This window comes from Scomber scombrus, chromosome 1, assembly GCF_963691925.1.
Source record: "Scomber scombrus chromosome 1, fScoSco1.1, whole genome shotgun sequence".
Taxonomy (NCBI): domain Eukaryota; kingdom Metazoa; phylum Chordata; class Actinopteri; order Scombriformes; family Scombridae; genus Scomber; species Scomber scombrus.
Window position 1 is genome coordinate 22,336,943 of NC_084970.1, and position 283,179 is coordinate 22,620,121.

Genomic DNA, 283,179 nt, shown 5'->3' on the forward strand with positions numbered 1-283,179 from the left:
GGATTGCTCTTTGGAGAAAATGTGGTCATTGTGAATTGTGTGATATTTAATGGATATGGTTATGTCAAGCTGTTGAGCCCACAAGCTGTACAACACAAACACTCAGAGGTTTGATACCCAAAGATCTCAGTCACTACTGTGGAACTTCTCTGCAGAATATTATGGTTTTACCTAGTCAACATAAAGTGAAAATTGCATCAGCTTCACCTCACTGAAATATATTTTGTATTTACATTAGGGCTGCAACTCACAGTTATTTGTATTCATTAATAATCTGCCTAACTTTTCTAATCAAATACTAATTTGGTTTATAAATACAAATACAAACAGTAAAAGATGCCCAGTGCAATATGCTACAGTACAAGGTGATGTCATTAAAAGTCTTAAATGTCAAATCAACAGTCTAAAACCCCAAAGTATTCAATTGACTATGATGTAAGACCAAGAAAAGCAGCAGATTCTTACATTTGAGAATACAGAACCACCACATTTTTTAGTTAAGAGCTGCATTTCTGCTGGAAAAAAAACCTGACTTATTGAACATGTACATGGTTAAACATGTTTCTCACAGGGATTTTATAAGAGTGAATGGTTAAGATAACAAACAGGGAACATTTTTAGGCCTGCATCCTTTCTGATCTCTTCTTTGTTTTGTTTGTCCTTCTGTTGCAGGGTGACCCCGCAAGATGGAGAGACATCCCCCTCAGGTGCTCCCGGGTGTTCAGATGATCCTATAGGTGCTACTGGTGGCATTGGTGCTATGGCAATGCCTGCCACCTCCACCCTCTTGTTGCCCGTGAGCCAGGGTAAACCTTCCCTGCGTCGCATCAAAGGCCGCATTCACCGCAGCAAGAGCCTGGACAGCATTGATTTGCTCGACTCCAGTGTAAGGCTCACTCATTACTTTGCAAAACATATGTCATTAGATTTATTCATTCAAGTCATCACTCCAATTTAATATTGTAAGATACACTATGATGAGAACAATTTGTATCATAATGAAGAAATTGTAATGTAGGGGTAATACTGTTTTTAATTCTTGATTTATTTCAATGACTCACTTAAGCTTAAACAAGCGGAATCACACTTCTTTGCTGTTCGACTGCTTGAGGAAAGTACTGAAAAAAGCCAAAACAAAATAAATTATTATATCAAAACAATATTGCTTTTTGGTGTTACTGCATCAAATAATATTTTACAATACTGTATAAAATATAAGCTGTGATTAGATACACTAAATTACAGTTGCTGTGATTTATTGGGAAAGTGAATGTCTGTGAAGTCCAAACAAATTTTTTTCTCCCACTGGTTTCATTCAGATTGTATCTACTAATACACATACACACACACACACACACACACACACACACGCACGCACGCGCGCACACACACACACACACACACACACACACACACACACACACACACACACACACACACACACACACACACACACACAAGATGACCTTTTGTTATGCAATATTTCTTTGGTTTTCAGATAAACACAGTTTAACACATTCCATATGTCTCTCTCTATGACTGGTTTATATTCTCGTGAAAAGTATTAATCTGATAAATGATTGGGTAAGCTGCTTGAAGCTAAAAACCCTTACTAACTCTGGGATTGTCCATTGAGCTGAGAACTGCGTTTGGCCCACTCCCTCCACCGGTCAACTCATGCGTACTTGTGTGTGTGTACCTGTGTGTGTGTCTGTGTGTGTGGGTGTGTTTATGAGTGGTGCTTGCAGTTTGGCTTTTGGGAAAGCGACCAGCGGTTTATGATGTAAAAAGCATGCCAACCTGCTACTAATGCATGCTTGGTGAAGCTGTTTTTTCTGTGGCATGGGACCACAGTAGACACACAGCTACAGATAAAATCTTTCTCCTGCACAGCACGACTGAATCTCTCTCTCTCCCCCCTACTACTTACTTTATGTCTTGACCCTCTGTGGATGTCTCCTTTAATAAATGTTCACAGTGTAATGTTTCCTCATCCGCCCCCATCCTTCCTCTCCATGTTGACAGTCTGCAGTGTGTATGCATGCGTGTCTAAGTGTGTGTGTGTGTGTGCGTGCTCGCTGGGTGTTCAGTATTTTAGCTTGCCTTAATTGGGAGCTGCCTGGTGTGCCTGTGTAAGGAGTCATTATTCTTCCCCTCTACAGCAGCCGGCATGTCGTCAGAGCAGGAGTGGGACTCATTATGACTACGTTTAAAGAGAGACAGCATTTGCAGTTCACACAAGTTAATCCATTATTGATGTGAAGGTGGGCTGAAGGTGGACAGAAGAAGTTGCAGGGTTCGGGTGACAAGCCAGAGACGTGCTGAGAGATGACACAGCACAGCCTCGCCAAGCTGAATGATGCAACACTCTCTCTCTCTCACATACACACACAAACACACACACACACACACACACACACACACACACACACACACACACACACACACACACACACACACACACACACACACACACACACACACACACATTTGTTAGAGTCAGTTTGTCAGTTTGATTGACTGCTGGCATGAAGTTTCCTGTCAGTTCCTAATTCTGAGACAGAGACCAAAATATCTCATAGATTTTTAAAACAACCTTGAGTGCTCTGCTATATAATACTTAGCAGTGACCCGTCTGGCCTAAATCCCTGTTGTTTTTCCTACCTTTTGTAGACTTACTGAAGCAAGAGCAGAGGTTGGTCATACTGTAGCTGTAGAGGCAGACGGTGAAGGAAAGTTAGATGTGACTCTGCTGTTTTGTCACCTACAAAAATAAAAATGTTTTCTGTGTCAAGTGGACAATGCTTTGTCCAGCTATAGTAACAGTGTTACTGAAGTAAAAATACATCAGAACAATTTGAGGAAAATATTTGATTTACATTTTTGCACTTTTTGCAATTGAAATTGAAATTGTGAAAAAATATATAACTCTGGATCTGTGTTTATGGTCCGTATAGTATTGAACATCATATATTTTATTTTTCTATTGAGAAATTGGCCAGTTTACCCACGTTTGATAAAATGTGACATTGTTCACAACATTACTTAATGTGTGCAAATATAACCATGACAACAAAATTGATGCTTTCCCAATTTCAACTCTACATTGAAAATTGATCGAAATGAGTGTTCAATTCCAAACTTCAAAATCGAAAGTAGAATCAGCTAATCGGCTGTATTTTTACAATTTTTTCTCTCAAATGATTTCAAAATGATTAACGCGTCATTGACAGAACTGTAGGCTATGCTGTACACTTCGGTAAAGTTGGAAATATATTGACAGATTCAAACTTTCCAGATCAATAAACTGTAAGCCTACTGTTGTAATGAGCTACAACCTAATTTTCACCAAAATGAGCTGTCCTGTGAGCTGGACAAATAACATTGTTCTCTATGCACAGTTGGCTGTTCGCAGGGACCGTTTAAAAAGGGCAACACAAACTAAAAATATTTTTTAAACTCAAGTTGTTGTTGTAAAGTACCCATCTGCCATCTAGTAGTGTTTCTTTTAGTGTTTAACAGTTTGAAATACATTACTGTCATTACATTTTAAATAAATTATTTAAATTTGACCATGTGGCCTTAGGATGATACAGTCCCAAAAAAATTGTGAATTTATCACATTTGATATTGTGTAGTCTATCTTTTAAAAGAAGAACGTAGAAATGTAACTGACAGTCTTCAGTGCATAAAACCAATGATCTGTTGTACTTTCAAATCAAGAGTCGACAGTCTAACAATGGCATAGCCGTCAGTGCTGAAAAAAAAAGTTTAAATGAAAAATCTAATCAAATTGTGACCTTAAAATAAAAAAGTAAAATTTAATTGTGGATTTGGAGAATCGTGACACTCCTATTAATTACTCATAATGTCGACATGCCAGTAATTAATTAATTAATGAAAAACAAAACTATGTTTTGATATCTGATTGACATATCTGACCCTAATCATACTGTGCTAGCTTAAGTTAGCTTCATAGACTGAGAGTAAAAAACATCCCCACCACCCTGGAACCCAATGGTCCCAGTTCAAAGCTTTTCAGGAGATATTTACATGTAAATTTAAAACAATGGTATAATGTACTTTGTAGTTTAACTGAGATATTCTTTAAACTCTACCTTTCTTATTAACACTGGACACTAACCACATCTTTAAAACAGATTTCAGGTGATCACTTGTATTTTTTTTGACAAATTAAGCAAAATTATAGATTAAATTGCATTTTTCAAACATTAACCTTGTACAGAGTGGTATTTCTTCTTCGAAGACCATAGTTCACATTGTACCATGTGTTAAATTATCCAGACAAGAGCCAAGAATTAACAAACATACAGTACATAACATTCACTGATGTGAGTACTGCACAAAGTGTTTTAGGCATCACAGAGGACAGAAGTCAGAGTTGGAGTCTTAATGATGCTTCACAGTTTTATCTTTAAAGACCATCCATCAGCAAGGATCATCTTCAAACACAGCCTCAAGAGAACCTGTGAATTGCTTTTGAAGTAAACCTCCCTTCTTACAATCTGTTCATCCTTTCTCTCGCTCCTCTCTAGAACATGATATGCCAACAATACATCTCAGTGAGTAACCAACATGTTTTATCCTTCACAGTGTTTTTACAGTTTTCCACTGAGGTCAAAAGTTTGTATGTGACTCTAAGGCATTGAATCTCAATTATCCCCCTCTTTCTATCAAGCATAGTGAAGATGCAGACTAAAAAAAGGCCCCAGTATTCATTTCATTGCACTGCGCTCTCACTCCGTGCAGCAGTATTGGCTGCTTGGACCATGTAACCCAGATGCATTAGCTCCCATCCTCTTACCCTGCTATAGACCCGTCATAAGATGTCTATGAGTGTAAGTCTGAAGCATAAATAATAAATTGAAGAAATGATCTACTTCATAATGCAGTGTTTTCCTTCTTTCACTTGCAGCTATTTTTGTATAATCAAAAAACTGCATTGTGTAGGCTGCGAGAAGAAACCCTGAGAAGTCTGTGCTTAAACTGAGTGAAATCGCCTGGGATTGTAGCTATTATTTATTCAATAAGGACTAGTGGCTCCTCTATTTGTCTTCTAATGCAAAGTAGCTGCCAATGTGCACTTCACTCTAGAGCAAAGGGATTGATTCCTTGCAACAATGTCATTGGGTAGATGGATGTGTGTGTGGGTGTGCATGTGTGTTTCTGTAAAATGTGAGGTGTGACCTGATATGCAGAGTCTTTGGGATGAAAGTACACACTGTTTTCATGTGCCACAGCTTTCTGTCTCATCATTGATCTGTGGTTTGTTTTCCCAGTGCATCTTTCTGCACTGTAGGTTTAATTTTAGTACTTGGTCCATCCAACAGAGACACCAAGAAGATTTTTTGTGTTAGAGGTACTTAATGGCTAATAATTTTTCATGGTCCAAGAAAGCTTGATCACCAATATTTTCTGAATTCATCCAATGGTTTTGGAAAGGATTTCATTGGCCTGGCTGTCTGGGTGGCTTCTCAGTGTGTACAGTTGAATAGGTGAAGCATTAATCACCAAGTAAATTTAATCCACCAGTTCCTCCTGTTCACATGTTGACTCATTTAGCATCTTCCAAACGTGATGTATGGAAATTTCTCAGCCCATAGAGCTAAGGATTATCAATGGTGAAAACTGCTCATTTTTACAAGTAATGGTGCGGGCTAAAAAGCCAAGAGCTAAGACAAATGTTTTAAGAACTAATATACAGTACAGGCTATTCCAACTGTTCAGATTATTCCAACCACGTACTTCTGTGCTCATCTCGTTTTTTTCAACCATTGTCGTGATTTTATCAAAACAACCTCCGCGTCCTGCATTGATTACATATTTTCCTGTTACGCCCTTGCCAGAATGCCTTTACACTACAAAAGATTTGTGGTCAAATGAGTCCAAGGCCACCATGGCAAGTGGTTTGAGTGATCATATCACAATGCATCTCGGTGGTCGTTTACACTTGTATTTAGCTATGTCCACTTGTGATTGGATCCCCTGGTGTTAATGCCAGGTGTAAACAGAGTCTGGAGCAAATTGTAACTGAGTGGCAGGTGCCCATTTAAACAATGTAGGTCCCTGTCCAACCTCCAAATGTTGAAAATCTGTTTTTTAGAATAAACAGCCTAACGTTATTTCTAATATTCTGCACCTTCATGTATTTCCGACCCTACTAATCTTCCAAACTTGTTGAGTGTTGTGTCATCATCAGCACGGAAAAACGTTGCCTGTGGACTTTGAACATACTTCATCATGTACTCTGTGGTTAGGAAGACCTCTCTGCTAGGCTTGTGGGTGCAGACCAAAGATGGCAAACACTCAAACGCTGGCAGAACGAGTGTAAAAGAGAGATTACAAAACAGAGTGATAAATGTGAGGGAGGAGTGTAGATTATGAAATGGATGGGCAGTATGAAGGATGAGAGAATGGTTGGACAGCATGGAGCAGAATGTTCCGATTAGATGAATATATTTTCCCTGGATAGACAGGAGGCTCCGCGGACACCTTATAACTCATTCTCTTCATCCCCTTTTTTCAAGGCACAACAGGGCAAAATTGCATTCCACATACAAGTCGTTTATCTTACCTGAGTTGAAACAGGTCATTGAAAATTGTCTGCAGCCTCCGTGGTTACGTACAGTATGTGCGTGTTTGTGCTCTTGTGCTCTTGTGATCTTGTGCTGTGCGTGTACCTTTGTGTGTGTCTGTGGTGTTAAAGCAGCATTTTTGAACATTATTAAATCCACAGGAGCGCTAAGCTTCTGGGCTCACCATACTCATCATCAGGGATGGAAATTAACACCAGCCATCAGCCAAAAGCTGCTGAGATGTAAGTTGAAATGGTCCTTTAGCTACTTTGGAGTATAACAAGGCTTTCATATAAATCTTGGAACTCAGATATCTGCTCAGATGAGATGTTGGATGAAGAAGTTTCCCTGTTTGATGGCATTAGATTCCCCATTAGACAGTATGAATGTGGTTTTGTCTTTGTGTTAGTACACACGCACACACCCACACACACACACACACACACACACACACACACACACACACACACACACACACACACAAACACACATACAGTGAGGCCGTGGATATAACTTCTGTAGATATATGATGCAATAAAGAGAAAGCTGCACACCAAGTCAGTGAGCCACGTCTGACGGGGACCACAGCTCTGCTCTGTCTCTGTTTGCCTCTAGGGGCAGCACTAATGCATTTATCATTGATAGTGATACATAAATCCCACAAAAGGCATGTTGTATATGATACATGTATGTAGGCCTCTAGGATAGATTTAGTATTCATGTCTGATTCAATGTGCAATAAAAAAAATGTAAAAGTGAGTAAAAAGAGCAAACAATAATAGTAATTTCAGGTCATTATTATGAAAATATAATAAGTATGATGTGTGTGATGAGGGGTACCTGTATGTATAATATTATAGAGCTGTTTTGTGAAGTATCTGAGAATGATAAATCATGGAAATATGTCACATTTGAAAGAAATACTGGGGTGGCACTATATGTCCTAATGAAAATAGGATTTTAATTACATTACGTGTATATTTATTTTTTTATCTTAACTAAGTTATTTGAAGTCAGGAGTTAGTTGGTTTCAGAATATATACTAAATATATTCTGAAATTTAATGATATCAAATTATACCGTGACCAGAGACTTCTTCAGTTACAGTTGTGCTGCAAAATAAAATAAACAGAAAATAGAAAGACATTTCAGATTATGATTAGTCAGATGATGATGGTCTAAAGACCATAAACTTTGTTGATAAAGTGAATACAAGACATTTTCTGGTCCTTTCACAAGATTACTAGTTACAACATCAATAACCAAAGATATCAACGTTTGTTATTTTCCCGAATCTATTACAACTACTAATGATATTATTGCTACAGGGTGCTCATCAGTGTCTAATGCTCATTCACACACACTCACACACTTGATGGCACAGCCTTCTGAACTACAGTTGCCCCTGTGATCTGATCACCTCCACCATAACGAGTACTATGATAATGATGATAGTAAAAGTGGTAAACACAAAGAGAGAGATACAATTGTGTATGTTTTTCACCGTAGTCAGTTAGGTTACCTTTTCAGTTTATAGTGTTGGATCCCTTCTGTGGGTTGCAACTTCATGCCTGCGATCCAGAATGGCCACTGAAGCCTCTCATTAATTGCGCTCGCCATTAACCAGCAGCAAATCCATAGGCTGTAGCTTTCAGGTTCCCTATGGCTTTGATTTTGATCGGAGTGATTCATTAGCTGTTTAAAGACATGGAGCCCTATGCATAATGACATGCTCCCTGCCCCTCATGTTAGCTCATCCCGCGGCACTATGCATCTGTAATGTCATGCAGGAAGGGCAGGCAAAATCAATGCTGGTTCTATAGATAGATGAAGCAATGATCTATGACATCCATAGCAGCAGCCTGTAAGTGAGAAGGCCTTATTTAACACAGGGTCATACGGAGCCTTTCACATGAAATTAAATTAAATTAATCAATCACTCTTGGTTTGTAGTGTATGTGGGTGTGTGTGTGCATGATGTGTGTGTGTGGAGGAAATGGCTGAGGGTATGCCCTGGCTGTATACATTTCAGGAAGTGTGTCTTCATATTAGTATGTCCGGGAGTCTGCTGTCCTGTGTGTGATATTGATTGGTTGCATTAGGGAGTCTGCAGGTCAGCATTTCTTAAACAGGGACATAAGAAGAGTAGGATGGAGGAGGACAAAGAGGAGCCATGGAGGAGTTACTAGAGGGCACTCGGAGGAAGGATGAGAGAGAAAAGAAAGAGGACAACAAGGAGAGACAGAAGGGTGGAAAATTAAAAAAGAGCAGAACGATTGGGGGGATTGATTGAAGAAAAGTAGCGGTACTGTTGTTGTTTTGCTCACATGGCCACAGCCCGGCCCCTGTTCTATGGTATTGATTTAATGTGCTACAGCTGGTTAAAGATGACCTATTGTTATCAAGCTCTTTGTTGGCATGTTTGTTTACAGTATATTAATATTCACTTTTGCTCAAGACCACGTAGGTTACTGTCAATATCGAATAAATAACATTAAGCACCGCACAGAGCAGCAGAATTAATTGTATTGATCAAAAAACAGCCAGCTTTCATTGGAACATACTGTAGACTGTGTTGCTTTCCCATGGGATCCAACTGTTGTGCTCAGCTCACGTGTTCAAGGTGCGTGTGCCAGATCAGCTTTAATTTACTCACCTTTAACATTTGTTCCTCTGATTGGACATGCAGCGCTCATTTTGCTATTTTTTCTGCTCAGTGGCTGACAGGGTTTCCTCTGTGACCTTTAGTAGCAGTGGTGTTTTGATGTAGTTTGAGCACTGATTTAAGATTCAGCGCTATTTTTGTCCCAGCTCAAATTTCTAATGCAGGTCTCAGCGCTGAAATATCTTACACTGAATAATGTATCACTTTTAAAAGCAATTACAACACCCTGTAGTCTGGAGTTAAATTAAGTTAAGTGGCATTTGTAATTCCCCAATGTCTGTGATGGTTTTGGCTTTTTGTATTCTTTAATCCATTTTTTGGTGTGTGTGTGTGTGTGTGTGTGTGTCGGGGGTGGTGGGGGGGTGGGGAGGCTGTGTTCTGTGCTCAGAGGCCCTGGCATATCACTTGTGAACATAAAGTAGCTGGCTCATGCATAAGATGTGTTGTTCTATGAAAGAGACGATTGGGTTAATTTATGACTCCAACATTCATCTTGTACCACGTGGCAGCAGCAGCAGCCTCGTCTAACGAGACGGGATGGATTCTCAGCAGCTCAGAATTTAGGCCCTCTCCTCTGTTTCCATGGCAACACAATTACTTTGCCCCAGGGGTGGGAGGTTAGGGTGATAATACACATAGGTTAAAGGATTGTGTATTGACAGTCATTTTATGTCGAGAGGGGAAAGAAGGAAAAGTGTTGTGTGCCATTATGTCAACTGTTTTATTTTTTATTATTTTAGTGACTCAGTTGGTGAAATATATCAGAGCTTTTTTTAAAAGCCCTAGAAAAGAGCTCCTTCTGTTGATGTTTACCTCAAATTGCTAATTACCTTTGCTCGAAGATCACAGAATAAATATACAATCTCTTATTTAGCTACTATAATATTAAATTATATTACACCTGTAATCATCACTGAGATTAGTGTTATACATTGCATCAATATGACATAATATTATAGGTCACTCAGTTCAGCCTTTATGCTAGCAGGGAGAGGTGTTGCAAAAGAAAGCTGTAAACTCATTGTAAACACTCTAAGGTCATTTAGAACGGAACATTTTACTTGTGCAGACCTTCACCAGCTATTAAATTCACAACAGAAAAAAAACAGCATCTTGATACTCAAGCCAAAGGCTGCATCAACCAATCAATAAAGGAGTCAAACCGCCAACAACCAAAGCAATTACAACTGATAAAATGCATGAATGAAATGAGACAAGCAATGTATCACAAGACCCACAGAAACAATGGAAATCTGGAAAAAAGAAATACAAAATAAGTCATAAGTTTTGTGTTTCTTTTATGTTAGCAGACTCCTGAAATGTGTATTTTGCTTTTTTTTAATCTCACCTCTTCAAGATGTCAGTTAGGAAACGTATTTCCAGTTTGGACTTGGACTGCTTGTTGTCTTATATTCTCTTGTTAATTTATGTTCCCCATGACTCAAGTGCTTTTATGATCTGCAGTATTTTCATATGCGTCTCATCACCATCCAGTGACAAGTTACAGTAAACAGTATTTCTTACAAGTTACTAAAGCAGCTGATGAAGCAGCATTTTAGATTAAACCTCAGTGCTTCATGTAGGATCTGAGAGATTCAACGAGTTCATGCAAGATAGATAAAATAATTATTTACAGTACATATAAGCTTTTATATATGCATGCAAAATGTTCTGATGCTGTTTGATATGTGATCATACGTTTCCTGTTAGAGAGAATATGAATACAGCTTCATCTGCTATTCATACCTTTGACTTTTCTTGCCTTTTACAAACAAATCTGTCTCCATATACTCGAGGAAAGAGAGATCGTTAAAACTGAGAGAGAAATTGACTCCACAAACATGTAATTTATATTAGTGCAAATGTTTTATATGGAAAAATATGGGTAAAAACAGAGAAAACAAAGCCAAACAAAAAAATTAATTTTTATATAATCATAAATGAGAGAAAAACACATTCACATTATAAAGAAGTGTGACATCAATATTTTCATTTTTTTCCTGTGCTGTAGAACTTAATTGTAACTGAGCTGAAAGCATGTTGAGAAAATCCGCTCTAAATCAGATATTTTAGGCAGATTATAAACTGCAGTCCATTTTTAACAGAATATACTTCTTACTTGTGATGTTTTGTGAAGTCGGTGGTAGTGCAGACTGTACAAAGTGTCATCTCTGTCCCTGTACTTCATTTTATTATGTGAGTATGTTGCCCTCTTTCAGCAATGTCAGTCTCCTCAGAGCTGCAGGTACACAGAAGGATCTCTGTCTCTCTAACCTTTCCCTCCATGCAGGCACCTCTAGGGGCTCTCATTTCACATTTGACTTTTATTTTCCCTCTCAACTAAATTGACCACCAGAAATGTGAAACGTTGTAAAGTGCGACGCCCCCAGGGGGAAGTCATGATGCCAACCTGCAACATGGCTTTGTGGTGTCCGTCTGCAGAGGAGAGTAAAGCAAGTGATGGAGGAAAAAATAGAGGAAATGGGTTAATAAGAGCCGACGGGTGCATGGAGATATGTGTGTGTGTGTGTGTGTGCACGTGGGTGTCTGTCTCTATGTGCGTGTGCCTCAGGAGGACTGCTTGCTCGGGGACGAGGGGGTTCTCAGGATGGATTTCGTCAGAAGCCAGGGGCTGTGCTGTGCACCATTAGGATCAAGGTTGCTATTTCAGGATGCTACCTGCTGAGGGATGTACTCTGCTAACAGTTTTGATGGCCCCATCCCAGTTACTCAACCGCTGCTGAGTAACTGGGATGGGGCCTATTTTCTAAAACTGACCAGCTGTAGACCTCATCTTAGTTTTCATATTTATACGTTCATGACATGAATGTTACCCTTTTTAAAATGTGTTTTATTTAACAACACACATACTCATGTGATACAACTTTGTCCCTAAAATCTCCTCTGGGATGTCTGACCTTTGACCTTTTGTGGGATTACATAACTGTCTATACTGTAGGTGAGGCACTAAAACAGTAGAAAGATCCGATCTACTTTCTATTTTGTTAACGTTTTATGAGGGAGATTATAGAAAATAATCTCAATCATTATTTTGTCGCAGACTTCTGATATCATGATCAAGTACAAAGTGCCCCAGTCCTAAATTTGGAAACTGTTACCTCACACACTATTTAAATGAGCACATGGGGGATTAGGAAAGTGTGTGCGTGCGTTTGTGTGTGTGTGTGTGTGTGTGTGTGTGTGTGTGTGTGTGTGTGTGTGTGTGTGTGTGTGTGTGTGTGTGTGTGTGTGTGTTTTCTTTGAGGAAAATGAGTCAGCATTCTTTTGCAATTGACTTTCATAGCACAGGGACACAAACTGCCCTCTGCAGCCTTTGGGGTTAAAGGTCACCCTAGAGCTGTGAATAAGCTGCAGGTTTGCCATGCACGTGTCTAAACAGGCAGGAAACAATTTGAATAATTGATTTGAATTATTCAGATGTTTTATTTAGAGAAGATGTACGCATTTATCCTAATTAAATGTGTTTACATTGATTTTCTTTTAATTGAATGAACAAATTGAAAAAACATTAATGGAAGTAAATTAACATATTGAGCAAGGATAACTGGTGTATCTGATTAGACTAATACTACAAGATAGTAATCATACTTTTAAAATGGAGAATTTATAAGACGTCTTTTTAATTTGGTTTATTGAAACACCTACTGTACATTATAAAGAAATTAGGCTAATTGTTTTTGAACTGTTCACACATTTAAGCATGTGCTCTGGTCATAGTGAATCACAAACCACTGTCAAGATTACCTTTGTTTCTGATTATTTATTTGGAAACATAGTATAAAGAACAGTTTGTACTTTTTGGTGTCATACAAGTTCAATAATAACAGTGACTTCATGACTCAACAAAAAGGAACTGAATGCTGAGAAAACACTCTATATGCCAGATTTGCCCTTTTGTAGAACTTGCTTGCATACTGTAGGCTGCAACACAAGATCTAAATTATTTACTCTTCCATCAACATTGCTGTGCAGTCCACCCGTGTGTCCACTAGTAGCGATGGTGCTTCAGTGAATGGATTAAAAGAGCAAAGAAGCTCGTCTTTGAAAACAGGTCAATGAAAGATGTTATCCTGCAGAGGGCAGAGTTGCACCACTAACCGTCTGAACACTGCCGAGCAGCGGGCCGTTGACCTCCTCAGCACTGGTCTCCATTTTAACTATCTCAGTGGGAAAAGATGCTTCTGCTCTTCAGAAAAGGTGTATGCATTTTATAGTATACACAGCTGTGTACACTTTTTTTTTTTTACATGTGTCTAGCATGTGTTTGAAATCCTTCCATGCAGTTTGTGTGTGAAGTGATGTTCCGAGGAAGAGAAAATATAAGGTAAAGAATGATCTGACAGTCAGAGCAGCTAAAGCAGACTTTTTGTTAAATGTACTTACATGAATCATGAGGAAAAAAAGGTGGATATCTGTCTTTTGGTGGATCATGTAGCATGCATATGAAAAGTCTTTGTTGTGCATTTCTACTGTCTCTAAATTTAAATAAACAACCACAGGAATTTCATGTCACTCACACTAAAAGTTGTGACAGATCCTCTGCAGATGCCTCTACTATTGTGGCTCCCCCTGTGACTTCATGGTAAAGCAGATGCCAGAAAATTTAATTAACTGAAATTGACATTCCAGAAAGGCCCACCGGGGATTTCACTGCCAAGCAGAGTGGCAGATCTGGGTAGCATCAGAGAGACAGAGAGCAAAAAGAGAGACATAGGGAGAGAGAGATGGGCACTGATTCATCTGGACTGATAGTTTTCAGTATAACAATTTTGAAGATTATATCTTATTTGCCTGCAGATGGGAAAGAGTTTTTCAACATTAAAATAAATTGCTTTGCTAGACTAAATTACAAATGTTGTTATCCAAGGCAAAAATCTGCTAGACCTCTTGAAAATGAAAGTGTAAGATTGTTCACAGATTCTTTCATGTTTGTGCAGAGAGCAGCAGAAGAAGAACACATGGACACCAGTACAAAATGTTTGGATGTTTATGCTCTCTGCGGTAATGTACCAGAAAAGGGAGCCATATTATGAATGTCAGAAAATATTTATGAGGTGATGTCAAGTCTTAGCTGGAGATACTTCATTCAAAGTATGAGAGGAGGTGGAGAGGAGAGCAGTGAGGGATGACTGATCAGTCAGGTGATAGGGATTTTGTCATCCATGGGTCAACGCCTTTGCTTGGAGCTTATCAGAATTCTCCAAGAAACAGACACAAAAACAATGCTCTGTATGTTAGATGTCTCACTGCTTTTTGCTGCCTTCCTGTTACTTCTCTTTAAGAAAGTGAATGTTGTCTGACTGGTGGCATCCGTATTAAGCTGGCAGTTCAGTGGGTCTGCAAAGAATAGTGCTCTTTTTCCACTCGAATCATCAACCAGCTTTCATCACAGAGCATTGTTAGAGGAGCCCTGTTCAGTGAAGCACCCTCAGACAATATATATTTCTGGCTTGTTTTCACTGGGAGCTCCCTCAGAGTCTCAGTGACGTTGCCAGCAGATTAACCGTCCTCATATCCCTGCATCCCTGTTATTTCTTCTGCTTGTTTTCTTTTAATAAAACTGGCTGGCCTTTTTAGTCCTGAAGCAGGCTGGCAGACCAACAAACAGACAGACAGACAGGCAGGCAGGCAAACAGGGAGCCAAGCAGGTGGGCGGCAATAAGAGGTAGGGATGGCGTCGTGGGAGACAACCGCCAGACAAGCTGGACAGAGATGGAGACGTGTCGAGTGGGTGCTGGAAAAAGGTTGGTGAAGAGGTCACAGTACTACGCAACCCCACTGTGTGAATGTGACAACTCTGTGACATTGTCGCTTTTGATCATCTCCTCCCTGTGTGAGGAGTCGCATGCTTGTCATAGAGACTGGCAGCCTGACACACATTCATGCATGTGGGTGTAGATAGTTATTGGCTTTGTCAGGAGAAAAACTGGTTTGGAGGGGAAACATCACCAGCTTGCCTCTCACTCCCTCAATACCAATCAAATGGTCTCAAACTTGAAGAAAAAAAAAGAAAAAGAAAATTATTGTACACACATTTTGATCCAGTAATTGTCATAGGTTGGTGATTAATACCTTGCCTGCTTGCAACAATTCAACCTTTAAATGCGCTCATTTGATTCTCAGCAGAGACAGCTAGATGTATTGGTGACACCTTTCGTGCCCCACCAAGCTCCACCTCTCTGTAACAGCAACTCAGTCATCATAACTGCTGATGGTTTATCCCTAATGGTGAACCATAAATAAAGCAGCAACCAATGAATAGAATTGATTTCGAGAAGCACATAGGACTGCTGGAGATTTATGTTCCGAGTCTGACTCTGCTGCAGTGCAGTATATCACTTTTTCTGATATGTTTCGCCCTTCATCTTTTTTTCCCCCCAGCACATCACTCTGGCTCTCACTGTAATGCCCAGAACAAAGTGTTCCCTCCTTTTTTAAAATTGTAACATTTGCCAAATGTCTGTCTTTTTTTTCTCATCTTCTTTTAAGTTTATTTTCCAATAGTATTTTTCCACGTGCTCTGCTCACCTTGCCTGAAGCAGCTTTGTTTTTTCTCTCTGCTCTGTTGTCTGTCTCCCTCTCTCTCTCTCTATCACACACACACACACACGCCTTCTGATCGTCCAAGACTTTAATAGACCAACCTCTGACTTTTTGGAATTATTTCACTTTGCTGATTTTCTGTTTGAGCGATCTAGGCTTCAGATCAGAGTAGCCTTACAGACAAAGTAGAGCTCCATCTTTCAACTATGCATCCAGAAATATGCAGTGCCATTGCTGTGCATCATTAAATATATAAAAAATACACACATATGTTTTTATGAAATGACCATTTCTCACAACAAATATAAACTCTAAAATCTGCATTGCTAGTTCTTTAATGTCATTTTCTTGCTGGGATCTAAGACAGGTCATTGATCTGCATGTTCATAAGATCCCATCACTTTCTGTAATCCAGCTCTCTGATTCACTTACATAGTTAATCCAACCACACAGCATCATATGGATAGGCTTGCTCTAGATTTGAACAATGTATGGCAGATGTTCTCTGGGTGTGTGTGTGTGTGTGTGTGTGTGTGTGTGTGTGTGTGTGTGTGTGTGTGTGTGTGTGTGTGTGTGTGTGTGTGTGTGTGTGTGTGTGTGTGTGTGTGTGTGTGTGTGTGTGTGTGTGTGTGTCTGTGTGTCTATGAGTCTGTGTCCATCATCATACTGTGGGCATCCAGGTGCTTCAAGCACCAGGAGCCATAACAGACCCCAGTTTATTAATGTTGTTCATTTCCTCTCGTCTGTTCCCCTCCAGCCGCCTGGCTGCTCGGCTCTCCAGTCCAACATTCCACACACTCCACTAGAAGTAAGGGAGAGGCCTGCGGTGAGGCAGGGAACAAGCTCAGGAATGTCTCTGTTATCACAGGGAGAGAGGATGGAGGGAGGAAGGGAACAGGAGGTCAGGCCAAAGGGCCCCACCGTTGTTAGGTTGACTTCAGACAGGACTGTTGGACTTATAGCGGTTTCCATCATCAGAGCTTTGATCACTGCACAGAAATCTGCCCATAGGTTCAGATTACTACAGAGGTGCATGCCTCTGGCCCAATCAGAACCCATAGGAATCTAATTTTAGAGCTACTGCTTTTTAAATCAATATCTCCACTCCTATCAGTGGCAGTGTCATGTAGATTATCTCACGGCCTTCACAGATGTCACACCAGGTTGGCTCTGCTCTCAGTCCACAGTGTGCGCTGCTGAGGATCACCCCGCATTTACTCACACAGCCAAACGCACTGGCTTGCATACTGCTCGTGCATGCAGAGGGACACATACACGGGTAGAAGCCTCCCTCTGGGTTAACCGTAGCTGGAGTCAGACCGTGTGCAGGAATATGCACGCATGTGTGGTGAGTGAACATGAATGATGTTATAATAATGTGTGATATGCATAGAGCTAATGTAGCATATATTTTTGGAAAGTTACTGTTTTGTTTTTTTGAAATTTTCAAGGCGTGATATTTTGTGGCTAGTGTTTCAGGTTAGCATGTTTAATTCATACTGGTCATGACTAAATGTTTTCTTCTTCTGGATAAAGGTGAAAGATGTATTTTGAAGGTAGATGTTTATTACAACTCCAAATGATCCTCTTTTTGCACTGAGCATGTATTATGAAATGAGGCCCATCTGTTCTGTAGTCTGCTGGTTGAACTGGGCCAAGTTAAATTCAGTGTTTTAATACATGAACAGGTAGCTGGTATTTTGTCTGCTGACTCGTTTGAATTATCTTACAGTCACTGTGTCTGTGTTGCAGTAATGGCAATAAATTAGATATGGAGAAGGAGAATGGAAAATCTTTAGGGCTTATTACAACTAATGAATCAACTAATGACAGCGAAGGCAAAAAATTAATGTTGAAAAGGTAGCATCTGATACTCTTTCAAATTCACACATTTCAGAGGTAAGTTTTGTAGGACGATTCATGGGTCTAATTTAAAAAATGTCTTGACAGCTAACGTCTTCTCTTACCCTAGAAAAGTGCATTTTTTGGCCAAATACAGAGGACATATTTTTTCACAGGACATATTCAAGAGAAAGGTTGTCTGTGTTTCTCATCGGCTGTACCGTCCTATAGCTTCTATATAATGCCTGCAGTTCAGAACTTCCATTAAAGGGATTTCAGTGTGAAATTCACCATTTAATCTTGTCTGTGCATAATGTTGTGTATCTAATAGGGAAATACAAAGAGGATTATTTTCATCCCTTTACTATTCCTGTTTTAGATGGTTTGAGACTAGACTTACAACATAATTTATCAAGAATATTTTGATACACCTGAATATTATCTGCAGTAATAATTTTCTTCAAAATGGATTATCACTGAATTTACGATAAAAACAATAGAGTAGAGATAAAAACGAATCACTTGCTTGACATCAAATGATTAACCAGTGTTTTTTTAGGTCAATTTTTATATTTACGTCTTCACTTCCAGGGTTAACTGCAGTGATTCAGATACATTCTGGTATAAAATGCTGTTTTCTGCAGAGTCCTGGTGTGTCATACAGTCTGACCTTCCCGTGGGACTGCTGTTCTTGCATATTACACACTGACTAACAGCATGACAACAGAACTAATCACAGCCTTGTAGCTGTGGTCTGCATAATGTTCCCTCTGATAAACTCTGTAGTTCAAAATATGCATGTTACATTAGATGATCACAGGGGATCGACCGCAATGAGTCCATATGCTTATTTTACTGTCTTATATTTTGTAATGTACAATACATTTGTTTTTTTTCTTAGAAAATCTAAATTTATGGCGCCATTACTGTCATGCGTTCATTTTGCCTACATATACTGTTGTCAGAACATTAATGTGATGTCAAAGAGTAATACACTGTATCAAAAAAGCCAACCCCTCAGGAAGTAAGAAGTATTTAAGTTTAGCTAATAGTTTTTGAGAATGTTTCCCTGTTTGAAATTACTTACAAATATTCTCAGTCATCCAGGTCAAATAATTTGTAGACAGAGTAAATTAAGGTAATTGGAGTTTCAGCTGCATTTGACTTACAGTACTGCAAGCAAGTATTTAGATTTTTTTTTCTTGGTTAAAATATGAAAATAATCAAATAAGAACCTTTTTTTTTCTTGACAGAGATTTTTGTTGGATGTATTTATCTCTACATTCTTAGCTAGTATACCAGTTGCTTTAAAACCCTGGGATAACAAAAAATGTCAGAATAAGCCAGGCCTCTCATCTTTGGCTCAGCTTAGCAATGTATAATATCAATGATAGTAGAACCTAACTCGCTTGACAGCTGGGTATGAAAATTAATGCAGTGCTGAAGTGTTTTTCGACTCTTCGTTCCCATGGTGGTGTTGTCCCAGCAGTGTTGCTTCCATATGCTATTTACTGTACATGTCACATGGTTAGGCCAGTCGCACTAGTTCAACTGAGGGGGCCCCAGGTGATATAAGAGCCCTAACCAAACAGAGAGAGATAACATCTCCACACAAAGCTGTGTTCCCTGTTGGTGGAGCAGTAAAGGCAAATAACATACAGACACCGGTTTTTAATATGCTATTCTCTCTTTTATTAATGTACAGATATTTTTGAGGAGGGGTGGGGTACCTTTATTCGGCAGCCAACAAAAAAAAGATTACAGAGGTATCACATGCAACAGACATTATAGCTGAATTTGAACCTAGGATGTTCAAGTTGCATGGTATGAGCCTTAGCCAGCTGAGTTACCACAACTTTCTGTTGGTATTTCTGTGATGCCAATATTATATAGTCATACCAAACGAGTAGTCCTTGGTCTGAAAAGTGACGTCAATGCAGGAATGCCTTAAATGTGCATTGTCTACAAACGACCAACAATGGGCACCTCCACTCGATCCGAAAAGAAGTCATTTTTTATGGAGGTCCATGACAAAATACCCTACATGATTTATTTCCTCATTAAACTGTTTCCTAATTAATGTATGGTGTCAATCGCTAGTTGACACCATACAAGAAGGTCCCATTTGATTAAATCTGATGATAAAGCAGCGTATACTTTAGGGCGTGGCTACATAATAATTGACAAGTCACCTCTATATTGACAACGTTGATTAGGTAATGTAACATGGCATAACCCCAGAGTTACAGAATGTAGGTGTAGCCTTAGCCGTCGCTATTTCAGTGTGTTTTCAGTGAAAGAGAGTTCATTGTAACATTTAGGTTAAGCAAAAAAGTATTGATCAGAATTTGGTTGTAATAAAATATCTTCTAAGGAGTCAGATGTTCAGTTTTTCCAGTGAGTGCATTTTGTTTTAGTGGTTTTATGCCTGTTTTTTGCTAATGAAAATTAGCATTAGCATTATCACAGTTAACCATAGACTGTTAAGGCGCAGTGCTAACCAAGCTTGCAGCTAGCAGCTAGGAGCTAGGGTTAGGTACAGCTCTATCCTCTCAACCGAATAAAGTCACTTATGGCTCCAAAAAAAATAAAATGGCAATGGTTAAAATGGCAAACTTGAAGCGTCAAAACGGGGTCCTTAAACCAATGGGTGACATCATGGTGGCTACGTCCATTTATTTTTTTTTTTTTACAGTCTATGAGTAATACCAAGAGTAAAACAGGAAGCAACTCAACGAGTGGTGCAGCATACAATAAGGACATATCATTTTGTTTTTGTCCTTATAGTGATTAGGACCATTTTTTCTGCTGTAGAGTAGATTAACTCACTATACAGTATATTGTGTTCCATCACATTTCTCCATATATGTAGATCTAGGTAAGAATGAATACTTCCCTATTTGTCCCTTCCTTTTAAAAATGCAAACATATCCTTGCCAGCATTTTGTCTTGTAGTCACAAGTCTGAAACCAATTTTCATTTGGGTTCAATCTCACTGTTGTTGTTGTTGCTATAGACAAGCTCACAGGGAGCGTGCCCTGTGGAATGAGATCATTGTGCATGAATACAGTCACTCAACATCAACTCTCCACTCATCCTCATTGTAACAAAAATTTCTATTCTATCTAGCGAGCTAATTTAAACAGCAAGGATGGAGAGAAAATGTGTTGAAAGGCAAGGCAGTTTTATTCATATAGCGCATTTCATACACAGTGGCAACTCAATGTGCTTTACATAAAACAAACATTTAACAGAAAAAATTGGAAAAAGACATGGAATTTGAGAAATAAAAATAAAACCCAATCATAGTAAACACATACATATCCCCCCCCCCCCACACACACACACACACACACACACACACACTAATAATAAAAACAAAGTACAGAAACATAGAAAGAGAGAGAAATAAAATACTATAATAGAGCATTAAAAATAAGATTGCAGCATAAAATAATGATTTGCTTTAAAATCATTAAAAGGACAGAGTGCAAATGAAAGATTAAAATTTAAAGTGCTTTGAAAGAGCTCAATCATAAGCACAGGAGAAGAGAAGTGTTTTTAACCTGGATTTAAAAATATTCACAGTTGGGGCTGATTTCAGTTCTGCTGGTAGTTTGTTCCAGTTGTGTGCAGCATAACAGCTAAAAGCTGCTTCACCATGTTTAGTCTGAACTCTGGGCTCCACTATCTGACCTGAGTCAGTAGATCTCAGAGCTCTACTGGGTTTATATTCTACTAACATGTCATTCATGTATTCTGGACCTAAACCATTCAGTGATTTGTAGACCAGTAGCATAACTTTAAAATCTATTCTATAGCTGACTGGGAGCCAGTGTAAAGACTTTAGAACTGGAGTAATGTGGTCTGATCTCTTTGTTCTGGTCAAAACTCGAGCTGCAGCGTTCTGAATGAGCTGCAGTTGTTTAATGCTTTTTTGTGGGAGTCCAGTCAGAAGACCGTTACAGTAGTCGAGTCTACTGGAGATGAAAGCATGAATCAACTTCTCCTGGTCTGTTTGAGACATAAAACCCTTCACTCTGGATATGTTCTTAAGCTGATAGAAGGCTGTTTTGGTGATTGATTTGATATGACTGCTGAAGGTCAGATCTGAGTCTATCAGCACGCCAAGGTTTCGGACTTGGTCGCTAGTTTTTAGAGAGAGTGACTCGAAATGTTTACTGACAGCAATCCTCTTCTCTTTATTGCCAAAAACAATTACCTCAGTTTTGTCCTGATTTAATTGAAGGAAATTTTGGTTCATCCAATTTGTTACTTGCTCTAAACAGTGACACAATGACTGTATTGGACTGTAGTCATCTGGGGACAGTGCTAGGTATATCTGCGTGTCATCTGCATAACTGTGATAGTCTACATTAGAGTTCTGCAGAATTTGACCCAAAGGCAGCATATATAGACTGAACAGAAGGAGTCCAAGAACTGACCCCTGAGGAACTCCACATGTCATAGCCACTCGATCGGATTCATAACTTCCAATGGTCACAAAATAACTCCGCTCCTCCAAGTAGGACCTGAACCATTCTAGGACTGTTCCGCTGAGTCCTGCCCAAGTTTCCAACCTGTTCAACAGTATACTGTGATCCACAGTGTCAAACGCAGCACTGAGATCCAACAGGACCAGAACTGACACCTTGCCTGAGTCAGTGTTTAACCTTATGTCATTTAACACTCTAATAAGAGCTGTTTCTGTACTGTGGTGAGGTCGGAAGCCTGATTGAAATTTGTCAAAAAGGCCACTGGAGTTCAAGAAATTGCTGATTTGATTAAAAAACACTTTCTCAATGATCTTGGCTATAAAAGGAAGATTTGAGATAGGTCTGTAGTTGGTTAACATGGAAGCATCCAGCGTTCTCTTTTTTAAGAGCGGTTTAATGGCAGCTACTTTTAGGGGTTTAGGAAACGTGCCTGATTGAAATGAGCTATTTATTATTTGTCGCAAATCTGTTTCTGATTGTTGATGGTTTTAGATGCTGAAAGTAACCATTAGGTTATAGTTGAGCAACATGCAAATTAATTGACTGCGCCGATACTTTATATGGACTGATATAAACGTATTGCAGATATATTGGTGTTGCCATTTAAGTAACAGTAACAGTAACAGTATTGCCATAGTTCCAGTTAGGGAAGGGGGTAACTCTTCATAAGTTGTGCTTTCCCCTCCACCCTTGTTTCCCTACTAACTTTGAAACTGAACCCAACCCTTACATCTCTCTGCCCGGCATGTCAGATAGGTCCGGATGTGCACATTCTGTCTCTCCTGACGTGTAATCTCACAGGAACTGTCTATATGCTGTAAAATAGGGCACTGTAAATCCCTGCCCACCGCCCAGTTCAGTCCCGACCCAGCTCAGGCCCCTGTAGTGCCCACTACGAGCGAGAGGTGGCTTAGACTGGCTTTTAGGCCCGCTCCCTTTCTGCTGAGTTCATCAGGCTGGTCCTTTGAGCAGGGAGCCAGCCCCACTGCCTTGTGGCTCTTTCTTTCTTTTCAGGCGACAAATGTGCTAAAACAGCATTCCGTAATCACTTGGCATTAGGGGCCGTTGTGTTGGGCATTAGTGGTTAGAATTGACCAGTGGGACGTTATAAAAATGAGTCTGACAAGAGAACACCAAAGCTGATGAGTCTGGATCCTGGCACTGGACGGCTAGAGGATTAGTCAGCTAACACACTGGCTGGGGCTTCTGCAGGGTCGGGTCCCATCACATCTCATCACCACCAGGCTTGAAGCGGCCCCTGTGGCTGCCGTGTCTCCATCCGCCTCTCTGGCTGGCTGGCTCTGGCTACCATCCTCCACCACTTCTCCTTCCTCTGTTCCGCCAAAAACACTTTATTATCTCCGCTTGTAGGGTCGTTCCTTCATGGGAGGAGTGTAATGATGTCATAAGCTTAATCAGAAGGGGTTAAGTGGCTGTGGCGGCCCCTGATTCGATGGAGATCAGAACTTTGGCACACCAACTGCATGAAATCTCAAATGCTGTTACTTTTCTCAAACACAGAGAAAGATAATGCGTAGTCTAGGCTATTTTAGTTGTTTCAGGTCAGACGGCTTATCAAATACACCTATATAGCTGCATATTTTAAAGTCCAGCTGCATACACTTAGCCTATCTACTGAAACTCACACCAAAGTGACGTGTTTTGATAAGATGGCAGAAAACACAGCAAGCCAAAGTTCAGTTTTTCTTTTTCTTTTGTATCATATGTCGCATTGCAAAACCTGAGTTGAATGGAGCACAACCAGTTACCAGAAATCAGTTTACCTCATTATCACAGAACCAATAAATCAAATTTACTGCACATCGACTAAACGCTGCACTGGTTTTGGAGTAGATTCAGTCCATTTTTACAGAATTGCAGCCAGTTTTTGTCTTCTCAGCCTGAACTGTTCAACCTCTCCCAACCTCCTGCGTAAAGTGCCTGAGCCTGTTTCTCTTGAAGCTCCTGCTGTTTCCACTCCTTTGCCCAGTGTGAGCAGTTTCATACTGTTGGAATGTAGCAGTAACAGGCAGTACCATGGGAAGAGTCACTGTGGGGGGGAGTGGGGGTGGAGTGGGAGCACGTCCTTTATTCAGGCCAATACTGAGATCACTGGACTCGAAACATTCTCTCATTCATTGCAACTTTGTGGTACAATAGTGTAGTTTAGCTGAGTCCCTCACTCCACGCTTTCTCTTTCATCTCCTTTCCAGTCATACTCAACTTCTCTTGCCTTTCATTTTCTTCACCTCGCCATTAACTGTCATTTTCTCTCATCTTATCAACCCTCATCTTTTAAATTACTCTCTTCTCCCACTTACTTTGTCCAAGCCGGCACCTCTTTTCTTCTCTGTTTTCAATTTCTCCCCCTTCAAGGATAGGCTCACAATTTTTCAAGTCTTTTTTATAGGTTTTACTTGCTCTAATCAGACTGTGTTTTCTTGCTCAGCTGTGGTGGAAGTATGGTAACAAAAGGAATTTGGCACTTTGAACGATATTGATGTAATTTGACTAATTTGGAAAGTTGAAACTTCCTATTTGCTTCAAATAAAAACTAAAATAAATGTTTATGCAGAAGGTTGGTTGTGGATTTTGTCACCAATCACTTACATTATAAGTACATTATGAAGGGATCTTCTAATGGCTAGTATGAACAAGAGGGTCAATGCTTGGGCACCCAGGTATTGTTTTAGGACAAACTAGACAAATAGACTACCTATCCTTTAATCCTTCTCTTTCACTCCTCTTCCCTATTCCTGTTTTCATCACTCCTCCTCCCCTCAGCCACATCTCCCCTTGTCCTCTTTCTTTTTCTGTCTTCTTTATCTCTCTTCTGTTTTCTGTCTTTACTGTTGTCTTCCTCTGCCCTTTCCTTTTTTATCCTTTTCTCTTGTCACTGCTCTTGTCACTTCAGCGCCACAGACTGAACTCCCTTATGTGCCTCTCACAGCTTCGTAGTTTGGAAGATACAAACAGCTGACACATACAGTTATTTTGTAGCTGTTCAGTTTTTTCATCTGCTTTTTCAGGGTTTTTGGATCTTCTTCAAACTGTGGCATTCTGCAAAATATTTAAATGTGTTTATGAGTGTCTAATTTTATCTATTGTAATGAGGACTTGAGATTATATCATATCTAAAACCATACACATTATCTCAGCCAGAACTCCACACTGTTCAACAAACAGAAAACATGCATCACCTCCATGAACAACTCTGTGTCTTCTCTCCTGATTACAAGTAACAGTATGAGAACAAAATGCACTCAGAGCGGTCTGTGTTTTTTTAAACACACTATAGTTTTGATTTGTTATTGAGACAGTTTGAATACTAAAAGCTGTTTGTCTTTATTTTAAGGGGAGAAGATTGAAGTTTCCTTGAGAAAATAAAAAAATATATGGTCTTGAATCAACCCAATATCCCAGTATCCAACCACAAACATTGCTTTGGTTTATTTGAAAGTTTGACACCGCTTTCACATAAAAAACCCATCACAATGAACTCACATTCTGCCCATTGTCATCCAAACTGCTGCTCATGAGTAACTTTCATTACATACCTTCAGTTTAATTGACATCACTGCTAAACCATGCAAACATACCAGATAAAAAGAGTCAGTGCAGTGATTACTCATGAGACAGTAGAGATCAAATCGTGTAACTTTATAGGATTTCTTTTGGTCACCTCATGAAATGTTAATGTGAGTGATGTTAAACAGTCGGTGAGAATGAGTCAGCTCATGTTGATCCCTTCACACTAACTGTGAGTCTCAAAGGGGTGTTTAAACATGTCAGAATACACACTCACACACTGGCACGGGCCTCCTCGGGTACTGGGTGTTGTAGCTTTCTGTCAACAGTTCAACGGTCAATGTCCTGGTTTATCACAGTGACATTGTCTTTCTTAGATGTGACCTTTGAAAATATATGATGTGCATATAATACTCTGTGAACATTGCAAACTTCTCTCCAGCTGAAATATTTACTGAAGTAAACCCTCACACAAGCAGGAGGGAATTGCAATCAGTAAAAGATAGAATGAGCCTTTTCTTCTCTAAACTAAAGGCTGCTTTTCTCCTGTGTCACACACTAATGTGTCTAAAATTGAAAACATTTATTATTATGTCACATGCAAGTCTGACATTGTACTGTTGATAAAAATATCAGACGTTTTTGAAAATGTCCTCATAAACAAAAAGAAAGCGCTCCCATATACACACTAAATAAATTTCAGTCGTGTCCTCTGAACATGGCGTGGCCTGAAATCTGCAGTTGCTCCCTGTATTGAACTTATAAATCTTTACCCTTCCTTGAAATTCAATTACATGCCACTTACAGTATGTGTCAAATGGCACCTCGGAGCCTGCTGCTCGCTGTCGACACTGTAACTTGAGCTGCAGCTGTTGGACTGACCGACACATAATTCTGTCTCTCAATGTAAGTGGGGCAGCTTAGGAGCCCTTGTGTCTGTTGCTTATTTATTAAGCGGTAGATTTACACCATGCTCAGCAATTTACACGTTGGCCCAGATACATATTAGCCAATTTTTCTTTCATCTGATGTGAATCCTCAAAGCTAACATTCAGAATTAAAATGTATTATCATTGTTTTATTTTAAATCTAATATCCAAAAACGTCCTACTATCCCAGTAACATCTGACTGTACTATATTTCTATTTATGTCCACAGCTATGAGAACTACAGTGAGGTTGTGATTCCTACCAATTTAAAAGATTCAAGTTCTCAGCGTTGAACTTGTATAGATTCTGTTTCTACACTGTTATTATACCCTAAGGTGGACATTTACTGTAAGTGCTGCCAGACAGTTTAACTGCTGCTTTTATTACACCCTTTCTTTCTCTGTCTGAGGTGACACATAAACCTGTTAGAAGTAACAGTGCAGCGTAATTTTTGCATATTTCTGTGTGTGTGTATGTGTGTCTGTGTGTGCACGTGCTGCAGATGCTTCTTCCTAATTTGTGTTACTGCCACTGGAAGGAAAGTTTTGTTGTTGTGTTTCTGTTTCAGTTATTTAGACCTGGTGCCTTAAGAGTGAATTTTCTGTGCACTAGTACATGGGGTATATGTGTAGTACTGCATAAATGGCGGTTGGTCTTCTTGGGATGCTTTTGTGTTTTCCTCTCTTGTACTTGTGTAAAGTGACTGAGCAGGTTGATGAAAGAGTAATCATCTTCCTTTCAACCATGCTACATGTATAACAATGTAAATAAAGCCTTGTTTGCATTGAAGTTGCACAGGTATCATGCACAGACTGCTTCAAAGATTATAAAAGTAATTCTACAACAATGGATGAGAGGCAGTTGTAACACTTGCTTATTACGGTTGCCAAATGTTTCATGTGAGTGCCACCTTGGCCATTTGCTGTCTCCTTTCTTTTGTCCATGAGGTGAGGCTTTTAGTGATATGTGCATCATATGCTGTGTTGACACACCGTTTGTTTAAGTTTAGTTTTCTTCCCATGTCAGGTGATGTTCTTTCACTCCTCTGTTTTTCCTAACTCTTTCAGGAGAGTTTGTATAGCCACACAAATAAAAGATTAAATTCCTGCAAACACTTGTGTTATGAGACAGCTGTTAATTTACACAGATCACTTTTCTTCATATCTCTAATGTAGTATATGAACCAACTTCCCATCGCTTGATTTGTTTGAATTTCATCTCTTTATTGACCCCTTGAGCAAACACATGTTTTACAAAACACACTACGCATTGTTAATCTGATTATAGGGAAGCAGTAAAGAGACATTTACAGTCATTAGTTTTTCTTAAAATGACTACAGGAACATTTTGTATGCTCACTGTTTTGAATTCATATAGAATTTCTGAACTTCTGAACTACTACTTTTGAAAATAAAAGATGATCTTTTATTGGAAAGACTGATAATTATGATAATTTTCAACTATGAGACACCATGTTAGATTACACATTAGCCCCTTCCTTACAGGGCCAGAACCAGCACCATAATGACAGTAGTAAAAATGTATAAAAGACTTGATGTTGTGCACTATATTATATATCCTATAAATACCTATCTACTTTACTTAGTCCCATTTTCCCACATTACCAAACTGCTTACGCATGCAGTAAGGCAACCCAGCAGGTTGGAAAAATCTATAGTATGTCAGCAAAAATATTTTCATACACCTACCTGTCATTTAGTACACCTTGATGTAATTGGACCAGCCTGGGTGCAAGTTATTTAACACATCTCTGCGACTACAACAGCACTTGTGTTAACTTGTGTTGTTTTTAAACCTGAACACCCTCAAATATCTGTTTTTGTGGCTAATACCTAACATTTTTTGTAATGTTTTTCTAATTATTTTCTCTTGTTTGTGCAAGTTTGCTATATTTTGTTGCCAGTCTTAGACAGGGGATACTTATCACTGGAAAAAGAACACGATTATGCATGTGTGTGCAAGTGTGATATGAAAATTTTGAGAACAGTCTGTACTTCGTCTCTGTGTTGGAGAACACACTGGCACAGCACAGACACATTGTAATGACTTTGATAAATTGATCATGAATAAAACTGGGCAGTAAAAAATAGCTGATTGAACTTTGAGTAGCATTGTATGCAAACAGCCCAACAATGAAGGGAAAAGGTCGAATTGTTTTTCTTCAAGTATTTATCGGCAAAACACACACAGGCACACACGTTTGTCTTTATATCTTTGCGGGGACACTCATTGATATAATGCATTCTCTAACCCCTTACCCTTACCTTTACCATCATATGTAAATAAACCCCTAAAATGAAACTAAACTCTACCTAACTTTAAAACCAACCAAAAACAAGTCTTAACCCCTACATTGCCCTTTTAAGTTGTGAGGACTGTCCAAAATGTCATCTCAGCACAACAATGTCCTCATAAAACTGGTTTTCAACTGAAATTGGTTCTCTCAAAGATAGAAAGGTACACACACACGCACAAACTAGAGTTGAGTGCCTTGTGTATTGTGCCTTGGGATTTGCAATATTTTTAATTTATAGTCTCATTCAGTGGCAAACAATGAGGTTGTCACGTGGCTGGAAATATGATGTAATGGCTAGTTTTTCCTCGCCAGGTTTATATGGTATATTTACTGTAATGCATGAGGGTCTCTGCACAAAAAATAAAGATTCAATATTCAAACTGGTCAAAGGAGGAAAATCACAACAGCTGCCTGATTTCTTTATTGAGAAATAATCACAGGAGTAAGAATATGTTGGAATTTCAAGTAGACCTGCTGTGATGCTCTGCAACTTGGGCCATTACTTGTTAATCTACTTGAGGTACCACTGAGAAGCAGAGTGAGGTTCAACCAGGTTCAATGCAGCGTATAGTTTCTCCTCTCTGACTATAAAAGGCTCAGCAACCCTTATCTGTAGTGAAGAGAAGGAGCAGAAGAGAGAGAGAAAGATGAGAAAAAGGAAAATTTGATTTTTTGGGTTGGTTGATCGCAGGCTACCTCTTGGAGTAAATGTCTTCAGAAGATTAAAAGTAGCCTAGTCCTTTTTCACTGACTGAAGATGGTAAAGTTAGTGCTGTAAACACTTTAAGTTTTGTTCATCTTGAGAACTAAATGTAAATCTCTCCAAATAACAGCTCTTCAGATTGTTCTTAAACAAGCTAATTTTAATTCTGCGGTTGTGAATAAATGAGGGAAGAACAGTAACAATAGCAGGATTACTAATACTGACAAATAGAAATTACTTGTAACTATGTTAAAATCCTCATATTTTCATATAATAAGTGCTGTTTCTTAAGCACTCCTTAACACTATATATCTATAATATTCTGGTTATGAAAACATTAGTGTATATGTGGATTTAGTGAAATAAAGAAAGACAAATCAAAGAAATGCTTTAGACTTAAAGTGGTCTGTTTCGTAATTAGCAAATTTATGTAATCCTTCAAAATATCAGCTATGCTGTAGCTCTGCAGCTCATTGGCTCACCTGCACAGTGCTCTTGGAAACTGGTATGCTCACTATATGATGTAGAAGGGCGTGCTTGATGATTTGCCTGTGCCGTCACATAATATGGGAAAGAGTGAGTACATGACTGGAAACAGTTGACAGGTTTAGTGGAAGATCAGGTTTAAGAGGCTCTCTCAGAGGATGGAGTCCTGAGTTATTATTATAAGGATATATGTGTACACTCCTCGCCCTGCTGGTCCTATTTGCTTCTGATGTAAAGCAGCAGTCAGGGAGTGTGTTTGCACAACCGATATATAAGCTGATATGTGGAAGGTAAAATGTAGGGTAAAAGCTTTGGCCAGTTTTTATGTGAGAATTTGTGATTTTATTTTATGGATGCTTATTTCACATGTTCTGTAATCAGTGATGGTTGATTAGGATAGTAGGTGCATCATTTCTATGATTTTATGGATGAATATATTTAAACTTGAACTATGTCTGGGCCGTATTACATGTGAAGTCCATGTTTCTTAAAATCCTGGAACCAGATTTGTGTTTACTGTTTGAGTCAGCACAAAAGCCTGAACAATATTGACCTGGAAGGAAAGAGGGGTGAATTTGAGAGATGCGTGCTAATCCTGTCATATGATACTAATCTGGTCACAAACAGTTGGCCTTGTAAGCAGAGATGTGATATTTTTATACTGATTATTAGCAGGTTACACAACAACCTGTCCCTTTGTGGCTTTTACTGAGCAGATTAATATTATGCTTAAACAGGTTCTGTAACTATGTAAACAACCTATGAAAATCCTTTATGGATGTTTACGCGCCACAAAAGCCTGTAGATGAATGCCTTCTCAGTTTAGTCGTAATTTACCTACAGCAGTTCAACATTGACTGATACAGACCTCAAGTTTCATCTCATGTCTCCAGAAGGTTTCTATTAGTATGTAGAAACAAAGAGACTCTGCTGGACCTGCAGGACAGCCTGAGTCAACAGGGCAAAGGAGGGATCACACAACCTCTCACAAACTCAACACAGATGAAGACAAGGAAACAACATCTGTCCCAAGAAATTTCACCAATGCAAGTCAGATGATTCACATTGAAACCTCATTTCTCCTCTCTTCATAACTGTGTGGTTGTACGTATGATTACGTGAACGCCTGTATGAACATAAACAGCCGGCTTTACAATTTTTAGGTTGTGCACTTTATGCTGTTTCACTCTACATTAGCCTTATTGCCACAGGAAAAGCTGGGTTGAGTGAACCCTGTGATGTGCTCCAGCCAAATGTGGGCCTGCATGTTCGCCTTTGTTTTCCATGTGCCTGCTCTTCCATGAGCGCACCTGAGCTTTAAAGCTGCCCATTCCCCGAAAGACATGCATCTCTGTGTATGTGTGTGGTTGTGTGAGAGAGTGAGGGGAAAAGGGGGAGAGAGATGGGATGCAAGCACACAAGACAAATATAGCTTTGATTACGTTGAGGTGTCACTAATGTCTTACTCCTCTCTGTCAGACCATCTGAGGCACAATTACAGGTGTAGATGAGAGTGAGAGGCGAGCAGCAGAGGAAGGCTTCTGTTCATTGTCATTTTTAAAGGTGATTGGATATTTTTTGGCTCAAGTTTGATTGTTTTGACTGAAAATTAGTTTTAGTTAACACCTGAGTGACCATGTTAAACATCCTGCTGTCCGCACTGATCGATCCTGACAGGCGTTTGAGGAGCTTCAGAAGGAGCGAGCGACTTGCATCTATACTAGTATGTATCATCCATGTGGCATGTTCAACATCAGTCTCTGTTTTGCATGTTTCCCATACATTGTTTTTTCCCCAAGCAATTGGTAGAAGCTTCTGTTAAAAAAAATACTGTATGTTACAATGAAGAAAATATATATAAGTTTATTTGAGAATGGAAATGTGTGTGTATTTCCCTAACTGGGGTATGGCTGCAGGTTTTGAGTTGTTCATCTGTCTTGATCCTCCTCTCGGCATGACCTGGCCTTTCTGGAGGTCATCCTTGGTTAGCAACCCTCAGGACACGTCTGCTACTCCCGACTGGCGGTATTTTAGCCTTGTAGGATTACGTCTGGTGGGAATTAACCTCTAGACCACCTACACTACTGCTGAGCCCTCCTCTCAGTTCAGAAAAAAAAGATACAAAGGAAGTAATCATTACAGAAGCTAGATTGGGGGAGTGTGATTACTCAAGTTTGTTTGGAAAAGATAGGGCGTGTCTGTATGCTCACATGGTAACTACTCACAATAACATTTACTGTAACAGTAGACAGTGAGTAATGAAATCTTTAATTCAAACAGCTTTGCCTTTTTTGTGATTCTCTCCTATGGCCTACTTTTATGTTGCAGGTCATGTATGTTGCAGAAGTAAACTGTGAAACAATACAAGCAGAGATTACATCCTGTGGGTGGGGTCTGGTTTGGGAAGTCATAGGAACTTTACTGAATGGCATTTGTGGTTTCCTGTGAGGTGACTAATCAACCACAAACACGTTGCTGATTTTCTCTATGCTGAAAAATATTTTGATGTTGTTGATTCTGTTATTTTCAAGTCTACAAGATGCACGACCTCAAAATCAAACGCTGAAAAGGCAAGTGCTACTTAACATTATAAATATTCTGCTCACGCTGTTTGGCTTTGTGTCGCCCATTTCGCACAGTTGTGCATTCAGTTTGATAGAGGAAGGCCAAGGCTTCTTTTTTTTTTTTTTTAACAGATTGTGATGTATTTCCTCGGATTTGAGAATCAGGGGCTTCTGTAGTCCTAGTCCTGTATAACAGACCAACATATAACACTAACCATCACCACACAGTGAAAGTGAGCATTCAGCATCAGCAGGGACAGCGGCGTCGCTTCTCCTTATTGTATCCCGGACTGTTTATTCCATAACAGATAACAGGGGTGGACACTTTTTTTAGCCGCGACAGAAAAAGATAAAAAAAAAAAAACATTTAACAATACAGGAAAGCAATGATACATATTTACGTTTATCTCACTAAAAATCTCTAATCTTCTTTGACTTATCTAGACATAAGGGCAATGCCCCCGTTTTCTAAGAGTTTTCCACCCCTATGAATGTGCAGTGGTCCGCTCCGCTCAGACACAGAGCCCAGAGCAGGGAGAGGTTTACTCTGCCTGCCATTGCTGTGCACCGTCCGAGTGATGCCTACTCTTCCCAACTTTTCATCCAGAGGTCGGCGAGGAAACATTTAAAGCGAGCTGGTTTAATTTCTGCTTTTTTCTTCTTTTCCCCAACTCGAGTTTCTTCCATGAGTCGGTACTTGACTGGACTAACGTTAACCTTTCATGCGACGAAGATAAGATAATGAACTTTGGACTTTCCTCACGGCTTTTCGTGACATGTTTCCCGTCGTCCCGGATAAAATAAAATAACAACGTAGCCCGGCGTGGCGGCAGCTGGGCGAAAATTCAACTGGAGGGAAATAGCGCACTCACACCAAGTGATTATCAAAACAAAGACAGCAACTACTTTTAACCTGAAGCGGAATAGGAGTGTAAAATGTCCTCCAAAGCTTCAAATAAGGTGGGTACCTGGCTGGATGAAATTCAAGTGTTTTATTCGTGATAACCTGAATCTCAACAATAGAAAACGTGGTTAATGATATTGTAAGAGTGGCTATACAACTTTATAACTCAGACTTTTGGTTGTAGTGATCGTTTGCTTAATGGTGGTGGTGTTTGTGTGTGGTGCTCAGGAGTTATTCTGTAAATCTACACCTACTATCATAGCCTACAACTAGCCATGTTGTTTGTACTATACTACTTTCTCATAATCTGACTCATGCTGGATTGTACTGCTGATAAATCGCCACTGATACTGATGCTGTGTTCATACCAGGTCTTTGCTAAGAAAGACAACCTGTTGATTTTAAGAGTCACTGTCATGGTAGTTAATTAAAGCAGGGAGAGGAAATCCCCACAGATCTGAAAACTTACTGCCTCCAAGGCAAACATTCTGCCATGCCCTCATACAAGTTATTCAGAGTTGTTTTTAAATGTCAGAAACTCTAAAATACATTCAACAAACTCCATTTGATTAGCTTCCCTTCTCTGAAATCCTATTTTGGGAGATTTTTTTGTTGTTGTTTTATTAAAGTCATGTGTAACTAGTCATGTCATTATGTAATAGGGTGATGATAGCAACCAGGGAGAAACAGCCACCTGTCACCTAAAGAGTCATACTTATGAGCAATCTTACTGTTTAAACTGCAAGTTAAAGGAATAACATTAAAATTAAAGTATCCTCCATTTGTGTGGACCCCTTGGATCACATATGTAATCCCACTTGTGGAGTCTCCTTTTGGGGAGTGAATGGTTTAATGTGTGAGTTGTTGTCACCTGCAACACTGCACCAACTGTCTGTAGTTGTTGTGCATTAATCAGCTAAAACACATGGAGGAATATCTGGCATCTGTTTCCTAGTTTTGTAACCTATATTCATAAAGAAGCATTGGTGAAAATTTAGGTCAGGTGTACACAGACAGCAGAACAGTCTTCAGGATACACTGTAAGGCGTTCCCCAGTAGGTAACCTTTACATTTTCACACATGCACCACATGACTGTGTTGCTTTGAAAGTGCATTCATTTCATTATAAAAGCAACATTTTGCACACATTCAATGGCAAAGAGTACTAAACATGGTGTTTTCAGTGTCTCATTGCTCTTTTTACACTTAAATATTTGTACACCTTGTATTCCTTGTTAATTTTTTTCGTTTGACAAGTGAGGAATGCGCTGTGTTTGCCTAACACAGATGGTGTGGTGATATTCAGGTTTGGTCTGTTGTTCCAGTTTAGCGAAACCACGTCTATCAAGTCTACTAGTGACGTTATGCTGTATATGACAGCTCTGGTCACACCTTGACATAAAACTTACTACAGTATTATGCTTGCAGTTGGTAATGAGCCAAAAGATCATAATGCACTTATTATTCATTCAATCTGTCACCACTTCAATTTCTTGTTATTCCTGATTTTCTTGGAAATGTAGTCTCTAGTGTTTGCGTGTTAGGTTACAAAAGTAGGGCTTTAGAGTATTATTACTTGCCTTGCATTAAAACATTGGAACTATTAAAATTGGGGGACAGTGTTAAATAGTTTTCAGTAATTGATGTAACATGCTGTGCTCTATCATAAGCATGATTACTGACAACGAAGGGCTGAAAAATGTCAGAATGTTTTATCATCTACCTTTTGTCAAACTGAGTTACTATGGTCACTAACTTTAGTAGCTAAGACAACTGCTTCAGAATGAAAGCTTTCCTACACTGTGTTTGCAAAACGTGTGCCCAGTACTTGTTACTATATCATTCAACTCTAACCACTGCACTGTCTTTTAAAATTTTAGTATGTTGTTTACAAGGTATGAGTATTTGTTAACTGTAACCCTTAGTGAGACAGACTTGCTCAGTCTAAATTTTTTTGGCATCAGACTCTGTCCTGCATTGTTACAAGTAATCATACTCTGTGTTAGCCCTCTCTGTCGATACCCACCTGATAAATAAATCGTAATGAACTGCCATCGTACGTGTATGAGTCGCATGCAATTAAAGTTACAGTTAATGATAAACTGCAATAAAATGTTGAGGTATTTCCAGGGATGGAGCGATGTGGGTGTGTTGACATGATATTTCACAGGTCAATAATGCTTTTATTGCACAATACTGTGTACTTATAGCATGTCACAACCTTCAGTTTCTCATGATAGACCCAAACTACAAAATAACAGTTAAATGTTAATTGCTGATGTGTTTCTGTGAAGACAGAAGGGGGAAGATCTTTCTGTTTGGTGCCAGAGTTCCTGCTCTGTGTGTAATTATATTAACTTTGGTGAACATTACTAATATCTTTATTTCTAAATGAAATGCTAACATGCTGGTGAGGATGTTTAACGTTATACCTGCTTAACACCTGCATTGTGAGCATGTTATCACACTAGTATTTACATTAAGCTTGAAGCACAGCTGTGCCTAAGAGCAGCCTCGCAGAGCCACCGGTGTGGCTGTAGACTCCAAGTCTTGGTTACCAATAATTTTTTAATAGTATCATATAAAAATGAATTCTGTTGATCCCTTTATGCACTTTTTACATGAATCAATTATTTAACAGAGTTTAATACAAATTAATCCATGGAAAAGCCAACATTAAGGCTCAATTTACTCCTAGTATTAGCACTACGTCTGTATCTGGAAACATTATCTGGAATGCGATTGGATCGGTCAGATGGCCTGACCTTGGACGTGCCATGTTTGCTTATTATTTTCCATATCATATAAACGCATTTTCTCAGCTTTACATGTTAATACCAGGTCTAAATGAGGCCTAACTCTCTTTCACTATAGCAAAGACTGGCCTCATTCCTTGTGTCCAGCCTTCAGCCATTCCTGCTTACTTTTGTCAATGCAACAAAAAGAAGAAATATAATTTAGAGCATTCATTGTCCCTGTAGCCTTTTAGACTTGTGTTTTGACTGAAGTAAGTAAGTAGAAAATGCATTTGGATGGAGGATGTTGTATTAATTAGGGCTTCACAGTGGCCCAAGAACAGCTTCTGTTTTGCTTTGATGATTACACATCTCCATTTATATCACAGAAGGAGGGAAATGTAATTAGAGGACCAAGTGCTAGCGAGAGGAATAGAGTCTGACTGGTGTTTTTGTTCTGTGTCTTAGCCTCTTCGTCCTTTTTGGAGAATAAGGGCTGATGTGGCAAGTGATAAACAGAGCACTGAACAGCTCATGTCTCGTTTGTTTGACAAGGAGTTGTTTCGTTTTTATCTAATCTTCCATTCATTCATTTCAGTTTGAACAAAGGGTTAGGGTTAAACTCACAAAAAAGCATCATCAAAGCACTTCAAGAGAGGGATCATCCTTGTAAGATTTTCAGTTGCACAGTACATTCAGACCATATGGACTAAATAAATGACCGTTGTTAACGAAACGAACAAACAAAAAAGACAAAACAAACATTGCGAAAGCTGTACAAAAGTGACACAGGGAAAACTCTCCAGTATCATTGAGAACATTTAAAGAACACATGGTAAAGGGTGGTCAGTGCCCTTTTGGACACTGTATACAACAGCTACTCCCCAAAATTATACAAAAGGTCAATTTATCTGCAGTCTAAAAATACATCGAGTCACCCATACATCCAGCAAAACCCACACATATGGCGCTTTTCCATTATACAGTTCTAGCACTACTCGGCTCGACTCGGTTTGGTATCAGGCACGTCGTTTTCCATTACTTCATAGTACCTCCTCAACATGGGCGGGGTTGTCATAGCACGGCTGCGCGAAACTGCCGTAACGTTGTTTTATACGCGACACAAACACAGGACCACGGTGTAGTTTTGCGCATAGGAGCCATGTTAACTTGCGTGAAACTCGCTGAAACTTTATGTTGCCGGTATTTTAAAATAGTGGGTTTGATTCTTGTGTGGGACATCGCGCTCATGACTCTTCCAGTGGCGACACTATCTGACCAATCAGTGGCTGGGCAGTCTGTTGACGTCACATTTTAGTATACACTCGGCTCGCTTGGAACCTCGCCAGAGCAGGTACCAAAAAAAGTAAAAGTAAAAAAAAAAAGCCCTATAACAGACAGGTCTTTGATTATAGGCATTTGATTCACAGTTCTCCAAGCCCTTAAGGTGGGCAGGTGTAAGCTGTCTCTGTGTATAAGATAAGAGGGCTGCCAGTTTCCCATTTTGAAGGCAGCAGCCGGGGGGCGGTTGGTTCAGCTGGGTTCTAGTTTTTTGGCTTGTTTGTCCACCGCCTTTGACCTATCTGGATCTGAATCTCAACTCAATTATGCATTCATGTTATTCATTTTTTGAGAATATAATTTTTAGCAATACATCCATGGGGCATGTAATGTATTTTAGAGTTCAACACACAAATACATAGTTAAGCATGATTGCCTCGAGATGACCAGATATCATACACTTGATTCCTAAAGGGAGGAATTAATTGTTCACCAGTTTTTAGAGAGAAGACGCTGCACTGCTATAAAGAAGGTATCACCTTATGTCAGAGCCTTGATGAAAACACTGAGAGAAAGCAGATGTTTATGTTTTTCAGTGCCAGATGACTGCAGTGTGGGCATTGTAAGGATATCTGACCTGCTTATCCTTTCATCTCTGGAGTGAAATCCAGGGCAGAAACACACAGCAGGAGGCAGGTGGATAGCAGAAAGAGGAAAAAGAAGGAAAACCGAGAATGCTCTCTGAGGGAGGAGGTGACGTGAGGAGGGGTTATTCAAAGGGTGAAATAGAGAAAGAAAGGAGTGGGAGGGAGGGAGGGAGGGAGGGAGGGAGGGAGGGAGGGATGCACCGGCTATAATCTGAGTCACATGGCAGATCTTAAAAAGTCTGTCTCTTCTCGCTCGCTCTCTCACTCTCCTATAATCGTGGCATTATAGCTCATGGGCTTTTTCATGTTACGAAGCATATTATAAATCACATTAATATCTGTTTCTATTAAGGTCAGGTGCAGGATAGGGTGGAGTAACATTTCTTTGCCTGAGGTGGGTCAAGGTTTTTTTTTCTCTGCTCAAGACTAGCAGTCGCCTTGAAAAACAATCTACACATTTCATTTTTCTCTTTGTGGTCTGGTAACAGCATGCATAAATTATGAGGTGGACAGTATTCAATGAGATTGATTTGATTTAATGAGACATCAACTCAAATCCTTCCCACAATTGATCACTTGCTTGGCTGCCATTGGTTTCTGATTTTCTGGCTAACATAACATGGGTGTGGTTCTAAAAGTGTGCCTACTTTCTGTCTATAGCAGTTTCTGAAACAAAGACATGTAGTTAGATAAATATTAATCTTAATCGTGGATAATATCCACCAGGCACGTCTGCGTCACATTCCAGCTGCGATGCGGACGCCAGAGCTGATTGCGGACACTCTAAAGCATTGACCAGCTTGTGATCCCAAGAGACATGCTACAGAGCGTTTCAGAAGTGTTCCAGAAGTTGCTCTCCGCTATGCTCCACTAAAAATACGCGCCCGGTCTATTTTTGACGGAAGCCGTATCAAACTGCACAGACCAGATTGAGCAGGGCAGGAAGTCAGACACAGGAACAGTCATAGAGCATCCGGTCAGTTTTCGAAATAAAATACCCTGTGCAGACTTTCAATCGTTAATCACATCATGACATCAACATTATGATATAACCTGTGGTGTCGGCCAAATGTCAACCGGTCACAGGGTGTCAGAGGATATTTGTCACTATGGATGACGAGAGGTTCATCTTGGAAGTGTAAAATCAAGATTTTATGACACCAGTGTTGCCATGACTGTCCTGGTCATGACTGTCCTGGTCATGGCAACAGTGGAAGAGATGTGGCTCTCTCCTCTTTGACTCTGCCGGAGCAAAACTCTCTGCCTCTGAAACGCTGGCAGCGGGGTATGACTCCGTATAGAGGATGGAACAAAACCACATTACAGACGGACCACGGTGCAGCCATGCCCGATGGAATCAAGTGGTCATACTTTGATTTAGATCTTTAATGCATCATGCTTTGATCTAAATGTTGGGTAGACTGAGCTGAATCAGTTTTCAAGTGGACATTTCCAGACTTAAATCAGTTAGTGAAAAGTAGTCCTGCTTGGGTGTTAGAGGCAGGACGGAAACACAAGGGTCTGAGCTGTGGTCTGCCCCCTGATGTGCTGTGTAAATGCCTGAGCTCTGATATACAACAAAAGGGTCTTGATTATGACCTCGGTGCACACTTTCGTTTACAGAAACCTGTGGGCTGCTGAAATAAAATCATCCACCACCTTTCACTCACCTGCTGAGCTCTTGATTGTGATGGACGGATGGATGGAAATATCATTTAACCCTGAGTCTTGGTTAGTCTGCATCAAACATCAAAGCCCAGCAAAGGGAGGACACTCCAAGCCATCCCTGCATCCTTTTTGGCAGGGCAGGTCCCTGCAGGGATTTTTCATTCCCACTACAGGCAAGGGATTTGACACAGGGTGTTTTGTGTGTGTGTGAGACAGAGAGAGATAGTAAAAGAGAGACGGTGAGAGAGAGAGACAAGGGAAGCGAGGAGGGGGGGCACAAGAGAGAGTGCATGTGGCAGCCGTGGCTCAGCTGGTTAGGGAAGAGAGAAAGAGGCTGGAACAGATTCATCCCAAGGCTTGTTGCCCTACATGCGTCTACACGCACATACATGCACACACACTCTGCTGTGTGTTCATTTGCTTATCTTTCACAGTGTTTGTTCACAGTGTTGAAAGTAGAGTTCTGTTCTTCCTGTCTGAGAAAGAGTCATCAGCCTGTGGGAGACTGCTGAAATAAAGAATAATCATTCCCAGCACTACTGAAGCGTGCAAATTTCCAAGATGTCAGACTTCTTCCTGATGAGGGAATTTGCTTTTTTTAAAGACCCATTGGGACACTACTGGCCTTTCATTCATATACTGTCATCTACGCTTTTATCTATGATTTTTTTTTTCTTGCTAACAAATCTATTATTAGTCTGTATGAAACTATTAAAATCTGTCTTATCTGTATAATCTGAATCAACCTTAATGCTGCTGTCCCACCTTCACAGCTGTCATAATGCCTCATGTGTCTTGTCTATGTTGTGTTGTTGTGTTCAGAGTATACTGTATGTGCAAATCTACCCCCTCCACCCCACCTTAGGCAAGAAAAATCTCCTTTAGTGTATTATATTAACCAGTGAAAGACAACAGCTGTATTGAACCTGCTATTATCTTGCTTTGCAAGTTGGTTTTCATAGGCTGGTAGGGTATGAATGGTCTCTTTTTTCTCTGGTCTCCTCAGACTAATAGCATTTATGGGATATAATAAAGTGTGTGTATACTTTATAACAACCCCTTTATATTTTAAGAAAGATAATATAAGACAGAACACTTAATAACATATATACACTGTCATTTTAAAGTCTAGTTACTAGTGCACCAATGGAAAATAAGCTTTATTCAATTTGTTGCTGCATCTGCTGTCAAAAATACCCCATTGCATCCTTGATTCCCAGAAATGCACAGCAATGCAAACAAATTTAAACTGCAGCACTGTTGTAAAATGCTCTGGTCAGGTCTTCAACTCCGTAGCATTAAAAAAAAACCCTAAAACTACTACAAAATGCAGCCACCAGAATACTTACTAGAACCATGCTTATAGTAGGAACTAGCTTTCAGTTCCAAACAGCTTTACATGGGCCTGCTTGATGATAACTGTGCAGTTGGTAGAGTGTAAGTAAAGGACTTTGATTGGGACAGTATGGATATGGTTCCTTTTGAAAATGGCAGTGATGTTGAGTCAGTTATGTACACTACTGAATAACATGATGGGGATTCATTACAGATTTGCACTGAACAGTTTTTCCCACATTGCCACATTGTAATTAGTTCATTTGGAGCATTGTATGGTGCAGGCTTCCTCTGTACGAAGGGTGCTGAGAAGTTCTTTGTAGACATCATTAGAAGTCATTTATGTATTATCTTTCTGTGCATGTGCATCTTGTTAAAGAATGCATGCACCCCCCTCCTCCCTATCTCTCATCTCTTGGGGAAATGGTAATTATTTTGCCAGTTAAGGGCTGGGAAAATGGCCGCTCCAACAGTAACTCATTAATTCACTATAGATTCTGCCCCACAACATGCCTATTGTAGCAAAGTCCTCAGAAGGCTTGGGAATGCTGTTGAGTGGGCTTGGCCTCTTGTTTTATGGCACCATGTGACTGTGCCAGCCTTGAGTAGTGGTTGAAAGTTGCATAGTTTGAATGATGTTGTGCAACTTCAAATTTTAAATTAATTATGTTGTTGCCTACTTGTGTGAAATATTCCAATTGCCTGCACTGTGTTTATGTTTGAACATTCAAATGCGGCTCTTATCACTTGAATCACGTGTGGTCTTTTACATCCTGGCAGATGGGACACTCAGCATTTATCCTTGCTAGTAGTAGCTAATTCTGGTTATCCTGTGTGTGCTGGTGTGCTGTGGAGGCAGACAAACAGGAGCAGACTGAAAGACCCCTTGCTGAATTATCCCTTTGTTTAACCCATGTGCCTGCTTGCCTGTGTGGTGCAGTGAGTTTCACCACTGTGTGAGATGGGACCATCATTTACGAACACCAAGGAAACCAGTGTTTTGGTTTCTCAACCTTAATAACATACTCAACAGTGACACTCACATGTGCTGCTAACAAACTATTACGCTCACTTGCTCTAGTATGTTGCAATGAAGAGTTTGGATCTCTCAGTGGAGTTTCTCCCAGTTGTGAAATATTGGTACCATCCAATACAATTTTTATTTTTTTACCAAGTATTGACAGTATTTTAACACAAGCATACCTGCTGTAAGTGAACCTGGCAAATGCATGCAAAACGATCCCATATGCAACTAGTAAAACTAATTTCTCAGTTAAGTTTGCCATTCATGTATTAGCAGGAGACAGAGTCTGATGCTGGCTTTTTGTGGTTGCTGAGTATTTTTATGTGGAAAAACAAATGGATGATCTCATTGACAACAAGTAGCTTACTGGAACTGCTGTTTTGTTGTTTATTAAATGCAGAAGAGGTGGGGGAAAAAAACAAACTCCAAAACCACACACATCGATGGTTTGGAGACAAACGGGTGCTACAGCAATGAATCAATGGATGTAGTCCTCAATATTTATTTTTTAAGTGGTGAGTTCACTAATATTTCCTTTCTCTTGAGGGCTCTCTTATAATATGTTGGATTAATTAAAGTAGATTCTGGATTTCTCTACTTGATATATTATTTTGTTTGGTTGGATAAACTTCTGGTTAGATGTCTGTAGTTGTTGTAACTATTCTGTTTTATTACATGGAATTAGAATATAAGCAAATTTAGGCTGGCAGCAGGTCCGTAGTGTCAGCAGTTTGATAAATGATGTTTATCATTCACCCCTTCGTGAGGCCCTTAGGTACTTCCCTTCCTGTGATTGTTGATAGTGTAATTTACATCATTGTAACTTGGTTCACTGATATTAAATTGACCCGGTATCAGTTGCATGTAAGATACTGTTGTTGTGTTCATCTGTTACGTTGAGCTTATTGTCAGAGGCTGCAATGAAAGGGAAGTGTGACTAAATACACAGTGTTAAGAGATAAACAGAGAGGAGAGATTGAAAGAAGAGAAGCAGAGGGTGAGGACAGGAAAAGGTGAGGGAAACGACTTGGAATGAGAAACAGACAGAGTGAGAGAGTTGGGCCTTGTCGTCTTATCTGCACATTCCTGAAGTGTGTGTGTGTGTGTGTGTGTGTGTGTGTGTGTGTGTGTGTGTGTGTGTGTGTGTGTGTGTGTGTGTGTGTGTGTGTGTGTGTGTGTGTGTGTGTGTGTGTGTGTGTGTGTGTGTGTGTGTGTGTGTGTGTGTGTGTGTGTGTGTGTGTGTGTGGGAATACTGATTGTTTGGTGTACTGTGATTGGCTGAATCCAGGTTTCAGTACTGGGTCTGGATATCGTTCTAAATTCCTTGGCCTGTCGTCTGTTTCAAAAAACTGAGGACAAGTGGAGTGTGTGTGTGTTTGTGTTCAAATGCTTGTGTACGCATACGTTCAGATACGGGTCATCGGCAGAGAATACAGAAAAACAAAAGGTGTGTATTTACTAGGTTTCCACTTCATATCAACCAGCTTATGGACTAACACTAATCAACAAGTAATTCCAATTATTAAGTAATAATATTATGAGACAAAAAACATCCCAACCCTTTGAAATTTACGGGAGCCCCACAGCTTAAGCTATGGTCGGGTGATGCCACCTGAAATCATCATCATAATTGAATGTCCCATTTACCTCAAACTATTAATTCATGTATTTAAATGCACTTGTGCAACTCTCCGTCTTCACAGTGGACCTCATTTTAATTCTTTGTGCTGAAAAGTAAACAGGAAATCATGTATTATAAATGTGTATTTTCTTCAGAAGACTTGTTGGTATTTGTTTGCTAAAGCAAGAAAAGAAAAATAGGCTCTGTTTTACATCTTTTGCATCCATTAAAAAGAGTATTATTATATTTTAAGCATTATAAATAGATTTTAATAACACATATATGGCTTCTGTTATCTCATTTCATCTGCTGGATGTTTTTAGACTACGGAGTGACATGATTATTAATAAATGTTTGCGTGACTGCTGCTTCTGAAATGACCTGCTTCAGCCTCCAGACTGTGGTTTGGGAAACTCATGGGAGACTCATTTGCAGCTCTAGGGTGAAGTTGTAGCTAATCTTGAGGTAAACCTTGGTCACAATACTCAACTGCTGGCAAACAAAAGACAATCTGCTTTTGAGGAGCTGTAGCATTTGTTTTCTCACACTAAACACTTACTGTTATATTCACAGCTTACTGCTAACTTATCAAAAATGCCAAGGAGACGGAAATTAGGTCGGTCATAATATCCATTTTGGTTTCTTTCCAATAAATTTCCCAGCGCAAGCTTAAACTAACCCGACAGGACACTGGATGGTAGAAAGTGGAAAGTCAGAATCCCACAAGAAGTTACTGCTCTCCTCTCTGACGTCAACACTGTGCCTGTCTCTCCGGGCAGGGAACAATTAGTGTGGTTGAGCTGGGATGACTTTGCTGCTGGATAAGCTGCACATGAGATGCTAGCTGAGCCTAGCTGTGTGTTTGGGTCAGTGGATAGCAGCAAACAGCCCGCTGCACATCAACTGTATGAAGCTGCGCACTGGTTAGTGAAAATATTTTTTCCGAAGCCAGCACCTGACCCAGAGACTCCATTATAGCTCTCACTTTATTCAAGTGGTCATATATTAACTTTTATGTTTTACATGGTTTATATGATAAAAAGAAACATGAATTGTAAATTGTTATCAAAGATTGAATTAAAAGTTTCTACTGTTAACTGTTTAATCAAGTACAATATTGAGTGTTTTGCATATTTAAATGTGGATGCTAATAGGTCAGCCCTGTTTAAAAGTATCTCAACACATCGTATGCTACACAGCACCTCATGTCTGCCACAAAATACATCACAACATGAAACTCTGCAGCGGCAAATTACTTCTTATTGTGTCAGTGTATTATTAAAATTGAACATCTGTATCCTTCATAGAGTGGAACAGATTTGGATCAGCTATTATGATTGAATTAATTGAAAGGTATCCTCTCTACTAATCTTATCTAAATGGGACAAAATATGCACTATTTACTGTAGAACCATTTATCAGCTAGTCTTATGGGGATCTTGGAAGTAACATATCCGAGAGATAACTGGTGAGTTTTGGCTTAACTGAAAACAGCATATCTTTGTGTTTGAGATTTTTGCACCTATTCAACAGGTGACAGGTGTGGTGATTGAATCAACAAAAAGTCTCGGCAGTGGTAGATTTTAACACAATCACAACCACAATTTAAGATGGCTTTCTTCAAATGTGTATTTTATCCCCAAAATGATGGAATCACGTCTGGTTAAAGGTTAGATAAACATAAACAGACTAATCACCAGCTGGTTGGCAAGCAGCTACAGCAGTGGGATAGCTCGGGGCATGTGTTCATTTTAACTTTAATCCGTATCCAATAGATGTTACCCTGTAAGAACCGTGCTTGCTGACATGACAGTGTTCTCCAGTTTTGCCTCCTGCCGTCCGTCTATCCATCCATCCTTCTATCCATTTCACTGTTTGCTTTCATGAGACACCAGCAGTAGACTTCAGAGGGAAGCATGGCTCAGATTAACGTTTTAATCCAAAAGCCTGGATTATAGGTTTTGTATTTTATTCCTACCCTCACCATTCTAGCAGCAACTCTGTGTCAGATAGTTGACAGACAGGTGTGTGTGTGCGCTGTATCTTATGTTGATGAGAGTTTTGATGGAGGAACTTCTCAGAGAGCAGTATGACAGAGAAGAGCTGCTGTTTGAGACTAATTAACTCAAGCATATTTAAGCATGTCAGCACAACAGTGCATCATTGCTGACTGAGGCTCTGCATCATCATCATCATCATCTGCCTATTGGCTGCTTGCCCTCATCTGCACACCCATGTGTATGCACACACTTCTCACAACCCTCTCTCCCCCGGTCAACCTGCCCTGAAAATGGCTTCTGCTGAATTCATCTGTTTAACACAATTGACTGCAGATATTTTGGGTTGGGTTGGTTATTAAATGTATACTTCATCAGACAGCACAGCACACACTAATCTGAAAGGCAGAATGTGAAAGCTTACATTAGTGATTTTCATGCATTTGCATGTGTGCTGTTGAGTGCCTGCCCTCCAGAAAGAGCATGTGCGTGTGTCTCTAATTATGTGTTGTTTGAGTGTACTGCTGCACTCTGCCCCACTCTTTCCTCTGGGTCCACTAAGAAGGGAGATACGGTTACCATGGATACAATTGCCCCAGTGACGGGGCAAGCAGCTGGTGCAGGGTGGTGATTCTGTTGGGGTTACCAGCCTGAATGTTGATCCTAAAATGACTGTATGTCTCAATTTCTTTCTCCCTCTCCACTCTTTTCTATTTTCCTCTCTTCTCCTCTCTCCTCTATTCTTCTCCTCTCCTCTGTTCTTCTCATTTCATCCACAGCTATCTGTTGACCTGTAACTATCCTAGGTGTTTGTTGCATTGTTGTTGCATTGTTGTCCCTCTGCACTACACCAGACAATATTACTCAAAATTGTGCGTCATTGTGTATAAAAGAGTTGACTTTCTACTTTTCCTGGATGTGTATTTCTGGTTGTGCATTTTCTTATGTTTACAGGAGTGCCTGATAGCAACAATGGAAAAAAAGCTAGGACCACCTAGGAACAACCTTTGTTTATTTGAATAGAAACACATTTAGAGCACGAAGACCACTTGGCCTCAAACAGGCAACAGGTCTTAAGATGAGGTGAGCCATACTAGGAGAAATTTTCAATAGTGTGCACAGGGATTTTTGTCGAAGCTGAAGCTATTTCCTGCAAACAGGAAGTGGAGTGTTTTCCTGTGGGTGCTGTGGCTGCTCTTGCTTACATCCTGCCTCAGGCTATCAGAGAAGAGCAGGCACACTGACCTAAAGCTTTGTCAGGATTTTACCTAGACACTCTCTGCTGATAGCCCCTTACTCATTATTTCTTTTTTATACCTCAATATACCCTGATGTGAATAAAGAATTGTTCTCATTCAGTGGCAGAAATGTCAGTCCTGACCTGTTCTTTCATCTTTTTCTTAACTTATCCCACATTTTACTTCTTTCTGTTTTTCACAAAAACTGCATCTTAGCCTTTCTATTTGATACACCCACTGCAAGAAACATTCCTGTGGTTCAGATGAAGGGAAGTAAGATGTGGAGAGGTGGTGAGTAACGGACAAGTGGACAACATGTCATTGGTAAAACATTGATAAAAGGTTTGCATTGTGCTTCTCCTTCTAAACCTCCTCTCAGCTCCTGGCACATTACTCATACGATGACCTCATCTTCACCTGCTCTGTTGTCAATTTCCTGTCAATTTAAGTCAGTAACGTTCTCTTTGATTAGAAAAGAAGCTAGAGTTAGGACGGGGTGTGTTTGACTGCACATGTCTGTGTGCTAAATTATTATTTTGTACTCAGTGCCCCTATCTTGGTTCTGTGACCCAGCTCAACATATTTTTTTGCTGTTTCTGGTTAAAAAGTTTGGTGAGGCTCGTCAGCTGACTTTTCGCTTGGTTGCCAAATGAATAGTCCTACTGTGCCAAGGTTTTTAAGCTGCTGGTAATGTGTACGCACTTTGTGTATATTCTTCAAAAATGTGAATATGCTGTTGATGTTGTGGATAGTTTTTGATGACTAAGGAGACAGAGAGTTATGCTATGAAGTCTTGCATGCCTGACATGACCCTGTGCATCATAACTTTCTGCAGCAGGTTATTATTGTCTATTTTATCATTTTATCTAATTTTTCCAGTCGGTTCATCAGTGTGCCCCAAAGAACTGGATTAGTCTGTGTCTGCCTTTGAAGTGAGTGAGTTGTTATCATCTGATTCTGGACTGGACTGTGTGTTATGGTGGGCCAGGCAGGACCAAGCCAGACTGGCTGTAGTTTGAACAAAGAGGCCCTGTAGTGTTAGATCGTGTATGTGTGTATGTGTGTATGTGTGTATGTGTGTATGTGTGTGTGTGTGTGTGTGTGTGTGTGTGGTTTGATGGCTACTCTTTGTTTCCCAGCCCTGGGCCTTGCTGGCCACGACTCAAGCCTGACTAATATGGATGTATAAATACACTAGGCTGCCGTCAGTTTGTGCAACATCAAGCACACCATTGTTTCACACAACTCTGTGACTTCAGAGATAAACCTCATCCTTTGTTCCCGTCAGTATTTTTTATTATTTTTTACTACACAAAATGAGACACACTTGTGGTCATGTTTGTTCTGGCCCTGCACACCCTGTGATCTTTTCTTTTGTGTGACCTAAAATGTTCCTGTAACAAAATACACGAGACAACAGAATTACCATTGGACATTAAACTACAGCGGGTAAGATCATTTCCGCACAGAAAATTCCTCTGATAATGTCTGGTTATGAAAGACCACATTGGTCTTCTTCATCCCCACCACATTTGAATTAGCTGTTAAAATTCATTCTATTAAATGAATTGTTTTTTTTATTGTTCTGATGTATCTTATTATATCTTAAATGCTAGTGTTTTCATGATTATCCTTGGTTTTTTGTCCCTGAAGACCTGAAGAAAATATCCTGTTCATCCTATCTTTAGTTTTTCTCAGACCTGCACTGTTGCTGTTTGCTTTGTGCCCTGCTTATACCTCGCACTCAATCAGCCAGCCAGTTAATCATGACTTCTCAACACAGTGATTAATTAGTATCATAATCTCATCTGAGACATAGAGCTGCCCCAGAGGAATAAATACTCTAACCAGCTGTAAGAGACAGGCAGCTTCTCTCCTTAACCATCTTAGCTGTTCTCACCATACTGGAATGTACCAGTTTATCTTGTTTCTGTCATAAACACTGCAGCCTGCATTTTTTCTGCCAGCCTATTTGCAGAATTGTTATTCAGTGTAGAACCTGCTTTAAAGAAGATTATGATTAACAGTCAAAAAAACTGTCTGAGGTAAACTGCATGTGTAGCTGTTCACTGTGACCCACCTTAGCATGATATACTGTATAGCTGCACTTTTTCCATTCACAAGCTGAACATAAATTCACCTTTTACTATGTTTTCACCACTGTAAATACTTTTTTTTGAGTCAGGTGTCACTATCATAGTCATATACAGTATGTTTGACAGAAATGTCTTCCTCTCAGTGCCAATTCAGATGTTAAATAGAAATGAAACGAAATCCCTCTTTAATATCCAATTCTTCTGTCTTATGACACAGGCTGTATACCCAATGCTCAAAGTGTGCCAGTATTCAGCAGTGCACATTACTGGCACTTTTACATTTTACTGTTTGGTATACTCTAACTTATTCTTGTGCACTGGAACTTCTCACGTTGCCAGTACTCTTATCCGTCCTCTCCATATCAACTTCTCTGGGCAATTCATAATGGCCCTAAGTAAACTGTGTTACCCAGGGGGCACTACGTGAAGCTCACCTTTTTCCTGTTCTCGCCTGCCTGCTAATCTTAAGAAGCATTATATTAGCCTTACAATAATGTTTTCATGGCCCCACAGTAGACTTCTCCATTGCAGGCCTCATGACTTCATTGCACCACATACCAAAGCTAGTTGAGGTAGCCTGAGGGACACCTGGACACAGCATGGTGATGCAGAGGTGCTTCATTTGTATGACACACTAAAAGTAGAGAGAAAAGAAAGTGTCTAGATGACACTGGGTATATAAGGATCTCAGCTTGATGGCTTCATTGCAACAGACAAAAGATAGTGAACATAATTAATAATTGTTTCACTCTGACAAATTAATTGAAATGGTTGTCCCTTTGATTAAATACATTTATGTTGCAAACATCAGCAATATCTTCTGGTATCTTTTAGTCACCGTAAAGATTTAGAGTGTAATACTTAATAATTTGCAGATAACGTCTGAGACACACCATCATGGGAATAACGGGAGTACTGACACTTATTTTTTTTCACTCTTAGCGCTGTTTACACCTGACTCATGATTATTGCATGCAGGCCTACACCCATTTGGCTCATACACCCTCACATACTGTAAGCCTTCCCTAGCAAGGCTTACGGTCAGTGTGGGAGTGTAGGGAGTTTGGTGGCGAAAATAGCAAAATATGTTTAACACGAAATGTTGGTCATTTTCATTGACTCAGCTTGCTTTCTGGATAGATTTAGGGATTTAGTTTATTGATAACCATTCATTTGTGTGTGTGATGAAAAAATATGACCTTTAATCTGTCATCTGCTGCATCTTTCTGTGTCCTGTCCTTTGGTACTGTATATGTAAGTTGTATAAGCAACCCACAGCCTTGCTTTCTTCCTCCTCCTCCTCCCTGCCTATCAGTACAACCCACAGTTCAAGGACAAGGCCACCTGCCCGCCTGACCGCCAGGTCACATGACCCCAGCACACTGTTGTTTCTCATGGTATAGCTCCCCTCTGTCTGCCCGGACTATTCGATGAATGAATGGATGAACGGATGGATGAATATATCACAAAACACTTCATAGGAATAGATGTGTTTGGGAATGTTGTGGGGAGCTGAGTTAAATGGGTCAGGTCCCTTCACACAATAGTGGCCTTACTTTGGGAGGCGTATGGGGCAGACAGGGGAGGGGGGAGTGGAGAAGGAGGGATAAAGAGTGGGGACACCCAAGCCCTCCGCGCCAATTATGGACATAAATAACATCCACACAGAGCAGCCATGGAAATTAGGGTCAAAGGGTTAACTGTGCATTCTGGAGGTTCATGCCAACTGATTCATTGTTAGTCTATACGGTGCAGAGGAGTGAAAGGAAAAGATTGACGTGCAATCCCAGATTAGGAGGCCTACAGTAAGTGCAGCACAGTTTTGTGTGTGTGTGTGTGCACAGTTTTCTGTGCTTTCAGAAAATTGGGGAAAATGCCTGTTACAGGTTCCCACAGCTCAAGATCACATAACAAGATATTCAGTTTGTGTGCGATCCTCACACATGCTTACATTTAAGACGCTGGCACCAGCAAAGGTTTGGCACTTTTGCTAGAACAAGGAATAAATGATCAAGACAGTTGTCACATAAACTTCTGTCATCATCAAATGATGAACCTTGAGGTTCTGATCCCAAAGGAAACATCACTCATTTTAAATGTGTTCTGTTGACTTCTTGTATGAATGTAATTTAAGCACATTTGTTCTTTGGAAGTTTGGAAATCAGTCTCTCTTTACCAACTGATCTATTCTGTCTGTGTATTTCAACAAACACCAGACGGTCTGATCAGCTGTGTGTTGGTCTGTCCCTTCATCCCGTGCAGTTGGCAACACTGCAGTGTGAACATACTGTAAACTGTATATTTAGGACAAGGGAACGTGATGACAGTAATGACTGTGGAGATGCAGAAGATAATGGGTGAGATGGTTCGAAGATAAGGTGATGATTAAGGGGTGAGGGAGTGAGATTATCACAATGATAGGGTGGACAGATGACATGGCGTGTTTTTAAAAGGCTGATTATAGAAGGTGTAGTAAATAAGCACCCTGCCACGTGTGGGGGTGTTTATGTCTCGTCTTTCCCCTGCCACACTGGACTGTGCTCAGCATGCTGCCACACACAGCTGTACCATCGCTGCCTACATGCAGACAGAAACGACAGGAGTGTTGCTTCATCAGCTGGAGGGAAGCCGAATAAAGATGTAATTGAAAGCTGAGGACACAGCACAAACATATGCTGTTTTAGACACAAATTAAGGAATTCCCTTTTGACCTAATAATAGAAGCTGTGTCGCGAAGGCTGAAACAGTTTAATTTCAATAGTTGCAGCCCTAATTATTCTGATAGTTTTATATAGTGAGTTTCCCATGCATTCTGTGGAAGAACCAGCAATGATGAATCGTGCATAAAGATGAACCTGACCTGGTGATGTTTGATGCAACTGAATTAGAGAATGAGTGAAAGCAAAAGATGCCTGCCTAGCCTCAGTTTAATCCAGTGTGGCAGGTCAGAGGAGCAGCTAAATACCGTCTTTACTTCAGCTCTCTCAGATGACCCAGCCAGGAATAATACAGGAATGTTCACTCAGTTTTTGGAGTATCACTCAGTCTCTGCCGGCTGTTTACTCATGCTGCTGTCATTCATAATCTTTTCACATGTACACTTTTGGGACTCCAGGACTCAGTCATGCAAATAAGCAATAAAGTCTACCTTGCTGGTAGCCAAAGTACAACTCTGTCTACTGAAACTGAACAAAGTATACCTGTATTTTTGGATTGCCACTCTTATGAACTTATAAACATGACCACTTGTTCATGTCATTTAAGTATGCACAGTATCCTGTTAAGGCTTCCTGTCTAGATGTACTTCATTTCTCAACAAGAGCAGAAAATGATAGGCTGTAGTTAATGGATGTGTTGCATTGGACTGCATTATACTGGCAGTTACTTCTAATACACTGCCCAGCCCTGTTTACATGTTTTCATGTAAATGGGACAAGCTTTTAGGCACACTGTCCAACATAATGCATAAATGAAGACTCAAAAGCACTCTGACACATAGTCTACCAAAACTGAACATTATAAGCTTCACAAAGAGGATTTTGGATCAGACAAAATTATTTTACAGATTCAATGTATTTATGTACCTAATAAAGTGTTTTTGTCTTGTGTTACAGAGTGCAGCGATGGAGGAAACCGTCATATGGGAACAGCACACAGTGACCCTTCACAGGGTAGGTGTTTACAACTCTTTAATCCACACTTTCTTCTCTCTTTTGTATTTTTCCCTCCCTGTCTGTCTCTGGCATCCTAATCCAGCAGTATGACTCCTTCTGTTCTTCACTTTTCCCTCCATGTTCCTCTGTGTCCTCTGCCTTTCCATCTCTCCTTTCTCTCTCTGTACTGAGAGGGCCAGCTGTAGCAGCAGGATGTGTGGTATTGAAACAATAGTCAGGGAACCCAGATGGCAGGAAACAAGGCTAAGGAAGACAAAAATCAGCATCCACTTCCTTACTACTTCTTTTCACTTCCTTCCTGTTGGCAACATACTCTTCTCCTTTACACAGCTCAAGGGAAAGAGGGGGGGATGATAGTCTTGGTCCATGTGCTGTTCGTCCTGTGTGTAGTCAAATTTTATTAAGATGGATTGAACCTCCTAACCTCAGTAGCTAAGGTTGGAACCAATCCTTGATCTTCCCTTTTGGCGCAATCAGCATCATGAGGCTACTTTCAAACTACTCATGGCCATACTCCCCAAGTATAGCTTACTGATAAATGAACATCAACATAGTAAACTCTAGTTAGGTGATGCTTTTGTGCCCTGGGATTGTGTAGAGCACCTGTCTAGACTGGCCTGCTTGCTGTAATCTAATTAGCAGCGGCTTTATCGAGGCTAAAAGAGCGTCCTAGTGTGGGCTGCGGCTCTCCTGTGTTGTTGTGGTTGTAAGATTAGCCATTTACATCACACGACTGGCTCATTTTGGTGCTGGCTTTTGCTTAGGCAAAAACACAACAGTCCGTAAAACCACTCCTGAAACATCCGGTTATAGTAGCGAGATACCTCACTCTCAATCATCACTCATAACTCACTAGAAGTTGGTGGCGGTGTGTGTATGTGCAGGGACTCTGCCCTCTGCCTGTATTTTTTTTTACTCTGCTGTGTTCAGGACGTTTCTGGGTGGCAGCCTTTGGGCATGTAGCCAATAATGTGCGAAGTGTAATGTCAGGACTATATAAATACGTAGCAACACAGCACTACATTTCAGCATAGCCCTTTTGGTGTCATAGAAGAGGAGCCAACTGTTGTTTACAAATCCTACTCCTTCTGCCTTTCCAGTTTCCATGATAGCTTTCCTGCCTACAACCTATTAGCCTGTCTGTTTTTATAGCAAAACCTCACAAAAGTTTAATAAATCTGCCATGTATACCATATCAGTCAGTGTTGTGTGTATTTCTGTGTATGTGTAGGCACCAGGATTTGGGTTTGGTATTGCCATCTCAGGTGGGCGAGACAACCCTCATTTCCAAAGTGGAGAGACATCCATTGTGATATCTGATGTTTTGAAAGGAGGTCCTGCAGAGGGACTACTGCAGTAAGTCTTTGACCATGTTTATTTAATGACGATGCTGGATCTTATGCTGTATGATAAATATTTCCACACACAAGACTTTAAAGAACACTGTTAGTCTGACCTGAGAATTGGTTATAAGAAGCCCCTTATAAATATTTCTCCTGTTCAACAGCTATTCATGGATTGTTGATTATGATTTTTTTTAAATGTTTCAGAGAAAATGATCGAGTGGTGATGGTCAATGCAGTCTCTATGGACAATGTAGAGCATGCATACGCGGTGCAGCAACTCCGCAAGAGCGGCAAAAATGCAAAGATAGTAAGTTAAACTCTAATAATATTTACCAACACAGAATTAGTGTGAATTAGATTCACAATGACCCCAGATGTTACAGAGCATCATCACAAGTCCACTCATTAATTGCTGTTTGACAGATTGTCCCATGCGACAATGCAAAAAATAATGTTTACCTCTTAACACCCAATCTTCCTCTCTACTCCAAGACTATCCGTAGGAAAAGGAAAGTACAGATCCCTGTTTCTCGGCCAGGAGACAGAGAAACAATGTCAGAGCACGAGGAAGAGGATAGTGATGAGGATGATGGCTATGAGCACCACAGTGGACGTGGTGGCCAAAGTGCCTATGGAGGAGCAAGTGGAGGCACGGGCACTGGTAGACGTGAACGTAGCAACAGCAGCAGGCGGGATCACAGTGCCTCGCGGGAGAGGAGCATCTCACCACGCTCCGATCGCCGATCACAAGCCTCTTCTGCTCCACCCAGGCCTGCTAAGGTCACCCTTGTCAAGTCCCGCAAAAATGAAGGTGGGCAACACAATGTCAAAGTGCCTCAAATTTGACTATAGATGAAGAAAACAAACAGACTATGACAAAGATATATTTTTATATATCTGTGAAGTTTAATCAGAATTTTTAATGTGGAGATTGGTCTGTTCATCTTATTGTCAGTGAACAAAATGATGATGAAATTGTTTTGTGTCTTGTTAAAATTGCTTTATTTTGCTTTTCAACTCTGAAAGTAGAATATGGACTGCGGTTGGCCAGCCACATATTTGTGAAGGACATCTCTCCTGAGAGCCTCGCTGCCAGGGATGGAAACATCCAGGAGGGAGATGTTGTACTGAAGGTGAGAGAAAAAAAGAGTCTGAGCTTGTGGGTAAGATCTGGGTGTTTTAAGTTGGTAAAAATATAATAATGAGGAAATTAACTGATAAAACAGAAACAAAATTAAAGAGAAGCGATAACTGAATACAATTATTTGTTTAATAGGGGAAATAAGTGTGGGTGAAGAAGGAAGCATCTTGAATTTTTATTTTTATTTTTTTACTGAAAACTCTCACCAGTTAGCTGTTGTAATCTGTGAGCTGCTGAAAGTGGCTTGCTGAGTGAGGTCACAGTTCATTAGTATGCAGGCTCACCAGCAGAAATACCACACATTCCATTATTCCTTTGAATTTTATCCACTCCACCAGTCTCTGAGGAGGGAAAATTCCTTATTCACCTTAAAGAAATGCATTCTAAATCCAATTTACTGTATCAGTTTTACTGGAGAGAGGCACACAGACTTTTTTCTGTTTGAAATGTGATACAGTAAAATTGTACAGTGAAGATAACTTGCCCATTCAGTTATTGTACTGACCCACTCCCCTTCTTTTGCCAGATCAATGGCACAGTTACAGAGAACCTATCACTGATAGATGCCAAGAAGCTGATTGAGAGGTCAAAGGGCAAGTTGAAGATGGTGGTGCAGAGAGATGATAGAGCTACGCTGCTCAACATTCCTGACATGGATGACAGCATCCCATCAGCCAATAACTCCGACAGAGATGGTGAGACAACATATTTGTAGGATGCCTCTTTCAACTGACTGCAAAAGAGAAATCTGTATATTCATTTGAGCACTGAGAAGAGATTATTTCAATCACAGCTAAAATACAGTTACTTTCTTGTTTTTACTCTTTCTTAATTTATTTCGCTGATGAAATGTTAATGCACATTTAATTAATATTTCACAGACATTTCAGAAATACATTCACTGACATCAGACCATTCCAATCGATCCCACGGGCGAGGCAGTCGATCACGTTCGCCTGACAAGTCGGAGCTATCGGACCATCTCCGTCACTCACCTCGGCAGATCAGTAATGGCAGGTACGTGAAGTATACATACACACACATCAGATCGCAAATCTGGGAATGGCACACATCTGTCACACATGCCACATACATCTATACTCCCACTACTCCAACTTCATAGATCATCTTCACACCCATGGGTTAGTGGGTGCTGAGTAAGTACCTTGCAACACTAATGCATAAATCAGTAGATTAGGACACAGCATACATAAACCATCACACTCCCTCTGGAGCCATTCATGAGTTCCAATAATGCCTTGCACTGGGAGAGGATTGGGGAGGGGTGGAAGGATTGATCGATCCTCTGGCTCAATAGAGTGTCTTTCTGAAAGTATACACGGTTAGATCTTTTAACCAACAGACCTACAGACTACACAGTTGTCTTATCAGTTTTATGGGTTTGCTCACTTAAATCATGCAGTTTTAGGTGTATTCAATATGTAAGATGTTTTACTCTTGTTGTCATGCCATTTTAATTGCTGTAGAGAAAATGCTCTTTACATTTATGTGTGATTGTTTTCATTAATTTTAATGTTGTTTGTGTTCACTGCCAGTTGGAACCTCCAGTAAGTTATCTTCTTGTGGTTTAAAGGCTGCATAGCTTTCTGTAGCTGACGCACACAGAGAGTGACAAAAAAGACCTTGAGTTAGACGTAGCGGTAAATAAGATGCTCTGGCTGACAGATAACGACTACAGTTTCTCTCAAGACAATATAAGCCAGGGCTTACTAGTGAAGGCCAAGAAATCAAGCATGGTCGAATGGCACAAGACGAATAGTGGAATAAAGCACAATTCTTGGAGGTTTGACACTTGTGGGAATGATCAAGGCTAATGCTATCACTGGCTGCAGTAAGAAAAAGCTGTGGGCTTGTTGCTGGTTTCTGGCCCCAGTAAATGTTTGATTCTTTAACATAGCATTGGGTATGGAAACAGCGATTCATAGTGCTCTAAAGCTCTTATTCTGATGGAGCTGTCTGAATTAGAGCCTCATATAGCAAGACCTCCATTTCATCATGCTTATTGGATCCTCAGGGAATCTGAAGCACACACAGATTAAAAAAAGTTGGAAACTAAGCAGGGCGTCATACTCCAAACCAAAAAAAAACAGCTGTGATACTGAGAACTTGTTTGTAGTTCACATGAACACTAACCAGAGGTGCTATTTCAGGAGGCAGTCATTTTCAAACTCATACTTAATCAAATAATTGCAGCTTTCTCCAGACTTCTGTAATCTTGAAGAGATGGAGGTCAGGCTATGTGAGATATGAGAGCTAAACCTGCCGTTCATAATTAACTTTCTTGCTTAAGGGCACAATTTCTCACTGGAACACGTATCCGTCACCAGGAAATCCAAACTTAGCTGTTTTTTAGGGATTTTCAACTCTTGTAGCTGCGGGATGTTAGTTCAGTGTGCTGCTGCTGCTGCTGTTGCTGCTGCTACTGTTAGTTTAGTTTTCTGGCTTAATAGTTGCTTGTCAGTCATGATTATCATACTGCTAGATTTACCTCCAGTGCTGCCGATTCATTAGATGGCACAGTGTGTGAGACTGTGGAGTAAACATACTTGTCTCAATACAGGATGAAGGCAGGTTCACTGTTGCACAGATTTCTTCCAATGTAAGTGACTATCATTTGATAAATGGCCAGAATATGTATATTTTGTCCATTTATCAATTAGTTGCCCTTTCCCTTATCCCTCCTGTCATTGAGATATATGTATAACCTTTATTTAATCAGGTAAGTTCCATTGAAATCTGTTTCTTAAGGGAAATACAAGATGCTGAAGAACAAGTCTACCCAGGAGTAGACTTCATTATGCACATGTATTGTCAGAAGAGGAGTTCCACCTTCTTTTCATGGTGGTTATGGTTGAAGAGGTGACTGAGGAAATGACAGTCTGGCTGTCACTCAGCTATGATGTAAGAGACTGTTTTCACTATCTCCCAGTTTAGGAGGGGAAAGAGGAATTTGACATACTTCCCACAGTGCTTTGCCCTAAGCCAGATGGTTCGCTTAACCTGATTGGCTGTAGGGCTTAGATGCATTCTTTTCCCCAGGACACGACACTGCTCCATGGTTTTTAGTATACCAGATCATCAAAAACGCCCTTCATCTAAAGTGTCTCCCAGTGAGCATGAGCATACTTTCTGCACAATCAGAAGGCTTTCTGTGCTTCAGTCTTTTCAGGGAATTAAACTCAAAATCCTCTTAATAAGCGTCATGGTGCAACTTACAGAGACGTATGTGTGAGTAATTAATTTTTGCTTGTTTGAGTTTTGTTTTGGTTTTATTAATGATATATTTAACTGTCTGACTGAAATTTTGTCATGTGACATTTCTTCCTATGTGTGAGGCAATGTTTGTATATCTGTTCAGTTCTGTTGGCAAATATATTGACGTGTGGAAAGAACATTGATGGATGCATGTGAAATTATGGAGACAAGCACTGTTATGCAGTGTAGAGTTTCTGGTGTGGCAGCACCATATTTTGCACTGTTTGTTCATGTTTGCGCAACCACATCTCTCTCTGTCTCTCCCGCTCCTTCACTTCAACTTTATCTCTTTTCTGCCTCTCACTCGCTCTCTGTCTCTCTCTCTCTCTCTCTCTCTCTCTCTCTCTCTCTCTCTCTCTCTCTCTCTCTCTCTCTCTCTCTGTCACTCTCTCTCTCTCGCGCGTGCTTGTGCTCGTACTGTAAGAATGTGTAAGCGAGGGAATTGAACAAAGGCTTCTGTCAAATGGTGTTTGTCAGTGTGAAGCCTTTTTTAGCACCATTCTGCAGCAAAGAACAGCAGATTTAGGCCACAGCACTCTCTCTTCCTCTCTTCTCACTCTCTTTCCATGTTGTTTGTTTGTATCTGTCCTTGTTCTCCCTCTCCCTCTCTTTCTCATTCACACACACACACACACACACACACACACACACTGTCTGTCTCTCTCATTGCAATTCTGTTATTCATCCTCAGGCTTACCTCTCATTTACCCCTCTCTCCCCCCTACAAACAAACCCATACAGGTTTCTCTGATGCTGACCATGCTGATGTACAAAATAACATGGATCAGCGCCATGTGTGGAACTGAGTTGTAGTGAGAGCTAGACCAAGTCTGGGAAAATTCAGCAACTTTTAAAAAGGCCATTCTGTGGCAAAAAATAAGGAGGGTCAGCAGCTGCACAAACTCACAAGTTAAACCCTCAGTATCAGTCATTGCGTGGAAAAGGATGCACATTTAATGTTTTTGCATCTGTTTTCCTGTTTGTATTTTGATGTGTAAATATATTTCCTAATGAATGAGAGAATCGACGTGAGAGAAGTTTCCTAGTCTGAGCTGGCGGCACAGCCTGCACCTTCAAATTCTTTTACAAAAGCTTCTGAATACGGCTCAAGTACTGTGCCAGCAGGCAGTCATGTGACAAGATTGGAATTCAACCATTGTTTTAAGCAGCAGAGCTCTTTCTACTTTGTTAGACGCAGCCCACTAGACACACACACACACACATGCAGACACACTGTTTCACCCTGTTTATTTAATCCAGGTTAAACAGGAACTTGGACTGAAAAGTATCGTAATTCAAGAGTTTATGTTGGGAGACCTGGTATGCTTTTTCTTTCTCTGCCTGTGTGCTTTTATTGGAAAGAGTTCTGTATGGTTAATAACAATGAGGGGTTACATCCATCTTTAAGAAAACTGACTTAGAAATAAAACATGTATTAACTCTGTCTGCTCTAATTGAACTTAATATCAGATTCTGGTTGGGAATGAGGTTTGTCAATGACATACTGTATAAACTACATAATTAAAAACAGACTCCATTAAAATACAGCTGAATAAACTTAAGTCTACACAGTCTTTTTGACAGAGCCTCCCAGCCTTCTTCTAATGGATTATTCTCATATAATTTCCTCCTATTTTTCAATCCATGGTCCATACGATTTCCCTTTGGGTTCAGTTAGTATGTGTTATTGTGTTATTGCATTGTGCGTATGGTAAACACAGCTGGAAGTCATTCACACTCTAAAATCAGCAGTGTGCTACAGTCCTTAAAGTAAGAAATACGTTTTAAACTGTCATCATAGCATTGACATTACAATTTTACTAAATTGCCATATGTTGTTTATGTTTGTTTCAGCCATCGAAGTCGAGATGAGGAACGCGTGTCCAAACCTGGGGCCATGTCTACACCAGTCAAAAGCTCTGATGATGGTGTCTTGTCACAGGCCAGTGACCAAGCCAGCTCCAGAGATGACAAACTGTTACCTCCGCTGCCTGGTAAAGACTTTTTCTGCACATTGGGCCTCAGCTCAAGTGATCTGTGTGGTCTCTCCCATTTGATGTTTAGTGTTCACCGCCTTTTATTTTTTATTTTATTTATATTTTTCCATGTCATTGCTATTAATACAGTGAGGTACCATGTAGGTTATAAAGACACTGTGACATTATCTGCAAAGTAGACCTAAGAAATACTATCTACTTAATGTCAACATCTGAGGAAAAAGTATGATATTACAAAATAAATACTTGACATGTCTGTCATCAATTAAAACTTTACTTTTGGTTTCACTGTTACTAAGCACTTTAATGTTTGTTAAGACTCTCATACCCACACTTTACTGTACAAAATACTGAAGCAGATTAAACTCTGCACAGAGTCTGTACTGGTTTTTTCTTGATTCTACTTAGGTTCTAACTACTTACTTACTGTGTTTGTATTTGTGGCAGAACCAAAGCCAGTTTATGCACAGCCTGGTCAGCCTGATGTGGACCTCCCTGTCAGCCCCTCTGATGCTCCTGTACCCAGTGCTGGTCATGACGACAGCATTCTCAGGTAAATGTCCAAAAGCTTTTATCCAAAGCACTATAGTGCACATAATATAATATTGATAGCATATCTGTACTGTTGCATGTATATCGGGTGTATATATATTGTGCACTTTGATAAGATTCGTAAACTATGTTCAGAGATTCTGGCCAGCTTTTGTTTTATGTTTTTTTTCACCACACACAGCTTGTTTGAATAACAGGGTGTGTTTTTTTGTCCCTGAGAGGGATTGTTTTCAATCTTTCCGCTGACCTTTTTGCCTGATTCCATCTGACCACCTGTTTTCTCTTGCAGGCCAAGTATGAAGCTGGTCAAGTTCAAGAAGGGAGAGAGTGTCGGTCTGCGGTTAGCTGGAGGGAACGACGTGGGAATTTTTGTGGCGGGAGTTTTGGAGGACAGTCCTGCAGCCAAGGAAGGGCTGGAGGAGGGAGACCAGATTCTCAGGGTATTTTGCATTCCATCAATGTGTTTATATGCACTTTAGAGCCCAGCCTTTTGGTAGCTTTTTGAAGAAACTTGATTTCTTAAAAAAGCATACAATAAACATTTTTGTTGTATTGTAACGAGGGATTAAAGGCATACTATGCAGGGTTTTCCTAAAAAAAACAATGATAGACTAATACAAATATAAACCCTCTCAATCATTACTTATGACCCAGTAGATGTGTGTGACGAGAATTTTTTTTCCCTTGAAATACGTCTGAAGAAGTAAGGTCGTCTTACATTCGCTGTCTAGACTTTTAATGTCAGTATACATCCACAAGAACAGATTGAGCCAAAAATCTGTAAAACGAGTGTTCCCCTCCTGAGAGAGGCGAGCCACTGTCCCCCACAACTAGCCTACAGCACCAGGGGCCTGAAAGATGGAGAGCCACAGTGATCGTCTCAAACAAAGTGGCTCAAAAGTAGGCCAAGTTTACCAACAACTGAGTAACAGTAAAGTAACGAGTCCTGTTGTCAACTCGACTGCTTCACTGTCTCTCCTCTGCTTTGCTGGGCTCCATAGTTATGGGAGAGGCACCTCCGCCCGCAGTAAAACAGAGGAAAGGAGAGAAACTCAGCGTGACTATAAATGACAGCAAAACAAATAAAATAGTCTCATATGAGCTGAAATGACGTAAATAACATTAATAAACGTCATCCCTACTGTGTTGTGTGTGTGTGTGTTCCACAGAGAGAACAGTGAAGCAGTTTAAGAATTTGAGTTCACGACAACTAACTGTACTCTTTACGCTTCTGTAAGAAATTTCAAAGTAAAAAGCAAATAAGCGTAATTTTTAGGCATTTCTCCAAAAATGAGTCTTGAAAATCATCATCTTATAATCAGAGTTGTCTTATATTCGGGCCAATACAGTATTTGTAAAACTCTGTTAAAACTGTCCTGTTTTGTAACTGAAGCTTTTCTTTCACTGCATTTATTTGTCAGAGTGCTCCAAGAAAAAAACTCCTCCAGCTGAAGTGTCATACATCAAATATGCCAGGATTGGCTAAAAATAAAGGGATGGAGGGTAGACGGAGAACTGGATTTCCCCCAGTAATTAAATAAGAGGGTTTTTTTTGCATGAAAGTGTTGTTGACTTACTTTTCTAAATTAGCTTTAGACATTTAAATTGTCCTATTATCATGTAGCTTGCAAGGTTTGTTTCCTGTTAAAGTTCAATGAAGTTTTTAGAAACTTAAAACAAATTCACATCATATGAAAATAGGAGGAACATCTGGTGTTATTGTGAAAATAGACAAGCTGTCACTGCCCACACTAACTTCGATAACCAGCGGTGCAACTACGTGATTCCCTCACCACAATAGGTTTACTTCTGTGTGAGGAGATCTTGGGAATACAGCACAATGTATCTGTCAGTCTGTGAGTCATTCCCGGGCTCTGCCTTGTTTCAAAACTCCCCTTGTTTCCAGTGTGAAGACACAATAGAAGTTGTTCTTGCACTCTGACCTCGGGAACAGTCGTCTCTCTGTTTCACTGGACACCAGAGTAACATTGTTAATGGAATGATGGAAACCCTCTTGATGTCAGTCTTGGATCTATTCTGACTTGTTTATACAGCTGTCACTGATGACACCTGTGACATTTAATGCAGTAGCTCTGCAGCTGTATAGTTAACAGTGAACAGCACAGTCTGACCACAAATTTCCTGTTTTTTTTTCATCATGTTAACTTTTATGGATTTAAGTTATCTGATAAACAAAGTTGTCCATTACACTCTCTGCTTCTCTTTATGAGTATACAATAGTGTAGTCTATTCTTCCACTTCACAGAGTAGATCTCATTCTGTGTGTGTGTGTGTGTGTGTGTGTGTGTGTGTGCGTGAGCGTGTGCGTGTGCGTGTGCGTGTCTCCCACTGTACAAACACATCTAGAGACTTCCAGGACATTGTTTTCCATCTTTAGATTGTTTCCCTTTGGTCATGGTGTGCTAGTGGAGATAAAGACGTCAATTCCTCCTGTTTCTGGGAAGGATAAAGGTGTCTTTCTGAGGTTCGGTGATTTAGTCCATGTGTTTCTGGTTTCCCCACTGCCCCTTCAAGCAAAGTCAATAAACAGTAGTTATTGTCTTTGGGACCGCAGCAGGAGATGAAGAGGAGGAGGAGTAGACTCAGTTGTAGGGGGAGTGCATTGCCCTGCTTCTGTTGAGGAACACGTTTTAATTTTCCTCTGTTCCTCCTATTCTGTGAGAAATCTAATGAGCGCTAGTTACTGAAGTTTTTAATCTTAACTAAAAGTAACTCAGTTCCCAGGCAAAGTAAGAGGATGAAAAATGCTTTAAAAACATTTTAAAATATTTTTTTAAGTGTCAGTGATTTCTAAGCTTGTGAGGATAAAGTTGGCCTACAATAACATGAGATTCAAGAGACCATAGTTCATGATTATAAACCAGTCCATCATCTGCATTATAATTTGATTTCTTCTGCTTTTTCTGTTCTGCATCTGTAGGTGAACAACGTTGACTTTGCTAACATCATTAGGGAGGAGGCTGTGCTGTTTCTGCTGGATCTCCCAAGAGGAGAGGAAGTTACAATCCTGGCTCAGAAAAAGAAGGATGGTGAGGGATGTCAGCTAGTAGTGTAAACACACAGCATATACACTGAAATCTTTTATTTAAATGTCACTCTAATCCTCTTGTGTTATTTTCTGCTTCGTCTGCAGTGTATCGGAGGATAGTGGAATCGGATGTGGGTGACTCCTTCTACATTCGCACACATTTCGAATATGAAAAAGAGTCGCCATACGGGCTGAGCTTTAACAAGGGCGAGGTTTTCCGAGTGGTAGATACTCTGTACAATGGCAAGTTAGGCTCCTGGCTCGCGATTCGTATTGGCAAGAACCATCAGGAAGTGGAAAGGGGCATCATCCCCAACAAGAACAGGTAAGAGGAGTCTCGGGTCACGCCTTTTATTTCCTGCACAGCTTGTTCTGGCACTTTATGAATGAGCGAGGGTGGCAGTAAAGAAAAAGCATTGTTGTTGATCCGAGATAATCAAGGAAGGATTAATAGGCTGTTTTAATTTTATGTTTGTCTAATGTACTGTATTTTTCACATTTGAGATTTTAAAGCTTATTATTCATGGTTCTGTGCTTTTGTTAAAAAAAAGCTGCAGCTCTGTGTTGGACTGTTGGTCATGTGTGTCTGAGGGTGCGTGTGTATAAATTATGATCTTGCCAACAGCATGGTTTTATCTAGGCCTGACTACAGCCTGCAGCAGCCTCTGGCAGTGTTTACACAGAGATTCCTCACTGTCCCGCTGACAGAGAAGACATCGCTTTCCACATGCTGCATGCAATTTTATCACATACATACATTAAGCTCTGTGAAAGAAATATCTGCTCCTCAGCCAAGTTAAATCAGCTTCCCTTGATATTCTCTTAAAACATTTCACATAAAACCATGAAATCAAGTACATCAAAGGAAGACCATTATAAGTCAAAGCCACTACGAATCTTGAAAATGCTCGACATCACCAGCATTTCTTCAGTCAGTGATTAATAAGAGCTCCATAATTGTTTTACAACCATTTACAATTTACAAGTATACAAGGGTGTCAGAGCATTTATTTTTGTACAAAATATTGTCACCTTAACTGTAGAAATCTGCATACTGCTTAATTCAGCTAAACTGGTGGGTGACAAATTGTTTATTACATCCTAAAGAAGCCTTGTTTGCCGTTTTTGTGATTGTCCTGACACGTGACCTCCCACCTTTCTCTCAGAGCTGAGCAGCTATCCAGTGTGCAGTACACCCTCCCCAAAACACCAGGAGGCGATAGAGCAGACTTCTGGCGATTCCGTGGATTGAGAAGCTCCAAGAGGAATTTGCGGAAGAGCAGGGAGGACCTGTCAGCCCAGCCAGTTCAGACCAAGTTCCCTGCCTATGAAAGGGTGGTGCTGAGGGAAGGTAAGAGCACAAAAGGCCAAGGCACTTAAAACAATCAGCTGAAGACTCCCACATAGCTTTATATTTTACTGTAGGGAAAAAGTCTACAAACCAGTGGTCATATTTCAACCTTACAGCTCAGAGAAACAGAAGGTCATCCACAGTACTTGTAAACTCTAGATAGCAACTGTTTATATGTTTTTACTCATGCTTCTCTGCATTATAAAATTATCCATTTGTACATTTACAGAGAACATGGTGTAATCTAAACCTATAATTAACACTGTTACAGACAAGAGTACTGCATCAATATTTAGATGTTTGACGATTATCTAATTGTACAAGTGGAGTTTGCCTTACTTACTCATCTTCTGCTTGGTGTGTGTGGTTTACTTTTTGTATCATGTAATAAAGTGGTAATATTTGTATAATATAATTTAGTGTTGCATGTTCAAATGTTAAATGATGCTGACCTTCGGTAATCCTCATGACATGCTCTTGTTGATGAACAGCTGGGTTCCTGAGGCCTGTGGTCATCTTTGGGCCAATAGCAGATGTGGCCAGAGAGAAACTGGCCAGGGAGGAGCCTGATGTTTTTGAACTAGCAAGTAAGTCGTAAATGACTTCCCCTTTTTTCATGTTTTGTGTCCTATTGTGTGTCTTAGAATCACGGGAGTCCAGCCTCTTGATTTATACTGGACATTATACATTACCGACGCTAAGCGTTGCTCAGATTCTGTCAAATATTCTCTGTAGCAGCCAGTATGTTTAACTCACAGTTTGGTTAGTGGCTCGTTTGCAAATCCAAATTTATCCGCCTGTGACTTTTTTCCTCTTTCAATTACCCTGCTCTATTTATAAGCATTGACACGACAACGCATCAACAAACAAGTTTTTGAGGCTGCAAACGTGGTAGAGACAGTTGAACTTTATTTAGTCTAACACAGCAACTTAAATGCTTTATTCGGGACAGTAATTGAAAAATTGAAAATTGTATAAATACAACAACCCCTGCTGTTTTCATGTAGTTAAAGCTTAATGAAGTTTAGAAACATCATGCATTTGATGTTTTGTTTTTTAAGTCCTTAGTGTGTTTTCCTTTAGAAATAGACCAAGAGCTGAAACTGCTGTTTTATAAATATAGGGTTAGGATACATACCTATTATCCACTGGATGCTAAGCAAAAATTTTTTTAAATAGTTTTCCATTCAGTTTGTCTAAACCAGACGGCACTCTGCTTAACTCCAGAACACTACTTTTTTATTTTATTCATAGTTACCTTTTTCTGTTTATCTCTTTCACACTCTAAGCAGAGCTGCACAGTTCCTGTTCATTTCATCCTAAGTGTTCTCACCACTTCCTCTTACTTTAGGAAATTGCAAGCTTGTTTAATGTTTCATGTTTGTTTTAACAGTCTGTTTTGAATTTCAATAACTATAAGTGCTCAAACACACATGTTACATGTGTGTTACCCACATAAAAGTGATTCCAGTCCTTGATGTTTATTTGTGCGCCTCTTGTGATGTTTGTGTAACTGTATTTTCTTTTCAGAAACACAGCAACAACAAGGAGGGGAAAGTATGTCACTTAGTGCATAAACTTTTATTTGTTTTTTTTGGTTCAATGAATGGCAGCTAATCAGTAAGCCAGTGTGTGGTGGCCAGTTGCCTTTTTCATAGGTGTTAAAACAATAGCTACTGCCTGGTTAATTTGTATGGGGGAATACCACTTGATTACATTACAATCTGAAATAATCTTATGAACATGATACACAGGAGACCAGATACTAAAGCAATGTAATATAATGCTAACACATTGCTAGATCACCACACGCATTAATTGGATACTTTTTTGTGGCAAAGAAAGTGTACCATTAAAATTATACACTTCCGGACTAAAACAGCTCTTAAACTGTAAACATAAATAACATAATTATTTATGAAGATTGAAGACATATTGCCTTCATTACTACAGATGATATTTTGCACATCTAAAGCTGTTTGGCAAGATGAAGAATTCAGTTTTTGTTTCCTATTATACCCTTTTTTTTTGCCAGATTTAAGTGTCCGATGAGCTGTATGTTAGTGTAATTTTGCATGTTAGGGAAAAGCACAACTTCTCATGTTCCATGTTATGGAAGTAGTAAATGTTGATCAGTTAAATAAGGTACAGGAATGAATTTATAATCAATTTCAGTGGTATTCCCCTCTTAAAGGCAGGTTTGCACATGCAGAATGACAACAGCAAAGCAGCATGTAGAGCTGGGCATTTAATAAGTCATGGAAACTGAGATGAGTGAAGTGGTTTTCAACAGTTTTACAAACTCTGTCTTTTTAAATAGAAAAATCATAAGTGTATAGAATTCAAAGGTCAAAGCAGACTATGTTTTGAGGCTTTATACCACACGTGTTGACATTTAATCTTGATTTTTGTTGAATCTATGCATCTATTTTCTCTAACAATCAAAATGCACCGTGATCGGTGAATGTAGACTTGGCATATTGAAATCTTGAAGCATCAGTTCAAAATCACCAACAACTTATATGCTAAAATAAATCTGACAACACTGCCTGCATTAACAGATGTGATCTTTGTGGGGTTAGAGCAGAATTGGGAGATTGGAATGAAAAATGATTCAGTGTAGAATTTGATCATAATTCATCATTTGATGGCTCACAACTCAGACTACAGTTCGAAATGGGCTTGCACTGCAACTGTGAAATAATTCACAATTGAAGTGTCAATTTGAAGTTAACATTTTATTTTGAGAAGAACAGTTCTGAGTCATAGCCTTTAATTATTAATGCTGCTATATACGCTTGAACTTCTGACCTTTTTGCATGGCTATATTTATGTCTTTATCTTTTCAAAACTGTTTAGATAGTTGTGAGCAGTGCATAGATCATAGATCCCATTAGTATGTTAGAATTAAGAGGCCTGGCCCTATCATGTGTTCTAGTCATATGAATCACTATACTGAACATTGTGGTGAGATGACTGCCCTCTTCTGTACCTTGTATTTCCAGGCAGGAAACCATTATCTTTATGCGAATCATAAACCCCTCTACACATCCTTGCTTAAATCCCTGAGGCTTACAATGACACTGTATTCCCATTAATCCCAAATGACCTTCCTGCTCTTGTATCTGCATATTTCATGTCAATGTTTCTCACATAACACATTTCCTCCACCATAATTTACACTGTTACATGCAATTGCACGCACACATTCATTGTACACCATGTGTCACTTCCTCAAGTCTACCCAAAATTCGTAATGACTACTGCATGAATTGGCTGCTATCATTTTGTCTTTACTATCTAGCTGTTCACAAACACGTACACTTGTCTTCTCCTGTATGGAGATTATTCTTCTTTATTTAACAGTTCTATTTATGGGAGTCGACAACTGCACGCCACAAGGATGTATAATCAGGGCACAGTTTTTATTGTTGTTCTCTTGTGTTGACGCGGTGCAGTAACTCTGTCCATTTGTCCTTCGCAGAGAGCGAGCCGAGGGATGCAGGAACTGACCAGAAAAGCTCCGGCATCATTCGCCTACACACCATTAAACAGATCATTGACCGGGTGAGAAAAGCTAGAATGCACACACATTCATATGAAATGTAAAAAGACAAAGATATAAACATCTTTTGGCAGATTGGTTATGGTACTGAAAAGATGGCAGCAAGCGCAATAATACATACAGCTCACTGCTGCCCTCTGGTGAATTTTACTGTGGTGTGTTCACTAGTGAAATGAATCCAGACTGATGAGCTTGACCCATTACAGTGTTTCATTTACATTTAACATTATTTACTTGTTTTCTGTTCATGAAGGACAAACATGCAGTGCTGGACATCACTCCTAATGCAGTGGACCGTCTAAACTACGCTCAGTGGTATCCAATTGTGGTGTTCCTGAACCCAGACACAAAGCAGGGTGTCAAGAACATGAGGACCCGACTCTGCGCAGAGTCTCGGAAGAGCGCCAGAAAGCTTTATGAACGAGCCCTCAAATTAAGAAAGAACAACCACCACCTCTTCACCAGTGAGTTCAATGAGAGTGTCGGGGTGGGGGTAGATGGGTGCTCCAAAAAGATTTTAAAGGACTCATTTCACAGGCAGCTGATTATTTAGCGCTACAGTGATGGACCTTATCCACACTACACTTGTGGCTGGCCCTGTTCTGTCAGACTCCTTACATAGCTTGTTCAGCACTGACCGTCACCCAGGAGCACCCTCAGCCACCTTACCCACATTTAAAAATTCTCAGCATGCTCTCTTCCTGTCAAGGGATGTGGTGTGATCACACTTTAGGGGCATCTGTAGGTGATAAGGATATTAGCAATATCTTAGAGAGTATTCCTGTGGGGTCATGTTTTTTTCTGAGCTGTTCTTGTAACTATACACCTCTTATCAGGTTATTCTCATAATTAAGCTGTATAATAACAGTGTAGTATAATAACTAAATGAAAAACTAGGAAAAAAATGTTTATGGGACTAAGTAGCTATCATTTATTGTATGATTGTTAACTTGCCACAATGCTGTCTTGTTATCTTCTCGTTGAGATGGAGGGAGAGCAGTTTCCTAATATTGCATTTAAAGTATCTCTTCCTCTGTTGTGATTGGTTTGCATATTATATCTGAGAACATTGCACATTAAGCCATTTAATCAGCACTACAGAAAAAGAGTTATTGGAACCCAAGTAGTAAATTTACCAGAGCATCTTAAAGATTGTTGTCGAGTATGACGCCATCCTGTCAAAGCTGCAGAGCATTTTAATAACGAGTGCAAGCCTTTTAATTACTATGCCATGGTTGAACTTGATTGCTCATTAAATGATTGTTAGTATTCAGAGACATTTCAATTTTTTCTGTCATCCCTCTTTCTGTATTCAGCAACCATTAACTTGAACAGCATGAATGATGGTTGGTTTGGAGCACTGAAAGAGATAATCCAGCAGCAGCAGAACCAGCTTGTGTGGGTTTCAGAGGGCAAGGTAAAAAACAACACACAAATAACACACACACACACACACACACACACACACACACACACACACACACACACATCCATATATCTTCACTCTCTTTCTTGTCACATCTTCACCCAGGCTGACGGGGCAGCTGAGGATGACCTGGACATCCATGACGACCGTCTGTCCTACCTGTCGGCGCCGGGCAGTGAGTATTCCATGTACAGCACCGACAGCCGCCACACCTCCGATTACGAGGACACGGACACAGAGGGTGGAGCCTACACTGACCAGGAGCTGGACGAAACACTGAATGACGATGTGGGTCCACCTACGGAGCCTGCCATCACCCGCTCCTCAGAGCCTGTCCGCGAAGACCCACCTGTCATCCAGGACCCCCCAGGCTACGCTGGCTACCAACACACAGTGCAACCGGACCCGCTGAACCGCATCGACCCGGCTGGGTTCAAGGCACCAGCGCAGCAGCAGGTAGCGTTTCTGAGAGCTGTACGTCTCCCCTGTTGTCTGGAGGACGTGGTATGCGTTAGAAGGGTATTCTGGAAGCGCTATTGAAGGCACTTTTTTTATTTTTGCAGTTATTTTGTCCATTAACTGTTACAAAACTATATCAGTGGAAAGTGAAAACTTTTGTGATCAGGTATTTATTGCAATATATAAATATTATATATATATCTATATATAATATATATATCTCTATATTTATTATATTTATTTAATCTATTTGCCTTTATGTGTGTGTTGATTGATGTTTGTGAGCGTGTTTTTTTATTTTTGGAAAGGAGAAGAACTTGACTTACTGTTACTCTTGTTCTCTGTACTACCACGAGATGTCTTATCTGTGTGACTGTTACTAATTTGACTGGGAAAAGAAACTTATGTTTGTCCAAGTGTCTGTACCAGTACTCACCTATGTGCACTTCCTACTTTTGTTTTACCTGTGATTGGGACTGTGACAATACGACACCAGAAAGTATTATGTGCATGTTGGAAATGCCAGTGTTAATCCAGTGTTACTGTGAAATGTATTTATCAGAATTCGATTGGCCTTTGTGATTCCCAAATCCAAACGTGTCGTCTCATGATGTGTTATGGACATAAAAAGGAGAAAAAGATAAATTACTGTATTGTTATCATAGAATTAAAATCAAATTAGTGTACTCTAACAATGGAAACTTGTCCTAATTCCTAACATTCACGTGCCGATGGTCGATCTACAGTTACTGCTAAATGTGAAGGCGATGAGATTGGCTGTTTGAATCACTGTAAGCACAAGTGAGGAGCAGACCGTTGTAGAGGGGCTATGAAGGTAGTAGCGCTTGTTGGTACTGCACCTTAGTGTGTCAGCGCCTGTTATTAAACATTTCTGAACCACTTCACAGAAAGCAGTGGCCGCTGCCATCCCTAGCATCCCCCAGCAGCATGAGCCCCAGGCTGAGACAGTGCCCCCTGCTGTCGACGTTACTGTAAAAACTGTAGGGGGTCTGAGCCCTGACGAGGCTCCTGCAGCTCCCCTCAGCCAGCCAAGCCCCATCCCAGAGGCTGGTTCACTTAGGAGGCCCACCCCTGAGCTAGCCTCTCAGAGCGTCACACCAGAACCTCTACAGTCTGGACTGGCCAGTCCAGAACCAAAGGTATCCATCTGACCGTCACCGGACGCTCCGTGACCGGGCCCGGCTGAGCTCAGCTCAGCTCGATCTGACCTGGCTGACCTCCTGTGCTGCTGCTGCCTGTCTACCTACCTACCTGCTGCCACGCTTCTCTCTCTCTCCTTCCGCCCTGCATGTCTGCTGACCACAGTGCTGCTCAGAAGAGACAGAGATGTGTGTGTGCGTGAGTGCGTGCGTGTGTGTGTGGATGCAGTTGTATGTATGTATATGTGTGTGTGCACGTGCCAGAGTGTGAGCAGATACTGGTAAACAACAGTGGGCTTGAAGGTGATTGCTGCGCTGACATGCCTACATGTAGAAGAGCAGTGGAAATCCTGCGGCTCTCACTGTTGCTTATCCTCTTTGCATGGCTGCAACATGTTTGGCTCGTTCTCTGTTAACCTCTAGATGTAGATCTGTTTGTGCTGTATTTATCAGTGCAGATTGAATGGATGATTTTCTTGTAAAAGTAGCCATTGATTTTTCCAACCATTTTATCTGTACTTGATCCAGCATTTGAAAAAAAGCCAAAAACTAGTAAACCTAATAGCTTTTCAGATTTGGATGGATAATTAATGGTTACTTCTCCAATGTCAGAATTTTAAATATATTTTGTACAAAATGGTTATGGGCTTGTTATGTTAAATATTATTGTGGATGTTTAATTTGCCGTATAATTGCACCAAGACAGTGGGTGAAATTTTCCTTTGTGAATACACATGCAGCAGTGTGCACATATTATCAGAGAAAATATTGATAAACCCTCTTGGTTACACCACATTAATATCTAGAGTTTTCACATTTTGTCACGTAAGAAAAATTGATCCCATTGTATTGTTGCGGTTTTTATTTTAACCAATGTGTTACTCTTCCTTTATTTAATTTGAGTGTTTAATTTGGAGTTGCAGTGATACATTGTGATGTTTTTCAGCTGCATTCAGTGTTTGGTTGTGCTGCGACTTCTGTTTAATCTAATACACTACCTGACCAGTAACCCCTCCCTCTCAGTTTCTCTATTTCAGGTCTTTCCCTTCTTGTTTCCTCCTCTGCAATTAATTTCACGGACTTGTTTTAATATTCTCTTTTTCTTATCCTTTAACCGACTTTTGTATAGTCCATTTTTTCATATCACATAGTAATGTCTGTGCAGTATGTTAGTGGATCCTGTGCATTTGTTAACCTTATTCTTTGTTGTGTATTTCTTCGGTAGATGTTTCAGACGGACCCATACAGCACAGACAACACAGGGAGAATTGGTCACAGCATGAAGCCTGCGACTTACAGCCCTCAGCAGGGATATCACGCTGACCAGCAGCCATACAGAGATTATGACCACCCGCCTAGTCGGTATGATGTCAGCAGCGGAGGTGGTTTCCAAGAACCAAAGTACCGTAACTTTGACTCTCACGCGCCCTTCGAGAACAGTGTGCCTCATTACGACCAGCAGCAGTGGAACCCCTACAACCAGCCACTCTCTACTGCCAACTCCCAGGGTTTCGATCCCCGTTTGCCATACAGTGACGGCCCTGAATCCCAGTACACCCCTCCGCTCCGCTACGACGAGCCTCCACCTCAGCAGGGATTCGACGGACGGCCTCGCTACGGTAAACCGACAGGTCCAGCGCCTGTCCGTTGTGATGATCCCCCACCTCCTGCTCCGGGGCTTGACCTGCACTACGACCAGGATTCTCACCTGACCACATACCCTTCAGCTGCCCGCTCCCCAGACCCCGCTGCCCAGAGGCCTGCCTATAACCAGGGACCAGCACCGCAACAAAAAGGCTACAAACCTCAGCAGTATGACCCTGCTCCTGTGAACTCTGAAACCAGCCCCACACCACCTCCCAAAGCAGAGGCCCCCTCACCTTCTCCTGCGGATGCTCTAAAGCCTGCCGCTGCCAGAGATGTGCCACAGGAGGACGACCCCGCCATGCGGCCACAGTCTGTCCTGACGAGGGTCAAGATGTTTGAGAACAAACGCTCCGTGTCCATGGACCGAGCCAGAGATGCAGGTGATTCATCTGGGAACAAGGTAAACTCTTTGGCTTTGCAGACATTTTTTGATTTATGTTTAATAATTCCAAAGCAGTCTGTGCAGTTACACCCACACCCACTCAGCCACATCAATGACGTGAGCACATTAGAGAGGGGGAATTTATCATTTTTTTACCCCTCTGACTAGCTCCATTTCTTTTATGTTACTACAGGCTGCTGATTTACCCTTGAAAGCAGGAGGAGTAATCCCAAAGGCTAATTCTCTGAGCAACCTGGATCAAGAGAAGACCTTTAGGTAATCCACAGGTTATGCTGTTTCTGCTGTTTTTTTTCAGTCACCATGGTATCTCAGAGTAATATCAGAATAAAAGTATGTATTAGTCAATTTCACTTTCATACCACTGACTCATTTTCTTAAGCACCTTTGTTGTGGTCATTTGTTTTGTAGACTTCATCTACATCATGTCTTCTCTTGTTCTGCTTTTATCATCTCCTCCTTGCATTGTGCATGACTGACTGCATTTTCTCTCCAACCCAGAGCCCCAGAGCCTCAGAAGCCTCAGCCAAGCCAAGTAGCTGATGACATTGTGCGTTCAAACCATTATGACCCTGACGAGGACGAGGACTTCTACAGGAAACAGCTCTCTTACTTTGACAGGCTCCAAGCTGGCCCCACCAAACCCCAGCCACAAGCACAAACAACCCACAATTACCCCAGGTAATGCTCAGTACTATTTATGAGCATTGTGAATATAATGACTACGTTTTTATGAAGCATTGTCAACTCTTCCCCCTTAATTCTTTAGATTTACAACCTTCCTTTAATATGTCTTTTTATATGCTTTTATGCTATTTATGTTTCTATACTTTAGTATGTTTTTTTACCACAAACCTTAATGTTGTTTTGTGTTCATGTTGAAAGTTAAATGATTTTGTTCTTGTGCTACAGGTCGGAGTCTGTGGAGAAACCAAGTCCAGTGGAGAAAAGATATGAGCCAATTCCCCAGGTGACCCCTTCTCTGCCACCAGCCACACTGCCCAAACCCTCACCTGAAGGTGAGGCTTCTATTTACTGTATTGTGTTGTCACAGTCTGCTGCTCTCCTACACATAAACACACATGTAAACACTACCAGACTAACCTATATGATGGCCCCACAGCCAAGCCTGCAGCCCGAGAGGATACAGTTCAGACCAACTTCCTGCCTCACAAAAGTTTCCCTGAGAAGTCTCCGGTTAATGGCACAAGTGAACAGCCCCCAAAAACTGTTACTAACACCGGGGCTCCACCAGCATCCAGCTACAACCGCTACGTGCCCAAACCCTACACCACCTCTGCCAGACCTTTTGAGCGCAAGTTTGACAGTCCTAAATTCAACCACAACCTTCTGCCCAATGACAAACCAGAGATCGCTCCGAAGGTAAGCAGGTTCATTATTGAAAGCTGTTGGCACCAAACACTATTAAGTTGATTATTATATGAATATATACATATGAAAGATAAACAATAAATATGTTAATGTATATTAATAAAAAATAATCCAATCTGAATTGGCTAGATTGATGCTACTGTATTAGTGTGATTGTAGCCCTGAGTCAAGTCAAAAACCTAAAACAACACCAACAACATAATAAAGTCACATTTTGAATTCAAATTGTCTTTATATAAATGAAAAACTGCTACTGTGAAAATCAAAACGTTTTAGTTGGTTCATATTCAGTTATTGATTTCACCATGTGTTGTTCTTCCTTTTTTATTCAACTTTGTCTAAGATGACTTAATGCGCCACATGTGTCTTTTGTTTGGAACAGGGTCGGAGTACCAGCCCAGTGAAGGCTCAGATACCCCCACAGCCCCAGAACACAGACCCCGACAGCGGTGTGGACACTTTCACACGCACTATGGACCACCGCTCCAAATACCAGCACAATAACATCAACGCTGTGCCCAAGGCCATCCCTGTGAGGTAACAAACTCAGACTGATTAGAGATTCAATTCAAGCTAGTGTTGAATATGTGAGTGTGATAGTGAAGGTTTCTGTCGTCCAGCCCCAGTGCCCTGGACGATGACGATGACGAAGATGAGGGCCACACAGTGGTTGCGACTGCTCGAGGTATCTTCAACAGTAACGGTGGTGTCCTGAGCTCCATTGAGACAGGTGTTAGCATCATTATCCCACAGGGAGCAATCCCTGACGGTGTGGAGCAGGAGATCTACTTCAAGGTCTGCCGAGACAACAGCATCCTGCCACCACTCGACAAGGAAAAAGGTAACATATCAAACCTTGAGGGATTATTTCTTACCTCACATCTAAATCACTAGATGTTTTTTGAAGCCAAATGCTCTTTCATTCTGAGGGATAGATGCTGGGACTAGGGCTGTGCTGATCGATGATAGGGTTGAAAATTAACGATTGAAGAGATGAACATGCGCTTGCTGATGCAGCTGATCTTTCTTATTATGGAATAATTTACTTAAATAGTAATTTATTTATTAGGTTCTGGGGCAAAATGCTATGAATCATATATGAATCATTAATTAGTCTGCTGTGGTAATCCACTGGTCTTCTTAAATATGTATTTTATATTTAGAATTAGAAAACCGTGTAAAGCACTCTGCTCCCTCCAGTGTACTTTGTGCGTGTTGATACTTCACACATCTGTGAGAGCGCTCCCTGAGCACCTGCTGTCGCTCGCTTTGTGTTAAGTGAGGGAAGTTAAAGTTTCAGATGTGCACAAATTCTGCTTCTAAAATGTGAAACATCAATTGTAAAACAATGGCAGCCTTTAATGCTTTTGTGTTGTTACTTCACCCTCGAGCTGCACCTATTCAGGGCTGCCAGTTATCCCCCCTCTCTCTTACAGTTTATGTTTACTGTTGGATTTTTAATTAAATCTACATCAGTTTAATCCAACCGTGTTGTCATCTGTAGGCTGCATTACACAGTCAGTCTCAGTTGCTCTTGCCTTGCACAATAGAGGTTCATCAGAGTGACAGCTAAAACCACAGTGGAGCCCCCCACTGTCTGATCATATTGGGTATTGACAATCAAACATAATGAAAATAAGATTTTGTTATATGAGTGTTCACATTTTTAGGATGCATGGACCCACAAAGAATCTAATCCCCAGTTCTGACAACAGTCCAGTTGTATTCATATTAATTTAAATCACAAAAGCCCACCAACACCTTCTGTAGGGGAAATTTCATCAACACCTGCTTGTGTGTGTATTATGTTAAATCCTGGATTTTCGTCAGCTCTTTATATGTTCTGTGTTTGTGTTTTCAGGAGAGACCCTTCTCAGCCCGCTGGTGATGTGTGGACCTCATGGCCTCAAGTTTTTGAAGCCTGTGGAGCTACGCTTACCACACTGTGCGTCAATGACCCCTGATGGTTGGTCTTTTGCTCTAAAATCCTCCGACTCCTCGTCGGGTATGCTGTGCTCTCTCTGTTCTTCTGGGGTCGTTTGGGCTGGCTGTGTGACAATTTGAGGGTTGCGGGTCACCATTTAATCAGTTTTTTATTCCTAGTTTTGATTCTCTACTTATTCAAAAATCTGTTGGAAAAAAATGGAAACTGGTTATTTTGGTCTGAGAATCAGTCTAGGGGGAAAAAATCTGTCTTTATTTTTTTAATTACAGCTTTGGGTTGATTCATTTTCATCATTTACACCGGTTAACTCGCACACTCATCTGCTGTATCACTGTTTTTCTTTGTGTTCAGATCAAAGTCTCTTCTCATTGTTTTACATGCTGAAATCGCAGTATTTCTCTTTTGATTTTCACCTCTAAGTCACCTTAACACGTTTCTCTGATTTCATTTAACATGCATGCACCAGATGCTTGGCTGTGCAAGGATTTAATTTCATCAGGTTATATATGATAATGCATGTTGCTCTGATTTTTCTCACATAGCCACCCAAATCCTGACCTGAAGAACAGCTTTTACAGATCTTCCACAAATTGGGACACTGTCATAACCAATAATGCCCGTTATTATCCTGCATAATAATGAAAAGTTATAAAAAGACATCTCGTATCCAAGTCAAACTAAAGCTAAATTTAGCATTGTTTTCCATTTTTCATTTCAAGGTAGCTTTTAGGTTATAGAAGACAGGCAAAAAGACATGTTTTCTTTCATTCATCTCTTAGACTGGCCTTGGTTTGTTCAAAGGGAAGCAGAAGTATGCAAATAGAAAAACCAGGCGCTGTTCTCAGTGGCTGCAGGAGATGAGGATTCAGGCAAATCTCTTTAAATAACTGTAACTCACTTTTTTTTTGTGTACACTCCAATCATTTGCTTGCCATGTTTGGCCTTTATAGTCCAGAAAGCTCCAATGTAATACGTCTTCGCTGTTGTTTTTGAGACTTGACTTACCAGGAAGACAAGGAAACTTTTCATGTAGCTAACCACGTATCAAAGTACTTTAGATTAAAGTGAAACAGATCTATATTTGAAATCAGGGGTCATTATCCAACCAATAATTCATTAGAGAGAAATAAGATAAAGAGAGAATGTTCTGCAGATCATGTCCATAAAAATTACAATCAAGAAACACAAGAATTACTTGACATTTAATCATAAATGTAATTGAGCAGAAAAACTGTAACGTTGGAGCAATCCTCCAGGCTCGTATAAGAGCTGAACTCCTGCAAAGAAAGAAAAAGAAGAACAGGAAAAAAGTAATTTATTTCTGCTTTCCCTTTTCTTAACACTGTCCTCCTCACATCCAATCTTCAAAAACAGTGGTAATTTTGGCAGCGGTCAGGATTAGCTGTTAATTAGCCTCATTTTAAGGATGAGACTTGGAGGACTGAATGAGATGTCAGCTCGCTCCGTTGTCCCGCTGAATTGTGGGAGGATTATCGGGCTGTGTCGTAATCCTCTTATTGTGAAGCAAGGCCACTCTCGAGCCTCCTTCTGTCCCTTCTGTGGGTCTTCTTCTCACTTTGCTTCCCTTCTTCTCTTTATCCCTTCTGTTTTTCCCTCATTCACAGCTCTCTGCATCTTACTTACGTCTCTTCTATCTAAACTGTGTGTAGATCTGTGTTAACACATAGGCTTAAATCAGAAGTGCTGTGATACAGTATATGTGTCTTATATCATTTATAAAGACATAAAGACAGTCATTGATCAAAGCCGAAGTATATTCATATAAAAATGCTGAATGGTATGTTCTTTAGGGTTTGGCCACATAAGATATTTATTATTTAAAGGTACATTGTGGAGTTTTTGACCATTATTGGAGCTATGGATCAATGTTAAGATGAGCAGGTCCTTCTTTTGCTCTACTAGCATGCACACAAGGACACGTCTGCATAAGCACAAGCATGTGGGTAACTCGATACACATTCCTGCTGATGGCTTCACACTATTTCACTGATCATCTGGTAGTAGTAATGTACCAAGACACTCAGCAGTGCACCAGCAAAAGGAAGGAAAGAATAAGACTGCTCATCTGTGTAAACAGAGCAGGTTTCATTGACACTTCGAGGTAAAAATAATTGCTTTAAAATTGAGCTTGAAGGTGCATCCATGAAGTTGTAAATAGTAGTTCGACATAAAATTCTCACCACAATGTCGATTTAGAAATTTTCCAGAGCCACTTTTCTTGGCTACCTTGAAATTATAATTATTCTCTATTTTCCAAACAAAAAGATTGATCGAGTGGAAAACATGGCAGATTGTTGATGAAAATAGTAGTTAGTTGCAGCCGGAGGTTACACACAGTGTTTTTGGTGTGGAACAATGAACATTAATGTACACTTCAAAACTCCACAGGGTACCTTTAACATCATTGCTAAGAGTGATATTCTGGGATTATTTTCAATATTGTGATATGTTGTTTGAGAATATTACAGAATCAAATTTCCCCTTGGCTTATTTCTGAAATATTTCAGAAAGCCAAATTTAAATTACAGCTCTGCTTTGATTTCCTGTTACTGTTCTAACAACTTGACATGTTTTCACTATCTGAAGAAGCGAAAGAAAACACACACCTTTTTTCAGAGAGGTGCTGGCTCACAGGCAGACATCAAAAAAGAAAGAAAGGGAACGCCGCACACTCGTATCCACACGCATGTCTTTATTTCAAGCTGTTACATACCTGTTTCGACACACAGCCTTCCTCGGGATAAAACTGCTCTTTTCATCCTGAAGACTGCAGCATGACGAAACATCAACCTTCAGAACTTAAAATGAAGAATTTTATCTGAGTTACGACTGTGCGACTCTCCTCCCTCGTCCTTATTATTTTTCATACTTAAACAGAAGGTAGTCATCTTGTTATTGTGGCATTTACCTCTTTCACATCTCCAAGCTTGACTGCAACATTGACAGTTAAAGATTAAAGATACAGACAGCCGTAAACAAGGAGGCTGCAGTTATATCGTCCCACGGATAGTTAGTCTGTGATGTATCGATGGACCTCTGCCGGGCCGCCTCTGCTCACTCTGATTGATTACTGGAACTTTCCTCTTGGCACAGACCTGTACATTTATAATTGTAATTACACTCAGACCTCACAGTCACTGAGGTTTAATTTACATTCAACAAGACATTCAATACAAATATGAAATAGCTTTTTACTGGTCTCTTGTGCTACAGCGTTTGGATATAGGCCACAGCCGTGCAATATCACTTACCATGGCTTGAAGACAATAGATTTTTAAGTTTGCGATGATTGATGTTTTAAAATATGACTCTGTAGTGATTTTGTGGTTAAGTGGACAATGCTTATAAAAAATGTAAACATAAAATGCTGCTTTTATCACTCACCGTATCCATCTGTCTGTTTGTCATCAGGTGACCCAAAAAGCTGGCAGAACAAGTCTCTCCCCGGAGACCCCAACTACCTGGTGGGAGCCAACTGTGTTTCTGTGCTCATTGACCACTTTTAAAAGATGGGCAGGTGTGATGTTACTGAATGTGGATCCATGGGATAAAAGGCAGAGGATGGACACACATAAACACACACACGCGCGCACACAAACACACACACACTGACAGATGCACTCCAAATAAACATAAACACATCTTACGATGAAGAAGATCCAGTCAGTGCTGTTTACTGCGCCCATGGATGAAGGAGAGACACTGATGATCGTTTGCAAACTCTTTTCCCCCCTCAATTAATTAAGTTTTGAAGTGAAATGAAACCATTGATGCATGCCCCATGCCACTGAGGATTGACACTATATGTAAGGCAATGTTTAATGTAATTCTGAAATGAATATAAATGAATGGATGGTTTTTGAAGTTGTGCAACCAGTGTACATACTTTTAAAAAAAAAAACCTGTGTTGGTATATTTATGCTATATATGCATACAGTATATATAGTAGTATAGAGAAAACTTACTAAAAATATATGAAGTCAACATGTTTTTTTTTTCAGTTCAGGTGGCTGAATTATAAATATGTATCTCCACGTTTTTTCCACTTATTAATGAAGGTTTGAGAAAGAAGTGAGATAAAGCAGTGACGGTGACATTTGCAAGTATCTGTTGAAGGAAACATCAGCTGGACATGAACCCAAGCGGCACACTTACAGACTTGTTCTTCCTTAACTTCTTCCTTCCTTCCTTTTTCTTACAGTAATATCTCGTAGCTTGATTTCTTACCGAGTACCACATCTCTCCTTCCAGCCTGAGGGAGATCTATGCATGTTCTTTACTCAGGTCCAGTAGCCTCCTCAGTTCCTTCTCCACATCTCAGTTTTTCTCTTTCTTTCTCTCTACTTCTTCTTCTTCTTCTCCTTCTCTCTTTTTCTGTCTCTCTCTGTGCACTCTCGCACTCACACACAAATAAGCAGCGATGCCTTATCTGCAGATTATTCACTTTTCATTAAGAAAAAAATAAGTTATGATAAATTATGGTATAATGTCATTTTGTTTTGCCATTTTTTGTGAACCCACTGTATAAATGAACTTGGGTTTAGCACACAATAACGGTTGATAAAGGATAACAAAGGTATGCTCTTCTTTTATCTGCTATGCATTACTTAAAAAAAAAAAAACAACAGAAAAGAAATGGCTGTAAATAAAGCTAGCATATTGCCTTGGTTCTTTGGTTTGTAAATGAACTTTTTGTAAGTCTTTCTTTTTTGTATAAAACTTAGAGAAAACATGTTTTAAAAAGTGGAAGAACGTGAACGTGGTTATCTTTGTATTCTGGATATACCCTCGAGCCTTGGAACTTATAACCTGACGATAATTCATCACACCTTTTCTACCAGTATGTTCACACTCAATTACGGTCATTTAAAAAAAGGTCTTTTTAAAGTTATTTAAGGATCAGGAAAGTACTTGGGCTAAAATACATTTAAAACATGTTCTTTTAAAAGGGTGTGCTCTCAAAGTGTCCCCCTCACCGATTTGTGATACTGGATGCTGTATTGTGTGCCCTTAAATGTATTTTTGTACTAATAGACAATATATTATGTATGGCACACCAGTACCATTTTATTTTTAGATATAACACGGCTTTAATTGGATATTAGCTCTTCACGTGTGGCTGACTTTTTTTTTTCTCCTCTGCAACACAATTTTAAGTATACCACTGTATTAATAAATAAAATCATTTTTAAAGTAAAGAGCGTTACTGTGTAGAAGACTCTTTTTTTCCTACAAATTGAAGTTTGTTTTAATTAATCTTGTTCTAAAATAAGGAGCTGTTACTGCTTTTGTTTATTTTCACCTCTATTATTCACTTGGCTTTCTATTCATTTACTTATTTATTTTTTACTTGGGCTGCAGTGATTGAATTTTTTTAATGATCAGAAAATCTGCTGTTCAGTGTTGACATCAGTGGTTCTTCAATTTGTTGTTTCTTTTATGAAATATCACAAAATGGTGAAAAACGCTTATTGAAATTTCTCACAGATAACTTGAATTCATTGATTTCTTTGACCAGCAGTCAAAAAGTCAAAGATATTCAGTTCAATATCACATAAGACAAAGAAAAGCAGGAAATCCTCAGGTTTGAAGAATTGCAGGAACCTTTTGACATGTTTGCTGAAAAGTGCCTTAAAGCTAATTATGGAATATCAACATATTTGCTGATTAGTTCTCTGTCATGCCTCTATTCAGTTCTTTCACCTCTACTTCTGGGTATGCTGTTTGGCTGCAGACATCATTTCTTTAAGGGGACACTGTGGACCAGGTTTCACAGCCAGGTGGCGCAGCTGAGCCCTGAAGTCCTTCAGCAGTATTTGACTTTTTCTGGTAACACTGTTCCCAACAGAGAATCACTATAATGCAGTAAAATGTATATAGTAAGCTTAAACATGAGTGGCCCACATATTCCTGAATTTCTTCTTTTTTAAATGAAGCAACATTAGTCAGTGTTTATTTTAGCTGGAGAAAAACACGTGAAGGAACATGTATCATCTAGAACGTGGATCCCAACCAAGAGGATCCAACAAATAAGGTCAAGATAAATCTGTAGTCACAAAATGATTAAAGCAATGAAGGAGAGAAAGAAAAAACGTTTATTTTTCTTTGATTTCTTGTGAAATACTGGTTGCTTTCACCTCTTCAGACTTCCAGAAATGATTTAAACTAATTCTTCTTTGGTTAATTTGCTCATAACTCATTAGGATTGTAACCAGAGATTAAATAAATGTCACAAGTTGATTCAAACTAAAAGGGCTATGAACCATTCAATACAGGGCTTTCAGGACATGTTTGAATGAGCACTAATTACTTGATAATGTGCTGCTTATGTGATTATTAGGAGCTCTCAGGAACTACCCTCACCAGGTGTGTCGCATTATGACGACTGTTACCTTTATGGACTTCATTTCAGTGCGTGACGGGTATATGATACAGAGCCAATGTTCAATGACAATGCAGGAGAGTGTCCTGATGCGGCGTTTGCAAGAAGACTGCGGCTGCAGATGAGGTCATACAAGTCTGATTTATAAAAGGTAAACTCACCTGGACTGAAATCTTAGTTTGTTTAATGTTTTGCTCAGTGGATTTTACACAGGTATTTTGAACACTTGGTGAAAATGTAAGAATAAAGAACCATTTCCAAGCAGCTCAAACCACAATTGCGCACTCTTTCCTGAAGAATAATACTTCATCCATTATGATGAGCGTCGAAATCCTACCACGTTTTCCTCCAGCTCTGCATCGTCAGCAGTGCTAACAAATCACGAGAATCTCCTCTGATGTTGCCTGATAGTAAAGAGCCCACCTCCCCTCCTTCACTCTCGTAGTAAAACACACTGCGCGCAGCTCGACGCCATGCAGTCGAGCAGAGTGGCACATCTCCAATGCGCAGTGTGGTTCTCCTGTCCTGGCTGTGCGATTTGCTGTCGTCTGTGAAAACCACGGCTGCTTCTTCACAGAAGAAGCGCTGCTGCACCTTCACAAACGCGGATATTCAAACAAGTCCAGAAAAACGCAAGATTTTGCCTGATTTTCAATCATTTGGACGTTTTTTTTTCTTATTGCGTCTCTCACCTTTTGATTCACGCGTCTTATCCAGGCTTCATCTCTCGCTTTGAGTTATTTGAAAGCCCGCAGAGGCGAACATGACAGAATGACAATGGTCCAAGGCTGGTTGACAGAAGGATCATTTTAGTGTTTTGTCTTCTTTTTTTTGCGCGCGCTGACTTTTGAGGAATGGGTTGTTTGCCGAGAACTCAGGCGGCTTACTTGAAAATTTGCACGTTTTCTGCATCTGTTATGGTAAACACCTGGTGCCTCGTCCAGTCCGCTCTTTTCTCACCTTTCTCCTCCCATCCGCCGCAGCGCATCTCTAATTGGAGAGCATCTTAATTCATGGAGATCATCCACATCGGACACTGACCTCGAGTTACAGTTCACCATCACACACGCCTGTTCACGCCAATTTTTTCTTTTGGATATTATTGTCCTTCCTCGGACACAGCTGCGTTGGTCGTACCCTTGAGTGACAATGCCGGTGAACGCGCTGCCCCGAGGCAGTGGCATGGGCGGCCCGGGGTCCCTGAGCCCGGCGTCGCTGTCCCGCAGCCTGTCTCGGCTGAGAGAGTACCGGACCCGGACCCGGATCATGCTGGCCCTCGGGGTCTCTCAGATGGTCCTGGGGAGTCTCATCCTGGCCGTCAGCTTCGCAGCTCTGGCTCTCACCACATCACCCAGGGTCCGGCACTCCTGCCCCTTCTGGGCAGGTTTCTCTGTGAGTACAACAGTGACACGATGCTGGTTGTGTTTGGTGGCATGAATCAAGGATGCTTTCAGCTCAAAAGACAAAGGAAAAAACCTTACAGCAAACCAATTATAAAATCATGTCTACTTAAGTATCAGTGGGAAACACATTATTAGTATTTTAAAACCCATGAAATGATATAAACATTACATCTGTCTGAGACTGCATTGGTGTTACAGGCTATTCAATGTACACACAAAATATGACATGGTCAGTATACACCTATTACTTATATTATATTTACCATACCATATATCGACAGTGTACTGTTGGTTAGTCATCCAGTGATGTTTTTAGATTCAAAGATGTCCAGTCATATCTCTTTCATCTTAGGAAACAGAGCTAAACTAATTGGTTTGAAACTGCCTTGAAAAAAAGAGCAATTCTTGAGGTAGGAAAGAGAAAATCTTCAGCAGTTAGGATGTAGAGCCTCTGTGGTAATCAGTGATAACACACACACACACACACACACACACACACACACACACACACACACACACACACACACACTTTGTACTAGGTCACTTCTGGGGACATTATATAGACTTACATGAATTTCCTGTACACTTACCCTAAATATAACAACTACTTAGCTAACCTTAACCTAACCCATAACATTAACTCTAACCACTGACACAGGAATCTGCTTTTTCCTAATTGGGGGCCCAGCTTTTATCCTTAATTGGACAAGCTGTCTCTAGTCAACTGGTTTGAAGTCTGAAATTTGTCTCGGAAAGCAGCCTCTGACAAACACTCACACACAAAGACGGACAAAGAGGAGGGGTGTATTTTTAAATACTATACACTGCTCCTTCCTTTGTGTACAGTACGATATGTTTGGAAATAATCAGCATTGAGATATTGTGTTTTTCTACATGTGAAACGTTCATGGTTGTTTCTGTAAATATTTATGAATGCGCACTTCCTTGATTTCCTGCCAGAGACCCCGAGCAGGGCTGGTCCATTAATTATAGAGACGCTGGGGCAGAGTGCACGGGTGAGGGAGCAGGAGGGGAGGGGCTTGTGTGTGTGTGTGTGTGTGTGTGTGTGTGAGAGAGAAAGGGCATGTGTTAATGCTTCTGTATGTGTGAGAGTGTACAGTTACAAGGGCACAGTAAGGAACCACAGGGGTCAAAGGTCATTCTTGATTAGCCTTAGGCTGATTGGACAGACTTCTATGTAGAATGTGTTTCTGGCCTGTTGTGCTACATGAATCTTACCTTCTGTTACCTTTTGTGCACAAAACCTGAAGCAACTTTGTGTCCTGACACCCACACATAGGAAACATCTTTGTTAGCCTGTTTTACTGCTCTGCAGATTGCTCAAAAATGTACCGCTTGAGGTGACCTATGACAAGGCACTTCAGTAGAAGTGTAGGATAACTGGGGCCTGGGGTCAATGATGTTTTTGAGCAGAGGTTTGGTACTTGAACTGAGTCTGAGTCAGGTACTGAAAAACAAAATGATCACCAGCAGCAAGAATCATCGCCCACAGTGGCGCCAAAACCCAGATAATGTGGTTGAGACCAGCTCTCCATCCGAAGACTCTGGTGATGAAACTGGTTTGCCCGCAAGCAATCAGACAGTGGAAGTCATTCTTTGTGAAGCTGAAAGCTCTAAAATCCCCCGAAACTTCTCTGAATTACTTTCTTTCTTTCCAAATTAACAAGGCTTTTATTCACAATGTGAAGAACAAAGTTAGTAGCAGTTTCCACTGTCAAAGGATCACCTCATGTGTTCTTGATGATTTTATTTACAATAAATAGGCGACAGGGTTATTTTCTAAAAGTCTGACATCTGTAGTTTGGTCCTAAATTTGGTCTGAATTGTCAACTTGTAGGAGGAAATGCAGCGTCTTTAGTTAATGCAAAGACGTGTCTTATAGCTGATTTGATTAGAAAACTCCATCCAAAATAAATCCATAGCCTCTCAATTATATGGGATGCTTTTTGTGAATCTGCTCATTGATTTTAATCTAACAAAATGAGCATAAAATCTTTTATAGCTTTTAGACTATATAGAAACAGTCTGACATAAATCTTAGTGGAAGAAAAAGTTATTTCTCTCGTGCCTAATGTGTATGAGTGTATTTGTATATAACAACAGTCATGTGCACATCACAAAACCTCAGTGAGATGAGTTGCTGGATACAAAAACAACTGAACTAGACTGAGTTTGTGTGTAAGCAATTAATAGTCTCCATGGTAGCAGGCCTACTGCAGAATCATATTGCTAATGTTTTCTGAGCATTTTTTACAAATCTTTTTCAAGTTGACCCCATTTGAAATGACAACGTGACTCTTTGTGCATGGTAGCATAGATAGTGTTGTACCTTGAAGCCTTCATGTGGAGCCTCATGCCATGTTGGTGAACTGAGCTAATTAATGAGGAAGGTGACAACAAACTCAACCCTCCCCCGCCTCACGTGTGTGTGTGTATGCTTTAGGTGTGTGTGTGTGGTCACTGTGGGACGTCATTAAGGATCTCTACGTGATGACTGCAATTGCTGGATTTCATCACGGTCGCAGTGAGGGAAGGCAATCACTGCTGAGCTTTGGCTGGCTGTCCCTCTTCACACACACACACACACACACACACACACACACACACACACACACACACACACACACACACACACACACACACACACTCACACGCTGACAAATGTATCCTATCTCATCACTTCAGTGCATAATGGTTCAATCTCCCTCGTCCTGATCTTACACACACTTAAGAAAAATATTTTTTGCAGCTTGAGGCGTGTGTTTGAAAGCATATCACACACACGCTTGCCTGACCAACAGAGACTAATCCTACAAATGTCTTGCTCTTTCTTGCACCCAACCCAAAGCTTGTAATCAACCCACACCCCTGCTGTAACTCTTTAGCTCAGTAGACAAGCAGCAAGCCACAGTCACTTCCTGTAGATGTAATTTGAGTGACAAAAGATGACGCAGAGCTCTAACGATGAGCGGTGCAGACTCTTGAGGCTTCGGACTTGCATGAGGCCCGACATACAGTCGCCTTTTTCTGCTCCATCAGGCCAGATTGCCAGCAGGTTTACCTGCATGCTGTTGGCTGTGAATCACGCTGCCCTGCCAGGTTTGGACAATAAATGAGACGACGTGGCCGAGCCAGCCAAAGGGCCTCTGCAGCTGTCAGCAGCTGACATGCAGAACAAATTACCATCCACCTCGCATCTCCATGAATTAAGCTCGGAACTGATCCAAGTGTCTGAACACACATACCCGAACACACAAACTGCCTCTCGTCCCCCCCCCCCTCAATTTCTGTCACAGATAATAAAAACACTTGAGACAAAATATGTGGATATGTAAATCCATCAGAAGGAGTTATTGCTTCCATTATTCAGAAATTAAAACTAGATTTTGATGCTCTTTGTCTTTGTATATCAGTTTATTACACAAGAGGACTCCTCCTCTCCTCTCCTCTCCTCTCCTCTCCTCTCCTCTCCTCTCCTCTCCTCTCCTCTCCTCTCCTCTCCTCTCCTCTCCTCTCCTCTCCTCTTCTCTCCTCTCCTCTCCTCTCCTCTCCTCTCCTCTCCTCTCCTCTCCTCTCCTCTCCTTAAAAGATCCAGAAAAGGATTTACTGTCTTCTGTTTTTCCCCCTCCCCCGCTCTCCTGGCTGTGCAGAAGAAGAGGAGTGATGATATATTGTGTACCAGCTTCTCTAAAAGTAACACTCCAGCATCCCATATCTACAGACTGTGCCGTAACAAAGGCGGCTTAAGATGGTATTCTTGGTGTTTGTTGTGTGGCAGCTTTCTCTGCCGTATTCAAGCACACAGTGTCAGCAAATTCTGCACTAATCTGCGCTGGTGTCCATGTGTTTGTGTGTGTGTGTGTGTGTGTGTGTGTGTGTGTGTGTGTGTGTGTGTGTGTGTGTGTGTGTGTGTGTGTGTGTGTGTGTGTGTGTGTGTGTGTGTGTGTGTGTATGTGTTTGAATAGATGGCTCCAAAGTATTTTGTAGTGGGTGGTTGTGGCATATTGAGAGGCTTTTTGTGCCTTTGTGTGTGTTTGCAAGTATGGTAAAGTTTCATGTTGGAATAAAGTTTTAGTGTCCCACAAATCCTACTGACTATGGTGATCACCTGACTTTTTATCCAGCGCCAGTGTTTTCAATTATCCAGTGAAATAGCTCAACACCTGCAACAATGCATTGGCACAAAATTATGCACAGATGTTCATGGTACCCAAATTAATCTTATTTTTGGTTTATGATCAAATACCTGCAAAACTAATAAAAGCAGTTTGTTTTTATGGCATAAAGTACTGATGATTTTAGTGTAACGGTTTTGGATTTGAACAAAAAGAACTGTTGCAGGAAAATCTGGTGCTGCACAAAAAGTTGCTATAATAAATATCTGCATATCTGAATCTCATCTAGCCATGGTGAGGAATAGAGAGTTGTTGTTGTTTTGTTTTATAGAGCAAGACAAATAATCTAAATGTTCGATGTGATTGTTTAGTTGCTCTGTTCTGTTTTCTGCGGCAACACCTGAAACAAAATATGTGGATATGTAAAACCATCAGAAGGAGTGAAGAAGAGTGAATCATCATTAATTAACTGCCTTATTAGGCTTACATAGTATCCTGGCAACAGGTCTTAAGACATTCACAGACACACACACACTCAAATTCACTCACTTACTCGTACTTCAAAGTGCAGTCTGCAATGCAGGCTTGGAAATTGTCATCGTTTTGATAAAAGACTTTCCATCTGTTTAATATGAATAAACTGAATACAGAGGTGGTTGTTGTCTGGCATACTGAGGGACTATCAGAGTTCCTTGCCTTTGGTGTCACTCATGACTCATAACATCAAAGTGAACAGAAAGGAGAAGTGTTACATGTAATCGGTAGCCTTTCTCTGCCGCCTGAGTGAATATCAGCACTTCCACCACAATGTCAAGCAAGTGTGAAGCTTTTCACTTGCTTTTTAGGATGATTTTATTTAGATTTATTACAGTGATTGTTTTAGAACCAAAAAGAAACACCATGTAATATAATATAGTGCATAATTGGCCAACAAATATTTGTTAAAAGGAGTGTTCAGTTTAAATGCCATGAAAACATGTTACTAAGCGATTAAATATTATGGATTATTGTGGATTAGCATGTTATTGAACCTAAACATACATTGATTTCTATTTAAATTAAGTAATTTGTGTTCATTTGGTGTCACTCATGTAACTTGGAGTCTGATTTCCTTGCAGTAATTGGGAATGTGCTGCTGTGTTCTTGTCAGCGAGTTTTGATGCAGCTAATAAAACATAGACCTGCTCCAGTTTGAAATGTGAACAAATATAACATGATTGTTACTAATCTGAAATAGCAGCTGTCACAGCCAGAACAAATACATGATTTCAATTGTACAGCATGTGTGTAAAGAGCTATTGTATTAATAATTCAGCTCAGTTCTGTGTCAAAATCCACACTGAAATCAGTCAGACCTCTATGGATCATATCAGGATGCAAATAATCATTAAAGGATCAGTTCAACAAAAATTCTCACTTACCAGAGGTGTAAAGCAAAGTTAGACATTTGTGGCTTTATTCCAGATATTCGTCTCTGAGATTTCTGCTTCCACCCCAAATACGGTGGAGATTAATGGAACATTGTTTGTCTCACAGCACATGAACATTACATCAAACATCAAAAACAAAAGAAACAACTCTGTTTAGGGTCAGACATCCCAAAACCTGGGTTAACAAAAGTACAACTATTTTCATGGCTAGACACAAAAGGTATATTTGACAAATGTATTTATATTTAAAGTGAACTGATTGTAAGCAGTCACAGAAGGAAAAAAAAGAAGCAATCTTCCTCTCATATGACACCAACTGGACAAGAAAGCTTGTTATTGTCACCCTATTTAAATCACAACTGTACATTATGTAACCACATTATGAGTTTGTCCAGAAGCCACAGGATCTTTATGTTTGATGTTGCAAACAGTGCAACAAAAGTATCATTGTGGGACTCGACACTGAGCTCCACTCGGCTGTTTGTTGTTTTGATGCAGCCATTTATCCCCAGCTGTCAGCAGAGAACATGGCTCTTGAGCCAGTTTACTCATCTCTTGTCCGTTTAGATTAAATGGGGAGTGTGGTCAGCACGCCTGCTCTCAGACCAGACCACTCGCGGCCTGTGTTAAATCTCATATTGATCAGCTAATTAGATGGACTCCCATCAATCATTAGACTTGTTTTCATTTTCATTTTTACTTGAACTGTCAGAGGTTTTTAACGTCTGCAGTGATCTCACTCTTGTGTTTAAAGCAGGACTATGTGGTGTGATGATGTCATGTAGTTTTAGCTCTCAGCTTGTACAGAGGTGTCTGGACAGTTATAATTCACTTTCTGCAGCACCTTTCCATAATAAGTAAGTAGGCACTCAGCCCACTACTCATTACTCTAAGGACCCTCCAGTGCATCCTGCTCCTGAGCATCTTTAAAGTTTTTTTTTTTGTCAAGAAAGGAAAGAGACAATCTTAGGCAGTTAGGATGCAGAGCCTCTGTGGTATTCCGTGAGAAAACACACACACACACACACACACACACACACACACACACACACACACACACACACACACACACACACACACACACACACACACACACTCAATCACAGTTATGGTTCCATCATTTCAGAGGACATTACGTTGACTTGCATTCCTTTCCTGGAGACTCATCTTAACTTAACTATTACCCTTAACTAGACTAAAGCCGTCACCCTAAAATTAATGATTTACTTAAAAGGGACTTGCTGTTTGTCCCCATAATGGAGGCGAGTCCCCACAACTGTTTACATCCCCTAAACATGAGGATACCTGGACCACACACACACAGAGGCTCAGTGGTGTTCCTGAGAGGCTCTGATATTTCAAGTTGTCAGCTTCACTTAATTCCCTTCCTAGATGTACTTTGCTGTTATATGCTGCTGTCTTATCCAGACTTTCTTCCTCATCTCGTTCTTTTGTCCACTTATTCTGCATTAGATATTTTTGAGAACAGGATGATCTGAGCTTCTTCTATATGCGCGATATTAAACATTACGTGCCATCCTTTCTTTTGCTTCAATCTTTTTGCTCTCCATCCACCACATATCATCTAATGAAGCAATAAAGCAAACTTGCTGAAAAACTGGCATTGCACTATGCCTGATTAAAAAACAGTCATCAGTAAAATACAACATAAAAATGTTAAATGTCAGATTGGTATTGCTGTGGAAGATCTGAACACATTAAAGTCCCACTACAGACAGAAATGCATTTTGCTTATTGTTGCTTCACTTGTATGTTTGCATGATATATGTGCAGACTTTGCTTTCCCAGTCATCTGGTGAGGGAGGAACGTTTATCTGTGCTCACCTTAAATCTGAGCATGATTTGTGACAACACAATTAGTTTGAAAGCCAGTCATAATCCAACATGCAACGTAAGTGTGATGTATAGTCGATAGCTGAAACCTCCGGAATTGACTTTTCAGCCAAGTAGGAAGCATCTTGTTTTTCTAGGTTACTAACTTTTGAAGTGTAAAATATTTACACATTATATTTTCCAATAAGAAAGAAAGAGTAGATATATTTGTTTTACATGTTTTGTATCTGGAGGAGCTGTCTAATGTGTTCTTTGAGGAGACTAAATAGAGGGCATTCCCTTCAAAACATACAAAATAAGCCACTTTCTTCTCAACATTGTTGATTCTACTCAATAGTCCCAAACTTTGACCGTATTCTGATCAACAATAGCAATGTGTCAAAAAAATTAAGCTCCCCTTGTGCTAAAGGAGGAAAGGAAATGTCCTAAAAAAAAGTAAAAAGTTGCTGTCTGATAAGCTGTTTCCTCTTCTCACAACATGTCTACATGTTTTTAATGGCTATTTTTAATCTGACTGCTACATTGCGCTTTGCATCATTGAGGGGTTCAGGGCAGTTTGTGATTTTTGGTTTTGTCTTACCAGCTGCATTTCTGTTGTCGTTGACTTTGATGTTTATGTTCTTTCAGCTCCGTTGAACACATCAAAAGTGTAATTTGTGACCTTTAAAAAAAATCTTTAATACCCCAGAATGATCAAACACACATTTGTACACATACATTGCACCTCTGTGTACACACCCTTTCATATTTCCATACACTTCCATGGTTGAACACACCCACAAATAGCTTCCATTATGCAGCATTTTGATCTTTGGAGAGTAAAGCTGGTTGTGTGATGAAAGCTGTAGCTTGTCTGTTTTCTGGATGTCTCTTTGCACCAGAGCGGACCCTTGAAATCCATTTGGGAGGAGAGAGAGCAGCAGAGAAAGACAGGGCGAGGTCCTGTGTTTGGGGGAAAATTGTTTTATATTTTTGACACTTAATATATTTGTATGTGCATACATCACAGCCCTCTCTCATGAATCCTCCTTTTCTCTCCTACGCCTGCTCTTTGTTTGTAATGTGCCTTGTGTGTTAGTCTGACCCATAGCCTGGGATGTGTCTGACAGAATGCTTGATGCTGCACTTCTATACAAACAGCCTCGACCCGGCCGCCAGCAGGTCTGCCTGCAGACTGTTGAATAGAAAAGGCCAACAGGGTTGAACTGAGCTCACAGGGAGAGAGCCAAACCAGAGCAGAGAGATCAGAGCAGCAAATGAAACAGAAGACGACTGGATACAAATCTGTCACGAGAACTCGTCTTTCTGTTGTTGGTTTATGAAATTAGTATTTTGCATTGAGAAAAAAGGCACTCACAGGTGCTGCGTACACATCTGCACAACACCTGTGTTTACGTTTATTCTGCTACTGTCTTCATGTCAAATCCGGCAGGAAGAGAGGCTTAATGATGCAGACTCATCTTTTATTTGAACTGAAAGGAGCGTTTTACCTTCTAGTGAAGTGGCAGACATCCACTTCTGTTTGACTTCTATCCTGTACCTGCCATTAAGCTCTAACGTCTTCCTGGTGTAACAAAGCTGACTGTCGTCCCTCCCTGATGCTTTCTATAGCTGATCAATGGAAAAGCCTGCTGACTGGAGCCTCCCTTTGTTCTATGATTATCTACTGTGTTGTGTTGGGTGGTGCTTTTATGTGTCTGTGCATGTGGGAGGGCAGGTCAGGGGGGTGTCAATGTGTGCTTGTGCGTATTTATTTGTAGCTAGAGTAGATGTAAAGGTTGGTTGTCTACCTCTTTTTCTTCTGTTTTTTTATCTGTTTGAATGCAGACCACAGAGGCGTATAGACAGCTGAGCAACAAGGTGGTTGTTTGTGTTTCTTCTGTCATCCTGCTGTTATCAAGAGAGGCACAGACTACAGGCTACAGATACACCTCTGTGACAGAAAGCACTAAAAGATGAGAGAGCCATGTTTTTGCTCTTCATTTTTCCTGCCTTTTTCTTCCCCCACAACTTCCTCAGAAAAGCAGCAGACCACTGTGCTGAAAGCTGGTTAAAAGGTTAGAATAACTTCACTGTAATTGCACAGCAGTATGAGACTGGAGGTACAACTTCATTAAAGGTGCTAGATAGAACAGGATATAAATATAGAAATGCAGTCTTAAAACACGACCTTATTCAACAGAATGTGCAGTTTGTCTAGACGAGAATAGTAAAAAATTTAAAGATGTAATTTTACTGTTTAATAATATGTCTGTTTTTACCAGCCTGCAATGAACAACATTCCCCACAAACCCAAGAACATAGCAGGTTAAATGCCACCAGTTTGATAGACGTAGAGTATAGTGGATGTAGCTCAGAGCAACAGGGAGGAAAAGAAGATGTTTTTTTAGACGAATCACAGAGATCATAGCTGAAAAGTGTGAAAAGTACCATGAGAAAAGAGTATTGGTGGATAAAATGTTAAACCTAAAAAAAAAGATTAAAAAAAGGGTAACAAAGAAATGTGTGGTAAAACATCACGGGGACTGTACTTTTCTGAAGCTAACAAATTAATAGTTTAACTTTGTCATAATCACAAAGTGTTCAAATTCTACTAGCAAGTGCAGCAAGTAGATATTTATCATACAATATACATGGTGAAGCCCTCAGTATGCTTTAATTGAAGTGCGTGTCTGTTTGTCAGCATCTGAAAACGTTTTTTCGATGGTTGAATCGGACTATGTTTGTAACTTTCTGAAAGAGCTTTATGCAGTCATTGGCCAGGTGTGTAGAGGTATGAACGTATGCAGGACTTGATTTTCTTATTCCTCACTGAATCACTTTTTGTGTGCACAACACAAAACACATGAAGCGCAACCCCATAAATGCCTACGTGGAGTCGGAAATGATGTGCCATTTATCCCCATTTGTTTGTTCTATCATGTCAGGCTTTTTTTATTAACAGGTATTAACATTTTTTGCCTTTTAGATGTGGTTTCCTTTGAAGCATACTGAGGCCTTAAACACCAGGAACAGAGATAGCATTGAGTTATAGAGGCTAGAGGTACAGTGGTTAGCTCATAAGTCCTGACAAGGTGACGTCAGGGCTCTCTCTATCATCCAAAATACAGTGAGAATACATCAATAAAATAAGAGTAAACCAACATCCTGGTGGAACTGGGGAACAAGATGGATCTGCTTTTATAAATGAGCCTTGAAGATAAATTTTCCAGGTCACAGGTCAAGCCTTTAATAGCAGGTAATGGTGTACAAAAGGTCACCTGATCAGAGAGAACATTGGCCATTCAGTACAGAACACACGCACAAAATCATTCAACGTCTAGTGGTGATCAGATTTGTCACCTATAATGCAGTCACAATTGTCTCCCGGTGGAGTCCAGAGGCATAATCTTACAGTCATTTTTCATCGGTAATAGCCTGAATGATGCATTTCCTTGTGGCTTCCTGTTGTTGCTGTTGTTTCATCAATACAGATGGCAACAGGGAGACAGGATGAACAGTTAATGTATGAACATATTGGACATTTTACAAGGACTTTGTGTGTGTCTGTCCATGTGTGTCTTAGAAAAAAGAGGGAGCAAGAGAGGACAGAGTACAGGACTGATTGATCTTCCTTTTTGGAGAAGCTTTGGTGAGAGTTTAATAAGACCAAAGCCTCCAGAAAAGACAGGATTGGGATCTTATTTTCTCTGTACAGCTGAGGTTCCTTCATAGAGACATTGTTCTACTTCCTAACATGACCTATGCTTCTCTGTCTCTGATTTTTGTGCACACCTGTGATGCAGTTTTGCTTACTATATAATATACATTGATTATACTGCTGTCTTGCTGATTGCGATAAATGTATCTTTGTGGTGTTGTAGAGACATTTGGCATTATTCAGTGTGTGTGGTCTGTGCAGTGGTGCATTGAAATGACTTTGCACATTTTGGAAAGAGAAAATTACTTTTTCATCACTGTTTCTTGCTTAAGGGAATAGTACTAAATGCTAATTTATATCAAACTGTCCTGGGGCTGGATTGGATTGTAGGAGTTTCTGTTTTTCATCTGTAAATCACAAGTTTCCTTTTTTTCTCTTTTGCTGTTTAGGTTTTTAAAATGTGCCTTATGAGAAAGAGAGGAAAGGATTTATGCTGATAAGAGAGAAGACTAGAAAGTAAGAGGGACACTGCTGCTGATTTTGATCCTTCGCTTCAGGGGATGATGAGGAATCTGTGGGTGTTTGCTCAGTGTGAAGGAGGGCAGCCTCTCCTCGGGCCATCAGTCCCTCCCTCAGGTTGATATTTCAGCTCCCTCCTCCTCTCCAGCTCAGAGTGTTTCTTTTGGCATAGATTCAGCACAGTTAGCACACCTCATCCCCCACCCATCCTTTTATAATCTGTACTCTTTTTGATCCAACTAGCTGCCTGTGTCTGTCCCTGGAGGTTTAAATCTCAGTAGAACGCATGTTTTAGCTGTGGCTCTGGAGGCGCAAGCTCCTCCAGGATTGCACTGTGACATTTTTGTCATAGAAACAATGACATGCTTTTTGGTTTGTCCAAACAATACGAATAACCCATTTCAGTCTAAAACATTTTTATAGGTCTTGCATGCAAGTTATGTCATCTCTCTTAAAATGTACATCATGCTATTTTCCTTTAGCAAGTGTTTTTTAGATTTTCTGTGTACTTTGTAGTTGTTGTGTTTCATCTTTAGATATTATATGTTTTGCTGAGTGAGACAACACAAAGGTCTTAAAGTCATAAAAACCACATATCAAATCATTTAGACTCTATGAACTCTACGGCTGCTTATTCAGCACAGGTCTCCATCACTACCACAGCACTGCAGTGCTACAGTAAACCTAAAAATATGCTGTCTACATGCTTTTTTGCACTGATCAATACCCCCCCCCCCCCCCCCCCCCCCCCCCCCCGCCCCCGCCCCCAACTGTGCTTAGTAAGAGTGGATCAGAGCCAGGAAGTCCTCTGCATGAGAAACTGTGCCATGCGTGTCGGCATGTGTTTTAATGTGTGGCAATGCACCAATACATGCATGGCTGTGTGAGCTTGTCTGTGTAGAAAGAAAGAGGGAATATATTTCATAATAGGCACATTATATCACAGTGTGCTCTGCTCTTATTCTCTTAAGTTTGGAAATAAGGATGTTACATTTTCTATTAACAAAACAGTGAAAAATATTGTATTAGAGGTAATGCTGTGAAATCCATAAAGAGATTTATTTTTTCAGTTTTCTTTTTGAGCACAGCTTTAATATTATGAAGTTCTCATAATGGAAACTGTGGACATAAAGTCAGTTTTCTTGCATGCAGGATATTAAAACACAGTATTAGAGGTTGTTGCAGGTTGTCACAGAGCACAGACCTGGAGGAAAACTGACAGCAGAACAAATGTATGAACTGTTTTGATTTTGTGATTGCCTGAGCAGGAGATAGCGAAGTATTTCAGTAGGTGCCATGCAAATGTCTGGCATTTTCAACAAAGACATTGAAACATTTACAATCACTGAAGGTAAAATAGAAGCAGTATTGTTGTTCAGTGTTGACTTTGATTAGGACCTCGTCAAGGCTGGTCACTATGGCAACCAGAGACAGTTAATATGGCTTGTCCGCATCATTTGAGGGAGGTGAGGGAAAAGGGGTGGGTGGTGGGTGGTGATGTGTCTTTTTGTCGTCTGCTTTAAGGGGAAGAAGAAGCAAGTGTAAGAAAAAGAAATAGCTTGTAGTACATGAAGATCAGAGCATCGAGAGAGGCTTGTCACGGCTGAAATGACAGACGGGCTCTGAGAGAGAGAGAATAAGGGATGTGAAAGCAAAGGAACAACACAGAGTGACTTCTATTAGTGGAACGAGGAGGGAGAGTGAAATGTTTCGGTTAAGTCAATTACACAGCTCTGGTTCTGTGGAGTAATGAGTCTGGCCGTGCCTCGTGCCTCTACATCCCTCTCATTAGCTGGCACTGGAGGACAGAAACAGTGTTTTGACAACTCTAGTTTCTGTGTGTCTTTTGTGCGCATGGAGTAAAAGCTCATCCACAACAACAATATGATCAGTCCTTCTTCTTTACTTTCTGCAGAACCTGGACAGCAGTTAGACAGGATAGTAGGTGTGAGGCCAGGCTACCATGACTCACTCTGCTTCTCAGCCGTCTGTTTCTTCCTGCACATGTTCCTCTTATACTGTCCAGCTCTTTCACCATTAGGGAGGGATTTGTCGGTTGCCCTCAGCAACACGATGCTGCGAATCAAACCGAGTGACATTTTGTTAGAAGTGAGGCAATGCATCAAAAAGGTCCTTCGAGGAATAATGTTAACATTGGATGACACTGCAGTACTTTAACATCCAGAGTCAAGAGTGCTAGTGCAGGAAACAGTGTGTGTTAATGTTAACGTAGGGATGAAGAAGGGACATTATTTAAATGTTGATAATTGAATGTTGATGATTTGCATCAATATACACATTTTTACATCATTAAATGTATTGTTTGTTCAGTCAACAGTCCATACCCCCCGAATATTAAATCAACTGTAATGTAAAGCCAAGAAAAGCAGAAAATGCCCACATTTGAGAAAATGTAACTATCAAATGCTTGGTCATTTTACTGGTCAAAGACAGGACCTGAACCCTGGTCTGGCCTTAAATTCATAATTTTTCAAATCTGTCTTAAAACAATAGTCAGATGCCCAAATCAACATAGAAACAGGTTTTGGTCATTCTTATTGACCATTAGAAGCAGATCCCCTCCAAATATGCTTACAATGTAGGTGAAGGGGGACAAAATTGTGAACCTACCCTTTAACTCAGTGGGTCTCAAATTAGGTGGTGGGCTCCCTGTAGGGCCATAGGGAGTAGATTAGAGTAGAGAGGGGGGTTTTTTTCAGATGGCAGCATGGCAGGTGATGCTTATTTTGCATAAATGAAAGAACTGGTGTGCTCAACTCATCCAAAAAATCACAAAAATAACAAATGGAGTTGTCAGCATTCACAGATAAGTGTATATCACTTATTTAATTATGCTCATTTAGCAGACATGACAAAATATGATTAGGTCTATCTTGCTCTTGGGTTCATCTCTCTGACTGTGTGGGTATTTTTCATTTGCAGAACAGGAGCTGATGAGTAACACTTCACACATGAAAGCTCATGATCTACAGGCGGGTGACAAATGAAAGGAAAAACCAAATAAATGAGTGGAGAAACATAACAAATGCAGATGCTTCCACACAGGTGCACTACAATTAAGCAATTAACATCCAGTCATGCTCTGTTGTATGTATAAAAATGCTGAGCAGGTCCAGTTTTGGCCAATTGAGAGATTTTGGACTGATGTGTTAGACAGCGCTCTCAAATCACCAAATGATGGAATATCTTCTGGAAGAGTGGTGTTCATCCTGCCAGTAGAGTTCAGAGACTGTAGAATAAAGAAGCATTGAAGCTGTACTGGTGGCACATGGAGGCTCATACACTATATGCTTGTTTTTCCTTTAATTTATCACCTGTCTGTATATTGTTTTGATACGTTTTTTAAAATCTGTTTCAAATTTTACCAATGATCGATAAAAATTACTTAGTTAGGGAGGGTTTTGTGGGGCAGATGTCGGACCAAGTTTGAAAACTTGCATATAATTTAGGAATAATTAATTTTTATTTAGATAAACGTTTCTACTGAGAATTCAGAAATATTTTCATTGATGGGACTTGCAGAATCGTCCAACATCAACGTTCTCTTGGCGAGTGGGTTGATCAGAACACATGAAAGGAGACGTCAGAGCATGTTCAAGCTTGCATGTACGTCTCTGTCAAAAGAGGGATGATGCAGCCTGTGACTTTGAACAGCTGTAGTTATACAACAACAGAGAACCTGTGGGCTTCAAACACTGAGGGGCAGCAGTCCTTTGAAAAATGAGGATCTGATCAAAATGTCACACTGTCAGAAAAGGCAAAGCAGAGCTAAACCTTTAAGTATAAAACATGTTGCTAGGGCATTACCCCATACAGTTACAGAATAATTCCCTGCTTCTCCAGAATACAATTATGTACTACAAATGAAACAAAAAAAAAATATATAATCATAGGGCAATAATGAGAAATCAGTGTGTCGCCTTCCTTTTTTCTTTTGCATTGTCTCTTTGTCTCCCAGTGTGATCTGTTACCTCTGCACTGCAGTCCTTTATGCTGCTAACTCCAACTCTTGTCTTGGGGAGTGTGTACAAAAAATGAGACAGTGTAGACAGACCAACCAGAACAAGTCACTAGTGCTGCAACAAGGACTTGATACCTCACCAGTGAACAGTAATAATTGTGTTTGATGAAGCTGGAAGCACCACTGCAATGGATTGAACCCTATTCCCTGCAGCAGTGCACCACCCACGTCCTTCAATCAATGAGCTTCCTTTAAAGAAGACATATCATGCACATCTCCAAGTTTATATTTATAGTGTGAGGCTCAACTGGAATATCTTTGCATGATTTGCAGCCCCTGAGTTTCACCTCTGTCTGAAACAGGTTGTTTTAGCTCCTGTCTCTCAAGGCTCCCATCCCAATGAGCCCACTCTGTTTTGATTTTCCAGTTCAAGGAGCTGCCTCTTAGCAGATTTACACTAGCTCCAGAAGCTACATAACCAAACATCAGTTGTTAGATTTTCCTGTTTTTTAATTCAAAATATAAACTTCACAAATACAGTACACTTGTACATTTAAATTCGATCAAAAATATTTGGACTGGAAACATGAACAATCCATGAAACAACCTTGGCAACATACAGAACAGACTACCATTTGTTGGCACAAACAATCTGACACCATCGCACTGAGGAAGTGGAGGAACATTGCAAGCGAAAGTAATGTAATGAGTAACTTATTACTCTACACAGAAGGTAATATTGTAAAGAAACGTATTACTTTCAAATGCAACTAACTAGTAATATGAAATATGTTACATTTTGGAAGTAACTTGCCAAACACTGATGGATACACTTAACAATGTGCAGTATATTTTACATTTTACACTATAGATTTGACATTTTGTCTAACCGTCTTACTCAATCTCACTGCAGCTGTGCTTTTCCAGCCGTATTGCAATTAATTATTGCTCTGTGGTTTTTTGCTATGGGATCTTTCCAGTTAGTAATAGTCAAGGTATTTCATGTCAATCACAAGTCAGTGGTGTGCAGGGTCATTCACCAAGTTTTTTAAAAGCCTTTACCTATCTGCTAAACACTGTGGTGAGGTTCCCATCTAAACAAAAGGAGGATGAGATACCGGTGCACTAATGTTGCAGGCTTCTCAAGAGTGTGCAGGGTGATAGATGTGACCCACATCAGGATTCAAGCGTCCACACAATATGAAGATTAAACTACTACTTAAGGGGAAAACTTGAGGTGTTCTGTGCAACCGGCCCCTGTAGAACTTAGCTTGCCGTCATTGCTTTGTGTGTTTATATGTGCTATGTCTCACAGCTTATTGTGATGACAGTTTGCTACTGATTTTCTGTGTTTGCAAATGTTTGTTCAAATGGTCAAATGTTGACCTCCATTCCTGCATTTTGCATCTGCGGTACCATCTTTCCAGAAAAGCCATACAGCATGTTTTAGAAACAGAACAAAGAAAATAAGATTGCAAATGACACTGATGGACAGGCAGGGCTGATGCAGCAGAATTTACACAATTCAGATTTTTTTCCCCCCTTTGCTTAACTGCAGTATGGGGGAGATGAGAGAGACAAATCTCACCTCTGGAAATAACACTTTTGAGCACATCCTCACACTTCCTGTGCTGATTTTGAAATTTACAGATAAAATAAGGAAGAAAAGAGTGAGACAACATTTCACCGCTGGCAACATCCTGTTTATGTTGGATGCTGGCTCTACTCCTTTTGATGCATGTTGTGGCAGAATCTGTCGTAAATTTGCTCTTAAAACTTGAACAGATTTCTGAGCAGAAAGGAAATGTGTGTTAGAGATGAATAACAGGAGAGCGTAAGAAGTGTTGACAGGACTCCCATTATTATCATCCTCCCGTCACAGCGTGTGTCTGACTCTCACTCTCCCTGTTGTGTCGCATTTCAAGGTCAGCTGATGTTGGCGTCCATACAGCAACATATCCACATGCACGGCACAGCAGCTTTTTTTCTATTCCCTGTAGCCCCCTGTCTCTTGAGCAACATTTGAAATTTGCTCCAGTGAGCAACAAGGCATCCTTTTCTTTCTGCAAAACCTCAGTCTGAGGAGTGTAAATGAGGAGCAGCAGGTCTCAAACACGACTGCATCGATGCATCGATTCTCTTCATGTGGCATTGACTTGTGTTTCATCCAAGGCTGTGCAGCAGTTTCAGAAGAACTGCTCCTCTGTTTTAATCGAGTTCAGCAGTGAAGAGGCTCTCCCACGTGATTTTTACTCAGTGTTGTTTGTGTTAGGGAATAAAACATCAAGGTGAGGAATATTTGAGATGTGCATACTAAAGATCCCACCAGGGTTTAATGTGATTAACACCAGTTTTTCATCACAAACCAAGGATAGACTGGAAAATCAGAAAATAAGATTCACTTTTTAAGGATTTTTAAATTAGAAAAAAGAATGTCAGGAAAAAGGAAACATTTCCTCAGGCCGTATAAACCTTCATCATGATAAACTCCAAAGTATGAAGTGGAGACTTTTAGTATCTATATATGAATCGCTCAGCTCATCCGAATCTTCTCCGATGGTTCGACTCAAGCAACTGCAAAGTTTTCTCATCATTGCAGAAAAGCGGCTGCACTGACATTAGACAAGGTCACACCCAGCACTGTGGTGGAGATGTTCACCATTTGGATTACAGAGATAATCCCTTTATTATTTGACAATATGTTACCTGTGTCTGGTCTGACCTCTACAGTGATCTGATTGTGTGTTGTAGAATGTGTGTGTGTGTGTGTGTGTGTGCCTGAAGATGTACTGCTGCAAGTGTGTGTGTGTGTGTGTGTGTGTGTGTGTGTTTGTGTTTATCTACAGGTGTGTGTGTGTGTGTGTGTGTGTGTGTGTGTGTGTGTGTGTGTGTGTGTGTGTGTGTGTGTGTGTGTGTGCGTGCGTGTGCACGCGTGCTATTATCCACACAGAGGTGATGGTTTTGCCTTTTCTCCGTATTTGAGTTATTGCCTAAACTAAGAAACAGTGATTTGATCTTTGCCTGTGATTTGATCAATAGACAAAATTACCGCAGCCTCCCAAAAGGCCAATATTGCTGTGTGATAATGGAAATGCACTGCCACATGAGCAATGCTTTCTCCCAAAGTAATCCCCATTGATTTGTGGGGCCACTTTGATAAATTGAGGGGGTTTTGGGTTTCGTGTTGATCTGTTGCACAGAGCTTGGTTCCCTCTCTGTTGTTTGTGCATGCATTTGGGTGTTTGAATCGATGCCTATAGGCTGAGGTGGTTCGATCAGTCTACAGTAAGAACAACTTCAGAGCCCAAGTTGTACTACAGACCAAAATTAAAAGGTAATTCAATCATAATAACTTTATATTTTAATAATTTTCTGTCTTTGTATTTAAACATTTTGACTTGCTACTGAAGTAGAGGGAGCCTCTCTGAGGAGATACTTGACTGTTAACCACTTATTTTCATATGCTAATGATTACTGTGTGGGAGAAAACCCTCATTAATATTTATGAAAGTGTGGGTGCTCATTTGTGCATTCATTTGTTACAGAGAATGACAGCTCACAGCATGCAGTTCATAATTCAAAGCAGCAGAAGTTGAAAAAAATGTCCTCTTTATATTTAGGTTTACAGTTTTTCAGCTCCTGCAGGATTTTTGTTCAGCCAAACACTGAGATCATATTTTATCATCAGTGCAGCTGTGGCTGACTGCTTTTTCATTCCATTAGCAGGAACGTGTTTACAGAGATGAAGGGATTAAAATACTCTCAAATCGTGCAAGTCAGCTGACATTTACCTTATGCATTCAGTAATGCTTTATTCAGGTGTATTGCAGACAACATTGTGGTGGGACAGAAATTAATTGGGGCAGAAATGCCCTTGAAAGTTAATCACACAGCCGTGAAATTAAAAATAAGAGACCAAACAATGCACAACTGCACCCAGCCAGCAGTAGACCTAAATGCTGACTCGGCACAAAGCACCGCACTGCATCAACAACAAACAAAACAGCTAATCTATCTAAGTAAAACAGTGGAAAGTGGGCTGGTCTGGAGCACAGAGAGGGGGAATACTGTTCTGTCAGGAGTAACTGTAAATAGTATAGAAACAAACGTTGTATAGCAGCACAAACTGAGAGTTTCCCAAACACAGTTTTATTTATTACATCTCTAATAAAATTGGCACCTGAAAAGAAGCCATAAACCATAAACCATAAACCATAGGCAGTAATGCTTAGAAAAGGATTATGCCTTCAGGGCATTCTCCAAACAATAGGATGTAGTGGGGGTTTTTTTAAGGGATGTATTTCTTTGTAAGATTTAGACTTTTTGCAAAAGATTAAAACAGGAGCTGTTCCAGTAATTCTCAGAGGGCATTTGAGATAATGCTCTTCCAACTCTCGCTTGCATTCATACACAAACTTGCATCTTTACAAGTACACACACACACAAACACACACACACACACAAACACACAAACACACACCTTTACATCCCAGTGGATTGATGACAAAAATAATGAAGATGCAGTGATCTCATAGGAAGTCACAGAATGCAGCGCTGATGAGGTAAATTACATTTGTTCATCTGGTTGCAGCTGCACTGTTGGTTTTCTTTACAGTATATTTTTAGAAGTGTTTAGTGCTGCATAATCATATGTATGTATGTATGTATGTATGTATGTATGTATGGAGGTATGTATATCTGTGATTAGCGTTCCTGTGTGGAAATTGCACTCAGCCTCGTTGGTAATCTTTTGTGAGTTGGGAGTCGGCATTGCTCGTTTGTTTATGCTTTCCTTGATGAAATGATGAATGTGCTACGTGGACAACTGCGGTTGCATTAATCTAAGTGCTTTCATTAGCATGATGCATGCTTTTCTCGGGTGTTGTCATATGATTATTCTGGTAATGAGAGAGCTAGGGAAATATCTCACAGCCCCCTCAGTCAGAATTGGCTTTTAAAACTTTGACAAAATTGAGATCAGCCTGTATTTTGTGCCTATTTGTGTAACAGAAATAACACGTGTGGGGCTGGTTCAGAATTGCAGCATACAGTGTGCAGTTTTTGCCTCTTCTAAAATAAGCAAGCTAAATTGGGTTCAATTAGATGAAAGTAATTCCACAGCCTAAAAATCATCACAATTTATGGTTTGGAAATTGCCACATCATGATGAAGGCAGAAACCAAAGACAAAATGATCCCAAGTTGTACATAAATCAACATTTATGGATTCAAATTATGTTGTGAGGTCAGGGCTGTTTTCTGTCTTTCTCCGCTTACTTGCATATAAGACTCTATACATACATGTGCTGATAGTTTAACAAGTTTGTCCTCACTCGTGTTTATAAGTTGATGTGGTAAGAACATCTGGACAGAATTTTGAAATGAACTGCAATTAATTAGTTGCATGCGTTATTTCACCATCTTAGAATCCGTCTCTTACATGCATAAAGCAATGAGGCTCCTACTCAGCTTACCTCTGCTAAGAAAATCCAACAGTGACATCACTTTTTTCTTTAAAGATGAAAAGAGTATTGCATTGCTTCCCAAATGAAATACAAGGCAGACTGACATGCAAGTTTTTACTTTGGGGCTTGAAAATAAAGGTACATTTTTAACCTATATTTATATATTGTGTGCATATGTACAACACTTGAAAAAGAAGTGCAAAAAAAATCACAAATTGGTGTGCGTCTGAAGTGGGAACAACCAATCCAATCACATAAAAGCTTGTAAGATCCTTTTTGTTTTCATTTTTCCACCTATTGTAATTTGTTACTTTCATTAAAGTATTGTTTCCCTTCAATTCTGCTTGCTAATATTTTTTTTAGGGGGGGGGGGCTTTCTGGTAGAGCTTGGCTGTGTAACCGTGGCTGGCACCATTGTCGATATTGCTAAGTATTTGACAAGAAGAAGTAGAAGAGGCAGAAGTCATCCTGTATGATGTATCTCCCACCTCAAGAGATATGCCTTTCCACTTTTTCTTTTAATATATTCTTCAACCAAACACAAAATCATGTTTGCAATCATTAGTTTTTCTTAAGTTTGTTTTTTTTTTTATTGGAAATTTAAAAAGAAGAGATATCTGTAATTTTCACCAAAATATAACTGAATACACCACTTCTGCCAGAACATGGAAGCTTATTGAAGCAGCATATTTACACTCCAAAGATTGTTTGGAACATTTTATGTGTATGGATGAACAGCAGAGAAGAAGATTGTGGTGCAGGAGAAGTTTAAGAGTTTCTTTTTATGGATGTTTTGATACTTTTTTGGTACTGAGTGTACTTTCTGTTGTAATGGACATGAATTCAGGCTGACTACAACTGCTGTCCATAAAAGATGCAACTATAACATTTTTATATTCACCTTTCAAATCTACAGAGGAAGTGTTTGATACTACATTTTAGGTGATAGGTAGAGCTTTGAACCTCTCTGCATTGAGCTGTCCAAATAGTTATAGGAGAGGAGAGAAGAAAAGAGGAGAGGAGGGGAGAGGAGAGGAGTATTTATGTCCTTGTGTGCTGCTGCCTGTCTCTTCCAGTCTCTTCAAACCTTGTGGAAGGTCATATTATATGAACTGCGCTCACCCTAGGCCACAGTGCCCAGCTGATATGTAAGTGAGATCATTACCCAGTGTAAGGCTGGCAAGGGGTCTGCACAGGGACAGAAAAAATGCACAGGAGCAACCATATAATCAATATTTTCTAAAGGAACCTTCGGACTCATCTTAAAGAAATTGAGGTTATGATTCACACTAAATACTTTCACATGAAACCAACATAATTCCATTTATCCCACTGGAACTTAATGTTTTAAATTACAGCAAACTATTTTACCATTGTATGGTTTAGCAACTATTTAATCTGTAAAATATTCCCCCAGACATGTTTTTGGACCAATAAAATCCTCTGCTTGAAACAATAAATTGTAGCTGACGTTTTCTCCACAAAAAATGTTCAGGTACCTTGTAAAAAGTCCTTAAAATGTCATCTATTGTTTGTCCCTCATTGAAAAATACAGAATCTATGGATATGAAAATATGTTTCATTTTTAAAGTTTAATTGTGACACAAAAAATATCTCCTACTTCAGTGAAAGTGTATTCTTAGTGTATGTGCACTATATTCAGTGTTTTAAGTTTCCACATCACCTCGACTGGCTCCACTAGTAGACACCTTAAACTCAGATTTAAGTGTGTCTAAATCCAATTAGATCTTAAACGCCTCATAAAACATAATTATTTTTTAACGGTGACTGTTAACAGTTTTAGAAAGCACAGACAAATGATGTTGTCCCAAAGATTACAGACGATAGATGTGCCATATTCGAAAAATTCCTATGTGTCGTTCTTAAGTATACTTGGTCAAACTACCTATTCTGTCATTTAATTTGGATACTTAATCTCTTTCCAATAAGAAATAACAATTTGGTCTCAGGTTTCACACAAGCAGGACTACTCAGGTTGATATGAAAGATTAGTAAAGGTAAGAGTCAGACAGCGACACCTGAAGATTGAATTCCAACTGTGCTTATAGGCAATTTTCCTGTAATGGAGTGTAACCAACATGCTACACATCTGTGCTCATAAAGGCCTGGTTAACTGATTAACGCACAGTCACAGTGGCAGCAAAGCCTGTAGCTTTAATCATGGTTATACAAACCATGCCAGCTGCCTCAGTTCAGTACCATCATCACTATTTAGATGTGTTTGCTTTGTAGTGGGAATATTGAGACCCAAAATAGTAGCATCTGAAACTCTCTAGTGTTCCAAATTAATTTCTTTCACATGACACATAAACATTAAACTTAGTTCATAAGCTTGAGTCAAGCTATAGAGTACTAATCTTTATGTTTCAGGGAGATCTACTGACATGTGTGTGTGAGATTAAGAAATTAGAAGGCACAAAATGAAGCTTGTGGCCATAATCATTGTCAGAGGCCTTTTTCAGCGTTAATTGCTTCTTGACTTAAAAGTGTCGCTCAGCCGCCTCCCTGTGAATGACAGTTTGGCGGGTTTTTTTTAGTTTATTCTAATGACTTGCAGAGTTTATGCCCATGGAGAGAGGGAGAGAGCGTTCCCACCAGCACTGAGAATAACAGTAAAGTGTCTGATGAGATGTTCTCATTAGGGGATAAAGAGTTGGCAGCAGATGGAAAACTCTTTCAGATCTTATAGAATATAGTGAGGACTCTTCATTTTCAGCTTTTAGATTTTAAACCCAAACAAGAACGTCTGCCAATGTATATAGGTTTATTTATGAATAAACAGAAAGAAAAACAGGAGGCGATCCGATCAGTAACACAAAAATCATGTTGAAAGAATTTTGTGCACCCGCAGCTTATTCATTTTTCTCTTCATTTTCTGTTACTGGCAACATTTTCTGAGCTGTGCTTTCAGAAGAAATACAACATCTCCCGGGTGAGATGAAATCCAGGTTCCATATTCCTTTTAAAAATGTCAAGTTTTATTTGGGGGGGGGGTTCTTTTCTTTGGGGGGACTCATTGAACTTACTGTTATGTATCCTTGCTTTACTGTAAAGCAAGAATACAATGGTAAGTGATGGAGGACAAACTCGACAGCCCTCATTTTGTACAAAAATGTATTTAAAAGTTTATTTGAAGCTTATATGACAACTTCTACAATCTGAGTCATTGTCACATCAATTGAACATCTGCCACATTTACTGTCTTTTCATCTTCAAATTCCCTCTTTGTGTTTCCCTGTTGAGCTGCGGTGGAAGTATAGTAACAAAAAGTGGGACTTGGCACTAAAAAGACTTCAATGTTGAAATACATCTACTTGATTTAACTCATTTGAATGACTGAAGCTTCATATTAGCTTCAGATAAACTTTTAAATACATTTTGCACAGAACAAGGCTTTTTATATTGTAAGTGCATTATGAAGGGATCTTTCATTGGCTATTATTAAGAAGAGGCATGATTTCAAGAAAATTATAAAATATTGTTTTAAGTTGAAAAATTGTGGACTGATCCTTTAATAAACACTTAGGCTATATATGCTTACAACTACATTATAGTGTCTTACAATTTCTTTAATGGTTATGCACTGTCTATAAATGCTAAATAGGGGGACTTAAAGGTGAATTGTTATCAATAAATGTTTTGCTATGATCAGATTTAGCCCTACCGCTACAACACTATGATATACATTACATACAGAATGTAACATGTATATACTGCAACAATAGTTCGAAAATATATTTAAAAAAAGATTGGGAATATTTTGGTGAGATTCTGAGCCACGCTAATGCTGATGAAAGGATCCAATTTAGACATCAAACCACAAACTCGCTCCCTCACTCTAACACACAAACACACTCTCTGCCTCTCTATGTCTGCCACTCTCTCTTGTCAAATCTGGTTGGCTGCAGGCTAAGATTATCCTGTCAGCACAGGACTGAAAGCCTGATTCAGCTGTTGGTGTCACTGCAGCCGTATCCAGGATGGATGTGTGGCTGTTGTACTGCTGTGCACTGCTAAAGGCAATGTGGCCCTCCTGAATTATGACCACTGAGACCCTAAAAGTGCCCATCAGAAGTATCAGGAGAATTTTATGGTTGAAGTTTGGTAACCTAAGATCCACAACCATGTAATCAGTACTGTTCTCTGTCTTTCTGTCACCCATACCCATGTCATGCATACAGACACATACATGTTTCAGGTTGCATGACCCCAGTGTGTTGGATAGCCTTCATGACTGACATCAAGTAAACATAAAAGAAAACTTAATTTAAAAAAAAAAAAATGATTCAATCCAGTGCCATATTCACACAAGAAAAAAAGCGTCATCTTTGAGTAGATTTATTATGATTTTCTCTGCTGTGAGGATTTTATTAACGAACATAACACAGATCTGTTCATGCGTGAATTTCATCTCAGTGATGCAGCCTGTAGGGTCCCACAGTGCAAATGAATCTTGATAATTGAAAGGAAATCATTGGTGTTTTTTTTCTCCTTTTTTTCTTTACTGCATATGCATTTGTTGTAATATCAAAGAGGCTAATGTGAAATGAGAGTCCATCTGTGTCTGTGTGTGTGTGTATGTGGTCATGTGTGTGTGACAGGCCTGTGTGCACGATACAGAGAGTCTGATTGTGATCTAAACCAGGAGGAGAAGCCACAGAGTCACTGAGCAGCATCTCCTCTCTCTCTGTTTTCTCTCTTTCTTTCAGTTCACTCCCAGGCAATCAGATCTGCTCTGTTCTCATGATGCTTGAGATGCACAGAAACAGGTCAAGGGTTTTTTGCTCTCGCCAGTCACTCTTTTCTGGCTTCAGTCACTTTGTCTGAAAAGAACATTTAGCTGGAAGAGCGCTGTGACTGACCAAGCAGAAACACATATGAATCTCCTGTCAGAAAGAAGGGCATAATGTTCAACTTATGTTTATGATAGGCTATACGTGCTTTTTACCAGTGACAAGCAGGACTGGGGGCATACCAGGGCCAAATCATCTTTGACTAACACAAGAATATCTTCCTTGATAGTTTAAAGGATAAGTCAGATGATTTTCTGCATGTTTCTTATCATTAACAAATCTCTGTTATTTTGATATTAATAAATTAATTGATCCTATTTATAGTATATAAAGTATTTTGCATGTATCCAAAGCCTGATATATCTAATTAAAACACACCAGTAAGCCACAGAGTTGCACTGGGTGACATGCTCCTTCAAGAGTTTTAGGCATATTAGTTTTATAAAGTTGTACTAATGTATAATGTAGTTCAAGTCAAGAGGTTGTGTTATAGCACAACAAGCTAGTAAAGCTCTTCAAATAAATTTGTGTCTGCTGTACAAGGAACTACTCTACGGAAAATGAAAAACATGATCCCTGTTATTAGTCTTTTGGGCCATTTCTAAACAAACTACCATGACCGTAATCCTCGTGGTGAAGCAACATGTCACCCAGTGCAGTGGCATTAATAGTTTTGAGACAACAGCGGTTGTCTACAACACGATACGATACATCAGGCTTTTGATTCACACACACTACTTGTAAGTAGTGGTAGTGGTTTGGCTCTGCACATTAGATTAATTGACAATAAGAAAATATATATAATTGCTAGCCTTATGCCTTTAACATTTCTTGTATTAACATGGTGACACTTGGCAAGGTTACAATATTTTTAATGTTGAGGTTGTGGCAGTTAAGTGGCAGTTGTGCCGTCATAGATTGATTTATCTCTTAAAAAGTTGACACTATTTAGTGTCTTGGCCTTGATGTTTAAGATGCTCAGCATGTTATTACAATTTCCCTGCTTTGAATCAGGCTGAGGACATTATTTTGTGTCAGTGCACTACTATATACTGTCTAATAAAGACAAACGTTTTCCCCCTAAAACACACTGTCATCACAACCTGATACTGTAAACTGGCCCCACTATTTATGTGCTTAATTGGATCTTACTTAGCATTAATTTCTGATGATGATCACAACCAAAACTCAAAGAACATAATGTTACAAAGCGTAGCCATCATGAACACAAAAAGATATAAGTAAAAGCAAGCTTTCTCAGAGACTTTCCCCTGCAAGAGAATATCCTTAAAGATAATAATTATGATGATGATGTCGTGCTGATTGTTACATCTCTTTTCAGTGCCGACTTTCAACATTTCATCTTTCCCATTACACAGGAATTGACAAGCATGCTAATGAATTAAATATATGATATTGTACTTCATAACATTCAAGCTCCACCTTGAGCAGAAGCAAGTCAGCAAGGATGAGTATCTCTTAGCAACCAATGATCTAATTGTTTATTGGCAAAGGTCCAAACAGAAATAATAAATTCAAAGTTAATGCTCACATCTTTATTTAATGGAACCTTGTAAATGTTGAATGGGAGCATTATCTTACTCCAGTTCATGCCATGGTGACCTACTGTCTCGTTGCTATGGCCACAGCACACCGCTGCTCAACAGTAAAATATTGCTTTCCCTTCTGGCATGTTATTGTTTAGGTGTGAAACTGACTGATTTACATTCAGAGAGACATTTCTATCCTGAGATGGATTCATCTCAGGTACTGGAGATCTCCATGAGTGGAAGGAGAGGAGCAAAGGGTGGCTGAGATGCCACGCACCCAGGCGGCAGCAGCAGCAGCCAACCTGCTGTTGTTCCACTGTTTCCATGGCAACGGTGGTGAGGTGCCGCTGAGCTCCAAAGTGGAGTGATGATATACAAGATGGGGGAGGGGTTAGGAAGGAGAAGCAGGTGGTGGGTGGAGAGGATACTGTAGGAAACGGATGTAAAGAAAGAAAAAGGGGGGGTTTCGGAGGAGGGCTGCTGTTGTTGGAACAGCGGGAACACAATGCTCACGTCTGTTAGCTTTGTCAGCTTCATGCAGACAGGCCGCAGTGCAGAGACTCTGCAGAGCAACGGACAGAGCAGCATTAAGTACTTCATGATTCCTGCAGAGTGTTTCACATGCTCTGCTGGGTGACACAGATCATATATGGTACATACATACATATAAAAACATTTATACAAAATGCATTAGTCTACACACACACACACACACACACACACACACACACACACACACACACACACATACACACACGCACACACACACACACACACACACACACACACACACACACACACACTGTACAACACAGCCATGGCCAGCAAAGGTTACTTGAAGGTTACAGCCGAATTTGTCTCACAAGCATTAGGAGTTCAGCTCCCTTGATGCTGCTGCTCACCTTCATTTGTCTTTCATTTGGGGACATTTACACACATACACACAAACACAAAGAGATGTTCTCCAAGGTGAAACACAAAGTGATTTTTTTTTCTTCAAAAGTTCTATTTCAGCCACATAGAGCTTCATAAGAGCTTCATTATTGTTTTTCATTATGTGAACTTGTGCATTCAGCTACTATTAAAGTATTATTAGATTTTCAGATTGTTTGTGTCCTTCATTAGGACACAACAACAAAGTAGGCTGCGTTGCTTTATTCAGTCATCTTATTCATCTATGGGAAGTAAAACATCCATTCCTGTAAGATATGGGAGCATCTATAGCATAAATAATCATATAAGGGTGCCCCCTATTGAATCCAGGCATCAGCACAGGATTTAGCAGGCAGTGCCATAAAATAAATCCTGCCAGTGTTATGTAGAGCAGAACCCAATGGAAACACATCTGAGAGATGAGGGATACGCAAAATACACAAGGCAAGGTACTATAATACGTACAATAACAGACCAGAACAAGAGCGAGGTTGATCATCAGGTGAAGTGGCAGGAAAAGAAGCAGAAGCAGCAGAAAGACCTTAGAGAATTTAATATAAAATTATAAAAACCTCCTGCATGAATATGACTGATGTTTAAAATTGCTGCTTTTTTTCCAAAGAAAATGTTTAATAGTAAAAAAACCCACACAAAACAGGGTGACTGAGAAGGAGTTAACAAACTCCTTTTTAAAGGACAACTTTCTGTGTCCATTTAATCAGCAGCTCTTCATTTGATTAAGGGCCAGGATGGTGAGTTTCCCTGGAAATATTCTGCTCAGCTCATTCTGCAGATTTACACATGCCTGCCCTTACACTGTTGGCAGATACACACACATGTACTCACACAAAGTCGTACCACACACACAGGTGCAAAGCTGTGCACACATGTACTCTGTGTCAGATTGCTGTGCTAAGGGGCTGCAGAGCAGAAAGAGCTCTGAAAGAGACAGTTGACTGTAGAAAGGATTTCTCTTGACCAACATACAGCAAAGGTGAAAGAAAAGAAAAGGTGCTTTTTCACTTGAAAGAGAACAGCAGGAAAGGTGCTGACTGAGAGACGGTTTGATTATTACGTGAGGGTCTTTTTTGGCTCCAATGTTCAGCTTTATCATGTAACACAGGTTGTCTTTTTTTAATAGTAAGTAGTATATAAGGAGTATGTTTGAGCGTGTGTGTGTGTGTGTGTGTGTGTGTGTGCTTGTATTTGTTTGTTTGTATGTGAAGAGGTTATGGGGGATTCTTGTGCAGTCGCCCACGAGCGTCTGAATCAGCGAGGGTCCCTGCTCCTCTCAGTGCAGCAGCTGATGGGAAATCATTATGGATCCTGGCAAATGGCCAGTACGTGGTTACCACGGCAACCGCACTGGCTCCATCCATCTTGGCTGCGATGATGTTTGAGAAACGACCTGCTTTCTAAACCCTCACTCTCAGTAATGGCTTCTTTGATTGGCGTCATCCATAAATGAATAAGAATAGGTCAAGACTGTGATTTAGGTGGGATCCATTCAGTGTAACAAATAATTCCACTTGATCTTATCTGCATAAACACAGAGTGACCAGAAAAATAAAAACACCTGTGTGATGTAATGCAATGCAATATGGTTTTTTAGACCACTGCTTTTGATGTTTGTGTGTTTTAGGCGACACTTCATTCATTTATATTAAAAGGTTGTTATAATATTTTGAAATTCCCCTTGTAGAAGTAAAATTATTAGGGGAAACCGTATGATACTGTATACAGTATTTTTTTTTTTTTTTTACATAAACAGTGACCTCCAAGGTGACCATAGAAGTAAATGAATGCTTTTCTGACACACTTTCATCAACATTTTAAGGTTCATTTTCCACAAAGTAGTTTGTAGTAAACTGTCATTTTTAGGGGAGTTTTGTTTTAGATTGCATCACATTGCACAGAGGGTTCTGTTTTTAAGAGAAATAGTGAATTTGACATTTGTTTCTGCGAACTTATGGTTTTGTTAGACACATTTAAAATCCAGTTGTTGGTTGAAGTTCCCACTGATGCATTCTAAAATGAGACAAAATCTAAAATATTCTGTACATCAGTGAAAGCTAATTTTTATTTCAGAGATGCAGAGACATTCGAGAATTACAGTCAAACTTTCCTGTAGTATCTAAAATCATCTGCTAATTGCACAGCATGGTCATTAACCAAAACCAGTAGCTCCTTTGTGTATTTCCATTAATCATCAGGTCTGTCTGTACAGCAGTCGGTAACTCACTAATAATACTTAAACTCTCAGTTTTAGTCACTGTCTTTCAGTAAACCAGTGAAAGCTTCCTTGTAAGCATACTGTATAGCTTGCAGGCTGAATTTATTATCTTCTTGTCAGTTGACAAAACATTACAGGAGATAACAAACAACCTTGTTGAATGCAAGGTTGTAGACAACCGCTGTTGTCTCAAAACTATTAATGCCACTGCACTGGGTGACATGTTGCTTCACCACGAGGATTACGGTCATGGTAGTTTGTTTAGAAATGGCCCAAAAGACTAATAACAGGGATCATGTTTTTCATTTTCCGTAGAGTAGTTCCTTGTACATGAATGCAAAGCCTGCAAGGACTTTATTATATGAAGAAAATCATTGTTTCTCTTGAGTATCTCTTCAGGGTTACTAACTGGGCATGCAGCGCAATTCAGACATCTTTTACCCAAGCAAACTCTTGTTAATCTTGAGGGCTTTCTGAGAGCTCCCAGGCCAGCTGGAGGATTGAAACCCTCTAGTGTGTCATAAATTTGCCCTGGGGGCTTCTTCCAGTCAGTGCGCTCAGAACACAAGAAACCAAATCGTAGTAACCCCAACAAGTATCCAAACCACCTTAACTGGCTCCTCTCATAATAAAGAATGGCTCTATATTTAGGTCCATCCAAATCACTGAGCTCTTCTCTCTGCCACATAAGCCTCATCGCAGCTACTCGTACCTCCAATTTCATAATTTCAGACACCACAAATATGTGACTATAGATCAGTGTTATTACAAAGATGGAAGATTAAATTAAGAGCTTTACTTTATAGCTTTTATAGCTTTACTTTATCCTTAACATTGTCGCTTATTCAATAGGGTAAATCTCATGATTGATCTCACTTGATAGAGAACGGGTCCATTTTTTCTTTTTTCTTTTTTATCATTCTGTGGCTTCCCAGTAGTGTTGATATGTATTCAAATCCAAAAATCAAATTTTTGGTTGGAGTACCTATGTTTAGTATCAAAATGCCATTTTTCTAAGCACTTCTAAGGTTTCTGCAGAATGATGTTACTACATATAAACAATTAAGGACAAGTATAAATTCTTTCACATTGAAGGCTTTTCTTTGTGAGGACTCTTGTTTTTTACAGGGTGGAAATACATTACCAGCTTCAGATATAAACATATTCAAGCAGGATTTGTATATTGTATTATGACTACTTTTTAGGTTTCTATATGGAATATGAACTTTTTTAGTCATGTGAAGTTCTGACTTAAAAAGTAAAATTCAGCTGTTTTGCACTGAATGTGTGTACTGGGTTGTGAATCTGTGTTTTGTGCTACAAGCTGACAGTCTTGCCTGGGCCCGGGACGAGATAATCTTAGATGGGCCCCCACGCACCCGGATCTCTCCTTTTCCCTTGCTCTTCCTCTCCTCTGCTCTTCCTCTCCTCTCGTCAGTGTTGGGGAAGCTACTTTGCAAGCATAGCTTGTAAAACTACATGTAGTTCAGCCTGGCAGCTAAAAAAAGTAGCTTTAGCAACTACTTATACTCATTATACTCATTTAACTCAGCGTTAAATAAATCAACATGTGGTGTATATGAAACTAAATATAATAGCCTACAAAAAATTCACATGCCAGCAGAAATATGCCTCTCAACTCAGTTTTATTTTTTTAAAGAAAAAAAGCTGGTCAACATACTGTAGGTTCACCATAGACATGTTGGGTAATCTATAGATATGTTGAGTAATATAAAGAGAAAATGAAAAGCCTACCCCAATACCCACATGTAAATCAGAAATGTAAATCAATCAACAAAAAATGTAATAAAAAACCCAAAGAGGTAGACATATTCTAGATCGGTGTGTCTTCAACAACAATGTTGGCATGTCATGACATGATTCATGCCTTTTTTCAAAAAAAATGTTTAATTAACATTTATATTATATAGGTCTTTTTTTAATAAAAAATATTTCATGTGCAGGTGGTCGAGTGGTTAGAGCACATGCCATATACGTTGCTAAATAAAGGCGTCCATGCCAACAAAATCTTTAAAAAATAAAATAATAATATTTCATGTTATTGACCAAAATTGTAGTTTGTAAATTGAGTTTAACTACAAAAAATGACCCAAAAAGTAGTTGAAATACTTGACGCAGCACAACATATGAATGTAGCTTAACTACCAGCAAGTTACAGCATATTGTAGTTAAGCTATGTAGTTCAACTACATGTAGTTTAAGTCTCCCCAACACTGACTCTCCTCTGCTCTTCCTACTCCTACTCTATCAGACTCGGTCATTTTAGTTGGCCATAATGCAGGATCGCTGAAATTAAATGTCGGATCAGTCTCTGATCCATCCTGCTCAGACTCTCTGACGGGGCAGCGAGCCCCTCCCGCTCCACTGTGACTCTCTTCTCTCTCACCGGTAGCCTGACTCTGTCCCTCCGTTGCGGGGCAGCTCTCCCGCATCACTCTCTCGGTCACCTGACTGCAGCTGGATCTCTCTCCTCTCTGACGGAGCTACCAAACTCAACTGTTTCTGTCAAAGATAACGTGTTGTGTCAGGCTTTTATACAAGCTAATGGACGTTAACATGGCCAGTTAGGTTACGTTACAAGGCTGCCGGTAAACGTTGGCTGCGCTGTTTCTTACCTTGCTCTACGTTGACTTTATTAGTTCCAGCTTCACCGTCACCACCTTTTTTTAAATATTTGTTTAGAAAATCTCTAAGGCCTCTATTTTCTTTTTCTTCTCTTCTTCTCTTTTCTTTACTTTTCTGAGCACCGGACTTGGGCTGGCCGGACATTTTTAGCGTACTGAACTTCAAATGACAACATCAAATTTTGATCAGTGGCCAAACCATTTTTGTGTTGGGGGTGGGGGGGTTCTTGACCACTATTTCAAGAGCGATTAGGAAGAAAACAATTAAAAGCTTTTATGTAACTCAAATATTACAATTTTTTTTCCACAAATAGGCCTATTTTGAAAAAATTATTCCATAATTTAATGTGGGGCCAGTTCTGGGCCCCCCCCTATCCTGGGCCCGGGACAACAGACCCGTTTGTCCCCCCCTATCGGCGGGCGTGGCTACATGTATAGCAGGAATTAGCTGCGGCAGCTATACAGATGTATTCCTTGCTGATCTTCTCTCATCCAGCAGGGCTTACATACCTTTTGTGTTTCATAAAGCAGTTTGAGTTCTGTCTTTTCACACTGGCTTTGCAACAAGTCAGTAATCTGTGAAAAAAAAAAAAAAGTTTTAATGTTTGCTTTGTAGTGGGCCTCAAATGACATGTCACCTCTGCACGTTTATGCATGTGTGTAGTTGTTGGTTTTCTATGGCAGTGTATCAGAGTAATGCATTCTTTCATGGCTGTGACACTGGCTCCTCTGATCCAGTCCTGTGAGAAGCCAAAGCCTCCTTTTATCCATCTGTTCCATTTACACTTGTCAGTACTGTGTGTGTGTGTGTGTGTGTGTGTGTGTGTGTGTGTGTGTGTGTGTGTGTGTGTGTGTGTGTGTGTGTGTGTGTGTGTGTGTGTGTGTGTGTGTGTGTGTGTGTGTGTGTGTCTCTGTGAATCTGCATGTGTGTGTGTGCTGCATCAGAGACACACAGGGATATAACATGTTCATATCAGCCCTAAAGAGTTAGTTTTCTGAATGAATTCATTTTTTATGGTTACTTCATTTCATCCATCATCCTGCCAACTGCACCTCACTTAAACTGATGAGTTTAATAATCGATGTCACTCCACTGATTAACTGCTATCAAATTAAATGTCTATAAATGTTATTCAGGTCTGAAAGTACAATTTCAGAACAAACTTCTGTCTTGAGCCATTGGCTGTGAACACAAATCGTTCTCCTAGAAATGTACAGCCCAGAAATAATGACTATCCTTCTTCTTGAGAAAATATTATAGAAAATTATCCAAAGTTTCATCTGCTCCAGCTTTGGTTGTTGCGGTTCTGTTCTTTTATGTTTCATGAGTTTGCACCTTATCCACAATGCATCAGTGAGACTTCTGACTAAAATGTAGAGAGCTTTCCACCTCAATTTTCACCTTCACACACACATTCACTCTTAATTGATTCATCACTCCTAATTTAGCATCAATTAACAGCACTGCACCATCAGATCCACTGACTTGAAGCTGTTCAGCACAAAACTATTTATGGATGTTTCTATCCCTTATTATCAGACTCTGTGCATCTTTAAAACCTTATTGCACCGTCTTTTTAGTAGACAATTTGTTGGCTTTCTACTCTATTTGTTTTAATTAGACATTATTTTGTCACTGATTATAAGGCAGATTGAAAACCCCCAAACTTGCTAACTTTGAAAGGAGCTTCACCATTTTTTAATCATTGTGTTAGTGGGTGTGTGCTACCCAGGTTTCAGTGACTAATGCTACTAAGTATTGCATGTTAATCCTGTTCTAGGTGCAGCCAAGGGGAAAAGCCTCCAGTGACTGACAACCAGCAAAGCTATCACTTGGTTCCTTCTCACACATAATTTCATGCCATGTATATAAAGAATATATACATGGCACACAGAAATGCATTCACAGTCCCAGAAATGGAGGAACAGGATGGATGCAATGAGGAAAAGTTAGGATGAGACGAAAAGAGAAAGCTTTTCAGTCAGTCACTGCTGCAATGGTGATGATCATTCAACCATCAATGTGTGCATGTGATAAGATAACATAGACTTTATTAGTGCCCTAAGTGTTTTGGCACGTAGTGTGACATGGTTGCATAGAATTATACACAATGGACATCAGTACAATTACAATTACACAGAGACATACTGGTAGACAACACAAGACAGGGTTACATCGGTTACATGTAGCCAGTCGTATGATAATAAGACTTTTGAGCGAAGTATATTGACTGAATACAACTACATGATATTGCACAACCCAGAATATAACTAAGATAGTAACAGTGACAGTAATCACAGTGGTCTGGTGGTCTTAGTAGCAGCTGGTTCTGAGAGAGACACAACAGGGCCAGCAGATGCAATACACTGGTAGTGGGCAGTAAATGAAGTTTAGGGCTCAGGGATGTGGGGTGTGCCGCAGCTTTGATTTATGCAACGTGGCATGGCTAAAGGAAAGGTGCGCCTAGTTGACATCAACATCATAAGAATCATAAAGGAAATAAATCAAAGAATGAGATGTGATTAGACAAGACAGGATAGATAATTGATTACTTGAGATATCTGATGCCAAACTGTGTGGATTTTTATACCTATTACTGGCGTATACTAACATGTTTATTACCAGTGCTAAGTAAGTGATCAGTGTTTCTGTCATAAACCTACCTTTCAATGCACATCTGAAATCCTGTTATCTGTGTAGCATTTCCATTGGTTTAATGATGCTGACTAGTAAAAAATGAACACGCTGCAGTGAAATACAAGAAATATAGTATTAACTATAGTTTAATACATTTTTGTTGCAAATGTTAGTGAAAAAGAGTAGTCATTTAAGCTGTGAATTTTTTAACGACTTTCCTTGATTGCATGATGACACCTTGAGGAGTTTTATGGACACAATGTAGTTTCACTCCGAAAACAAGAGACAGAAGTAAATGAAGTGAACAGAAACACTTCCCCCTGCTTTTCAGTGAGTTTATATTTTTGCCTCATCTTAAAAGAATGAGATCAGTTGAACTCTCTAGTTGCACAATTTTGGCAGTCACTCATGGGACTGAAATAGTAACCAGGAGTTACAATTGGACAGGACCAAAATGCAGTCTTGATTGTGCATTATGCAGTGCATGTACTGTACATGTGTCATCGAGATCATGATCACTTAGAGAGAAAAAGGCTTGTAATAGTGACACTACATCCTTGTCTTTTTAGAGAGGGTGCATGTTACCTGCAGTAACACAGGAGTAATACAAGTTTCTGCCTCCTGCTGCTTGATGCAGTTTATATTAGCAGTGAAAAGAACAAACGCATTAAAGAAAATCTCTTGTTAGAATTGCCATGCTGATTTTTTGTGTGTTTTACAAGCACATTGAATACAATTTTAGACCCTCTTAATGATTAATGTGGTAATAAAAACTTTGAGGTTGTACTTGGCTTGTTTTAATGACAGTGCACAGGAAGTTGTCTTCTTTTTTTAACCTGTATTTCCTGAATATTAGGACATTTTTTTTGGGTAAAGTAAACTGTAGCACTTTACCTCCAGCTTCATAGCCTTTGGAGGAGAAATGACAAAACAAGTATGATAAAGTGGTTTTGCTATATGTCCATAAAGACAAAGTCAATAGCTAATGGAATGACTCATTAATTATTAACTTTAAGTCGATAAATATTGGCGTTTATATTAATTCATAAATGATTTTCATGCTTCAGAGACACAGCCTGCTTCATCAAGACTATAATCTCCTCGTAGAGATAGCAGGATGATAAAAGAGAGAGGGAGAGACACTCAGACGCCCCTGTGGATATTTGTACACTACTGGAGACAATTGGCCATTATAGCCAGTCACACCAGAACCGGACCATGACACAGCTGCGTCAAGGGAACATTAGTGGTTACAGACTTCATTGTGGTGCATAATTATGACTGCTATCAATTGCAAACATGTGACCATCATGATAAAGAATGCACAACAACAAACAACATGCCATGAAAGCAGGATGTGCTCAGCTTCTCAGCCTCTAAAATCCCAAATCAGGATCAGAGGAATTTATTTGATACACTCATACACTATTTTTGTGTAATTAAACAACAAATCTGATGTTATTTTATCTTCCTTATTATCAGATCCCATAAAACGACCAAAACAGTTCATTTATCCTATTAAATTAAGTGCCATTTGTGTCGAAATAGCCTCATGCAGCTTATGAATCCATGCCATAAAACTCCATTGTTGTACAAATACTATTTAAAGAGTCTTACTGATGCACTGTAGCAGCTGAGCTATAAGGGGGAAAAAACTACACTGGTACAGCTTTTCTGTTGTTACAGAAATAGTTTTTGGATGATAATGGAGTTCTGTGGCACTGAGGGATAATCCATCAACACAGACAATACTTGTTAGTTGGAGAAATGCATTGTTGGTTTGGCCTTTTGTGGAATTTATAGATATTTATAAAAAGTTGAAATGACACCAGCTCTAAAAAAAAAAAAAAAAACTGTCTTCCTAAACTTGTATTCTTGTTTGTATGTTTGTGTGTGTGTGCTTAAATGAAATATTGACATCCTTTTTGCTAGTTCCTGTGGGTATCAAGGTGAGTGACGAAGTGGAAGATTGACTAGAGAGTGGAACAAGATGGGGAGGGAAATAGAAATGAGAAGGCTGGAAAGGGAGTAGTGAGTGCGTGAGTGCAGGAATATACTGTGACTGTGTGGGCGTATAGCAGAAGCAAGAAATACAGAGATGGATTGTGATACGGCCAGAAATTGGAAAGGGAGAGATGGCTAAACTCTTAAGAGAGAAAGTAGATTTCACGAAAGCCAGTGTGGAGAATGAAGGAGGAGAGCAAGATAGAGGAAATGGGGAGAACGTGTTGGTGTTTAATGGAGGGTGAAGAAAGGTGAAAGGCAGAGAACGTCCATGGAGGAAAAGACTGCTGGAGGCTATGAGTACCCATTGTTCACACACATTCTGATAATGCACAAATTCACACCTTCAATAGCATTTAGTGCAAAACCTCCCCCCCAAAAAAACAACACAGCACCACATACCAAGTGAGGCATGCTGACAGAGAAAACCAATAGATGTTTTATTAGCCTCTTTTTCTCCAAATTTAAACTTAATTTAATCGGGCATCTCATTTTAAAACAACAGCTGCTGTTTAGGGTGACATTCTCAAATAAGACCAACATATTTTTGGTAGTTATTTGGCTATTTGGCTTGAAATAAAAACAACAGATCAATAGCAGATGGTAGTAATAAATATTAAGGGGACACAAAGATATTATGAGAAAATAGCTCAAGAGAGCTTGAATTGTTTCATTTTGTCCAAAGCATCAAGCTTCAGGGTTACTGGTTCCAGGTAGACGGAGTACAAAATCTAAACACAGTCTTTCCTAAATCAGCACTAATGGAAAAACCTGGAGCACTGATAATCCCTAAGAGACAGTCTTATGAAATCTCATAGCTTGAACCAACACAAGCTGGTGCATTTCATACTCACTGGGAATGAACCTCTTCATCATCATCATCACAGTCATCATTATAATATAGGTTGTAACACACTCGTGATTATTTACATCAGCAGTGACGCAGAAAATGAATGAATAGGTGGAAATATCTGCTTACAGTTAATAGAAAACAGGCTGATGTGTAGTATCATTTACAGTTGCTGTCACAATAGTATAAGCCAACAACATTTTGGTGCAATATTTCACACTGCCTTTACCATGTGTGTATTTCACAAGAGCAAGTAGCTTTGATGTTCCTACTCTGATCCACATCAGTGTTTCCGTCAATGGAAATATAATCTATGCAGCACAGCAATACTTTGAATCTTGGTTAGATTCAGTAGTACAGGAATACATAGGAATGAAAAAGTCTTGCTCTGATCACTGGCAAATAAATGCTGTTGCTTGGTAAAGAAGCAAAAATAAACACTGGAATCAACCTGCCAACTTCAAGAAGTCTTTACTCATTTCAGTCAATGACAGCAGCCAAGTGAAAAGTGAATGCAGTTTCCTGTAGGGGGGGATCAGGTTGTGTAAGGAGTAAATCATACTTGTAAAAAGCTGTGAACACATTGAAATGGCTTTAAAATCTAAACCAATTGTAGAATAAATGTGGTATCCCACTCATTACAGTCCTAGAGAAGTACACAGTGTTCAATTTTTGGTCGTTAACCACCTGAAACTACCGGATCATCCTATCTATTTGATTCCCACTAAAGGTAAGACATTCACGGAAAAGCGAGCCTGTGAATACACAATGAGAAAAAGAAATCCACATCCATGTGGAAATCTGATGGCAGATGGGCACAGAATTGCCAAACAAGAGCAACAACTCCCACCTGATCTGTGTATAATTCAACACATCATGTAGGAGATGATCCTTTCAATCAGAGTGTATTTACCAGAGGAACCAAAGAAGAAGTAAAGGCAATATTAAAGGTGTTTTTGTGTCGAAGGTTAACACGTGTAAGAGTTTGTTGGTTGTTGTTGCGGTTTTGTTATTTGTGTTATGCCTGTGAATAGTAAAGAAAAATCTTCGTTTATTACAACTTTGGTTTTATTTTTGTTTGTCTCTATTGGCTATGATATAATTGAACTCACCAATCAGTTATTGCTGAATTCTGACATGATTACATTGCTACAATGAAGCCAGATGGGGGAAGAAATATAAACAATTAGGCTGCAAACAAGCCAACATATTAGCTAGATTATCCACTTTATTTGGAGGTCAAATTAATACATTTTAGTATAATTCTTCATAGCAGAATTCATTCATTCAGTAACAATAATCAAATCTTGCATTAAGTGATAATGTGTTGTTCAATCTTACTATCTTAGTCAGAGCAGACGGTCACACTGAGCCTGATAGCAGCTGGCTACACAACACAAGAGCCACAGACTCAGATTAGCTTTTCCTGCTAAAGTTTTGTTATCCGACTTACAAACATGAACACATGACTTGTCCTGCACTTCAGTTTGTTGAATGAGCCACTACACACACATTCACAGAGGAAAAGTGCACCACTAGCGTTAGTTAGCAGGCTAGATAGCTAATTAGCTATTCAGCTGCAGCACATCAAACAGCACATAAACACATCTGCAATATCACTTCAGACTTGTTAAACGCTGGTTTGGTCGTTGCTCTGTTTCTTTTTGTATGTTTCACGTTCTGATATTTCTCCAAATACTTTTTTTCTTCATTTCTCGTATTACAAAAATAGAAATTAGAAAACGTAAACATTAATTTTCATTACAAAGAGGGTTGATGACATTTCAGTTGGACTTTAATAGTACCAACAGACATTTTGCTACTTGTCTTCATTAGGCAAAAGGTATAATGCAAATAATTATAGTGTGTAGAAGACAACCTAGAATATTTGTGAACTTCTCAGTGGATAGTAGGCTTAACACAATTTAAAATCTTTTGGATAGTGGATCTAATGTTGTTCTAATCACAAAAGATTTAAAACTAGTTCTACTTTTTAGTGTTGTATATATGTTATCAAATTTCACCACTTTGATCATTACATTGTCACTATTACTGGTTCTGAATGATGGTCAAAACCACAAAATGAGGCACAACTATGAAACTAGGGATTCCCCTTTCATGTACATACAGGAACGTAATACTACATATTTGAATATGTGTCTGTGTTTTCATATCATTCAGCTCTTACAGTGTCTGTTCTGTGATCTTGTTTCCAGGTTTTGCTCTCTGGACTGATCGGAGTGGTGTCATGGAAGAGGCCGCTCTCTCTTGTGGTGAGTGTCCTCTAAACACCCACACTCAGCTGCTAATCTGTCAATCCTGAACGAAACATGAACATAAAAGTGGGAGCCTTTTATTGTGATGATGTGAGTGACGCTAATGTGACAACTCATGAGGCACATACTTGTCTGAAACAGATGCTTTTGTTTTTTTTGTCTGTTATAATCCCCACATGTTGAAAATACAACACTACAGGAGAATGCCAATCATGTCGAGGCATAAGACATGGCTAATACTGTACCTGATTACCATAACATGTGTAGATTAGTCCCATATTAAATAACAACAGGAAATAACAGTAGGTTGGAAGAAGACTTCACCTTTCTTTAATTTGCTGTGTTAATGAAAATACAGGATTAAATAATACATTGAGTTAACAAACATCACCATATTCTTCTTGCTATAACAAAACTTTGCACAATCATTGCTTATTTACAATGAAAATCAATCACTTTTTTAATGCATGCATTTCTAAGCCTGCAAACAGTACTGGAGATGTTATCTCAGCATACTAACACAATGTGACAAAGTGCTGAGAATCCCAAACCCAGTTGCTGGTTATACTTTAACTGTCTTTGAACGCAGTTTCAACTTTTGGGGCATGTTCACGTTGTGTTAAAATCCCTGGATCACAGCTTCAGTGTTGTATGTTTTCACAACTGCTGACCTGGAAACCACAAGACCAAACTCAGTCAGAAGTCTTAGCAATTTTCAGTTTTCTTGTGTCTGCTTGCACAGATGAAAAATCAATGAACTGTGTTGCTCAAGTTCAAACACATGTAATATCACCTGGATAGAAACCTTTTTTGCCACTTTTGTCAGCAACACTCACTGAGCAAAGATCACAGGTGGGGGATCTGGGTTTGTATTTATCAAACTTCTAAAATGTACATTTTTGTAACTTAAGTGACAAACTTAAGATAAAACTTATGATTAGAGATGATCTCTCTCTCTCTCTCTCTCTCTCTCTCTCTCTCTCTCTCTCTCTCTCTCTCTCTCTCTCTCTCTCTCTCTCTCTCTCTCTCTGTCTACACATCGTTCACTCTTTTCTGTTCTTTAAAGTACAGATCAGTGTTGGGGTGAGGCATTAACTACAAGTCCCTGCCCAATTCTATTTCATGCTCTCTTAATGCCATAAATAATCTCATCTCATTTCTGCAGCTTTACCACAGCGTGTTGTACCCCTCCCCTCTCACTGCGTATCATTTGTCTCGCTCTCTTTACTTTTATCACCTTGCTTCCCTGCTACACATATTAGCATCTTCTCCCTGCACATTTCTTTCCCCCATCCCATCCCCTCCCCCCTCTTTCTTTTCCCCTTTGTGTAACGTTAGACCAGAGAAAGAGATTTGAATCATACCAGTTCTTGGGGATCAAAGGAAATTTCCCATCATTGAGGTGTGAGTAGAAATTGGACACACATTGTGCACAGTACAAGAGTTAAATCATCTTACCTCCTTTTCCTTAAAAAGCATGACTAATTTACTGGAGTAATCTATGCCAGCTATTACACAGAGATGTCAATCCATGGCCACTGCTTCCTGTCTTTAGAGGGGTCTAACAAGTAATATCTGGCAAGGTTTCTGTGACTTTTGCTGTAGCTTGTAATGTTTGGTCCTAACAGGCGAGCGTTTTCATTTCTGGCTTTGACCCAGCACTGACTGGCAGGTGACTAATACACCGGCTGGAATCTTTCAGTCTTGGCAACGCTGCACCAACCCATTTGCCAAATATGGGTGGCCATTATGGGACTTTTTTCCTATCTTTATTCAAGAGCGTGGTCTTTCAATTTGAGAGTATGATTTATTGATTTCACGTTCAGATTTCGTAATGCTTTCCCCCAAAATGCTGCCCTCGCACTCACAAAGCCCCTGCTTGTGCTTAGATCTGTTCAGCTTCTGCTCAGAACTGTTGTATGTTTGTTGTATTGTTGCTTGCATAATTTTCCTGCTCCAGCTTCTCCTCGTACTCAGGCTGCTTCTGTGCGCTTATGAAACATCTGCTCTCACATTTCTGCTCTGCTCTGGGATTGTTTGTGCAAGAACCCTCTCAAAATCCCCCAACCAATAGAATGGCAGGTGTAGTGTTACCAATGAAATGATTGCTGTCTTCTTGCAAGCATGTTTGTTTGACCTTTTAGGGCATCCTGTATGGGTGATTACTCCTCCAGGGCTTTATTAACTGTATCTCCCTTGCTTTCTGTTATGACTTTTGAAATTAAAGGACAGTTCATATTTATATACCAATGTCCATACTTTTTATTATAATACCTATAGTAGCTTTATAGCACTCCAGCCACATGGAGGATTGTCACAAAATGAAGGACTTTGGCTCTAAAAAGACTGTAACTTGATTAGATTAATTTTGGACTTGGATTTGTCCCCCATCACTTACATTGAAAATGCATCATGAAGGGATTTCTTAGTGGTGCGTATGTACAGGAGGAATAACTTCACAAAGACAAACGTGCCTAACTGTTTTCTTAAGAGAAACTTGAAAAATGCAGTAAAACTTGCAGTAACACAATATCTGATATTATAATTAACTTAATATGGTACATTTATCAGCAAATATCTACTCACCTTTTTACTCGGCTCTGCTCTGCTCTGCTCTCCAGGGACTCCTGAGGGAAATATCTGGCTCTTTTACTGCTAAATGTTCCACTAAGCTCACCACCTAGTCCTAGCTTTGTCTTACTGCTGTTTGCTGCAGGGCATCTGCATACGGTGGCTTTTTAGGGATTTTCCCACAAAAATGAGCTGTCTGCTGCGTACAAAGTGTGTGTGGATAAAAAATAGTACATTTTACTACAAGCGACCCCTTTCAAGTACATACAAGTAATAATGAGATCCATTATTGAAATAAAAATATTTATAGTTAAATTTACAGGTTTAAGTTCATAGAAATTGTGATGGTCTTCTTTTTTAATCACTTAATGACATTCTAGACTAATTGATAAATTGATTAATCAATAACAATACCAGTAATGATAATGATCAACAGACTGATCAATTATGAAAAAGAATAGGTTCAAAATATTAAAATAAAATGTATTTTAATTGAAATGATCTTTAAGTATATTCAGACATTTAGAAATGTAGCAGCATTTTTAGTTCTTTGTATTTGCATTGAAGTATTAGGGAGGCAGATATGAGGTATAAATAGAAAAGGCAAGACAGAATTTAAAAGAAAGCTTGTGTAACATCTTTGGCTCTGACACATTGCAGTCAAGTCAGCGCACGACACTGAGTGCAATGTTCAGATGGTTGGAGACGGGATGTTTGAATGCCAGAGTTGAAAAAGAAGTGCATCATTGTGGAGAAAGTTGACGTGTCGAATATAAAATCATGTGTGCTCCAAACTTTCCTTGTAAACTCAAACGCAGTAAAGATATATTTTTATATTTAGCTCAGTGGAATGAGAAAACACAGCGCGTCCGTGTTTGAGGGAAATCCTCCTCTTCCCCCTGAAATAGCTAATAAACATTGTTGTTTTCTACCAATCTGGTCTGTGGCATTAGTGCCACAGCAGATTTACTGTGTATCACTGAGAGCCAGAAGACAGACAAGACTACCTGCAGTCTTCTGCTGTTTGTGACTGTGATGGATTATGTGTTCAGAGTGAGACAAAGACAGAGAGAGAGTTTAAGGGCAGTAAGTCCTTGTTTGCCCTGTCAGGAAACAAGACAGGGATTGTCTGCAGAAGGGATGAGCAGAGAGCCCAGTATTTGTATTTGTATCTTTATTTGTTGAGGCAGCAAAATTATGTGTATTTGTATATATTCTCAAATCGAGGTGGAAGTTTAACAATCCTTCTTTGTTTTTGTTACACTTTTAATTTTAGCATACGAAAGTTTTAAAATAAACTATTCAATAAACTATTATAATAATTATGAACACTTAAATGTAATATTGGTTTGTGGTTGTCATAAACACATATAACCATAAACATAATTGAAAATAAAATCATTTTAAAACTAACATTCAGCTCTTTATCCACATTCAAACCAATAAACCAAACTCTAAACTAATAATGCCTATGTAAGCACTAGGTATATGTGCAATGCATAGGATAAAATGTAATGTTACTGCACAGCACACACACACATGCAACACACACACACGCACACACACACGCACACACGCACACACCCACTACACTCAAATGAGGAAAACAAGCTATTTTACATGTTTTTTTCTTCCCTGAAAACAAATAATTCAAAAATATTTGTATTAAATAAATATTCATAAAAACCCAATATTTGTGCTTTGCCGGCTGCCATATTCAGATTTGACTCCACCTCTAGTCTGTAGCTCACAGTGTCTGTCACAGGAGACCTCAGCTGTTGTTGCTTTGTTGTTTGTTTTGTTACTTGTTTGTTTAAAGTATTCACAGTACACAGGATACGCACCTCTACATACTTTTATATACTGAATATTTAATGAGAAGTTAATTCCATTTTCCGACCATGAACTACACCATCCCAGGTTCAAGTCATACTACAGACCCTCATTTCTTGTTATTTTTCCACTATCTAATATAGGCCCAAAACATTTGTTTTAAAAAGATAGTGATTACATTTATTTTCCAAAATATCATTTATCTTCCAGATGTATTCACACACTATAACACTATTTATACTATAGTGACCTGATACTCTTGTTTCAACCATGGAGAGATTTAAATAATGGAGAGGCACAGCTGTCTTGAGGTGAAACAGTCATTGCACTTGTGAGGTGTCTAACATTTGAGTCTAACATGTGCAGCTATGTTAACAGTCCACAGTGATGGAAGTGCAAGTTATCCATTAGTGACGGAGTTCAGGGTTAGGGCAAGGATGTGTAGCCGAACCCACGGGCTGAGGGCTTCCCTTGGCATCTACTACATTTACATGGACCTTAATAGTAGGACTACAGAGCTTGTAACATAATAGTTTTCTGCTACATTGCTACTGTGGGTTACTCTCAATGCAATTTTAGTAAAATATATTTTTTAAATGTGCTGTTATGCCTTATATTGTAGTAAACTACAGCCATATATAGCACTTCAACAAGCAAAACCATTACATTCCAAAATACCATGAAAAGTCAGACAATAAGTCATATAAACCCCATTTACATCTAGTATTCCGTTAATGAGAGATGTAACTGCACACAGAATTTACTGATAAAGGAGGTGGTCGGACTCACATTGTGATCAGCTCTCAGCCAGGTGTAAATGCATTCCATACAACGTGACCACATTCATTAAAAAAAATTACCCAGCAAATTGAAAGGTCACTTAAACCCAGCTTTTCCTGCCATCTCAAGCAAACCAGGCAAAAGCTATGAGTAAAACGAGAAAACAAGAGTGCATTTTAATACTGGATGTACATGCAAAGAGCAAAAGATCGGATATCGTTATTTAGGTAATTTATCCAGATACAGATTGCCAGTTAATTCCAGATGTAAATGGGGCCTTGAAATGTTTGGACATCCAAAATGTCTCAATTTCGAAATTACAAGTCTCTATTTCGTTATGTTTACTCTGGATTTGATTGAAATTTAAATTCATTGTATTATAAAGTGTAACAGTATCATCTTCGTCAGGTTAAGGTAATACTGTAACATTCTGTGTAACAAGCAGATTAAATGTCTGTTTAGCACGCTCTCTTTAGAAGTATTTCAATTTGCATTGAATTACTGTCAGAAAATCCACTATAATAAATTAATCATCTGTACAACAAAGGTGTATCTCGACGTCAGTGGCTGCTTGACCTATACTACTGTATGCCCAGAGAATATTAAGGATGTATCCCTGGTGGGGGAAATCTCTTTTTAGGGCTGGCCTGCTTTTCTCATTGTTTTCAATGTGAATGAGACTCTGCTATACATTCCTAAGTGTGCTTAAAGCTAAACATGTTTCTGGCTCTCATAAAACTGCCCTCCTGGCCAGCACTTATTGAACTAAGAACTGCTACTGTGGCTAAACAAAACAACAACAAAAAAAAGAAGAGGCATCCAGTAATCAGAGAGAGTAAATGTTTTATCTCCATCATTGTGGCTTTTCAATGCATCCATTAACCTTTAAAGTGACAGGTTGAAATTGGAGCATGTGTCTTTCCTGATCTGAGGGATATACTTATCTATGTGGTGCGAGCCCTAACATGCCTGGGACACTAAGAACAATCAAAGTTTCATCTGTAAAGATATCACTGATCTGATTCTGCCATCATATTCTGACAGCTCCATATTTGTTAAACCATTCATCACTATTCCTGCGGCTTTTTTCAACTTTACTCCTATTGGACACTGTACATACAGCCCCGTAGCTATACCATCGAGGATACAGAGGCCACTGTGAATTTGGAGGTTTTTAGGAACCTGGAGGGTTATTTACACTCTACAATTACAAAACTATCACTTGGTGGGTGTTTTATAGACTAACTCCAGTATTTCTATACTGTATGTATATCCAGCACATTCAATTACTTTTAGGCAAATAAATAAATCAGTATTTCCCCAACAGAGTTTTACTTCTGGCAGTGTGGAGATGAAACAGTGTTTAGAGCGTTTTAGGAAATACATTTACAGGCATAATTGAAGATTTAACAGATAATAAAACGTTTATTTTTGTTGTCTGGTGTAAATGTTCTTGGATAGGGGTGGCTCAGACTCATTGCCTCATTGTTTCTAAAACCCCTGCCATGGCCCTGTGTGCCTATACATGTTAACACACGTGCACACATGCACTCTTATGTCAAGCAGCCAAGTTTCATTGCAATGGTTGCTGAACACTCATTCATGCGTTGGTGTATGTGTTTGACAATACTTTCATGCATCAATACTCATGCACAAGCACAATTGTGCACATTTCATCACTAAAAAAGGAGCAAAAAGATGAAAGCACTGGGGTACTTTTGCAGATAGGAGATATGCTGCTCCTCTAACACTGCTGCAGCGTCTGTCAGGTAACAGCTCGTTGTCACCAAGGCAACCCTTAGGCAGTGAGGAGTTATTCTCACAGACTCCCAGTTATGATTCAAGCGTGAGGAATCCCAAAATAGTGCCTGAATCGTTCAGTGGAGCTCACAGCTTGAGACAAACAAGACAATTAAAGAGGTAGGCTAATTATTATTATTTGTGTTTTTATCAAAAGGTAATTTGGTATAACTTTGAATTTTACCTTTGCATTTTAGTTCTATTTTAGTGTTTTAAATTCCATCATGTTAGCTCTCCAAATTTGCAACAGAAAATACCTTCCTTTACTGTCTTTTCCTTTCCAATTATTACCATACTTTCTTCATTTGAGTATATGAGAGCCTTATAAAACTTTAGCAACTGTATCTGCAATTTATGATTGACATTTGTGAAACAAAATTGCGTTTTTGAAATGGGACCCCTAGATAAACCATGCAGAATGTATATTATTGATAGCAACGTGACTGGTTTGGAGAAAATGGCAGAAACAAGATTGGATGAAAGGTTGGCGTAAGTAGAGTGTGAAAATTGTGCTGTGGAGAAATATTAGGTGTGTTTGAGGAGTGCCAGGGCCTGTAGGCCCTCCCTCAAACTTCCAGCACAGCTTAATTTGACAAATGTGTGTCTGTTCATCTTCATTCAGATACAGAAAGTACTTTGCATGATTTATTGGACCATTTCAGTGGCATGATGATGGTGAAGTAAATTTGAGTCCAGGACTTCAGCACTCCACATTGATGCTGCTCCTTACATACACACAAACCTCATGCTCACTGCAAGGTCATGAGAGCATAAAATTCTCACTTTTTTTAGCTATCTGACACAAACACACTCACACACACATACCCACGCTTGCCCCATCTCCAAATATTGGACTAACGATGCACACAAATCACCAACACACATCATAACCATAGACTTTCCATTATGATCACTTAACTACAGTAGGGCCAGCAGGACAGCGGTGAAAGGGTTTATGAGGTACTCTCTGTGACAGCCTGTGACCCTGACAGGCCATAAATATTACTGTAGTGGATGAAAGAGGGAGGAAGAGAGAGAGAAAGATGGCTCACTGACTGATTGCGACGGAGGAAATGGACATCTCCACACTGGTGAAATAAAGATTTGTAGTCAAACAACCACAACAACAAAAAATCAAAACTGCACAGTTTGTGAGATTCATTTTGAAAAATCATCCAATTAATGAAATCATTAAAAAGATAATCCAAGCAGTATAGGCAGAGGCAGTGCATCTGTCCAGCGGAGTTCTGCCCTCCAATAGTTGAGCATTTTTCGTGCAGACCTAAATGGACAAATTAATCCTCTAATTAGGAATGAAATTAGCCCATTAGCAGCCTCTGTTCCTGGCTCTGTGGCCAGCAGGGAATGGGTTGCATGTGTTTGTGATCCTGCACTATAGCTCTGAGTCTGCCTCAACTATAAACGGACTAACTTATTGCTTTGGGCCCCTGGTCTTTGGCCCCAGACAGACAATGCTGGACTCTGCCTGAATCCTAAATCATTTGGATGTCATTTCCTTTTTCTCTAAGCTGCTTCTTTGAAACCACACAGCCAATTTACTGTTTGGTGACTTCTAGAAATCTCTTTGCAACAAAATTACGACTGAAATGTTGTTTGATGTAAACAGATGTGAGTTAGACACAAGACACATGATATCAGGGGATATTTTAAAAAGTCTTTCTCTGTTGGATGTTTGTGGAGATAAACAAAGGGATGTTCTCTGGTTTATACACCCACTGCTATCTTGCCCTCTGAGGCTGGTGTTATATCTTTAATTCATGAATAGCTAATGAAAAAACAAAAGCACAATGATGAGAAACTGCTGCTTTTAGTCTTCAGTGGTTTGGTTGTCTTTTGATCATAATGATCCCACAGCGGATTATTTATAGTGGTGTTGTACATAGTGTGCTGTAAATATAAATACAGTGGTGGGGGGGTGACATGGTTGTAATGCTGTCCATGTGTGAACATTTTGCAGCTATATTCCTTTTTTTCTGCACATGTATAAGTTTAATTAATGGAAAAATTATCATTACTGCAGATTTGTTGTACAGAAGCTATCCATCTTCGAACATTAGCAAATATCAGCTTTTCTAAAATAATAAACCTCGTGTCCACAAGGTAGACTACTGAAAGCAGCACCATCTGGTACAGCTAATCCCCCAACACATACACATACACACACACACACACACACACACACACACACATACACATACACATACACATACACATACACACACACGCACACGCACACGCACACACTTTCCCACCTCCACACACACTAACACAAACACGTCGACAGCTTTCTGCCATGCACATAAAAACAAGCAAACAAACAAGTTATTGTCTTCATACGAAGCTGATAATCTTGAATTTATTAATGTCATTATGTGTTTACTCGTCATCTGCACATGTTTCATATGTCAGGCTGATGAGCTGAGTTTTGCAGAGTTTCAGCACGCAGCAGGATAATTAGCAGAGTTTGTTTCCTTCTCTCCTGGAGAGCCTCAGTGATAAAGCCCATAAATCTGTCCCAGCAGTCTCTTCTGTTGTCTGCCTTTATGGCCTCTCCAGACTTTATTTGGCCATGTAAATTGTGATTTTTGATGGGTTTGTAAAGCACAATTTATTCTATAAGGCTACTATCAATATTCTTATTCAATAATGGGTCAATTGATACAGTTGTAAGTGGGATTTTAAAGAGGTTGTAAAGAGGTTGCTTGTAGTGATTAACCTTTAGAAAATTATTACCCGACTGCAGTTCTGCATGGCTTTATAGAGTTTCATTGTGCCTTTCAACTTATTGTTTTTTGTTTTTACTGGCCTGCAACTTTACTAGTTCACCCTCTCAGCTCTCATGGTGTTGTTTCCAGATGCATCAGGAAGCTGATATCAGATATGACTGTAGATGAAAGAAAGTATTTCTCAGTATCCGCTGGATGTGTAAATAAGCTGCTGTTTGCTCACTAGTTTGCCATACCAAATTAAAAGATGAGAGGTCAGTTTTTTGTTCACAGCATATGTCTACCACACCAATAGACTGTATAAAAATAGCCGTAATGAGATGTGATGTCACCAACAGAGCAGTAGTTTAATGTGAACACTAGCTTAATGAGAGCGGTGCACACTTGGGGTAATGTCAGTTACTTCAGCTAAATCTCATTGAAAACATTATTGACTTAGCATTTTTAGAGAAATGTTGACACCTTTTGAATGGGAGTAATCTGGGACTAGTGAATTTTTGGAGTCAGCATCTAGTGACCATCAGTGGCATTGCACTTTGAGGTACTTCTGCATTGGCTTCAGCCTCAAGCCGTGGTAGCTGTAGGTTTGAATAAGGAAAATAATAAAATAAGCCATCAAATGCTGATTCAAATTCTCATCATTGTGATGAAGTAAAATATCCCCTCAAACAACTAAATAAAGAATGAGAGTTAGCTTAAAATTAAATTCTAGGTTCATTTGAAGGAACGTAAGACAGTCATGCACCTGCAATACTGCACGGAGGTGAATGTGAACATTAAAATAGGTGAACTAACACAGTGACAGGACACTGTGTCCTGAAATCTATTGTGTTACCATAGATAAATCCAACTCCAGTCAGCAACAAGGTAAAATGACTCACTTATCTGTCAAAACATCTCATAGGTTCATGAAACATTCTGATTGTCACAAACGCATGACACATAAAGACGTACAAACAATTTGTATTGAATGACGAAGAAGGAAAAGAAGACTCCTCTGCTCATACTGGCATTCAACCCACAAGCACAAACAAAAAATGGCGCTTGCACTCTTCTTTCAGCTATTGTTAAACAGCACAAATAGCTTCCACTCTCTGCTGTCACATTGGTGCCAATCTCTTTCTGCAGCAAATGGTTAGAACTGTGTGTGACATTGCAGTGATTGTGTTTTGGGCAAATAAAGACATTACAGGCAGGGTCCACCAGTTCATATTCCACAGTTGACTGAACAACTAGTGCTCTGTGGTCACTTGTCAGGGACTCAAGTCATGTAATTGTGGTTTGCACACAATCATGTAAGCCATATTTCACAGCTGAGTGAGCTGACTGCAGCCACAGCTGACAGTAGCTACTGAGGACTCACTTGCTTACTCTGACCACTACTTTTGTGTCAGGAGGAAGCACATGAATGAAGTGAAGAGACAATAAATGATATAACTGTGCAACTCTCCAAAAACATGAATGTTATCTAATCTTATCACAGGTTATTATATAACAGTGACTAAATGTGCAGTAGTCATCAGCCTCTCATTTTCTCTGCTACTGGTATTGACATCAGAAGATCAGAAATTTAGGTACAATACTCCTATACTATACTCCTATATTTTATTTCAAAGGTCATAATACTTTCTCATGTTTTATGATACTTGTTGTGTTATATATAATTATTTACAGATTGTACTTATTCTGGAGAACATTTGGAGCTGTGGAGGATTCCCTAACACATGAGGGATAATTAAAATAGACCTCAACCTCTCCTTTGAAAATGTAAACAGATTAATGTGATGGGAGGGGAGCTGGTCACAACACACCTTTCAAAAATAAAATGTATTCAGTCCCATTTGGCTGGATTAATTAATGCGTCTGAGTGCAGGATGGCTCATTAAGCTAAAGAGAGCGAGAGCCCCACGGCACCCATCATGTGCACCTTTCTACCCAGGTATCATTGAGAGCTTTCTGACCAGCTGCATCACTATGTGGTTTGGGAGCTGCGTTGCCTCCAACCCCAGCTCAATTTGCACTCCATTTATCTTCTTCACTGTACTTATCATCACTGTTTTTTTTGTTCTGTTCATTCCTTTAAATTCTGAGTTATTTTATTAGTAGTTTTATCATAGTATTTTTTGGCTGTTGGGTTGTAGTACTTGTATATTATAACTTTGGGATCTGATAGCAACAGTATTTTGATCCTCTATGTCCTGTACAAATGGCAGAATTGACAATAAAGTTGTCTTTCACTTGGACTTTGAGGCGAAAAGAAATATAATATATGAATAACATATTCATATATGAACATTATGACATTTTTGACATACTGTAGTTAACACAGTATTTAACACAGTATTTTCTTTAAAATAAATTGTACAGAAATTTGCCCAGATATAAAAAAAAATATATATGTTCCAGTCCAGGATAAAATAAAATAATCATGATCAAAATTATTTTAAAGATTATTATTTGAAATATAAAATCCATATCCAGGCACTCAAGTGGATGATTAGAAATAAAATGCCTCAATTACATTCAAAAATTATTTAAAAAATCATCAAGATTATTTGTCTATCATAATATATGGTATGGTGTATAGGCAGACAGCTCATAATTCACAGTTGTAATGGAGATGACTTCTGTTTTCTGTTTTCCCTTTATTGTTGCGATGGTAAAATGTGGAGATAGAGATCAGAGAGTAGCTTGTGTGCTGTGTAGATTGAAGTGTTTGGCTATGACTGTGCACGTGAATGTGTGTGTGCAGGGTTCAGTTTATGGGTGACTGAATCAGTGTTTGGCTGCAGTGGTAGCCGGTCAGATTCAGAAGAACATTTAGTTTGAGAGTGTTGGACATTTCTCAGGGTAGACATAGAAATAAAGAAACACTCTCTACTCTCAGGATGCAGCGCACTATGATTAGCAACATCAACTTTCACTGACTCTGTCTCATTGATGGGAGAAAATGAAAGCTGAGTGTGAATGAATGTTATTAGAACTGAAGTTTGTTTTTGTCTTGCATGAATTGATTGTTCATGATGAATACAGAAGAGCTCCCATGAGACTGGTAGGAATAAAGTACAAACACTGATTTTCTCCTGAAGCCACTGCAAACATTAGTATCAGAGCAACTAATAAACATTTCCCGAACTATCACATGCCAAAACTAAAGTGATAAAGTCACAACAGTTTCTCAATTATGTCCCATATTTCAGAACATCATACCTTTAAAAAAAACAAAAAACATCCTGACATAAGCTGTTCATGTAAATAGTTTGTTTTGCTTTGCAGGATTCAACAGACTTGTATGTGCATGATGGAAACCCAGGTCTAAGCTGGTGTCCAGGAATAATTCAACCAAACAATGATTTTGGTGGAAGGAGCTCTCAAAACCTTTGACTTAACCTCTATAACTATTATTTTCACAGCTCCTTGTCATGGGTTATTGTTAATTTAAGTGAAAACAAATCGTTTTCACACCGATATTTAGATTATTGAGTTTTGAGAACAACTGAGGAATTAAATGCTTCTTTATGGGTTGAGGAAATTTTCTCATCTTAGGCTACTGAAACTCCTTTAAAACATTTAATTATCTAAAATATATGTTGATATGTAGCTTAAAAGGGCTGTTTCATGTTTATCAGTAGCTGGAGATATCCAGTTTATTTTATGCTCTTTTGTGGCTAGCACAACCTCATCATCAATTAAAATGTCAAAGCAGCTGAATATTTTTGGAAGTTACTTTATAATACAGAAAACACAAAATCACAACTCCTGACTTGGACCACTGCATATTGTGTAACAAACTTCCTGTGTCAAAAATATAACCTCACAAGGCCAAAACTCAATTTTCACCCCTCAGAAAAACAAGAATAAGAAGGACGCTGTGTCAGGCTGGATAATAAAGTGGTAACAAAATTGCCATTCAGGATAAATGTCAGGCCTAAATGGTTGAATAAATTCAGAATTCAGAAGGATTCTCATTCACCCACATACACACACAAAAACACGAAAGTACTTCAGCCACTGGTCATAATGATTTTTGTTTTAGTTTTTTCTGACAGTTACTATTCACTAGTTTCTACTACTAGTGTGACAAACCATGTAGTGTAAAATTTGGTGATAATTACTAACAATGAGCAATGTTGTATCTGCTAAAAGGGTATTTGATTGTTGACTATTATTTGCTGAAGATGTTCAAATTTGAAGGCATTATGTTAAACGAAGAAGGAGTATGTGATTCTGCAACTACTGAGTGAATAAGTACTTTATGATTGAATAAGTATGAGAAACCACAATATATGTGATTATATATACCACACTTTTATATTAGTAGCATTAGTACTATAGAAAAGAATGCAGTAATAAGAGTAATTGTGTAATATTGTACTCAAAGAAATCTGTGATAAACATTGCCCACACAGCTAATACCAGCTGTGGAGGATAGGGGGCAGCACCCAGTAAGTGGAAAAGTACAGAACTGGAGGCCTAGAATGATGTAATCCAAAATCTCCTATAGCGAAACACCTGCTAGCATAGAAACGGAAGGAAGAGCCATAAAAGGTGTTTTAGGGCGTCTTTAGGATAGGCGCCAAGAACGTGAGTTCAAGTTGAGGTGAAAGAGGGTGCGAAGAACGTGAGTACATGTTGGGGGCGAAAGAAGCGGATTGGTTGAAACTCACTCCACCGAGGGAGGGGGTCGAAACTTTTCTGCAAGGGTCAGCAATATAGACAGTATAAAAGAGGCCCCAGGTTTTAGCTCTTTGTGTCATTTATGCATAGAGTCGCATAGTCTGTGTATTTTGACTCCGGGTTTTGCTGTCGACAATAAAACTCTAACTGCATTCAGCTGGACGACTCGTGGTGACTTTTTGATATAGTCTTTTTTGGAACTTCAGACATTCTCCGAACAACGAAGTACTTAAAGTGATTTAGAGACGAAATAATTAGAGATAAGACTCATCAACCAGTATGGCTCAATTAATTCAAACTGGCTTTAAAATGGAGCGTGGTATGGAAGGGAAGATTGTGTGCAACATTTCGGGGGAATCATTTGCTGTATGAAAATGGTTTAAATGCTGCCACTGCTACCTGCCATCATGTGTAATTAGGGTGCTATGAAGAGACTCTGTTGTAGCTGCGGGCTCTAGGTTTTTATTACGACTGTTTGTGCGCTTGTAGACACACAAATGTACAACGCATTCAGACATACAGTACACTCACAGACACATACACCATGATGCACACATGCATGCACATTTACAGACACAAAAAGAATTCATGTGCACTCACATACACACTTTCAGATCTGCCTTTTGCGTTTGTATTTTGTGTGTGTGCGTGCGTGTGTGTGTCTGTGTGTATGTGTGTATGTGTGCATCCTCTGTCTCCTTCTTCCTCAGAGGCCTGTTATTCTCTGACTTGACCCAGATGGAGAGGCTTTAGAGGGAGATGTTGCCTACCGCCAACTGAGATGGGCCCCGCAGGACCACCTGTCAGGAGCTGCTAAAGGAAAACAGAGAGACAGGAAGTGTGTGTGTGTCAGACAGATAGAAAAAGAGAGAAGAGGAGGTGAAAACCAAAGTGTGTAAGTGTGCGCATGTGTGAGCTGTGGCAGAGTTGTGTTGTGGGCTGGAGAGGCGGCGAACAAAGAAGAAATCTGCAGGAAACACTAAACTACTTCAAATAAAGGGAAAGCACTTGAAAATAGCATTGGGAGGGGATTACTCCCATTGACATGTTCTCTTTAGGATTTCATGATTTTATGGTCAAATTTTATTTTTTGTTCTTTTTAGTTATTTCACTGAGCTGGCAGGGTACCAGAAGGAAGAGAAGCCCCTGAAACGATAGCTAGCCTGGTGTGCTGCATTATGAAGTTAAACCTTTGCACAGAAATAAGGGAAAGCTCAACCAGTGGGAGGTATCCCAGCACACCTGTAGACAGAAGCTTACTTCTTTCATTTTAAATACACAGGTCAACTGAATCAATAATGGAACAAGATAGAAGCCACCCCCATCTCTCTGCTTCTTCAATAATGCAATTCTTTCAACTCATTTTTTTTTTTTTTACAGTTTACAAGTTCTACATGATGTGAGCCCTTAAAAACCTCTTTCGGTGGGTCACATACAAACACGGTTTTTATGCTTTTATCCGCTTTGGTAAGCTTGGTGTCTGTATATCACAACAAAGCTTTGAATAACAAATTGATGGCTAGCCACACAGTGTAAGTACCAAACATGTGATCTAATAGTGTGTGTGCATTTTTGACTTGTGACTCCAGCAAATGAAACACAACATTACCAATGAATTCAAAGCTGTAGTTTCATCTACAGTATTGAGTCATGTAAAGCTGCAGCAGAAAATCATCAAAACAGACTGACTGATAAAGAGCCAACCTGGCCTATGACCTTTTTTTTTATGCGAGCAAACCGTTGCACATTATCACATCTAGCAGGCACAGACCAACATTAGGATTCAGTTGGGAGTCGTATTTCTCTCTTGGTCTTCAAACAAAAGGCTCCTTTGCAAAAAAATATCTGGGTCTTTAGCTTGCCAGATACTAGATTATATTCACGGCCATTTGGTTCTGGGCAGGCAGCATACATTAGGATTCATCACAATGTTTTTGTTAGAAATGGCAACTTACAGGGGTTGATGTAAGGCCATAAACCAAAACAATGGGCTAACATAGGCTAAAAGATCTTGCATTTCTGAAACCATTTGGAGTGTTTGAGTCATGCGATGTTTACTGAAATTATCACCAGCCCTCGTTTACAGTATTTATTACTGTGACAACAACTCTGATCTTTTATTCATGACCAACCCAAAAGCTAAGCAACTGTATATTTCAGTGGATTTAAACAGAATTACTGTGGAATGAGTTGGTTGAGCTCAGCTGTCACTCTAACCTCCCTCCATATTTAAATCCCCTACAGTATTTCACTCAGGTTTCACGAGCAAGGATAACCACAACTGTGTGATTGGTGTTTCAGGCACTTCCATTTATCCCTGTCCCTGTCAAATTTGAAATGGTTTAGGAAAAATAAGTGCTGACATACAAGAAAGAGATTTATACCATGAGATAGTGGCTCTACTGCAATGTGGCCATACGCACAAGGACAAAGGCAGAGACCGAAGATTTGGGTTTGTTTTGATACATTTTCTTTGGTCCTCTGCCAAGAAAATACATCCTCCCGTTGCCAAGCAACATCCCTCCAGCATCCTTTGTTAAATCTTAAAATTCATTTTGGCTTTAGTGTGGTTGTTTATCTGAATGTGTTCAAGTTGATCTAACTTCCACTGTGCTTCTAGGAAAACAAATGTTAAGTAAAAGGCTGACAAATCTCGTTCTGCATTTGGCTCATCCATTCATCAATTTTCATATCAGGACCAGGAAATCTAAATTTACATGCTAACAAATGTTATCTGCAGACAAAAAAGCAATTGTGGTTGTTTCTTTGTTGCAATGACAGTTGAATGGCAGGTGCAATTGCTATGAATTTGGTAAATGAAATGTACAAAAGCAAAGAGACCTTTCTTGAGTAGTCAGGTACAAGTACTATTTGTTATTATAAGCACTTGTCTCCCATCCAATCACAATACAGGATCAGAAGTAAATGTTTAAAAAGAGCAGCTGTTAATTTGATCTGTGTTAACTTGATGCAGAGCTTAAGTGTCTTGCTCGGGGACACTTAAGCAGCATGGATGTCTGCCAACATGGAGGCTTCACCCTGAGTACTCCTGTTGAAGAGTAGCCTTTCTAAAGCCACCTCAGTGCCAGCTCTATATACCAGGCAAGCTGAAACTACAAGAACGTGTATGTGTGTGTTTTCCCTCAGGTCACAGTTTGCCTGTCACTTCTGGTCAGTTTGCATTAGCACTGCCACTCTATGTCTCCCACTGCTCCTCAGATCACCCCTCTCCTGTGGCTCTGTCTCAGGCGATTTGATGCTACTTATTCTTTGTTGTTATATATGTATAGGTGAGTGTCTGTATATATATATGTGTGTGTGTGTGTGTGTGTGTGTGTGTGTGTGTGTGTGTGTGTGTGTGTGTGTGTGTGTGTGTGTGTGTGTGTGTGTGTGTGTGTGTGTGTGTGTTTGATTTACAGCTCACATTTTTATTATGAAGCCCCTCAGTTCAGTCTCTGTCTGAAACATGGCATTTTAGCTCCTGACTCTTTAAGGCCCCTTCACTTTGTTCTGATTGGCGAGCTCCCAGAAGCAGCCCTTGACAGACGGCTCTGGAAGCTACATAAAGAGAAAGTATTAGTCAGATTTTTTTTCCCCCTATTATTTTCTCAAAATATAAATTCTCAAATACATCTATTCAAGCCTGAATCCAATCAGAAATATACTTGTGGGCAATGTGAACAGCTCTTTGAATGACTTTAGCAACATCCTTCACAACAAAGATTAAGGAACAGGCAGCCGTACGAACAATACGATGTCAGTTTAATGACGAAGTAGAGGTAACTTTGTAAAAAAAGTGTTCAGACAAAGCTTTCCAGGAGCATTTTAAGTACGTTCACCTCATATTTTGTGAATTTGACCACGATTAACAGAGACATCTATCATCCCTTTAGGTGTAGTCTACATGGTGACATCGGGTCTTTTTTCTCCACATTTTCGAAATGTCAACTTTGTTTAATAAACCAATGTAGAAGTTTTAACTGTGTGCAGGAGTTAACTTTTTTCTTCAGAATTGGATCTTCAGGGAAATTGATTCCCTGCACAACTCCACCACTCCACCACCCGCCTTTTACTCATCTTTCTTACCAAATTTGCAATAATTATTTTGCACAGTTCATTTCACTTTGGCTTAACTCCCTTAGGACTGATAGGATGAGTAGTAGGCTCATGTGATTAGGCTTACATTACCCATTTCTTTCCATGTTTTGGCTGGCTGCTAATGGGCAGGGCTTATCAATTTACTCAGATACCCACATTGTATCACACGCTCTTGCATACTGTAGCAGCATTCAGTGTGTTGACATTGTTGAGCTACTGTTGGAATTAGAGAAAGCCTACACCTGCTTGCCCACTCGTCTCTTGCTGAAAACTGTTAAGCCAATTACCTACAGATTTGTTTCCTTTTCGGATCAACATCAAAACACCAAAACACATACAATAAAATCCTCAAATAACCCACTGTCAGCCAGTTTTCATTCTCTTTCATTTCATTGCTATTTTCTTTCTGATATACTGTATGTACACTTTATGCTAGAGAGTGACCTCAGACTAGACACTACAAAGTTACTATTGTAACAGAACATACATTTAAATATCACATTTGACAGCACTAATATTTCTGCATTTTTAAACTAACATTAACTGTAAATTTAAGTCCAATTTCCTTACATATTTTAACATTAAATATTATTTGTTTTAGATGTTAAGACTCATAATTCCCTTACTGCAGGGTGAAGTTTGACTGCAGGGGGGGCACAGCAGGGTACAACTTCAAACCAACACCTGCACCTCTCTTCCCTTCTAGTCAGTTTTTAGAGACACAGGAGGATAAAACACAATTTGTTAAATCTAAATGAAAGTTGAAAACCCTTGCTTTATTTCTTGTTCTTTTACAGATCCAGAAGGCTATTTAGACCAATGATTGTAAACAGACAAACCAATTTACAAATCCAACTATATGGTGCAGAGACTATAATCTGATTAGATTTTTTAATGCTTCTTTCAGCTTTTGTAATCACACAATTTGAGAAAATGAAAAAGTGCTTTCTGAGCATTGTGTGAGGACACTGCCCTCTTCATGCACCCCCCAAGCCTATGATACACTTCTGTTTTAAACTTAATTTTGTGTTTATTTTGTTTTACATCAAACTCAGGTTGTTGCAAACCTAATTTTATTCTGCTCACACAATGACGATGAAGGGAACTGAATTGAATTTATCAACAAAAGGAAGCAGATATGAGATGTGGTTTGATCCACAGAGTGAAAAAAGAAAAAGGATCCAGACTGCTGTTTCCCACATAGACTAGAAAACGTCTCCCTCGAGGCAATTTGGAGAGCTTTTAGAATCCCGCTGTCTCCTTTCTGTCTCTTGATTCCTCTCTCTTGCATTTTATCACATTGTTTCTCAAAGCATATGCCTGCACAAACAGACAGTAACCATCTTTTATTCCCTATTTCTATCTTCCGTATGCTCGTATTATGTGTAAAATGACAGGAAGTGACAGGTAGGGATCGGACAAAGGGAAGAGCAGAGTGTGAGAGGAAGCCAGGGCAGAGAGTGAAAGAGCACGGTTGGCTGGGTGAACAGGAACCTTTCGGCTTGAGATAATGCCTGATGAATGATGTCTTCCCCTAAGGCCCTGAGAAGCAGGAAGTGTGGCTCCATATTAATTAAAATATAAATTAGATAGACCTCCTTATCTGATGGCTCAAAGGAGCGAGAGCAGCCATGATCCAGGCAGTGACAGCAGTAGAGGTGTTTCAGCAAATAGTTACAGCTTAGGTCACGTTGCTCTCCTGCAGTCATTATGAGTATAACCAGACAAAACCAAAAGATCAAAGACTAGTCAGGTGTAATTTATGTTAGCTTGAAACCCTCTTGAAACATGAAAATATATACTCTGCTATAGAATAATAATAGAGCAATATTTTCTTTAAGTCTAGTGCCTCAGTATGATAATTTAAAAAAAAAAAAAAAGGAACAGTTTGACGTTTTGGCAAATATGCTTGTTTGCTTTTTTGTCGGGTATTAGATAAGAATACATGAGACGACTCTCATGTCTGAGAGTGGTATCAGTCTTCTCATCTAACTCTGGGAAAGAAGTGCTTTATTTCAGAGAGTGAGATGAAAAGATTGAATTCAGTCGTGTGTGTGTGTGTGTGTGTGTGTGTGTGTGTGTGTGTGTGTGTGTGTGTGTGTGTGTGTGTGTGTGTGTGTGTGTGTGTGTGTGTGTGTGTGTGTGTGTGTGTATGGAGCTGGACCCCCTGTCCTGACTGGTTTTTTTGGTAACATTAAACCATTATTGTGTTGGTTCTATATTGACCCAAACTAACTCAATTTTAAACCAGTGATTTGGAGTGTGTAACATTTTCTGAATTGAAAGTCATTCCTATTTTATCCCTTTTAAGCATATTCTATCAGCATGTTTACAACAGCAAACCATAGTCTGCACTTTGTTTTGTGTGTGATGTAATGCGTGTTTTACATCATATCAGTCACTTAATGGAGACATCATCATCATTTCAATGTACTGCCAGAAGCAAGAAGCATCTTTTACAAAGTTCCTGCTGTAGTCCTGTGTGATGTGAGTGTCTGCTGGGAAAAGGGTTATTATAGGCACGTCTCATACAGCAGCCGCCCACCAGGAGCTCAGGGGGGAGCAGAGAAGTCAGAACCTCCTTGTTTTAGCTCTTTAGAGGTCAGTGGTTGATTAAAATGTTTAGAAGTGGAGATTAATCAGCTGCTGACCCAAAGGGTGATAGTGTCTTTCACAGTCTGTTTTAATCAATACATGTGAGTGCTGGCACAGAAATGAACTCCTCTCCCTCCTTAGAGTTTATTTCCCTTACACGCCCAAGTACTGCCAGTCTGATTACCCATTTATCTCATATGGGTGTTTGGAGGTTGGAGGCTATGCCTGAATTATGAATAAACATGTTTGAAAAGTAGAAAGGTCAAATTCAAAAATACTAGTAGTATTTAGTACTCTCGATGCCCACATTTCACGTCTCATCTGCCAATAAAAGGTGTTGGACTGCAACTTCCACATGATGTCTCTAACCACAGGAACTAATCCATCATATCGTGTGGAGATGCAGTCTGACATGCTGTCAACATGACTACACATCAAAGCCTGCAGTCAAGTCAAGAGGAGAGGTGTTGGGGTTTTTTTTCTCCTGGGAAAAAAAATCTTATAGTACATCTGCTGTTCTTATCTGACTAGAACAATTAGATATAGCCAGCAGGTAAATGAAAAACAACCTTACTACTAATTTAATGCTGTGATCTCGCTCTAATGTCTGACAAAAGTCTGACAGTGTGAGTCTATTATGTTCCTTTTCACATCTTATCATGCCCTCCATAAACCCAGTGTCCTGTTTAAGGGAAAATAAATGAAAATTAAAGCTGCAAGCAGCGATGAACGGGCCCTCGCCCCCCCATGCATGTCGGGGCTGTGGTGCAGTCGGAGGGCGCGCAGGTAGACGTCTTCATACGCAGGCTTTTATTTGACGTTGCATGATGTGGTGAAATATCACTGCCTGTTTCCACTATGTGGCACTAGAGAGCACCCACCAATTATATGTCATGTTGTAGTGTGTGATGTGGAGAATACATCCTGCAAATTTCATATAAATCGGATAATGTTTGTCATATGAGGCAGACTTCCTGTGTCCAGTAGGTGGCGCTAGAGATCACCCACCAATTATATGTCATGTTGTATTATGTGATGTGGAGAAGACATCCTGTACATTTCATATGAATCGGGTAATGTTTGTCATATGAGGCTGACTTCCTGTGTCCAGTAGGTGGCGCTGTGTATATGACACAGTATTGATGCATAGACGTGTTCGGGGCGAGACCCTCTACATGCGTGATTAATTTGGTGTAGATCGGACGATGTGTGTAGTAGTTATAAGGATTTCCTGCTTTTTGGCGAAGGATCGAATGGCGAAGGAAATTGTCGGCACCGCCACGCCCAAACCGAATCCCTAATCAGAAAGTTTTTGATAACTTTTCATCTCCAATGTCTCAAGATGATTCTGTGCAAATTTGAAGGTGGTCGGATTAAATCCCTAGGACAAGTTCGTTAAAGTACGAGGCGTGGAAAATGGCCAAAATGGCACATATTTTTCAAAATGGCCGACTTCCTGTTGGAGTGACGTCATGGGTCCATGAGACTTTTTAGTGCGTCTTTACACAATACATGTGTTTACCGAATTTCGTTTGTCTACGTCAATCTGGGTCGAGGGGCTCGATTTTTAAAGATTTTTAGGGGGCGCTATTGAGCCATTTTGCGACCGCCTTTGGCGAACACTATGAAATATAAAATCTTTCGCCAGGCCTGGCTTGCGTGCAGACTATGGTGACTTTTGGGGCACGTTTAAGGGGGCAAAAAGACCGTCGAACTCATAGAAAAAGTATAATAATTAAAGCTGCAATCAGCGATGAACGAGCCCTCGTCCCCCCAATGCATGTCGGGGCTGTGGTGCAGTCGGAGGGCGCGCACGTAGAAGTCTTCATACGCAGGCTTTTATTTGACGTTGCATGATGTGGTGAAATATCACTGCCTGTGTCCACTATGTGGCGCTAGAGATCTCCCACCAATTATATGTCATGTTGTAGTGTATGATGTGGAGAACACATCCTGTAAATTTCATATAAATCGGATAATGTTTGTCATATGAGGCTGACTTCCTGTGTCCAGTAGGTGGCGCTGTGTATATGACACAGTATTGATGCATAGACGTGTTCGGGGCGAGACCCTCTACATGCGTGATTAATTTGGTGTAGATCGGACGATGTCTGTAGTAGTTATAAGGATTTCCTGCTTTTTGGCGAAGGATCGAATGGCGAAGGAAATTGTCGGCACCGCCACGCCCAAACCGAATCCCTAATCAGAAAGTTTTTGATAACTTTTCATCTCCAATGTCTCAAGATGTTTCTGTGCAAATTTGAAGTTGATGTGATAAAATCCCTAGGACTAGTTTGTTAAAGTACGAGGTGTGGAAATCGCCAAAATCGCACATATTTTTTCAAAATGGCCGACTTCCTGTTGGAGTGACGTCATGAGTACCCTAGACTTTTTTGTGCGTCTTTACACGATACATGTGTTTACCGAATTTTGTTTGTTTACGTCAATCTGAGTCGAGGGGCTCGATTTTTTTAATTTTCGAGGGGGCGCTATTGAGCCATTTTGCCACGCCCATTACCGCGATCCTTAAAATATCAAATTTTTCGCCAGGCCTGGCTTCCATGCAGAATTTGGTGAGTTTTGGGGAACATTTAAGGGGGGGAAAAGGCCGTCGAACTCGTAGAAAAAGTATAATAATAATCTCTACAGATACAATAGGGCCTCGCACTGGTCAGTGCTCGGGCCCTAATAAAAATCAACTTAAATAAGCTAAATGTTCCCACAATGCCACTTCTTTGTGAATTTAATCTTATCATCAATGTTTTTGCAGCTTTAGGATGGTTCCCTCAAATGTAGAAAATGCAGAATGTGTGTCCTGGCATCCCTAAACACATAGCAGGACACAAATTAGGGTTTAAAGTGATGTGTGTTCCTGGACTGAAGGTATTCCCCAGCAGGATTAGGGGGCCTGTGGAAGTCGTTATACGTCTGGTTTAGTGTGATATCCCCTGGGTTTGGCTGCCGAGAGTTAGTATCAACACCTTCTCTGTTTATTTGGACCGGCACTGAACTCAGGGTCACTCAAACTCCTATCACAAGTAATCCTGATGATGAGGCCTGAACACACTCTCTCTCTCTCTCACACACACACACACACACACACACACACACACACACACACACACACACACACACACACACTCAGGGGTACATAAATATACACCACATCACCCAGCGGGGTTAGAGAGCAAGGCAGAAAGGTAGAAAGTTAACTCAGTTATTAGTGGGAATCAATGACAACCAGCTGTTGCAGCCCTGGATTAGCTTTCTCTTGTGTGTTTGTAAAGGCAAAAGGACAGCCACAAGGAGAAACCAATTGTTTTCTTTGCTGATTGTTGCTTAACCCTCAAGTTGTAAATATGTTAAAATTTTTAGTATACAGACTATTTAAAAGATTTGGAAGCTTCAGTATATCCCTATTGTAATACATAATATCATTGGTTCCTCTTCTATGATCATCCTTTGTTGGCCTTGAAGTGTCTTGGATACAGATGTTTTTAGCTCTGCAGGGGCCTAAGGATTGATATAGTATCAGAAGGGGACTGAATCAAAGTGTTTGTGATATGCTGAGCAGCAGCAAAAACAAAACAACATTGCTGGCATCTCTTGTGGCTTAGGGATAATTGAAAATAAATAGTGTCTTGTTGCAGTGCTGCTGCAGACTAAATACTAATTTGTGCTGCAGTCAGAGGATGCTACTTTGCAATGAGACACATTCAAAGGGTTAAACCCCAGATATAGGTTATTGTGTTTTTTAGAAAAATAGGCTCATTTGAATGTATGTGCTACTCAGTCCATGTCTCATTGCTGCCACGATAACAAGCTCTACTCCTGTTGATGAGCAGATTTTGTTCCTCTCTGGTACTGTAGTTATTTAGCTATACTAATATTAGCTTCCTTAAACCAGGTTTGTGGGGATCATTGGACCTGGAAACATCTTGCTTCTAGTGAATACAAAAAAAAAGTATATAGCCTAAATTACAAGTCTGTGTCATAACAAATGGTAATGTTATTATGTGTAAGGTTATTTTTACGCATTTGAATTTCAACAAGAGTTTGATGATTGTATTATCACCATAATTCCACAAGAAACAATACATGTAAATCTTTGCCCATCTCTGTCACGTGAGTGTTCATACGTTATTTTTGCATTAGTATTTGAGTGTATGAATAAATGTCTCGGGGACTTGTTTTTGCACATACACTACATTATGTGCTGTCATCCATAAATATATCATCATTGTAATAGTAAAAGCAGACATTGCACTCACACCTTGCACATTGTCACTTTTGCTTTAGACACGATGCCTCCGGCTGAAGTGTTTTATAACTTGAAAAGCTAGTAAACATCATCGTCTAGTCTGCATTTTCCAGACATAAATATATGTGAAATGTTTGTCTTATTATACTTACTAGGTGTCAGCACAATACTTCTGTGCATGTGTGCAAGTAAAAAAATAAAATATTTATAGGTTTCTGCTTAAAATACTGCTGAAATTGTCAGTTGATGATATATGACCTCCCAATTTCCTCTGTTCTTATTTCTATTAAATTTCTGTATGTTTCTTATTAGTTGGCTTATACTGAAACGTTGGCAGCATATTACTGTTTTCCGCCACGGTTTCCCTACTGAGATTCTTATCTTATCTGCCACTCTTCAAATAAACAGAGGTGATGAATGAGCTTGTTTTTTCTTTCTTTCTTTCTTTCTTTTTTGGGTGACAGCACTGACAGATGTGTGGGGGGGAATGCAGATGTATTTGAATTATGGGAAAGCATCTATCTTTGCCTGAGATCTGTGATGTGTTTGTTTAGTCACACTATTGTATCCCTATAGTTGCAGCTTTCCAAACTGCTGGGTATCTACACACAAAACCATAACTCTTGACAAGTTTTTTGCCATCACTTTGATTTATCTAATATCTACACATATGACCAGTCCAAAACTCAAAATCATTGAAGAAATGTATGAGGGTTAGGAAGTGGCAAAGCTAAAGCCAAATGATATTCCCCTCAGTGACAGTTATGGAGAATAACAATGATGCACCTTAACCTCGGGTCTTATGTTGTAATCTATGAGTGTGTGTTATGGAGATGAATGGTGATTGTATTGTGGTGTATTGTCCTCTGCAGTGAGTGCTAAACGATGTGATGATGACATGCAGCGTAAATCTACCACAGGGACTGAGTGGTGTGTGCGTGGCCTTTTGTGTGTGTGTGTGTGTGTCTTGTGTGTGTGTTTGTCTGTTTTTTTCTCTTTGGAACAGAGAGGGCAGCACAGCAGTAATTAATGACTCACTGCTAAATAGCGCTATGTGATCCTACATGGTAATGAGAAGGCATTGGTGTGGGGCCAGGCGTGACAATCCGCTCAGCAGACAGAAAGCACAGGGGAGACACAGGTGACACTCAGGTCACACATGCCTTGAGCGGACTGTTTGTTTGGATATCAAAATCAGATTAATTACGGAACTTTTTACCATTGTTGTATAAAAACACAATTTGGTCGATGTGTCCTAGTTGAGAATTGATTCAAATAAGTTTGAAGCATCAGCTTTGTGGTGTCATAGTTATGTGCTTTTTATTGAAGCTGTGCATTTTGCTAAAGGGTACAGTAATTGTAAGATCTCACCCAAGAGTTATACAAATGCACACAACATAAAAGTTAAATATCCTTTTATAGCAGCATGATATTATAGCAGCACTCCAGCAATCATTGGAGCTTTCATTTAGAGCGATTGTTTTCTCCCCAAGTCAGAATTGCAGCTGGTTATTATTTGAGAGAGCATCATATTGGACTGACTCAGCTGGCAACAAGGCAAACCCGGAGAGTTGTCATTAAAATGCAACTTTCTGGTCTTTGTGTTGGGGAAGGAGTTGGTTTGTGCATTACAAATCCTTACCATGATGGATATTGTCATAGCGTCATTCAAGTTGGGCCCTGAGCTCATGTGAACTAATGAAGATGCCTCCTGCCTGTTGTTAATATCCTGCAGATTAGAATTCTGAAAATGTTAACAATCACCTGGTAATCAGATAGATCTCATTCCCATGAACATCCCTCTCTGAATATTATGGGGCCAAGTGTATTCTTCTTCTGCAAGACCAAACTGATTTCCATATTGCGTTGTACTCAGTAAGACATAAATAATTGTCTGCAGTAAGTGACTTTTCATGGTTTCTGATCGTCACAAATCTCATTATTAATATTAAATCATCAGAGGTGATGCCACATCATTGGTGCGCAGTGTATACAGGAGGAGGAACATATAGTCATTACTAATTGGCAGTACAAGCAAGATTATTTGCCTGGATAGTTATTCTTTAAGGTTACAACTTATTAAATATCACAGAGCCCCATAAAGCCTGTTTATATGCAAATGAAAGTCATAGAGCATGACACAAGTGATACAGTAATCTATGATCACATACTGTATATATGTATCTTAGCCACATTATTTTATTATTATTATTACAAGCGTAGTCTGGTGGCATTTCATAATTAAGCAACTGTACAACAATGTTTTGATATTATTTGAAATTGCTTAAAAGCTACTGATTTGCTACTTCCAAAGAGGAGGCAAAGTGATCTGAACTCCCATTTAAATCATTTTATTATGTAAATTGTGAGAACCACACTCAAGTCTACAAGTCATGTATCAGCTGGATGAGAGGTGCAATTTTGTGTCTTAATGTTGGCTACATACCTGAAAACAGCTTTAATTTGAGTGAAACAACATTATCAGTTGGAGCAAAAAGAAGGCTATTTCAGGATAATGTGTTTCTAGATTGGTGCCTATTCATTCCTGTGACTGGAATATTACACACTGGGTGCATATTTTGAAAAAATGCTGATAGTGTGTACATCCAACCCTGGCTGGGTATACAGGACAAAAAGCAGCAACAAAGGAGAAGGAGATGCTGTCTGCACACTGAAATTTGTAAACACCCACGTTTTTGTTGCAGCATCTTGACTTGCAAGGTCTTCTGGCAAACAAATTGTGAATCAGAAACAAATTATGTATAATTTTTGTCTCTATATATATCTTTTTTCTTGTTTGCTGAACACCTTGCAGGTTGAAACATTGCATTGTCGCATTTATGCACATATATTATATGAGTACATCAGTGTTTCTCTAGCAGCTGAACTGACTGACTGATGGCAAGTAATGAATATGCTGATCTGCTTCTCAGTGCCTTTTAGATATGTATTGATCCTTATTGCTTCGACTCAGTACATTTCATTATGACTGTATGTTGACTATATGACTGTGGCCACTGTGGCCTCTCTACCAAATCACAGCACAGCCTATGGTGTCTGCAAGCTTGATTGCCTTCTAAACAGGGAATCAGACAGCTGATATCATATTCAAATGAAATGCTAATTGAGAGACCTACACATCATCACCACCACCAATGCACCACAAGACTGCAGAATCTTGTTCTTGTCTGTCTCCTCTTCCTTATTCTCTGCATGCCTCTGTCACTTTCTATTAATGATTGTCTCATTCCTTTTTGCTTTCTGCTTTTCTATACCTCTTCTGTTTTTCAAATTTTTCAATTTGCCATCCAAACAGGTGCTCCTCAAGCTCGCTCCATCAGTCTCTCAATCTTTAAATTTTCTGCCATGGTGAAAAGCACTTAAACTTATCGCTCCATCTGTTTATTACATGCCACCTCCAGCGCCTTCCCTACTCCACCCCCTTGCCACTCTCTCCTCCTCTCCATCTGTGTATGCGTGTTCTCAACAACCTTTTATATCCCTCAAACTCCTTGTGCTATAGTGAGCTCCCTCCAACAACACTGTTCCTGTTTTTGTAAAGGTTAACCATGAAAAAAGTCTGTTGTAGTGATTTTTAATTAAATCAGTCAATTATGAGCTTGTAAAATCTGGATTAACTGTGCTGCAATCGTGGTACCACAAAAGCGAGAGTTGACGAGGACCAAGTCAGTTTTGATACACAACAATAATGCCTGGTTTCCAATTTACAGGACAGTGAAGACTGGTTGTCTGCTGCCAATTTAAAACTATTTCCGTTACGCTTGACCTGTAATTTTAAGTACCAGAAATGGAAGCCATATTTCTGCTAACAGGATTTATATCCACAGGGCTGTCAGCTTTGAAATAAAAAGAAGCCTTTCACCCTGAGATAAAGAGAGGCCAAGGGAAAGTTTGGAGTGAAAGTATATTAGACCACACCAGAGAGCTAAACTGCCAGCTATGTCAATGTGAAGTATGGAGAAGTACAGTATTAGCTCTGTTGAGACTGTGTGTCTGTATTTTATAGAGACTGCTACAGAACTGTTCAGATATCGAGGAATACATAAAAAAGATCACTATGGGTCGAGAACCTTCATTCAGTCAGTCAGTTTTTTTCTTGTCACTGGGTAAAAACCTTTTCTGTGATTATGATTCTTCTTGCCTTCAAACTCTGGTGGACTGAAACAGGTTATTGATTCCACTTGACATCAGTGCTAATTTCCTCTTTGGTGATCTGTTGAAAATCATTGTGAGCATTGTGCCATTGTTGATTAGCAAAGTGTGCTGTGCCTCTGATAACACAGCAGCTTTCAAACACAATATCAGAAAGATGTAAGTGTTGAATCAAGGGCTAGTGGTTCAAACAACACTTTGACATTATGTTTGCTGTCTCTTTTTTTCTTCATTTTTCTCTCTCTCGCCTCTTTCTCTGTCACAGATCACATTCTTCATGCTGCTGTCAGCAGTTTGTGTGATGCTCAACCTGGCAGGCTCCATCCTCTCCTGCCAGAACGCTCAGCTGGTCAACTCGCTGGAGGACTGTCAGCTGGTGAGACCACATGGACCTTAACCCTTCATCAAAAACAAAAAGATGGCCATCTTAACCAGTCATTTAATCTGGCTATCAAATTATTGAGTCCCGAGAGCTTTTTCTAATTCATGTTAGTGGAATAAATTTAAATTGGACATTTTCTAGAAAGTTTCTAGAATTAATCAGTGCATAGTGCTTAAGGTGGATATTTGATTGGGTGACTAACTCTATTGCAGTGACAAAATTAATTAAAAAGTGCTTATTTATTTAGTTTTTCACTCTCAGTAGAATAGCACAGAATGTCCTCTCAACATGGTTGTTATATTGCTGCAACAATGACTGCTATGTCTGCTATGAGAAATAGGCATGTGTTTATCAATGACTGCATGTGAAAACGTGTAAATATTTAAAAACAAAAATGTCAGCACGTGGCCGGTTGACAAGTAGCACTTCTGCTCTGGACATGCTGTAGAATTGAGTCAGCACCAAAAGTTAAACAAACTGATCGTCTGTTTGTGACTAATACCTCATGACTATCACATCCAGCCTAGCCAAAATCCAAGATTGCTAAAATACAGATAAACAACTTTAAGAGGACTCCAGTCATTTTGTTTTGCACCATGAAACCTCTGCACCTGTGGGAAAAGAGTTAAACATTTTTAAAAGAATATTCTGTTCTTTTAGATGCTGGTTTGGTCACTGCTCATCAAATTCGATGTTACAACACGCCGTCTGTCCATGACTTGTAGCTACAGCAGTTTGTTTACAAAAATGAACATATCTGTATTTTTCTTCTAATAATACAAAACTATTATCAATACATTTAAAAACATGATGACATTATCAGACATCCCAACTCTCCCGGAAGTTTCGGGATTCTCCTGCTGTTGATAGTGGCTCCCTGATGCGCGCAAATGAGATACAATATCCCGGAATCTAGAGCGAGTCACTGAAATGACTTTTTGTAGGTTGGGATGTCTGCATTATTTTTGACTGCAAAAAGGGATGATTCAGTTGGATTTTAAATCATCCCTTACCTTGCAAAATGTGTATGTATTTCAAACTCCATGCCCCCAGTTTGAAACAGGCTTTCTGTTACAAAATGTCAGTCTCAAAAACAAAGTGGAGTTAACCCTGATGATATCAATAGGGTTATTTGACATCATAAAGCTCCTTCAGTGCCACAGATGATATTATACAACTGTTTTAACAGCTTGAGTAGGCTAATACTTCCCACTGGCATTGATGTGTGATGTCTTTAGCTCCTCTTTTCTTTTTTCTTTTTTTATAATTAGTTGATAGCACACAAATTTTGTTTTTTCATCAGCCATTTTAACAACTTGGAGAAAGAGCAGGGTTTAGCACACTTCTAAATAAGTGTATTAAGTATTTTTCCTTGTAGCTGGTGATCAGGAATAGTTGGACACAGAATACTCTTCACATTTTCATAATGAGATGTTAAGCTGATTTTTTTAAGCCAAATTAATAGTGCCAGTGGTTCCTATCATTTTCATGACTGAAGAAACCCCTTGTGATTTAACCAGCACCCATCCCACTAACCCCACCACTTCCACATTAGAGGCAGCATTTCTCCTTATGCATGTGGGATCAACTGAGTAGACCAACTACACTGCTTTATGTTGATCCCCAGAGACCCTCCCCCAGTCGTGACTGAAATATTAACGTTCCTCATCCCCTCTCCCCAATGTAATTAACCCACACTTGTTGGGTTCATGTCCTGCTTTCTCTCAATCTGGGACACATAGCAGAGGTATGCTCTTCCTCCATCCCTCCCTGGGTAGCTCCTCATATCTCATAGCCTTTCTTTTGTTGTACACTTTTGATGAGCCATGTGCGACTGCCTTTCTCAATAACAATATGTCACAATATATATCATATTCTATATCTAATGTGTTTTTTTTACACACATTGTCTCTCCTTGCATAAGTAAATAAATCATTCATTACAGTAGTTTTACAGACTAAATACATCAGAATACCAAGCCCAGGTCTGATCTGTGCATTTGTCTTTGTGTGTGTGTGTGTTTGTGTGTGTATGCATGTGTATGTGTATGTGTTTGTTAATGTGTATGTGGCGTGCATGCATGAGTGTGGATGTGTGTTCTCCCCTCCTCCCCCCCAGCTAAAGTTTGACAGCGATGGAGTGTGTGTATGCTGCGAGCTGCAAAAACAGAGTTTGAGTTGCAACAACCTCGGAGACACACTGAAACTCAATCCTCTGAGGGACTGCAATACCATACGCCTGCGTCTCAAGGTGGGTGGGAGTGAGACTGTATTTGTATAGTACTGCTGGTGAGAGTTTTTATGTTTTCACGTAGAAAAAACATTCAATATAAGATAGATTTTGTTCAGGCTGCAGGTAAACTGGATGCATTTCTCAAATAAATAATACTGTTATTTGCAACTGATCACATTGGATTTGTATTCAGGGATCTATCCTGTCTGCACACTACCATGTTTACATTGACTGGTGATGTGTTTTTCCAGTTTAAGGAAAACAATGGCAATGTAACCTCTTGGTTTTCTCATTGTGGTCATATCTTTTATTGCTGTACAAACTTTACTGTTGCACACATTATGAATGGTAGATGGTTATTTATGCGGCCATGTTTGACCCTGCTATCATGACTGACTTTAAACGCACTCTGTGATGTCACTGTTGCGAGTGACACTTTGAAATACATTTGTGTGGCCAGACTAAGATCTAATTTCATTTTTAAAAAAGGGCTTCATGGTTCTACTTATTTACTTAATTATTCATTTTTTGTGGGCTACATTTGAATCTAAAAACATAATCTGCCTTCAAGTTTGATTTGCAATCAGCTTTAACATGATAGCAATCATTTGAATTATTATCACTATAGTCTTGCATAAATCATTATATTTAAATTGTTATCATACCAGTTAAAATGTCATCAAGTTTCCTTCCTCGTTGTGTAACAAATGCCATGTGGGAACAGTCAAATGGTGTACAATGCAAAACAAAGTAAATGTTCGGTCTCAGACTAATTGAACAGGAAGCAGAGAATGGCAACAGCATTTGTCTTTCTCTGAGAGGCAGAGTTCTTAGTATGTGGTGTGTATCTAGACTGGGTTGGCTGTAGTTTGTGAGCACATGATCTTTGTAGATTATCTTGACTCTGGGTGTCTGCAGAAATAATATACAGTATGTGCTACTGTGCCTTTATTGGATAACGACAATCATATCCATTCATTGCTATGTCCCTGGTTGATTATAAAACATTGATAACCAAATAAAAGACTTCCCAGGATGAAGCATGCTTATGAAAAGACAAAAGATCAAGCACATTTTTCATTTTGATCATAGCTCATTAAAAGAGATATGGGAATTGGTGCAATAAACCTTTATTAAGTGCCAAAGTAGTCAGATGTGTTGAGTTATGTCTAAGAGGAAGCTGTCAAACCCTGTTCCCCAGAGTCCTCGGCCATTTCAGATGGCTAGACTGTTGCTGGTCCTAATGAACTCGTGATGCAGCTGACCTACTGTATAGTTCCTCGGGTACTGAAACGGCATATGTGGAGTACTGAATTATAACAGCAGGAAGATTAGGTAGCATATCACCTGTAGTTCCTAATTCACTCATCTCTCAGCAGCATCTCTTCGTTTGGCTTTTATAGCTCTTCACTCTTCGCAGACATATTCATTTCCATCCCGTTGTTCTTTTCATTACTTTGCCCAAGGCTGTAAATCATCAGTGGGAGGGAGTATAAAGATAATTTGTGATTTCCTGCAAGGGGGTGGATGTGCAACCTTGCTGTGTAATTCACTAACCTGATTGGCTTGGGGTAAGTGGTATCTACTAAAGGTCAAATGTCTGGTGAGGAGGCATGTGAAAGAGTTTCTCTATTGCATTTCTTAGCCTGGCAGGATTTATTATGTCATTGTGTACATTGGTCACAAGAGAAATCACAGAAATGCATCATCTTACATCTGCATGCATTAGCTTACTTAAATTGAGAGGTCGGTTTAATTAATCTCAGCTTTAGCTCAGGAAAGAAAGAGCTCACTCAAAGCTGCACAACACAATGAATGATTGACAATTACCTCCACGTCTGCATGCATTTTTCAGTTTTAGGGATTTATTACATGAATACAGACTATATCCAGAGTTGATATTTGGCATCTGGGCTTTGATCGCTCCCTGCAAGCATGCATACTGGACAAACCTCTAACTGCTTTGGTATAGACTTTGTTTTGGCTGCAAGAGGCTGGTCTCAGGGATGAACGTGTCAGTTGGCTGTTACACCGTTGGGGCATGCATGTTCGATGGTTGCCTGTAGTTTTTGTAGTGTGTTTGGCACCATTGACTCTGGTTGTCCCTTATCAGCAGCTGCTCTGCCAATTGAATATGCTGAATCAGTAAACTGGGTTATGCTAGAAAATAACTAGTTTGTTCCAGGCAGAGTGAAAAGCTGGCCATCATAGAGGGGAAAGACACAACAATTTTTAAATATGGGGATAACAGGGAACATTTTCAGACATTCTTTCCTTTAGGCCATTGATAGCACTGTACTTGGTTGTTCACATGAAAAGTGTCAGAAATAGTTATGTAACTAATGGAAAAAAGAGAGATTGAGGGAGAAGGTCTGGCCAATTACTGTGCAATACGAAGTATGGGTATATTCTTAATTATATTCTGTATAAGCATTCAAAACATATGTAGTCAGATTCCAGGCACAACACATACATGCATGTCAGCATGTCATCAGCCATAGTCTTTGAGCATGCTACAAGGGAATTTTGAATAGAAGACATGAGTTGATGTGAGGAGATCCATCAGTTGGTCTTTGCTGGCATGAATTGTGAGATTCTCTTGGTGTGTTAAAGACTTAGTTTTACCTAACTTTAAAGAGATACATCTTTTCTTTTGAGGGAGTATTAGCCTTTCATGATGGCTTTTAGGAAATCCAGAAGAAATTTGTATTTGCTTAAAACCACTGGATGAGTTGTTGTCGTTCACCAGTCCGTCTCAGGTAGACAGTAGTGTTTTTCAGCTGTCACCAGACACCACACCCGAAGCTTTTCAGCACTGGGAAACAAAAAATAAAGAAAACAGATGATCGTATTTGCATGTGCTACAACAAGACTGATAATGGTCTGTAGGCCTGAGTGGCACCACAGAGCGGCAACATCTGCTGCTTCCTGTCATTGGAGGTTTGAAAATCTCTGAAGGGCTTTGCCAACAGACTGGACTGACCTCTGTGAAACTGCTGTAGGACTTCCTGAGGGAAGACCTGGGTTTTCTGTCAGATGCTGTAAAAAGCTGCTTGGGGAGGCCAAAGAAGGAGAGGTCAGTGAATTTACCTGTACTGCAGCTATCAACAAATGTTGGCTTGATGAAAGCAGGGTGCTGTCTTATGGTACTGCTGGGAGTCAGCGAGAGGAGTCCTGTGTGTAGTTTGTGTTCAGTGAATAACTCTACGATTCAAGAAACAAAAGTCGAGTCCCAGCTATGTTAAGAACCAATTAAGAAGGACTTTGCAAAGTCTAAAGGGCTAAACAAGCTGAAAACAAACAGAAATGACAGGTACTTCACTCGCACAATCATTAAAACTTTATAGCCACATAAGCTCATTATCACCTTTGCTGATCTGCAGTCTCAGACTCCTTTCTATTATTGACTGACTGTGATCATCTATATTTTGAAATGTCAAACAGATTTCTTCTCTGTCCACAATCCTCCAGATTTTCCTCCATAACAAAGCATGTCCCAAAACTGTTGGCTTCCAACACAAACATGTATTGGTTATATTTTATACTTGGCGCTACACAATTTAAGCTTCATTGATTTCAGTTGGCATCATTTCTGCTTTGCTTCCAGTTGACACAGGCTTGATCTGTGGCAACTCGTTACTGGATATCAAACATGTTGCAAGGCTGGCAGCTCTGAACATCTCAGTTGCCAGCTTCATTCATTTTACATGACATACTTCAAATGAGATCTGCTAAAAAAAACCCCATCTAACCTGAACCTCCCTTAAAAAGTCAAGGCACCTTCACCTGGACAACAAGCAACAAGCAATGGTTCTTTCTGCAGATTATTAAAACCCTCGCACACATGTTGTTTTTTTAATGTCACAGATAATTGTGTGTTATGAATATTGTGAAAAATCTGTGCGGCAGGCTGGAAAACAGTTTGTGTGGCAACCAGGGAGCTTCATTTTTGGGCCTGTGTCTACAGAATAATTCCAGTGCTGAATGTCTGTCTATGGGTATATGTTTAAAATAAAACAGTACTGAATTCAGTACTGTTTCAATTTTTCATGAACAGTAGAATTCACCAGTTTTATTTCTTGTTGTTTTGCTGCAAGGTATTTTTAAATTTAAAACAGCTAAAAGTCAAAGTGTCTGTCACACATTCAATCTCATATCCCTTCTTCCATCCCACTCTGTCACCATACACCTTCTTACACTATGATAATAATTGTATGTGTAACAGTATTATTAGAGTGACCATGTAGCTTAATTGTGACAGATAAACCCTGTGAACACCCTAGGAAAGAACTGCACATATTGTGTGGTGGGTATTCAAATATCTCAGAAGACAAATCACCTAGACCTTTTTTTTTTTTAAATGATACTATAATTTTGCTCATTCTGAAGCAATCATACAAGCTGCTACTGTTGCTATTCCTAGAGCCAATATCCAGGCAGGTGGTATTGTTTTTCCTGTGCTGTTTGCCAGGAAATTAATTTATGTAGTACAGTTATTATAGATTAATTTGTTAGAACATACAAACTCGATATGGTTTTAAAATTGACCAACTTAGAGACAGTTTTATACCTTTCAGAAGAAAAGCAGAAACAGCAACATAAAAGAGCCGCAGTCATAAGTCTTTTCTCTGATTCACTTTTCTGGGCTAGCATTTCACAAGCATGCACATTTATTTTTGCTGACAGATTCAATACTAATTTGTCCTCTTGCTGTTAGCTGCATTGCCAAAGTGTAATGGTGTGTGTGCTCATGTTTAACTTTCGGTGTTTATGGGGATTTTACCCCAATAAGTGACTATTTCTGTGTGTATATATGTATTTTTATGATATGCTAACAATGCAGACGAGCTTCTTATTAGCGCCGTGTGGTTGCCTTGTTGTGCTAAAGCAGATATCTGTAAAGTGACACACTCTCTGCAGTGCCACCCTGCTGTGTTTTTCTAAACTTGGTTACATTACTGATGACGTCAACACTGTTTGTGTCACCTTCACTCCTTTTTGTGTTATCACCTTCTGTTCCTCTCTTCTCCTCTCTTGCCACCTTCTTTCCTGCTTCGTTACTTTCCTTATTTTACCCATCTTCTCCCCCCTCTTTTGTCCCTGTTCCTCTAATAGTCTCCCCCTTTCCCTCCTCTCCTTTAGGAGCTGCTGTTCAGCGTATGTGCTCTTAACGTCATCTCCACCATTGTGTGTGCTCTAGCCACTGCCATGTGCTGTATGCAGATGGTCTCAACTGATGTGCTGCAGATGGTGAGTGTGATGGAAGAGCAGACAGCAACAATGGCTGACTTTTTTTTCTTCTAGTGAATACCCTGTGGTTAAAAAATATATAGCTTTTAGTCTGAAGATCACTATCATCAGGTCAGGTAAACACAAGCGGCTCAGGAGAGATGTGCCACCTATTCTCTGTTTCCAAGATAGTGGAGAGTAATATTTAAATGTTCGGTTGAATCATCCAGCTTGATAAATACAAGTTAGTGTAAAACAGACACAGTCAAAGTCAATTGACCTCGCTCTTCGTCATCCTGCATCTGAAAAATATGTGATTTGGAGATAACCTAGCGCAACATCTCACTGGACTTTGATCCTCAGGATGACCCTCTTTCATCATTTTATGAAACTATTAGCAACAGCTAGATGCTTTTAGCCATGAAGGAAATTAACAAGGCTAAGCACCCTTTGTTTTTCTCACCAACAATGGTTATTTAATGCTTCTCGACAGCTGACTGAGAGAGGGACACTACCAACTTTTTGTAAAATGTTGCAGTTATATTGAATCTGAGAGCCATTTACATATTTGATGAACAATGCTGTACATTTTGTGCTAAAATGCTACAAGGAGTCTGTATTAAAACTGGTGCTCTGGACTGATTTTAAGGCCCGATTTGATAACAAGTTTAATATTATATCAAGTAACACACATTCAGCAGAACTCAAACACTGCATTAGTTTAATCTCCTTGTCGTATAAGTCGTTAGTCAATAAAAAGCTATAGATGCAAACTGCAAATCAGACTTGTTTGGATTTTGTGCTTAATTTTTTGAAATCTGCAATGTCTGACTCCACTTTAAATATTAACATCTGCTATAAAACATGATGATAACTGATCACCACAGTGAAAACAATATATTAACCCAATATTCATTTTCTTAGTTGTGTTATGTCATTCTTTAAACAGTGAAAATTAAATTAATATTTTTCTTATCCCTTGGATGGGACTGTAGAAATAAGATTGTAATGAGAATTATATCAGCTCCAATTAAAGACAGAGACAAACAAAGATAAGGGGGCAGACATAACATTATCAGAGGCAGTCTGAATTAAATACCAATTGAAAAATTTACTCAAGATTAATTTTCACCTTGAGATAAGGTTTTTGTATTTAAATGATAAAAACTTATTCTCAGAGCATCCTTTCAGTGAAAATCTGTACAAATGTATTTGTGAATTGTTCAATGACTTACTGTTGAATTACTGGGGGCACTTGTTTTATGTTCAAGTAGCAAATGTATATTTTATTATATATGCCATGCAGACACTCAGTAACTGAAAATTATAGTATTGTATTTGCAAAAGCAAACACCAAAGCAGACATGCACAACTACAGGAAAACCTCTATAGATTAAAGTGGCAGACAATGGTGGCATTTAACTAAGGATACACAGAAAAGTGAAGGACATAAGAGCTCTGTCTTATCTCCAACAGTCTCGCCAAGTTTCCAACAGTGGCCTCATTTCCCATTTACCACGAGAGGTGTTAACCTTTTATTTAGCTCAGTAAATTTAGCCAAGTCAATAGCAGCAGTGGCAGCCTGGAGATTAGAAAAGCAGGCTGGGCTGCGACAGGAAAGTTGTCCTACTTAGAAATGTCTGAGTGTGGAAAGAGAATGAGCAACACTTTACCCACCCTTACAAGCTGCTGTTGAGGTGCCTTTGAGCAAAGCACTTGAGTTTCAGGTGCTTCAGTGGAGCTTTGAAGTGAAACAACAACTGGACTTTAATAACAGGGGGGAGGTGCTGTAAACTCAGTCATTTTCACTGGGTACATTATGGTTTAAAATGATGAATGAGGACTCTGTAATAGCGTCCTGATGATGTCTCTCATTACGATGTGTTTCAGTTCATGCCACACAGAGCACGAGCCCTAAATGCCGACTGTATGACCCCACATGGAACCATCCTGCACCAAACGCTGGACTTTGATGAATTTATTCCTCCCATTCCCCCACCGCCATACTACCCCCCAGAGTACACATGCACCCCCTCAATGGATGGACAGAGGTGAGAAGCAAAATACTGCTCACTAGCATCACACTTTTTTTCAGTGTTCACTGTTCACCAAACTCTAGTTCAGAAGTATCTCCTGTAACATTTGTTATGTGTGTTATTTATATTATGTATGTTAGTAGGATAGTATTCATGGTATATTCCCTGGATATACTATATGAAGCAAGACATTGACAAGGCATTTGTAATTTCTTCCTAATGTTAGAGAAGATTAATAACTCTATGGTGATAAGACATAGAAATTATGCACATTTGTCTGCTGGCCTGCCAAACCCCACAGTTACTAGAATACAATACATAGCAACACAATCCAACTTTATTATCTGCCATGGTGGATATCAACACATTAATGACATCACATTAATGCCCCAAAGGGGCAGCGTTTCAAATTGGGTACAAAGGCATGTGTTTCTTTCAAATATATTGGGCATTGTTTCTAGGTTTTGATTTTTATGAACTTGAAAATACAAAAGGAGCTTTGCTAAGGAGAGCTTCATGAGAATTCTTGGTGGTTGGTACAGATAGAGTTGAGGATACTGTACCTGTATCAGTGCCCTGTCCTATCAGGGCCCATTGTATCCATCTATAGAATTAATAAGAATGATAGAAGTGATTTATCTTACTTTTTCACAATATGATACATATATTTAAGATTATTATGATTCCTCTTTTTTTGTATCCTATGGTCTTTTCTCCATATATTAGGCTACAATATACAGTAGGTCCTATGTGTGTCATTAAAAAGGGGGTTATAAGACTGACAGGAAGCACTGAAGGAAAGTTTGGAGCACAACACACAGCACCCTAAGAGGACCAACACCAAAGAGATGAAACAAGACGTGTAGTTTGTTAGTTGTGAAGGAGCTAAAAGAATGATATCCGTTACTTCTTCTTGCTCAGTGATTGTCAGCAGAGGAACTTTGTTGGGATCAAAACTGCTCTAAATGTTTTATGTAAGGTAGGCTGCAGTAAACCTAAAGAATCTAATGAACTGAATATTGTGTTGCCAAAGATTTGCACCCAGATTACAATCAAAACCCATCATATTAAGCAGCAGTGGCATGTCTCTGTTTAGAAAGAAATGTCTCACTGTGATCATCACATGTGGTATTATCATCCATGGCCACCACGGAGCATTTCCCTCCATAAAGCAGATGTGACATCCATGACTCTCGGCTGTAGTGAAAGATCTGTTGACCCCTCCCTCATCACTCCCTCCATTTCCTCAGTCTTGCCAGAAAGAGTGCTGCTGATGTAGCCATTTGGCAGGAAGCCACATCTGTTTGCCCATTATGCCATAAATATAAACAAGGCAGAGGAAGCATTTATAGTGTCCCTGCCCGGGGCCAGGGATGTGTCATGACATCATCATGCCGCCAATGATTAGTGGAAACTCAGGTTGTATTTCATGCTCTGCCACTTTAGAGGAGAATGGGGTTGTAATTAAAAGATATGACAGTGCGCAGTGCTGCTCATTCTTAATTGGCACCATATGAAACAGTGGTGCACATGGAATGTTATGGAATGATAATGTAGGAAAGAAGACTATTTTTCATCCTGTCTCTCAATGTTTTAATAGAGAATGTACTGCCAGTTGAACGAAGACTTGTGCCAGCCCTTAAGACACTGGTCTTTGTGTCATTTTGTTACTGGCCCAGTATATTCTCTATCATTTTCTGTATACTCTTTTTAAATGCTTGGTTAAAACTCTTGCTGTTATGTCCCTGACAGAGGCCTGCATCTGGACTTCCCCCATTCTCCTTTCAGTGCCATCTATGGGGTGTCCATCAACAGCCCAGGGACTCTGTACCCAACTGACCTGCCCCCTCCATATGAGTCTGTGGTGGGGCAGACCCCTGCAAGCCAGGTGAGAAAAATCATCTATCTATGTCCTTAAACAATGTCTACAGAGGGCTTCAGTGTGGGCATTTGAGCTAATGTCTTTTTTCTTGTACAGAGGAAGTGATAATGGAGGTTAGTTACCTTCTTCATTTAATACTTATATTGATATTACATATATTTATGTGCGATAGCAGTAAAAACCTTAAGCAAACCTGATCCTTTCTTTTAGATGGAATATTCTTTAACCTGTATTTTTGTTAAAAAAAACTATCATTTGCATAGTTTTAAGCAGATCATCATAAATGTATTGCATTCAAAATGTAGTCCTTTAGTTAAAATTTCAAATTTTGTCAATTTTAATAAGATATACTTAAAAAACAAGGGTGTTTCAAGACCACAGGTCTGAAATTTGGCCAAGCTAAGAAACTTTCAGGTCAGGTTTTCTCCTCTAAATGGATGGTATTTTTTACTTGTGTCAAAATGGTATTACTTCTGAATTCAGCTTGTGTCTGCATGTTGAGATGTTGCCTGACAGGTCTGTGGGTCAAGAATCACTGCCAATTTCATCTAAGTATATCTGCTGTTTCAAACTCACTACTTACTCAGGCAATCTCTCTTGACTGTCATATTAACTGAACTTTTTTCTTGCTGCAGAAAGGCCTCACTGCAACTCACTGTTCACAGCTAAAAATAAAAGTCTCATGTGCAAGCAGATCCTTTTATCTTTTACAATCTTCTCAATATCATTTAACACCTTTGCCTTTTAATCTCTCATTTCTATTACACCTATCAACTCTGCAATTTGTTCCAATTCCACATCCAATTTGAACAGTGTCCTTCAAAAAGGAATCAGCAGAGGGTTTTCTCTGGAATCGATTGCACTGGTTGCTGTAAATAACTAATGGAAGTGCGCAGCAATCGATTGATTGTGTGAGAGAACTGGTAGAAGGCCGATATATGAAGAAAAATAAGAAAAAAGCAGCTGATGATTTCAGTCTTAAGACACTACATGATTTGACAAGCCAAGTAACATAATTGTCATGTACCTTGAGAATCATATTACTGAATCGAATTCAACTCTAGAATCAGTTGGTAGCCTTTACCACTAGTACACCTGTCCATTTCTGTTTGTGTGTTGTGGTCTTACAGAGCCCCCTATTGACCAACTTGTGGCAATGAAGGATAGGTGCCACACAACTGTTAGTTTAAGTTACACATACAAAATATCATGTATGAAGTGATAAAAATGTGCTGTTACTTTTCCTCTCTGCAGTGTGTCCCCTAATAAGTTACTCTTTACAGGTCACCACCAGCATAGAGCAGCAGGCCACTGAGTCCAGTCTATGTGACAGAAACACCACTGCAGGAATTAGTACTCAAGGTAAAATCTCTTCTTAATAATGCAGAGGATGGCTGGATGCCTTCTACCAGTCATACTGATAATACTTGTATTCCATATTTATAGCCTCGGTGGACAGTGCATCCCTGATGGTGTCAGAGGTGGCTGACCAGGACCAGACTTGCTCCTCGGAGGACTTGTGTTCCCTAGAGGTCCAGGGCTCTGACTCCTCTCCCTATGGCACACTCCACACTGCGCCCACTGATGGAAGCTGCAACAGCCTGGAAATGTGTACACGTGACTCCACACGCTGCCATCGTGGCCGGCTTAACACTGATGCTCGCCCCAGTGACACTGGATACAGTGAGTCCTCCAACACCCAGGAGTCTCTCGAACGCTCTCCGGACTGGTCCTCAGAGAACTACAGCAATCTGGACCAAGAGGATTCTACAGACAATACACATGCATGTGAGGAACACAGGGCTGCGATGCACATATGTGATGAGCTTGCATCAGCCAAACAGTTGCCAGAGGAGCCACCTAAAGCGCCAACGCACTCCCTCATTAAAGCCCGAATGATGAGCCGGAAGCTCACTCTCCCAGTCACTATCCCCCCACCACCTCAGCCCTGCTCCCCCACCTCTGTTGCCTCCTCTGGTGGAACTTCAGCCATCAGCCCCATGGCTCCTTCTCCTTCTCCATCCCCTCCTAGCAGGCTAAGAGGCCCCAGGCTGTGCTTCAGTGTTTGGTCACCCTCATCTGCATCACAACCCCCCTCTACCTCAGCCCAAACTGGTTATGTGCCGTCAGAAAGGCCTCGGGGCTTCCGTGCAGCCAAGAGGTACCGCAAGCTGGCACGCATTGTCCGCTCCACCAGTGACCCTATCTCCTGCTCTTCTACATCAGGAAGTATGTGGTTTAAGATTTATACATCTTAAACATCTTAAATATTACCTTTCAGTTTCTATCTGTCCTTAAGGTGGCTCTCTTGTCTAAGTCTCTTGTCTCCCTCTACAGGAGAAAATAGTGTCTGCGCCTCTGCAAACAACCCTGCTGCTGAAGATTCAGCTCATACATCCCCAGAGCAAGGTAATACTGTCATAAGAATTTATACAACGGTGTTAAAACTAGGCACCCAGAATGTGCATGTCTGCTGCTGAAGAGCATCCACATACTATTGTATAAAAAACCCCTGAAGGACGAACCATAAATAATTCAGCATAACAACCCAATTTGTCAAACTTTACTAAACCAAATGTTAGCAATTTGATGATTTGATGCAGGGACATGCAAAAACATTTTGAGGGGCTGTTGCTCTAACCGAAAAAAGGGCACTGCCCACCCTGATTTTAGGTATCACCTGTCAGCATGTATCTGAAATGGTGTAAAATGTGGTAATTTAACTTACCACAAATCAATTTTAAATTTGTAAATAGTTTTAAATTCTAAAGATTAATGAAATAATAAAAGTAGCATACTATTTGTGCAAGCTAGCATATTATTGCTCATAAAGTTTATTGAAACTAGTTTAAGCAGCAATATGATTTTGCTTCTTGAGCTTAACACTGCCATGGTCCTAACGTGGTATTAAGGTACAAGCTTGGCAAAGAATTGTGAGGATGGAGCTGTCCTCGAAAGAAACATGTCACTATAATTCTGCAGAAGTTACATAATGTAGGCCTACCCATGTTGTCCATAGCGTCTAATAATAATAATAATATTAATAATGAGGCAACTTCTATCAGCTACATTTACTTGTTGGTTGATAATGAATTACAATCTGAATGAATCAAGCTAGAAATAAGCTTAACACATCACACTGCTTCATATTGACTGTAAACAATCTTTAATTGAGCATGATTCAACAGTCACACTTGATCTAATGGTCGTAACAGAGCTGAAGAATTATCCTTCTATATCCAACAACTAAAGCTAAGTGATACCATAGTGAGAGCATAATATTAGGTAATATTGTGCGACCGCGATGTAATGCAAATGTGACAAAGTCAGAAGTATATGAGGAACTGTTTATTCACAGAGCATTCCACAGGTTATACCATCCATCGTTAATCATTTCCACAACTTCAACATTCACCTTGTGCCCTCATAACGGCAACATTTTCCTGATAGCAGCTTTTGATTGTTTTTTGGCCCTGGGCCAGATTAAGTGGCTCTGCCATGGGCCCTTCCCACCTCCAACTGTTACACACAGAGGTATGTCAATCAAAAAGCAATAAAAATTGGTTATATGGTTTTAAATTGATTTGGTCAAATTTCAGCAATTGCCACTTGTATTTAGGCTATTTATACAACAGCTAAATTAATAGATTTTTAAAAAATGTTTTCCCCCTCCAGAGAAGCAGCTCAGCCAAAGAAGGCAAAAAGGCTATTGCCTGGGCAACAATAGCCCTTACCTGTGCAAGTCCTTGATCTGATGTACAATCACCTGCATGCAGTTTGACAAATGAAAATGAGCTGCGACAAAGCTGACAGTGTGTTACACTGCTGACACAGAAAACAGAAATTTCACATAATCTAAAATACTAATTTGAATGGCATTAGCCTTGATTTTAGTAAAGTGTCTAAATCATTGTGGTGAAAAATTAATTATCTGCTTTATTTTCAGAGTCAACAGATGTTGCAACAGAAGGAGTCGGAGCTAAACCCAGTCACATATGTGTCAGGAAGCAGCAAAAGGAGGGCAGAAAAGTTGATATCCACCTTAAACCCCGAGCTGTGCACACACACTCCTCCCATGAACGGCCACACTCCCTGGCTGACCTTAAAATGTACAAAGACACCAAAATATTGGTGGCCAAGTTTCTGGAGCACTCAAGCTGCAGTCTACCTCCTGAAGTCCAACAGGTTGTCAACAACATCAAGTGTGTCATCAAGTCGGATGAGAAACACATGGAGGAGGCCATTTTTAGTGCCAACGTTATAGATCAGGTAACTGAATTGGACAGTTGATAGCGTTATGCAAATTGGCAGTTTGTTTGTCTAAGGCTGGTTTTAATGGTTATTGGTGAGCATCAATGCACAAGACAAGAGGTCAATATCATGGTAGTCCCTGTGAAACTGTAATGCTCATCACAGAGATCCTTAACAGAGGAAAGTCCATGTTGTTACCAAAACAAATATGTTGTGCCTACATTGTCAGCACTCAGTTTCAGCTGTACTTTGACATGGCTGCATTATCATGTTGACATACAGTTTGCATGCTAATCCATGTTACACAGTTATTTGAATATGATGTTAACACCTAAAACTAGCACAAGTGTTAGGAGATGTGGTTAGTGTAGTGGTGAGATACTCTTCGTTTTGAGTAGAAAATTCAGTTACATTTATAGAAAATAACAGAGTAGTCTTGTCTTTATGATAACAACACAGATACTACAATGGTAGGCAAAAAACATTTGATTGTTTACTATTACCTTATGTTACATGGGTGCTGAGGTTGGTAGGTTTGAGAAAAAAGAATGTGGTGTGTGTTTTTTAATCCTCACAGCACCACTAGGGTGTATTTTTTCTAGAGCAGCTTCGGCTTGCACCAACACAGTGAGGTTAAACCTGTGGGAAGATGTTCTAGAGTAGGCTGAAAGTGGCTTGTTTTGTTTAACCAAGACCAGTGGTAAGACTGTGTCCGTTGGGAATGGGGAGGTTCTGTTTGCTTATGGCTTCAGAGACCAAGGTGTCAATTTACAGATTGTGTACAAAGAGCGAAATACTTTCTGAGTTTTCACTTTTATTTTCCATCTTATGTTGCATTAATGTTTTTTTCATTTTTTTTTTTTAACATAATCATGTTAAAAAAACAACAACTGAATATTCATGTGCAGCTCTTGTATGAAAGGCGCTATACAAATAAAGTTATTATTATTAAGTTATCTTCAAGTAATGTTGATTATCAGATATTTCCCTCTTATTTAGAATTAAATATTTCTACTGTTAAATTCAGCACTTTCATCTATTGTAAAATGCAGTAGCATATATTTAATTTTAATTTTGCATAGCAACATTGCTGGCCTTTTTGGGGAGTTATAATGACCAAAGCAGTGGATTTCAGTGCACTTTTATCACACTCATTTCCTAATGGCTTTTATGAATATGTAAAAAATAACAGGTGACAATAAGTGTCTCTCTTAAATGTTCCCATTTTATGCTGCACAGATGATGACCCAGCGCATTGTAGGCAGTCCCAGGAAGCGTGGCCATGAGGATCTTCACCTCCAGAGCTGCGGTGCTTTGAGTTCATCCCCGTCCCCTTCCGTGCGCCGTCCAAAACACCTTCCACAAACAACCAGTGGCTCTACCGACCCACTGGACTCCCCCTCCTCTGAACAAAGCGTTGAGTACAGAGAAACTATTCTCTGACCTCTCTCTGAACAAGGACTCGGGTCAAAACTATGAGGGTATATCAGGATGCTAGTGCTGCAGCCACGCTGTGCTGTGCTGTGCTGTGCTGTGCTGTGCTGTGCTGTGCTGTGCAGTGCAGTGCTGTGCAGTGCCGTGCAGCACGTCTGTACAGCAAGTAATACAACTTCCGGCTTTGTTGTATCACTAATTTGCACAGTGTGACTGCAGCACAGGTACACTGAAATGGTCTCATATTATCATATCTCCTAGTGCCCTGTGAGACCGTGCCAAGTCATCAGCAGAAATGGTAGCAAACTCAGACTGAGCCTGCCAGTGTCTGTAGTGGCTTCTTTCTCATCAGAAAAACAAAAGAATGTTTCTCCCTCAGGGGATCTTTTCTACTGAGATTCATCTCTTAAAAAAAGAAACAAATACTCAGCTGGTAAGTTGGAATCTGTGACTCGAAGACGAAGGAGATTGTGTTATCAGTATTCTTCTTGTCCTTATAAGAAACAGGGAGAAATATGTTTGTATTAAACTGTGAACTAAACCGACTTGGCAATATCAGTCACTGTTTGCAGATTTTGTGGAACTGTTACTGATAGGCTGGTGAATATTTTGTGGTGCCGCTGGTTCAAGAACATCGCAGACATTTTAACTTACCTCATTGTGTTACAATTCTTATCAGTGTTACAATAAAATATGACTTTGTATGTTGTGGTTTGTGTTGTTCTTTCAATTAATGTTACACACGTATATTAATAACAGGAACACTTGAAAATATAATGGTGATGTAGTGGTTGTTGCTATTTAATCGATTATACTGTAAAATGTATTTTAGTCAGTATTGGTGAGTGTCTACTTTCCATATGCCAGTGCTGTTTTCTGGTGTTTGGCGTAGGTCGTCATGACTCTGTAACTAGATCACAGTTACAAAGGCAGGATGACTCATATTAGGTGATTATCTTAAGCTAAAAATAAATTAAAACAAGTCATGACCTTTAATAGAGCTTTGACAACTTTTCATTCTTGGGTAAGTTTTAAGGCAACTTACTCGGGTGGAAAGAATTCAGTTATTCCCACCTGAATGTCTTGGTGCATATCTAGGATTGGTATCCAAAATCTTAGCTTTCCACTTAGTCAATGTACAGAATACCTCTAGATTTCTGATACTGAGAGTAATATGGAGAGTTGTGTTGGTAATAAGTAGCTTTAAGTAAATGGCAAAGGATTACATGAGTGTTAAAAAGATACATAGATTTAGAATTGGGTAACAAGTCCTAACAGGAGGGAGGACAGGAGGATTTGTGTTTGATTTACCAAACCTGATTTTCTAGGCACTGATCAAAAGTCAAGGGTAACTTAAAAGAAGCTATGTGCATCAGGTTTGAATGAATTGTAGCAATGAATTTGCAGGGTTTGTATTAAGACTGACAGGCAACACCACCTTGTATGAAAAATATGAATATACAGGGTGTCCATAAAGTCTCTTTACAATTTAACAAATGTATTACAAAAGCATATGAATAGACAGATAGACTGTGGAAATTTAATCATTTAATACACCTCTATATGGGCACCATTAGTTGCACGAAGCACATCAAGACGGTACTCGATTTCTTACCATGTTCACTGTAGCATAGCCTCATCAATGGTGGCAATGGCATCAGTGATCTTTTGCTTGTGTACTATCCTGATAGGAGAGAACGGGGTTGGTAGTCACACTTTCTACTTCCATTTGAATCTTTGATAGATTCGCTTTCACTGTGCAATGTTAATCTAAAGTGTCAGTTAGGAATGAAGTAACATTACTCTCTTTAAGCTTACTTTGTTCAAAACATGTGGTCTGTCAAATAAGTCTTGTGCTCTTCTGACAACCATCCATATTGTGGGGTTGGTAGTCACACTCTATGGGGCACACTATGTTTTTTTAATGGTGAAAATTTCAAAATTGAGGCAATCTTAAAAATGAATTTAGAAAGTTAATTTCATGTTGAATGTTCATGAATGTGACACCAACCCTGGAGAGAATGTGACAAGCATCCCTAACTGGGATTTTGCTACTGGCAAAGCTAACAACCACATGTTGTAGCGTAGCCAAGAAAATAAAATCTAAACTATAGCTCTCCCTTTATATTTTTAGTGGTAATAATTGTTTTATTGTAAACCATTTGTGTGAAAGCCTAGAGGAGAAACGCAGAGGAGCTGAATATTTACATTTTGACATGAAAAACACTAAACTCCTCTCACCTCAGTTTTAAGTGTTGATCTCGATATGCCCTTGTTGGTGATCTCTGGCTTCAATTTTGAAAATGTCAGTATTAACATTTTTTAACAGCGCCCTCTAGGGAGCTACATCAAATGAATGAGACAACCATGGATGTATAAAGAGAATTGGATACAGCTTGGAGGTGGGACGCTGTTCATTCCTGTGAAAGTTGTGGCTCCTCTATACTGAAATGTGATTGATCGGACCGAATGTATCAAATTGTGATAGTGAAAGTCATTCTGGATGGTTGTTGTGACCCTTAAAAAAAATTGAGAGATTTACACATTTCTCTTTCACAATGTAAGTCTATGGGGAAAAGTCTTTTGTGAGCCCAATTGCATCACGTGACTTAATTACTGGGTTTAGCCATCATATCAAATTGGCTCCAATGCCCAGTGCTCTTCCTGGAGGTTTGGTGACAACCAGCCCTGCTCTCCCCTATCTGAGTCGTTATCACACCAGCCTTCATTGTGTACCAGTTTTTAACACATTAGTGAACTTTTGCACATCAGCAAACAAAGTGGCCTTTAGGCGTCAAACAGAGGAGAAGAGAGTGCCATAAAGAGACCAGTCCCACGCCTCCTTACTGCAGCTCAACTTGGACTCTTATTTTAAGCACAGAGCGGAAACTGGTGTCGCCTGTTGCGGCCAGCTTCACACAGCAGAGACATCAGATTGGGACGGCTCCGGTTTGCAGAGTGTGACACAAAGCCTCTGTTCTCAGTGATTTTCAGGGTATATTTTGTTTCATTTTAGGGGTTAAATCCGTCCTCCGAAAGAAGAGACGATACTTTTTTTTGCCTGACTGTCTCCTCGCATCTATCGCTGCTAGCTAGTGTGAAAGTAGCTAATATCTGGACAGCGTTGAGTCCAATTGGAGCTAATACGCCAGCTTCGGTTCGAAAGGCATCAGTGGTGCTGGTTTGACGGTAAATTTGTGATTTAAGGAGCTCAGACGCCGGTATATTAAGTCTTACGAGGGCTCATAGGCTCGCATGAAAAATAAGTAGCTGTGGGCTAATGTTATACTGCTCGCTAGATGGTTTGTATCTGCTCACTGCCACGGAGCCGTGTAGCTGTCCACGTCTAGTCTCGTCTGCTGTGTTTAACGTCGCCAGCTGAGCTAGGCCACGTCCCTGCGGGCGTATTTCAGCTACTGACATTGGACGAATTGCAGAGAAGATGCCCAGTGTGCGGAAGGAGGAAGGAGAGTAAAGATCAGAAGAAATGTGACAAGTCTTGAGCATACATGACTCTCTCTGTCCGTAGCGGTGGTTGCATTTCTTGAGCGGTTGCCGCATATATCCGACATGTCACGTAGACGGATGCTTTTTGCTCCGGGAGATCAGTAGGTTGCAGTAACAACCTCAAGTAGCGTTGTCATTTTCTTTTTGTGTGTGTGTGTGTGTGTGTGTGTGTGAAATGGTTGGTTTTGGTGCAAACCGACGGGGAGGCCGCCTCCCGTCCTTTATCCTCATCTTCTTGATGGTGATCATCGCCATACTGTCTTTCAACTACTGGACAGTGTCCAACAAGCACGGCCGCTTGCTGGATGAGCTGGCCGAGGTACAGACGCAGGTGAAGCGCACGGACGCCGCACGTAGCCGGCTGGAGAAGAGGAACTCAGAGCTGATGGTGCAGGTGGACACGCACAGGAAGCAGATAGACCAGAAGGATGGAGACTACAGCGTCCTGGAGGGCAAGCTGCAGGCCCGAGAGGGGCTCATCAAAAAGTGCACTGATGATAAGGTAAAAAAAGAAGAAGAATTTAAAGAAAAAAAAGACTGCTGGAGTTTAGTTTCATACCATTATTCTGTACTGTGCTAAATCAGGAAGGAAACGTTTTTTCACAGAGGGATGAATATCTTTGTATTAATTTTGGATGGTGGCTGTTAATGCTGTCATACAATATTTAATCTAATGGTTTGTGCACTGTTCTGTGAGAAAGTAATGCAGATATGATGGCCAAGCAAGTTGAGACAGTGTTTCTGCATCTCTTTGAGCTAGTCATATAAGTTTAAATTACTTTATTTCACGTAACTTTAAAGCAGCTTTTTAAAACCAGGGAAAACAAATACATTTCCATACCATTACAATATTGCAATAACATAAATCATCCCAATACGTAGTCCTGTATCATGGTATTTGCTCAGTATTATATTCATGCATTAAATGGAGCATTTAGCCTAATATGAACCATATTTGTAGGTCATGTTAGAAGGAGATGGATGTTTTACCTTTAGCAATGTAAAGGACGAATTCTAAAGAGGAGAATGGTGTCAATTAAATGGTCAAATCATCCTTGTTCAGAGTTTAATTCATAACTTGAATTATTCTATACCACCATACTATTCTTCTATAAAAAAAAATCATAGCCCATGGCTCTCAAGTGTTTGATATCCCTAAGATTTTGGAGAAAATGTGCTTCTGAAGATCCCTACAAGCCACTAATAATGTGTTTTATACTGGTCGACAGGGCAGAGGTCAGGTAAAAGTGAGGGTGACATTATCCTTTTTAAGTTATGGGTTTCCTTACGATTTATACCACAAGCCTTTTGTAAGGTAGACGTAGTTGGTCCTCTTTTCTAAATTCTGAAAATAACAGAAAGTCTGCATTCATTCACTGAGGGCAGAGATGAAAGGATTAGTTGATTAATTAATGAATCGATTGGCAGAACATTACCATATTATTGTCAACATCAAGCAAAACTGCTTCTCAAGTTCCAGCTTCTTAAATGTGACATTTTTCTGCTTTCTTTGTTTAGACTAAACAAAAAATATGTTCACTTTTCCAAACAGAAAAACAAATTTACCTCAATCTGTGTATACTGTGTTGATATTGCATATTATCAGCACATTTTCAGAACTTTGTCGGGCTTATTGTTTTCACCATCAGTGGCCCCTCAATGTTCTCCACCAGGCTGTCCCCACTTCTTGTCCTGCCCAGGGGCACAGCCAGCAGTTTGGTGTCTTTTGTGTCCCGACACCCTCTCAACATTGCTGTGTGTCCAGCTGCCCCGGGAAACGTTTAGACAACAGATGAGGGGGAGGTTTCCTGTAATTTGCATCCAGTCTGCGTCTCTTACTTCACATGCATACATTTGTTTAACTTATGTTTGTCCTATGTGCGGTTTAGCATCCTAGTCAAAACACTGGGGAGTTGTTATGGGACCATGAGAGCCACTCTTCCACTGGGAAGTCAAACTAGAACACATGAGACAGTGTATCAGTGTTGTTATTTAGGATACATGAGACATGATGGCACCACTTTAACCATATGATGACGTTCTGCTTGATGTTAGTCCCTGAGCTGGAAAATATTTCACTACTTGTTGATAATTAATGACCTTTACACGTACGCTTATTTGGAGTAAGGCCAAGAGTAACAGTGTTCTTTTGCTCAACTTCAGTACAGCAGAACAAACTTCCTCATTGCGTTTAGTTAGTTATTTTGTGAACAGTGAGATAACACTGCTTTAAATGGGCCACCTCCCGGTATGATTTATATGCAGCTGAATAAATGCAGTGCAGACTTTCACAGGGGAAGGGCGTACATGCTTGACAAACCAGATCTAAAATTGAAATGCAATGTAAAAACGGAAACCTGTTTGTCTATTAAATTAAATTTTTCTCTGGCCAAATCAAGCCAGACCAAAACAATGGCCCAGTAACAGTTAGCATTCTGCTTAGTTGCCTTTTATGCTGCACGGTCTCATTTTCTACAAACTGACATATTTTACTGAACATTTTACGATTTTATTCCAAATGTGTGTCTTCATAATTTTTGACTCTACAATCCCTCTTGGCAGGTTAACTATAAAGCAGTGATTCTGTAAGAAAATAAAAAATGTAACCAGAGCTTAAATTATGTCTTGTTGGGGTAGATAAAGTGGCGAAGGGTAGACTACAAAGGAGCCTAAGCTCTGTGGTTTCTTGTTAGTACCTTCAGTATCCGGCTCCCTATGTTGGTAATAAAGATAAAAGTAGGCATTGTATTGTAGTTGCTCCACTCCTTACTTTTGTCAACAGCCCCACCCTGTTTCAACAGGGATGTATGCTACATACACAGAGAAGAGGCCTCTAATGCAGTGATGAAAGGGACATTGAAACCTAAATGACTTTGACACGCAAATAAAGGATAAAACAGAACTGAGTACATCCCTGTGCAAATATCACTAAAATGTTAAATCATCTTACAATAATTGCAGCATTATTAGGGTCAATTGTAAGGTAATTGATCTCATTTGGAATTAAAAAGAAACGGGTTGGATAAGACTAAATTGAAAACGCAAGACTCAAAGCACAACCTCAATGCAACAAAACTGAGTACACCGGATCCAAAAGAACCTGTGAACACCACAACTTTCTCAGTTTTGGCCTATGTCTGATGCAGCATGGCTCCACATGGTAAGGCATTGTCACAACAAGTTAGAAAACCAGTTTGTAAGACTTCATGAAGATGGGAGAGGGTACAAAATCATAAGTAAGCTACTGAACAGAAGCAAAAACACAGTCGCAGCAGTGGTTAGGAGGTACGGGAAAACCCATACCACCAATAATAGTATGTGGCTGTCCTCAAAAAATGATGATATGCACAATGCAGTTTATGCAGCCTTGCACTGAAAAACAGACAGGCAAGTGCTTCTGATTTGGCACAATGTAAATTGGTGTTTCATTGACTGCTCAGACAGTCTGAAGGACATTGCATGAAGTCAACATCAACGGACGACGTCCAAAAAGAAAGCTGTTGCTCGGCACAAAACAGCAAGATCAAATTTGGCCAAAGAACATGAAAAAAGCTTGATGAATACTGGTAGCACATTCTTCGGTTAGATGAAACCAAAATAAATTTGTTTGGATCAGATGGAGTCCAGCATGTTTGGTGTGGACGTGGACAGGACTACCACTGTGCCTCCATAGTGCCGACTGTGAAACATGGAGGTAGAAGTGTGCTGATATGGAGCTGCATGAGTTCAAAAGGTGCTATTAATGAAAAGATGACTCCCAGTTTAAGGAGACAATTTTTTAAAGAAGAAAAAAGTAAAAACTATGACCTGGCCAATTATGTCCCTTCATCTGAATCCCATAGAACACATTTAGAGTATTTTAAAGAGGATGGTAGAGCAACGAAACCCCTCCAGCAAAGAGCAGCTGAAAACAACGATCCATGAAAAATAGCAGAACAAGAATCTTTTCACAGATTTGGGTGAAACTGGTATCATCCATGCCCAGGGGGATTGAATCTGTTATGAAAAATAAAGTCAGGCATACAAATTATTCAAAAATATATGAATTTAGCCTCACTAATGAAGGTTGTGCTGATTTTTGCTGCAGTTTGTTCTTAAATATGGACCTTTTAATTATAGTTTAGTCAAATATTCTGTTTTCCCTCCAGTTTCCACCTGGTGCACTGTCTCTGTGTTTGCAGCACACACTGAGGGCTCAGCTCCACCCGAGGTGAACCAAACGGCTCTTTTAATACAGAGATCCCGCATCATAGCCGTAAATAAAATCCCTCATTAAGCCTTTGTTTTTTTACACTGAACCAACCAAAACCAGCATAATGTTGCTGCTGTGTGCTTTTAAATTGCACGCCAGTGTTTCTGATTCAAAAGTTTGAGGTGGAGGTATGTGGGGAAGTTTATTTGTGCTGTTGAACATAACAGCTGTGAAACAATCAGAAAATAACATTTTATTGATCTGATTAACCGGCTTTCTTACTGTCAGCACTCCCCTCACTTCATTCACTCTATACCTCACTGGACCATGGCTAACTCAACAGCGTCCTGTAGCTGCTACCTCTGTAGCCGCTTACTGATGGAGAAACTCTGTCCCCTCATTCCGTGTCTGGACCTTTTACACAGAACAGCTAAGGGGAATAAAGTAGCAGCAGAACAGACTCTCTGAGAGCAGAGGAGAGCTGCGACCATTAATGAAGGCAAACTGCAGCAGAGGCTAACTTCCGCTGCTAGTGTCCTCTCTGTCTAGCGGGGGGTGGAGCTGAGCCCTCCGTGTGCACACAGAAAGAGGTGGAGAGTTCCCGCAACTCAGTAATTTAACAATGTAATCCGCACAAAAGACATCTTCAAATGACAAAAATATTGCTGTAAAGAATGTGAATAAACTATATCGATATTAACAATAACGTCTCGTCTAGGGCTGGGCTAAACGATCATTTTTTAAACGATTAATCAAGCGATTATTTTTTCGATTCATCTAACGATTATTTTTTCGATTATCGATTATTTTCCTATTATTTGATTACTATAGCAATTTACACATTATGAATATCAAAAAACATTGATTTCTTATAACATTTCAATATTTATTTAACATTTCTTTAATACATCCCTTCAGAGTATTGCTCCCAAAATCTCTCCAGATAGATGACACAAACTGACTTTGAACTGCCTGTGGAAGCATTTCCTTCATTTTACGCGCTTAGCTACTGTCTTAAAATCTTTAAAAAATCGATATATCACCCAGCCCTACTGTATTGTCATCTATACAGCCAATTACAGCAGGCTGCAGGAGGAAGCTGTTAACCACCTGTTTGTGGTGTAACAGTAAGAAGCTTTAGTCTTGACAACAGCTGATGCTGCATTTCCTGTCCACTCCTTCCTCACTGCCCTCTTAATCACTCAGTTGTAGCTCATTCAAGAACACAGTCAGTATAAATTATTCAGAAATTGAAGTTTCTTAAAACTACTCCAGTGGCATAATTCACTTCTTCACTGCTGATTGATATGCTCAGTATGTTGTTTTTTTGATCAGAATATGGCTAAATGCAGTTGCTTTCCTTAAGGCTCAACCAGAAGCTGTTTATATCTGTAGTTTAACACAACAATGTATTATTTTTTAATATACTGAGTATATAGATGCACAGCCTCGGTGGACTTTTTGTCCACTTTAAAACTTGACACCCTTGTAACATTATTTGTGGACATGACTGAAGATAAGAACTGTTTCTGTTGTTTGTAAAGGATGAAACAAACTAGGGCTGCAACTAACGATTATTTTCATTATTGATTAATCTGCAGATTTTTTGATTAATTGATTGGTTTATAAGATGTTTCCATCACATTTATCCAGAGTCCTTGTTGGCGTCATCATATGATGACATCATATGTCTTGTGTTGTTCAAAACTGAAAGATATTTGGATTATGATTCAGATCCTCACATTAGAGAAGCTACAACCAGATAGTTTTTTAAATATGTTGTCCAAAAAATGGCTTCATTGATGAATTGATTATCAAGGCGCTTAATAAAACAGCATTTTAACATCCACTTCTCAAACCTATAGGGAGTTACTATTTGGTACTCAATAGATATATGTGGGATATCACTGTCAAGTCCAGGATACAAGTCTCCCTTCCCTCTTCCTCCCACCTTAACTTGCCTCCTTCCCTCAATAGTTCATGCATATAACTTTGAGTTTTGTTAATTCTTAAAATAAAGAGAAGCAAACAGTTTCAATTAATAATTTCACAGCAGGTGTCTCTGTTGCATGGAGTTATAAGTTTCACAACTGTACAGGACTTTTGGATGGCATTACGGTGTGCGTGGGTTTTGTCTCCCTGGTCACTCACAATTAAGCTAAGCAGAGTTCAGTTAAGTTTAATAAGATGCTCAGTTTTTCAGCCACCAATACAAATCCTAAAGTATTCTTTTTCAGCAGATCAGTGACTGAACTCATACGGTATTAGGTTCATGTCTAACACCCCATACTGGATTTGATGGGCAGGAACTTATTGCTTTTTAGCAGTAAGTAATACAGTTTCACAATGAATGTCATCTGTGCTGTGAATCCTCGTTACGCTGAAAAACAGGACAGACCTGTTCACCTTTGTTTTCCTCTTGTGAAAGGCAGCATTTTCCACTATTACAGAACATGTTGCACAGTTCAGTTATTGAAGGCTCAGTGAACTGTTGTTTTAGATAAAGAACACAGACAAAATGTGTTAATGAGCCTGCTTTTTCTCTTTCGTACAGATGAAGCTGCAGAATGATGTCACATCCCAAATGACAGAAATCCAGAGGCTGAAAGGTAGGACACATTAACAAAACCTTTCATCAGTACATTTGAAATTACTGAAGTGATTTTTCTTTACCAAGTCAAGAACTAAAGCTGTGAAAAATATTTTGTTTTGTGTGTGTGTGGGGGGTGCTGCAAGCAGAACAGCTAAAGGATATGAAGCAGGAGTTCTTGAAACAGGAAGAACAGCTAAGAGAGGTGAAGAAAAATAGCACCACCTTGGAGAGGAAGCTGGAGTATGAAAGGTATGTAAACTCCTCATTAACCTTCCAGTCTTAATGACTGCTTTTAGAGGGTTTTTTTCCACTCCGAGGAACTGTTACATAATATTTAAAACACTTCCCAAAATGTGAATTAATGCCTCTCTAATCATCCATTGTTATGGCGGTGATTGGTTTTCTAATAAATCATCCCCTATAATCTGATAGAAGGTGATATTAGGTGATTGGACATCTTAATTTTCCTATTTCCTTGTCATATTTTCAGGCTTAAAACTAAATCTTGGTTTTTAGAAATCAGTTTTGTGGTATGGTGACCCCTTGAAAATGTGGATGACACTGACACTGTAATGTATATTGACCAGTTTACAGTGTGGACGTCAGATTGCACAATTAAAAAACGAGTATGAAGAAACAAAGAAGACCCTGGAGGAAGAAGCTTCAAAGCTAAGACGGGTTAGTATTCATTAAAATCTTAGTAGTCATTCTCTTGACTCCTAAGTAAATGATGAAAAGTTAGACCTAATTCCCCCTCCCCTCTGCTACTCACAGCATATAATTAACACATTTTAATACAGACGTATGGGTGGTATCTTCTAAACTCTAAACGTCTTTAGTCCTATTTAAGCTTCCCTGATCATTAAACATTAAACATTTTCCAAATGCTCCTCTTCCTGATTCCCTTCTGATTATTCTTCAGAGTGTAATGGATGGACAAAAGGGTGTAGCAACAGGAAGACATGCAGATGGAGCTCCTGGTTTGGAATTGGCTGGAGAGCGCCATACTATGGCTACTCACCAGCATGACAGTCCAGATTTAAAAGGTACAGTGGCTGTGACTATGCTGACCAAGGCGTATACTATCTTGACTGTTCTTCCTTACATTGCTAGGAACTTGCACCCATGTAGTATGTTACTATGTGCTGTCCTAGTTGTAGAAAATGCACATGCACCAGTTGCTCATGCTGCGTGTCTTATTCCTGTTTATGTAACTGTGTAACTAGGAACTCGTTTAACTATTTTAATGTCAGCTTACCCTCTACCTAAGTCACATTCCTCCTGCTCTCTTACAGAAGAGATGGGTAAGCCTGGCAGTGATGCTGGCATGCCTGGAATTGAAGACAGTGAGGTGGGAAAAATCGATGATGTGCAATTTGGTAAGTAACTTGCAATTTCAAAGGCAATTTTTTGGTTGGCAAATCCAGTGAGCTACTGTGTGGGGGAATTTATACAATACTATTATATTGACATGTGGACTCATTTGTAGGGCAGTAGGGGGCAGACTAAGGTCAAGGAAATTAATAAGAAAGACGGATGCCAGTGCTAGTGTATACACCAGTTAGACTTTCAATATATATTCATACATATTTACTGGACTATAGTCTTAGATAGATTTTGAAACTGCGACTTGTCAAGGGGGATATGCTTGATGAAGGTCGGATAGACTGCAACGTTATGATTCAATAAACATATGGCAGTGCGCGTGACAGTGTGCGGGAACTTTTTTCATTTTATGATAGGAGGAAAGTGCCAGATATTTCTTTTATACATTTTTGGAGAAAAACTGTGAAGTTCAAACCACAACTGGAGACCACAATAAACTTCTACTCTACAAAGCAGGGTCAGGGAGTGCCTTTCCCTGCTTATCTAATTGAATGTAATGTTTAAAAAAGTATTTTTTTGAGTATGCATTCACCAAGTTGTCTTACTTTTTTAACTTTATTACTTTGCTACTCCATTTATCCACAGCCTTAAAGAAACCAGCCATCACTCAGAAGCATGATGAGGCCCCTGATGTGGTTGTGGGCGCTGGTGCTGGACCTGGAGTTGGGGCAGCTGACGGTCCTGGGGGCCAGGGCCTGTCTCTAGACCAGCCCAGGCTCCAGCAGGACAGAGTGGAGGGCCGAGCAGCATTGCTTGCACCTCCAGATGTCAACAAACAGGCAGACAAACCAATAGTCTTTGAAGAAGACAACAAGGCAGGTATCAAGACAGACGAGCTAGGAGAACAACAAAGACAACTTCAAGGTACATTATGCAGTGAACCACATCCATATAATCACTATTAATTACAAAGGTTTTAGCTTTTGAGTCATAGGCGTGTGATAATTTAGTCTTCATAAATTATATTTCTATTACTTTACATTTAGTAAAGACAGCTAGAGAGATTTGGTATCTTGGTACAGGACTTGAATCTATTTCTCATTGTCAGCTCCTGATAATGCCAAGGGTGATGGTGAACACTTGAAGGGGATTCCACTGCCACCCAACCCTGCCCAGGTACCTAACCCCATCCAGCCTCATCGCGCCAAAGACCAAGTACCAGCAGAGCCAGCACATCACCGCCAAAGTGAGTATCTCCTCCAAACTCTGAAAAGGGGAATGCTGCAGTATTCAAGGGAGATTGTGTGTGAGTGGGGGGGAGGGGGGGGGGGGGTTATGAGATGGTTTTGAGGGGATAGGGAAAAACAATGTTTCACATGTAAACTGATTAATAAGCTATTTTTCTTGTCAGCTCTGCCTTTGTGTTTAGCTGATGCCTCCTAGCTCTCTGTGATGTCTGTCAGTGCAGAGAGTTACATACAGTTTGGTGTGATATCATCTGGATGAATTTTGCCCATTGCTAACCTGTTACACCCCTACTTCTACATCACACATTTCCATGAGACTTTGTTTAAAAAATGTAAGTCATGTCTGAATATGGGTATGAGTGCTGTCAGGGAGTAAAGAGAGGGCTCAGTTGCAGAGGAGAGGAGACATATGACACACACCTGGCTCCCAGATGATCCTTTCCTGCTGCTTGGCTTCTGCTCTGCTGCCTTCTCTCCCGTCTTCTCCTGTATTCAAATGTTCTGTTCTTCTGTCTCGCTTTCACATCCATCTCACCGTCTGCAGCTCTGCTGCTTGAAACACTGACTGTATTAAGTTCACATCTTCAGTTTGTTTTTCCTTTTATCTACTATCTCTGATCTCTTTATACTTGCATCTAATTATGGCAAATTAACACCGGACACCCATCAGATGTCTGTCTTGTGGTCACTAGATTGATGATGGATGATTGATCAGGCTGTAGGAAAAACCGTTTACATCAAATTTATTTATATTATGTACATATTTTGATCTTTTTTTCTGAGACACTAAGAAAACTGCTCATAGAATTTTGAATATTGCCCAATTGTGTTCCCAGCTGTTTCAGTTGGAACGTCTGTAGTTTTCACAGTAAAAAAAATACAAGTCTTGTAAAAGACATATAATGTATACAACAGATATAAAAACACATTTTTACTTACATACCCTCAGCCATGCATGAATTTAAAGTAGGCAAATGCTTGAGCAGGAGAGGTAAGAAGCCTCTCAAAGTCTTCTCCTAAAAATTCAAGATAAGATAAACAAAATTACATTAAATGAATACAATGAGGGATGGAAAGGCTGCTAAAAAAACAAAGAAAAAAAGCAGATACCAAGTCATTTTTACGAAAATAAAGTTGATGAGTAATGGACAATATCTAAGTTTGATTTCCACCAAACAGCACGTCTGTATCTAAATAAAAACTCACTGGAACACAAGATGAATATAATATTCTGTCCCCAGCCTCTTGAAGACTCAAAATAATGCAGTTGAGTACAACACCAGCTTTATCTTCAGGCTTAAAAACTACCATTGAGTTGAATAAACATAAGATAGGATTTATAGCAGGGCTATTGTTTTGGATTGATTGATTTAGATTGTACAGATGATTAAACCAGTAACTCAAATAGCTCTCAGTGCTTTCAAATACTTTAAACAGTCCCTCATTACAAGGGCACCCCATTTGTTTCCACTTGATAGTCTGTGTCCAATTCCATGATTGGATTTGCTTTACACAGTGTCTACACAGCCTATTAGCAGAGCAGCAGCAGCCTCAGTCCTCCGTCAGTGTTTACATAGGTCACCTGCGTTTTGCCAGCACCCAGCACACAATCAGTGTAGTTATGTGACGCGTAAAAATACACTTCAAGTCTTGGTTATGTGCATCAAGTGTGAGCTGGCACACGTAGATAGATGTATTGATTAAAATGGGAGTGCATCTATTCTGTTGGACGCATGTGAGACGACACAAGAAACACTTTCTGTCTAGACTCCGTGTTGCTCTTAAGAATCTCTCGTCTAATAAACATCCACCAACGTGTATCCATTCACCTGATCTGACTTCTCTTTTGACATCTTCTTCATGCAATCACTTATTTCGTCATGCATTCATTATGTAGTATTTCATCCATTCCTCCCTGTCTTCCTACAACTGCCTCCGCTTCCCTCCTTTCCTGATGAGGCCCTTCTCTGCCTCCTGCAGGCCGGTTCTTTGATGAGAACGAGTCCCCAGTAGATCCGCAACACGGCTCTAAGCTAGCGGACTACAATGGGGATGATGGGAACGTGGGTGAGTATGAGGCCGACAAGCAGGCCGAGCTGGCCTACAATGAGGAAGAGGATGGTGATGGTGGGGAGGAAGACGTTCAAGGTGAGCCAGGCCGGGGGACTGGACTGGCTGTCCAGATGTGTATCCACCATTCCTCCCTTGCTTCTTCCCTCCACCCCTGTCGTGCTACCGCCTCCCCTGCATCTGTCCAATCAGTTCATACAGTTAGAGTAGCTCACAGTACCATGAGTTTGGTCTTTGAATCCATCATAAACTATAGATATCTAATAATTATGACAAAAAACTTCCAGGGTCAAAGCAAGACTGCTTTGTAAGCAGTTCAGGATGAGCATTTCTCACCGTACAGGCACAGTTGCGATTTTAACATCTTATTTTCTCGTGTATAGAGATAACCTGACCGAGGAACTTACGGTTCTGTGAGTGCAATTCAGTTGCCATCTAGTATTTTCTGTCCTGCCTGTGCTTCTTTTTAGCTATACCACCTGTCTGTGCCTACCAAACATCTGACCCACATCTAGACCAGTAGTTAAATATAGCTCACTGTGTTCGTGAATGTGTCTGTGTTCTCCTTGAAATATTGAAATGCATGCCCTTTTTTTTCTTTATTATTGTTTGATGTCATTAATTTCTGATTGTCTAACTATTGGATCAACATTGTAATAATTGATTGGAGTGCTACAGTACAGTTTTTGAAATGCTCTATTTTTATTTTAGTCCATCTGAAACAAACAATTTCAGACATGTCAGCCCTGTGATTAGAGTATAGCTGTGATTTTTCTCATTTTCATTACATCTATGTTAAATTGTACAGTTTTGTATACAGTGAATTCAATTCAAGGGTGTCCTTGTCATAATGATGACCAACAGGGATAGTAATGTTATACTAATAGACAAAAATCAGTCATAAAACTTGGAATCACTTCAGGTTCAGTGTGCTGAAGTATAGTCAAAATAAAGAACATCATACAGTAAATACTGATGAATACAGAAATACTTTTTGACTGCATATGTGACCATTTTAATGGATGTGTATCTGATTGGAACTAATCTACTGGTGTGTCTGAACTGCTGACTGGGACATAGTTGAGATACTAAATATGTGATAGCCTTTAGAAAAGCTATCAGTTTTCTTATGGGATAATTAAGTATGGTTACAATACTCAATCAGGTTTCATCTAATACTTTATTCTAATTTCTTTTGCTTTCTTTTTTTCAGATGATGATGATCGAGACATGCAGGGAGATCGGGCTGTGGATTATGGGAAAAGACATCAAGCCATTGACATTCTCTGAATGGGACCTCATACAGCTGTGTCTCATTAAAATATTCAGACCTTCCTCTACAACCAAGCTCTTAAAACATCAACATGTTTAAGAATTTATAGGGTGCATCCTCAATGTCATGGACTACTTTGAAAAAAAGACATTGCAACTAATGAATTAGAATAACATAACAATACAAGAAAAATCATGGCATTGTCCTGAGCTGCTGTTGATTTGCTAATGGTCCTAAATTATGACAGTTGAAATGATGTATTGTACATTGACTGTTTAGTTTTGTTACTGGATTATCGACTGGCTCGGTTCATAACTAAGTGGTCTGATAAGACCCTGTTGACACATCTGAACTTCAAGATCAATCTGTTTTTGTTTTTGGTACTTTTCTTTTCAGGTTTCTCTTGCTTGATCTAAACAAACTCTTCACCTGAGATGTTTATCAAAAAGACTAATTTGGCATTCTGCCCCTCTTAACATAATTTTGGGACTCTTAACTGGATGACTTTTTTGTTGTTTTTTGTTTACAGAAGTGGAAATGCATTACAAATGCAAAGGACTTTTGCTTATGGGCCATTAAATCAATGTCTTTTCTTTGTGACAGACTCTCAGAAGTGCTCCTCATTCTATTTTCTAAATGATGCCATTGCATGCATTTGAGATTTTTTTAAAATAATCAAACTGAGCAAAATACTGAAGCTTAAGCAATACTTAGAGCAATGTTAGTATCCTCAACAATGTGCAAAGACTAACCAAGCACATATGGGACTGACGTACTTGTACACATGCTTCCATTAATAAGGTATCTTGTACATAATGTAGTCAATCTGTTGCTATTTGTACTGAGGAAACCTAATTCCTCACCTTTAGGGGAATCCGTGAACATGAATCGGTTCTCTTTGTGCGGCCAGGAAAATGTATTTCTCATGGAAAGGCACATTGAATGTAATTTAATTTTATTAAAGGTGATGCTTCATGTCATTTGTCAACTGTGATAGTGCTTAAGAGTCAATGCAGATGTTTTATTTGATTAAGAATTATAAATGAATAATTCAGGTGATACAGGCGTTTTATTGTAAATGCAAGTCAGGTTGATAATGTCCTTCGTTAATAATTGTGATCATATCCTGTTATTTTCAATAATGCAAACATCTGTTGAATGTATGCAGCAAAAAACTAATGTCAGATTAATTGTTGACATTCAATTTTCTCAAAATACTGACACCTGTGTGTATTCAGTCATTTACGGCTTGTTTTAAAAAGAGGACTGTGTGCCTTTCTGGTTCATGTACCTCAATCAAAGCTGTGTGGAGGGGGGACAGGCGAGTGGTAATCTTCGCTGCAGACATGGCTGGTGTTTTTGAGAGGTAAGGGGGTGTGTCTGTGTCCCATACGGGTATCTGCCTCGGAGAGACTGAGCAGAGGCGGGAAATGGCGCCTGTAACACAACGGTGTGTCATTTCTACAGCCCTTGAGTAGATATAAAAACTCGCATCAGATCACGAAAACAACCACTGCCTCTGTTGTGATGGTAAATCGGTCTTGAGTCCTTATCTCCAGATACTGCAGGATCACTGTAAAGTAAGTATGAAGCGTTAACCAGCCTCGTACGTGTGTTTGTCTTTGGCTTGCGATTTATGAAATGTTGGTTAGCGACAGGATAAATATTTTCCTTCCCCTTGCCTGTGCACATCTGTTAGCCCGGAGCAGTGTTTCTAGACGGGGCTAGGTTGTGTTAATGCTAAGCTAAGCTACATGGCTAATGTTAACGGTAGCTAAACACGGCCTTCAGGGGACTCGGCTAATTCCTGGCCTGCTTTACTATGTGCTACTTTTCACCTCCTTTTATTCTCCATAACCTACTAATTCAGTAAAAATGCTAACCCCAGTAGCTACGTGTTACTACTCGCATCTTTAAACATTACAGTTTTAAGCCCTTTAGCTTACATGCTAACGCGCTGCTAAATTAGCTAAAATTAATTTTTTTTTTTTTTTTACCGAATTCAGTGTTAATATTTTTTCAGTGGACATTGAGCCAGGCGTGTCAACAATTAATAAACTTAATCCCATCAAGCATTGTTAGCTCAAGATAGTGTTAATTAGACTGACTGCTGACTTTAAACCTTCGTAGTTTAGCATTAGCTGTTTTGATCACCGATGTTACCAACAACCAGCATAAACGTAGATGAATGTAGATATTTCGCAGAGACACTCAAAGCAAACTACACTCCACATTGTTATATAGTTAACCCAACTAACAAACAACGCTAATGCTCCTCGCGTAAGTTAAATAGTAATTTTAACATCATTTCGCTCAATTTACGATGCCGTACTGGCTTGCTAGCGATAAGTTAGCCCGTTTTTGGGCTCGCCAAACTCTCCACTTGAAAGCCAACCTGTAACACTGCAACTCTGCCTATACGTGCCTCTTTTAAAATCTGACCATGTTTAAAAAGAAAGCTGATTCATCCACAATTATCTTGGCATGTTAACATACGAGCCATATCTGTTGGTGTATGTTAAATTAGCTAGTCGCTCGATTAGCTGCAGAGCTTGGTCGTTGTGATTAATTTGTTCACCTTTTTTTTTTTTTTTTAATGAAAACGTTTTGGGCATGATTGGGGCAACTGCACCGGGTGTGTCATGTGTTTAAATGATCTGGGGGTTTCACATATAATTTAGCTACATTTTTATAGTAGTCTCCTACGCCAGATAACTTGGCTACCCTTAGCTTGAGTTTATTTCCTGCAGAGAGGACGAGCAGTCTGCAGGGCCTCAGTAGTTGAGACGGTCTGTGGCATGCATGTTCTTATTTCCCGCTCAGTCGCTCCTACCTAGCTCTGTATGAGCCTCGGTTAGTGGGGGAGATGATGAAAGGTGGATGTTCAGCAGCTATATTGTCGCTGTCATGTCAGCCTTATGTGTAGCTTTGATTCTACAATAAAATAAATAAGACATTTGTATTTCTATTTGATTCTTTATGTAGGAACAGCAGGAAAACGTGTTGTGCTTCACATGTTAACATATACAAGTCCAGGAAATGAAAGAAAGAGATGATTACTTAATAACAGTTAAGTTAATGTAATTATTGTAATTTCAGTCACATTTCCCCCCTACAATACAACCAATGTCTTTTTGATAGGGTGCATCCTCAATGTCAAGGCATTGGGGGGGGGTTGCAATAAACATTGCAACTAATGAATTAGAATAACAACAATAAAAGGTGCTGTTGATTGTGAAAAGTTACAACATAAAGAAAATATATACTGTACACTGAATGTTATTTGGTTATCAACTGGTTCAGTTCATAACTGAGTGGTTTAATAGGACTGAGTTTTTGCTACTTTTCAGGTTTATGTTGCTTGACAAACTCGTCACCTGAGTTGACAAGTATGTTTGTCAAAGTATTTTGCATTCTGCCTTGAATTTGATAACATCTATAAAGTGCCCTTTATATGACGGACTATATTTAATAAATTCAGTAGCAATTACATAGAGTAGTGAGTCGGTACATTTGTTAGCAGCATGTGTCAGTTTCAGTAGTGGATTGACAGTAAAGTATAGAGGAACATAGATGCCAAGTAGTTTATGCTTGAACTGTTGGTGCATTAGTTTTAAAACGTAATGTAAAATGACAAGGGGAATGTGTTAGGAATGATAAATTAATTTACCAAACACTCACATATGAGGCATTTGAAAAGAAAGACATTGGCAGTGTTCACGAGTTGGACCATCAGCAGTAATGGCCTGAGGACAACCTGTGTCCTTCTAAAGCAAGTACATTAATATAAATTAACTCTCTAGATTCTGATTTATTTGGTGTTTAAACCCCTTTTTTGTTTGTTTGAGCATTTAAAACATTTTTATTTCATAAGCCGAGCTGTAAAAGGTATGGCTTTTCATGCTGCTCCTGCTTGCCTGGTACTCCATGTTGCACTGTTGAAGTGCCTGTTTGTGTTTTTGAGTGCACGATCGAGCACAAGCATGCACACCTCCTGAAGTGTTCACAGATAAAACTCAGTGTAAATGTAAAACAGATGTAGTGAAATACATTTACAGTATGTGAGACTTTCAGTGCACATTGAGAGAGTGCTAGTGTGTGTTTAGGGATCCTGACAGGTTGTGGATATGTCCAGACACATTTTCAACCAGCTGCTGTTACGTAAGCGCGAGGGGCTGGCATGCTCCACTGACAATTTGTGTTCACTGTGAATAGTTTTGACTTCTCTGTGCGCACATTTGAGCAAAGCGCTGGCCAATTAAAACCCTCAACTCTAGAAAATGAGGAGATTATTTCCTTTGGATAAGTTTTAAGTCACATTTTAAAATGTGTTATTTTAGTCAGTTACTGTATTTTCTTGTCCAGACTGAAGCATAAAGAGTAAGATCATGGTTACAGTTCTTTTTTTTTTCTCTCTACTGTACCAATGGAAGTAAAGCCAGCTGTGGCTGCTGTGATGTAAGTGAAATGGGATCTTGAATACATCCAGATGTTCACAGGAAAATGCACTACCCATCTACACATAGATACAACCCACAGCCCTCAAACACTTTAAATGTTGAAGCAGTCGGGTTTGTTGAAATAACCTGTTTGTCCACCTTGACGATTAGTATTTGCTTGACTGACTTAATTATCTCTTTTCCTGTATCTGTCACCTCATCTTATGTATGAATTTTTTTTGTCTTTTTTATTCATAAACAGCCTTTCATGTGACTGCTAAAAACAATGAGGCTGAGAATGCGTAAGGCGTCTCAGCAGCCGAACCCCAGTCTGGCAAATCGCCCATCCCGGACCAAGCGGAGGCATTCGGAAGTAGAAGAGGACACGCCTACCAGTGGAGGGAGGGGCTTGTTCTCAACAATCAAGAAGTTCATCAGAGGAAATGCCGTTAAGGTAACTACCTCTATTCACATCAGTTTAACCTGATTTCAACGCCAAGAGGAGTGTCGGGCCACTTTAAGGAACATTGCAGTAATTTAATCCCAAATTGCCATTCTCCTTTCAATGTGTACAGTTTAGTGTGCATGTGTGTGTCTTCTCTGTTGTAAAACTTTAAGCACAGTGTTTTCCAGGTCTCTTGAGTTAAATCCAGTGTTTCTTGGTGCAGAGTGTCATGTTTCCCTTGAAATGTCTGCTGGAATGCAGCAACTTGTCTGAGAACTCGGGTCTAATTTTAGCTGCTGGCTCACGGAGTCGGTGTACAGGGACAGGAGGTAGTAACGGGTAGAAAAGTGAAATCAGCTAATAGACACTTTTCTTCTTGTAAAGACATACAGGCCTTTTTATGTTTTTACTTGCGTCATTCTGTGGCTCTGTCTGCGTTTCCTCATTCATTCTTAATTGAAGACTTGTAGCATACTGAGTGCCCAAGTGTTTTTAAATGCTGAAAAATCTACGGCTGTGACTTTTGGTCCCTGCCGACAGTGTGATCAGAGATCCTGCAGATTCACTGCTACTCCATTTGAGAGGAGTGTAATAAAATGTTTGTCACAGTCTGTTTCAGATTGTACAATATCAGTTTTGAGACACAATGTGTGATTAATGTCTGGTGAATTGAATCGTAAATGGTGAGAAAATAAAGATTGTCCTCCATCTGTGCGCCTCATGTTTTGAGGGGGGGAAAAAAAACTTTGGTCATAGCACTTGCACTGTTTTATTTTTTTCCCTTTTTGATCTAACTTAACTGATGATGGATGTATTAAAACATGTGATCTATGACCAGGCTCATTTAAGGTAGACTGACCTTTTTAAGGTGGACCAGTTATTCTCATTTTAGTGAAAATCTCAACTGCTCCTAAACAGAGAACGGATTTTGTTGTGGAGTCTCTCCTGTCAGCCTTGGTGAAAACACTGGTTTATGCTTGTAGAGGTCTATTAGTTAAAATAAAAAATCTTATTCATTAATTATACCTGTTTACTGCATGATATCTCTTCTCCTTAAGGTGCAGCAGGAGAGCCCAGCCAAGAAGACACGCCTCCACTGTGATGTGGACAACAACCTGATCACCTCCACAACCCCAAATACCAACACCCCACGCAGGACTATCAGCAGGGATGGCAGGAGAGGCTCTGTCAATGGAGGCGAGTGACACAATGAAAACGACTGCTCCCTAGTCCCTGTTTTCTACTGGTGTCTGTTAGCTCATGTCACTTTTTTAAAATTCTCCTCTGCAGAGGCAACCAATCATGACAGGAGTAAGGAGAAGCCCAATGGCAGCCTGGAGGAGACGACAGCTGTTGAGGTGGTCACCAGCCCTCCCAGGACCACCTTACTTGGGACCATCTTCTCCCCTGTTTTCAACTTTTTCTCACCAGCTAAAAATGGTAAGCAGACCTTGAGGAAGCCTGTTTGAGTCATGGCTGGTGTCATAAACAGAAACCCTGATCAAACCTATACCAAGTAAAAGATGGCACATATAGATTATGTGAGAGATATATGATGTAATGAGTGTCGGTGAAAGCCTGCATTAGATCTAAGCTAAGTGTTTTGTTTTGTTAAGCCAGGTTAAACACTCTAATTCTAGTTCAAGCGGTTTGGTATGCAAGTAGTGGGTTTGACAAACAGAACAATGAGCAAATTAATCAAAAACTATTGGCATCACTTAAAACCTGTAGTGGGGAAAATGCAGTTTGTCTGTCTCTCACACATTCACCCACTTCATCTCACTTTGTGACTATCATTGACAATGGTTGAAACATAAACAACGTAGAATAAGGCTAATTTTCTGTGTTTTGGGTGCATGCCTTTTCAGTTTAGTCAACTCTAACTGCAGATCTGGACAAGTAAATTAGTTAGTAAGTTAGGCACAAATTACGATCATGGTGGTCTGTGTCAGTTAAATCTCTATTGCCTCTTTTGTGTTTGTTTTCTGCTCAGCGTCATCTGGCTCAGACTCTCCCGACCAGGCACTGGAGGCTGAGGAGATAGTCAAGCAGTTGGAAATGGAGCAAACAGTGGAGACTCCCACCAGCACAGCCACATCCACACAGGAACTGTGTACCACCACTAACTTCTACTCTACTGTAGCCCAGCTGCCACCTCTGCGACCCCTGCACATCCCTGAGGTGTCCCCCACTGCAGAGGTGGGACAGCTGGATGCTGATCCTGACCTTCCACCCCTCACAGGTAAGAAAAGAAATGTTTTGAGTTTTAGGTCTTGTTCCAGTCTCTCATTCTGGTTTAATTAACACATTACTTTTGTGGTGTTGCCAGCTCCAGGCTCCAGTCCAGATATGGCTTATGTGGACTCTCCTCCTGTTGCAGTACCACCAGAGGCATCCTATGAGGAAGACTGGGAAGTCTTTGACCCGTGAGTAAAAACTGAAGTGATACAGACATCTGTTAAACCTCATTCAACAGAATTTCAAAACTAAGTGTCTGGGATGAACAAATAGTGGGAGAGGCGACTGAAGTTGGGTTTACTTTCTACAATTAAGGGGCATTTACGATAGTTCTGAGAAAATTAACATAATGTTTCTTGCATTAGCACTGACTCATACATTGTACAGTCATATGTCCTCATACTAGCAGTTCAATTAAATTTCTGCTGAATCATTGCTTTGTTGGTTTAGATATACCTGCAAAAGCATTTTAGGAGAACAGTTTTGTACACTTTAATACAATATACAAGCAAAAACAAATCCTCCAGATTGTTGTACACATTGATGTGAATGAGTAGCACAGTAAGCTTTATGCCAACCATCATCTCAGTGTTTCAGTTTGCTTTGAATACTGTGGTTTAAGTTGGTGATTAGATTAACTCAAAGCATGTGTGATGTTTTGATTTGTAGGTATTTCTTCATCAAGCACGTCCCTCCGCTCACAGAGGAACAGCTCACTCGTAAGCCAGCCTTGCCATTGAAGACACGCAGCACCCCTGAATTCTCCCTGGTCCTAGACCTGGTCAGTTACAGGATGATTTTCCTTCATTTAATTCTTTATTCAGACATTTCAGAAAAGTTTGCTGATATTTTCATTGTGTTTATTAGGATGAAACGTTGGTTCACTGCAGTTTAAATGAGCTGGAGGATGCTGCACTTACCTTCCCTGTCCTCTTTCAGGATGTCATTTACCAGGTAAGTGCTGCCCAACAGCAATTTTTTGTTGGCCTGGTTTTTCATGAATCCAGCAGAGGGGGCTAAAGTCATATTTATATAAAGCATTGCCTTGAGTTAAGGTTGGAGTCCCTGAAGCAGTTTGTCCCTGTTGTAACAGAAGTACCTCTATAGTTTATCAAAGAGTAGAATTGTCCTCGAAGCATACCAAAACAGTAGTATATGTATAAGATGTATGTCTTTATATTAGCTTACCCCTGGTCAGTAAACCTTGTCATTTGTTGATCTTGTGCTTGCGCAGGTGTATGTGCGCTTGAGGCCGTTCTTTAGAGAGTTTCTGGAACGTATGTCTCAAATCTATGAGGTAAATATAACCCTTCATCTTTATTTATTAATCCTAAATCCCTTTACATATGAAAATGCTGACCTTTTTGTTTCCTCCCTGTCCTAGATCATCCTTTTCACAGCCTCTAAAAAGGTGTATGCAGACAAACTGCTCAACATCTTGGACCCAAAGAAGCAGCTAGTGAGGTATGTTGTATTTGTAGATTATAAATGCACCTGAAGCCTGAATGAAAAGTTGTGGAGCTCAGGAAGCTGTGTGTAGCACCATTGTTGGCGAGCGCTGCTGTTAAGGTGTCAGTGTTGTGGTTTTTCAGAATTATTGATCACTCTGACCTCGTCACTGATTGATTTTGTTTTTTCTCCTCCTGTAACTGTAGACACAGGTTGTTTCGTGAGCATTGTGTCTGTGTCCAGGGAAACTACATCAAGGATCTCAACATTTTAGGCAGAGATCTGTCAAAGACCATCATCATCGACAATTCACCACAAGCCTTTGCATATCAGGTCAATACCTCAACAAAATATAACACTGGAAGTTTTGTTTTATCTGGTGACAATTACTGATACTTGTTGATAGCTAAAGTCAATCAAAGGAAAATGTGTTTTTAGAAAATATAATTTTATCTCTTCTCTGACCTGAAGTCCAGCTGGTCACTTTCAACTTAAACTATCTTGATCTTAATGCAGATTCTAGTGGGTAAAAACAGTGTCCAGCTGGTGATTGTCAAACTAACTTGAGCTTGGAGTTTTTTCCTCACACATCCCAACCTGATTGTGTCTTGCTGAGCTGTTTAGCTCTACTGGGAAAACCCAAGAATGTATCTTTTCCCCCATATGTCCACATGCTGTTCTGTGCTCAAGTGAATCACTGGATCATGGTCTAAACACTGGCCTGACTCATTACCCTAACTTGAATTTTGTTGTTTTAGTTCTCATGTTACAGTAACAAGGCACATTAGGGGTCAGTCTAAAATCATGAGTAACGTCTCTGTATTTTTAACCTACATATATTTTCCAACAGTTGTCCAATGGGATTCCCATAGAGAGCTGGTTCATGGATAAGAATGACAATGAGCTGCTGAAGTTGGTGCCCTTCCTGGAGAAGCTGGTCGAGATGGTAAGATGACTGACAGCTGTTCTAATAGTTATTAATAGCAGTAATTTTTGTTTTATCATTTCAGTAAATCTTATCTAATGTGGTCTCTAATTTCCTTTTTGTCTATCGTGTTTCTCTTGCCTATTGAACTTGTCAGAATGAGGATGTGCGGCCGCATGTTCGGGAGAGGTTTCGGCTTCACGACCTGTTGCCCCCTGACTGAACTGGACTAAGTTTCTCAGAATGGGACAACGTGAAAAGACTGAACACAACATGCGTGTAAAAAGCCCCTTTTTGGATTACAAACTACAACATTGCCATTACTGATAAAATTTAGCCTTTTTCCCCCTTTGTTGTTTTTAAACCCACCATTGCTTTTAAAAAAACAAAAACAAAAAAAAAACATTTTTAAAGATCTGGGTGAAATTTTCTAAATATCAACATGTATAGATGAAATTACACACTATGAACAAGCCCAGATAGACTCCTTTTTTGACTTGACTCTCCAGCTGTGGAGCCGGATATCGTCTCCATACTAAATTACAAAGTCTTGGTGCTGGTTTTGTGGATATGAAAATGCCACCTGGTAAAGAGGAACTCCATCCCGCCTGAGTCCCTGAACCCAAACCAACCCCTGGTGCTCACACTGTTGACACTGACGAATAATGACACTCTGTGGCTACAGACCCATTTCCGCAGGAATGGCTGGCCTGTAAATGAATCTGCATGTGTGTATGTTTACTCTTAGCCACACACGCACACACTCACTGATTTGGTGTTTGGCAAACCTTCAATCTGTAGCCTTTAAAATCATATGCATTCCTCCGTAGCTGTGTCAAGTTTCTATTGTTGGTTGCAGTTTTTTCTGGTAAAACTGGTGTTTCATTGTTTTGTTTTTTTTGTTTTGTTTTTTAAAGATAGCGTAGTAAAATGTTTTACTTTTGTTTGTAAGATATGGTATTTTTAAAGGGGTCATGTAAGTTTTATCCTAAGCCTTTTTAGGGTGGTGCATATTAACGACAACAGTCCACTGCTCAGTCAGAACAAATGGGATTAATCCAGGACGTTAAGTATAGTTTGTTCTTGTTCAAACAAATACAGGTTTTAAATCAATTTGTTGGCTTCACTGTGGACACAATATGGCTCCTTTTAATTAAATGTTAGGATAAAATTCTTATCTGTAAATCTGATATATTGTAAAGGTTTGAGGGCATTCATTTTTGAAGTGGTATGTGTCAATGTTAACCTTCCTTTAATGATAGTATTTGATTTGTCATTTGTCTATAATCAGTATTGTCTTTTACTCCTAATCAAGTATTCTGGCTAAATTAGAGCTCTGTTTCTTTTGGTTGTAATGTGTAATTGGATGTCTCCATCAATAGCATTATGACTAATGTAGCACATCTCTGGCAGTGTGTCAAGAAATCTACCCATGGTAGAAATCTATGGCCAGACCCTGTACCAGCCATATCTGGCACAAGCAAAATACTGTTTTTTTTTTGTTGTATTTTTTAGCCGGTCAGCCTCACTGACTGACCCTCTGTCTGTTTCATACTTTTTGCTCTGTACTCTTAAGCTTTTTTTATGTTGCTTTTTTTTCTTTTATGGTTAGAAAAGTTTAAAGCAGTGGTTCTCAAACTTGTTCACTTCTAGGAACTGACACAAATTAGACCACAGACCCCACATCTGATAAGATTTTTGCTTGTAGATGTTTTATTACAGAAAGTGTATGAAACACATGACCAAATAGTCACACATTCTGTCATGGTGTTACTTATGGATGGAATTTTTGTGAAAATAAATTATTCCCCTTTTTGCTGGTGAACCCCTGGTCATCCCTGGACCCCACTTTGAGAACCACTGCTTTAAAGCATTGTGTGTAAGAATGGCAACTATATGAATGTGTTTCTGCCCTATTTCAGCCTGGACACTCAAGCCAAACTGACACATTTTACTCTGTTGTTTCAACTTAATTTATTCAATGGTGAGACCAACAGAAGGCAGAAATGTAAATGTGTTTTTTTTCAAGCCTGATGATGAAGCTCAACTACTCCACTGCAGAGCTTCAACCAGGAGAGTTCACTTGAGACTCCTGACAATTTGGCATGTGTAGTTGTTTTTCTTAACTTTTTTTTTATTTTTATTTTTTTAGTTCTTGTTGGGTTTGAATCAAAAGTGCGTTTCAGCAATTGTGAGTGTTTGGGTCTGTCTGGGTTGCCTGTACAGTGCCATACGATTCTCCCCCAACCCCGACCCCATGGTGTTTTTCTGTGCTCACCCCTAAATGGTTAGATGGAAAGAGACAATCAGACCTCAAAGTTCTGCAGATACTGAAACCTGGAGACCCACTCCCCTGCCCCCAGTTTTCTTGCGTGCAGTATGTGTTGTGTACTGTAATTCCATTGAGTTGCATCCCCTGTGAGTAAATTTGCCAGTTGAATCCTGATCTGCCCTGCCCAAACAGTCCCTGCTGCTTACTTAACGCAGGCTCTGTTCAGAGGTGGCTTCTATCTGTGCAGCGCCTGCCTGTTTGTTGCCTTTTTCAACACAATTAGTAGCTCTCCAGAAATTTAGGATTAGTTTGTATTCAAGTAAAATTGTTACAGGGCACAATGGTGTTTACTCTGACGTAACGTTATGAGTGCACATGTCCAGACTATGAATGTAAATTGTACATGGGTTGAAGTCTTAAGTGTCTTTCCGAATTGCTTGTTGCTACGTTCTCTTAACAACTAGAGAAAAAAAAAATAGACAGAGTTCAGAGCTTCCTCTGATCAGATCTGTTATTTTTAACCCTGAAGAGGAGGTACGAACAGTGTACACGGAAGCGGAAACGCATCTTGAGGTCCCACCATGGTAGCCCCCCTCCCTGTCCCCCCACGACCTCTCGCCATCTGTACTGCCATCTTTTAGTATGCAAGCCTCACCTGGAAGGGTGTGTGACTGCCGGCCCATGTAGCCCAGGTGTGCTCATCTCCTCAGCGGGCTGTGTGACTCTGCATCAGTCGTGGCTTGTTTCTGAAGGATTGGTGAGAGGCGTTTGATACTTTTCATCCAGCTCATTTTTATGTGCATTACCAGTTTATTGTACACTGAGTGTTGTACAATACATGCAGCTTCATGTTTTAAAAAAAATCCTTAAAGTAAGGAAAATCTTTTGTATTTTTGATTTTAAAAGGCATGTCATATCTACTTTTTAAATGTATTAATGAAGATTTAACTTTACATCAGATGGAGTGTTTTTTTTGTTTTGTTTTTTTCTTACAAATATCTGTATGTTTAGTTTAGCGCAATGTCACTGAACTGTTCAACTTAGCATGTAGAGAATACAGCTTGCTTTTGTGGGAAAGTCCAGAATTAAATTTTAATCATGGCACTTTTTCTGCAAAAAATAGCAATCGTGTTAATGATTTATTTTTTTTCAATAACCGTTAAGCCATTTTACTTGCAAGAATTGTTACTTGTGCTGAAGATGTATTTAAAAATGTTTTAAGACATCTTTTGTTAGCCATCAGGCTATATGATATTGTAAAGTGTATATACAGTTACATTGAATTTCTCAAACAAAGTTTTAAAGTTAAAAAGCTTTTGCATGCCCTTTGTTTTTATTTCATCTGACTGTCTGAGATGATGCTGAAGATGTGGGACGTGAAAATTCATTTTAGGAGATAAGAGTGGCCTGCAGTAGTGGCTGATGCTTGTTTCAGATATAGATGTGGCACTTAATGGGAACCCCTGTCTTTGACTATTTAGATTAGAGACATCATTTAAGCAGTGTTTGTTGAACAGGGGTTTTCACTGTAGTTCTTGTATTTTGAAATTTGTGTAGAAAAACCTGGATCACCAATCACACTGACCCTAGAGACCCAGGGGCCATGGGTCAGTTTGTGCTAATTAAATTTGTATGTTCGCCACTGACATTATGGGGACCTTAAAGGTAGATCCTATTATCACCTAATTTTGAAGACTTGCTAGAGCAGGTCCTGTGTTGAAATCTATTTTTAAGACCTTCAGTTTTTCAGATTTTGGGATTTATTTTGCATAATTAGTTAATTTGATAAAAACAAAAGGCGCACATAGATATGATTTATGCAGAAACCGCAGAATGGAAAAGAGTTGAGGTAACAGGTTCATCCAGCCAGCCAGTAACACGCTGTATGCTGCTCATTTAAATCTCTTCCCCTCTGCACACATTATCTCAACTTTCTATGAAACAAAATAGCCTGTCATGAAGTTTCCTACTCATCATTTTATGTTTCCTTTCTGATGGCATTCTGAGTACAATTACTTGTATTTTGATAGTTTCTCTCTGTTGCTTTAAGAGAGGAAAAACATTAAAGCCACAACTGATTTGTACCTTTTTTTTAAAGGGGCTTTCATTTTTTAATTAGGTGTAATTATTACGTTCTAAATCTGATAACATACTAGAATAGCTCTAATCAAACACGTAATTGATGTACATTTAGGGGGGTAAATTCACTTATGAATAATGAATGAATTCAATTGTTCACAAAAGATCAAGTTGTTACAATGGTTAAGACTCGCGTTAGTCTACATTACACCCTTTAAAGTGTGAATGAAGCCTTTCCCTGTTTTAGTACATCATCAACAGCAGCATCAGGCTCTGCAAGAGGTTATAAGGAGTCTGTACCGTAGCTTTTTCAGCAATGTCATGTAAATCCTCCAGCAGTCAGTCTGGCGTCTTCTCGCTCTCCTCCTGCAGGACTCATGTTTCAGACGGAGAAGTTAATCAACTACACCTCATTAATAATTCAATCCCGACGGCCGTGCTTGTTGTCGAAATCCCTTCTGAGTTTCACCGCCCTCATTTCGCACCTAGTTTTCCTGCTTTACCGGTGTCCTTAATTAGGCAGCTTTTAGAGCAGGTGTACAGTTGCAGGTGGACGCCCATGTAAGGGGCCTGCAGCGTCTGTGAGTACGGTGACATGAAGACAGATGAGTTCATCATCAACTTATTGAATGTGTTTTGTGTACCAACTCGGTTTTAACATAACAAGCATGATCGTTCGTTTCCTTAACCCGGTTCTTCTCCCTCAGCTGAACATCTGCTCTACATCGACAGGATAAAACCAAGTGGATAGTTTTTTGGGTTGTTTTTAATATTTGGATTGGCTGCCTACTTACATTTAAGTGAGGACACTTACAATGTGGTCGACATCAGCTGTTTGCATCATGTGCATCCTCTTTGGTAAGTAGTTCAAAATCTGGATCTGTCTTGATGGAAAAATAAGGATGCATCGTCCAGAAAAAAAGAAAAAAAAAACTTTCATCAAGATGTCAGTGTCATGCGATCAATATCTGATAAGCAAAGTCAAATTCTGGATTGCTATTAAGGCTTTATTGATCTGATCATGACTAAGGAGCGCCAGATGTAAGGCAAGAAACTCTTACATACAATGGCATCCAGTGTAAATCCGTCATTTAATTGGATTATTTTTTCATGATGATGTTTTTCACTAAACTTGTGAACAAATAGATTGAATTTTTTTCGTCATGTAAAAAGTTTCCAACCTCAATTAAGGTTAAAATTAAAATTAGCAGCGCCAAAGGTTTGATATTAATCGTAGAAGTTCTAACTACTCAAGTTTTCACAATAGCAAAGAGTTGATAGAGATGACTAATGTAGATCAACAGAAATTAATATTTTCCTTTTTTATGCACAGGGATCATCTGTGATATCAAGCAAGTGTGTTCACAGCCCAAATTAATACAAAGAGTGACTGACGGGACTCCTGATGGCGTCACTAAATTGAAAGAAGAAATCCACAAAGTTATTAATCAAATTCACTCCTTATCCAGTGAAAAGGGAAATACACGCCCTACCAGTGTGTCTTCCACAGTAGAGGGTGCTGACTTAGATGGGTATTTTGGTGTTCTGGGTAACTTGTATGCTGTCTTCCAACCACTGCTGAGACAGAAGTTTTTTGAAGACCTTCCCAAAATTTTAGTTTGTATTTTATCTGGGAGACAGGACTGTGGACTCGAAGCAGAGCTGACAAAGACGGTGTCTCTGGAGTTGGGTAGACCACTGCTCACGTTCATGTCATCTCTGAGATCCCAGACATGCTTGCCACAGGATGATGGCTCAGATACAGAGTCAAACAGTTTCCTGAGGGCTTACTTCAGGATGGGGAAATCTACAGCAGCAACATTAAATGGTTTTCAGCAGGCATTTTTAAATATATTGTCAAGTCTCCCTCTTACTGGGAAATTGATGACTACTTTGAGTGACATGGTGGATGATGCTGTGAAATATATTTCAACATTCATGGCAACATTGCTCCAAGTACCAATGGACTACATCAGAATAGCCTTACAGTTTGGAATCAAGATCCCATCTTTAAAAGGAAAAGAGACCTGTGAGCAAGGTGAGCATTTTTTTATGTGTTTTTGTACACATTATATAATCTAAACTTCATTACAATTTCTTTGAGCTAATTAAATTGTTTTCCCGTTCATTCTGCAGGAGATCTCAAGCAGCTCATAATGTGGTAAGTCTTTACCACTTGGAATATACAATACTAGTCAAATGTTTGGACAGACCTTTCCATTCATTGGAATGAGACAGTGTCAAAACTTTTGACTGGTGCTGTCAGTGAAAGGGGACAAAGTCTATAGCCCTCCTTTTGGGCAAAGGTTTACTTGACGCTAATATGAAGCTTCAGCCTCCCAAATCGCCAAATTAAGTAAATACATTTCAAAGTTACCATCTTTTAGCTGCTTTAACAGAACATTTGTTTGTTCACAAGAACACTCCACAGGGCACCTTTAATGTCTCAGAGCAGTAAAACATGTATTAGCCAGATTGTCTCTCACTAATCTGCATGTATTTTTGTAAATATTATATTGTCACTGATTGAATCTGTTATAATTATTCAATACCTGTTTTTTTTTTAGGGGAATAAACCACAATGTGAGCTGGTCCTTTGGCAACTCAATCATTGACATCCTTCTGGAAACCTTCCTGCCTTCAGAACAGTCTCTGTGCACATATCCAGGGCCAGAGTGCCAGAATCCTCCCAGCGGCCCTTTCCAACGCAGCGTTCAAGGGGCAGACACTGATAACAGCCACTTTATCCTGCTCAAGTGCGATCGCCACAATCTGGCCGAGCTCAATGACACGCTGTGCGCTGAAATCCTTACAGATTTGAGAGAGGGATCCTCCACATCTGTGCTCACCTTATGCCAGGCACTTAGCTCCCTCAGTCCCACACAGATAGAGCAGGTGTGGAGCAACATTTGTTATGTTATTCAAGCACTGGTGTCTCCACTTGTCAGCAAGTCATCAGACTGCAGCATAAGTGACACACAGCCTTCCTCTGCCGTCAACTCTTTCTCACAGACTCTCCCACTCCTTCAGTCTGCACCTCACCGAATAGCCAGAGATGCCACCAACCTCAAACAGCTGGCCTGCAGCTACAAGAACTGGTTAGAAGACAAGGTGGTGAACCCTGTCCTTGTGTCATTGTGCAGCGATAACGAACGTGAGATGTTTGTGAAGGAGGTGTGTCACAATGCTGTGTTGATGAGGAAGCTTATCTCAGACCAGATGAACACCTGGCTGTATGGATACTGTGCAAACTCATCAGCAGACTCCACATACATGGTGACTCAGTTCTGTGTCTATGAGGAGTGGATTGACCAGCCCTCAGTCTTAGTGGACCCATCTTTACTGGAGTTCTGCATGAACCTGGACAGTCCCAGGCTGACGAAACTTATTTGTGAGCATAACGGATTCTTCATGCTTTTGCTGTCCAACCCTGAAAATATGCGGTTCATGCCTAACTGTTCAAGTCTGGCATCTCCACCATCAATCCCTGACCTGGACTCACTTATGCTAAATTCTTGTCGCTACTCTGAATGGCATGATGTGACGCAGATTACTACTGATATTTTGTCAAAGTGCATCCTGCGTGATCCCAAAGGTTTTACAAGAGAGGTTTGCTCCAATCAAACGTTTCTAAATAGCCTGCTCCGCATGAGGGAAAATTCCTGGCTTGGGAGTCACTGCAACACCACCGTGACTTTTCCACCCACCGAGGCACCCAAGCCCTTCAGCATTGCAGACTGGTGTGACTACCACACATGGGCAGACCGTCAGGTAGACGATTCAGTGGTCGGCCTGTGTTGGCAGTATGATCAGCTTGCTTTTCAGAAGAATGTCTGCTGCAAGGCGTCTGTGTTTGAAAAGCTGATACAAGACCCTCAGAACAAATGGGTAAAATCAGTCTGTGCAGACATGAAGGAAATTGAGGAAATAGAGGTTTTACCACAGGTGGGTATTGATCCCAGATCACATGTGTCCACAAAAAAGAATGACAGATGTTGTCATATAACAACGCAATAACACAGAAATTGTATCCTGATCTTGTGTCCATGTAATTTATACTTCAGGTGTGCAAGTACTCCGAGTGGACCCATCCCATCATCGTGGACATGACTGAACTAGCTCTCTGTGCTGAGATCGACCCACTTAACTTCACCTCCAAAGTCTGCTCCAACGAAACAGTCCTCCAGAACCTGCTGGCCAATCAGGACAACACCTGGTTAATTCAACACTGTGCCAACCATTCAAAACCAGGGGTTTCTCCTGGTGGAGGTGGGGGACAGGGAGGAGGTGTGACGGGATTCATCCCTGCAGAGCAGTGCCAGTACTCAAGCTGGAGCGTATCCCTTCCAGATGCAGCGCTCCTGACTCTCTGCTGGGAGCATGATCAGACAAAATTTGTATCATCTATCTGTCCCAATCCTGGGCTTCTCTTTTTGCTTGCCCGTGAGCCGTCTAGTAAGTGGGTGAGCTCTATGTGTACCACCTTCACCAACTACACCAGCACCAAAAACACCACTACAGAGCATAATGTTTGCCTGGCCAAAAAACTGGTGAAGCAGTTCAACTGGACCTGCTCTGCTGACTTCACCTCAGCCTGCCAGCCTGGGGCAAGTCAGAATATGGTTCTGCAGATGATGGTGCGCTGCTGGGTGGAGAGTCTAAGGTTCAGGGTGGGGGATCTGGTGACTCCATCTGTGGCTACTACAATGGAGCAGGCAGTCAGCACTACTGTGGTGGTCCTGCTGGCCTTGGAGGAAATCCAGAACACCTCACTGCATGTCACTGAGAACATAAGACTTAGTGTGCTGTCATCTGTGGTTCGCTATCTCGAGCGGGACGACGACCCTGACAAAAAGAGGGTGTTGCTGCAGTGTTTTGGGGTAGGCAGTTTGATTGTAGCAAGAGTCCTGTATCCCAGGCTTCAGCCTGCTCTGAATGCTCTTTTTGCAATAGTTACTTCTATTTCCTACTTGTGGTGCTCTTATTATCCATTCACATATTTTGGATTGGATTACTTGGATACTATGTACTCACCGCTTGCTAGATTCTTTTTTTTTTTTACTACTTACTACTTCTTACTGTGAGAGAAAACAGGAAGTGTTGTTGAATGAGAACTAATTAAGTCTGTGTAGACACTTCTTTTAAGAAAAGTTTTCTGGAGATTAATCAGAGTAGTTTGGATAGAGAATTTCCCTCATCTTTTATTCAGATCGGCTTAATCCGTTTGTGTTGAACCATTTACTTGCTTTATCTAATTATACATCCATATCAGTTACCATTAGTGTCACTGAATAGCAGTTGACCTTCAGTATACAGCCAGCCTACAGGTGGTGTACAGTTACACTCCTGTCATTGATATCGACATAATGAATCTCTTCCTCTGCATGTAATCCCCACTGGATCACACTTGATTTGACAATTACAGTATTGTGTCAAAACAGACACCCAGATTATGGTGGTGCCATTAATCCCTCCATTGATTGTGTGTGTATTTCTCCTTTGTAGAGAGTACTAACCAGCTTGATGCAGACGGCCAGAGATTTGACCAGTGATGAATTCTTCATCATTAAGGTTTAAATGCTGATGCAAAGTTTTTCCTTCGATCATGCATCATTTATGTGTGTTTTTCATGGTTGTTTTGGATTAATTTCATTATTCATGTTTGTATTATTTGTGTTTCCAGGAGTACTTCAGTATACCACTGAGCAGCCTGAGGTCAGTGCTCAGTGCAGCTCACATCACCACTGTCAGACTGATCCTTCAGTATTATAGCAGAAACAAGGATACGCTGCAGGTGAATAAGCAGGTCATTACACATACATGTGAAAAACACACCTTTCCTGTTTCTTCCTGGAATTTTCAGTTCTATATTTCACTGTGATGCCAACTTTTTCGTTTCATTTAGTTAATTACCCAGTATTCTTGCTGAAACACAACTGGTATTTGCTTGTGTTTGCAAGTTGCCAGATAAGTACCTGTCCACCATGGTATCAGTGCTGTTCCAGATCCACCTGGTGAAGGATGGCAGTCTCTTCCCTGAGCTGGCTCCCCTGCTGGCTGCAGCCAGCCCAGCTGACATCCATGCTTTGCCTCCACTGCAAAACAACGCCAATGTGTAAGTGATGGTGATATTATGTGTCAACTAATCAGCAGCTGTGGGGTCATTACTACTGAATGTTATGTCACATATTTCTATACGTGAGACATATCACTAGAATATCTCATAACAAAAACAGGCACACAGCAACATTTTGTGAGCTGTTGGTAGGTGCTTTTTGTGAGCTTTCTTTTGGCCAGGCTTGCTGTTTCAGTTTCTATGCTAAGCTAAACTAACCGGCTGCTGACTGTAGCCTTGTATTTAACAAACAGATATGAGAGATGAAAGTGGTATCAAGCTTTCACAGAGCCCCCGAAGTCCTGACAGATTATATATTTTTAATCATCTGCAAACAAGATAATATTGTGATACATCATAATAACTTATGCGCATAACATTGTTGTTATCTTTCGGACTTTGGAAACTCTGTAATCTTCTTATCTAACAAACTATAAAATAATAAGCACATTTCCTAAAATGTTGAACAGTCTCTTTAAATTGGACTATTTGGATCATTTGAACACCATACACATATCTTGACAAGGTGGATCTGCATTTTTAAACAATGATGCATCATTCTACTAAAAGCATACATTTAAATGCACCTTCACAATTGAATTCAAAGAATATTAGTATTATTACAACAAAATGGTAACTGAATATCTTTGTGCCACTTCTGCCAAGAGTATCAAGTGAACAGCATGATTTATTTCAAAGGTGAACATTTATGCAATGTCACTTCCCTACATAAAGTATAATGCTTCCCTCTGATCACAACCCTGGTGTCAGGCTTCAGTTAGAAGTGATGTGTCATTGCGCCCGATGCGCCAGGAACATTCATTAAACATAGAAAGTAAAGGAAACTAGTTTGTGACCAGGATTCATTCTAGAGAGGGCATTATAATGTGTGTGTATTTGATGATTTCAACAGGAATCAATCATTAAATATAGAACAGTATAGCAACCATAATCTGAGTCAGTCTCAATGTAAAATCTTGTATTGGTCTTTGGTCATCTTGTGCAAAATAATGTTGTTGATATGCTATACAAACCTAAATGTAGAAATAAATGGGTCTGTTTTTGTCTCTGTATTTTGATACTGTAAAACAATGCAGCTTTTGATGACCGAAGCTCAGAACAGTACACATATGACTTAAATGAGTAGTTCTACATTTTGGAAACAAAGTTGCTCTCTTGTCAAGTGTTAGATGAGAAGATTGATACCACATTTTAGAGAGACTGTTAGCTCAGTTTAGCACAAAGTCTGAAAACTGCACATAGCTCCTTGTAAAACCAAATACTGTTATTTTTAAAGTATGTTTTCTGTATGGATTAAAACTAAAATATAGCATGTTAATTTGTGAGTTCTAGTTTTAATGCTAATCTAAACTAACTATCTTAAGCTGCCTTAAACTTCATATGTGATGGAGAGATATGGGATTTTTGTCAATTTTTTCATCTAACTTTAGGCATAAAAGTAAATAAAAATATTTCCCCCAAAATTAAACGATTACTTAAACCAGATATTAACAAATTAAACCAGATTTCATTCGGCTAACAATTCTTATATATGTATAGAGCTTCCTCAACCTTCCTATTTGTTCAAATTGCTTAATGAAATCTTTCACAGCGGGCTGCAGACAATAGTTTGCAAATAACAAAGCAACTGTGCCAGTATTGCTCACAAGTTTAAACATTTCTGTAATTGTATTTTTTCTAGGAGGGAGACTATTAACAGATACTTGAGGCACATGTCTCTGGATCAGCGTCGAGCATTTGGCATGTGGTACAGCAACATTGTTCCCCCCTCTAACATCACCAGAGGTCATCAGTCACTGATCAGGGACACTGGAAACTTGATCGCTTACCTGCCCTTCCACAACTTCCAACACCTCTCACCTGCTCAGGTAACAGCCCTCTGAGCTCTGACACCTGGCTGCGAAACCAGAGAAGCCAGGATTCTGTCAGTTCGATTGGCCCCACGGCCCAGCAGAGCTACCTGTCACATACGGGTCAATAGATCTTTCTCTGTCACCACTAATGTGTGTCATATGCTTGTGCTTGTTGTTAATGTTTAATAAATCGAGATAGAAACACATGAACTGACCTTTCGGGGCTCAAACATGAATGTAAAGAAGATTTTAGGAATAAGACTGATGAACTATTTGACTTTGAACTAATGTTTGCCACAATTATATTATATAACTGTATTTTTTGTCATCATATTTATCCTCAGTTATTGGATGGACTGGATGTGTTGCAAAGAAACACCCTTAGTCCCTTTAAGCAGGAATTCATAGCACAGAGCATCATCAGCACCTACAGAAACTTGCCAGCTCAAGATTTGACCAGGTCAGGAAACACTTTTGTCCATGTGAATGGTTTTGTCGACATAACATGTACATGTCGCAACTTTTTTCAGATGGTTAGAAGTTGGTGTTCGTATGTCACTTCCTTAATGAAATAGAGTGACTTACCCCACCCACTGTTCCACCTGCAGGACACTAGCACTATGTAAAACTTACATGTACTGCTATTGAACATGAAATGTATGTTTTAGGAGATCAGACAATAATCTTTATTTAATAAAAAATATGTCCTGTTATAGAAAGTATCCAGATGCAATGCACATAGGCTGTCTCCAAGAAATTGGTGGTAAAAAGGTTAAATAGGGACGGCAGCCCTACATTAATGTCTGACTTTCATTCAGTGACCCATTACAGAAAGATAGATATTATGACCCAGATAATGAAGTATGAAATAGATTAGACAGTACGGTTACTCACCATTAAAACAATGCCCCCATGTAGTAGCTTTAAGGTTGATAAATCATCTTATTTTACAGTGTCTTATATCATAATATGGTATCATAATATATATATATATATATATATATATATATATATATATATATATATATATATATATATATATATATATATATATATATATACATACACAACAATAAAATGATAAACTAAGTAAAAGGACCTTAAAGTGCAATTATAACATAAATATACAACAGTAAAAATTAAAAACTAAAAAAAGAACCCAAAAGTGCAACTATAGTGCAGTATTGTACAGTCTGACTGCAGTTGGAATGAAGGACCTGCGGAAGCGCTCCTTCTTACACTTGGGCTGTATTAGTCTCTTGCTGAAGGAGCTACTTAAGTCCTTCACAGTCAGATGCAGAGGGTGAGAGGTGTTGTCCATGATGGAGGACAGTTTGGCATCTTTACCCCACATTCAAGATTTGGTATTTTTGCATAGTTAGGCCTCCACTAGAATTTGAAACATTTGGCTGCATAGCATTAGTTTATATTGATGGGCCCATTATTAGGTTGTGGCATATTCATGTTAAGTGGTCAATTTAGTGAGAATTTCTGAAATATAGGCCTATATTTAGCATTTTGTCAGCAAATCTCTCATCTGCTCCCAGGTGTATGTTGTTGAGTCAGTGTTTATAATTTTAGGCTGGGTCATCTCTCGTGCCTGGCAGACCCAAACGACCTCCTGGTATACAAAGATACCACAAATTTCAGTGTCATACAGGGATTCGTCATGAACTGCACACGTGAGGGACGCAGCCTGCCCAGCCACATGGTAGGAACAGCAAAGTCAACATGTGTTTTTTCATTGTTTTTTATGTTTTCATTTAGCAACTTATTATTATGTATGCTGTCTTTTTTGCTTGTTCGGATCTATATATCCAGACTTCCAGCGTGTTACTGAGCAGCGCAGAGTTAAATGTCCCATCCTTGCTCAACCCTGACCGACTGGCAGAGCTCGCCCATCTCCTGCCCTTGCTGGGTGTGACTTTCCTGCAGCATCTCACGTCATCACAGCTACCCGCCGCTCTTCCTGCTCTTGACTCTGTGCCTTTCAGTCCTGTACAGGTAGAGAATTGTGCTCAACCTTTCTTACTAGTGAATTCATTCTTACATATGAAATAGATTTCAAGTATCAGTATACATGGGTGCAGTCAATCCCTTTCACTACACAAGCCCTTATTTGTTGTACATGGTTGGGTTTCGTGGCAGCTGGTGGGGCTTGTTGGCCTGAGGAACAGCTGACAGGCAGCCACTCTTCAGCACACTGACCCCTGATCCTCTCACTTTTTCCTCTGCTTCACAGCTGTTGTCTTACTTTCATATGTCTTAAGGAAACTAAGGATTAACCTCTTTAAGCCCACAGACCTTTTTGGCTACTTCATCATGACAAAAATGTTGTGTGGATAAGCAGACTTAAACCAAAACCTAAATTATCATCTAGAATTTGTCATTTGACGTAATGGTGAAGACGTTAAATAAAAATCTTGGATTTTAATATTTTACCCACTATATGTTGGAGCAAGTAGATACATCATATATGGCATACCAGTCAAATACCAGTTAAATTACCATTTGAAAGGTTACTTACATTATTTTCATTTATATACTGTCATTCTGCATGGTTTTCAGGCCTCCATAATTGTAGACAAGCTGTCGTCAACTAGCACAGTAAGTGTTTTCATAAATACATTTGGTATAGAGTTTTCTGCCCGGTGTTTTTGTGTGCCCTGACCTCCACACCTTCCTCCCCTTGCCCAGCTGAGCACTCCCGGCCGGCTGAAGGAGCTCGGCTACCTCATAGTGGGAGTAAAGACAGAGGCCTTGTTGATGCTGACCTCTGACAAGCTGCTGTCATCCCTGCCTGCCATGGCCCAGCACACACCAGGCTTCAGCCCACCACAAGCAAACGCTATCTCAACCAAACTATGGGTACAACAAACACATTCACTGTAAGAGGGGGGACACGCATGCATACAGAGTCATAATAAATTTAGAATAAAATACAGCATTGTTACTGTTGTAATTTCAAATATATTTAGTATTTATTGTTAAGCTTTCTATTAAAGTTCACTTAGAGTTATTTAAGTGTTTAATCTGTAGACAGCATCTGTGATAATGTTCCTTGTGATGTCTTAAATATTGGGGGTGAATTTTTTACCTTATAAAAAAGGGTACAGTGGAGACAAACTGTGGGAGAAAGAGGGGGAATGACATGCAACAATGTTGAGAGCTGCACTCAAATGGAGGGGTGTAATATGTCAAATTCGTTAAACCAAAGACTCCAAGGATGCTCCCCCTGATACTTTAATTTTGCTCCTACCAGGGCTTTCCAGAAGTGGTCGGCTGGTTGGATGATGTAGAACCTCTGCTCTATTTCACACCTCTGCTCAGTATCCTGCCCAGGACTCGTCAGCTTGTGACCAACGTGACCACTGCATCCACAAAACCCTGGAACACACAGCAGGTATCACACAGCCCCTCTTTTACCAGCTCACATAAAAACAGCGGTGAGGTCATCTTTGAGTGCTCATTACATTTTTTTTATAATGCGATGCCATGAACGCCCATCACAGGCTATATATGCAGAGTGGTAAACAGGTCAGCAATAGAGAGTGTTTAATTTGTCAAGGCGCTTTGTTTGAGCAAATAACGGCAGAGGTCAGGAAGCTAAAGAGTATTTATTGATCCAAGAAGAAGAGAAATAGTTGGGGAAAAATCTGAAAAATGCACATGATTGTAAAATTAGAGCAGAAATAAATTATATCCTACCACTATCCTGTATATAATATATTAAAACAATTAAAGTTTATTTATCAAAGAAAGAAAAGAACAAAATGATGAATATATAGATTACCTGAAATACAAATAAAATGATTTTTTTCACAAACATTTCACTCAGTTATAAAGTAGGCCATCAAGGTTTTAATCAGTTCAAACTCGAGCCCATTTGAATACAGAGCTGGTGACTTTTACGCTGTGCCATTATCTCTTTATGCTTCCTCTAATTAAATGTGCTTCCTCTATCTGTCATGAGTAGGTGTGTATGACAGTATCTTGATTAGTTACTAAATTATTAAGACGAGAAGTAAAAGCAAAGACGTCATCATCATTGATACTGTGAATGGACATGCCTGCGAATACAAACAGCCCAGACAAAAAGTGTCTTCTTATCAGATTGCTGATGTCCCTGATCACGCAATGGAAGCGGTCTGGAGCCTGCAGACAACTGTTAACTATATAACAACTATGTAAAATATTTTTTCATTTTCTTCCACAGGCTAAAGCAATATTCAATGAGATGCTTGCTACTAATCCAAACCTTATCAAGGAAGATTTCCTGTAAGTCCAAATTGTACAATCCTAGTCTGTATCCAACATTTCTTTCTTTAGTGTTTTAGTATTCTGCCGCTATGTAAAAGCTATGTATCTTATGACCATGCTCTCTTTATGTAATCAGGAGTCTTGGAACAGTGGGTCAGGGTGTGACCTGTGAGGCCTTACAGGAGCGCTTCAGAGCTGATTCTTCACCCTCGTCAGTAAGAAGAATCCTGGCTTTCCTCAGGCAGCAGCCCAGTCCTCTGCACACCTCGCTGGTAAACCACCTGCTTGTTTGATTGATCTGATTCTGCCGTAGAGCAACAAGGGTAAATGTGTTGTTCCTGTTCATGTGATTCAAAATGCATCTTCATGTGTATTTGTTCTGCTCGGGACAGAAAAAGTGTGTCATCGACGAGCTGTATCAGTTTGAGTTCTTCTCTCAGTTGCTTGAAGGTCTTGGAGCTGAGATTGCCCTGTCCATGCCGTAAGTGTGAAGTTGTTATTAATCAACGCACAATAAATATGTTAACATGAGAAAACAGAAATTTTGATCTCAATATAGACAGTAGAAAACTTTGCCTAAAGAATAATTACGTTTTGTGGGCTGCTCTTTTCTTATGGAGATAAGACATCAAATATTGGCTAAGACATTGATTAATTAATTATGCACTATGCATAAAAGCTAAAACATATTAGTTTATAATTAGTTTATTAGTAGATATTTAAAGGTATGCTCACTATCATTTCGTGTGTGTAATTTCAGGGTGAGCACCATTAAAAAGTTCTCTTCAGATTTGATGGACACTCTAAGGAAGATAATTATTAAGGACCCTCATCAATTTATTGTGCTGTCAAGAACAAAACAGGAGCTCCTGGTGGACAAAATGGTGCAGAGGATGGTCAGTAGAAGTGTTCAGTAGTGCAGACTTTAATATTTTGGGGGTTTTTTTGTATTTCTTGTGTGGTCAGCAGTGTTTGTTGCACTCTTTTTTTCTGCAGGGCATGTATACGGGTGTGTTCACTGAAGAGGAGTTCCGTTCACTGGGCATTATGGCCACGTTTGTGGTGGACGAGATATTTGTTCAGGTGGACCGCAGCTCCTTCACTGACAATCTGGATTTCCTCTGGGGGCTTTGTTACAGCAGTAGCAAGATGGACATTGTGGCTCGTATCCTGCAAGAACCCGCCGCCTTCGGGTAATGTGATCACCTCAAACACAAACTTTTGGGAAGAAAATGCAAGAAATCAGCCTTGTAATTGTGTGTGCATTATGGAGTTTATCCAGTTGGGTTTGTGAAGGAAGTGTGTTTTAGGGGCTTCCTTAACCTGTTGTGTAAGTTTTCAGTTGATTGGGTAGAGGTTACAAATGACAAAGCTCTTTGTAAACAGAAATATTAGCTGTACACACCACAGTGCATATGTTGGAAAGATGATAGTTCTGAAAGTGTTCTGTTTCCTCACAGCCCAGTCCAGAGCTGGAACCAGACTACACTCAGTCAGATGGACAGATTTCTCTTCTTCTTGCCCATGGAAAGTCTGCAGAAGATTTCTCTGGTGAGTTTACTGCTATATATTCATTTACTTAGTATTACATCTTAATTGCCTCTGAGAAACAGATAAAGAAAAAAACTTGAAATGTAAAGATTACTTTCATTATCATTAACCTGCACAATAGAGACATTTTCTTGATTAATCTATTAATTGTGTTGTCTATAAAATAATGGAAAATGGTGAAAAGAAAAGTTCCATCACAACAGAGCCTGAGGTGATTTCATCAAATGTTGGGTTTTGTCCAACCAACAGTCCAAAACCCCAAATATTCAATTTACAATCAAGAAAAGTAGCAAATTCTCACATTTGCAAACCTGGAAGTATGATATTATTTGTAATTTTTGCAAATTGAATGATTAGTCACTTATCAAAATTGTCTGTCAGTTCTGGTGATGGATTGTGCCTGAGGGGTTGTCAGTTATTGTTGCAGTGGAGATTGTGGCTGTGCAGCCTCACTCTGAAGTGGCAGTCTCTTTTGAGATTTGCAAGATTTCCAAGGAATTCAGACACAGTGCCTGTACAGATTTATTCCATGTCCAGGAATCCATGGTGAAGTGTTGGGATTGTTACTTGATACAACGGTAGGTTAGGCCAACAAAGGCTGTAAATAAATCCCTCAGGTATCACATCTCCAGAAGGTGTCAGGATCAGGTGGTTACGTTCCTGTTTTTCCTGTAAACCATCAGCATGTGTCTCTGTCAACGTGTATGTGTGTATGTGTGTATGTGTGTATGTGTGTATGTGTGTATGTGTGTGTGTGTGTGTGTGTGTGTGTCTTCTCACAGGAATTGATGACTGTTGGGCGGATAGAGAAGCTGTTCATGAGCCAGCATCAGTGGGAACGTGGGGATGTGGGGATCCACTGTTTAAACAAGAACGAGAGGACACGTCTTTTTGAAAAGCAACAGTTTGTTCTTCAGTTCTTCCTCGGCTTCCTCAAAATAAACCCTCTGTCACGTGAGCATCACTTAAATTTTTGGACAGAATCTTGATGGTACTCTCGAATGTCTGGCAATCAAGTTAAAATTATTGTTTAGATATAACCATATGATACATGTCAACAGTATCTCCTGATCAGATATAATGAATGTGTCTGTCTGTCGTCGGCCAGCGACTCCTATGGTTCCTACCTGTGAGATTCTGCACACAACCGCTCCCTCTGCCTGGACCTCCAACAGCCTGACAAGCATGTCTTCATCGGCCTTCTCCAACTGTCTGGAGCTGATAGGTCAAGACCCTTTCCTTGCATCATACCAACGCAGCCAGGTCATCACAAAAGTCAAACAGGTGAGATTTGTGATCTTCTTTAAACCCATTCAACACCATCACAAAAGTGCACTGTTCAGGGCAGCTTCCTCGCCTCAGTACAGGTGGTAATACTGTTTGTCTGCTCTTTCTTTACTGGGCTTCTTTGGCATGACGTGTGTATGTTTGAAGATGTACGGCCCCGTCTCCTCCTTCTCCCAGTCTGTAATCTCTCAGCTGGGTGGACTAGCTGTAGAGCTGTCATCAGAGGAGCTGATTGCACTACGATTGATTGAGCGGAGAAGCATCGCTTCTATGGGCGCTATCAGTACCTGGAGCAACAGACAGGTGACCGCTTTGTTACCAGCAGTAAACATATGAACTATATTTACTTTTAGCCCTACAAGGCCAAAAAACTCAATACTTGACAACATTAAACTCCAAGCAAGGGCAGAGGCAGTGAGTTTGTGTTGTTTGTGTAATCAATTAAAAAGGTGAATGGTTGATGAGTGCCAACAACAAAATTTAGCTTCAAACCACTTGGATAAAAACAAGGAATGAGATCAAAAATGTGTTATGGGGGGGAATGAAAGACTGATATTTTAATTTTACACATGACAGTTTGTTGGCATGTGCCCATGATATAAGCAGGATCAAACCTGTCAGATTATGAGCTCCACTAGTCATGTCGGGTTGTTCTTTTCCTTAGCGTAATCCAATTGTGGAATTTGTTGGTTATTATCCCTTACCTTTTATAAGTCTGTTACAATTTAGCACGTTGGCCTCAAAACTCCAAACCCTTTTTCTCAACTTCACCACTTTGGTGGTTCTTGCTGTTTTCCTTTGTGGGACAGTACAGGGTTATGTATAATACAATACAATTGTTTTTGTCCCAGATAAATATATCTGTATTTGAAAGCAAATGATGCCAAATATGTCAGTTACTGAAAGAAGTTCTATTTGTTTTCATTACCTTCACTAGTACAAAATGTAATGTCTTAAATACACTGCTGACGTGAAGTGGAAGGAAATTCATTTCTAAATGTATATTATACAAATACCATTGATATACATAAAACAATGTGAAATGCAAACTAATACACCCAATACTGTGAAGTTTTAATGTATGTTCAAAGGTTAGGTCTGGATCATGACTCTTGTTTTCATCCTAGCTGGCTGCACTGTTTACCACCGTTTTAAACTCCACCAAGCAGAGTCCGAGTCAGCTTGATTCCAGCACACTGGTTGCAATGGGATACATTGTGTGCGGAGCTAAAACCACTGAGATGAACACCTTCAATGCTGTAGAGTTTAGGTGAGCAAATAACAACAGTAACAGACACTTTTACAGGCCCTGATTCAATCACAGTATTGTCAGTTTCCCTTCCTTACGCCTCCTCTCCTCTTTGATGTACTGTGTCTCCCCCTGGTGGCCGCAGTAAGGCAGTGCTCTGGCTGGGTCAACTGAGGCTGTCCTGCTCAGAGGAGCAGCTGCTGTCACTTGTAGGGCTGCTGACCCACAGCCTTGCTTTTGGACTCATGAGTTCATGGAGAACTGATGTCTTCATCGAGATTGGGGTTCTGGCAGGTATGGTGCATTAACTGCATCTGTATGCTTTTTATAACTAAATCACCAATGAAGAAAATTATATATTTGTTCTGTTGTTATTATGATACAGTTTCTTACATGGTAGACATAGAAAATCAGATCAAACTTAAATTAAAGCTATCTTGTTTTTATTGCTTTTTTCTTGATACCCTCCACAAGTATTGTGTCACTCTATTATGGATTGACTCAGTGGGCCTCTGTGTGACTTCACTCTAAAACATTTTGCACCCTTTACAGCTGGCCTTTCAGATATGGCCATGTCTGCCTTGGTGAAAGAGCAAATTGAAGGAATCACGCCTATGGCTATTTCAATGATACCACCTAAAAGATTTGCTGTAAGTTGACATTGAAGGACAACATGAAAACAATATTCACAGAATATTGAGAATAAGCTGTTATTTTTTTAGAGTTTTTCTTCTGGAGTTCAAAATATTTTCACCTGCGATCATGTTGCTGCATTTTGACAAAAATGAATCTTGTCTTCTCTTTTCCCATCTCACTGATCCTCTGTTTCTGTTTGTTGTGACACTTCAAGGTGGTTTTCCGGCAGCAACAGATCAGCATGTTCTCCTATGAGCAGGCCGCTGCAGTAACTGATGAGCAGCTGTCAGCTCTGTCAGATGTCCAGAAGACGGCTCTGGCTATGGTGCTGACGCCCTGGGAGGACCGGCCTGTAGATTTCAGAGGTAAAACACTGAGTGAAACCATAAATCTTTATTGTCCACTGATCATTGTCAGAAGCGTACTTCATATTACACAAAATTCATATACTGTGAATTATTCTTATGATCTAGTGTACCTGGTAAATATTAAGTTACCTCTGTAAAAGCTGTAACCAAAGTTGTGTCCCAATTTTATACTAATACTAATACAGTATTTTACTAATTAATATTCATAATATGCTGTCTTGGCACTTAGTATACGAGAAATAAACTATTATATATTTGCACTAAAAGGAAATGATACAGCATGAAATGACACAGCATAGAAAAGTGAGACAATCCTGATGAAAACTGATGCATTTCATTTGCATTTGGAGTTTCATACAGTGGCCCTTATAGACAAAGCATACAGTGAATAATTGATTGATAGATTAGTTATCAACTATAAAATTAATCAAATAATAATTCGGAGTCTTTGTTATAAGAAAAAAAAATCTAAATTCTCTGATTCCAGCTTCTCGAGTGTGAATATTTTCTGGATTCTTTAGTCTTAAGAAAGCTGAATATCTTTAGATTGTGGACTGATAGTCAGGACACAAACGAGACATTTAAGGACATCATCTTGGGCTTTAGAAAACAATGATTTTTCATCATTTTCTGACATTTTATAGACCGAACAGTTAATGGATTAATTAATAATAAAAATAATCCTTATTTGAGCTCTAAATCCATGTTAGAGGAGTATGTAGCGTGGAATTCGGACACTTTTAAATATGCTTTAATTCACCTATTTAAAAATTACATGCATCTATTGGAGAGACTGAGTTTGTGGAGTCATAGAGTGTGTAAGAGGTTATATGTATGCTGATGGGCATCTTTGGGATTCAACATGCTAAATTATATAAATAAAAACAGGCTCAGTTGAGATGAGTTTTGAACATTGAACATTTGTTTTGTTATTCCATAATCATAACAGCTCTAAATCTGAAATATTTCAACTGAACCACTCCAGAAAGCGCAACGAAATTTGTTGTACAGTTATTTTTGTTTTGATATACAAAGATGCATAACCATCAGGGATCCTATTTTGCACGGCTTCTAAATTTGTATTGGTTTCACTGTGTTCCTATAGGAAGGTCACTGGGGCCGGCACTGAGCCACAGTCCTCTATGCCTGATACTTGGACTGCTGATGCTGCTGATCGTCCCGCCCTGCCCTGACCTGATCTGCCCTGGCACATGACCCCAATCACCCCTGCTGGATCAGGAGAGAAGTCCTAAATCCTCACCCTGATAACCAAGATTATCTCACTTATCTGTGCAATACCATGCCTTTTTGAAATAACAGACGGGTGACAAATTAAAGGAAAAACCGGTACGGGTCTGAATGCTTGACCCCTACAGTAAAGGGATCTGGTGACTCAGTTATGCTGTGGGGGACATTTTGCTGGTATGGTTTGGATCCACTTGTCCACTTTGAGGGAAAGGTCACTGCAAATCAATACAAAGTTGTTCTGAGTGATCACCTTTATCTTATAATGTAACGTTTCTATCCTGATGCTAGTGGTCTCTTCCAGGATGCCAATGCACTCATCCATACAGTATGAGGGGTCACTGAATGGTTTGATGAGCATGAACATGATGTGAATCATTTGCTATGACCTTCACAGTCACCACATCTCAACCTAATTGAACAGCTATGGGAGGTTTTGGACCGATGTGTTAGACAGCACTCTCCACCACCATCATCAAAACACCAAATGAGGGAATATCTTTTGGAAGAATGGTGTTCATCCCTCCAGTAGAGTTCAACGACTGTTGGATCAATGCTAAGGAGCACTGAAGCTGTTCTGGCAGCACATGGTGGCCCAACTCCTTACTAAGACACTTTATGTTGGTTTTTCCTTTACTTTGTCACCCATCTGAAGTAGCACTTCAGGATTTATATATATATTGTATTTAACGAGATTGTTATTTATTTTGGCAACTTAACATACCAACATTAAGCACTGACGGAACCAAAGGAATAGCTCTTAACTTAAAAAAGAGAAGAAGAAAACATTTTGACAATATAAGCTCCCACATAATATTTATTTTTGTCTTTTTTTAAAGATCTTGATAAATTTGAACCACAACTGTCCCAGTGTAGTCTTCTCAGGGATGTTACGCCATACCCAGAAAAGCAACCCAAACACTTATGTATAACCAGTTTGTTACATTATATATTTACCCTGAGTTACCTTAATTAGATAAGATGAAGGTACATAAAACTCAACAAGATCTAATTATACTTCAATTGGTCAACTTCAGTGTATTGTTGCTGTGAGTTTTGTATTGTTGTGCACACATTCTGGTGTGATAAATATAGACTTCAATTATTAAACTGAAACACTCTGCCTCTGATCGACTCAGTTTGGGTTTTTGTTTAATTTTGCACTCATGCACACTCAGTAGAAAAATTGTTCTCACATTTTCAGTATAAAGTTGTGTGTAATGTTCATTTATGATCATCTATATGGACAAACAACTCCCAATAAGAAAAGAAAACTATAGTGGACTGCTTAAGTACAAATTAAGAACAAAATACATTTCAGTCATCATTATGAGACAGTATATCAAATATAACTATGACTTTGTTTAAATGATTCAACTCAACAAAATGAATTGTGTTTTGATCAAAATTATTTGATACTAAGTCAACATTTTGACATAATATAATTTTGATATACCATCTTATAATTTATTGAATGTATTTATTTGTTTCATTCATTAGGTTTTATTTTGTCTTCTTTAACTGGTAGAAATGTGACTCCATAATTTGACTTCATCTGTAAATTGTTGGTTGCGCTTTCACCAGTGTGAAATGATGCTCGAGTTGCAATACAGTACATTTATTGGCAACTATTTTAGTAATTGATTAATCTTAAATTTTGAATCTTGAAAAGTGGAAATCAAAACATTCTCGTTTAAGCTTCTGAAATGTGAAAATGTGCTCCTTTAATTTTCTTAACATGATTATAGTGAAGTAAACACTTTGGGCTTTTGGACTGCTGGTTGGGTAAAACAAAACACTTGATATAATGATATAATCTTGGGCTTAAGGAAATTCTCTCTTCTGATGTTATATCAGCCAAATGATGCGTAATTCAACAACTGCTATAAAGGCCAGTTAAGATAAAGGGTAATATGATGTTGGAAGGGAAAATTTGTGCTGAGATATAGTACAAAAAGTGTTGAAAATGACACTGATTGAGGTGCAACAAAGAACTCGTCCTTTAGGTTGTCACATTACACCCGACACACACCATATCAAGCCCCTCCTTCTGTTTACTATTTAATTAAATAAAGACACCCATGACTGCAGATCAGTGTCGTGTTGCTTTGAAGCAGTCCAGGGAAGTCAGGACATTAGATACGACCATGGCCAACAGGACCGAACCTTATTGTCTTCATGTCCTACTTAAAATCCAGGGGTTATTATAGTTTTGAAATTTTCATTAGTTGTTTAAAAAAAATTGACTTATTTTTTTAGTTTGTTTATTTATTTCAGTTTAATTTTTGTTAGTTTAACAAGTGATTGAGTAGTTTTATTTTTATTTTGAGGAATTTCAGTTTAGTTAGTTTCAGTTTAGTTGTTTAAAAAACAAGTTTTTTATAGTATTGATCAACAGCACACTCAAACAAATAGCATGCATACATACACTTTTGATTATACTTAAATCCTGTATGTGTAGCATTTTCAGATAATCTTTCAAGGTGCAAGCAAATGGTTTTGCTTGTAGAAAAGTGAGACAATCCTGGTGAAAATTGGTGCATTTAATTTGCATTTGGAGTTTCATACAGGGGCCCATAGAGACAAAGCATATGCAAGAGTGAATAATTGATTGACAGATTAGTTATCAACTTTTAAAGTAATAAAATGATGATTTTGAGTCATTTTTATAAGAAAAAAAAATCCAAATTATCTGATTTCAGCATTTCAAATGTGAATATTTTCTGTTTTCTTTAGTCTTCTATGAAAGAACGAAATGTCCTACTTAAAATCCAATCTAGACACACTAAAATACTGCACAAACTCTAAGGTGGTAGAAACTAGAGCCCCATATAATGAATTTTATTTGTAATAAATTCTATTTATTTAAATATTTCGTTTCTTTTTATTTTTATTTGCTACTTTTTTTTCTCTATCTTTTTATGTATAATTGTTCATGTATTATGACCTCTGTGCTATCTGATTGATTACTGTTGGAATGGTAAACCTGTTGTTAGGTTCCATAGTTTAAATAAAGTTTTTGTAAAAAGTACCTAATTAAAAAAACGTGTCCAGCGGGTTGCAGCAGCGCGAGCCTGTCAAACACAAGCAACACAGCCAACATGGCGGACTGGGGTGAGGAAACTAAGTTGGGAAGGATAGCTTACCTTCACATCATCTGGCTGTCATAGTGTTTATTTTACGCGCTTATCATTCAGTTATTGTCAAACTCGTCCATTTAAGGTGGATTGACCTAACACATTTTGTCTGTCCTTTTTTTTTATTTTTTCCACAGACGCTGAGACCTTCGAGCCGGAGGAGCCGATTAAAAAGGCGGTAGTGATGGATAAATGGGAAGGCGAGGACGAAGAAGAAGACGTTAAGGTACGTTTATGTGACAAATGGTACTTTATTGTGATTATGAGAAGAACCGTTGTCGCCGTAAGTAGCTAAATTTCGGTCTGCCGTGCCATGCTCCGCCGGTCAGTCCCGGCGTTAACCTCCGCTAGCTGCCGGCTAACTCATGTGGCTCCTCGATAAAGCCTGCAGTAACTCATGTTTAGCTATTACTCGGTTTACAACTATCGGATCGTGTCGTGTTGTGGGTTAGACTTCATTCCTGGACGCGGCTGGTGTTTGTCATTATTTGAAAGTTGGCAGTTGGCGGTTTAATTCTGCGCTAGATGTTTGATAACGTAGCTCGAAGCTAAGCTGTTCCCGGGCCACTCGGCTAGCAGCCTGGCTAGCTCGCTGAAAATGGGCTTTAATGTTAGGTAACCTCGACGGTGGCGTCATTAACTCGCGTGGGTCGGAGTGCTTGTTTAATGTAGACGTTTAGTCCACGATCGCGCAAACTGGGTTGAATTAAACGATTAAAGGAGAGTAGCTTTCTGTGTCATGTCTGAATTCCCCCAGTTTGAGTTGCGTTCAACATGAGGTAGGCGGCGTTAGCTTGCTAACCAACTTTAGCCACAATCAGATGAAATCATCCTCTGGGTTGATGACTCAACTCAATCAAGAATTAGGCCTAGAACTTTCCGACTGTCCAACAGGCGTGTATTAGGAAGTTGGCATTGACTTGTTGCGACAATACAGGTAGTTTTACCTGAATGTCATGGTTTCTGTCCAGAAACCTCATTTAATTGACCCAGGGAAAGTGCTGGTTAGAGGCCTCTTCAATTGTTTTCCATTTTTTTCTGTGACATATGGTGCCCACTGTAAAGAAACTGATAATTTTATGTCTTCCTAAGTACAAACAGTGGTCTTATTCAATAATCAGGGTAATTCATTACTGATCAAGGTAGATTAATCTGTTATGTCAGGAGGTTTGTATTAAAATGTTGGTGTATGTATATAATCAAATGCAACAACCTGCTTGTAAAAGCTTATTGTTTAAGTGGTATTGTGTGTTTAAAGTTGAGTTGGCAATTTCATGTACAGGCTGTAAAAGTATTGTCTTTTGGAGATAATAGCAGAAGTGTCCGAAGGAATTTTGTTTGTTATTGTATTAATTTGCATGGCAGTCTCAAGCAGAGGTGGGTAGTATAGTGGACAGTAATAATGCAGATTATTTCCAATTAAAATGTCTATTATGATATAGTAAATGTATTTTAAAAATACATCTAAAATAAGTAATTTAATTTGATGTCCAAACTTACGAACTATGTTGCTGTGTTGCACATTATTAGACAAAACTCTTAATTTTTCAAACACACTTTTTTAATGATAATCATTAATTTGATTACAGAAATGTGTAGAGTTATAGACCTGATAAAATAATATTACAATAAGATTTAACTATAGTTTAATAGGCCTTATATTTATTATACATAATTATGTTAGTTTGGGTTGACTTTTATTTTTTATATTAATATCAGGACAGATTTGTTAGTCGAGTAGTGGGATGATGAGGACTGTGTAAATATGGCCGTAAATTTGACCTTTTATCTGATTGGTGCAAGTTTGGTGTAAAACAATGTCACAGTGTCACTTATTTCATTTCTCTGAAATAAAACATTTCATCTGATTAGTGGCTTATTCCCAGTTTGTCAATGAAGCCTGTTAATTACTTAATTAAACTTCAACTGTCCCAACTCTTCATCTGCACAGGATAACTGGGATGATGAGGAAGAAGATCAAGAGAAAAAAGTAGACATGAAAAAAACGGGTATGTGAGCAACTAGCAGGTTCATTAGTATGTAATTAATTGTTAACCAGTTGTTAAGTCCATTGCTTTTTCCTTTTTTTGAATCACTTTTTTAAAAAAAATTCCATTTTAATTTTCAGAGAAAAAGGTTTCTGACAAGAAAAAGTTGATGGAGAAGATTAAAGAGAAAGAAAACCGTTTAAAGAAAAAACAACAGGAGTTGGTGGAAAACGTGAGTTTTTACCCAGATGACTTTCACACTTGACTGCACAATGCACAAAACTTCTGTCCCCTCTTTCATCGCTAATGATGGTTTCTCATTTTCTCTTTGTGGGATCTGTTCTTACAGGAAGAAGAGCTTACTCAAGAAGAACAACTTGCAGAGAAGTTAAGAGTGCAGAAGCTACAGGAAGCCGCAGACTTGGAGTTAGCAAAAGATGCTTTTGGTAAGAGATCCAACATCAAAAACCAATGTTAAAACTCTTCTGCTCTCTTCTTATGTGTATAAATATAGTAGTCTCCCATAATACTGAATGTTGTTAGTTCATTAGCATTTTGCGAATGAAGCAGTACATGTGTATTTAATTGGTGCCTGTATTGATAAAATGTGTGATCACTTCCTTCACTGGTTTCTTCTACATTTCGAAGACGTAGTACTGCAGGACTTGATTAATTTAAAGTTTAATTCATTCTTATAGCCACACATGGCTGTGTCATGTATGTAGACTTTGAAGGTTTGCACAGGGCTACTATTTTGCAGGGCTGTCAATTAAATATTTTAAATTTTATTATATAATTGATTTAAAAAAAAAAACCAACCAAAACAGACATAATTAAACAACCGTGTTGTAATGAGAACAGAACCCAATTTGGCAATCTAAAAAACCCTGTTTGGAAACACCTGAGATTTTGGTAACCAGTATATTACCTAACCTGTATAAAAATGAAATTGTAACATTCTCTTGAACTCACTCTAAGAAACGGCACATTCTCAGTTCTTTCTGTGGTAAAGAGAGAGATATATACGTTATAGTACATTATTATGTTTCATGAAATTCTCACTGTTGCTACAATTTATTACTTTTTGAGGATTTACAAATAGCTCGTAGCAGTTGTTGCATAAGAACAGTTTGTATTTTCAGAGGGATGGATGAAGATTAAACAATGTGTAATTTCAGCATCTCCAAAATTCAAACCAGAGCTACACTTTGAGCTCAGTCGTTGACATAATATAATTTCCTTTCTTGTTCTATTTTCAGGTGTCAGCAGCACTTCAAACTGTGTCACTGGGATTGACGCCATGTGTCCATCCTCCAAAGAAGACTTCACAGAGTTTGAAAAATTGCTGAAAGAAAAGATAACCCAGTTTGAAAAATCTGTGCATTATTCAAGTTTCTTGGATTCATTGTTTCGGGAACTCTGTATTTCATGTAAGTGCAGTATCTTCCGTACTGTCATTTTAACTGAATATCTATTATTACACATGCTGTTATTACACAAGCATATTAGACCTGTAACAATTTTGCTTGTTCTCTTACAGTGGAAGTAGAGGACTTGAAGAAAGTCAGTAATTCCCTGACAGTTCTACTTAGTGAAAAACAGAAACAAGAAAAAGTAAGTGATTTCATGTGTATTTTCTCATAGATTCTGTTGTTTATATTCAGTAGGGGGTGCTGTTGACCTAACCCAGTCACCTGAAGGGGGTTCATAGTGGAAATCGGCTGTAATATGCTCTTATTTATTCATGTTGTTTCTCTACTGAATCAGAATCCAGTATTTCAAATGTAATATGTAACCTACCAGATTGTTTTACACAATGTTAATTTACTATATTTTCTTTCACAGCAAAACAAAGGAAAGAAAAAGAAGAAAGGTGTTGTACCTGGCGGCGGTTTGAAAGCACAGATGAGAGATGACCTTGACTATGCATCGTTTGATGGTGGCTACGCCCAAGACTATGAGGACTTCATGTGACACCGGCTCCATTACCATTGTCTTCTCCCTCTCCCAATCCTGAGAAATGCAGCTGTACCTTCTCATGCTGTCCAGTGCCATCCTGGAAAATCTGAACTATGTGTTGCCCCCTTCATTTTGCTTCAATGACCAGAGGGACTATACCAGGGAGCATCCAGTCTCACCAACTCTTTATGTTCATACATATGGAATTGCCTTTTCTCTGTTTCATTCAGCCTCGACTCACACACACACACACACAGACACATAATCATGTAGTATATTTGTTGGGTGACCCAGCTTCAAGGGAAAATACACTTAAACTGCTCTTGTCTGAGTTTTGAGGGGCTCAGTTTTTATTAAATGTTGCTCCTGTCAAAATGGCAGATACAGTATTGCAGTTATAAGTGTAATGACATAGAAACACATGGTTCTATGCAAATTCTTCAACCAGAATGTCATGTATATATTATAGGTCACACTTACCTGTGGATAATTCTCTTACAGGAAAGTATATAGTATCTATAACTTTGGTTGCCAAATGCAGAACAATTATTCAGTACATTATTCATCTTTATCTCTGGAAAAGGTTGCATTGTGGGTGATTTGAGACTGATGCAACATGTAAGTAGTAGTTGTAATTTAACAGAGAGCACATGACATTCATTGTAAGATAAAAGGGATAGACAAGTGTAATAAATGTGACTTAAACATTACAGCCATTCTCTTGATACATCTCTGGAATATTCTTGAAAATTTGGAGCAAAGAGTGCTTATAGGTATTTTTTGTGCATGACAAAAATGTAATTTACTAATTTGATTTCTACTAATGCAGAAAAAGTATGGATCAGTCAAGTGGATTAACATGCTAGTACTGGTCTCCTAATCATTGCTTCTGCAGGCTTGTATCAAGTGTGATGAGGAGCGGGGGCTTCTGGGCTTCACCCCACCATGTCTTCATATGGGCTACAGTTATTTGAAATGGGTGTATTTCTCCTTTTTTTTTTCTAGCAGTTGACCAGTTTCAATGTTACACAGACAATTGGATACATACAATGTGGAAGATACAGCATTTGCAGTGTTTTATAAGCATCTAATTTAATAAATCACTGGTCAAAAGGATTGTGTTTCTGTTCTTGTTTACGTCAATGAAAGAAACAGTAATAACACAGCAGCCAAATTCAATGATTACTGATTTTTAAAGGTATGTGTAATAAATACTCTATTTACAGTTTCAAGTAAATATTCACCACAGTACAGTTAAAATGTAAGGAAAAACAATACAGACAATTCTTAGAAAGAAGCTAGAAGAAATAGGCCTAACTGTTTAATTACAGATTTACTTAATTTGTAAAAAAAATCAATATAAAAGGTATGTATCAAAACAAGGTTAAAGTTACCCACTCCTGTCATCATTGATTTGGTCTCCATGTGAGGCCCTGACCTTCAGTGTTATCTTGTTTAGCTTCTGGTCTGTGTGCGTCTTCCTATAGGATCTCTGGTACTGCGTCTACGACTACTGCGGGCAACATTGGACCCCTGCCGGCGTCGGTTCTGCCTGCCTTCCCCTCTCACCACACTTGTTACTGTCTGACCTTGAGAATTCTGCAGGGCCTGGAAGACACTCTGGCGTGTCGCCTCTTTATCTCCACAAGTGAACGTCAGTGCCACACCCTCGTTGCTCTTCATGACACGGGATGTACCATCAGAGGTTCCATCAAAGCAGCGTCCAAGTGCAATCTCTTTGGCTGTGCGGGGATCCTGGTCCGTCACCGTATAGATTCCGTAGTTATGGCCCAGAGGGTCAAGAGGTGCTAGCATGGTGAACTCATTGGTGTCATTGTTGACAGCTAAGGGCAAGTGGTTGACCAGATACTCCTGAAGCATTGTGTTCACTTGATCTCGCTTACAGCTACCTTGCGGAATCACCTTCACCAGGGTACGATCCACACGTTCCTGATCGTACAGCATCCCGCTGCACTTGAACTCCAGACACACAGCAGACACTGTTGCCTGGTCCATGTCACGAATACTTCGAGTGTCTCGGAGGCCATACAGTTGGCCTACTGTCTTGGGGTGGGTGCCACCCATGTTGCGGGACCGCACATTGATCTCATGTGGACTGTTGATTTTGACTTTTATGTAGCAGGCTCTGTATTCCATGGGCTTGGGCCACCAACTCAAGTAGTCCTCTGTCCAGCTCATTGGATCATCTTCATTGAATGGCACTGTATTGTAATCGTAGCGATCCCCTTCTACTCTTGTGAAGCGAAAGTGTGCAGCGCTGAATGGGGCCTCCTCACATTCTTTCAAGTTCTCAAATGAATACACTGGTCCATTACTTTCCTCAGCTGTGTTTGGACTTGGTTTTGCCACATTGACGCTGAATGCTGTCTTCTTCACTTTGGGGTTTTCATGATCAGTCCGTCTGTAGTTCAGTTTACTCAGGTAGGGCTGAGGCACTCCAATGAGGTTGGGATTGAGTTTGGGAGCTGAAGGGACAGCCTCCAATTCCTCTCCTCCAAGGTTGGCCATAACATATGCAGAGTAGGCATCAGCTTTTTGTTCATCACAGAAGGCAGGAAGGCAAGCACCATTGGAGCCTGTGACAACACTGTCAAAACGGCCCCAAGCACGTGGATTAGAGGAGTAGCCAGCGGTGGGCTCCATGTTTATGAGACTCACTACAACTCCCTCCACCTGTTCACTGGGCATGAAGCGTTCACTGCGGAAGGCCCTCACTTTCACATAACACCTGCGGTTTTCTGGGACGTCTAGGTTAAACAGACGTCTCTCTCTGATCTCCATGTTACCAATCAGAAAGGTTCTTTCCTCCCTTTTGCCTCTCCTTTTCTTCTCCACCTGCAGACTTCCCTCCTCCTCCCACAGGCCAGTATCAGGGTTCAGCGACCACAGCTTCATAGTACTGAGGTGCTCAGGCATCGTCACCTGGGCAGAGTCCAGAAATACTTTAACTTCACCTGCATTCAGGGGCTCATTTGTTTGCTCACCCCTAAAGTCAACTGAAAACATCCCATAGGTTCTCAGTGGTAGGGTATCACCTTCATTCCCTACAAAGTTGAGATCACTTTGTGCTGCAGCGGCTGTGGAGACATCTCGGGGGTCAAGAAAAGTTACACTAGCATTTATGTTACCCATGAATACTTCTCCATTCTCCTTGTAGAAGGAATTGGGAGGAATCTGGATTTGAAGCATTGGCTCTTGGCCCTCTACTTCCCCAAGCTCTAGAGTGTTGGTTTCAGTGGAGCTAATAGTCACAGGAGCTTTCTTTCTGAGAAGTTTGATCTCATGGTAAACAGCCCCTCCTTTGGTATTAAATGGAAGTACCTTTGTGGTGTTAACAAATTTCTGCATGTTGTCCACAAAAGTTAGGACTAGCCTCTCTGTTTCAGGAGGAACTTGGATAGAAAAGGTACCTTTGTAGCCTGTGCGGCTGATTCTGACTCCATTCATAAAGATATGGCCGAACCTCATTGGCTCACCGTTGTCAGCAGCAATAGCCCTACCATGCACAATAGCCTTGGTGTCCACACATTTCTGGCAGCCACATTCGGTTACCACCATGGTGGGCAGTTGGTAGCCCTGGCATGTTAATTGTCTCTGCTCCATCATTGCCACACCACAGCAGTAAGCCACTTTGTCATTGCACCTTATGCCATTGTCCAGCTGCCCAGCGCATGTACTTGTTGGGCACCTGCCCACATCATAGTAGAAAGAGTTTGTGCTGTTTTGGTAACAGTCATGTGGAAGGCGGATGAGGTGAGAATCAGGCTTGGGGTTACAAGAATGGTCATCTTTACCTGTGTAAAAGATTTAGAAATCAACATGTTTATTTAGTTTGATCATATTACTCTATTTCATGTCTACAGATTTGTTTTTCACATTTCTGTATGTTTGTTCTATTATATTATTGCCAATTTATTGCGAACACACCTAAGACTTTGAGAGTAGCTGGTTTAGTCTTAATGGACCCAGATGGACCACTTGCTCTGCAGTAGTACTCCCCAGCGTTCTGAGGACGCAGATCTTTTAGAACCAAGGTGCTCTCGGACTGCTTTTCTAGGAGACTGTTGTTATGAAACCTGTTGATTCACACAGAAAAAAAGACAGACAGCAGAAGGAAAGGAATGAAATGAACGATATTATTAATAGTCTTTAAGCAAAAATAATGTATAATTTCAGTATAACAAGTCCTACCATTGGTACTTGTCTGGCTGTGGCTTGCCTGCCACCTTGCAGCAGAAGGCAGCAGTTTGTCCCTCCCTTCTGGCCTTGCTCTCAGGGTTGCTCAACACATGAAGCTTTTCTGGAAGTTGTATGACAAAAATGAGCTTCTTCACATACTTAACAAATCCCTTGTTTGTGAATATGCAGCTCAATTATTATTATTATTATTATTTTTAAATCTTTAGATATAAACCAAATAATCAACCTCTGATCTAATCTATGTTCCAGATATCTGTACCTGCTCTTTTCAGCTGGACACTGAGGACTGAGGTACGTTCAGTGCTGTGGGGCACAGTAACACTGAAGGGGGCATGGCCCTGCAGGCTGAACGTCAGGGTGGTGTTGCCGTCAGGACAGATACCGGGTATGCGAAAATGTCCGTTGTGGTCAGTGAGGGTGATGAGTTTGCCAGACCGAAGGATTGTAGCCCCTTCAGCAGTAAGACCACCAGCACCACGGACTGACCCCAGTAGGATATGCTCTTCACACTGGCATGCATCACATGCAGCATTCACCTTCCCCATCACACAGTGCAGGGGGCAATCTATAAAGTAAAGTAAAAAACCACAATGTTAAGTGATATGTCTTCACAGGTTAGCCACTCCTTTTCAGGAATATGCCCAATATCAGATAAACTAAGTCAGGGCCTGGCAAAATAACATGTAACTACAGACATAGAAAGTATTGGCCCAGTTGAATTTGTGTCCTGATGATGTCGCTTGGTGAAAAATCATTGCAATGTATCAAAATTTCACCCATCCCAAGAGTTGTTGAGACATTTCACCAAAAACCACAAATGTCAACCTGTCAAACAAATGTCATGGTGACAGTGAAGAAAAAGATGGACATGCATTACATTTTGTTCCATGTCTGTTCTGAAAATGTTGACATATTCCTTTATTAACAGATCAGGAGATCAACAAACTTCTCAGTATTCATCTTTTGTGGACCAAATATCATGGAAATCCATCTGCAGTGGTAGACCAACAAACAAGCAGATCTGACCACCCCTAAATAAAAAAGGAAAGGGGCTTTGTGACTCAACCGATGACAGCTCACCTGTCACTGGGCACTTAGGTCCATGGCATGCTTTTCCTTCTACTTTAGGCCCGCTGCATTGCATCGAACGGTATTGGCAGTTTCTGGAGCGAATTTGGACCCCCACTTGACCACAAAGGGCAGGGCACGGGCTCCAGTCTGACCATGGACCCCAGTTATCCTGGATATTCATGCTGTTATCTGATAGAAAAATTGAGAATAAGTGACATTCAAACTATTATGCTAAAAATAGATTTCCATGTTACCAGAAAATAGCTGGAAAACTGATATGAAACCAAACCTTTTGAGCAGAGGAAGCGGACTGCATAGTTGGAACAGTTATGGTCTGGACCTTGCTCTTCATTGAGGCACCAAAAGCCCACAGTGGGGTCTGCATGGACCTTCTCTCCGGTTTCACGGGCAGGGACCCACTCAGTGGTTCTGGCTTCTAGTGCCCGGGGAGTCTCACACACTCGGGAACGGTAGTAGAAGCGAATAGCCTCCAACTGCTCATAGTCTCCACGGCCCCCGGGGTGATCAACATTGAACCACGTGGTCCACTCATAGTTGTCTAGGTAGAGTACAAAGTCAAACAAGGAGAAAATAGCAGCTCATATTGTTGAATGTTACTCAAGCCATTCAAGAAAAGCCTACTATATATTTGTTATACAGTAAATACTATAAATATTGTACAGGATTTACCGTCAGTGTGGTACACAGCAGGGCTAGAATCTTTGTTGTCTCTCCTCCATGATCCTATAAGAGACAAATCAATACATGATTATGTCTTTTGTGATTTTTGAATGAATGCTTTTCATATTTGTGCATTTCAGTTGTAGAAGTCCACTGCAGTTTTCAGCCTTTCTGTGTATTTTTGACATAACAGCTGAGCAGTTTTAGCACTATTGCTCAGGGTCAAAACTTGTAGAAAACACAATAAAGGGGCTGGTTTGATTTAATATTTCTATGTATTAATCCCTAGATACTGTATGTACAAACTGTCAGCTACATGTCAATGTTTGTAGCAAAAACTATCACAATTTAAAATTAAATTTTCCTTTGACTTTACTGTATTAATGCTGGGAATCCAGTGTGGAGTGAAGGTTGTTCTGTTTTCCACTATTCACTTTTCTCAAATCAACGCACTGCTGTGTTTTTTGTGTTTTCATTTGTATACATGTCCTCCGATATATCACTGTGCTTTTTTAAAAAGAGTGTGGGAGTGCGGGGAGGGTGCAGAGCTTTTTAGTACATATGTGTTAATAACACATGAGAAAACAAGAGTCTTAACATCTTTGTGAGAGACCCACCTTGAGCTGTAACGGCAGTGACTGCAACAATTCCCAGGATGAGAAGAAGAGGCCTGGTTGACATTCTAACACTACCGTTATAGCTGACCCTTGAACTTTCACCTCTAGTAATGTCCGTTTGACACCAGGAACTCTGAAGAAGATGTAGTCCAGCAGCACAGCCTCACTGGTTTAAAGTTGAAGATAAAAAAGTGGTAAGAAATATGCAATAACAGGATACAATGTCCCTTGTTACTAAAACTTAATTTTACCTTTAATTAATGTTTAAGTACAACACATATTTGAACCAGAGTTTTAATTAAATTGATGTAACTTTTCATTATCACATATTATCCAATAAGACAGTTATATGTAAAAACAAAAAACCTCATATTAAAAGTTAATTTAAAAAAAACAATAGTTTATATCTAGAGCAATAATGTTTCTCTAAGGATTTAGAGGAGGTTTTAGCGTGGAAAAAAACATGGCTGGACAGAGCCCCCACTCAGATTACACATCTGTGTTAGCAATCATCATTTGTCAGGGGAACTCTCAAACATTTCTGCATCCACTGACGAAACACTGGGCTATACAATCCAAACCTCCCCCACCCCCTGACCCCCACCCTCACACACAAAGTTTGCATGTATACACTTAACGTTTAAAAATACAAGTAAAATTGTGCACAACAGACTGATACATTACTTTTCTGCTTAACTGGAAAGGCTAAAAAGATGTTGATGAAACAACAGGATGTTGATAAAAATAACAATTAGAGGACTCTAATTACAATTTAAACAGCCTGTTATCAGAATTGCATGCTTATAGTAAGTTGAAGTAAAGATTAATTTACTGTGGATGATATTTCAAATTGCAAGTGACAATATTATTCAAATTACCAGCTCCAAATTTGTATTAACTGTCACCTACTGTCACTTATTTGTTATTTTAAACTTAAACAACAAAATCACAGGAGGATTTCATTGATTTGATAGATTTTGTATTGTACATGTAATGAATACATGATTACCAGTAGATGGTAATTTTTCTACCCCTTGATAAAGTTATTCAGAGTAAATGGTTAGAGAATTAATTTGAACACTTGAACTTATTTAATGATCTATGTTTTTCTTACCTCCTTGTTGAGTGGACTGTCTTTGGTCTGCAGATTTTCTTAATTGGAAAGTCCTTCTCTATCAGTGTCTCTGTCACTCTTTCTTTTTCTTGTTTCTTTCTGGTTCTTTCTGTCTCACATTTCTCTACTCCTCCTCTGCTCTGGTCCAACATACTCCTTCACTGTCTCTTTTATACCGCTCTGAGTCCAAGCACCCCTCCCTCCTCTCTCGGCAGTGAGCCACAGTGTCTTTTGATTGCACTATTATCCATATAATTCATCACCCTCATTGTACAGCCATGACACCAAATGGTTTTTAGATGGTGCTGCATATGAAAGAGGGACACTCAGGGGGTCTGAGTAACAAATGCTTGCGTTAATAAATCAAACCCTGTGCCCGAGATCAATGCTGATTGAGTCAAACCGAGCATTTATTCTCTCCTCTAGTCTCAGAGCCTGTACTTTGTGTTGCATGACTTTGCATGCAGAGTGTACATGCTGATGAAAAAAAATTAGATCTAATCTATCATATCTGTCACTCTTTACTGGCTTTGGTACGCTCATCTGTTTTAAGGCATATTTTAAAGCACATAAAAATGTCTTAAACATGAGTCAGTGTACATCAAATATTTTGTAATTATTAGAGATTCTCACATTTGCAGCATCAAATCATAACTTCTGGTTTAGACCATCTGAACACACAATTTTGCAGTTAATTAAAATGCAGTAATGTGAGGGCAACTCTCCATTACAACTGAGAAAATGTGAAGTGGATTTGAGCATGAGTTCATAAGTTTTAAACAGACTATTAACATCCTGCTCCTGTTCTTTTTTATTTTATTTTTATGCCCCTAAGCATCTACAATTTGTTATGCAACATTAACAGACCAGTAATGCACGTCTGGCAGTTTGATTTTAACATTTGCAATCACACAGGGGATATATGACACTGATTTACACCACCAAGAGCACAAATCCACAAAACCTTACTATGTGAATGTGCGCAGGCAGCTTGCCAGTGGATTTCCACTGTGGTGTTTCAGCTGTAACTTTGAGACAGATGAGCTGATATTAAGTCCAAAGTGAGTTGTTCTTCAACAGTTTACATAAGTGTATTAAAATTGAGGGATTCCAAAAATATATACGTCAAGTAAAGGGTAATATATATATAGTATATATTTAAGTGGTTTCCCCAGTGTGTCTATATTATTTTGTCTACTCACCTCTATAATCCAGACAAGGAGAGGCAGTGTTGGCGAGAGGGAAAGAGGATGTTGAGCAGATTCTAAAAATACACTTGTGTCAGTCATGTCTGTGAAAGATCAAGTGAAGTATTTGTTGTTTTTCCACAAAACATTCAATTAGCTGACCTCATCGTGTCAATTACAAGGCAAAAAAACACACCTCAGGGGAAGGATAAAACCTCAGTCTTTCCATGCTGCGCTCACTTCCCTTCACAGGCCAGGTGTCATGAATGGTGTCAGAAAAGTTTGATTCGAGGTCAACCACTGGACAAATAAAGTAAATTGAGCTTGTGATTTGTAGAAAAGGTCAAGAGGACAGGTTGTTCTTCATCCTGGAATAAACAGTCTGAAGTTCATCAAACACAACCTTACTTCATGTTTACCGATTACTGCATTTCCTCAGGACATGTGGTGTGGTTTAGTGTAAGATCAGTGTCACTGCGGTCAAATTAGGAGGTAGTTAACAAAGCACCAAAGTACTGGTTCATAGAAGTTTGTTTTAACTTTTCAGTATAGCAGATAACTTTTCAGTATAGCAGATAAAAATATATAAATGCTTACAATACATACAAATTAAAGCTTAAACTGCTATGGTGCACATTAGAAACTTATTTAGAAGGCATTTATTCACAAATGCTTTCATTAACGTGATCAAATAGGTTTAGCTGACTTTGCTATAGGCATCAAAATTCAAACAAACAACATTTGTGTGTGTGTTTTTCCAAACATATTCATATTCAACTTCATGTAAAATTGTGTATATTTATGTAACATTTATACACTGGATTACACTTCTGGTTCTTGTCATATCACATCTTCCAGTCAGAGTAGACAGTAGCTTTCTACAGCGGCGTATTTTTCTAACATTTACAAGCAGGCTAGTGAGGAAAACTTTATGGCACTTTGTTAAGTCTTCAAAAGACCTAATGTCTGCACAAACAGGGAGGACAGCATAGGTAGGTAATGATGTGAGGGTAGGAAAGTGAAAGACGTTAGAGAACGGACACAAACATACAAAGTTTGGTATCCAGGCAACAGCAGACGACAAAGTCCATGTTCTGCCAAACAGTCTAAACTAGATTCCAGACAGGTAAATCATCATCATCGACTAATGTTGATGGAGTTGTATCAAACAGAGTTTTTATGAAAGTGATTTTGATTTTTATTAGTTTTCATTTTGGGTAAACGTTTACGTCATGTAGGTTGTCTGTCATCAGGCTGGTATTCAATCAAACTCTGGCAACGTGATTCATAAGCAGTGTAAAAACAATTTTGTTGTTTAATTGCTTAGTGCGGTTTAACACATTTATCTACAGCAGTTTTTGCCTAGGTGGAGAGTTACTTAGAGCATTTATTCAAGTATTGTACTTAATGGATGGGTTCACAGTTTTAAAGACTACCCTAAAACAATAGTCAAATGAGCATTGACGCACGTTTTTCTTGCTACAGTCATTCCTCCTGTTCATACTGGCCTTTAGAAGATCCCTTCATAATGCATTTTCAATGGAAGTGATACACAGCCCAACTTCTGTGCAAACATGTTTATTTGAAGCTAATATGAATCTTCAACCACCTATCTTTAGTGCCAAAAACATTTTTAGTTATGATTGTTCCACTGCATCTGAGCAGGAAGTTATCCACTTATATGTCTGACTCAGATGGCTGAAGCCTCATATTATCCTCAGATAAACTTTTAATTACATTTTTGCTCTACACGAGGAATGTGGATTTTGTCCCCCATCACTTATTAGTACATTATGAAGAGCTATTCTAGTGGTCACTATGAACAGCATGATTACAGCAAACAAAACATGTTTCAATGTTAATTTGGGCACCTGGCTATTGTTTTAAGACAGACTTTAAATGTTTCTACACCACTACATTTCAGTGTGAATTTTTTTACTTTTCGCCATTGCATTTATATGAAAGTTTTAGTTACCTTGCAGATTAATAGATAGACAAATAGATATAAAACAAACATAAAACATGTCTCATTCTCTCTCTCTCTATTATAGATAGATAGATAGATAGATAGATAGATAGATAGATAGATAGATAGATAGATAGATAGATAGATAGATAGATAGATAGATAGATAGATAGATAGATAGATAGATAGATAGATAGATAGATAGATAGATAGATAGATAGATAGATAGATAGATAGATAGATAGATAGATAGATAGATAGACAGACAGTTTTTTAGATTTGATTTTTTTCTTCTTTAATGGGACAGTGCAAAACTCTCTTCTGCATGTTTGCAACAAAGTCACTAATTCACAGGATGCATGGCAGATATGAGTTGTTAAGAGTTCTAGATACAGCAAATCTACTGTAACACTACACTGTCTAATAATGATTTCTTTAACAAAGTATAAATTCCTGTTGTGTCTGTGGTTAACAATCCAGTGTTTTATGACATGTTGAGACTACTTGTCAATCACATTAACAGGGGAGGCGGGCTGTGTTCTTTCGTGATAATAAATATACAGGTTTTTACTTGCAGCTCCCCACCAGTATTATATGAGCACAGACCAAACACAAAAACAAAAGCAACATCCTGACAAACCATCAATTATCAGGTTGGAGTCACTCCCAGAAGAAGGGCTGTGAAGTTAGAAACAGTGTTAAGTAAGACCTGAACAAGCACTATAACCTCCACAGTCACATTGAGATAAAATTATACTAGCTAATGTCTGATGAAAACAGATCCTTTATTAGGACAGTTCACCATGATTAGTGCAAAAGTTTTATTTTATTTTTTCAATCCTGTCAGCCACACTGACAGGCAGTTGCTCAATATTCAAATTCATAGAGCAAGCGAGCAAACATCAGTTTCCACTTTGCATCAAATACAGCTAATCATTTCTTTGTAGCTGAGTAATCAGACATTGTTGAAGATGTGGGGGGTTTAAAAATGGTTGTATGGTTTTAAAATAACAGATAAACTCAAGGGTTGTATAATTGTCTTAACCTGCAGAGGAAACTCATTCAGCTGATGATTAAAGTGAAAAATTCATATTCCTCCTACAAATATAAAGTTTATTATACAAGCAACAGCTAAAGTTACATGGTGTTGCTTTAACCATGTTTCTGCACGATATAAAAACGGGATGTACCGGGTCTAAACCTGGCAGTGATTACATGCTGGATTTAACTACATTATCTCAGTCTAATCTTTAAAAATCTGCCAGTGCTAGGCTGTGAGGCACAAGAGTTTTCTCATGGGGATGTGATCCAACCCGATTTCAATCTGGATGAGAACACCTCTCCTGGTAATACAGGTTTTCATCAGAGATATGACTGTTGCACACTGAAATATGGCCTCCTTGCCCAAAAGTCAAACGTGCTGACTTCTAAATGTCCTGGCAATTTCCTCGAATCTGAATCACTTTTTTTCCTGAACAGACCTAAAGGAAGTAGAGTTGGCTCTCTCCCTCTGTGTGATGGTGGGCCCCTAATGACAGTAGCAGAAGCTGCTCTGCATACTTTCACTGGTAGAGTCATTAAAAAAGGACCAACACAACCCCCAGCACGCTCTGCCTAACCTCTATCTCCTTGCTGTCCTGGTCTGCTCTGGAGAAACATTTCATGAAGCTCTGAGACTCTGTTTCGGCTACAAAGGGCTTCTCTGTTCAAACAGCAGTCACAAATACACTGACATACTATATGCCCTCTTTCCATATTTTAAAAGGTTAGACTTTCATCAAATCTGTTTTAAAGCAGTACTCAGGTGCCCCTATGAGAGTTATTTGTCACCCTTATCTTTGAGAGATCAGTATAAAAGAGGAGTGACAAAATCCAGAGTCTGGACAATAATGAACTCTGAAGTTCAGCTGAATCTAATCAGAGGCGTTACCAGTCAAGAGTTAGACAAATTAAGTTGGTATCTTCCAAATATTGCATTATAGATATGAAAATACCTGTTTGTGTTACTGTGTCGCCACCTCAACTCAGCAAGAAAATACTAAGAGGGAATTTAGCAGTACACAGACTGTAGGTTTGTAAGGTTATGCACAAAACTCAATAACACTGTTTATCTGCATACATCCCTGACAATCAGCTTAATGGTTCTCAGTGCACAAAGCAACTGAACATCTGCGTGATGTATGACCAACACATTATCTTTACCACACATGACTAAAGTGCAAACCTATTTCCATTTACACGACTGTAAAGACTGGTACCCTGGATACAAGCAGAGAAGGAAGACATGTGTTTTTCTGCTGACATATTATGGAGAGCACATGTAAAGGTTATGGCACCTCCTTCATTTTTTTCTGGCCGGCTCCAGCTCAGTAAAGCATGAAGACATGCAGAATTAAGGGCTTGATTAGAAACATGTGGGGCTGACCTGTAAGATGGATGATATGTTCCCAGCAAGGCTGTCCATTTCCCTCCTGGAGTGCGGGGTTGGAGACCTCTGGAGACCCCACTACTAGAAGTCAGCCTGCTGGAGGAGAATGTTTTACGTAGAATAAAATTGCATATTCTCCCTAAAAACCTACTTGCCTAACCTTATTGTGGCCCTGAATTTACTCAAGTATAATCTTAATCTTATAAATCTTCAGCTTGGTGTGTCTGCAAAACTTATCTGGGTGTTCGTTCAGTAAATCTGATTTTAACAAATCTAATACCCCAATATCCATATCTAATATCACAAATTCCACTTGCTCCCCGCTGCCAATCTACAAATAACTCATTACTCAGTAACTCAGTGATGCTGTTGCTGCGTGCTTTATTCCCTTGTTTGTTCTTGTACTTTAACGTTGTTGGTAGGTAAAGTTTGGACTCAGATGTAAGACTCAGCAACAGATCAGGTAGAAATAAAATGAGGTTTACTTGAGCATTATTCAAGGCAGATGTCAGCAATGGGCAAGCAGTCAGCTGAGGTAAACAAATCCAAAAAATGAAGAAAAACACAAGAAAATAGACTGTCTGGCAGAGGAATAGAGTTTGTGGTCAGGTAGATACTTTATATATCGAGGGGTTGATTGAAGTGGAATAAGGAGCAGGTGTGTGGGAAGTGAGGATCGGGTAGCTGGGGAATGATGGGAACCGACTGAGGACTACTGCTGAGCAGGTGGGGAATGACAGAGTCTAATATGACATGACAGGACAGGCCATGACATGTATTTTTAGCCATGCCAGCAGCTCTGAGGATGGTAATGTCGGCTTGCTGGTCAGTCGGTCCATCACTTTGGTCCAAACTGTCAGGCCCTCATACTCTGTCCAGCTGCCATAATTACTAATAAAATGACCAGATCTGTATTAATCTGTGTCTGAAAGTAGTTCCCAACAGAAGCACTATTTACCTCTATTTGAGTAACATTTGCTGAAAAATACAGCGCCTAACTCATTCAGGAAACTATTTAACCATTTTTAAAAATGGAAAATGTATAGTTTTGACCTGTTCATGATGATTTCTGTTGTCAGTCCTCCGAATATGTATTCTCAACAATTACTTTGTAATGCAACATGCAACACTACAAAAATCTTTGACATGAATAATGACAAATGTTTTGGCAGATCAAAGGCAGTACATTTTTTTTCTTTTATAAAGGATTCAATTCATATGGAATAACAATAGGAAGAATTACAGACTTCGATCCGGATCATCAAGGAGAAAATCTTTTTAAAGATAATCCTTTCTACAGGCTTTCTGTCCCGAGGTAGATCAAAGACAGGAAACTGTGGAAAGCTGGAAGAAACACTCAAAATATCATGAGTTTTCATGGGTTTAAGGCTGTGTGAATCTGGCATGATTCAGCTATAGCTTAACAGTAGGAGCGAGTTAACCTATTCCCCAATCAAATGAGTCACATATCAGCAGGAGGCTCTTCTGAGATCCAGGCAAGAGAGATAGGATAATGTCTAATAACTGTGAAAGCTTTGAGACAAATAATGAAAATCTGACTCACAAAGTGCAGCTTGATATTCATCCCTGGGTTTCTCTGTGTGCTGTCTTCATTGACATTTTTTTTTTGAATACATGTATGATATGAACAATGAGTCACTGCTATTGAAATACAATACCTTTTCTTCTTTTTCTGCTCTTCTGCAACAAACTCTCTTCTTCTTTTTCTGCTTCTCTGCAACAAACTCTCTTATTTGGCTGCATCTATCGTAATATGTGATGTGATTTGCAGGAAAAACAATAATAAGAAAACCAAATCTCTTCCAACGTGTATAAGATTTGTTGTTTATAGACTGTAAAACCTCCAATCATAGTCAAGTAAATGCTTTTTTACAAGGCCATATCATATATGCCTTGCAACTTTTAAGTCTCTCATTTTGTTTTTCTGCACCATCTCAACATGAAAGACAGCAAATGGTACTTGGTAAACCAAAATGAAAGTGTATTAGTTACACTTTGTTGTAGTAAATTGTCTATTGGGACAATGTACAGTGTTAAACATAAACCCTAACCCAAATGTTGTTATTTATTGTACAGTACCAAATTCCGATTCCCTCCCCCTCCCCTTCAGTAGGTCAATATTAAAACATATAAAAGCACAATAACAAACAGTAAAACAAAAAAACACACAGGACGCATACAAAATACAAAGCTACATACAGTAGCACATCACATATGCCAAAATTGCACTTGTGGCCATTTGAACATTGCTCCATCTAAATAATTCAAAAGTTAATTTTAAGTCCTCTTGTATTATGCAGATGGATGGGAGTCACCCATTGCACCTCATTTTAAAGTAAAATCTTGTTGATTTGCTTCTACTTTTACAACAATACAATGGCACTGTCCAGCTCTGTATTTGGAAAACTGTCCTCTGACATCACATACAGTAACTGTTGTATTCATACTGTATGAGCCACTCGTCTATCTCGTCGTATCACTTTAAAACATCAGAGAAGAAAAGGAACACAGCAGTCACAGAGTTCATCATCATGGCATGAAAGAACAATAATTATACTGGACAGGATTTCAGCATTGCATAATGAGGAAAACTGTTGCTGGCTGTAAAACAGTTTGTTCACTTTCCAGCCAAGAACAACAGATGTCAAGGGAAGTCTGAGCTGGAGCAGAGCAAGTCCCAAAATCCTGCATGAACCATTACTGAAATCAAATATTGCTTCTTCAGTGGACTTAGATTATTTACACCAAATAAAAATGCCCATCACCAGCATTTCAAAATGTTCATGAAGTGGTAATGTCAGACTGCAGCTGAAAAGTGTGGTGGGAGGTTTCGGGAACAACACATGTGGTCATTCATACATATTGCTTAAACACCAATCAGATCAGATTGTACATCATTCATTTAAACATCTTTACGAGTCAGATTACAACCAGAACCATGTTTGAGTTATGATTCAAGTTGAAATAAAAATCTCATTTGTCTAGAAATCAACAATGAATATATGACCAAACTCACACAGACAGTGAGCACAAAGTCTTCTATAGTGAAATCTAAATGGCCGCAGTCTACTGTCTACTGTCAATCATACACAATGTATGTCTTCAATTTCTACAAATATTGGAGCTCAATCACTGAAAAGTAACTGTACATCACAATATTATGAAACACAGACTCTGATTCTCTTTATATCATTTCCAACCAAAGACGAATAAGTTGCAAATGCCACACAAAACTCCCAGTGACATCAGTGGGAAACAGATTGTGCAATCACCTCTCGTGTATGTTTTAAAAAAAAAAAGGTATGACATCACTGTCTAGGAGCTCCTTCAGTTCCTTCCCTCATCAAACTGCTTATCAAGGCAGCCACAGTCACAATGGAAAACTGGAAAACTGATATTCCCCATTGGGCAGTGATTATTCACTCTCACAACAAAAATAAAACAAGGCCACTCAAGTTCCCAAAAGTAGCGTGAGAAGTTTTTAGACCTGGTAATGGTTATGTCTGGTGCTTGACTTTCATCTGTGGAAGTCTGGACATATTTTGCTCTGATAAAGCAGTTATGTCACACAATTTTCTCCTGGTAATACCTGAGTCAAGCCTGATTTAAATTAGAGTGTTTTGGGAAATTGAGGGCTGTGATCTTGCTGACGTGCAGGGGCATACATGAAAGATTACCTAAGTGTTATATACAGTACTGTAGCACGGTGCTAATCTCCAATGTAAAACATAAGGCCGCTGTGATCAAGTCTATTGTTATGTCCTCTTTGGATCAACATCTGTTAGCAATCTGAACAGCAGTTTTGGCTACTGGACGGGACCATGTGTGTTTTTCAAATTCAGGCAAAAAAACAGTCTCACAATAGCTGATTTGTTTGGAGGTATACACAAAGTTTTATCATTTACAATTTCATGGAAGGACAGGCAACATCAGACAAACCACGAGTTTCCCAGATGTTCATCATGTGGGCAAAAGCTCTTAGTACAAATGTAATGGTTTATCTTTTTAATGAGGGCTGCACATGTTGTATTCGAAGAATATTTAATATTATTGGATTTTAGCATGTAAGAGGAAGTTGTAAAACTTTACATGAGAGGATGTGGTCTTAGTCTTATTTCTTACTTTTTGACAAAAATCAGCTCCTCCTTGGCGAAATCACACAGCCAAGTAAAAAGCCCAGAATCTAAAACATGCAGTCATCTTCTAGTAATTTTGCACTTTTTTTTTTTTTTTTTTTTTTTTTTGCAATTTTGGTTTTTTTATTTTCTTAAATTCCTAGAAGTCCATTCATTATATAAACAAAGAACATTAACTTTAATTTCAGTCGGCTGAAATGTAAATATTTAGATTATGAAACGTAGCCAATTTATAACATGTTTTTCACATTTAAAAGAATATTAAACAGTCACTGGTGTTTAGATAATCATCAGTGTGTCATGAAGATTGAACTGTGTGCATTGCACAACTGTGGTAGAAATAGGTCAGTTAATTCTCAGTTGTAAATTCATCCACATCGCTTTGCTTATAATTTGAACAGTTCATGATACATTCAAAAGGTCAGGTCCTGTCTGAGCAGAGCCAAACACTGAAAGCTTATTGCAGCCATTTATTTTCTGCACGCAACACACCTTGAGGCTGGGAAAGATATAAAACCCGAAACCTCCTACAAACACAAACATACGCCAGTTTTTTTCTCAAACTCAAGCAACTTTGGCAAAATTGTTAAAAACAATCAATGCTTCAAATATTCACTACCAAAGGGACTTTAAATCATTCTGTTGATCCCTTAGTGTAGCTGTGTTTATACACATTTTGCTTCAGATTGGCTGAAAGCCATAACCAGATCATTGGGAACTAACTGTTTTTTCACCCTTTCTCTGTCTTTGAAAATCTACAGCAAAGCTGTGCATGTGAACTGCAAAGTTTTAATGTCACTGCTCTCATGTTTCTATGTTCTGTCTAAGCTGAAACTCCATCAAGGTTACAGAGTGGCACTGCTGCTCTCTAGTGGTGACCTGCTTTTGATCTACATTCTCCAACAAAAGATCTGAAATAATTAATCACATTTTAGTCAAACATGTACGTTGTTGTTTCAGTTAAGATAATAGAAAGAGCAGCATTTTAGATGCATCATCTTGGATATGTGGACTCATGATCACTTCAATTTCAGCTGTTCTCTTATGAACAAAGTTTGTTTAATTGTATGGTCCTCTGTTGTGTGTTCTAACAGGTGTGTGGCTTATGTGTTAGGTGTATATTTTAACATTTTATCAAGGCTCATATTCTGCCCTGAAACATGCAGGTTAGGTTAACTGGTGACTCTGAATAGCCTGTAGGTGTGAATGTGAGTGTGAATGGTTGTCTGAATTTATTTTGTATGTTAGCCCTGTGATTGACTGGTGATATGTCCAGGAAGGGTCTATTCCTCTAACCCAATGTCAGCTACAAGTGGCTCCAGCTCCCCTGTGACCTTTATTGCTTATGTTTCTCTGTGTGCATGTGTCACAAAGATGATCATAATCAATATAATTTATATTTTGTGCAATGATGATAATAAAAATAATATTAATAACAACAACTTTATTTGTATAGCACTTTTCAAAACAATTTTACAAAGTGCTTCACAAAAAATCAAAACAATAAAAAATGATATAGAAAAATCTATTGGTACCAATAATATAGAAATTTTATAGAATAAGTTTAAAGATGTAAAGGAAGTTACTGAGGCAGCAAGCCAAATTTCAACAAGAAAATTGTTTGAAGTTTGAAGAAGTTTGGGGGACCTAACAAGAAATGCACCAAATGAGAGTAAATGTCCCCTTTAGTTATAAGTCTACATCAGGAAACTGTCAGCAGAGTTTTGATGCAAGACACAAAAGTACACAGATGTAAGGTGGAGCCACAACCTGAGGTGCTTCAAGAAAAATGATTAAAACCTTAACATCTATTTCTAAAATCTACTGGGAGTAAAAGAGGATTTGTTGTTCCCTAAGTCCCTCCAGCAGTATTTTTTCTCCCATGAAAAATGAATATTTTTTTTTGGCAACATTTAAATTTTTTCAGGTGGGACTGCTGCCAAACTGGCAGATCGAGCTCTTGTGCTTCTCCAGTGGGTGTCACTGTTTGGCAGTGGATTTCAACATCATCATACCAACACCTACTGGATGACTAATGGGAGTTCATTTGAGAGCCATCAGTCAAGCAAAAAAATCATTTCACTCCCAGCAGAGCTCAAATATGGAGCTCTGGTGAAAACAAAAGGTTGCACTGAGTGAATGCGCACAGCCAGCTAGCTGTTCTGTTAAGAGAACAGATTCACATTAAACCATGATGGCTTTTAAAGGTTAGCACGGATGACTTTAAAGGTCAAAACTGGCATAACCTATGAGTGGAAATGTTTTCAGTGGATGAAATGTCTTTGTTTCTTTAAACATTCAACAAAATGATTTCCTTTGTCAGCTAATGGAATCAATCATTTTCTACTAAAATGGCCACGATAATCAGTCTGTGCAGCTCTGGGAAATAAGAAACGATCCACTTCCAAGTGTAAACACATGTAGACTGTTTACCCATGCATGTTTGCGTGTGCATACATGTGAATGCAAACATGTGATTGTGTATTCTTGTGCATGTGTGTGCATGTGTGTGTGTGTTTCTCCAGGTGTGAACTTACCACCCAATCTTGAGTAATGGATGTAATTAACTGGTCACTGTAGCATAGAGCCTTTACATACCATAAGTAATAGTCATGCTCGAGAAAATCACCGGGTAATGGACAATTCTCCTCCCAGCAGGGACACTAAATGTCTCCTCCTGCTTTTCCTAATTACCCAATTAAAGCTTATGCGGCAGATTTGTTTTTCTTTATTGTCTTCTCCTTTACCTTGATGGTATGAGGTCCCCTCACTGGTCTTATCCTATGGTGTTTACAACACAGAAGAGGAGAAGCACAATGTGCAAACCACATGCCAACATGTTTATACTGTACAGCTAACAGAGGTGACCGTAGAAATGGATGTATGGTGCAGACACATTTCTGTGTGCTAAGAAGTGAGACTTTATGTCCAATGAAAGATTTTTGAAGAAAGATGTTTGGCAATATTGATAAAGCATCCATATTCTTACTTACTAATTAAAGTTTACTCTTATCGGGACAAGCAAAATAGCCACACATACCTGAGCATTCACAGTCTGAGTCAGTTTCAATGCCCGTCTTGTAATGGGCCTTTAAATTAAACAGAACACAACCCAAATACATACAAAACAGCACAAACATGACAAGCACTAAATCCTGTGTTTCAGCTTGGTGTTAAGATTTTGATATATGTGTGAAAGGAGCTGTTGATCACTTCAAAAAGGAAGTTTTGAGTTATTGAGCCAGAAACCCTGAAATGTATTTAGGTTCTTTTAATGTGAATTTAATCAGATGATCAAAACTTTAAATATGTATTATATAAATACTGTGTATTTTTAGTTTCTTAAGAATATGGCAGTGGTGATATTTCATCCAAAATTTTAATTGCATATTAAATATCATCTTAAAAGGCTTAATTGTTATACAAGATGCTTGTGACCAAGATGTTAAACAAAAAATTGAATGTGAAAAGACTGGGAAGGTCATGCAACTAAGTAGAAAATGATCAACAGTCTCTGTTCTGTCTAAATACATTGATTGCTTGCATTTGGAACTTTTTTCACCATTTTGACATGTTTCTCAAATTTTAGGTGGACATACTGTATATCTGCTAACATAAGATGAAGATTTTAATTCCAATTTTACTCTCAAATCAATACATTGTGATTTAACCTTAAACATTTTGCTCATTCATTTCTGATGAGGACCAGGTCCAGGAAGAATAGTAATTTACACAGTATTTTGTTGTGTTGAATGATAGGAGTTTTCACTCTATGCAGCTATGGACCTTGAGCTGGAAACAAACTGATTTAACAGTTCAATTTATATATAAACTGAAGAGGAGTGGGCCAAGGACAGAACCCTGGGGAATTCCTGTTATAATCTCAGATTACAATGTGGGGTGTAAAATTTAAGTGTGAAGTATGAAACCTTTGTATATCAGAGTTATTTCAACTGAAAGAGGTGGAAAATGGTACACTGAACAAAGAGTGAAGCAAAGCTGAGAAATAAAAAAAATTAAAAAAAATTAAAAAAAAATCTGTTTGCTGAAATAGGAAGTATATCTGCAGTGAGGCATGGCTGGTTAAGTTGACGGCCGACCACAGAGGTGACTGAGGGACTGAGGTGATCCCATATGTTGCTGGGAGCTTGTTATTTGCTGCGTAGTGAAGTGTGGTGCCCGTCTGTCAGTGATAATAGATGAACAGGGACTTGCAGGGCAGGAACTGGGCTGCAGGAGGGCCGAGGTTTTCAGAGGTTAGATAGACTGAATGGATGCGCTGGTGTAGTTGTGAGGTGTGAGAGGAGAGTAGCAGCTGGCAGACAGCGGTTTACGGTCAGTCGGTCAGAGGCTGTAATGATGAAGCTCGCTGTGTCAGTTTGATTATTTCAGACCTGACAAGATCTGTGGGTGGCACCTTTCAAACAACAGACAGATCAGTAGTAGCAGTGTAGTAGATGGAGGAGCTGTCGGTGCTTATCTGTATATACAGCTAGATAGGTGAGAAATTCAATAAAAAAGGCAATATTAAGTCTTAGTGAAGTGTTGGGCCATCACAAGCTGCCAGCAGCTTCAAGGCACCTTTACTGGAGGGATGGAAATAATTTTCTTACTCATCAAACCGTTCAGTAACCCCACCTAAAAGCAGCTGCATTCATATGACTTTTTTTTGTCTTAAAGTTGTTACTATCTCTATTTGTTTGCTCAATTTAGGGTTTCAAAGATCTTTCTCCGATTCATTGATTTTTTCTCATTTCTACAGTGTGATGTTGTTTGGGGTATATGTTTAACATCATCAAAGTTACAAAACAAAGTCTGCATTTTCACCTGTAAGGTAAAACATATGTTCCAAACTGCCCTAAACACTTAGCTTCTCTAACATTATGATTTCAACATGTTTCACACAAATTTCATTTGACTTTAAAGGCCTGCACATCGGATTTGACAAAAGACAATGTTTGTGATTGATGTATTGCTTGGCTATCATCTGTTATAAAGACAGTTTTTTGCTGTCCACAGTAGATACATTTAATATTTTTTAGATCATCTATAGCAATAATACAACCCCGACATTTATCTTTTTCACTGTTTCATTTCACTGATGAACAACTTTATCATCTGAGCTCAGTATAAATCTGTTTTTTTTTATTATTTTGTTTTAGGTTGATTATCTGCTTCACTAGATAATATGCAGCAAAAACAGAAAAAGGAAAGACAGGGGAAAAAAGAAGACTCAAATCTTCTCACAGGGCACACAATGAAGAAGCTCAGATCATTTGTTCATATGCAGATCATGAACGACCTAAAAATATCACAGTCGATGCAACCCTGTTGAACAATTCTGCAAAACTCTGGATTATGTTTAATGAAAAAAAATGTTACATCTAATATTGATGCTTTTTAAAATTCTCTTTTTGTGTATTGTCTGCACATGACAACAGATGGTTAGGGAAAGATTGTGCTTATGTACAATACATTATTAACAAATAAGCAAATGTTAAAGCCCATAAAAGATGCCTCAACACACCCGTCCACTACCTTGGTTACTGCACTGAACGCTGGCATTAGATGTAAATTGTGCAGTGTGGAATTAAGGGGAGATTGCGGGAATTAAGTGAGGTGAGTGCTCCTTATATTAGATCTTACATATCTCTGTAAATCTACTGGAAGGACAAAACACCATTCTTTCTAAAGATATTCCCACATTTTATGTTTTGATGTTGGTGCAGAGTGCTGTGCAACATGTTGGTCAATAATCTCCTGTAGGTGTTGAACTGGCTTTCTGGTGACTGTGGAGGGGAACAGTTTATGATTCACATCGTTTTCATCAAACCATGCAATGAACCCTCACGCTCTGCATGAAAGCATCTTTATTCATTATGTTTCTCTGCTCATTTATATATATATATATATTTAACATATCAGCCATCTGTAAATGTGTTTGTTTCTGCTTGCTTGTATCACTGGTTTGAAACACCTCCTGTCTGTCTTTCTATCCTCCCTGTGGGCCGTTAGCTATGCTGTGCGTCTGTCATGGTCCCAGCAGTGTGTTGCAGACACAGAGGAAAAAGAGAAGAGGCCATCTGGACTGGGTCACACTGTAGCAGCGACCACACGGGACGCAGCCAGAACTCCTCTCCAAGCCGGGTGGGAAGAATTAACGAACGAGAAAACACATAGCAGCTATGGGAACATTTCCCTTCTCTGCTTACAGTGGCGCTCTTTATTTTCTGCCCTCCCTCCCCTCTTTCTCGGTTTCTCACTCTTTCTTCACACCTCTTGAGATAGTTCTGCTTACATGAGTTGATAAATCCTTTTTGTGTTTCCCCGTTTATTCACGCTTTGTCTTTGCACTACTGGCTTTGCTTCATTCAAGAGGCAAAGCAGTGTATCTGCAGAGAGTGAACATTTGGGAAAGAGCCTTTTGTTGCTGATTTGAAAGAACAGCTTCCAGTCTGACAATTGGCAGCATACCGATAGGGGACAAACAGCCGTCTGTACACATTCATTGACACACATTTCCTAGCAGATTCGCATGCTACAACACTCATCACACACACACATACACACACACACACACACACACACACACACACACACACACACACACACACACACACACACACACACACACACACACACACACACACACACACACACACACATGCATGCACACAAAAACTTTGCTCCTTCTTAGTTTAAGTGTGTGTCAGGAGCTGAACCACAAAGCTGCACCAGTGGCAACACAAAACCGACAATTCACCTTTTTTAATCGTACATTTCCATAACATTGGAACAGTTGCTGGTACAATAAAGTACACTTCTCCTTCCTCTCTGGCATTGTGGAGGTGTCTGCCTGCCATGAATACGGTGTTGTGTTTTGTGTCTGACACTCTTGACCTGCATTTTTTATACCAGCATCCCTCCTGCCCCTCTTTAGAGCTTGGAGAAATTCCCCATTGCAGATGGGATCCCCCGGGAGTCGCAGTGAACACCTCTCTGTGCCTCTTCCTCCCTCTGTGTGTAAGATAATGAACTCTCTCAAGGGAGTGGGTGACCCTCTTTTATACACTTTCCATCTATCCTTGCTGTGCGACAGAGAGAAGCAGCGTGGAGTAGAGAGAAAGGATGAAGTACAGACTGGCAGTAATATCATAGAGACAGAGATTGAAGCCCTTGGATTGCACTGCACTGTGCTAGTCTCGATAATGGACGAGCAAGTGGCCCCATCTTTCCGAGATGAAGAAGGAAAATGTCTCTCTCCTGGCCTGCCCAGTCCAACATTGATCCATTGATCCACCTCTGGATAGAGCAGGAGTCTATTATCTTGGAGATTACTTTCAAAGCTTTTCATTTTGTCCTTGTGCCTGTGGATCGGCCAGCCACTATAAGGACTGATTGACTGCCTTACAGCCATAAGTCTGACCTGGATGCAGCACATACTTTGGCCTCAGCCAACCACCGCCTCAAACTCTCAGTTCCCCTCACCTCTCTGACCTCCATTCTCTCCGCTTTAAACTCCTTCATAGAAGCATATTTTCCCCTGTGTTCACCTCTACACGTTGCTGCTGCCCTTTAGCCTCTCAGTCTCTCTTTTTTTCCCCTTCTGCACTCTCTTTTCACTGCAGCAGATTCTCACTTCATGAGATAAGTTTGTTTTATTGACCAAATGGTGCAAAGTCAAAGGCTCTCAAATCATTGCCTGGCATGGTGAAGAAAGCTGTTTGTACAAAGAAAAACAAAAGCAAATGCGACATAAATATTTCAGTAGGCTTATTAATTATTCATTGTTTAGAGTTAAATTTATACGCCTTGATGGCAAACAGTGAATTTATATTGTGCTCACTGCGTATACTGCGTCTTCACAGTTTATTTAAATTTTTCTAGAAAAACAAGCCAAGAATTAAATTAGATCTGGTTGGTTGAATTGGCTGAGCAATGGCTGGAGGATTCATGTCTCTGAGAAACTGGTTCATGCATTCATCTCAACCAGGTTATACAACTGTAACACTCTCCTCACTGGATTACACAAACAATAGGAAGACTCGTTCAAAAGGCAGCAGCTTCACATGTACGTGCATGGATGAACATCTTTCACCAGTACTTAAATTAATTAATCTGCTTCCAGTGCAATACAGAATCGACTTAAAAAATCTACCAGGCTCCTATATTCTTCTTCTTCTTCTTCTTCTTCTTCTTCTTCTTCTTCTTCTTCTTCTTCTTCTTCTTCTTCTTCTTCTTCTTCTTCTTCTTCTTCTTCTTCTTCTTCTTCTTCTTATTACATCCCTCCACCAACTAGCCAAGTTACAATTTAAAGCCATGTCTGTCCAGACTCATATAATATTTATACTTACAAGCGTTTAGTTTCACTGATTATTGTCCAACTCATATAAGTTTGATATTACATTTTTCTACTAAGGATATTGTATGTGGAATTACTGTCATATATTGTTCTTATAAGTACCCAAATCATACAAGTTTCATTTTGTACAAATTTACTAAGGATCTTATATCTGGTTTCAGACAAAAGAAATACAAATGTTATAAGATTTATCTATATATTATCCATATGGGTAGTGAAGACTGTTTTTAGTAAAAGCTATTGAGTGTATCCTTCTTGCCATGCTTAGCAACAAAAGATTATTCTAATGGAGCACAAAGTTGTAACATGACAGTAGACAAAGTTTCAGATATATACAAATATATAATTCTAAAACATGGACGCTTCACACACATCTTCAACCACAGAAGATCTTTACAGTCATAACAGTTTCATGTCACCAATTCAGTATCCAACAAAATGTGAAATATGGTCACAATCTGCACTTCTGTTCCTGAGTTATGACGTTGAATAATGGCCAGAAAAGTGTTTTTTGCAGACCTTCGTGATGTAACAGTGAAGCTGACCTTTGACCTTTTGGATATAAAATGTCATCACTTCATAATTTTATCTTAGTTCACATGTGTATGAAACCTTGTCATAATTAGCATATGAATTACTGTTATGGCCAAAAATGTGTGTTGTTAGGTCACAGTGACCTTTGACCTTTGACCACCAAATTCTAATTAGTTCAACCTTGAGTCCAAGTGGACATTTGTGCCAAATTTGAAGAAATTCCCTCAAGTCCTTCCTGAGATATCACATTCTTGAGAAAAGAATGGATGGGCGGACAACCTGAAGACACAATGCCTCTGGCCACAGCTGTCGCTGATCCAGAGGCAGAAAACATTGTTTACAAAGTTCTTAAGATTGTCTGCACATTTATAAACAAAACACACAACAAAAGCACATAATAATAATCAATGCATTTTAAAAGAAAGCATTAAAACAAAATGCCACAGGAATATGGTAAAGAAAAAGAGAAGAAGATCAATAGGGAAACTAAAACCATGGGTGCTAAAAGATACAAGAAGATAAAAGATGCACATTTAAACAAGGGGCGGTACTTAAATGTGCTTTCAATTCAGTACCTGAAGGACCGATATCATACTGATGCTTTATGTTATCACTGTAAAACTATACAATGCACTGTCATGATTTAGGAGGTGAATACACGGTTATTAGGCTACTTCTGAATATCACCACATGATCTGATCACATTAAAAACTGTTATAACTGTGTCCAGTCATTATCAAACTGAAAACTTCGCTAGTTTCTAACATGTTTTTCTCACGTTTAATTGAATGACTTTGGAAAATTGCAAAAAAGTTGATCCTAAACATTTGATATACATTTTCTGAGAAAATGTAGTTCTTTGTTTCTCACCAAAATATCTGATGTTGAAGTAGTTGGTTTAATACAGAAAATAGTCAGACTTGAAGCAAAAATGTTCATGGACATTGTTGTCAGGATGATTTTTATGATTCCCTGAATTTTCCTCTAGTGCCTTCATTAGGTTCACATTTATGGGTTTGTGTGTCTCATCAACTATTGGATGACATGAAATCTTGCATTCATTTTCCCCTCAGGATGAATTGTAACTTTGCTGATCCCTTTTAATTTGTTGAATATTTGCACTTAAACTAATGATATTCTGAGCAGCCTCAGCTTCTGTTATCATGCAAAGACTGTGGACACAGCAAACATTATACATAGGATAAATGTTAATGTGTTAGCATTGTCATTATAATCATGTTAGCATGCTGATATTAGCATTTAGCTCAAATCACAGCCTGAGTAAAGCTTTACAAAACCGCTACCATAGTGGCTGTCTGTCAACTCTAAAAATATTTAAACTTAATGTATTTGCACATTTCTTTTGTTTTCCTACATTATCTATTATGCTAGGAACAACCAAAGCATGATTCAAGCACTTATATTTAAAGCTTCAGAATGCACACTGCTTACATAACCCTTAGAGGATAGCTAAATAGGCCCATTGATGATAGGAAAGACAGATTTTAACATCTCTGGAGCACCCAGAGAAATACCTCCAGCTGATGGCCTGGTAATGTACCAAACATATATTCTTCTTTTAGGGGAAATTTGAGGATTTAAAGCAATTACCACAGTTTCTTTCACATTACAGAGTACTACAGAGTCTACCTCTGGACAAGCATACACATCAATATATCGGCAAACTGTAAACACAACCTTTGCCAATCTATTACTGTGAACTAAATAACTGCAAATGATCTCCTTTCCTAATCGTTTCTTGTCTTCCTTTTCCTTCCCTTAAATCTCTCTTCCAATCTGTTTGCCCCAGTTTTTCATGCCATCAGTCCATCCATCAGCAAGGCATCTCAGATGGATCCTCCTCTTGGGATGAACATTAGAAGACCACTCCTCCCGGCTGTGTAGACGGATAAATCTGTCCATCATCACAGGTGCATGTGTCACGCCACCAATACCCATGATTACTTAACGAGGATGCTGACTGACCTGTCACTAAACACAGTTATGGAAATTGAGATCATAATTAATCTGTATGACTCATTTAACTTTGTTTGCCTGGCTTTTAATTTTTCAAATTGATTTTAAGATAGTATTGCAACTCAGCAACCAAGGCGCCAAAATGAGTTTGGTCAATTTCTGTCCTCCTCAGGTCTGGGCCAATTGATTCTGCAACAAGGTTATATTCCCTGAACCGTACTGATCAATTAATCATGATGGATTTCCAATTGTCAGAGGCCACGGTTTGTAAGATCCTCCTTTATTACCTAAGAGACTGATAAATGACCTCTGCTGGCCTTGAAGAAAACCAAGCAACACCAGTGGTAAAGATTTTTTTTAACGGTGTAAACGCACATTGGGGCCTACTTACAGTAATATAGGGATCCAGAATAAAACTTTCATCAGTTTTTTAGCTCAGAAAATCTTTCTTCGAAAATCGTTTTAAAAAGAATGAGACTGTAAACTGACACTGATGGCGGCTTTTATGGAGATCCTCTGAGAGCAAGAGTGAATTTGACACGACTGAAAAATTATGAGTGAATGATGGGTTGTGACAGTGACAATGTAATTGGTCTCAGGTGCACCATTAAATCAGCATACATTGAAGAATATCCCTGACACCGCATTAAAAGAAGCTGCAATATTTGTGTTTGATATTCTGAGAAGTCAAATTAAATTCTCAGATGGTTTTATTTGATAAATGGCACTGGTGGGGCTGATGCCTCGTGAAATACACCAGAGTCTGTACAGTGTGATGATAAGGCTCCTCCTCTTCTTTGATTAGCGCCTGAGTGGTTCAGATGAAGGGCAGAAGGTGAATTGATCTGAGTGGTGTCCTGTTCATAGGCAGCAGCCTGGCCATGTGATGGAAGTCAGGAGGGGACAGCTAGTCCGTCGGCTGGGATGCAAGACTGAATGACATTACTCTGAGGTGGGGGAGGGGAGGGGAGAGATGCAGGGAGGGCGAGGAAATGGGAGAACAGATCTGTTGCTCAGCCATGCTTTGACCTTCAGCAGACCTTCGGCAGACAATAATAACCTGACTGCCCCGCCTCCCTCTGCTTCTTCAACGTACACACAAGCACTTATCCTTTTCAATTACAGTTCTGATGTGAGAGTGAACAACTGCACAACTAAAGCCTCCATTTAGAGGCCTTGCGTGAAAGCACTGTTTCTAGATATTGTGTTAATATACTGCAAATTTACAGCAAATGCACTTGTAGAAAAATGTTATGCCACCTTTGATTTTTTTGGTTCCTCACTTAAGTCTAGGCTGATTTATCTCAACAACTACAGGTTGCAGACATTCATCGTCCCCAGAAAATCAAGGATAAATCCTACTAAGTTTTTTGAATTTTGCTCCTCTGTCTTCATGAGATTCACATTTGTGTTTTTTGCTGAAAGCTCGTTAACCCAAAGTGAAGAACTTGTCAGGGGACTTGGATGTCTTACACAGGAATATTTATTGAAAATTGATCAAAGATAACAGTGAAAACCCTGCATTATTTAAATCCCTCACCAAATCCTTACCTTCACACAAGGTAATTTTTTAAATCTATCACACAGATTTTCACATCTATGCCCCTATTGGTTATATAAACAAGACAATATGCTGACTAACGTTAACTGAAGTAATGTAGTCTGGACACAGGTTACTTGCTATCCAGGAGACCAGTCTAACTGTATTCATGAGGCACAGCATATCTTCACCAGACCTTGGTTACCATATGAATCAGCTAGACTTATCAAGACAGCTGCATATCCCAGGTCATGAACTACGGCTCCCAGAATAGAAAATGACCTGTGAATGAGCTGGGAAGAACAAATATTTCCCCCACAGTTTTGAGTGAAATGTCTCATCAACTATTGGATGACATGAAATTTGACTTTCATGTTCTCCTGAGGATTAGTAACTTTGTAGTAATCCATTAACTTTTCAGTTCATTAAATTCATTGAATGCTTTGTTTTATGACCAAATGCTTTTAAAACTACTAACATTTTCATCCAACCCAGTCTCACAGCAGGTCATGAAAAAGTCATGAAATACAAATCTATAGATTCATGTACATGGACACAAATTTTCCAATTTTTCCATGGCACACAACACAATCTTGAAACTGATGTATTAAAATTGGAAGTATTTGTTTATGCCATATGCCGGATATCGATGTTAAACATGGTCAAAGTTCCAAAATTGGAGGTAAACTTATGTAAAATGTTCCTGCAAGTCAAAAGCCAGGTCTTCTCTGATAATATATTTTTGGCATTTTTTGCATTTGATGGTGGACAGGTGCGTGGGGGCTGAGGGAGGAAAGACGTGCAATGGGGATCCCTGGCTGAGGTCAAACCAGGGAAGTTTGGCAGGTGCAGTAACCACTTGATTACCAGGGTGCTCCGCTTAGTTTTCAAAGTTACCTCTATTTCCTTCTCGGGATGCCATCAGATTGTTTGCACATGCTCAAACACAGCCATCCTTTCTGGGACCTTTGTTGCTGCAGTTGACATTTTGGGTAAACATTCGGGCTTAAAGGGACAGAAGTTACAACGGCCTATTTTAGATAAAGGCTAAGATAAAAACTGAGGGACTGCATAAAGAGCCAGTATAGGATTAAGAGTTTCTTAAAGTGTAAATCATGCAAATATATACCATCTGAGGCCCAGAATATAAATATAGTTTGTTTACGTTCCCTTTAAATCATGATATTATGTTTTTGTTGTCTACACCTAACAAGATCCCTTAAAATTCTCTCAAAAATGGCAAAACCAATATAGTATATACAAGTATGTACATTTATGGGAGACAGGTTTGCATATGTTCACTGTCAGTAATGGAAGCACTGAGAATGGAGGAACAGTGGCAGAGATCTCAGCACCTGAAAGGAGACGGTGGAGCCTGACACACACTTGCAGACACACACTTCATTCCTCAGGCATATTCAAATCAATGCTCAGCCCAACCGTGAAGCATTAGTGACTAATTGAAGACTTTGTAATTATGAATGCTCATACATGCTGAGCGGCGGCAGACAATCTCTGGATGTGTCTCCAGCTGCTGAAACCACTCTGGCAGTTAAGTGTCTCTATTCAGAGCCTGACTGAAAACTAGGGGAGGAAGACACCCTCTTTCCCTCTTTATTGCCATGTGCTTGACAGGCATTATCTCCCCCCAAACTACGTGTGGCACCTTCGCAATTGAAATGCAAATTTGAAAAACACTACAGGGGTGGTAAACATCAGCATATTTCTCATATTAAAGCTGGAAGATAGGAAGACTGTGTGATATTGTATGTATCCAACTGTGCTCAGCCCTAAGGAACAGCAATGTGATCCAAATCAATGGACAACAAACCCACCTCTCCAGTGCATGTGACTGCTCCATGCAACTGTATGCCGCAGTCCCCTTTCCCCCCCAATTTGTCTTCATATGTCTGTAATTGCATTTGATGACAAGGAGAGAGAGGGGCGGCAAAACAAGAATCAGTAGGAAATGAAGAGGAGCAGCCGGAGGGGGAACAAACATTGAGATGATGTGGTCAAATAAAGTAAAAGAGAAATTTCAGGCAGTTCAAAATAAATTAATCTTTTTAAATTTGTAACAGCAAAAACATTCTTACTTGTATGTAGCGCTAAATGAGAACACAATAATTACTACTTTACAGTTTACAGATTTGCTATCCCATTATTTGAACTCAAAAGGTACTTTATCCATAACATTTTTGGAAAAAAAGAAGAAATTGCTTTGGGCATTTGAGTGTGGATACGAGCAGCTCTTTGTTCTTTGTTGCACAAGAATATGCAATTATGCATACAGAGAATTAACAAGTAGAAGCGGCCCAGAAAGCTTTGAATTTATATTTTCCTTCTCCATACGACCAATGCTGCCTATGTTATGCCTAATGAATTATTCAGATTGTGCGTGTGTGGGTGTGTGTGTGTGTGTGTGTGTAAATTATATGAGATAGTTATGATAATTAAATAAAGATGGAGGACCTTCAATGTGATAATAAGTGATGTGAAGGGAGGGACAATTGCTTTCTCTTGCGCAACTCAAAATATTCATGTGCTCATTATTGAAATTCACTCTACTTTTTTAAATGCACACATCACCAGCCCTTCAAACACACACATGCGACAGACACTCGGACATGTACTGCATGCATAAATGTTTGTATACGCCTTCATTTAATTACTAGTCATAGCTGACTTTTTCTGTCCAACAGACAAAATGAGATAGAGTCTTGTGTGACGGTGTTGCCAAACTGATTAAGTGTGTCTTTGTGGCGTCTTGTTACTGTCACACAAACTGAGCTCGAAGGCCCCCACAGTGAGAGACACAGGAGGTGCAGGAGGGGACGGTCGAAATAGGCAGCAGATCATCCAGATTGGACAAAGTAGAGATGATGAGAACCACCATTAAAACAAAAAAGATACTCATAAATATATCCTGTAAGTGTGCCAGGTATTCTGCCTCATGTAATGTTAAATAAAGACAAGTGAATAGACAAATTTTCATGTGAAATGTGGGAAAACTACTGCTTTCAGACCTCTTCGATATTACAAAGAGTAGGTCTAAGACAATGAGTTTGGCTTGTGGCTGTATGTAAGTTCCAGTCACAAACATTCATTAAAAGGTTACGATTGTTACTTGTGTTCTTTATAATGTTAACATTTTATTAAAGAAGGATTTCCCCTTGACTTTTTCAAGTCGAGCAACTTTCCATTTTTACGTTGTGTTAAACCCTCTAAAAGGGACATTTCACCTATTTTACAGATAAAGTTCAGTTTATTTGTCATAAGGGCTACTTAGCCTGTGAAATGTTATATTGTCCATGTCTCTGGAGGAGCTTTCCTAAATCTGAAAAATAATCCCGATGATGTAATTAGGGTTACTACTTATGGTCTGTGCGACCTTTTGTGTTTGAATCCAGGGCTTTTCATATAAAAAAGTGCAGAGTGTTGCCTTTTTACGATCTACAAACACACCCTGCTAAGTTGTACCGAAGGATCGTTAGTTTACTGGGAACACTGAGCAGTGGACACTTTGGCTAATATGAGCTATTTAAGCTCAATTTTGCTAAGGTATTTTAAATCAAGTAAAAAACATTAAACATACTGAATTATTGTGACAATATTCCGACTTAGTACAAGTCCTGGAGCTGGGGAGAGCAGCAGGTGAGCGAACTGTCAATCACAGCTGTCAATCAACGACCACACGGCAGACATCAAAGCTACTTTAACTCTTTAAATCTTATTAACAGACCAATAATTTCCAAACTGACCACCAGCACACTTATTAGAGGACTAGAATTTTACTTTAAGACTGTAATGATTCGTTGAACAAAATGATGGACTCATTTCTAGAGAGGCATTGGCTGATGCTTTTTGAATGGTCGTCTATTAGAGCCAGCATGTAGCGGCCATTGGTGGGATTGCACTTTAAGGTACTTTAGCATTGGCTTCAGCCTCCGGCCGAGGTCATTGCTACTTGGCTTACTTACTAATGAGACACCATTAAGTTGCAGTATAGGAAATGTAGGTCTCATTTTAGCAACTTAAAGTCAACATTCTTTTTTAAATATGCCAAACACTGTTGAAACTCTCTCATAAGTTAAGATACCAAATATTTCAGGGTGACCTTGGAGAAAATCTGTATGAAATGGCGCACAAGACATCTAGAATATTTCAATTTGAGCAGCCATAAAAATCTTGAGACTTGAGACACATTTTGAGATTAGGGCTTCAGTCATTAGATAGATATTTTTTTCAAATTACTTATTACTAGAATAAATAAACTCTAAATAAATACATACATTTTTTATTACACAACTCATCAGTCTTGGGATATGAAACACTGCTCTTAAGGGCAGATAAATTATAATGTATAAAATATATATTTCACTGTTGGATGGAACATCCAATAAACAACCAAAAACCCATCTTTATCAAGGTTATTTATGTGATATTCCTCTCAGCCCCCGTCACTTCACATCTGGATGAAAGCTAAATCATCATCAGCTGCTTAATTCACATCAAATGTATCCTGGATCACATAAAAGGATGATAAATGATAAATTAAAATCTATTAATGACACTGAAATGTTAGCCACTACCCCATGAGGTGCTCTGTAACACAACAGGCCAATGTTACAGTATTGCTCTAAACCACATTACTAACCAAAGCTCCAAAAATCAATAACAACAGGGTCAGTCTATCGTGTAGCTCTGAAGACTTGTCTACAGGTTACAGGTAGAGGGTTAAGTCAGAGGATGCAGAACGGGGGCAGGGGGACGCCGAGCAACTTCTCGGGGGAGTGTTGACAAATCCTCAGATATTGATTGGATGCAAGAGCTTCTGGACACATGCATCCAAACTGATCTCCCCCAAAGCCTTGGTGAGATGCTGTGAACTGCAAGAAGAAGAGGAAGCTGGAGGGTATTAAATGTTGTGACAAAGACATATGCAGCTACTGAGAAAGGAAAGCGTGTGCCTCTCTGACAGCCTTTTTGCTACTTGGTTTTCTGTACACAACAATATGCAGCACGGGATGACTGATTGCCCTGCGAGGGTTTATGGTTGCTGCAATTGGACCACGTGTGTGTGTGTGTATGTGTGTGCGTGTGTGTGTGTGTGTTTGCGTGCGTGCGTGTGTGTGTGTGTGTGTGTGTGTGTGTGTGTGTGTGTGTTAGTCCTGCCCATCTAGTCAGTGAGATACAGGTCTGTTTGTATTGACATAGTAAAGAAACTGCACCCTCGTCAGCAATACTCAGCAAGACAGTCAATCACTGCCCAACGACCTGGATGCTCCCTTCCTCTGGGGTTCAATACACACATGAACACACACACACACACACACACACACACACACACACACACACACACACACACACACACACACACACACACACACACACACACACACACACACACACACACACACCCCCCACCTGAAGGCTCACATGTCTAGATTGTGTGGAGGGATGATCCCATTCTGCATGACGACAACAAACTGCCAAATCAAGATGGAAGAAATTGTAAAGTTTATGAAGACTTATATCTGTTGTGGTAAATATAAAATAAGTGATATGCTGAGAGCGTGAACTTTTTAAAAGATGATTTAAACCAATTTATTTCTATGTACTGGGGTAAATTTGAGATGAACTCTTGCTGTAGTGATCACATGTGACCATCAGGGGGCAATGCCTTTCTTTCCATTGCAATGAAAGGATTTTTAGTGTTTCCACATTGTGTGTGTGTGTGTGTGTGTGTGTGTGTGTGTGTGTGTGTGTGTGTGTGTGTGTGTGTGTGTGTGTGTGTGTGTGTGTGTGTGTGTGTGTGTGTGTGTGTGTGTGTGTGTGTGTGTTTCATCATCCATACATTACCATGCATTCAGACCAATAGCATTGTGCCTATATTTTGAGACAACAAAGGAAAGGCCATTGTAAAGGGTAGGACAAATGTACAATGATTCATAGTAAGATGCAGCTAGAATTAGACAGCAATATGATTTTTAAGCAAAAATACTATTTAAATTTTGATGATTTTTGTACGCAAGAGATATAAGTGTAAGAGTATATAAGCCTTTAATATTATGTGTTTTATTATTTTATTCGCTGCCCTCTTAATATCATTATGTACTGTGATTTAGCTAGTGTTACAATTTTTATACTAATAGATCCCTCTGGTGAGCTCACTGATATTTTATGGTCACCTATTGATTGTGTGATTAGTGGCCCAGCGGGGTACAGCCACTTCATGTCCAGTTGAGAGTAATGGTTATTGAGTGAGCTGTCAATGGTAAAGAAGGACATTGACCAGGGGAACATGGTGGTGGTGTTGGGGGATGGACGATGGACATTGAGGGGGTTTTGTGGTAGCAGCAGCCACCCTGACCTTCACCTCGTCTCCACACCAGCCCCCTGAAGTCAACAATTTGATAAGACAAACCAGTGGCCAGTGGTGACCTCCACCTATGACCCACCCACCCATCCCTCAACCCTAACCCAACTCTTCTCTTTGTCACATGATACTTGGAAATAGGTCCTGTGTTTCAGCACAGAAGTGGGTCTATCCATTAGTCCAACTATCCTTCAGCCTGCGGGTGATGATGCAATTTGAGAGCAATGCAATCATTCCACATGATCCAATCTTAGACTACAACCACGGGATTAAAGTAGACCCTCAGGCCAGTCCTCATTTTTATATGTTTCTGTTGGCAATAAAACAAGTTCAGCAGCTTCATATTGATATGTTTGCTGTACTAAAGTTTCAATCAAAAACCATGTATAAATGAACTTGCATGTTGTTCCTGTCAAGGCTGGACCTTGACCCAAGAGGAATATAAAAAAATGGGTTTCTAAAGCTGCACAATACATATCAGAAATGTGGAAATACTCAAAGTTGTTAATGGAGTCTGTGTCTATTGATTGCACCTTGCCTCTTAAATACAGCCCATATTTTGAGTGTGATATACAAACCAAACTAATTTAACAAAGCTAATAAATGACCTTGTGTGATGCAGGATTAGGGATCTGCATGTTGCAGGCTTTCTTCACAGGATTTGATAAAACCCGATAAAGCTATGGAAGTGAATTCTCCTAGGACTCTTGAGAAGGGAGAGAGGACTGGAGAAAATGGAGGGTCAATTTGACAGGATTATAGCGACCGCAGATGTTTTGGGGGAAGAAAATATCTCATATTAGTCAAACAATAAGTATCCACAGGCTTCCTCAAATTACACTACCACAAGCTACGGGGTATTAAAAAAAAAAAACCCAAAGTGGTTGATACACATCCAGACACTGAATCTCTTGCTACAAAAGTGCATGACCTGCAACTTCAACAGAAAATGTAAATAAATCAATACAGTTCAACTTAAACCTGTATTCATTGATTTTTTTTTTTACCACTTGGGGGCAGTCGAACAGGCTATTAATAACCTAAGAGTACAGTGAATGTGAACAGTTGCCTACTTATGCATCAACTAGGACCCATATTAGCATTCATTTAGAATATTTTTGTGGCTGTTAAGTAAGACAACATTCACACTCATTTTAACTCTATTTTCATCTCCATCAGCTCCTGAGGGAAGCTCTTTGGCTCCTCTAAATGCTATATGTTCACTAGCTTGTTGCTAACTGCTCTTTGGTGCTGGGCAGGTAGTCTAGATAGCCTGGATTTTTAGAGGTCTGAAAACTGCTGCTTGCTGCATCTGGAAATAACACTGAAGAGAGCTGTGGGACTGAATCAAAACAATAAAACCAAAACAAGGACCTGAAAGATGCTATAATTCTCTGTAGAGTCAAGGGAAACTGCTGAGTTGTGCATTAATTCTTTGTGGGTTTGTTACTATGAGTCGTTGTTCATAAAAAAATATGGATTAGTGCAGCTTTAAGCGCACAAGGAATCAATGCATAGTGTTTTTGCCACAAAGAAGATACAATTCAATTCAATTCTTAAATAACACATGAGCCGTCAATCTCCAGCAACCAACCATCTCCGTTCAGTTACTTCATTTTCAACGGCCCAGGAGACAGCTGGGCAAACACAGACCCGTATCTACCCCATTCCCCACAACCCCTTAAGTCGCCTTCACCACCACTGGCTCCCTATTTAGGACCCCCTGCTCCCTCAGTTGGCCCCTTAGTTCAAGCGGCTAGCTCGCCAGCCAAGCAACTAGACCTGCTGTCCACCCAGGTCTACGGTCCCTCAGCGGGAGCGACGTGTGAGGCATAGGAATTCAAAACACTTAAGAGCTTGGGCAAATATAGAAGGTGAGTCCACAGAAGAAGGGTCAGCTTCTTTAGACTGGACACTGCTGCCATCTCTCTTTGCTTTTCTCTGGTTCTTTCCGTCTTTCTTTAAAAACTACATGTATACATGGATATGTTACGTTTTATTCTTTCTGCAGTAGTCTGAATGAACTCAAGCACTCTCTTTCTGTTTCTCTTTAACCATCTCTTTCTCTGTCTCACACATACACACAAACACACACAGCAACCCACACCTGATTTATTTCTTGGTGAGTGCACTCCTTAACCCTTCCAAGGCTCAGGCAGGCAGGTTTATATAATCTGCAGAGTACACTTTTGTGTACATAATAAATTGAATTTTCTTTATTTAAAAAGAAGAAGAAACACTTCAGGATCAGAAACGTCCAAGGTGTTTATTACAGAAAAGCACTTAATGTATTTGAAAGAACATCCATTTAGCATAAAGATTTTCAGTCATCCAGGTCAAAGTTATCCAAGTAATAAAGGTAGTCCAATTCATTAAGTAATAAAGGCGGTACACCTGCTAACCAGTTGTGGAGAATAAAATCTTGTTGTGCACTCTGAACTTTTCACTGAGCTTTTTACCAACTTTACTAAATGTTAATGATAAATGGAATTCCTCCTCCTCAGTGTTACACTTTAACAAGAGCACTCCACCATTAATCAAACTAGACACTTGAAAGAGGCTGATCATTTTGTTTTGTTGTCTGAACTGAAACTGGGTGACATATTGGCACTGTTGAACAATTTCAAATAACACCTTGTTTTTTGTTTTGTTTAAATTCCTGGAGGTTTTCTTGAAAATACCTGGAAATAGATATAGAGACAGTTTAAGTACAAATCGTAACATAGATGATAGAGATGAAAAGCAGTTTCAGTGCTGCTGTGCACTGATTAAAATAACATTTACAAGACCAATTGACTGGAATTAATTCAGCAAAGTATTAACAAATTACACATTTCCTTGCAAGAATGTTTCTAAGATATTACATTCACATATCAGTTACTTTGCAGGAAAATGTCAAGGAATTGTGGTCCTGTAAAATAAAGCATTACAAATAATTGAGGGCACAAATATTTTACAGAGAACTGTAATCTGACCAGATTGAAGAAAGAGAAGTTCAAAACCAGGCAAATCAAAAGATCTTGTAGTCAGAGAAACAATGCATACAGTAACTGAACAGTAAACATCACAATAGTAAAATTATAATAGAATATTTGATTAATTAGATTAGCTGAGAATGATATGATTATTTTAGCGGACAAACATCCAACAATGTAATAAAACAAACTGACCTGGATTAAATTTAATTAACTTTGGCAAAATAATCAACCAATAGCCTAATCAATACAATCAGTTTGTCAACTTGAGTTTCATCTAAATCTGCGGCTCTTTACAGTCAGTTCAACATTAGTTTAGTTCCTCCATCGTGTTACTCTGGGCTTCCTGCTCCGATGTCAGCAGGCGGCCACTGTCGGTGCCAACACAGCTGATCTGTTGCTCTTTACAAACACAGGTCTCTCTATTAACAGTACTAAACATTTCCAGTGAAAGAAAAACAGTTCTCCATCCTCAGCTCACCTTTACTTATCCTCCCAGTATGTACTGGGGGGTAGATTTCTGCTCCCAGCATAGCAACTGTAAGAGTCACTCCAGTCCCCGGTGTGTGGCCACGCCCTGGGGTCTAATTAATACAACACGCTGTGCGTCCATATGGCTCTGTGTGATTAAACAGATAGAGAGTGGAGGGGAGATAAAGGGAAAGAAAGACAGGATAGGATGGTGTGGGGGTGCTGGGTGACATCAGGCAGGGTTTACTCCACCATGTTTCCTTTATTGATGGAGAAGAATATATTGCTGCACTAGCTATTTCTCCTCTGCGTGTACAACTGTACTCTGTTCAGGCCAATGAAACAGGAAACCAACCTTGGCACACAGAAACATGATTAAACCCTGAAAAATCAATATGTAAAATGTTTGAGTCAGTCAAAGAGACAATGAATACCATCTTTTTTCATGTCATTGGCTATGAAATAACTCTTCCTAAAGGCCAGATGCAAGTGTTGGAACAAAGCCCTGTTTGCAAACCACAATCCCCAAGTGGTTTTGTTCCTGAGTATGGATTAGAGATAGGTGAGGGCTGGGGGTAATGGAGAGGGACAGGCCTGGGGCAACAGGCAGTATGATTAAGTGTGGACCAGTAGAAGAAGATGAGTGAGAAAGCAGTGATGGAAATAGCCAATTACACTATGTGTGCAGTATTGACCAGAAAGTGAGTATAGAGCTCTTCCTTACTTACCACCATCCTTTCCTTTAACTCAGATTATTTCACCCAAACAACAAAAAATTCCATGTTGTTTAATTTTCAGTACCTCTAGTGCAAAATCAATAGTCTGGATCTAACTATTTAAACCGCAACCTGACCCAGACCACTTTAGAGTGACACATCGATATCATGTCGCCTCAACTGTCATCATTCAGCTGACTTGTTGCCACAGTTAGCAAGGTTGTTGGAGCTCCGGGTCTAAAAGCAAAATGGTTTGTTCAAAGCTGGCTGATACAAACAAAAAAACAACAAACAAACAAACAAACAAACAAACAACAACAACAAAAAACATGCAGTGCAGGATGACTGGACTGACGAATACGTGTTCATTTTGCCTGAAAGGAAGAATGAGACCATTGTGCTTTATTTGCAATGAAACGTCACTACAACACCAAACAAGCCTGTTTTGATCAAAAACATGCAGGTAAGAGCCACACAACCGAACTACTAGTTGAAATCATGATATCAAGCTTCCAGCAAAATAATAGTAAAATGAAACTTTTCTAACAATGATTGAAGCGAGGAACTCATTCAGCAGACTCATAAATAAACACTTATATCAGGTCCCCGCTTTGCCATTACACCTTATTATGCTAGGACTAGATTGCACACACAATGAAGGTGCCACATCTCCCATTAACATAGAAATACTGTTCATGTTTTTGTACTGAAATATCATGTATAGCACCTTTACTGGACCTTCGGTGCAGTTTTGTCCATGTGTTGCGATATCTGTATTTCTGCATCCACAACAATGTAATGGAGGTGAATCTAATTTTGTTTGTAGGTGTCAGAGCACTGAGAGAGTCCACGCTCTACAGCATGATAATATACTCACAATGTCAATGCTAACATGCAGTACAATGTTAAGCATATTCACCATCTAAGTTTAGCGTGCTAACACTTTCTAATTAGCACTTCACATAAAGAACAGACATTGATGTCATTAATGGGTATTGGACAAAAACAATTTTTGGCCTGATGATGACACTAAATTACAAGTTAACTAAAGTAATTACTTCATCCTGAGGGGACCATAAAACACATTTCATGGCAATCCCTCCAATAGTATTTCAAGACATCTCATTTCATTTGCTGCCATTGGAGCTGTGCTAACATGGTAAAACAATACAACAACAGTGTATCTTTCCAGAAACTGTTATTATGGACCTGCAGACGTCACTGTGAACATTGGGCCCACTTTCTGTGAAGAAATGGTCCCTATCAAAACTGGATGTTCAAGGCTGTACTGCTGTGAAACCAGCGTGTGCTTGAGGGCTCTCATGTGGCCTTTCTGGAACCCTTTCTTTCACACTTTTTATAACTCTGCAATTCTACAGACATTCTTAAGGGAACAGTCCACAATTTATAGTGCTTTAATGATAAAAATGATGGCAGAGGAAATAGAAAATCATACAGATCGATGCCGTGAGCGCTACAACCAAAAATCCAGTAACCCCAACTGAAATGTCAGCTGAATTTCTCCAAATCTTGACAACCCCCCCCGCCCCCCAAAAAAACCAACAACCTATTACTTATCTGCATCATTAGATACCACCAGAGGTACTCATTTTCGTCATTTAGCTGTGTATTATCTCACACCATCTTTCTCTCCCTTTTTGGTTTTACCCTTTGGTTTACACCTGCTGCCATCCATTGCCACCTCCAGTATCCTTCAATGTTCTCGCCTGCCTTCAGTCACCCCGCATCTCCTTCCCTTGCTCACTTTGTCCCACCCTCCCTCCTTTCTTTGTCATGCTCCACACATCACTGCCGCCGAGTGCACAGGGGATGTAATATCTGCCACTCCCCCTCCTCCACGCTCTACCCTCCTCTCCCCCCTTTTCTTTCTTGAGGGCGCTTGGGTGCGTTGTACGTGTTAACCGGTGAGTAGTCGCTCAGTCATTGAGTGTGTGCATGCATGTGTGTGCGAGTGATAAATGAAGAGAAACTTGAGGGACAGGGGGCGTTATGTTATAGATGATGACCGCATATCCCTGCATGTGAGCCCTACACTCAGTGCCATTGAAAAGGCCACCCGATTTATCTCTCAAATACATATAAATGTGTTATAAGGGCAGCTACACAGCCTGCATGGTCGGCTCCTGCAAAACGATTCCCCTGGCACACATTGCAATCACATCAGCCCTCCTTTTCTCAGAAACAGTCACTCCATTAATGCTTTCAGTGCCACGTCTCCTGTGGCCTCAGCATGTTAATGCCCACATTCTCCATCAGTCACCCTCCACCACATGACACTCCATCTTAGACTGGAGCCACAGGCTACAGCACAGGGAAGAGAGAGGTGGAAGAAATGATATTGTCTTTTTCAACTTCAGAGGCCGACACAGAGACTCACCCACAAGAACATAGATTCACAGTAATGGGCGTGATGAACAATAAGCAAGTTATTTTCAGATTTTACATTCAAAATGTGTTATCAACTGATAACATATGGACCACATTATTATAAGCACTGATGGAACGCACTGACCTGACCGGTGGGAGCAATTATGGTTCAGTGTCTTGCTCAAGGACATTTCAACATGTGGACAGCTAACCCTGCTGTGATTCACCATGAAGATCACCTGATTACACTATCCAGTATATAATTGTTAAATTTGCCACAAATTGATCGGTTGTCAGATTAAAATGCTGCTAACTGCATGAACAAAGAAATCATCCTAAAATACAATACTGAAAGGGGTCATGGTAGATAATGAGTACTTTAAAATGGCTTTCTAATATGTTAGTAGCTACAGTATAAATAATGGATTAAATGAAAGGAAATTACCATTATTATTGCCATGCTCTGCAGTTCTCCTCAGCTGTATTGAGCATTTCACTGTTTGTCAGCTCCTGTTTTGGTTTTGTGGCCTTTTACACTGTTTTCAGTTATCAGTGTTGTTTTAAGTCACTGCAGGAAGCTGTTCATGAAAAAGAGCTCTGATGAACCCATTTTACATAACCTTCCCACCTCAAAGGTAGACATACAAAAGTTAGTGACTAGCTGGTGAACACAGTGGAGCATTTAGCAGCTAAAGAGCCAGATTTTTCCCTCGGGAGTTGATGGAGACGAAAAACAGAGAAAAGAGGAAAGTGAATATTGGACTTACACACATCAGATGGACACAAACTTGCTCTGTGTCTACTGGATGTGTAGATAAGTTGTTTGCTAATATCAACATAAAAAGTAATATCTCAGTGTTGTGTACAGTACAGTTTTGATACACTGTTACACTGCTTGGATTACTCACGTCCGTGGATACTACATTTTCCGCATCTGTCATCAACAGGTCCAACTCTGCAGCAAGAGTTTTCCTGGGAGAGCAGTGAATGCAGGAACCTGTGGGGGCAGCAAACAAGTCCTGAGCAGTTTCTCTGTCACCTTAGATGAGAGCGTCTGTCAAATCAGAAATGCAACAGAAGAAGAGCAACTTTACAGAGCAGCCAAACAACTGTGGATTAACAGGATTTGTCTTTTCATTTTGTTTTAATAAAGCAGAATAAAGAAGGCAGTCAACAATGTCATTCCACCAGGTACTGAAGTCATGATCGAATATTGGTTTTCATATTACACAAAACCTAACAGGCTTTTATCTTCCACATCTCGTCTAGCATGTGCAAGCAGTTTTTCCTGTGAATCATTTGTTTGTTGGTTAACAGTTTGAATCAAGCACAAGAAAGGTGGACTCTGGAAGTATCGTATAGTAATAGTAAAACTATTATATATTAATGCAAGTGGAAGTACACTGAATGACAGTTGCTGAATAAAAATGATGACAATAAATCATATCAAATGTATTCCTTTTTATTTGATCAAATTAAGTAAGACTGAGGTTGGAAACCTGGCCAGGGCTTTTGCTTTAAAGAGAGTATTTTTTTTAAACATTTTTACACATCAGAAAAGAGTCTGAATACTTCTTCCACCACTTAAGATTGTGCACTCCCTTGAATCCACCCTGAGACTTACACACACACACACACACACACACACTTACACACACACAGTCTAAAAAAGAAACAGGAGCTGACAAGACGGTTTTGATTATTTGCGACGTGAGAGGAGGGATGTCACCTGGGAAGTGTGTTACGGCTGGGAAATCTGGAAACAGTAAAAAAAGAAGAGGGAAAAAATAAGAAAAAAAATAGCGAACATCAGAGGTAGGCGGGTATGAAAGTTGGCTGGTTTGACCTCTGGCCTCCCTCTCTCTTGGCTGCTCCCTTTGAGCTGCTAAAAGGCGTGCGGTGTGAGAAGCCAGAAGACAGCTGCACCCCCCTTTTTCCTCCTCTGGGCTCTCTCTGGGAAACTGAGGTCCCCTCTCTCAACTCGCTTTAAATGCTGTGGGGTCAGGAGGAGCCGGGGCCCAGTTGAGGTGGTCTAGCCGGGGATAGAGTTTCACTGTTTTACATGGCCAGTCTAGCCTGTGTGTGTGTGAAACAGAGAAAGAGGAGCTGTTGTGCTTGTGGAAAAACAACTTGGCTGTTGTCTCTCTAATGAACCCACAAATAAAAAGGAAACTTGCAGTAATTAACACAACTTCCTTCTGTGATAAGATTCTTACACACAACATATACCTCTCATCACACATATTTACATATCTGTACATCTACAGAGTGTGTCTGTGGTCAGTGTTGTACAGCAGCTACAGCAGCTGTAAGGAGAGGAGAGCAAACCTTAACAAGGTCTGACATAACCAATGGTCCAATGGCCTTGGGCCAGTAAAAGTTTATGTTGGGCAAGTTGATTGGCCAGCGATCTGCAATCAGAGTCATAGGTTTACAGTTTAGGACGAAAGAGGATATTTCTCTTCATTTGATAACTTTAAAAGTAAAAGGTAGGCTAGGCTGTCGGCTTCCCGAATCATTTTCAAAAAGAGAGAGAGGGCGCAAGCAAGAGAGAGCAGGGATTGTCAAGCGAGGAGAGGGAGCAGTGGTAGAAAGAACAAAGCAAGTGAAGGAGAGAAATAAAACATTATGTTCTGATTGTTTCACGGAGGTTACGTTCTGAGGCGTGTGGCTTGTGGAAGCAGACAAAAGGACCTTGGAGTGACCACATGCACACAAACAATCACCATTATGTTCTTTCTCTCACTGTTCTATCTTAATAAAGTACATTTCTGCACATCTCTCAGCCTTGTCTTAGTTCTTGACACAGTGGTATTATCAAGGCCATTTATACTTGCTGAAATGTTATTATCACAAATTGTTTTATTCTCTCTATGTATTCTAACATCTCTGCTTTACACAAAATATGGAGAAACTTACACTATTCATTTACTGGACCAACATGTGCCTAATTTTATATTTTGCATATTTGTGTAATATATAAGCATAACATATCCATAATTAAGGAAAACAACTCAAATTAAAGAGAACTTTACTGCATGTATTATGTATACAATTAATAAATAACCAAAATTATGGAAAAAAGTTATTTTCATATTTTGGCTGCAGGGCCTGTGAAAATATAGAAGGGGCCAGTAATACTCTGATCTCTGATTGTCAAGTGGGCCAGAGGGTAAAAAATGTTAACTGGACTCTGCTTGCCAGACTAAACTTTGTTGTCACTAATAGGCTACAGTAAAGCTGGCAGTTTATTATGACAATCTTACCTTTTCAGTAGCTGTACACATACATAAATAACTAAAATAACAAATTAATTTCTTGATTTAAAAGAAGACCCAAAAAGACAAGTGTTCAGCCAGTCAGACAGGTTTTCAAGGAAACAATGTGTAGGATTTATACATCATCAGATGTAATGTTACAGGCACAGAGAAGAACGTTATCAGCATTATATAGCCTGGCACAGTGGCCACATATTCATGCCCACACATACACTTACAGACACAATTGCATCATTAATCAAGTGTAAAACGTTAGAAATGACACTTGAACATGCCTGCCACGGTGGCCACATAAACCACACACACACACATAGACAATGAACAGTAAAATTATTTGATTACAGTCCAACACTTTAGTCAGTTGTTCAAAGGAGAGCAGGGGCAAAGAGTTCAGTCTGCCTGCTGCTGACAGGAAAGGGGCTGAATTAGCAGCCATGTACGTGTTGTTACTGCATGGCACTTGCTGAGGAGAAACTGGCAAAGGAAGAGGTGTCTGGGTTGAGAATGATGGCTGAACTTGAGCTGAACTCTCTTCCTCCTACCCCTCACAATGTCTTTTTGTGACAAACATAAGCAATATGTTTTGCCATGGTATTTATCTTAACTTACATGAAAGGCAGCCAGCTAGTAGAAAGCAGGCTTCTGTTCCTCTGTGCAATGTCTGTGCATGGATGTATTACAAGAGCTGGACAGGGCTCCGCTGCTCAGAGTTGCCATCAATTTTTTCTAATGGTCAACTTGTGGTATTACAGCAAAAAATCCCACTGTGGCCCATAGACCACCATTGTAAAAGAGAGTCTGTAAACCTCTACATTTTCATGACAATAGGGCAAGCTTAATCTGCTGAGCAATCAAAAGCCAGAACAACTACTAAATAGAACTTTTGGTGCAACAGTTTATTCCGTCTTCATTTTCTCTTCCAAATAAGTTAAGCTGACCTGAGGTTTTGTTTAAAACACAGTATGATCTCAGCAATTAACCTGGTGAGCTTACTGTTATTCTTGATAGAATGATGGCCAAAACAGTAAGTCGTAATAAACTGAAATTATCCTTTAGTACCTCATCCCAAAAATAAAGTGAGAAAACCAGAAAGAGAGACAAAGAAAGGAGAAGCTGATCCCTACTGGACTCTGCCTTTGTCTTGAAGTTCAATCATGCATTGGGATTCACCGTGATTAAGTCTGGCACTAACCTTCATCGACCAGGAGCTCTGGGCCTCATGCTCAATACTCTTTGTCTGGCCAGCAGGTCGTGAGCTAATGTGCTGAACAGGAGAACAGGACAGTAAAGTGGGGAGAGAGAGAGGAGAAGCCTGCCTCAGATTGATCTGCTGCATCTCAGTGGACCAGAGGAAGCAAGGAGGCAAACACATGTCTTTGCTGTAAATTACAGTTACGGTACCCCCCAATCCCCCTCTTCTTCCCAACCGCACACACACGCACACACGCACACACACACACACACACACACACACACACACACACACACACACACACACACACACACACACACACAATAAAGACAGTCTTTGGATTTCTTATTACTAGACGCTAGTTTATTATCACTGTTATTGTTTTTTTTAAATCAGTGTTGCACAATGAACCCTAAAACAAATACAAACCACGAAAAAAAATGGTCTATTTTGCCTTTTTACACATACATACACACATACAGTACATACAGTATATGTGGATATGTATACAGATTTATAATCGCGACATCTTGGGTGTAGACAGAGTGTAGAAACACATTCGGGGAGACATACAGTAGTGATCCCTGACAATGCTCTGAGAGCTTCTTTTAAATCATCTCATATTGACCTGAATTGGACTGTGGAAGAATCAGTAAAAAGCAGACAGGCAGTGACAGACATGTAAGACAGACAGGTGGGAAAACACTAAAACTGACAGACAAACAAATGTGTGAACATGGGGTGAATCTAAAGATTTGTGCTTCCTTTGTTCCTTCCATATAGTTGATCGATAAAATGCAGGTGAATTTACAAACATGAGGCGTCTTTTGAGATATTTAACAAATACTCTAGACAACTGGAGATGTAAATGTTTTTTGGTTTCAGGTTGGCACCACATTTGAACCCTGCAGCGATAATAAAAACAAACAAAAAGCAAAACTGCATAGATTAAATAGATACTTGACCAGTTTTTAAATGAACTGTAGTACCTTTAAATGAAATCAGAATGAGTTTGTAGTGAGAAAAAGTGGCAGACCACCCTTTTCATCCTCTTGCCCTTTGTTGTGGTCAGATTTTCTACAACACAACAGAAAGTCATTTGTTGTCTAAACAACGTGATAACTAACAGATCAAGAAAAGAAAATATGTTTATGAAAGTGTTTTATAGCTAATAATTCAATGTTCATTTTTTAATTTCTAAAAATGCACCAGGACCCAATAGTTGTGTTCGAGGTTATATGTGTGCATTATAGGATTACTGTTCTGCTCATTCGTATTCCCCAAACCTATCAGCACTTACAGCCCTGTATCTCTAATGTTTTCAAGCAATATATCACATTACCAGTCAGATTTTCCTGTTTATAAGGCTGACATGCTGTAGTTTAGTCAAAAATAGAGCCAGCAACACACCATGATGCGTTTCACAGCAAGTTTGTATTTCCATGTATCAGATTTGACAGTTTAAAGGCCCTGAACACATATTTTCTCAATCAGTGATTGATTGCTGTGAGGGTCCTCCACGAACATAAAATGTAATGCCATTTTGGTTATAGCACATAACAGATGTCTGTCTCTTCGTTTCTACTTTTGCTATCCTCATTGGTTTGAAGTCTCAGTAAGAAAAAGTGATGTCATGAACTTAAATGCACCAATCAGGATTGAGCAATGATCAAATCAAACTGAATCAAAATGTGATGACAGTTGTTGGTTCCATCAACGACATCATCACGTTCTCAATGAAGCAAATCAGCAGATCATTAGTTTTGACTGTTTAACTATTAATACATTTTAACCAAGGATGGTTCCCCCCCAAATCTTGATTGTTCCATATTTAATCACAAATATTTGAAAATAAAATTTTTCACAGGCTTTAAATCCAGGGATACTACAAGTCTGACATTTCCATTGGAGATGATGAAAATTTGTGAAGTAAAAACATGCACGGTCAATAAAAACAAACTCAAACTTTAACAATCAGCACTTATATCGATCTTTCTGTTTTATGCATGAGTACGAGTCCAGCAAACCAGCAACATGGGGCAAGAGCAGGTCAAATACTCTTCCGCCTACAAGGTTTGATATGATAGAGATATATTGACAGTATTTCCCTGCAGGACTAAATCAAATATAAGTAAAATAAACAAGTAAGCCTGGTCTGTTATGTGGTGCTCCATACATAAAGACTTTACAATGCATGTCATGTAAACAGGCTTAAAATACCATGTTTTTGCAGATATTAAGTGTTATTGACTTTCATCTGTGATGCTAACTTCACAGGACAGGTGTGGGAGTCAATCACACCTGCAGAACAGATTCCAGTCAGGATTTCGTTTCTTATTTCAGTGGCCAAATAAAGGATGACTGAACGGTGTCAGATCATGTTGACAACATCAATACAGAACAGACCTCAAGCAAAGATGGTTTGTGAAGGAAAATGAAGACAACTTGTCACTTTAAAGGTAACAGGACTGACAGGACCTCACCCGAGTCACTCGTGCGAGGTAGACTGGTGGGAACAGGATGAGGATGAGGTGATCATCAGGCATCAGCAAGGGGCAAGACATATCCAGCTTTGTCAACCGAAAGGTCGACTCAACCCATTTTCATCAATACACACCATCAGAACACATTGAGCGACAATGTGAGACGGGACCATCAATTTGCACATTATTCGGCTAAATATCACAGTGTTAACATCACAAGTCCAATAATCATCAATTTCAGCTAAAATAACATGTTAGCTTCTTGTTCCTCATGCAGATCTACTGCAGGTTTCCCTCTGCCCTCTACTTTTGAAATACACTGGGCACAACCTGCTTTCTTGACAGAGGTATATAAAATATAATACTGATCTCAAACATTTAAGTACAGTTACATTAAATCACCATTTGACAAGAGTATAAATGACTTGGAAAATCTGTAAAGTCAGCGTTATTTGACATACGTACAGTCATCAGGGTCTCAGAGCAGAACACCATAGAGATAAATGCATTTGAAATGTAATCAATTCACAAACATATCGGTTAGTCATTTGGTGCCACAATGATCAATACCACCTAATGTAAAGGACTAATCAATCAGAGGCTTGTTGCATCAGGCTTTTTGGACTTTCAAAGGGAGCATAGTCAGAATATTCCCCACATTCCCTCGCCTTTGACATCAAGCATGGTGTCAGAGGGTTGTACTTATGCCTGTAGTGGACATTATACAGTGATGTAACATCACTCTAGTTAGTCTAAGCCTATCTTGTCCTTCTGACTTGATCTGGGGATCTGTGTTCAGTTTATGCATAATAAGGCAAAGAACTGCACAGTTAGAGCGATATCATATTCAATGTAAAACAAACCCTGCACATGCCCAGTCCAGTCCAGTTTAGTCCAGGTTAGTACAGAACACCTTCTTTATGAGAACCTGAGTGTTTTGGAAGAAGTACGAATGAATTAAGACTGCAACTAATGATTACTTCCATTATTGAATAATATGCCGATCATTGTCCTGATGAATGCATTAGTCTTTTGCTGTATAAAATGTTTTTAAAAAATATTCTAAAGCCCAAGCAGACGTGGGTAAATTAACTTTTTTTTATGACTCAAAACCAATATTCAGCTTATTATCACATATGATAAAGAAAAGAAACAAATTCACAAAATTGAGAAGATTCAACTAGTTAATTTTTGGTGTTTTTGCTTGAAAATTACTTTCTAATCTTCACAATAGTGATGAAATTAGTGAATTTCTGTCAAGCAACTAATTAACCTGGAAATATAGAATGAAATAAGGCTACTAGCTGAGGTCTTTAGTTTCAAATTTTTATAGTGAGAAGCATATTGATCACTTCTACAGTAATCCAGGCAGAGTTTATAATCAAAAGGAAACCATGTGGAGGATTTAAAGGGTTAAACAGTAACTCCTTCACTGAGAATTTAAAAAAAAATCCTCCCAACGATGATTTCCCTGAAGTCACAACAGATTATTATTTAACGGATGTTGTGACCTGATGTTAATGTGTGATCTTTGTTTGGCGCATGAAGGAAGCAGCTGAATTATATTCTGAGAAAAGTTTCCCTTGGTGTTTCTAGCAGACTGGATGAACAGGGAACAAATTACACAATTAAACAGTTGTTATATTGCTGACACTTACAGCAATCTTACAATCCCTTACAGCAAAACTGTCCGGACTGGGCACAGAGCAGAATTTAAAGAGGAAAATCATGTTAAGTACAGACGACCAAGTGTGACCTGGTAATATACATATATAACATGAGGATCTGAGAGTCCCTGAGCACACAGGAGTAGGGTTTAGTGATACAGCACTTCCCAAAGCTGCATAATATATAATACAAAGGCCCCCTCTTTTCCCACCAACTGTGTCAGTGAAGGAATCTTGTGATCCCTTCATCTGATGGGAGTTACAGCACCAAGTCAGTCAGCGAGAACAGCTTTGAGGCCCCTGTACCTCACACAAGTTCTAATATACAGCAATACGACAACCTGACCTATCAACGTCTAATCACGTAAACATGATCGTCGCTGTACCACATTGCCAATAGACAGAATGGCACTAAAACCTGTCACATCCACGGTGAGATGTGGGAAATTTCCTGCAGGAGGAGATTAACCCTAAGTCACATCAAGGGACAAAGGAAGGAAGGGAAGGAAGAAAGAAAAGCACACCACTTTTTTCCCCCAAGTGAAATTACTCTCAACACAAGTAAAAACACTAATTAAGGCTGGAGCAGCCTCGGTGAGAAAATATCACATTGGTAGTTAATAAATATACAAGCAGGAGACATTTAAGGTCGGGCATGTTTTCTGCTAATTTGGCCATTATTGTTTTTTCCAACACATGATATTAACACTAATTGTGTACAATTAAATACAAAAAATGGATGCAAGAGAAAATCTGCAGATAAAACAACAAGCAATAAACAAATGAATTCAAAAAGCATAAAGTCTAAGTACCTAAGATTATCACTAAAATGGAAAACTTGTGATGCAGGTTTGCATAACATGTTATTAAACACAGCAGGTGATTCTCTGCTGTGGGGACACGTACAACTCTCACGTGGGATGTTGTGATGTTCTGATAACTGAGATAGAGGCGCAATAAATGAAATATGCATTTTGAAAGAAACATTTGCAATTATTTGGAGCTTATGCTGGATTCACGCTAAAGTTAGCAGAATGGGAAAAACTGAAACTGAGTGTATTCACGTTTAATTAATTTGTAGCAGTTTATTAAGTGAAACCAGACACAAAAAAACCCTGTATATCTCCTTTTAAACTGGCTCAGTCGATTTTACACCTTTTTTTTTAGATATGAGTGCCAGCGATCACTGTCTTTTTTTGTGGCTTTTTTGACTTTTTTCACCAAAATTGGAGATATCATAGTGGTCAGAAAGATCTGATACCTCTGACAAATTTAAATTAAAGTCTGATGTGAACTGCTTTTCCCACTCCGCTGCTCAGAGTGAACCTAATGAACTGAACTTAATGCTGTGAGCGTGGCGCTATTAAGATACGAGTCAAAAAGGTGAATCAATAAATCAATCAATTTGAATTTCATGTGTGCTGGAGTTGTAAGTGCCACCCGCTTTAACTTTTACGTTTACTTTATTCACAGGTAAACTTTCCACAGCGGATATACAGTCAAACACCAGTGACAAAAAAAATAAAGTTAACAGCTTGTGATATAGAAAAAAAAAACTGATGATAAACAAAGTTACACATTCACATCCACTAGACACTAAGCATGAACTTGAACCATTTTAATCATTAGTGCCCAAGATAAAAGTCCTAAAAGTTCTCCCTCCATTTGTGTGTGTGTGTCCCTGTCTGTCTTCATATTTGTCTCTTGTCCAGCATGTCGACAATTATAATATATTTACATTTATATGTGTGTGTAATCCTCTACTCCATTGTTCGTACTCTGTATGTTTCCTTCATTGAGACCTGAGAAAAAGGCCAAAAACAGTGTTGAGGTAGGTAACCATAATGCATCAGAGCAATTCCTGTACAGTATGTGAGACCAGAGAGCAGAGAGCAGGAGAGAGAAGCCCTGCGATCGTTAAACCAATGACCTTCTATCCTCCTCAAACAGCTCTCCGCCTGCGGTCGTCAGCATCCAGCGTTATTATAAACATGGTGTTCCTGAAGCACTTTTACTAGTCAGTGTTAACAGGAGGGAGAAGGCTGAGCAGCAACAGTGGTTTTGGGAAGAGGGTAATGATAGATAAGCACTGTCATGTCTCCTGGGCACCACAAGTGTAAAAGGCCGCTCCTTCGTTATAAAAGGAGGGAGGTAAATGAGACGTGAAAACTAAGAACACTGCATGATCGAATATCCAGAATGGCATTAGAGATACACTGCTGCTTATTTAGATCAAAAGAATAGTTCAGCATTTTGTGCTTGGTCTCTTTTTTCATGGAGAGTTAGAGAAGAAGATTGACACCTTACTTGTTTCTGAGTATGATGCTGCATCCAGGAGGCGATTAGCTTAGCTTAGCATAAAGACTGGAAGTAGTGGGAGGCAGTTAGACTGACTCTGTCCTGACTCTGAAGTTTAAAAAAAATACTCCTACCAGCACTTCCAACAAAGGAAAACAAGTTGTCAGTTGAGTTGTAGATTCATATGTATGTTAATTTGCTAAAAAATCTTAATACTTTTTTGATAGACAGAAAATACTTAGTTTTCGGTGTGAGTTTGTGTGTCTATAATATATTAGCATTTTAGGTTGTTTGAACAATTTCAGTAACACTTTATTTTACAGATCCCTCCCTTTCCTACTAATTTCCTAAAAGCAGTCGTTTATAAATGCTTATTTTTAGG

At 39.5% G+C, this 283,179-nt stretch overlaps 7 protein-coding genes across 17 annotated transcripts; 6 read left to right on the forward strand and 1 right to left on the reverse strand.

Annotated features, from left to right (window-relative positions):
• The first annotated feature begins 33,261 nt into the window (after nt 1-33,261).
• tjp1a (tight junction protein 1a) lies at nt 33,262-82,838 on the forward strand. Of its 8 annotated transcripts, none has more exons than XM_062423313.1 (30): nt 33,262-33,650; nt 52,851-52,907; nt 54,142-54,266; nt 54,461-54,563; nt 54,749-55,067; nt 55,283-55,389; nt 55,924-56,092; nt 56,279-56,414; nt 60,528-60,667; nt 61,118-61,223; nt 61,512-61,662; nt 64,164-64,272; nt 64,377-64,596; nt 65,438-65,622; nt 66,114-66,209; nt 67,153-67,179; nt 69,107-69,189; nt 69,441-69,651; nt 70,504-70,604; nt 70,719-71,069; nt 71,981-72,232; nt 73,458-74,279; nt 74,455-74,537; nt 74,781-74,960; nt 75,192-75,298; nt 75,403-75,662; nt 76,054-76,208; nt 76,292-76,512; nt 77,533-77,676; nt 81,049-82,838. In XM_062423313.1, the coding sequence occupies exons 1-30, from the start codon at nt 33,627-33,629 to the stop codon at nt 81,141-81,143; spliced, it is 5,139 nt and encodes a 1,712-aa protein (XP_062279297.1). In that variant the 5' UTR covers nt 33,262-33,626; the 3' UTR covers nt 81,144-82,838. The 8 variants fall into 8 exon arrangements, with proteins under 8 accessions (XP_062279297.1, XP_062279330.1, XP_062279337.1 ...); XM_062423346.1 differs by having other exon boundaries at nt 77,533-77,637; XM_062423353.1 differs by having other exon boundaries at nt 77,533-77,616.
• Nucleotides 82,839-85,268: 2,430 nt separating this feature from the next.
• On the forward strand, nt 85,269-173,525 carry fam189a1 (family with sequence similarity 189 member A1). Its single transcript, XM_062423383.1, has 12 exons — nt 85,269-85,411; nt 126,331-126,387; nt 156,191-156,301; nt 158,426-158,557; nt 163,682-163,789; nt 165,659-165,819; nt 167,557-167,692; nt 168,970-169,048; nt 169,133-169,915; nt 170,024-170,154; nt 171,695-171,955; nt 173,177-173,525. The coding sequence occupies exons 1-12, from the start codon at nt 85,286-85,288 to the stop codon at nt 173,378-173,380; spliced, it is 2,289 nt and encodes a 762-aa protein (XP_062279367.1). The 5' UTR covers nt 85,269-85,285; the 3' UTR covers nt 173,381-173,525.
• Nucleotides 173,526-176,318: 2,793 nt separating this feature from the next.
• golm2 (golgi membrane protein 2) lies at nt 176,319-190,012 on the forward strand. 4 transcript variants are annotated; one of them, XM_062423395.1, is made up of 10 exons: nt 176,319-177,380; nt 183,625-183,679; nt 183,810-183,912; nt 184,251-184,341; nt 184,586-184,709; nt 184,959-185,042; nt 185,635-185,913; nt 186,098-186,235; nt 188,217-188,384; nt 189,520-190,012. In XM_062423395.1, exons 1-10 carry the CDS (start codon nt 177,054-177,056, stop codon nt 189,594-189,596), a joined length of 1,446 nt encoding a protein of 481 aa, XP_062279379.1. In that variant the 5' UTR covers nt 176,319-177,053; the 3' UTR covers nt 189,597-190,012. The 4 variants fall into 4 exon arrangements, with proteins under 4 accessions (XP_062279379.1, XP_062279388.1, XP_062279395.1 ...); XM_062423404.1 differs by having other exon boundaries at nt 184,962-185,042; XM_062423411.1 differs by lacking the exon at nt 188,217-188,384.
• Nucleotides 190,013-191,011: 999 nt separating this feature from the next.
• ctdspl2b (CTD (carboxy-terminal domain, RNA polymerase II, polypeptide A) small phosphatase like 2b) lies at nt 191,012-203,413 on the forward strand. The gene is made up of 13 exons (XM_062423429.1): nt 191,012-191,159; nt 194,281-194,472; nt 195,522-195,660; nt 195,754-195,903; nt 196,457-196,705; nt 196,793-196,889; nt 197,371-197,482; nt 197,569-197,655; nt 197,936-197,998; nt 198,086-198,165; nt 198,357-198,483; nt 199,001-199,096; nt 199,233-203,413. The coding sequence occupies exons 2-13, from the start codon at nt 194,305-194,307 to the stop codon at nt 199,296-199,298; spliced, it is 1,434 nt and encodes a 477-aa protein (XP_062279413.1). The 5' UTR covers nt 191,012-191,159; nt 194,281-194,304; the 3' UTR covers nt 199,299-203,413.
• Nucleotides 203,414-204,268: 855 nt separating this feature from the next.
• On the forward strand, nt 204,269-221,981 carry strc1 (stereocilin 1). Its single transcript, XM_062429870.1, has 29 exons — nt 204,269-204,284; nt 204,760-205,464; nt 205,563-205,587; nt 205,994-207,371; nt 207,491-208,306; nt 208,932-208,997; nt 209,110-209,220; nt 209,387-209,541; nt 211,244-211,430; nt 211,760-211,875; nt 212,997-213,126; nt 213,237-213,419; nt 213,984-214,022; nt 214,113-214,283; nt 214,678-214,818; nt 215,632-215,693; nt 215,812-215,947; nt 216,068-216,156; nt 216,436-216,571; nt 216,672-216,868; nt 217,136-217,226; nt 218,009-218,180; nt 218,335-218,510; nt 218,661-218,816; nt 219,641-219,783; nt 219,908-220,056; nt 220,315-220,412; nt 220,613-220,763; nt 221,872-221,981. The coding sequence occupies exons 1-29, from the start codon at nt 204,269-204,271 to the stop codon at nt 221,979-221,981; spliced, it is 6,105 nt and encodes a 2,034-aa protein (XP_062285854.1).
• A 3,112-nt stretch (nt 221,982-225,093) lies between these two features.
• On the forward strand, nt 225,094-229,805 carry eif3jb (eukaryotic translation initiation factor 3, subunit Jb). The gene is made up of 8 exons (XM_062423430.1): nt 225,094-225,125; nt 225,286-225,374; nt 227,100-227,157; nt 227,277-227,368; nt 227,486-227,582; nt 228,396-228,566; nt 228,677-228,750; nt 228,982-229,805. The coding sequence occupies exons 1-8, from the start codon at nt 225,113-225,115 to the stop codon at nt 229,108-229,110; spliced, it is 723 nt and encodes a 240-aa protein (XP_062279414.1). The 5' UTR covers nt 225,094-225,112; the 3' UTR covers nt 229,111-229,805.
• Nucleotides 229,806-230,283: 478 nt separating this feature from the next.
• On the reverse strand, nt 230,284-236,896 carry cilp (cartilage intermediate layer protein, nucleotide pyrophosphohydrolase). Its single transcript, XM_062423431.1, has 9 exons — nt 236,800-236,896; nt 235,686-235,851; nt 235,078-235,131; nt 234,677-234,946; nt 234,397-234,576; nt 233,576-233,881; nt 233,308-233,416; nt 233,044-233,192; nt 230,284-232,910 (listed from the first exon to the last, which is right to left on the reverse strand). Exons 2-9 carry the CDS (start codon nt 235,747-235,749, stop codon nt 230,551-230,553), a joined length of 3,492 nt encoding a protein of 1,163 aa, XP_062279415.1. The 5' UTR covers nt 235,750-235,851; nt 236,800-236,896; the 3' UTR covers nt 230,284-230,550.
• Between the last annotated feature and the right edge of the window lie 46,283 nt (nt 236,897-283,179).

Excerpts from the sequence above, each read along its gene's own strand:
- cilp (XM_062423431.1), bottom strand. The coding sequence starts at position 235,749 with ATGTCAACCAGGCCTCTTCTTCTCATCCTGGGAATTGTTGCAGTCACT. Across the intron at positions 234,947-235,077 it reads TGCTGTGTACCACACTGACG|ACAACTATGAGTGGACCACG; the intron begins GTAAATCCTGTA and ends TACTCTACCTAG. Across the intron at positions 233,193-233,307 it reads CAGCCAGACAAGTACCAATG|GTTTCATAACAACAGTCTCC; the intron begins GTAGGACTTGTT and ends GTGAATCAACAG.
- tjp1a (XM_062423313.1), top strand. The coding sequence starts at position 33,627 with ATGTCCTCCAAAGCTTCAAATAAG. Across the intron at positions 54,267-54,460 it reads CCTGCAGAGGGACTACTGCA|AGAAAATGATCGAGTGGTGA; the intron begins GTAAGTCTTTGA and ends TAAATGTTTCAG. Across the intron at positions 71,070-71,980 it reads AGGCACCAGCGCAGCAGCAG|AAAGCAGTGGCCGCTGCCAT; the intron begins GTAGCGTTTCTG and ends ACCACTTCACAG.
- golm2 (XM_062423395.1), top strand. The coding sequence starts at position 177,054 with ATGGTTGGTTTTGGTGCAAACCGACGGGGAGGCCGCCTCCCGTCCTTT. Across the intron at positions 185,914-186,097 it reads ACAACAAAGACAACTTCAAG|CTCCTGATAATGCCAAGGGT; the intron begins GTACATTATGCA and ends TCTCATTGTCAG. Across the intron at positions 188,385-189,519 it reads TGGGGAGGAAGACGTTCAAG|ATGATGATGATCGAGACATG; the intron begins GTGAGCCAGGCC and ends TCTTTTTTTCAG.
- ctdspl2b (XM_062423429.1), top strand. The coding sequence starts at position 194,305 with ATGAGGCTGAGAATGCGTAAGGCGTCTCAGCAGCCGAACCCCAGTCTG. Across the intron at positions 194,473-195,521 it reads TCAGAGGAAATGCCGTTAAG|GTGCAGCAGGAGAGCCCAGC; the intron begins GTAACTACCTCT and ends CTTCTCCTTAAG. Across the intron at positions 196,706-196,792 it reads TGACCTTCCACCCCTCACAG|CTCCAGGCTCCAGTCCAGAT; the intron begins GTAAGAAAAGAA and ends TGGTGTTGCCAG.
- eif3jb (XM_062423430.1), top strand. Across the intron at positions 227,583-228,395 it reads GTTAGCAAAAGATGCTTTTG|GTGTCAGCAGCACTTCAAAC; the intron begins GTAAGAGATCCA and ends TTCTATTTTCAG. Across the intron at positions 228,567-228,676 it reads TCGGGAACTCTGTATTTCAT|TGGAAGTAGAGGACTTGAAG; the intron begins GTAAGTGCAGTA and ends GTTCTCTTACAG.
- fam189a1 (XM_062423383.1), top strand. The coding sequence starts at position 85,286 with ATGCTGGCCCTCGGGGTCTCTCAGATGGTCCTGGGGAGTCTCATCCTG. Across the intron at positions 156,302-158,425 it reads CGCTGGAGGACTGTCAGCTG|CTAAAGTTTGACAGCGATGG; the intron begins GTGAGACCACAT and ends CCTCCCCCCCAG. Across the intron at positions 163,790-165,658 it reads CAACTGATGTGCTGCAGATG|TTCATGCCACACAGAGCACG; the intron begins GTGAGTGTGATG and ends GATGTGTTTCAG.
- strc1 (XM_062429870.1), top strand. Across the intron at positions 218,511-218,660 it reads TCATCACAAAAGTCAAACAG|ATGTACGGCCCCGTCTCCTC; the intron begins GTGAGATTTGTG and ends GTATGTTTGAAG. Across the intron at positions 218,817-219,640 it reads GTACCTGGAGCAACAGACAG|CTGGCTGCACTGTTTACCAC; the intron begins GTGACCGCTTTG and ends TTTTCATCCTAG.